The sequence below is a fragment of the Podarcis tiliguerta genome (genome assembly GCF_965153285.1).
Source record: "Podarcis tiliguerta genome assembly, chromosome: 14".
NCBI classification, from domain to species: Eukaryota; Metazoa; Chordata; class Lepidosauria; order Squamata; family Lacertidae; genus Podarcis; species Podarcis tiliguerta.
In genome coordinates, this window is record NC_139547.1 from 14196059 (window position 1) to 14447968 (window position 251910).

The 251910-nt window shown below is 43.7% G+C and overlaps 1 protein-coding gene and 1 long non-coding RNA gene across 6 annotated transcripts; one reads left to right on the top strand and one right to left on the bottom strand.

Moving 5' to 3' along the window:
• The first annotated feature begins 7751 nt into the window (after positions 1-7751).
• LOC310663946 lies at positions 7752-12087 on the top strand. The gene is made up of 2 exons (XR_014504705.1): positions 7752-8605; positions 8990-12087. It is a non-coding gene; the product is annotated as an uncharacterized lncRNA (long non-coding RNA).
• Positions 12088-13650: 1563 nt separating this feature from the next.
• On the bottom strand, positions 13651-243327 carry FBN1 (fibrillin 1). Of its 5 annotated transcripts, none has more exons than XM_083411720.1 (66): positions 242833-243327; positions 242042-242436; positions 208250-208332; positions 205761-205859; positions 199221-199316; positions 196644-196739; positions 151840-152037; positions 149383-149508; positions 140999-141124; positions 133561-133719; positions 131558-131716; positions 129545-129694; positions 128753-128872; positions 123123-123248; positions 120166-120288; positions 113227-113349; positions 112045-112197; positions 109544-109597; positions 108270-108395; positions 105634-105759; positions 103848-103967; positions 102172-102309; positions 99614-99664; positions 96475-96600; positions 94763-94990; positions 93044-93169; positions 92673-92801; positions 90815-90940; positions 88083-88208; positions 87207-87329; positions 83963-84088; positions 81684-81809; positions 72771-72893; positions 71491-71613; positions 70551-70676; positions 68938-69060; positions 67670-67792; positions 66407-66571; positions 65574-65642; positions 65324-65449; positions 63552-63674; positions 60734-60892; positions 59295-59366; positions 58401-58526; positions 55671-55793; positions 53012-53137; positions 51933-52049; positions 47377-47505; positions 46034-46153; positions 44401-44526; positions 40080-40229; positions 39015-39080; positions 36769-36885; positions 36283-36402; positions 34357-34479; positions 33643-33774; positions 30524-30649; positions 29762-29968; positions 28205-28330; positions 26645-26767; positions 25819-25935; positions 23253-23381; positions 22728-22847; positions 19529-19760; positions 18645-18822; positions 13651-14937 (listed from the first exon to the last, which is right to left on the bottom strand). In XM_083411720.1, exons 2-66 carry the CDS (start codon positions 242257-242259, stop codon positions 14548-14550), a joined length of 8661 nt encoding a protein of 2886 aa, XP_083267846.1. In that variant the 5' UTR covers positions 242260-242436; positions 242833-243327; the 3' UTR covers positions 13651-14547. The 5 variants fall into 5 exon arrangements, 4 of the variants coding, with proteins under 4 accessions (XP_083267846.1, XP_083267847.1, XP_083267848.1 ...); XM_083411721.1 differs by having other exon boundaries at positions 242042-242440; positions 242833-243050; XM_083411722.1 differs by lacking the exons at positions 13651-14937; positions 18645-18822; positions 19529-19760; ... (4 more) ...; positions 28205-28330; positions 29762-29968 and adding an exon at positions 29989-30152 and having other exon boundaries at positions 242833-243274.
• Between the last annotated feature and the right edge of the window lie 8583 nt (positions 243328-251910).

Below are 251910 nucleotides of genomic sequence, written 5' to 3' on the forward strand. Positions count from 1 at the left end.
TGGTTGTGGCAAGTCGGTGCAAGTTTCATTTCCTCCCAGCTCCTCATATCTGTGTTTATTGTTTTCCATAATTTGCCGTAATTGGTCTGATATAACTTATTTAAATTGTGAGTAATCAGAACACCTAGGTATCTGAAGAAACTTCTTAGTTATTGGGATTTGTAACATTATAGAGAAGGTTTTTTTGAAGCTTGGCAGGGCAGGGTGTACGAAAGAACATTACTGCTGAAATTTTGAAAATTTGCTCTGTCCAGAAATATTGGAGAAGTTCTCCAATTCCAGACTCAACAGTTTTCTGGTGTTGATTGGCTCTGATGTGCATAAAACAATATCATTTGCATACAGTCCCAGAATATATTCCTTTCCATTGATGATTACACCCTTTCGTGCCAGAATTTGGTACAGTCTATTTGCCAAGGGTTCCAAGATTATGTCAAATAATAAAGACGACAGTAGGCATCCTTGCTTTGTCCCACAGTCAAATTGACATTTTTGTGAGTATATATTATTTACCTTAATTGTGGCAAATGTGGTGCCATAAATGTTCTCTAACAGTCCAATGAATTTTGGGCCAAATCCAAACTTTTTTTATCACTTCAATTAAATACCTGGGTTCTACACAATCAGATGCTTTAAATATATCCAATGACAAGCTAATGTTGAAGTTGCCTGCTTGCTGTGGTATATTAAGTTTAGCACCGTATTTTTCGCTCTATAAGACGCACCAGACCGTAAGACGCACCTAGTTTTTGGAGGAGGAAAACAAGAAAAAAAATATTCTGAATACCAGAAGCCAGAACAGCAAGAGGGATCGCTGTGCAGCAAAAGTAGCGATCCCTCTTGCTGTTCTGGCTTCTGGAATAGCTGCGCAGCTTGCATTCACCCCATAAGACGCACACACATTTCCCCTTACTTTTTAGGAGGGAAAAAGTGAGTCTTATAGAGCAAAAAATACGGTAATTTTCTAATTGGGTCTATAATTTTGCATCCTGGAAAAAACCCTGCTTGGTCCAGGTGGATGTATTTCCCAAGAAGTGCTTTCATTCTATTAACCGTTATTGTTGTAAAGATTTTATAGTCAAGATTAAATAGAGAAACTGGGCGATAAGATTCCACCAGAGAATGATCTTTGTGTGGTTTAGGAAATTATATATTGGCCAAGCTACGCTGTTATCAGCACCAGATACGCTTTCAGAACTCCAAGCACAAAATTCAATGCCCATTATATCCATTATTGCCTTCCAGCAATTTCATTCCTTCCTCGTAATCTCTGCCTTGTTTTCCAAACATTCCTCTCTAGATAGGTGCCCTCAAAATTTCTTTGAAATCTGTCTGTGCCTGATCACATTTTTTTTATCACCTAAGGCACTCAGAAAATGAGAGAGGAGATAAAACTCTGAGCATCAGCAGAATGCCACTTCCTTTTAGTACCCCAATCACTTATGAAAATAAAATGACTGCTTAATCACAGAAGCATGGCTTGAGTGTTGCCTTCAACTGTCTGCAGGAAACCCCAGCCTTTTGGGGTCCGTGGGCACATTTGCAAATGGTAGAAACCGTTATGTGCACATTGCAGTCAAGCACACACCATAACCTATTCCAATGGCTACAATAGAATACTTACAGAGTTAATTTCAACAGATGGAAGGGCATGTGCTGTGTTGGCAACCCCTACCACACAGGCAGTGGCGTAGCGTGGGGGGTGCAGGGGGGGCTGGCCGCACCGGGTGCAACATCTGGGGGGGGGGGCCCGCTCACACTCACAGCTCTCTGCCCCTACCTGGCTCTCTCACTCTCTCTCACTGCAGTGCTGGCTGTGCGAATCCGATCCGAGCCGCCGGGTCGCCGCCCACTGTGGAGGGGAGGGTGCCAGGCGTGCGGTGCGGTGCGGAGAGAGAGCGAGGGACTATCTGGGGGAGGGACAGTGCAGCGGGGGGGGCAAATTACTTGCCTTGCCCCGGGTTAGGGGGCGCAAATTACTTGCCTTGCCCCGGGTGCTGACAACCCATGCTACGCCACTGCACACAGGAGATTACACTGCTTTACATTCATACTCTGTTACCACTTCCCCTGCCTTGCTCACCCCCTGCCTCCATTCTTTCCTCACTATGAAGTTTGGATTGTAAGCTCCTTGGTGCAGAGACTGATCTTTCCAGCTTTCCAGGTCACAATTTTGCACCAGAGCATGGCCTCCCAAAACGTCTCAGTTAAATCAGGACAGTTGAAGGGTATGATGCCTCAGTCGGCCAGTAGAGCATGAGACTTTTTATCTCAGAGTCATGGGTTCCAGCCGAACATTGAGCAAAAGATTCCAGCATTTCTGGGGGTTGGACTAGATGACCCTACCATCCCAGTACGGGCCACATGATATCCTGCAATGATTTTGCAAAGTTTTTTGCAGATAAAGTCGCTCAGATTCAGGAAGAGGTAGACTCCACCGTGGGAGCAGGGCCGGGGCGGGAGAGTGCTAGAGTCCTGTCTAGTCAAGTTGCGTGGGATCAATTCCAATCTGTTACCTCTGAGGATGTGAATAGGCTGCTTGGACGAGTTAAACCAACCACCTGTCTCCTTGATCCTTGCCCATCCTGGCTTATAAAAGCTAGCCGGGAAGGACTGGGTGATGGGCTTCGCGGGGTGGTGAATGCTTCTCTCTGTGAGGGAGCCTTCCCAGACCTACTGAAAGAGGCGGTTATCAAACTGCTTCTTTAAAAACCATCTTTAGATGCGGCCACGATGGCCAACTATCGCCCAGTCTCAAATCTTCCATTCTTGGGCAAGGTGATTGAGCGAGTGGTTGCTGAACAACTCCAGGCACGCCTGGAAGAAGCGGACCAATTGGATCCCTTCCAGTCGGGATTCAGGCCTCATCATGGGACTGAAACTGCCTTGGTCACACTGGTCGATGACTGGACTTAACTGTCAGGGGTCCTTTACCTTTACTTTTTAAGAAGAAAGTAAGCATCAGGAGTATGATTTCTTAACGTCGGCACAAGTGGGAGACATCCTTGCCTCTTTGCCAAATCTGGCTGCCAGTGGGCTTGGAGATGGTAGTTTCACTTGCATAAACTGGAGTTCAGTGAAGGGAAGAAACAGAAGTATTTCTTTCTTATGCCTCAGTGCAAGAGAGATAAATACTTTTTCTGCCAAGCCCTCTGCAATTGGTTTGAGGACTTGGGGAAAAGGTTGCTTTTTCTCTCACCCTGCAGAATATTAGTGTGAGAAACTGGTGCTATGATTCCCCCCCCCCCATCCTAATCAAGCTGCAATGTGAGTCTTTCCTGCTCATTTCTGCCATTCACCAACTGCAGTGTAAATGCCTAGCTCTCCTGCAGATGGGAGGTTTACACTGAGATTTGAATAGGAAAAGAAACGGGGAATTTCTAATCTGAACCAGAGTTCAAGGGAAAGCCCACAGGAAGCTACTGGGCATACTTCTGGCAAAAGGCACTTGCCCATGGTGAGTTGACAAGTAGATTTCTGGATGCCTAATATCAGAACATCTTAAAAATTGATCAGGAAAACAGAGACACTTCATAAATTATTAGGTTTGGTGCCAGGATCTAGCAATGCCCCCAAGCTTGTGCAAGTTTACCGCACACAGCAGCATGAAAGGCAAACAAAATTTATCTACAGACACATATACAGAGTGCATTTCCAAAGCACAATCTTGTGAGACTGAGCTTCCTCAATGCTGATCAGCAGCCTTGGTGGCTTCTAGTGGATTAAAAGACAGAATAGCATTAATCATCATCATCTTTTATTTATACCCCGCCCTTCTCGGCCAAAGTGGGGCTCAGGGCAGCTAACATATATATAACATTAGTATAAAATCAAACAATAATTAAATTACCTCCTAAAAACAGGTCAAATCAAAGTCTAATTAGATGGCTTTCTGCAGGGTTAGGGTTGGGAACTGTAAGTGCTCATCGGCCCAATTGTACTAAATAAATCTGTAGTGCTATTGGAATTGTAAAAAAAAAAAAAAGACTCTGTGCAAAACAAATCAAGGAACAGCCATTAATTACAGGGGAAGTTCTTTTCCCCCCATACTGCAAGTATAACATATCAAAAATTCAGCACTATTGATAATTCCAACTGTCTGCACTGGAAAATACATGCTTCTCGAAACTGGTTCTGACAAAAGTATTTTATTATGACTTCAACTAAACCATTAAGTTGAAATGCCTTTGCCAAGCCGTTTTCATATTGGTTTGAGCTTCAACTGCAAAACACTGGTTTTTAAAAAGTGTATTGAACCCTATACTTTGTGAGCTATTGTTAGATCTCATGAGACAGAATTTCATTTTACTTTGACTGTTAGCTATTTCACCTTTGCATGTATTGCTTTCTTAAACTTATATGATACATGTTAAGCTAACTTCTTTTGTTATAAACTAGCTTATGGGCCAGCAATAATATACCGTCTGTGAGAAAATGATGTGTGTTCCTGTAAAGCCCACAGCAGGGATGCTGGATCTCAAATAATGTTTTCTAGCATTGTCATATTATACCCATTTACTACATCTCATATAATTAAATGTAAATCATTGAGCGCTAAGCCAGTGTCACATGAGCCAGCTCTCTTGGTCATTCAGGCCTTAGTAACATCCAGATTAGCCTACCGTAATGCATTTACATGGGCCTGTCTTTGGAAAGCATACAGGAACCTCAGCACAGAATGTCATGCCAGATTACTAATGGGCTCCTCTGATCAAGCGTATTACTTCCACATTATGTCAATTACACTGGTTGTCTGTTTATGCCCAAGTTCTAGTCAGAGTGTTCTACTTCCCACCAAAAAGCCAGGGTATCTGAAGCAGACTTTCTTCCCATAAGTGCCGCTGCAAGGTTAGAGCAATATCAAAGGGTCTGCTTTGTGTTCTAATTGTCTGAAGTGCAGCAGTTGGTGGGTAAAGGTAAAGGTACCCCTGACCATTAGGTCCAGTCGTGTACGACTCTGGGGTTGTGGCGCTCATCTCGCTTTATTGGCCAAGGGAGCCGACGTACAGCTGGTCATGTGGCCAGCATGACTAAGCCGCTTCTGGCAAACCAGAGCAGCGCACGGAAACGCCGTTTACCTTCCCGTCGGAGCGGTACCTATTTATCTACTTGCACTTTGACGTGCTTTCGAACTGCAAGGTGGGCAGGAGCTCAGACTGAGCAGCAGGAGCTCACCCCGTTGCGGGGATTCGAACCGCCGACCTTCTGATCGGCAAGTCCTAGGCTCTGTGGTTTAACCCACAGCGCCGCGGGTAGGGAGAGGCAAAGCCTCTTCTGTCCCTAGAATCCACACACCCCCTGGAGGCCTGCCTGGTCCCTTCATTGCTCTGCTTTTGCCAGCTGGTGGAAATGTATGGGACTTCAGAATGGATCTGTAAGTCATCCACTTAGTTTCGCAGACAGATTTGGCTTGGAAGGGGGGGGGGGGGCTTTTCTTCATGGCTTCTGTGTAAACTCACATATACGTTCTGCACATGTGCAGAGCCCCATTCAGGAAACATCTGAAGCTAGGTTAGAGTTTTGGCAGGTGTACTGTCCTCCCTGTTAATGCACAGGCATCAAAGGGGTGTGGCTCAGGAATTATTTGAGCTCTGTAGTAGTAGCAGGGATGCGGGTGGCGCTGTGGTTTAAACCACAGAGCCTAGGACTTGCCAATCAGAAAGTCGGCGGTTTGAATCCCTGCGACAGGGTGAGCTCCCGTTGTTCGGTCCCTGCTCCTGCCAACCTATCAGTTTGAAAGCATGTCAAAGTACAAGTAGATAAATAGGTACTGCTCCAGCGGGAAGGTAATGGCGTTTCCGTGTGCTGCTCTGGTTCACCAGAAGCGGCTTAGTCATGCTGGCCACATGACCTGGAAGCTGTACGCCATCTCCCTTGGCCAATAAAGCGAGATGAGCGCCGCAACCCCAGAGTTGTTCGCAACTGGACCTAGCGGGCAGGGGTCCCTTTACCTTTTTATAGTAGTAGCAAGTTTGGGATATTCACTGCATGTGATGAGAGGATGGGGCTTTTTATCTGTTTCCTTTACTGTATCTTTTGCATTGGGTTTTAAGTGGTTTTAATGATATTGGTAGTGTTCTTATGTGATTTTCAGTGTTTACTGTCTCTGATTTCCTTTTCATTAGAAAAGTGGGGTATACATATTCTAATAAGCATATACATAAAACACAGCTTTATTAACATATCTCTACCATGGCTTTCCTTTCTTGACATATATTGTAGAGACAACTGAAATGAAAGCACAGTAAGAGGATCTGGGGGTTTCATAGGTTACGCTCCATTACACATGGAGCTGTTATTTAATAATCCAAATGTTTGAAATTTAAAATTCACACAGCCAAATTTCCACCATAGCATCCAACAATGAAAGCTAAGCTGGGAGGCAAGTTAAAACATTACAGTTCCACATGACCTACCCTTTCCGTCCTGCCCAGCTATTCCGACCTAGTTAAGTTGAAAACAGGTGGATATGATGTACCTCTACTCGCTACCTGCAGTACCACCCCTACTGGGAGTATCTCATGCCCTGGGGCACAGGGAATGAGCAACTAGGGTCTAGTTTTGTAGGAATACAAAGGTATGTTGCTGGGCCCAGCAGGACACCCTAAGTAGGAAGAGGCGAGGATTACAATGCAGTCTGTGATGAGCCCCTTTATTTCTGCAGACAAGGCGGAGTCATTTAACAATTTGTACTAAAAGCAGTTGCAAACAAATTCAATAGCTTGATTGTACCTAGAGATCTACAGAGAACGGTTAGAGCAGACATATATATTTTGGTTTTGTTGCTTCAGATAAACAGACTAGCTTCAAAGAGAAAAGGAATTCATAATGTGTGCTTCTATGGTCTTGTCTGTAAGACCAGCTTTGTGCACACTGTAATAATTGGAGGTGAATTCACATACAGATTAGCTTTCAGTGTTTAAAGTGAAAATTACAGTGATGCCCCGCAAGACGAATGCCTCGCAAGACGAAAAACTCGCTAGACGAAAGAGTTTTCCATTTTTTGAGTCGTTCCACAAGACGAATTTCCCTATGGGCTTGCTTCGCAAGACAAAAAGTCTTGCGAGTTCTTGCGAGTTTGTTTCCTTTTTCTTAAAGCCGCTAAGCCGTTAATAGCCGCTAAGCCGCTAATAGCCGTGCTTCGCAAGACGAAAAAACCGCAAGACGAAGAGACTCGCGGAACGGATTAATTTCGTCTTGCGAGGCACCACTGTACTGTGTAGACACAGTAAGAATCCATATTAGCACATTTCAAGATCTACCTCACTAAAAAGAAATGATACATTTCCTCGCTACAAAGTATGGATAGAATTACAGACAGGAAACCTGCCTTACTGAGGCCTCGGCTACTGCAGTTGGCAGGTATGGACTAAGCTGGTCTGTTTTGCCATCCTTTGCTTTTTGCTTCTATATAATAAAATTAATAATAATAATAATAATAATAATAATAATAATAATAATAATATATTATTTATACCCCGGCCATCTGGCTGGGTTTCCCCAGCCACTCTGGGCGGCTTCCAACCAATATTAAAAACACAATAGAGCATCAAACATTAAAAACTTCCCTAAACAGGGTCGCCTTCAGATGTCTTTTATAAGTAAAATAGTTTCTTATTGCATTGACATCTGGTGGGAGGGCGTTCCACAGGGCAGGCGCCACTACTGAGAAGCCCTTTGCCTGGTTCCCTGTAACCTCACTTCTCGCAGGAAGGGAGCCGCCTCAGAGCTGGACCTCAGTGTCCGGGCTGAACAACAGGGATGGAGACATTTCTTCGGGTATACTGGGCCAAGGCCGTTTAGGGCTTTAAAGGTAAGCACCAACACTTTGAATTGTGCTCAGAAACGTACTGGGAGCCAATGTAGGTCTTTCAAGGCCAGTGTGATATGGTCTTGTCAGCCTCTCCCAGTCACCAGTCTAGCTGCCACGTTCTGGATTAGTTGTAGTTTCTGGGTCACCTTCAAAGGTAGCCCCACGTAGAGCGCATTGCAGTAGTCCAAGAGGGAGATAACTAGAGCATGCACCACTCTGGCGAGGCAGTCTGCGGGCAGGTAGGGTCTCAGCCTGCGTGCCAGATGGAGCTGGTACTATTTTCTATTGGTAGAAAAGATGATACAGCTCTCCAAGTCAGCTTATTTTGTGTAGATATTGCAGGAGGATTTTTAGTGATGTGCTATTGTGCAAAAAAAGAGAGTGAGCTTGAAATAGTTTTCATGTTGATTCAGCATTTTTGTAATGTGTAATTCGGGATTCTTCCTAAAGGAGTTTTGTTTTTTGTTTTTTAAGGACTATGTCTATAATTTCCACATGCATACTGGGGCAACACCTTTTCCTGTAAATAACAGTGAGGCATTTTGGAAGTAGAAAATGCAAGTAGACAAGGACAAATAATCATGTGCAGAGTATGTGCTATACATTCAGTGTATATTTCAAAATTGTAAGTGGATATAGTAGGTATTTTCTACGCCATCCATGTCAAATATTTAAAATTCAGGGGGCATGGCTCAGGCTGGCCATAGCTGTTTACTGACAATTTTCTTTGCCAGTAATAATAGACCAACAGAAGCTGAAATTGCCAGTCATTGTAAAATATGGAAGGTGAATGTGCAGCACAGGGAGGAATTCATAATACATTTTAGAATCAGAGTTGGAAGAGACCACAAGGGCCATCGAGTCCAACCCCCTGCCAAGCAGGAAACACCATCAGAGCACTCCTGACATATGGTTGTCAAGCCTCTGCTTAAAGACCTCCAAAGAAGGAGACTCCACCACACTCCTTGGCAGCAAATTCCACTGTCCAATAGCTCTTACTGTCAGGAAGTTCTTCCTAATGTTTAGGTGGAATCTTCTTTCTTGTAGTTTGGATCCATTGCTCCGTGTCCGCTTGTCTGGAGCAGCAGAAAACAACCTTTCTCCCTCCTCTATGTGACATCCTTTTATATATTTGAACATGGCTATCATATCACCCCTTAACCTCCTCTTCTCCAGGCTAATTTTAGACTTCCTCATGATGACTGAAGGGGTGCTCAGATGACACTGTGTTTCAAGAACATGTTCATGCACAAAGGCTTGCTGCATTCTGCAAGCACAAAGCATTCCTACCTTGGCAGAATGTGGCAGCCTTTGCACATGTACAATTCCTTAGTGTTTAAACTGGATCCTTCCTCCTCACTTCCAGCTCTGGCTTCAGATAGTGGCAGCCTGATGCATCACAAGGGCTTCAGAGGGCTGGCTCTCACACACTCCTCACTTTATGAGAGTTACGTCAAGTGATGACTTGCATTTGAAAACGGGCCCTCGCTGATATAAAGACTGCAAACAGAATTTACACCAACTCTTCAACTCGAATGCCATGCTCTTCAATGGAGTTAGTTCCCGCATCCATGAAATGTGCAGTTAACAAGTACAGAGAAATCAAGTTATATGTATGCCGGTTTCATCATTAGGCAAACATGCCTTAGACAAACACAGTACAGTATAAGCAGCTAGAATCATATCAAAATAAGGTGTGCATACCTGTGAGACAAACATGTGCTAAATGATGCTCAGTTACCTGCTGCAATGATAACAGGAAATTTTAATTTGTAAACATGGTCTGGAAAAGGTGTTTTTCACAGTTCTAGCATTGTAACAAATACAAGCCACATATATCTATATATGCCTCCTGTGTGTATATATTTATATACTATATATATCTCCCAGATATAACAGATCCCCTTCATACTATCATATTTGTTACATCGAACAACACATTAAATAATATATTATTCTTGGAAATGATATCCTGCAGGCTGAATTATTAGAGAATATCTCCACACCACAAATTGCTGTGGAATGGAATTAATACAACAACATTGCAATTTTATAGATTTGTTCTGATGTGGTTTGAGCAGTAAAATCTGATGCTTTGTTTGGGGATAACAAAATATTTTCCCTTCTGCATATCTCTTTCTTTAAAGACATAAGCGCTGGCGCCATCACATTGCATAGTTCGCAGGAAGACAATGTTAGTTTGAAGTTGGTTTTAATATTAGATTATCCCTCCACAATCAGCCTCAGTGTATCAGGCAATAAATACTAGGCATAGATTGAACTGGAGCATCTTGAAAGCGGTTTTAATATGCAATTCATTTGAAATGAAATATGCATGCTTTTCAAAACATCTTCATCATGTATCTTATTCATCTGAATTGTTGTTTTCTCAGAGTTAATCAGTTTAAATAACTGAAATACCTCTGAAATTACCTATTCATTTCACATTATTCCGCATCACTAATTCAAGTGGTGCTGCCATGTCTCCCTGTAGTCAAAATGAGTAATGCATACATTACAGTACATTAAAGTCTGCTTACTGTCTGTTATGATGACTTTTGGAAACTTTAAAATGTTTGTTTACAGAGACAGTAAATGATTAAAGTGAGTGAATGGTTGATAGAACTGGAATTCCCAACATCAGTGAAAAGCCATCACCAAATTCTGAACACACACATTGTTAACTTCTGAAATCACTTATCTGGAATCCGTTGACATTATAAGGCCCACAATTACATTCATCCTAGGCTGTAGCACTCTCCCTTGGAAGGCTTGCTTGGTGCCAACCATGTCTCCATTTCAACTGGCAAAGACATTTTTGTTTTCTTGGACATTTGGGCAGTACCAATGATATTATATTGTTAATTTTGTTTTATATACATTTCCATAATTTTATTGTGTTTTTTACTTGTTTGTAAATCAATCTTCACTGGGAAGTGACATATTAACTTACTAAACCTCCAAATCAATGTATGTGTCACAGCTTGATTATAATTCTGTTTATGTGCTTTGCCAAATGCCAAAGTTAAGCTGTTTGGGTTTGGAAGACAATCTTGATTTTTCATTATTACAAATTATTCTTAAATGTTGATCTCATCTTTCAAATCTTATACCTATATTTCGCTTTATGATGTTAGCATATTTATAGAAAATACAGAATCATCTACTAAAGGAGACAATCATAACTTGGTTCATTAAAATGCCATTTAAAAGATGTGTGTGATTGATGTGGGAGATCTTATGATTTATAACTAGAGGAGATATGGATAGATAGATATGTAGGTATATATACACTACTAATGTTTATATTGCAATGCAAAATGTACACTGGGCATCTGTACAAATCAACCCCCCATTTAATTTCCAGCAATAGGTTTCAGGCAAAAAAAAGTCTTCATTCTGACTTGTCTTGCTGTCCCCTCCTAGACCAAGCAGTTGTGAAGCAGCTGATCAGAGGGAAGAGCAAACCAAATGACTAACAGTTGACTATCATTATTTGTAGACACCCCTCGATCTTCCCCAGTTCACACGAGACACAAAGGTGTCCACTGGCAGAGGAAGAGGGACGGGGGGTGGACCGTCCCGGGTGCCAACCCTAAGGGGGGTGACATTGCTGCAGGTGCCACCCCCATTGGGACACTCACAGACGGCCACCCCATTGGGATGCTCGTGTGGGCAGGCACCACCACTGGTTGTGTCCCTGCTGGAGGGTGGGGGAACTAGCTTATAAGAGAAATTTTATTCTGCATTTAGGAAGAAAGGCTGCTCATAAATACAAACCTTCCCATTTATAGTGATCCCCTCATGCAGACAGACAGCTGTTGCAAGAACAGAATACCCCAAAAGGTGCTGTATGCCCAATTCCTGTGTAAGCACCCAAGTCCAGCCCCCAAAGCTGTAAGCCCAGTTCCAGTCACTGGACTGGGACCATCCAGTCAGTTCCAACATATATTTAGTGTTGCCAATTTTGGCAGTATCAGTCACTAATTTGGAGTGGGTGGTGAGCAGAATGAAAAAAAGGCTCTCTTCTCCTTTCAGCCGATAGCTGGGTCTTGCAAACACTGCAATAGGTGATTGGAATGATCAAAGCTGACAAATGATTGGACAGAGACATTGGTGCAAATCCTTGCATGCTGCTGTATTTGAAGATTTTTTTAGTTCAGGAATGAAAGAACAGACTGGTGAATTGCTCTCGTTGCAACTGAACCCTGGTAGATAGGAGGATGGAGAAGCAACCTCCAAAAAACAGTTATTGATGATCTGGAATATTGCAAGCATGGTACTGTTATGAGGGGGTCTCTTTTTGGTGGGGGTTAGGCTATATGCCTGAGTCCCTCTTCTAATTCCTGGATCCAACATGGATTCCATTGCTGGAATACCCAGGCCAGCCTGGTAACACCTGCTAAGCATGGGTTGTTCAAGTAACAAATGGAGTGGCTCTGGGCCAGAGGACAAATGGGTGGGCCTCCCTCCCCTGTCATGTGAGCTAGAAGTTGGAAGCAAAACTGCAGGATGGAAAGACAAGGAGCGAGCCGTGTCTGATTTCTGCTGGAATCCAAGGCTGTGGCTATGGGAGAAGCAAGACTCTGCTGGGGTTCAGGTAGGTAGTCATGTTGGTCTGACGCAGTGGAAATATATATAAAAAATTGTCCAGTAGCACCTTAGAGACCAACTAAGTTTGTTACGAAAGCTCATACCAAGAACAAACTTACGTTGGTCTCTAAGGTGCTACTGGACAATTTTTTCATTTTTAAAAATATATTTCTATTGGGGTGTTCATGCTGTGAATTGCTCCATCACAGGCTCAGGTTGTATATATGTGTAAAAAACAACAGCCATATATCATAGATACCAGAGTCTCTGCTGTACCTCATTTCAAAGCAAACATGAACCTGGTGATATGTTAAAGGTAGCCTCAGATTTCAGCAGGACTGGTAATACTAGTGAAACAAACTGAATGCATATGTCAACTCAAAACAGGAACTTCAATCCATCAGCCATTCCTAACAAAGGGAATAAAATATTCTTTCTCTGACTCTTCACTGTGTTCACTAGGATTAGCAGTTTTAAACAGGGACTGACTTTCATTTTGCATCCTAGCTGAAGAAGTGTGCATGCACACGAAAGCTCATACCAATAACAAACTTATTTGGTCTCTAAGGTGCTACTGGAAGGGGTTTTTTTTATTTTGTTTCGACTACGGCAGACCAGCATGGCTACTTACCTGTAACATGAACCTGGCGTAAGAGCCAGGAATGTTGCACCACTCAGAGATTGGGGTAGCACGTGACAATACAATTAGCAGCACATTTTACGGTTGGAGAAGGTACATCAGTGGACTTTATATTCTTGTAGAAATAATAGAAATTATAATGTGATTGTCTCTAATGAACTAGAATTAGGCCAACCTCAATTATTATTTAAACTAGGATGAGGATGATAATGATAAGTTCTTAACATAATTGTTTTCTGAAGAGGGAAAACACTGGCATACACTTTGGAACAACAAGGCTACCCATAAAAACCTGAATTTGTTTAAATATTTTTGGGATTAACAGTTATATTTATTCCGAACTACTAATGATTCAGTTCTAGAGATAAATGATTGTTTTATACTTTTTAGAGAGATTATTGGTGTACAGGTTGTTTTGGTAAATGCAGTATTCGCAGTACACTACTCTTCCCCACCAAACTGCAAACTGAATTGTCCATGTGGATTTTGTAGCTTTTATTAATAGTTTTCTTCAATTTAAACATAAAAATGAATATTAGGATGCACATGAATCTAGCTTTCATAGGGTTTTCTGTAACTTTAGCAAGAACATGAAGCCACAGAATGAACTAAAAAAAACTGTTTTATTGTGACATTTGACAATGAACCCTTGTTGATATGAATGATGGTAGGTACTCTTTGACATGTTACATTATGTCATGGTGTAACTATGGATGGCACTGTGTCATGTGACTTCTGAGAATGTTTAATGGTCCCCATTGACCCCAGTGCATTTTGATTGTCACAGAAATGTTATCACCAGATTTGTGTATACAGTTAAGTAGTTGATCTTATAAGCACCATTATAAACCCTCACATGAAGGGTGTTATTATTCTAGTTTACAAATGCTTCATGGATAAAAATAGCATGGTTACAGTATACACACACTTAATTTACATGTACTGTATTATAGGTATAACTGAGATAAACTACTGAGCTAAACTTTGGTTGATTGATGTATTTAGGTGGAATAATTGCAATTTCTTTGGCTTCTAAGTTGTGTATATATTACAGTGCATTTATAAAATCTAGGTTGGACATTTTCTAGCACCAATTTGATATCATAAACGGCTGACCTAGTAAGATGTAGCTGGAGAAGCGGATTTTAAGATTTTTTTAAAAAACAGAAACAAAACATAAGAATCCATTGATTGAGCTTGTTTTCTTGCATCGCTGCTGACAGGATATTGCCTCGGCATCGGTGGCCAACTTCCAACAGCAGTCCCGGTATTCAAGATTCAGCATATCAAGGTAAGTATACTTACAAGAAGCCTGAGAAAGTGGTTGTTGTGAGCTACAGTTTTCTTCCTGTACCTTGCTTACATCAAAATGGAATAGTGCTCACAATTTCAAATGTATTCATGAAGGATTGTACCTATGATATGGAGAACCTTATTGGGAAATAAAACATTCAAGTCTCACCTAGCTATCTTTGGCTTTAATTATTTGGTCTCTCGTGAATTAATGAAGCAAAATTTCAATTTTCATTTTCAGGCTGTCTCCTAGCTCACCGCTGAGGTAGTCTTTGTCATGTTTATCTTCAAGCTGATTGAGTTCCTTCTTTTTGTAGAGTGGAATACTACTGATATGTAATGAGTAGGTTCCAGGCACTGGCTTCTTCTTTGTTAAGTGAAGGAAGCTTACTCCTTCTTTCTGATTTATCCTAAAGAAACCACCTTCATTCCCATGGTCTATTAAATATCGGTTGTGATTTGTCAGTGTTGTGAGAGCAGGGATCAGTTTCAAGATGCGATCTTTGTTATTAAGATCAGAGATGTTGAAAGAAAGGGTGGCTGGTTTTTCAATATCCCAGCTGGCAAGGTTAACTGCTGTCTCCATCTCAGGCTGATCCTGTGAAAGAACAGAGTGCTTTAATATATTTCTTCTAGCTTTTCCAAACATGCATAATAACCATCCCAGCTATTCATATAGTACGTGGGATGCCTACAATATTTTGCTACTCAGAATATTTCCTAGGGTACAGAGTTGGGCTTTGGCTCCACCTGCCGGATACCAAACTGTTCAGGAAGTAGGCGGCTCCTGGCAGGCCCATGCAGAGCTTGTCTGAGACGTGGGGCAGGAGTCTTGTTAGAATGAAGTTATAAACTGAAACATAAAATCAGGCTGTCCCTGATGGGGTCCCTCAGCCAGCTTAGTCCTCTGAGGTATGGAGCTACCCACCACACGCATGGGCCTCACTCGCAGCCAGTTTTTTGCTTCTTCCTGAACAAAGCGGGCATGGCGCTCTGGCGAGCGCCTGCTTTCTTCTTCTACAGGCAATTATTTCCTTTTGTTTCAGCTTAACCGTCTCTATTGCCTTCTCCTTTGTTCCTGAAGCCCCTCTCCCCCTGAAGCAATAGCTTCCTTCTTTCTCCCACCCTTTCTCCTATGTCTACTCCCGCCAGAATGGTTGATGACCTCTTGAATAATCCACAGCAGGACGCTGATGGAATCCGCAAGATACTCCTTAAGCTCTCCAGATCAGCAGCCTTTGTTGCAGATGTTACCTTGCCCGCAACCTAGTTCACAGCACACACCATGCCAGCAGAAGTGGTTGCCCGCAGAATGTTATGGCTGAAACACTGGAAAGTGGACACAGCATCTAAAATCAACCAAGCCACAGCAGGCTTCAGAGACTGTAAGCTCTTTGGTGAGGACACCCTTAAGGATATCCTTGTTGAGTCAAAGCATAAATGGAAGGTCCTGGTCAAACAAGAAAAGGAAAAACACTGCTCAAGATGGCTACTCCCACTACCAATCCACCGTTTCTTTTGGAACTATAGCTGCAAGGACAGATAACGCGACTACTGACCAAAGTATTCCTGGAACAAACCTTGCCATGCCGCTAAGTCCTTGCAAGGCAGTAATTTTGGATCCTCCACCCCACCCCGCCATAACACCCATCAACAGAACAAATTATCTGGCTACCAACAGGCAAGTGGGGGGCAGATTAAAGTCCTTCTTTGCCTCCTGGAATGCAATGACAGATTGCTGGACCCGAACACCACTTCTCAGGGATACTGGATAGAGTTCCTTGCCCTGCCAGAATCCCACTTCGTTCCAGCCCCAGCCCCCAGGGGCCAAACCAAGAACCAAATCGTATGGGAGAGAGTGAAACATCTTCTCAACATGTCCATTGAACCAGTTCTTCGACATCTACTGCATCTTTCATTGTGGTGCCAAAAAAGGACTGCAAAGCTTGGCAGCGGTCCTGGACTTCAAATTCCCAAACTGATGAGTAATTTACAAAAAAATTCAGGCTCAATCAGGGAATTCATCATGACAACTTCCTCACATCAGTCGACCTCTGGGATGCCTATCTCCATGTTTTATCCAGCCCGCCCACCTAAGCTTTCCAATAGGACCTCACCACTTTCAGTACAAGACTCTCCCGTTCAGCCTGGTCTATTCTCACAGAGTATTCGCCAATATCATGCTTGCTGTGGTGACTCACCTCTGCCTCCACGGTAACCATATCCACTTGTACCTTGATGAACCAACCCCATTTGGTCACCAACCCTGGAACAGGCACACCAACACCTCTCCAACACCATGATAGCCCTAGAAACTAATGGCTTCATAATCACAAGAGCCACCTTGTTCCAATGCCACAATTGATTTATCTTGGCACACTCCTAGATACATATCAGTGCCTGGCCTCTCTCACCCCAGATTGCATCATAAAGATAAAAGCAGCTGCCAAGCTACTAATGTCTTCCGAAAAGTAAGACATCAAACTGATGACATGAATCCCAGGACTGTGCATGCCGACCTCCCCAATAACCACATGGTCCAAGCATCACACCCAGTCGTCACCACAGATGCAAGTCTGCAGGGCTCATGAGCCCACTGCAAGGGACATGTGACCTAGGCATAATGATCTTTAGCAAAAGCCCCAACAGCATGGCTAACCACCCAACATTTCACCATGCGCCTCCAGCTCACTCACATCCTCTTTGTGAACCGACAACACTAACATGAAGGCTCCAGATTTCCAGAACTGCCGGAGGAGCCCATAAACAATTACACTCTTAAGGCGCCATGGTATTCTGCAATAGTTGTTTCATTTGTCACTTTTCTGTACCAGTTAGCACTTTCTGCTTCTTTGATCCCTCTTCATCGGAACAAGGATGAGATAATTTAGATCAGAGCAAAAGATGAGTCCTAAAGTTCATACAGTATACAGTTCTTGAAATAAGATTAAAGGAAATCCAGGCCTTTGGCTAATGGTTGTTAGAACAACTGGAGAAATACACCATCATCCAACAGGCTGATTACTATGCTTGGTTCTCAGAAGCTGTGATAAGGATCAGTTTGAGGCGCCTGTAAAGTTTGCATCTGATTATATTGTTTAAAGAACTGGAAAGTCAGAAGAGCTTCCGCAGGAAAATCTCCCCAAAATTGCTTTATTCTGCAAAACTGTCAAATGATTTTTATTACTATCATTTGGCAAAATAAGATACCAGGGAGAAAAGGGAACTGTTTGAGTGCTGTAGCAGATTTTTCTCTACAGTATTTATTTTCTGATTCTAATTATTCGTCACCTAAACTCTGCTGCTCTTTCCAATTATCTCATGGTGAGTTCCTGCTGGTCTGAGCTTCCAGGCCATGCTGAGCTGAATTTGGTACTTGGCTTCCAGCTAAAATGCATCTTATTTGAGGAAGGAAATGCCTTTGGGGGGCAGAAGAAGCACCCTCATTGCACATGCCCACGACAAAAACTATTTAAAAGACCAAACAGGTTGCTTGAATGCATGAGCTACATGCTAGTATCTGATACAACAAAGCTTTCTTGCTCCAAAGCTGGGTGGCACTTTTAGTGCTGACACTGCACAGGAAATGAGCATGTAAGTGAAAGCCTACGAAAGCTGATCCCTCTCAAAACTGGCAACGACATCAGAAGACCCCCACTGATAGATGCAGCTGCCACAGCATCTGAGCTTCGTTTTCACATAAACATACCCCTTCCAAGTGTTTGGAAGTCATATTGGCTTAATGTGACATGAGCTTTTATAGACCACAGCAAAATCAGTGCATCTCAGGAACTAGGCTTCTGCTTATGAATGGTCCCACAACAGCTAGCCAGTTAGGGTGCACCTGTATAAACATGAATCTCAGGATAGATGCACAACAACCCTGTGTTATCTACACTACATATCTAAGTGGCGAGATGGACCAGTGATATGACTCATATATGAGGCTCATGATTTCTTTTGCACTAAGAAACCACTGTTGCTAGCCTACCTTAAACCATTGTTTGTTGTCAGCTTAGCAGTTGTGATGATCCAGGGAGGAAGGTATTGTGCTAATGAACTATCTCCTTCATGGTTTGTTTACCTGCTCATCCAAAGGGAGGAATGAAGGTAGAGTGCTCAGCACATTATGTGTGAACATGAGCATTGCGAAAGCAAATTCAAAACTTTTACCAGATGAACCTAAAGTGGTAAAGTCACCTCGTGTGATATTGCTGAAACGTTAATGAAGGAACTGGGCTCAGAAAGACTCTTCTGAAGTTACACAAACCCTACCCATCCCAGGAATGGTGAATAGTAAGTTACCTCTGCATCGAGTGCATCTGTTTCATTTGTGCTTCGTCGCTTCCTTCCCCTCTTAGGATAGCCATTGATCTTACAGTCATAGCATGCTTCTGGAGAAAGCGAATTGTCATCCACTTCACTGCTGGCGGATAGATCTTGGCCGTGACCCTTACCTAGCCCCATTCCAGAAACACAATGTCTAAGAAATGGAAAAGACAGAAAAACGTCAGCCACAACACTTTCAGTACAATCTGTAGCAAAACATTAGGAACAAACTCTACACACACACTCATGGTTGGAGAAGGGGATTTGTAAACAGTGGGTCAGACGACAATGAAATGAAGAAAAGTGGGGGCAGTGTGATGAACAGCAGCCAATGACAATGATGTATTGGTCACTGACTCTATATTCTTCTTGCATCTCCTTTCCCTCTGGCCTCACTGTTTACAACCCACTCAAATCCAGACCATGTACGTGTATGGATGGATGTATATGCATGCATTGTGTGTGTGTACACACACCTACATACATGAGAGAGAGACATGCTACACATGCAGAATAACACTTCATGCATCGACTATCTGCCGAAACATAGTTTTGAACAGAGGCAGCTCACACATTTACCTGCGAGTCATTAAGTGCTGAGTTGAGTAATCAACTGATGAAAGATCATGCATACATTCATGAACCAACTCATACAAATTCTTTTGTTTGCCTCATGACTGCTTCACCACTGCTGCGGATACAACTTTCAGAAAAGAATGGGAGCCTTGTAGCCTCCATATTCTCTCCTCGGCTCACTCACCCGCAGCATCTGCTGGTCTACAATGAACTCAGATAAATGCTTATAGATCTTCTGCTACCGCATTTAGAACCTGTGCATTTCAAAATAAGAATCCTCTTACCCTTGTCCTATTCGGAAATACCCAGGTGGGCATCCACAGACATAACCACCTTCTGTGTTTGAGCAACCGTAGCTGCATGGGGCTTGTGAAGAGCCACACTCATTGACATCTTGGCAACCTCCACCGAACTGTTCAAACTGATATCCAGTAGGGCACATGCATTTATAGCTCCCCAGAGTGTTGTGACAAGACGCTCCACCACAAATATGGGCACTGAGGCATTCGTTTTCATCTGCAACCGAAGCAGATTAGACATTCAGATTCATATTATTGTGAAGCACATCTCTCTCACAAAGCAACTCTAGCCGATATGGAGTTTTCTGGTAAAGAAGGTGGAGCCAAAAATACTAGTAATCACAATGGTCTAGATTGGGTGGAGCAGCTAAATCATTACAGTGAACTAACATGTACTGTAATCCAAGCCTGAATTAAGAGTTTGCTATTCTAATTATTTACAAATTAATCTTATGTGCCACCTGATTCCAGTGCATACAAATATAATCTCTACACAACCGAACAGGTTTTTAAGTCTACTTTTCAAATAGCAGTTCATTAAAATTAATACTTCTTATGAAAAAAAAATAATAATCAACCAATTCACCAATTAATTATGGATGCAACCCAAAAGTCAGTTCAGCCATTATATCCAGAGCCCTGCTGAGCTTAAGTTGGCAGGGTGGACAAGTGGGCACAGTTTGTGGCAGAGGTATGATCTGAACCAGGGACTCTTTAGCTTAGACTCTAACCTACTACATCAGGCATAGGCAAACTTGGCCCTCCAGATGTTTTGGGACTACAACTCCCATCATCCCTAGCTAACAGGACCAGTGGTCAGGGGTGATGCCAGTTGTAGTCCCAAAACATCTGGAGGCCCAAGTTTGCCTATGCATGTACTACATTATACTAGGTCTAATTCTAGATCAACATTCATGGGTAGCAAAAAGAGCACCAACAGCCACAGCAATCAGGGAAGCTAAATTCATTTTAATTTCCCTTGATTTTTATGACTTAAGTATATTTGAGAGTGAAGGCAAATGTGAGCAAGGACAGAAAACTGAAAACGATGTTAGCAGTGACGCTAACCATATAAGAAGGCACAGATACATACTTGTATCTGATTTTAAAACTGACAAAAGCATCACCAACTTTTTTTCAGCTACATAAAGGGTCTAACAGTATCATCTTGGAAAACATCAGGTTCATTTGAAAGAACAGAAGAATTTTGAACTTTCCAAAATAACGAGACACTCACTATACCCGCTTGTCTTTGGGGCTACCCCATTCCCAACAATATTAAAATCAGAAAAGCTTGAAAGAGCAAATTAAATTTTTAATTTAAATCATATGTCCCCTCCTAATCCAATCTTTCCAGAATGAAAGCAACTTTTGAGTAATTGTCAAATTCCCTTGTTGGAGCTGGAACATCTACATTCCCAAATGGAAGATTGTGTAAAAATGTCAGCAAGTTTTCCTAAGCATAATTAAAACCAGAGACCTCCCTTAGAGCAGCGCAATGATAACAAGGAAAGGCATTTTTATATGCTTTTGAAAGCAAACAATGGCAGGCACATGGTTGATTCTCACAGTATGAGTCACCATACATATCTCCAGGAAAGAACTGCAACTCAGATGGACCAATTGAATTAGATACTAGAAATACCTCTAGATGGATTTCCTAATAAAAACTGGAATTAGAACATTCATGCTACACTGCAGTAATATAATGAAAATAAGAAAGACGTTTCCCATGACTTTGAAAACACATAAGGACCCAACCCTCCCTCCCTACAATAGAAGTAATCAGTAACTTTCTCCATGAGCAATTTTACTGGCTGGGCCGCAGAGGAACAGAGCACCACCAAAGGTTGCTTAAGGAACAAAAATGCCTCTGGTTTGAACAGATGAATTTGTTTGTTACCACAGTTTTTTAAAAAAGCAAACCACACACACAACTCAAAGGGCATTTGGAAACAGCAATGCATTGTTTGTGAAGCCCATAGGAAGCTTTTCCTGACAGGTATTAATTAATGTGTCTGTTGATCACTGACAGATCTACTTGCATTTATGCATAGCTGTCAACGTCTCCCTTTTTTAAATTCCCTTATTCCGAATAGGATTCCTCGCGAGAAAAGGGAAAAGTTGACAGCTATGCATTTATGTGATGTCAACATAAGATCCACAAAAATCAAGTTAACATTTAAATGGGAGACCTCACTCACAGTAAGCAATCCATCTATTGCCTTGAAGTGGTGGATTAATCAAAGTTGTTATTCACAAGAACACCAAAGTAAAAAACATCAAGTCCTTAAAAATCATTTCATGATTGAATTCTGTCAACTAATTCTCCCTAGGGCCTAAGTGGGGAAGGGCCAAATGTAGCTTAGTAGCAGAGCATCAGCTTTGCATGCAGAAAGTCCCAGCTTCAATTATGGTTTCCCCTGCAGGGCTGGAAAGCATTCTGTCTGAAACACTGGAGAGCCACTCTGCCAGTCAGCACAGACAATGTAGAGTTAGATGGACCAATGGTCTGATTCGGTATAAGGAACCTTCTTGGGTGTATCCATATTACATTGGATGACCTTCACTGTGTCCACCGGCTGTATATTGGATGCACAAATAGCCTATGCAATCTAATGCAGATGAGCACCATTCTGGGCTGAAATTATGCTGCTTCTGTGTGCACTGTCTGAAGCATTTTGGGGTTAGCTCATTGACAAAGGTATGTACTGTCACCAAAATAGTTCCTCTGATGGCATCAATGGCAAAGTTCAGTGAGTGGCTAAGGAGTGAGTGACAGATAACTAATGGTGCACTGGGCTTTTCAGGTGAGTAAAGGAGCTTGTCACAAGGACATGTAGACCCATTGTTGACCTTTATAGGACTGCACACAGCAAGGGTTGCCAACAGCACCCACAGATACACATGCACTAGCAGAGGCATTCCCTGGCACCCACAGTGTCCCTCCCCAAAAATTATGCTTGAAAGAAGCATTGTTATAGGCAATAGAACAGGCTGCAGTGTGTGTGTGTGGTGTGCATGAGAGTTTCTTAATTTGCACATGTGCCCCTGGGCCCCCCAAAACTACTGACCCAGTGTGCAGAAATTTCCTCTGAACCTACTAAATTAAGACGCAAACCAACAATAAACAATACCGCAATCTAACCCCATAACTATCTTGACAATAAGAAAAGAGACTTGCCGACACACTGGTTCCACTGGTAATGCTGGAGATATCCTTGTGGGCAACTGCACCTGTATCCTCCAATTATGTTCTGGCAACCATGTTGGCATCGATGATTCCCATCACACTCATCAACATCTATAAAGTGGAAAGTACATTTCTGAATTATTTCTCTAGTCACTAGGAAAACCTGTATCATAATCAACTCCACAAATATTTGCTTGTATCTGTGGGTATGCATTATAGCGTAAGAGTTACAGCTTTCCCCGCATGCATTGATTTAACTCACAATGGGCAGTATCATCCTTTAAATGGAAAACAGCTGTCATTTAATGACAGGGTGTCATGCCTTTCCCACTAAAGGCAACTTAACCAATTTTCTACAGGGGAAGCCCCTGCCGTGATTTCAAAATGTTTTGTGTAAGCCCAAGAGACCCCCAAGTTGCTCTTGGGGATTACATCTACTGCCTATTTACATGGGATGCATTAATCACACAGCAACAGATAAAAGAATAGTAGACCACATGTGTCCAACATCTGTACCTTCACAGCTGGCTCCAGTCTGGTCCAGTGCAAAGCCACGCTGGCATTCACAACTAAAGCTTCCAGGTGTGTTTTGACAAACACCTTTAGACCCACAAAGATTGACATCCGTGGCACATTCATTGTTATCTAAAAGGAAAATAGGTGGAGAAATCAGCTGGTTTGCTCAATTTTTGTTCACTTTGAAAATGACTACTAAAGAAACCTCTATTGTGAAAAGCTCTCATCTCAGAATACAGACTCGTTATTCGTCTTTCATATTCAAACCATGGAAAACAAGGTAAGGATTTATAGCAAGTATGATCTGAGAAGATATTTTCATTGGATCTTTACAACGACAGCAACACAGGCCAGATATATGTCACATATTTGAAGCACATTCAGTGCACGTTTAAAGCACATGGTCCCCCAAAGAATGTTGAGAACTGCAATTTATTAAAGGTGATAGAAATTGTTCCCATAATTATTTTGGGGGAAGTCACATGCTTTTAATGTGCATTGATTGTGTTTTAAATGCAGTGGGGAAATGTATGGTTTGGATCTGATGAGCATGAGGCTGGATTCAAGATCCATCTTAGAGTATTGGTTGAAATTCAGGGAGAAACACCTGTGCATTATATTTAAGGGTATACATAGAAAGCCAATGTTTAGAATTCATATTTTACAAGTGGAATGCTGCACTTAAGTTGAAAAAATTATGATAATATGTAAATGAAGATGTGGAATACTTAATGTATTGGATTTCCATCGGTTGAATATCATTGCGATTATGTCTCTTTAAGAATGTTCAGTTCTAATTGACTGCAACTATATAAACATAGTTTTAATGGTTATTGACATTGAGTGTCTTTGACTGTCAACTTCTAAGTTCCTGAGGACTACTTTCTACTTTCAGCCGGAAAAAAACCACTGAGGAATTTCCTGGAAACCTTGTTGCTGAGGAAGCCCAATGGGCGAAACAAGGGTGTATCCTGAGAACTATTCTGCCATTAGCTGGCTTTTGTTACTAATTAGTTCCGTTTGTTACACTTTCAGACATGGGACGATGCAGAAGGTAGTTTTGCCTGTTACATTTTTAAGACGTAGGACGATGCAGAAGGAATATATCAGCATGAAATGGCACTGCCAATAGGAACTGCATTATAATCTTTGGACTTGACAATCCTTGGACTTTAAGATACCAATACATATAGAAGATATGATATGTTGCCATCAGGAACTGTGCTTATATGACGATTAAAATTACAGTTTTATTACATATCATGTTATGTTACATTACAGCTAATTACGTATGTATTGTGGTGTTCAAAAGATGGTTCACGTAATGAGGCAATAGAGGTGTTTGTTGACTTATTCTATAAGTGGCAAATTACAAAATGTTGCAGCATGCAGTGCTCCTATTCAGGGTTCAGCCAGATGGCCATGCTTTTTTCCATTTATCCCTTTCCCCAGTTTTCCACCCCCTCCACTGTGGCCAGTTAGGAGCCTGTGGTCAAATCTTCTATGTGGACAACTGACAGTTGAATAATAGAATTGGCACGTCGGAAGGGGCATGGTGGGTCATCTAGTCCAACCCCCTGCAATGCCGGAATCTCAACCAAAGCATCCATGACAGATGGCCATCCAAGGTCTGCTTAAAAACCTCCAAGGAAGGGGAGTCCACCATTTTCCAAAGGAGCCAGTTCCACTGTTGAACAGCCCTTACTGTCAGAAAGTTCTTCCTGATGTTTAGTCAATCTCCTTTCTTGTCCTACCCTCTGGAGCAGTAGAAAACAAGCTTGCTCCATCTTCCATGTGACAACCCCTTAGGTATTTGAAGATGGCTTTGAAGGTATTTGAAGATATCTCCTCTTGGTCTGCAATTCATCTATGACTAGGATTTCTCAAATCTATTTGACATGCTGCCCGTGGCAACTAACCATATCCTGGACTAAGCTCCTCTCCCGTCCTCTGGATACTCAACACATTGCCAACAATTTGAGTTTTACAGAAGCCACTGGAGTGCGTTGTTTCTGCCTCCCAACATAAAAGCAGATTATACTTTCCATTTCGTACGTTCATTTGCAGTTCCCTGAGACTTTGTGGGGGAAGGTTTCCCCAAGTGCTCTGCATACGCCACAGGAATTGGAGGAGGGAAAGGGTTGGTGGTGACCACAAATAATGTCTGGCTACTTAGGCAAGCCCAGATTGTGGACCTCTGGCTATGCCTTTGCCTATAAAAAGTATAAATCCTCAATAGCATCCATTCAAGTGGCTGTAGGAAGTGAAAACTGTCAGAGGCATTTGAGTTCTATCATCACAAACACTTCTTTCTTCCTTGATAGGTCAAGTGATGGAGAAAGATCCAGACCAGTAATCGGTCAGCTATGAATATAATAGAGGAAATGTGTAATGGGAAAATGCAGAAAGGTCTTGGCCTTTCAACCATGTAGTCTGCTCTAGATTGGTGTTGTGGCCAATCTAGTTGCCAGTCATTGTCATATATTATGATATTGTAGTGTGTGCAGCAGCAATGGCTGCGAGACAGAAAAAAACCAAATAATTCTCAATCTTCTTTGTTACTCACCAATACACGCTGAATGATGTTGAGTAAATCCAGGGGGGCATTTACAGGTAAAGCCCCCGATGGTGTTGACACAAAGGAACTGGCAGTTGTGCTGCTTGGTTGCGCACTCATCGAGATCTAAAAGGAAAACATACACTTTTCAATTTCTCTTCTTCATCAAGGCAAAGGAGCAGAGTGGACCATAAGACGTAAATCCGGCCAAGCAGAAAGTACCAAGGAGCATTGCCCTTGTCACTTTTGATGGAACATTCTTTCTATTCTTCTGGACCTGGTGGAATTTATTTATATAACATTTTTGTGCCTTTGTTCAACTCTAAAAAGAGCCCCCAGGGTGGTTTACAGCAGTGAAGTATCAATACAATTGAATAAAAAATTCAAAGCCAAAGCAATTCACTGCCACATTTATCTCAGGAGTGTGCATTTGATTAGTTGCGAGTGCATTCACATTCCAGATTGCTTCATATTATCCTCTTAGAATGCACTCAACTATGAGCATGTTAGGGGAACAATCCTGTCTTTCACTAATGCAGAAAAGGTGTTTGTTTTCCATAACACAAATTCTGCATGTGCTTGTGTTGTTCCTTGTTTTTGCTTAGGGTCTGCAACTGGGTAACCCAAGGTAAAATCGAGGCCAATGACAGGCTCTATCTGTTCCCTTACTTGCCAATTTAAGGGGGGGAAAGAGGCGAGGAAGCTGGCAAGAGAGCTTATGGTCAGCCACTTTATCCCTTTAGTCCTTCTCAAAATAGCCTTGCAAGTAAACTAGCTCTTTACCACACATATAGATACACCTTTCAAACAATATCCACATACGAGCAGCTTTTACCTTTGCAGCTTCTCCCATCCTCCTGCAAAATGTACCCTTTTGGGCATGAGCACTGATAACTGCCCTCTGTATTTTTGCAGATAAAATTGCAAGGCTTTGGAGACAGGTTGCACTCATTCAGATCTAAAGTAAAACAAGACAAATACTTTTCATTTATATTAATAGCGTTGTGGTATTAATCATTACTGCCCCACCCCAAGGGACTGATTAAATTTATATGCTGCACTTCAGTGTACTAGCGGGTCAATTTACAAAATATAAATGAGGATCATCAAAATACAGTAAATAACTGCCAACATATGTCCGGTTTTTCCTGGATGTTTTCCTGATTTCCGCCCAGACACTGCTGCCAATTGCAGTATTCCGAATATGTCCAGGGAAACGGGACGTATGGCAACCCTACTTCTACTAATTCTTCTGAGAAAAACATTTTTACATTTGCATTTTACTCCTCAGGGGCTGCATGGCAGAGTGATGATTGGATTGCATGAAACATTCTTTTTATTACTTTTTCTTCCCTGCTTTGAGTTCTTGTAAATCCCTACAACTTCAGCTGCTACTGGCTTCTTCTCAGCTTTTCTCTCTTTTTTTCTTGATTACTTTATATCCTCCTGCTATGTCACCTAGGAGGGACGCGGGTGGCACTGTGGGTTAAACCACAGAGCCTAGGACCTGCCGATCAGAAGGTCGGCGGTTTGAATCCCCGCAACGGGGTGAGCTCCCGTTGTTCGGTCCCAGCTCCTGCCAACCTAGCAGTTCGAAAGCATGTCAAAGTGCAAGTAGATAAATAGGTACCGCTCCGGCGGGAAGGTAAACAGCGTTTCCGTGCGCTGCTCTGGTTTGCCAGAAGCGGCTTCGTCATGCTGGCCATATGACCTCGGCCAATAAAGCGAGATGAGCACCACAACCCCAGAGCGGTCACGACTGGACCTAATGGTCAGGGGTCCCTTTACCTTTATGTCACCTAGGCAGAAAGTTTCTGGTTCTCCAGATGTTGCTGGACCATAATGCTCATCATCCATCAATGGCAATGCTGCCTAGGACTGATAGCTACACCTGGAAGGACAGTCTTCCCCACCCTAATCTAGACAATTCCTTCTACTCCATAAAACACTTCTTTTATAGAGGCTTTTCTCAATCACCATTCTTGTGCATATTTTGAAAACTGCTATCAGCTCCTTTATCCTCATGAACCCCCATATTGACTACACTAAGCTTTCTCAGACCTTTAAGGCCATCACTTGAGAGCCACCTTAAAATTTAAGCACGTGTGAGGTTACCCACACAGATTTGAGCACGGCAAAAGTTGAGAGAACAGGTTTGTGGTGGCATGGTGAAAAGCATCTAAGCTACATGGCAAGGCCCTCAAAATTCATTTACCAAAGAACCTGTGACCTCTCAAAGGAGGTTGAATTCCAGCTCCCATCAGTCCCAGCCACAATGGCCAAATATCGGGGTGATGGAAGTCACCGTACAGCAACATAGTTCCTCACCCGTCTTTAACAGAAAGGAAAGATAAATAAAATGATTATGTCTGCATATAAAATGAGAGAAACCTACCTATACAAAGTGTGCCTGTTATATCTGTAGTATAGCCCTCTTTGCAATTACAGCGGTATGATCCTCTCTCGTTGACGCATTCTCCATTCCGGCAAACATCATGAATAACCTTGCACTCGTCAATATCTGAAATTCAATAAATAGGACTATAGAGAAGGCAAAACAAAAGGGGGGAAACAGCATACCTGGGTTCAGCGCTACTCTTGTGCTTTTGCAGGAGACAAAAGTAACTTATCAGTGAAGAGAAAAACATTGATCCTACAATTTAGGAGGATTGTATATATAAAAAAGGGAAAGTGCAATTTCATGCAATTTCACAATGAAGGAAGAAACCTCAAAATGAGATGGAACTAATGGAGCAACAGCAGACCTAGGAGTTGTCAATTAAAGTTTAGCAAATGCTGACCTTTCCACTTGGCTCGAGACCCAAGTAATGCATTGAGCCATAGTCATTACATTTCTTCTCCCAGCTAGATGTGGGAATCACATGGTGTGCTTTATGACCATGTTCTGACCCTTAGGCCATATTTTCACTTTCTCCTGCCAGTCTGAACAGCAGGAAGGCAGGGGAGGGGAAGTGATGGACAATGTGTGCAAAGAACATTATTGTAAGGGACATTCCTACACAGACACTGTTGGACCTACCAGTGGATAAACAGTCGAAGCAATAGAAACAAGCTGAAAGACCAACACCTATGTGAGCTGGATACCACCAACACAAACACACGCACTTACTTTCTCAGCAATGGTCATCACCCCCCAAAGTCTGCTACTCTATCTGGCTCACCCATACTCTCTTCTGTTACTCCTTCACGTTACACTGCCTATTGCTAGACTGTTTCTTTGTTTCTGCAGCACTGGATCTTCTATTTTTCCCTTGGCCTTTGTTGTTCCTGAACTACAACAGCATGTGGGAAGGGAAAGCTTTTTGGTTGGCTGTTTTGGTTGGTACATAACAGGGAGGCTAGATCCTGAAAGAGAAATTGCCCTTTCCAAGGTTTGTTTGGTATGGGGCGTTTTTTTGTCCTAAGAACAGCTCGGATTGCATGGAAGAAGCATTCCTTCGTCTGCCTCATTCACTTGAGTCTCAAATACAGGGCTCATCTCCCCGGGGCTCATCTAGCAGGAAAGAAAAGAGTAGCAGGTGAACTAGTTAAGCACATGGGGAGCTGAGAATGGGCAGGGAATGCTTAACCCCAGAAATTATTTCATGGCTTGTGTTTCGGTACTTTAGTCAATGAAACCTGCTACAACTTGGGCCAAACTACATGTTACATACAAGTGTGTGGTGACCTTTCAATTAAATAAAAATAAATGAAAAGCCACTTTAGGAGGCAATTTAGGGTGGCTAAACTGCTGCCATGGGAAGGGTTAAGTGCACCCTTGGATTCACTGTTCTCAGCTAGACCTTCTCAAAACAGTTGTTTTTTTTAAAAGGCTGATGTGCTACTGTCTGGCCCTATGAACTTCAGGCATGTGTCCCAGGCCACCTAGCTACAAATTAAATGTCTAGTTGAATCAATATTTTTGGTGCTTAAGTTTCTTAAACAGTCATACCGTCACCACTGGTTGTATATCCACGGCCAAGAGGGCAAAGTTTTTTAAAAGCTACAGTGCCCAGGAAGGGGCAGATCTCACAGTTGGGTCCCCATCCACGCCCGCCATCACAGCAGCATTCAGATTTGGTCACGGGGTTCCTGTTGCTTGATCCAATCTGGCACATGCTCTGTAAGACTTCAGTGAAGCAGTAGCCTTCTCTCTTGTCTGCAAAGCAAATGAACGTCTTTTGCAAAACGCTGACAAAGAGACTCTGATTTTGGGGAGCAGGACAGAGGGAGACAGGGACTGAAGCAGGAATATAAGAGAAAGAAGGGCATACTTAGCCATATTTAGCAACTGTAACAGGGAGAATGAAAACCAGGCAGCAATAAGAAAGAGGACATTAAGTCTGGAAGGAAGAAAGAAAAGTCATTGAGTGAAGAATCCAAAGAAGACACAAAGGACGAAATAATCAGAGTTAGAATATTCCAAAGAATTGTTAGGTAACAACAGAACAATTCAGTGCTTGATAACATAAAAACAGAAGCAGATTAATAGCTAGATTCACACAATCCTGGCCCTCCTAAAGTTATGTAGATAAATATTTCAAGTAATGTACCCAGTAGTTCCCTATAATGACAGCTGAACAGCTAGCACAGTAAATTTCAGCTGAATTGAACATGCTCAGTTAACAGATTTTGTGATAGTAGGAGAGTTCACTAGTAAGAGATAAAAAATACTGCTCTGACCCATTCCACTTTTATCTGGCCCCACACCTACCTATGCATTCATTCTGAGCTTCGTTGACGGTGAAACCATCATGGCATTCACATTTGTAACTTCCTTGTGTGTTTACGCATCGTCCATGTTCACACAATCCAGGTTTGGTTTGACATTCATTCTCATCTGTATATTTTTAAGGATATGCCACAAAATTATCACCATTAGTATTTCCACATCTACCTGAAGATGCTGCTAACTTAACTTGATTCGAAAGCAATATATATTTATAGGAAGATTTTTAAAGCGCAACAAAAAAAACCCTGACTTCTCATTTAAACTATACTCACCATGAGTGTTCAAAAATGGATCGAAATGTACAATTACATTTGTTTCCTATGACTTTCTGCCAGACAATATGTATTGATGCTTTATTATCTTAGGGTCAAACCAGATGAATTATTGACAATCTGTGGTCAGATCTCTTGTCTCTTTTAATTTATTTTAAAAGCAGATGGGTGGAGGCTGAACTGGATCAAGCCAGTTGCAGGCCCAGATGTCGTGCTCCCCAGTTCCCCAACCCTCTGGAAATTAAAAGACAACTGACACTTGTTTGGATCGAAACAGGCCACAACTTTATTGAATACAGATGAAAGAGGTTTGGCTTGGGCATGGAGAAATCAAAATACTTCTGGTCCGCCTGCCAGAAGTGACGCATAGGTCAATCTGAGCAGGGGTTCCCAAGGCTTACATCAAATAGGGTGACCCCCAGAGGAACCACTGTCTAGGGGAGTGTCATTGGCCATGGTCCCCTACTGGGTGCGAGGACATGGCAACTCCCCCCAGACCCCTTTAACAGGATACCCCAGGGTCTGGAGGCGCAGGCAGAGAGTAAAACCTCCCCCCCCATCCATGACAAGGATTGCCCCAATGCCCAACCCAGTTGTGATGATTCCCAGGAGGTAGGCAAAACCACCAAGCTGGAGCCAATTTGCCTGGTGGACGAACTCCTACCCTGCCCCAAAATATGGCAACCACCGTAGCCACAGCAAGGTCATTGACCAGCAGCTTGAACCAAGGGAGGGTGGGGTGGGGAAACTGATGAAGGTAAGGGCTCCAGGTGCGGGCCTGGAGGAGGAGCCAGGGAGCAGACCTGAGGGAGGCCTTCCTGCTCTGTCAGCTCTGCCCCTTGGTCCAGCCTGTATTCAAGACTGCATCCCCATTTGCCAATCCTGAGTGCAGGCTAGGATCTGGTTCCTGACAGGTGGTGCAGGCCATGCCCACGCCTCCTATCCAAACAGGATGCCGATCCTGATATCCCTCGCCGGGGCCTTAGAGGTGCCTTTGCCGTCCCGCAACACCAGCACGCCAAGAGGGTGAGCGGACTTAACACGCTACCATATTATTCAAAGTAATATGAAAATATATGGTAGATTCAGCTGTAGATTTCCAGCACTTAATCTAGTTTTGTCCTTGGATGGCTAAGGATCTTAACTTATTCTCTGGTGCTTTCATGGCACATTACAATACAGTGGTACCTCTGGATGCAAACGGGATCCGTTCCGGAGCCCCGTTCACATCCTGAAGCGAACACAACCCACATCCGTGCATGTGTGCGGGTCGCAATTTGCCGCTTCTGCGCATGACGTCATTTTGAGTGTCTGCACATGCCCGAGCAGCGAAACCTGGAAGTAACACGCTCCTTTACTTCCAGGTCGCCGCGGAGCGTAACCCGAAAATGCTCAACCTGAAGCTACTTCAACCCGAGGTATGACTGTATATATTTTCCCCTGGAAGTTCTGCTTTTATGACCTTTACTAGGCACTGCACTGTTGTGCTTTATATGCTTCTTTCTACACTGTAAGGACAATAAACTAAGCTGAGGGCTTATCCTACCCCTCCACTTTCCTTGCTGCTTCCCCCCAGGGAAACCCAATCTTTAGTGTTGAATCGGAACAAATGGCAATTGGGTTTTCCACAGACTGCTGTTTGTTCTGATTTAGTGCTAAAGAGCAGATTTTTTGGAAGAAAGTGCAAATCCACTGGGACCTGTGCCTAGAAAGCACAGGGCAAGCAGAAAACCACTCAGGCCTGTGCTTTTTGGCAGGAGACAAGCAGAAGTATGGAAAAACCCTAAGGTTCATGCTAAATGACAGATCACTCACAAGCTCTGGGTACACTTTTCAAATGTCAGGATGACATGTTCACAAGTATAAAGGTAAAGGTAAAGGTACCCCTGCCCGTAGGGTAGGGTTGTGCGCCCATCTCACTCAAGGAGGCCGGGGGCCAGCGCTGTCCGAAGACACTTCCGGGTCACGTGGCCAGCGTGACATCGCTGCTCTGGCGAGCCAGAGCCGCACACGGAAACACCGTTTACCTTCCCGCTAGTAAGCGGTCCCTATTTATCTACTTGCACCCGAGAGTGCTTTCGAACTGCTAGGTTGGCAGGCGCTGGGACCGAACAACGGGAGCGCACCCCGCTGCGGGGATTCGAACCGCCGACCTTTCGATCGGCAAGCCCTAGGCGCTGAGGCTTTAACCCACAGCGCCACCCGTGTCCCATGTTCACAAGTATAGCAAGGAACAAATCAGAAATATGAACCAACCATACATAATATTTGCATTTACGAGGAATTATCCTCTGGAAATCCAATTACAGAAACTGGTCATTTAGAAGAAGAGTTTGGATTTGATATCCCACTTTATCACTACCTGAAGGAGTCTCAAAGCGGCTAACATTCTCCTTTCCCTTCTTCCCCCACAACAAGCACCCTGTGAGGTGAGTGGGGCTGAGAGACTTCAAAGAAGTGTGACTAGCCCAAGATCTCCCAGCAGCTGCATGTGGAGGAGCAGAGACGCGAACCCGGTTCACCAGATTACGAGACTACCGCTCTTAACCACTACACCACACTGGCTTCATTAAACACTATGTGCTGTATTCCAGATGAGGTTAGTTGCTCTTAGGTCCCACTGAAATCACTGGGATAGGTAGTCATAACTTAAGTCCCATTGATTTAGTTAGTCTAACTATTTTAGATTGGTTCTAATCCCTGTCTCTATATAGTCAGACAGAAAAATATTTTCCGGAATCTATTATAGTTAAGTCATGTTTCTACCTAGACATTAACCTGAAATCACCATCTGCCATTAGAATTTCTAGGAGATTCATCGTCACTTACCCATGCAACCTTCACCATCTGGTCTGCGCTGAAATCCTGGCCCACATATGCACATGTATGTGCCTATTAGGTTTTTGCAGATCATTTGCTTTGAATCACAGTCGTGAATTCCATTTTCGCACTCATTCTGATCTGAAAGACATATGCATCGTTGGCAGAAGGTTGGTGAAAGATCAAAATAGCTCATCCTTACTTTTCAAAAAGCAAAAATGTAAGAACAACCAGTGACTCTGTCTCTGTAACCTTTTGGGAATAAGTGTGTACATCAGAAAAAAAGAGGATAATCTGTGTTCAAGCTCTGTGTTATCATTTTTATGCCACTGATTCTGAATAGACGTAGTTACACTTCTCTGTTTAGATCAGATTTATTTGTGGGATGTGGCCATCTCAAAGACACTCATAATATTTATCAGTGGTACTAATGATCCAGGTTTTTTGAAAACAGGGAGGGGGAGAAATATGTATACCACACTGAGCTTCTTGGAGGAAAGCTGGGATATAAACGAAATGTATGTATGTATGTATGTATGTACGTAATGTATTAGTGTTCTACTCTGCTTTTAAGAAGAAACTTTTTATGATTATGCCAAAACATGAACAACTGGTCTGGAAGGCAAAAGTAATTAATCTTCACACACACACACACACACACACCCCGAGAGGAGACGCTGACTGACAGTATTGTATAATTAACAGAATTTCCAGGAATCCTACCTTTGCACATTCGCTTGTCTTCTCTGAGGACGTAGCCTGCAGGACATTTGCATTCATATGATCCAAACGTGTTCACACATCGGAAGGCACAAAGAAGAGGATTCTGGGCACATTCATTTACATCTGTATAAACAAACATAAAAACCAGATCCAAAATAATTTTTTTTTTTTATAAAAAAAGCACATAAAAATGGCTTTACTCCTTTATGCCTACTCTCTTGCAATTAAGAAACAAAATAGATTTTAATGTTTCTACCAAGGGACCTTAAGGGCTCCCCTCTTCTTAAGCCTTTTCAGAAAAGCATGGATTTGGGCTCATGCTGTGCCTTTCTCCTGGCTCAATGTGCTCTTCAACCATCTAGGGCACCCTGTAAGTTTTCAAACTTGCAAGGTATTGATGCTACTCATTTTTATTTTTTTCTGCATGTCTGCTTTCTTAAGATTGTCTTTGCCCAAACATTATATCTATCCTCACTCATTTCTCTCACACTCACTCACACACACAAATTCCTATGGTCATATCACCAGGCTCCTCTTAATAGAACATGTAAAAACACATCACAATTTGAAAACTTATTAAGTCTAGCACCTTATTTTTCTAGAAAAAAAGCACTGCATATTAGCATTTATAGTGGGATTGTCAGTTGGTGCAAGATTTTTGAGATATAATTTTGACAGAAATGACAAATATGACTAAAACTATTGCTTATTGTCCAAAATTATTGCTACTGAATAGTTTTGATGATACCAATGCAATTATATATTGTCAAAATAATTGGTCCTATATATGATCTTGGTTCTACTCAGAGTAGGACAAGTGCTGGATACAACCTCAAGTCATTTCCCCAAGGTGCTATTCTATGCCTCAGAAGATAAACCAAGATTTTGCATACTCGTGGAAATCAGGTTCCTGGAAGTTTCATATCCAAATTGGGATACTGATGTAAGCATGCATATTACAGCATCCCAGATACAAGGAGCCTTGAGAGATGCCATTTCCAGGGTGTCTGATGTTCCTGAGTACTCATGAATGCTGCAAAGCTGTATGTCTCAGAGTCCCTCCAGAAAGGCCGCAATTACCACTGAAAAGTTTAGTTTGGAGTAAAAGAAAGAGACTGATGGGAGCTTGCGAATGTGTTTGGGTGGTAACAGAGGATGTTTGGGGCTCAATATTCTGAGATGTCATCAGAAAGGCAATTGAGTTTCTGAATTTTGGAACTGGGCTTGGGGTGGGTGGGTGGGGGAGCTATTAACTGAGTCCAAATCCCAATCAAGCTCCTCAGAGTATGCCTATTAGTACCATTAAGGACTAAAACACTTCTCAACACTGGCTCCGGCCTGGTGGAACGCTCTGCCTCATGAGACCAGGGCCCTGCGGGATCTGATTTCTTTCTGCAGGGCCTGTAAGGCAGAGCTGTTCCACCTGGCCTTTGGCTTGGAGCCAATTTGTTTCCCTCCCCCTCTTTCTTTCTTTTTTTCCTTTCTCCTCCTGTGATGAGGCTGCATTTTAATATTTTAATGTCGTATTTTAATCTTGTTTTTAAGTTGTATTCATTCAACTTGTTTTTATTATTGGTTGTTAGCCACCCTGAGCCTGGTCTTGGCCGGGGAGGGCGGGGTATAAATAAAAAATTATTATTACTATTATTATTAAAAATATGAAGAAATCCTAACACTCAACTTGCACTTTTTCCTTTTTCCTCCTTTCAACTCATGAATCTGCTGTCTTTATTTCATTTTAAAGTCAAGCAGCTGTGGCTTTGCCCTATGCCTAGAACAAAATATTGGACTTACTCACTACGTGGTTATCTCACTCCTTCTCACTAATGAGAACAACAGCCTACTGAAAAGCATGGATGTCAGGACTGAGCATGCCTTCTGAAGAAGCCGACTCAGTCCTTTCTGGAAGGAGTCAGCGGCACTCACCTTCGCATGTCACCATCGGTCCTGGCTCAAACCCTTCCTCGCAAGAACATTCGAAACTTCCAATAATATTCGTACAAGTTCCGTTTCCACATGGGTTTCCGACAGAGCATTCATCAGCATCTGGAAACATGAAAAACAAATGCACAGTATGTCATAAAAGAGTCTGAAGCCTGCAACTCCAGCAACCTGCCAGATCTTGAGATTCACAGAGGACAGGATTCAATTAAGTTGTTAGGCATGCAGAACTGGGTCTGCTGATGCAAGGAGACTTTTCTACCTCTCCTCCCACTGTGTCCCCTAAATCTGTTCTGGAGGGTTAGGAGGAAACTCAGAAAATATTGAGGGGAGTTTGTGGGGACGAGAAGAGGGAAAGATGCACAAGTGGACCTCATTTCCCGCAAGCACACACCTGCCCAAATATTCATTTGAGAACAGCAAAATGCATTTTGCATTGGATTTACTTATACTTGACTTGTCATGACTTACCTATGCATTCAGTTCCTTGAAGGTTGTAACCAAAGGGGCACTCGCAGCGGTAGGAGCCGTCTGTGTTGATACACTGCCCATTCTTACATCTATCTGGATCCTTACACTCATCCGCATCTTAGCCCCAAAATTAACCAAGCAGAAAAGGAAAAGAAACATTTACTGATGAATCCTGTGCGGAATTGCATTCTATTGTTAATAAATGCGAGGCGAGGAGTGGTTGATTTATTGTCCATAAATACAAGATGAAAAGATACCGTATTTTTTGCTTTATAAGACTCACTTTTTCCCTCCTAAAAGTAAGGGGAAATGTGTGTGCGTCTTATGGAGTGAATGCAGGCTGCGCAGCTATCCCAGAAGCCAGAACAGCAAGAGGGATTGCTGATTTCACTGCGCAGTGATCCCTCTTGCTGTTCTGCCTTCTGAGATTCAGAATATTTTTTTTCTTGTTTTCCTCCTCCAAAAACTAGGTGTGTCTTGTGGTCTGGTGCGTCTTATAGAGCGAAAAATACGGTAGGTGCTTCTGCACTGTACATAGTTCACAGTTATGGACAGAGTGGCAATAACATTTGACTCTTTACGTATGTAAACAATTTTTCTTTCTATTATAAATTATATACAGGCAAACACATCCCAAATTATTTAACAGTTTTTACTGTGAACAACCACCACTACCTTCTAGCACACAAATCATCCAACTTCAAGCCACTGTTGGTTATGTGGCACAACATCAGTGAACATCAACTTCTGTAATGCTTCTTTTAAGCTGTACTCTTCCCTGGAAGTAAGCCACACTGAATGCAGTGGGGCTTACTCCAGAGTAAACAGGCACAGGACTATGCTACCACTTTTACAGTACTGTAAATTTATGTCCCTTTCCCTCCTTCTTCCAGGTATCTTGTCTATCCATTTTCTTCTCTTCTCCCTCCTCCTTCAGGTCTTCGTACAGTTCCTTCTCTTTTGTTCTCTTGCTCTCCCCCTCCAACTGTGCTTCCCTCCCCAAGGTCCCTCTTTTTCTTTTTTCTTTTTTTGGTATAATATTTTATTAAGACTTTCACATAAAAAAAGAAAGGAAAAAAATACAAAAATAAAAAGAAAAACAAGTAAAAACAATTCCATTTTCATAGTATTTCTTACATTTGCTTGTTTCCCAGACTTCCCCACACCTCCCCTCTCTGTATTCCAATTCAAATATTTAATCAGCAAATCCCTTCCCTCTGTCTTATCTTTATCTTTATCTTAGTGTATTATACCTTTAATTCTTCATCTTTTTAACCTTCGAATTTTCCGTACTCCTTCACCACATTATTACTAATAACCCTTTAACCTCTATCCAACGTCATTCTAACATTCATTAACCAAGGTCCCTCAACTTCCTGTTCTCCCTGCTGTTCCCCATGAGTCATTGTCTAGGTTGTAACACCCCTGGGGCAGAGACCTGTTCTTTCATTCACTACAAAGCGCCAGGCATAGGAACAGAGCTATATAAATAGCAGGGATGCTATCCTATAACCAGTAGCAGCAGGTGGGGCAGCTCAAGTGGTGTCTCAGCGCTATATGCCAAGGAGGCAATTCCCCCCCCCCCGGCATTTGCTTGAAGTTCATTTCTCTCTTTTTTCAGGAGGGAATCTTTAGGGGTATCTTTTTAGAGCTGCTGTTGTCACAGAGAGGAGAAAAGAACCGAGCAGAGAAGTGCTCACTCCATCCTCTCATGACATTGCGCAGAGTGTCAAACATTTCCTCTGGCAGAGAAAGGCCAGGAAAGCCAGCTCCAAAATGAGACTCTTAAAAGTTCACTGAGATTGCTTTGAGCTTTGCAGAAACTGCATCTTGACCCAGAGGGATATACCGTATTTTTTGCTCTATAAGACTCACTTTTTCCCTCCTAAAAAGTAAGGGGAAATGTGTGTGCGTCTTATGGAGCGAATGCAGGCTGCGCAGCTATCCCAGAAGCCAGAACAGCAAGAGGGATCGCTGCTTTCACTGCGCAGCAATCCCTCTTCTTGTTCTGGCTTCTGAGATTCAGAATATATTTTTTTTCTTGTTTTCCTCCTCCAAAAACTAGGTCCGTCTTATGGTCTGGTGCATCTTATAGAGCGAAAAATATGGTACATTTTGAAAAATAAATAGAACTGCACAGCAACTGCAAAGAACAGAAATTTTATCTGACGAAAAGGGACATTCTCAAACAAAAGCAGAGAGAAAACCTCTCAAATGCAATAATACTCCAAGCACTAATTACTTACCAATTGGTTCACCAAGAGGGCCAACCAGCATGCCGGTTCCGAATGGGCATATCTGACGATAAGCTTCTATAAGTCAAATCAGAAGAACAAACCTGCTTAATGTGGCAACTTTTATTTGTCATCTGATACATTCAAATGTTCATAACCTTGATGAAAATCTTCTAAAGCAGGGAATTGGGAAGGCTTCCCTCCCCGCCCGCCCCCTGCTGAGGGCTGAATTCCCTCAGGGGCAAATGTTCTACATCAAAGGTGGTGAAATTGATCTGGCCAGCATGGAAGCTTCCATGGGCCATCTTTGACATCAGGCGACAGCTAGGAAGGAACACTGGCAGCATGCCCATCAATTAATTGGCACTAAGAGAACACTTTCCAAGGTTCTTCTGTAACTTCCAAACAGGTGACAACAGGTGCAGGGGAGGTGGGCAAGAGTTTGGGGGAGGAAATTCCCAGAGAAGTGGCGCAGAGAGCAAGACCAGACTCACATCTTGTGAAATTAATCAGGAGGCCCTATATAGGCCACAGGCCACAGGCTGCTCGCCATTGTTCAGAAGACCTGGATCCAAAGATCCACAAATGTAAGGGAAACATTCTGTAGTACTGCAAATTGCCTACATAACAGTTTATGCAGCGCTATAACAGAACGGCTCTATGACAGGTCTCATGCTTTCACTTGAGCCAGCAGACAACCACCTTTGACTTATCTTTTGTTTTTCTTGCACAACGCTCTACTGTGAGGTAAAAAAACAGATTTCACTGAGTGAACAGCGCCTACCACATATGGAAGGGCATGTCTGGATTTAACCCACTATGTGAGGAGGCCCTAACTGTGTCTTTCTACACAGTCCAGAGGCACTGCCTATATCCAGATAGGAGAGTGAAAGCTGTTCTGCTAGTAAATGAGCTGCAGATACGAATTCAATGTTATCTTGTACCTAAAGACGAGGTAACAACTTTACAAATGTCTCCTATCTCCATTACTATTCCATGTTTCTATTGAAACCGTTCATTTCTAATTTCTCTTATGAGTAGGGATTGCAACAACCATTGAGAAATGTTTATATATACCTTCTCCATCACCTGGACACAGTTCACATGGGTCACCCCACCCTTCTCCGTTCATATTGCAGCAGCACTCTTGCTTAGAATGGTTTCTGGATTTAGGAGCCGAACATTTCCCATCTTCAAATTTAGTAAAGCAGAAGCTTACTCTCAGATCTAAACAAATAAAAACATGGTATATATTAAGGTATTTAAAAAACAACAACAATCCAGTTGAAGGTACTCAAAAAAAATCAGGTAAGTTGTTGATGAACACATAAATAGAACAGTAAGTTTTGATCAATACATAAGCTGGTGATCTTGGTACTATTGTGCACATACTATGTTTCTATGGTATTTATCTGACAGTCTTCTGTTCTCATGATACCATATAGGAAATATATGGTAATGCTTTAATATAACTGAGTTATCTATACTTACTGCTTGCAGTTACGGTACCTATAAATTAATGAAGTATATACCTCTGATTCCGTATTTGAGCAGAAAACAAGATGTGTGGAAGGCCCAAGGGCATCGACTGACTAAATATTATTTATTATTTAGCATCTTTTCACTTTTACATAATTTATGATAAAATGGTATAAAAAGACAAACAACAAATAGTGCTAAATCAATGAAAATAATTATCTGAAAAAGCATACTGTAAATACTAATTCCAAGATATGATGAAGGAACACCATTTAATTACATAATCAATCAACAAATCTTAGCCAGTATTTTCTGGTTCTCATTAAGCAAACGAGTTGTACTCTTTTTTCCTTTTTTGCAGCATTCCAGAATTTTAACAATCCATCTCCAACAGCTGGAACAGTATGAAGTTTCCAATTAAAAGCTGGTTCTAATTTTGCTGTAGTGACTGACATACCTGAAAGGTCCTTTCAATTGGAACATTCAACACACCAGACCAAACTGGAGAGAACTGTAGCATAAAATACCTTATATAAAGTAGAATCACAGTTTTACTTCTTGGGGCAGGCTACAAATTTTCTCAGGGCAAACAAGGAGGGGAGTTGGGGTTTTTTTTTATTGTAAGAGGTGTTTCTTCTTTTTCAGGCTTTCAATGTACAGTCGTACCTTGGTTCTCAAACGGAATCCATTCCAGAAGTCTATTCGACTTCTGAAAACGTTCAAAAACCAAGGCACTGCGTCAGATTGGCTGCAGGAGCTTCCTGCAGCCAATCGGAAGCCACAGAAGCCGCGTCGGACATTCGGCTTCCAAAAAATGTTCGCAAACCGGAACACTCACTTCCGGGTTTGCAGCGTTCGGGAGCCAAAACGTACGAGTACCAAGGCGTTCGAGAACCAAGGTACGACTGTACTACTATGGAGGCTCAATGAGCATTCCCACCTTGCCAAAGTCCCAAGATATGGAAACAGGGTCCATAACAAAGGTGCTGGAACCAGACGGAAGGCTGAGTAGGAAGAGGAACCATTGGGAGACAACAGCCCTGCTGTAGAAGTGGCTTGTTCCTTTGAGCCAGAAGAAAAGCCTCTTCATGAGCAACAGCCTGACAGTGACTAAAGGATTATTCACTAGCATGTCAAGAGAGGCAGAAAGAAGGTGCTACTGAATATAAATAACAAAGGAGGGGAAATATATTCTGTAGCTCTCATTGGACAGGGGGAAGCAGCAGGGCAGTGGTGTAGCGTGGGTTGTCAGCACCCGGGGCAAGGCAAGTAATTTGCACCCCCTAACCCGTGGATTTGCGCCCCCTAACCCTAACCCCCAGATGCTGCGCCCTGTGCGGCCGGCCCCCCCTGCACCCCCCACGCTACGCCACTGCAGCAGGGTCCAAGTAACTCCATTCCTCTTGGCTAAGGCACGGTAGACCATGCTCAGCCTCAATATTATTATTATTATTATTATTATTATTATTATTGGGGGGGGACTTATTTGGAGAACTGACTTATAGAACACAAAAGGCAGGCACACGAAAGCATTCATCAATATCTCTTATTTAATTCCTTGCTATTTGTTTAATTTGTTCAGATCAAAGTAACCCAGAAAAAGAATATTGGAGTGGTCATTCTCAGACCTGTCCTTTTCTCCTTTCAGATGTGTTTGGACAACTGCCTGGTGTTCAGAAAAAGCATTATTGGTTTTGTATCACCACACTGTGTTATTCCAGCCGAGTAATCTAAGCACTGGAGCAGAACGGAAACCGCAAGCATCTAACAGACAGACAGCTGGCAGCTTCTCTTGCTGGCAAAAGAATAGTCTGAGTGTCAGCTGCAAAACCAGCTGCTCACCCAGTTTTGCTGGAGATTCACAGGAGCAACATCCCAGGATTTATAAAAAATATTTCAATAACGAAGAAAGAAAACCTCCATGACTATTTACCCTGAGACAATCAGCCACAATTATATATTTTAAATTAACGAATGATTTTCCTGTTTAACAAAATAATTATCATTACTGCAAAGTGGCTTTTTTTCAAGATACTGAAGGAAGTGTAAGGTGATTTAAAATTTAATAAACAAAGACTACCACTCATTTTCTCTCTCTCTCTCTCCACACACACACACTTTTAAACTGGCTGGGTATTGCTTTTGTTTGTTACTATGTTATGTATTTTTTGTGTTTTTTATATTGTAAACTGCCCTGTGATCCTCAGATAAAGGGAGGTATAGAAATTTAATAATTAACAGAAATAAATTAATTAAAAGGCCATTCCATTCCCTAACCCAGGAACATACTACAGCCAAATATTTGCTAGCAATAATAAATCAATTAAAGGTAATTTGTACATCTATTGCAATCCCTTTGCTGTCTTAAGTTCAGAGGCAGAGACAATAACAAATTGGGGGCAGGGTGTCACTAGAACCTTTTTATTTTAAAATGCATGCAGCTAGTGTCAAAAATGGACCACAAAAGTTTTAAGAACTTTATAGACTGTGTAAAGAACTCAATATTGAGGCAGAGGGTGGAAGCAGGGGATTTCAGATGGGCTGGCCACTTTTTTAAATGCTCTTTGAACAAAACGAAATGATCAGTTTTAGAAGGCTCAAGGTAGAAAACTTTCCCTGTCAACTTGGATTAAAAGATATCCATACTTAGTTTAGAAAAGAATATGTCTCAAAGGGGCAAAATGGAAGAAATTGTCCCTGTAGAAGCGATGGGTCTTTGTGGTTATTTATTGTTATTTTTGACTACTACAGCTAATGAAGACTGGAACTACTACAGTGGTACCTCGGGTTACATACGCTTCAGGTTACAAACGCTTCAGGTTACAGACTCTGCTAACCCAGAAATAGTGCTTCAGATTAAGAACTTTGCTTCAGGATGAGGACAGAAATCGTGCTCCGCCGGCGCGGCGGCAGCAGGAGGCCCCATTAGCTAAAGTGGTGCTTCAGGTTAAGAACAGTTTCAGGTTAAGAACAGACCCGAGGTACCACTGTACTTGGCATGACAGCACTCTCAAACGCTATTTCATAGAAGAAACCAAATAACACATTCAAATACATAACAGAGAACTAATGAAAGTTGTGGGTAGGTGGTTTTCAACAGAGCATGTGGGGAGGAACTTATTGATGTTAAGAGAAACTTTATGATGGAAACAATTACACAAAGGGGTGGAATGCTCTCTTTTTTTGCTGGAGGTCTTCAAGCAGAGGCTGGACAGCCATCTGTTGGGATGCTAGCTGTGGCTTTCCTGCCTTGAGCAATGGAGTTGGGTCAGTTGGCCTACAAGGCCCCTTCCAACTCTATGCTCCAGTTGGTTCACTTCTTGCACATCATTCTTCCCATACTTCCACGGAATAAAACAGCAAGTCATATCAAGGGCCTCTGAATAAAAGAGGAAATCGCAGATTCCTTGAGCAAAGTTCCCATGAAGTTCTTTTTAACAACTTTCTTTAGGGGAGTAGCAGTTTCAACAGGGCAAGGCTAAAGCCACAAGTATTAAAGATGTAAGATGTATCTAATTTATACAGCTACAAAAATTATACCACAAACACTCCTCCTCTCTCTCTCTCTCTCTCTCTCTCTCTTTTTCACCCAAGCAAAGGAGGCCAAACCACAGAGTGGTTTTGGAATTCTGATAAATGCTTGTTCTAGGCAGAATTAATCATACTCTCTGTGGGAAGAAGGAATCAAAAGCAGCTAGCCCCAAGCATGGCTGCACTACTGCCAGAATTTTGAGGTGGAGTCAACAGTCCTGAAGTTCCTGGAAAGAGTCATTGCTTTCCTTCTACTAGCTGCAAGTGCTGGGAAGGCCCAGTTGCACTCTTCTTCCACAAAAGAGTTGTGCCTAAACTCCAGAGTTTACAGGCCACGTCAGCATCCATCCTAAACAAAATAATCACTAAAGATAAGAGAGAAGCTTACCTTGACATCTACGTCCTGTTGAGGACACTACAAACCCTTCAGGACACTGGCAAGTGAAGCTTCCTGGAGTATTGTTGCAGGTGCCCAAGACACAGATCTCTGCCTCTTCTGTACACTCATCAATATCTGCAAGGGATTTATATTTTAGTGCTACCAAACTGAGCCATGAACAACAAAATATATAATAAAGCCAGTGTCTTGCACTACACAGCAAACCCCACTGTGGTGCTTCAGGGAGTTGGTATAGGGATCAGCAGTTGTTAGTATTTGTCCTGGTACTGTATTTGTTAGAAAATGTATTTTACAAAGAATGAAATGTGCTGGGGAAAAGAAAACCTATGTAATGTAATGTAACAGCTGTGACTCCGATTAAGGTCAGAGAAATGCTGAATCATTGACATGTCAAATTGTTAACTCCCTTTAAGAGTGAGTGTGTGTGTGTCTTAGGTAGTGACAGGAGGAGTGGGAGTTGGAGGTTGTTTTGTTGTGTGGAGACTTTGTGTCCAGAGACGTTGGTGAGGACAGACACGCTATAACTTATAGACTGTTTCAAAGGACTTTTAGGAGAAAGAAGACCCTCTCTTGGGCTCAAGAGAGTGAAACACACTGCACTGGACTGTAGGATACTGCTTATAATAGTTGCCATCCCGCAAATAAAGAGTCCTCTTCAAAGTCTTGTGTGCGGCATCTACTTCATCACTAGGGCTTTGAGGGTGAAACCGCTGTTTCACTCTGCATGACTCAGAAAATAGCCAACAGCAATAAGCCCCATTCACACACACCCATAGGGCATGGGAGTCACTTCTCTCCATGGTGCAATCTCATACTTCTGAGAAGCATGGGCATTTAGCATGTGGGCAGGACACACTGGGTTCATTCAACAACCAGCAGTGTGATATCACAACACGATCTAGCAGTTCCCATGGCACTGTGGGTGGCATGTGAAGGGGACCATAGCTTTATCCCCTGGACTAGGAACAGTGAAGTGCAAATGCCCAGTGATATTTTTCTGCCTTCTTTGTAGGTGGAAGCACAAAACTGATATAGGGAAAGAAGGAGATGGCAAAACCCTCTGGAGGGAGCCCTAATCACAGAACTGTAGAGTTGGAAGGGACCCTGAGGATCATCTAGTCTAAACCCCTGCAATGCAGGAATATGCAGCTTTCCCGTGCAGGGATTGAACCTGCAACCTTGGCATTATTAAGCCACTATCCAAACAAGTTACCTGAATCTGTTCTCACTTGGGCAATAAATTAAGGTTACCATATTTTTTTTCAATGAATCCAGGGACACTTTTCATCTTCAATGGATTTTGTATGGGGACTCATTTGTAAATCCGGGGACTGTCCCCGGGAAACGGGGACGTCTGGTAACCTTAAATTAAAAGACACTAAGGAAAATGCCATGGATTACCATAGAGCTCCTGGCCAGCTTATGGTATCATGTTTTGGTTCCCCTCCCCTTAAGTCTGATCTTTTATTAATATGTGAGAAAATATACTGATCCTTTGTGACTCTTTTTGCTCATGAACCCTCCAAAAAAGCTGCTGTAACTTTTTGCCCTACAAGGTATTTCACACTTGTCCTTTTTTTATCTAAAATTTTATTGTGGTGAATGAATTATCTTCACATACCATTACAGTTGTCATCTTGTAGGATGTATCCAGGGGGGCAGATACATCTGTAAGAGCCATCCAGATTTTGACATGTACCGGGTGAACATTTGCCAGGATCCAATGCACACTCATTGATATCTGCAAGAAGATATAAACAAAGCAATCACTGGTTTTCATGTGTCCTAATCCTGCTCGTTTTATTAAAAAGCTTGCATTAAATTTCAAAATTAAAAAAGGGAGAAGATTCAGTTTCTTAAACAGTGTACATACTAGGGCAAGGGCCTAGTTACTATCAGGAAAGATGAGGGGTCATTAACTTCCATTAAGCAATTTGATCAAAGATGGTGCTTGTGTCCTTTTTACCTCAACTTGATAAATGTCCTAAAGTATTGTGGTTAGAAAAGTTGAAGTTGCAAGATATTTGTAAAACTCAAAAAGAATTGATGATATTACAGTGGTACCTTGGTTCTCAAACAACTTTGAACCCAAACACTACAAACCCAGAAGTAAGTGTTCCGGTTTGCGAACTTTTTTTCGGAAGCCGAACAAGTTCCGTTTTGAGTGTTACGCTTCCGTTTTGAGTGCCACACTTCCGTTTTGAGCGTTACGCCGAGGTCTGTCTGTTTTTTGCTATTTATTTTGCGTTTTTGTTTTTGCAGATCTTTTTTTGTGACTGTGTGGAACCAAGTTCAGCTATTGATTGATTGATTGATTGTGTGACTACAGTACATTGTTTATTGCATTCAGTTTATGAATCAATGGTCTTGTTAGATAGTAAAGTTCATGTTAAATTGCTGCTTTAGGGGTTGTTTTTTAAAGTCTGCAACAGATTAATCCATTTTGCATTACTTTCTATGGAAAAGTGCGCCTTGGTTTTGGAATGCTTTGGTTCTGGAATGGACTTCCGGAACAGATTAAGTTTGAGAGCCAAGGTACCACTGTACTTTTGTTATGACCAAATTCCCTAATGCCCTAGTGTGTAAGTTTAACAAATAATCTGAAGAAGTGTGCATGCACACGGAAGCTCATACCAATAACTAACTTAGTTGGTCTCTAAGGTGCTTCTGGAAGGAATTTTTTAATTTTTTCATTTCATTTCATTTATTTCATTTTGTTTCGACTACGGCAGACCAATATGGCTACCTACCTGTAAATAATACATATGTGCTTAATAATGTGAAGGGCACATTTCAAGAAGATAATCCACTGCATTCTACAGTGTACTGGTTTCTGTAAAGATCTGTGATCTCAGCAGAAAATCCACTCTGTATTTCTTCCACACATAGAAACATTGCCAGCTAACTCCTACCATATAGAACAAAACATGGCACTCAAATACTGCTGTTACATTCATGACATACCAATACAGATCCTTCCATCTCTTGGCATCTCATAACCTTCATTGCAGATACACTGGAAAGACCCCACATTGTTGACACATTTGCCATTTCTGCACAGATTTCCATTTCCAGTGGCGCATTCATCAATATCTAAAAGGAGAAAAAGATAAGAAAAGCAAGAGTTAGGGGAGAGAAACAAAAAAAGGGGGGGAGGGAGGGAACAGAACAGAATTTTCTACTACTTTATTGAATTCTATTATTGCTTTGATGAATCTGTTGCCATTTGCTTTATATGGTATTCGGTTTGTTTACAATGTTCAAGTTTTTTAAAAAAACTCTCAGTGATGCTTTTTGTGAGCTGCATTGAGCTCAACATTTGTTGCTGGAAAAGCAGAATACAAATATTAAGTAAACTCAACTCAACTCAGGTTACTTACTGTAAATGTTCTTTCTGGGGAATGTGCAGAAATAAGACAGGGAGAACGAGTAGCTATTAGCCACCAACATCCAGGCTAGCCTCTGCCCAACTTCTGCCCATAGCAGAGTTGGTCCCAGAGCATGAAGCAAGCATACAGAAATAGAAAACGTGAGTAAAGGGGGAAACATAAATTTCCTCCGAAGGCAGGCAGAAATGAATGCCAGGACTGGTGAAAAGGGCCTCAGCATTAGATAACAAAGTACTGTAGCAACTGCGGCAGCAACTAAAAGCACCGTAAGCCAATCCATCAGTTTGCAAAGTAGCATAGATGTGTTGAGCCATCCAATAGTCTTATTTACTTGAAATGGGAACGCCCATTCAGATTTTGGCAGATCCTGTAATGAAATGGGAAAAGGCACCTCTCTTCTTGCAGTCTTAATCAAATAAAAAGCAGAGAGCCTAACCCCCAGGTACCAGGTATATTCAGTGTGGGACGGCAGGCGCAAAATAACACCTTTTGGTGCTTACAAAATGCGATTGCCGCCGCCACCATCACCCAAATGACTATGCCATATTTTGACAGAAAACCCTCGACTCTTCCAAAATGGCCATTATTACTGAATTAAACTCTCACAGGCCCCCAATATCTAATGTCCAGCCTTTGGACATAATGTCCAGCCACTTGGACCACTGCAATGCGCTCTACGTGGGGCTACCTTTGAAGGTGACCCGGAAACTGCAATTAATCCAGAATACGGCAGCTAGGCTGGTGACTGGGAGTGGCCGCCGGGACAACATAACACCGGTCCTGAGAGATCTGCATTGGCTCCCAGTACATTGCCGAGCACAATTCAAAGTGTTGGTGCTGACCTTTAAAGCCCTAAACGGCCTTGGTCCAGTATACCTGAAGGAGCATCTCCACCCCCATCGTTCAGCCTGGACACTGAGGTCCAGCGCCGAGGACCTTCTGGCGGTTCCCTCATTGCGAGAAGTGAGGTTACAGGGAACCAGACAGAGGGCCTTCTTGGTAGTGGCGCCCACCCTGTGGAACACCCTCCCTTCAGATGTGAAGGAAATAAACAGCTATCCTATCTTTAAAAGACATCTGAAGGCAGCCCTGTTCAGGGAAGTTTTTAATATTTAACGCTGTACTGTTTTTAACACTTGATTGGGAGCTGCCCAGAGTGGCTGGGGAAACTCAGCCAGATGGACGGGGTATAAATAATAATAATTAATAATAATAATAATAATAATAAATGATGCTTTTCTACATATCCATCTCAAGGACTGCAGTGCAAATTATGGCAGGCACTGAAATTTAAAGGAGTCAAGTGTGCATACACTGACAAGCTGTGTTCCATTCCAGCCACAAGAGAACCCCAAAGGCAGCCAGTGTTAGCTTGGAATGGTAAGGGAGAGACCTGCAATCTACATAGTCCTAGAATAGAATCATAGAATCATAGAGTTGGAAGAGACCACAAGGGCCATCGAGTCCAACCCCCTGCCAAGCAGGAAACACCATCAGAGCACTCCTGACATATGGTTGTCAAGCCTCTGCTTAAAGACCTCCAAAGAAGGAGACTCCACCACACTCCTTGGCAGAAAATTCCACTGTTGAACAGCTCTTACTGTCAGGAAGTTCTTCCTAATGTTTAGGTGGAATCTTCTTTCTTGTAGTTTGGATCCATTGCTCCGTGTCCGCTTCTCTGGAGCAGCAGAAAACAACCTTTCTCCCTCCTCTATATGGGTCCTGGGTCTCTCTTGGCCATGCCATGGCAACTGCTTATAATGCTGGCTGCTGGGATGGATGGGGAGCAAAGTGGATTCTCCCAGTCAGGGATGGGGCTCCTCAGAAAGTAGGGACTGGTCAGTGTTATTGCACTCCATAGAGGAATTATGAAAGGAGAGTTCATTAGAACTCCCCACCCCCACCACTTTCTGCTTCTCCTTGTACAAATCCTTTCCCCCTATTGGCAGCTCAAGCAGACAGGGAAATAACAGAAACAGAAGGAGGCGAAAGGGAACGATTCAGAAAGGGATCTTAGAAAAACAAAAGCGGACAAACAGGAGAAATACAAAAGAGATGAAGAAAAATGTAAACAGGAGCTAGGGGAAAATAACTGGGAGCCAATTTCCAACTAAGACAAAAGATCAAGAAGAGCAAGAGCAAATCAAGGCAGGAGAAAGGAACTAGGTCAGAGCCCCGGGAGCTGGCTAACAAAGTCCAATCTGTGTCACATGACCCTTCCTGTGTCACATGATCACAATAATCCACTGTTTCTGGCTCACTCCTTCACACTCAAGGGAACTAAATAATTTTCAGTATAACATCCAGGAGACTGAAAACAGCCATACTTATTAAAATAGGGCTCCCACCAGCATCACAGGTTTATAGCGGTACACTTGCTATTTCTCCCTCTAGTACCAGACTCTCCAGATGCTGCCTCTGGCCCTCAAGAAAGGGATTCCTGATTCCAGTTTGAAGAGCTTGCAAATTCATCCTCGGTTGTGGATGGGAACATGTCACAAATCAGAACCAGAATGACCATATTCAGAGGACAGCAAACGTTGCCTATGCTTTCAGTGCTGCTCTGCGGATGGCATGATTTATTTATTTTTGTCTTAGAAACTAGTAGCATAAAAACTGGCTTACCATAAATTCCAGTTCCAGAAGCCTAAGCTTCTCCACCCCCATTGTTCTGCCCAGACACTGAGGTCCAGCTCCGAGGGCCTTCTGGCGGTTCCCTCACTGCGAGAGGCCAAGTTACAGGGAACCAGGCAGAGGGCCTTCTCGGTAGTGGCGCCCGCCCTGTGGAAGGCCCTCCCATCAGATGTCAAAGCGATAAACAACTATCTGACATTCAGGGAAGTTTTTAATATGTGACATTTTAGTGTATTTTTCATCTTTGTTGGAAGCCGCCCAGAGTGGCTGGGGAAACCCAGTCAGATGGGTGGGGTAAAAATAATATATTATTATTATTATTATTATTATTATTATTATTATTATTATTAAGCAGGTGAACTCTGCAGAGTTCCAGCAGGAACCTGCTTCCTTGGCATAAGGCAGCGCCAGCCTGGAGGTTCAGCACCCCTCAAGGGGAGCAGACAATAAGCTAAGTTGTTCTGTCTCCTATTGTGCGGGACAACAAACAATACAAGCAACACGCAGACCAGTATACTAGATAGCCCTGTAACTCTTATTGCATAATATACATGATTTAGTAACAAAAACAAAATGTGTGCACTTGTTTTTGTTACTAAATCATGTATATTATGCAATAAGAATTACAGTGCTATCTGGTATACTGGTCTGCGTGTTGCTTGCATTGTTTGTTGTGTTAAGTTTGCAACACAGGGGTTTGTTGTTCTCCTATTGTGCGGGAGGCAATCCTCGAAGGAAATGCTACCAAAGACCTAAAGTATTTATCTACTTTCTGGTGTATTAAAAGGTAAAGGTACCCCTGCCCGTACGGGCCAGTCTTGACAGACTCTAGGGTTGTGCGCCCATCTCACTCAAAGAGGCCGGGGGCCAGCGCTGTCCGAAGACACTTCCGGGTCACGTGGCCAGCGTGACATCGCTGCTCTGGCGAGCCAGAGCCGCACACGGAAACGCCGTTTACCTTCCCGCTAGTAAGGTATCTACTTGCACCCGAGAGTGCTTTCGAACTGCTAGGTTGGCAGGCGCTGGGACCGAACAACGGGAGCGCACCCCGCCGCGGGGATTCGAACCGCCGACCTTTCGATCGGCAAGCCCTAGGCGCTGAGGCTTTAACCCACAGCGCCACCCGCGTCCTTCTGGTGTATTATATCACGATATTTAGTAGTGCTCCAAGTTCATTATACATAATTACACACACAGGTAATCCTATGCAGGAGCCCACACAGCTAGTGTAATAGTGTCTATGCAGATTAAGCCGCCCAACTCTAGCTCCTTTCTCACCCAGTTTTGTGCTAGGTAAGTGAGGGAGCATGTGATGGGGGTTATTTCCAGCTTAGAAGCTCCATCTCAGTCTTTTCTGCCTGCTCACAAGGCCAATACAGCACCATAATATGACACCATCAGTGTTGATTGCTGCCTTCCTCGCCCTTCTCAAGTGGCCTAGTGACTACTATGGTTGCAGTGTGCAAAAACCCGAAGAGCCTCAGTCGGCTTCCTTACCTATGCAGTCATTATTGTGAGAAAGGATGAATCCTGTATGACAGCGGCAGTTGAAAGAACCAACTGTGTTCATACACGTGCCATTTCCACATGGGTCTCGTTCGCATTCGTTGATGTCTGTGAACAAAAATGAGGAAATCAGAAATGTAATGCTATGCTGGTTTTGATCTTTAAAGCCCTTTGTGGCTTAGGGCCCTCGTATTTACGGGACTGCATCTCCTAGTATGCCCCGCAGAGGACCTTAAGGTCCATGAATAATCATAGTTTAGAGGTCCCGGGCCCTAAGGAAGTCAGATTATCCTCCCCCAGGGCCAGGGCCTTCTCAGTGATGGCTTCGACCTGGTGGAATGCTCTGACCAGGGCCCTGCAGGATTTAACTTCCTACCGCAGGGCCTGGCTTTCAATTTGAACTTAGCATGATATTTTATTCCTCTTCCTTCCTTCCGCCTCCCCTTTTTATGAAGACTACCCGCTCTGGGATCCCACAGCTAATTCTCCCCTGGGCTCCTCGCTGGCCCAAATAGGGCTAATTTAGCCAGCTAGCCCTGGTGATCATCTAATGTTTATTGGGTGGATTTCCCCCCTAAATTGATTTTTGAATTCTGAATTTATTGTTATTCGTGTTTTATACTGTATTTTATGCTGTTTTTTTGTTGCATCAATTAAGTGTTTTAAATTTGTTGTTAGCCGCCCTGAGCCAGGTTTTCTGAACCGGGAAGGGCGCGGTATACATAAATTATTATCATTATTATCATTATTATTATTCCGTAACTCAAAAGAAACACAAAGCCACTAACACCCACTATCCAAGTTAATATGAGGGGGTTGGGGAGCAGAGCTATTCAGGACCACAGGGTTCGCCCAAAAATAGACTTCCTATGCTAGCAGTCAACATATTGTGTGGCCATCTCATAGCATCACAGAGTTGGAAGGCCCCCCAAGAGTTATCTAGTCTAACCCGTGCACTGCAGGAATGTAATGAACTGATATGGAGAAACTTGTTACCTTGATTAATTAGGGCCCAAAACAGAGCTTTCCTCTTACAACTCAGAAAGGTGAAAATGTAGTTTCATACGTACCCATACACATAGTTTGGTCTCCATTGGTTTTGAATCCAGTGTGGCAACGGCAGATGTACCCTCCCTCTATGTCTTGGCATTCTCCATGACTACAGATATTGGGTACCTCTAGACACTCATTGCGGTCTGAAAGTAACAGAAGTTTCAAAAATTACTGCGTAGAAACCAAGTAACTATATGAAGTTGCCCCAAACTAAACCTACCTATTCCTCTGTTTAGCTCAGTGTTTCCTACTCTGATGGACAAATATGGGTCTTTTACCAGTTCTCTCATCTGAGATACTTTAACTGGATACATAAAATAACCAAATGTGGAATCAAGACCCTCCTTCAAAGGAGATAGATTTGGACTTGCTACTATGGATGGCCGAATCTGTCAATTTTAGTTTCTCTTAGTTTCTTATTTTTCCAAACTTGTCAGTTGTCCACATTTCCACATCAGTTTGCAAATTCTTTTTTTTTTGTTTTTGTTTTTTTGTCGTCATAAAAATTCATAAACATTTTAGTGTGAATTTCTCCTAATATATACATTTTATATGCAATATATACATTTTTTTGGTCAGGGGTCCCTTTACCTTTACTATACATTTTTTGCGAGCAACTTCCCCTAATATAATGCATTGTGTATATATTATTTTTATTAATATATGCACATTTTACCTAGCATGTGCAGTTTTGTACAAATTACTTGCTTGGAGAACAGTATTGTAGAATTCAGAGAAGTGTGAATTTGGAAGGTTAAGGATTTATGCAGCCACAAACAACATATTATACCTTTTCCAGTGTGTGTTGCTTAAAATGACTCTCTTATCAACTGGCAAACATTACATCTTATTTTCTCTTCCTATGAAAGCCAGAGCAAAATTCAGGGAAGTAATACTTGTGCCAACATACATTGGGGCATTGTTGCTCATATCAGCAGCTGCCCTGGATTTTCCTGTTTCTGTTTCTGTGAAGGCCTTTCAAGAACAATTATGTTAAGCACACTCTAAGTGACTGCATGTACCCAGGCAAAACAAGACATTTATTCTCAAAGTGAAATTTCACTTCCGTGTCTACACCCTTTCCCCACAAAGGCCTTACAAACAATGTAAACATGTACTTTAGGAAAAGGTGCTCTTCCGAAAACCCAACTATGTGGAACAAAAACAGGCCAGGAAAATACTACTAAAGTCCTTTCTAATGGCGGTGTTATTCAGAAACGTACACCAATCTTTGTACACATAGGGTTGCGTGTAGCTGAGTTCTACTTGAAATAGATCCATTTAAATCGATAGACATAAGCTGGTCATGGCCATTAATTTCAATGGGTCACCTCTGGGTATGTTTAACATTCAATACAACTCATTTGGGGTTGGGAGGGGGCAGCACCAATGTTTCATATAATTGAAATTTCATTAATTCTACTTTGTGTTGCTGTTATATGAGATAAAAAGAGGTTGACAGCAGCCTTGGAGTTTGCTAGTTGCCCTGAGAAAGAAATGGGGCAGAAGAGTTAGAAGTGGCCAGTCTGTTGGACTTAGAGGTCCTTCTCTGTGCTTGGAGGGATAAAACAGACCTTTTCTGTGGCATCCCTCTAATTATGGAATTCCCTTCACAAGGAAGCTTGCCTGGTGCCAACTCTGTCATATTTTCAGCACCAGGCAAAAATAGTTTTATTTTCCCAGGCATCTGAACAGCATTAATGGTGCGGCATTAAGCTGCTGTTTTTGGCATTCCTTCTTTTTCTGGATGGGGTAGATTATCCTTGTTTTTGGTGATTTTGGATGAACGCTTCTAGCACATTTGTACAGCTCTTATTGATCATTTATTATGCAATTTTGTATTTTACTTTTCTTGTAAATTGCTCTGAGACGCCTTTCTGTTGTCTGAAGTCATAAATTTAATAAATTAAACTAAGCCTTCAAATGTGCAGGATCAAAGCACTTGTACAAAAGGGCCTAAAACTGCTTGCACTGAAGAACGTGCTTGTAGTACACTTAGCAAAAGAAATAGCAACTGTGATGGCTAGGTTGTTCTTGAGGTATCCAGAGCAGAAAACACACAATTTTTAAAAAAAGTTTCTCCGGCATCTTCATGAGAGAGAAAAAACTGCCCACTCGTGGTCAAAATATAAGACATTGCATTTAAGGAAGATATTCTGGTACTCTTTGTTGTTGTTGTTTAGTCGTTTAGTCGTGTCCCCATGGACCCCATGGACCAGAGCATGCCAGGCACTCCTGTCTTCCAGTGCCTCCTGCAGTTTGGTCAAACTCATGCTGGTAGCTTCGAGAACATCCAACCATCTCATCCTCTGTTGTCCCCTTCTCCTTGTGCCCTCCATCCTTCCCAACATCAGGGTCTTTTCCAGGGAGTCTTCTCTTCTCATGAGGTGGCCAAAGTACTGGAGCCTCAGCTTCAGGACCTGTCCTTCCAGTGAGCACTCAGGGCTGATTTCCTTCAGAATGGATAGGTTTGATCTTCTTGCAGTCCATGGGACTCTCAAGAGTCTCCTCCATCACGTGCTATTAGTACATGTCTTTGCAAAAAGGCAACTTTCATAAGTCCCTTTAAGTTGCCGTGGCAAAGAAAAAGTGACCAATGCATTTAATATTAACACTAACAATAAATCAGTGTTGCCATGAATTTCGCAGTAAGGTACACTGGCTGGTAGTACTTACCAACACACCGACCGACTGGTGTGAACCGATAACCAGGTTTGCAATCACAGCGGTAGCTACCTGGTGTGTTGATGCAATCTGCATTTTGTTGACACACATGCCCATTTTGGCATTCATCAATATCTGTTGGAAAGAACAAACAAAATCTTAGGAATTAAAATTGTACCTACCTGAATGGCAGTTTTCCATTCCCAATGAAAGCAGATTGGGTCTTGGTTCCACCCACAGATTGAAGGCAGGCAGCAATGTTTTGGGATGTAGGGCTCCCAGGATTCAGTTTGTGAACTCGCAAGCTCATGGAGGTTATGCCATTAAACCTTAATAAATCTAAGGACTATCACTGAGATTACACATTGCACTTCTAGTATACTGTTTAAAAAAATCCTGTAGGTATACACCTAAAAATGCAAGATGTGATTAACAAGTTTGGAAACATTATCATATAGGAAGACTCAGCAGAGAGTCAGGATTGGATGCAGCTCCCTGCCAAGCATATAAAGTGTTTTGTTTTGAGGTTGCACATGCTTAGCTTGTGGTTCTAAGGTAGTAGAAAATCTGTATTTGAGAGTACAGACTGGAAAAGACCCATGTTTCCTTGTTTATCTTGAAATAAAGATGGATAGTACCTCAATAGTACCATAGGGACCAAGGGAAGTACTGGAAATATTGGGACCTCAGAGCCAAGTGGTACCCATGACATTTGGCATTTCTGGGAGTTTTCCTCAAGAAATGTGGACTAGGAAGGCTACCACATTCTGAACCTCAGCTACCACATTCTGCCACTGACAAATCACCTAGTAGAAAGCTGCAATGCTGTTCAATGTCTTTAGGGACTCTCAGCCTTTGGTGGCTTCAGAGGTTAGGTCATCCCATATCATCTGGGAAGCAACAACTGCAAAACAGCACAGGTAAATGCTGTGCAGAAGATTGCTATCCGTGATGAAACATTTGACACTCGTGCTTCTTAATATAAAAAGTAATAGGTGCTCAAGTCACTTAGGGTCAACTCCATCTCTTCCTCGACTGCCATATCTGGTGATTTGGGCTACACCAACATCGGTCAGCATGGCCAATGAGAGATAATGGGAGTTGAAGTCCAAAGCGTTTAGGGAGTACCTTGTTGGAGAGGGCAGTTGTAAACCACTCGGCTTGGCATGAAACTAATGAGCTAAATACCACAAAACAACTTTGTTCGATTAAATAATTTGCAAGTCTGTTATGCAATTATTTAAAATTCACAAATTCATTTTAACAAACTTATTATGCTACCTTCGTCTCAATTATTTTAATTCAGAAATGTAACTTTTTGGAATACATTTTCCTGATTTTAAAATTTTTAGTTCACAGCTCATTGTAAGTTCCTAATTAGCATTACTTTTATTTGACCTAGTTTTCTTTCCTGCTGACTGGATGCATAGCATATGACTGAACAGTACTTTTCCATCCGAAAGACTAGCCCACAGTGAGGCATTTTAGTAAAACTTCTCAGTTTATTACCACAGATGGAGGAGGCATGGCCATTTAAAATAGTTGAACTCTCACACACTGAATTCCTACAAGCAAGCTTGAACTTGAAATCTGGTTTCTGTGAAGAAGGGCATATTAGTCAATCACAAGGATGCTAATAAAACAATGGCTGCAAATCTGTAATAAGGTGACCAGATTAGAAGTTATTGGGCTTTGTTTTTAAATTTGTTACTGCCAACAAAGAATAATTATGACAAGGAAGAATACTTAGCACTCAGGTATAGACTGATGAAAAGAGTTAAGAAAAGGTACTGGAATGACTGTGGCCTTTGTCTGCAGTCTCTTGTTCCCACAGTGGTGTTCTCAAAATGTGTGTGGGGAAGAAGCACTGGGCCTCTGTTCACTGTGGGATGTAAAACTGCAGTCAAGTACAACATTCCTACAGTGGACATGTTAGGGGATATTTTGTACCACTCAGGAGAAGACTTCCTGTTTCCTCCTGAGCTGGGACAGACATCCACTACATGTGCTTGAAGAGGGTATGGTCTGTTGTACTAGCATGGAGGAGCACATGGCCTCCATGTTCTGATCAGTGTGTGTTCTTCATTTTTGTATGTTGATATGTGTTTGGAGAAGTGACTCTTAGTCGCACTCAATTGGGACTAACTTTTTTATGGAATAGTTCTAGTTGTTATGTAACCTAAGCCTGCCTTCAGGAATATGTCTGTGAACCTGAATGAATCTGTGAGTAAACTACTTTTATATTAACGGTAAGCAGATTCTTGTGTTTATTCCTTTTAAGAGGGATTAGAAGGGATTTTACCAGGAAGGAATCTTTAATACTAAGACTCAGATGAGTCAGCAACAAGCTGATCGCTGCGTAATTTAAAAGGGGGATGTTTGGAACTCTGCTAGAATATGGAACTTGCTAGCGCAAGTTAGGAAGGATATCCTTAAATAATATATCCTCGCCTGCCTCCCTATTCACCCCCATATTCATACCTTACTGCCCTCTACTTTGTGGCTACAGCACATGTAACTGCACATATCAGCACCATCAGATATTATGACAAATGCAAAAGACCTCTTATCTGAATGTTAACATGTTTGCTGGCCGTCAGAATAATCCTGGGAAACACAAGAAGGAAGCAAGACCTGATGAAGCCTCGCTGTGCCCATGAACCTATCCCCTTACTTGTGCCAGCATGCCACTCTACTACCATATCTACACCACTGTCATAGCCTTGAGAGGAAGCCCCTCACCTTCACAGATCAGTAACTTTTCATTGTAGAAGAAGCCCCCTGGGCATTCACACCGGAAACTGCCGATCAGGTTTATGCAGACTCCATTTTCACACACACCAGGGATCTCGCGGCATTCATCAATATCTGTATTAACAAAGGAATAAAGATTGGGTCATTTGAAGCAGAAGTTGGCCCAATTAAGAAAAACAAAAAGACTTCCTCTTAACCTCTGTTCCTGGGGCATAATGTACAATCCTGCTTTTCGCACCACAAAATGCTCCAGTTTGCTCTTCATGCAAATGAAAACAAGAAAAGGAAGAAGGGAATTCCGTCTAAGAATATTTGGCTCCTTCTCTATGAATTCCTTGTTTTCCCCCCTTTGGGTTTGAGTTTTTCAAACCTTGGCTATGAAACACCTACAGGCTTATAGTGTGTGAAAAACATTCATATTGAATCCTTTCCCTGCTCTCTCGTAAAGTATACACAAACATAAAGGATCCCGCCCCCCAGTGCTTAAATTCAATACCCAGAGGAACTGATGTGAAAGGTCAGATAAAAATCTGCTTTAGCAAAAAGAAAAGACTCCCTTTCAAACCCATTGCCGATTGGCACTCGTCCCAGAAGCTTTCCACCCTTCAGTACCTATGGTCTACAAACTAAGCCGAACTACAATGCCCTCAAACCTTTATGTTATCTTCATCCCAAGTAGCGGTCACCACAGCTGCAGGCTAAGAGGACCCAGGAAGAAGGGTGCCATAGTCTGACAAACTAAGGCATGGAGGTTGAGTCCTACCACATTGTTTAGTCTTCACTATTTCCCAGGAAAAGGCAAATCATAAAAACAAACACCCGCTTTCCCCTAATACATACCATATGAAATGAAAAGTAAATCTCAATAGAATTTTAACTCACCAACTGGTAATCCTGTAAAAATGTCTATGACGAAACCAGGCCTTTGACTTCCACAGAGAGTTGCAAATTCATCTAAAAAAATGAAATAAAAGTGTAGGGAAAGTCCCACACTGAATAATTGCATTTCCCTGAAGTCACAGAGTAAGATGATTGATTCAAACTTCAAGGAAATGCAGTCATTTTGCTGTATTAATTATTGATGGTTATGATGTAACCTGCTCTGGGAACTATGTAAATACGGTAAAAAAGATTCAGAACACACAAATAATCAAACAACCTACTCTCAATTTTTAATCTATGCCTTTTAAAGACAAGGTTTTCTAAATCTTCATCCCAAACTCACCAACATCCTTACATGAAGTATACACTACCCTGGTTATGCACTCAACCAGCATCATACGTATACAAATCTGTGGATGTATGTTTAAAATTAAACTAGATAGATCAATGTAAACAACAATGACATGACAAAATAAACCCTGGGCCAAATCGGACATGTTAGGTTTGTTTAACATTTATGGTTATCACTTAATGGAAAACATGGTTATATGTGTGAATGCAGCTAGCAAAAATTCTCCTAAATTAAGATAGATAGATAGATAAATCCATGAGTGTTGTAATAATGGGGGGGGGTGTAACTGCTTTTATTTTTATTATTTATTATTATTTTTATTTTTGTAGACCGCTTATAGACAACTGTAATAAAGCGGTATAAAAATTGTCAAAATAAATAATAAAATAGTACCTACTTTGATACCATCTCCCTGATACTCTTGGAGGAAAGGGAGAATTAAGACAGAGCCCCAAAGACTACCTGCAGCTATATGGCAAGAGAAAGTGGTGCTCTATGGAGAAAGTTTGGCCACACGAAGAAGAAGAAGAAGAAGAAGAAGAAGAAGAAGAAGAAGAAGAAGAAGAGGAGTTTGGATTTGATATCCCGCCTTTCACTCCCTTTAAGGAGTCTCAAAGCGGCTAACGTTCTCCTTTCCCTTCCTCCCCCACAACAAACACTCTGTGAGGTGAGTGGGGCTGAGAGACTTCAAAGAAGTGTGACTAGCCCAAGGTCACCCAGCAGCTGCATGTGGAGGAGCGGGGAAGCGAACCCGGTTCCCCAGATTACGAGTCTACCACTCTTAACCACTACACCACACTGGCTCCAGAGCCTACGCACACCAAGTGATTGAGAATTGGATTTTTGATCAAATCGCAGCTTGGACAATTGTCTACTAATACCATTGGAGTTTCATCTACCTTGGCTAGATATGGAAAAGCAGGTTATGTTGCATACTAAACCCAACATTAGCACAGCATTGGTGGCTTTGCCGTAACATTTGCGCATGTGCACATGTAGCAGCCAAAAGAGCTTCCAGGCACGATGTTGAGATGTATAAAAGATTCTGCTAACAGCTCTGATATTTTTCTCCAGCAGAAATACAAACCAGTGCTTGGGAGAGGGCATTGTTCACAAGGTCGGTTCCAGGCTCGTCCAATGTTGTAGGAACAGCAGCACATTTTTTTGGTCATGTTAAAGAGCAGCTCTCCATCACAGGTCTGGTTGTCAGCATAATAGTTCCTGTAGCACAGACTCCTCCTCATATCTGCAATGAAGAAAAATGAGTTAGGTTAGGCTGAGAGGCAGTGACTGACCTAAGGTCACCCAGTGTAATGGTGGGGGGAACTAGCCGAGGGACCCCCCCAAGGGGCAAAGGCTAAGAGCCCAGGGTTTGCTGATGGGACTGCAATGAGCGGTCAGAGGGAGAATCCTGGAGGGAGGAGGTGTCAGAGGCTGAAGAGGCAACAGGGCTTAGTGAGCAGAGAGTCTGTGACAGAGAGGAAGCAGAAGTGGTAGCAGGAGAGGAGGAAGGCCAAGAGGCAGAGGCGAGTCAGGCTGGTGTCTCCCCCTCTTGCTGCGACCAGCTCCCCTCTTCTCTGGTCTCCCAGATACAGAAGAGATATGAAGAGAGAGGAGCAAAGACAGGGGAGTTGGAGGCGTCTCAGATTGCTTGGGAAGGACTCAGGGGATGAGGAGGCGGGGACCTTCTGTCTCCACAACTGCCTCATGGGACCAAGATCTACGTAGTAGAGTTGCTGTGCACATTAGGCCTGGCACTCCTGAGCAGACCTTGTTTCTTCTAATAAAGAGTTTACATACTCTGTGTGATTTATTGGTGACCTGCTCCTGGCACCAAGTGGGGATGTCTCTCAGGTCTTGGTTTAACAACTATATGACACTAGCTTAGAAATTTGCACAAGACAACTTCCCAGTGGATTTTGAAGCTTGAAAATTTGGGAGGAGGGGAACTGTTTGATTTCCCATTTTTCAGTTTTAAGGTACCAAAGCATATTTAGTTGTCCCTGCCTTAAAAGAGAAAATACACTACTCCCATGTTTTAGTAGTAAACTACTCCTGCCTTTTTTCTGGAAGGGTTTCTTGAAATCCAGTGTTGTTATGTTACATAGCTGACAGCTAAAGTGAAATTGCATCATCATCTATGGATAAACATCTTTCAGTATTGTCCAAAATCCCACGGATGACGCTTGGTTTCATAACTATAAAAACCAGCACTCCACTCATCAAAAGCTTTGGCAGCAAAGCACATGCTAACCTCAGCCAGTCATGGGTTCTTGCTTAAAACCTTGCTAAATCAGTGATTTCATATCCTTCTGGTGAAATTCTGGAAGACAATACCCCGTATGTCTTTGGCTTAGTTGTACTTAAAGACATTTTGAGTTGATTTGAGTTTGGAACCTCAGCAACAATTCAGCAGAGGAACGGGATTGATCTGAGATGCGTTCAACTGAAGGTAAACCCTGAAATGATGCGTCTACAAGGCAGCTGAGTTCAATGCGCTGCAGCCACTACAAAACTGTTCAAAATGCAGACTGCGCAGCCTCTGCACAGCCTTTAATATATGGTTTATTAAAGCCATATACCAATAAAATTCAGTACAAAAATAAAACATACAACTCATTAAACAAACAAACAAACAAACAAGCATTTATTTATTTTTGTTTCTCAGGAAGCCAGAACAAAACTTGTCCTCATCAGGACTGAAGTCATTATTAATCTGGCAACCCTCTCCGTAATACAGGAGGAAGCATCCCTTAAGCAGAGTACCAAATCTACAAAGCCTCTGGTGTTTTCTTTCTTTCTTTCTTTCTTTCTTTCTTTCTTTCTTTCTTTCTTTCGCCTTAGCTATGTACCAGTACTAAAGTTACAAAACAAAAGGTGAAATGCCCTTTCTGGAAGTCTCCAACTTTGAAGTCTTGCCCCTCCCCACTTGAGGCTGCTGCTTGGGTGAAGGAAACACATTCTGCATATGCTCAGAGTTACTCTTTGCTAATATTGCTTCAAGCCAGGATTATAGCTTCTTGTTTCATGAGAAACTGGAAAGCAAGTTATTGGCTTCCAAACAAAGCAGAATATTAAGCCAAATTTAAACATCATCATATTTTGGCTTGTTTGGAAGCCATTAACTACTGTTTCCGGGTAAGCGTGTAACAGGAAGCTATTATTAAGTGCAAGATCCTGGCTTGTTCAGCCACTCACACCAACGGTGGAGAAAAGCAGATTGCAGCTGCTGTGTGCTAGTGCACACCACAGATGCCTATGCTGGATTAAGACAGGCTTTTTGGTTTAGCATAGCAGGCAATACAGCCCACATTACTGAACCAGTTCCATACCCTGAACTGCCACCATTTACTTAGTCACACCAGTCTCTATCACTACATATCAAATTTCCTGACATTGTTCCCACTGAACATTATGGGAAGTTTGCTGCTAACATTACCAGAGCACAATTCAGGATTTGATTTTGCCTTCCTTTGTTAAAAGCATTCTAGCCAGTCACAAACTTTTTCAGCAAGTAAGACTTTCCATTAATGAAGGGAAGGAAACTCTTGCATGTAGCCATGCTCTCTAATTAGATATGTTCAAAGTCTTATTGCAAATATAGTTATCAGTTTTGCTGATGATCATGAAGAAACAAGGCTAGGCTTTTGTTCTGCATATGCTACCTTTGCTCAAGTTAAGTTCAGCCAGGCTGCCAGTTCAGAAGTGATACAAGAAGGACTCTAAATAATATATATTTTATTTTCTCCTGCAACCATATTTAGCTTATTATGTTGCTACGCTGTTGTTTTTCATTGTGTTTGAGTTGCCATTGTTGTGCTTTTGTGTTTGGATGTATGCCACCCTGAGTGCTTCATTTCAGTGTGGAAAGGTGGATTAGAAAACGTTGAAATAAACAAACTCACCCATACAATTGTTTCCACCATTTACTTGCAAGTAGTCGGGAGGACAAATGCAAGTGTAGTTTCCTACGGTGTTGTAGCAAGTTCCAGGTCCACAGATGCCTTCATTCTTACATTCATCAATATCTGCAAAAACAAATAAGGGAAGTTAATATCAACTAGAGAAACTCTTTTATGGTGCATAAAAAAACAGGTTGCCTAATCCTAGATAGATATGGGCTCAAAGTAGTTATTGAACGGAAGAGGAAAAGCTCGACAGATGCTCCCCCCCCCCCACTTCATTATCGCACCTTTGGGCCGCACTTTGGTTAGCCCTGAATAAAAGAAGTATAATAGGTATTTTTATATATTTTATTGATTAAAACAATGTATATATTGCTTAACTACAATATATCTTGCCCAGGGCAACCCAAAGCAACTTATAACCAAACAGACAGACACACACCCCTGCCTCCCACACACATAAGATACATTAAAACCAAGTGGAAAAGAGAAATACATTAAAAAAAACATCCCACCCACTTCCAAAAGACCACAGATAAGACCAAAGGCCTGGCTATAAAGAAAAGTTTTTGCCTGGTGCCTAAATGATGGTGCAATGGTGGTGCTAGGCAAGCTTCCCAGGGGATAGCATTCTGGAAGCGGGGAGCCACCGCAGAAAAGGCCCAATCTCGTGTTGCCACCCTCTGGACTTCTCATGGAGGGGGATCACAAAGAAGGGCCTCAGATGATGATTGCAGGGTCCAGGTTGGTTCATACAGGGAGAAGCTGTCCTTGAGCTATTGCTGTCCTGAGGCTTTATAGTCAAAAGCAGCCCTTTGCGTTGGGCTCATAAACTAAATGGCAGGCAATGAAGTTGGGCCAGGATTGATATTATATGCTCGAACCATCTTGCCCTGGCGAGCAACCTGGTCACTGAATTCTGCAGCAGATGAAGTTTCTGGACCATCTTCAGAGGCAGCCCCACATATAACACATTGCAGTGACTCTTAGTTAGCTTCCTCCTGCGTCCTCTTTGCAGAACTCATCATGGGAAAGGATGGGGGAAACACTAGAATTGAATCTGCCTGCCATTGGTTCTGGCTGTGCCTACCATTGGTTTCCATGCTTTCTACCCTACCTGTTCCAATGGGCTTGGGAAGATAAGTACTGTATTTTTCCATGTATAGGTAAAGGTAAAGGGACCCCTGACCATTAGGTCCAGTTGTCGCCAACTCTGGGGTTGTGGCGCTCATCTCGCTTTATTGACCGAGGGAGCCGGCCTACAGCTTCTGGGTCATATGGCCAGCATGACTAAGCCGCAAACCAGAGCAGTGCACGGAAACGCCGTTTATCTTCCCGCAGGAGCAGTACCTATTTATCTACTTGCACTTTGACGTGCTTTTGAACTGCTAGGTTGGCAGGAGCAGGGACCGAGCAACGGGAGCTCACCCCGTCGCGGGGATTCGAACCGCCGACCTTCTGATCGGCAAGTCCTAGGCTCTGTGGTTTAACCCACAGCGCCACCCGTGTCCCCTATTTCCCCCCTCCCCATGTATACGACTAGGTTTTCCCCCTAATAAATAATGTCAAAAATCAGGGGGCCTCATATACATGGGGGAGTCTTATAAGAAAAATACGGCAATTATGCATATAACCTTCAGTTAATTGTAACTTTCTACACCTGTACCTCATCGTTGCGCTTATTTTTCTGGAAAGAGACCATGTGGTTTGATGAACATTCTTTTTCCGCACAGAATTAAAAGCCATACTGAATAAACCTGAGGCTTACTTACCCTCACAGACTCGAGTGTCTTCATTCAGATAGTAGCCAGTTGGACACTGACACTGAAAGCTGCCAAATGAATTTATGCATTTTCCTCCTTGGCAAAGCCCAGGTAGCTCTTGACACTCATCAATATCTAAAATCAAATGAGAATGCCGACAGTTTCTTGTTAAAGAGGACTGCGAACAAACGAAGCTCATGAAATAATAATTCATTATAACATGGTGATTAGTAGAGAGCTACCACAAAATATGCATTACCCTCCAAAATGACTGTAATAGGATTTGGTCGGAATCCCTCTCCTCCAGGACACAGCAGCTTGTAGTCACCTGAAAAAGGAAATAAATTTCATGAGTCTGCAATAGACAAAGCTCTGGTACAAAAATTACCACTCTAACTCTCCTTACATCGGGCTGCAAGGAAGGGCTACATCAAGTTCTACCAGCAAAACTGGCCTCCCATTGGCTGCCAAACATGCAGGTAAGGTGGGCCGCTGCTCAAATCCCCACTGATGAAGACCAGCTGGCATCTCCAAATGCTGCCTCCTAAGCCCATCCTACTTCCATCACATGCCGGCATCAACCCCAATTTGGAGCCAGTTGCCGTGCCCCCTCCTTTTTTCTGCCCAGTCGTCATGAGCAGAAGAAGGCTGTGGATACAGCAGTGGTCATTCAGCTCAGCAAAGCCCCACCAGCAGGAGTGAGGAATCTGGTTTGCACCCTTATTTTTCTTCTGCAATCTTCTTCCAACCAGATATCACATTGGAGGTTCCCAGGATAAACTTAACATTGCAATGAAGTGATCTATATGTAACCTCTCTCCTGAAAAGTATACGGGGCTTGATTCAGACTTCATTGACACCCAAAGCAAGTTGAGCTTTATTTTTTAGAAAACAAGATTTGAATTATTTAGCTCCGTGTGCGTGACACAAGTTCGAAGCCAGTGGCTTTCTACACTATAGCGCAATCTCCTGGCAATTTAGCACATGACTGTGCCCTGTGGGTGATCCTACTTGGACTGACTTTTGCTCAAAGGGAGCAAATGGACCAAGACACAAATTAGTCACCGTCTTGTACTGCTTTGCTTCACTTACTTGAGTTCACAGCTGGGCACTGCTCGCAGGGAATCCCCCAAGCTTTACCAAGGGAACAGCAGCAAGAGGCCTTGGAAACTCCAACTCCGATTTCATTGCTGCAAGCTGTATCTCCATTATCTCCTCGAGGTTTAATTTCCAAGTAACAGAAGCCAGAGCGTGTATCTAGTGGGCAAAAGAAGATGTTTCAAGTACTGTAGTGCCTTCCCCCCAAATAAGTCAAGCTGTATTGTGTGCTCCTGGGTATCTTTCCTGATGTGTCAGATTTCCATATCTTTATTTTTTACCTCAATAGCCAATACGGTTCAGTAGGTCTACCATCAACACCTCAAAAATATCCATCCCAGTTTACCATTCCATGCCTTGATTACAGTGGTACCTCTGGATGCGAACGGGATCTGTTCCGGAGCCCTGTTTGCATCCAGAGCAGAACGCAACCCGTGCCTGCGGGTCGTGATTTTCCGATTCTGTGCATGCACATGACGTCATTTTGAGCATCTGTGCATACGCAAGTGGCAAAACCCGGAAGTAACACGTCCCATTACTTCCGGGTCGCCACAGAGCGCAACCTGAAAACGCTCAACCTGAAGTGACTTTAACCTGAGGTATGACTGTATATTTAACTGTAGAGTTGCTTTACTTAAGCATAAAGGTAAAGAGACCCCTGACCATTAGGTCCAGTCTTGGCCGACTCTGGGGTTGCTGCGCTCATCTCGCTTTACTGGCCGAGGAAGCCGGCGTACAGCTTCTGGGTCATGTGGCCAGCATGACTAAGCTGCTTCTGGCGAACCAGAGCAGCACACAGAAACGCCGTTTACCTTCCCGTCGGAGTGGTACCTATTTATCTACTTGCACTTTGACGTGCTTTCGAACTGCTAGGTTCGCAGGAGCTGGGACCGAGCAACAGGAGCTCACCCCGTCGCAGGGATTTGAACGGCCGACCTTCTGATCAGCAAGTCCTAGGCTCTGTGGTTTAACCCACAGCGCCACCCGCATCCCTCACTTAAGCCTAGTTTCACTTAATTTTCAAGAATGCAGAAAGCCTCAGGTTCAATCCCTGGTATCTCCAAGTAGGATGGGAAAGTGTTTCTTTGTCCAAAACCTTGAAGAGCTGCTGCCCGTCAGTGTACACAACACTTAGCTTGATGGAACAATGGTCTGACTCAGCTTTCTATGCATCCTATGTGACCCAAACCATGAATAAAACACTTCAGAAGAGCTACATATGTTGACTCAGGAAGCCCCAAAAGAAATGATATTTACCAACACATCCAACACGAGTGGGGTTCAGTTCGAAATCTGGGGGGCACTCACAGGTATAACTGCCAGGCATATTGAGGCAAGTGCCGCTGATGCAAGTTGTGGGGTCTGCACACTCGTTGATATCTGGACAGGAAAAATCCAAGAAGAACCTAGGAGTGAGCAAACACCCAAAGACTCCAAGCAAATCATACAAACAGCAGCAAGAAAACCAGGTGTGCCCATTTCCATGGTTTGTCTACTAAGCCTAAGAGAAAAATACAAGGCAATGCCCATTTACATAAGCCTCAACGGATTTCAGTGTTCTATTGAATGCACACATCCTATACCCATTCTGCGATCCAAACATCACTTTGAATTAATATCCTTGGTTCCCATCATCTACTGTTCCCTTCCTTGCCAGCCAATTTAGTAAGCATTTTTTGGGTGCAAATTAAATATTCTTCATATTTCCTATGCATATTGTGGGGTTTTTTTTTGTTTGTTTAAAGAACAAAAAGAAAATGCAATTCTGCAAAATCAGGCACGATGGCCCCGATCCTGAAAGTTGTACATGGAATTTTGGTGCGACTGGAATCATGTTTGCTGAGTGACCACTGTCGTTTGAGAGTAGAGACCTTGCAGGTGTTGTTTGACTACATATCCAATCATCCCTGATCATTGGCCATGCTGGCTGTGACTGAGAGGAGCTGAAGTCCAAAGACATCTGCCAAGTCACAAGTTCCCCCATACCTGTTTTAGCAAGTAAATATAAAATGCTTTTCATCTATCCACAACAACAACAAAGAAAAGTGCCTGTCAGATTACCTTGATTTAAGACTGTAAGGCTGCATATACATCATACATTTAAAGCACATTCACCCCCACCCCCAAAGAATCCTGGGGACTGTAGGTTTTTTTAAGCATGCTGGGAATTGTAGCTCCGTGAAGGGCAAACTACAGTTCCCAGGATAATTGGGAGGCAAGTGCTTTAAAGGTATGTTGTGAACCCAGTCGAAGCATAACATGTGGAAATGCCTACCTCCAAACTTATTTCATTTCCCCAATCCAGCAGAATTGGTAATATATTTGGTGGGTGGTATGACTGAATGTGGCCATCCTTTGTAAGATCAAACTCATAGCACCAAGATATATTTGCCACTGAAGATTAGTTAATCTGGACATATTTCTGAGAAAACTTGTTTACATGAGCAGTTAAGTAAAGAGGCCTATCTCTTCAATGAATCAGCCAAGTAATGCTAACAACTAGATTGGCCAAGTCACATACTTACCTGTGCAGTTCCCACCGCTTCGGTCCAATTCATATCCTGTCTCACAGTGGCACTGGAACAAGCCAGGCAGGTTTTGGCAAGTCCCAAAGACACATATGTTGGGAAGGGCACACTCATCGATATCTTGGAGGAAGGGGAAAAGAGACAGGAGATGCCTTAATTATGCTGATATAAGCAAGAACGCAACTTTCAGCTTTAAGTAATGAACACAATTCGAAAAGCAAAATACAAAAGCGGGTGAGAAAAACACCTGCATGTTCCTTGAAAGTAAAAAAATAAAAGACTCAAATGGCATTCCCCATAAAAATGTCAGAGAGAGCAGGAATAAATAAATATTTAGCAGGCAGCTCCACCTTACAAGGGACCAAGACAGTGGGGTGAGGCAGTTGGAAACATTTGTCCTCTGATAGTTCCAGTGTAGTCTCTCCCCTTATGGGATGAGTCTCAGAGAGACTGTGCTCACCAGCCATGAGATATCTCTTGGGGAGACAAGTCCTTCAGTTTAGTTATAGAAAGGTAGACTAGGGACACCTAAGAGTGTCCTTAAGTAAAGTATGTTCAGCTTTCTCCCTGAGAAATTCATGAAGTAATCTGGGAGAAAGTAAAGATGTGTACTCAGAACTATGGTGGGAAGCTAACCCTGTTTCTTGACCCTGCTGATGCCAGTTTCTAGGGCGATAGCCGGGTTTGCTCCCTGCATCAGTCTTGCTGATTACAACTTGTTCACTTTGTCCCATAGAACTTAGTGCCACTAAGAACTATGGATTGTTTATGTATAAAGGTAAAGGGACCCCTGACCATTAGATCCAGTTGTGGCCGACTCTGGGGTTGCGGCGCTCATCTCGCTTTATTGGCCGAGGGAGCCAGCGTACAGCTTCCGGGTCATGTGGCCAGCATGACTAAGCCGCTTCTGGTGAACCAGAGCAGCACACGGAAACGCCGTTTACCTTCCTGCTGGAGTGGTACCTATTTATCTACTTGCACTTTCATGTGCTTTCAAACTGCTCGGTTGGCAGGAGCCGGGACCGAGCAACGAGAGCTCACCCCATCGCAGGGATTCGAACCACCAACCTTCTGATCAACAAGTCCTAGGCTCTGTGGTTTAACCCACAGCGCCACCCGTGTCCCTTTGTTTATGTATAATTGTTTTTAATATTTGCAAACCACTTGCAAGCCTGTTTTGACATTAAGCAGTAAACAAATTAACAAATAATAATATGTAAAACTTCATTTCATCATCTGCATAATCCCAACTAGGATTCATGATTGATTGCAATGCTTGTTTGTATAGGATAAGATTTGCAGAGGTTTAGCATTGCTATGAGTTGTTGATGCACTGTGATGGTGAGATCATCATTCATAACCAACTTACGCTTCTTACAATTTTATCTCAATATCTTTATAAACCATTTGATATTTCATAAATATATACTAAGATGGGACACATTCTACTAAAACTCCCAAGTGGGCACTTCTTTTTGATCTCAGTGGCGATGTGCCTTTAATTTTCTTTTGAATTGAAAACAAAAAATTCAGGAGACCTGAGATGATTGCCTAATTACACTGGCTTGCCAAATTCAGGTAAGTACCTTTTATATATGGCACTGAATTACCTGTGCAGGCTTTCCCATCTGGGGTAGGTAGAAACCCCATATCACATTCACAGCGATAACCTCCTGGAGCATTGAGGCACTGGCCGTTTTCACAGAGGTTCAAGTTTTCTGCGCATTCATCAATATCTGAAAAGAAAAAGAAGTCACAGGTGAACACTTTGTTTTATTTATGCCAAGGAGCAACTATTGCCCAAGGCCCGAAATTCTACAACAGAAACTAAAGTATGGACATAATGAGTGTTTGCCAAATGGAAAGGGAGAGAATATTTTTTTCTGCTTTGGAAGATATAAAGGGGTGGGGCCATAGCTCAGTAGAAGAGGTGTGTGTGTGTGTGTGTGTGTGTGTGTGTGTGATACATATATTTCTCCTAAGTTTGCAATAGAGTTATTAGCTAAACAAGAAACCCCACAAAGCATGAAAAAATGCATAGTCTTGACTACTGTATTGTTATTTTTTTTGGGGGGGGAGGTATTGTTCTAGGTTTAAATACATACAATGAGATAAAATACATATTTTGTGATGAAATGTTGTTCAAGTATGTACTTAAATATGAATTCCCATCTGGACTTTAAAAAACACATGTGAGATTCACATGGGTCAAAAATAGACTGAATCATCCCTAATTTAAATAGCACTCTTTGCAATTTTTTTTTAAAAAAACGTAGATTAATGTGGAGATGAAATGGAATAAAATTAGGAATGAACCCGTGGAAACAACTGCAACAGAACAGAAATAGATCTGTCTGATCTGTTTACACAGGCCCTATTCAGTTGTTTCTAACAACAGCCACATATTCATTCAAATGGGTAAGATGGCCAGGTACGTGTTCCTGAGGAACCATTTTATATTGTCAAACACTGGACAGTGAAGGAAAGGGACTCCCTAAATGTCACCATCAGAGGTATGGGAGCACCCCCCGCCCCGCCGAGAAAGCTTACCTGTACATGTGAATCCATCTCCAGAGTACCCTTCTTTACACAGGCAACGGTACGACCCCATGGTATTTTTGCAATCCGCATGAGGGCTGCACATGTGTGTCCCATTTGAGCATTCATCTAGGTCTGAAGGGAACAAAAGTGGCATTAATAAAAACACAAATATTTTTCACTGTAAGCTGAAAGGGAAAGTCTTGCAACAGCAGAAGGTCTATGAAAAAAACAAATGGCACGACAATACGTGGGACAAAATTCCCAATTATTATTATTTTTTTAAAAAAAAATAGATCTCCATATCTCTATCTGTGGATTGACACAACATTCCCAAGTCTAAGTAAATTCAGATTAGTACATAAGATGAAAACTACCAATTCCTATACCAGGCAATTCATCACCAAAACATGTCATTGTGCCAGATGCCGATGTTAAAATTGCCATAAGTAAAGGTAAAGGTACCCCTGCCCGTACGGGCCAGTCTTGACAGACTCTAGGGTTGTGCGCCCATCTCACTCAAGAGGCCGGGGGCCAGCGCTGTCCGAAGATACTTCCGGGTCACGTGGCCAGCGTGACATCGCTGCTCTGGCGAGCCAGAGCCGCACACGGAAACGCCGTTTACCTTCCCTCTAGTAAGCGGTCCCTATTTATCTACTTGCACCCGGGAGTGCTTTCGAACTGCTAGGTTGGCAGGCGCTGGGACCGAACAACGGGAGCGCACCCCACCGCGGGGATTCGAACCGCCGACCTTTCGATTGGCAAGCCCTAGGCGCTGAGGCTTTAACCCACAGCACCACCCGCGTCCCTAAAATTGCCATACCAAGAACTTAAGTGTCACATACTTAAAAATAAGCCAAGTTTTGATAGGTGAAGAAATAGCTGTTGAGGTACACTGTACTACTTTGCAGATTGTTATAAAAACGCCAGAATAAAGACTGACAGCAATTGTTTATACTCCCGGGAAGAGAAACAAATGTAATTTTAAGCTGATTATTTGAAGCGGTGGAGAGGGAATGCTTATTTCAAAATCATCTGGGCAACAGTAGAAGAGGCCTAAGGAAAGCAGCAAATTTTCCTTCTCTCCAAGTTTTTAAGGAGCAGTTAGAAAAACATCTGCAAGGGGTTGATGAGATCTCTGCACTGGCACAGAGAGTTGGATTTGATGACTATAAAGTCACTTTCAGAGCAAAGGAAGCCAAAGGATGCCCAAATGATTACTTTCAACACTGACATATAAATATTTCGAAGTTTAAAAACAACAGCACCTGACCAGAGTTCCTCTAACTCACCTTTACACTTGATACCATCACCAAGCCAGCCTGGGCTGCAACTGCATTTGAAACTTCCAGCTGTGTTTGTACAGATAGCATTCCGGTCACAATTATGGGCTCCAATTTCACACTCGTTAATATCTGCAGGGGAAAACAATAAAATGTAAAGCAGGCAAATGTAAATCATTTTCTCAAATTTCTTCGGGCAAACACTCCCCCCCCCCCTTAACTGCTTTATTTTCTGATAAGCAGCTGGCAAATCTTTGAGTGCACTATTCAAAAGGTAAAGGGAAAGGACCCCTGACAGTTAAGTCCAGTTGTAAACGACTCTGGGCTTGCGGCGCTCATCTCACTTTACTGGCCGAGGGAGCCGACTTTTGTCCGCAGACAGTTTTTCCGGGTCATATGGCCAGCATGACTAAGCAACTTCTACCAAAACCAGTGCAGCGCACAGAAACGCCGTTTACCTTCCTGCCAGTGCAGTACCTATTTATCTACTTGCACTTTTTGGCGTGCTTTCAAACTACTAGGTTGGCAGGAGCTGGGACCGAGCAACGGGAGCTCACTCCGTTGTGGGGATTCGAACCACCGACCTTCCGATCGGCAAGCCCAAGAGGCTAAGTGGTTTTAGACCACAGCACCACCATATTTCCGACAGGTAGAAAGATTCTGCAGAGAGCACCACCTTGACATTGCATTGTTTAATTATGCATAGGTGATTGAATCTGATTTTGATTGCTTACATGACTTCCTTAGTTTCATTTTAAAGCCAGCTTTCATACTACAAGATGACTGCAATACCTAAGACAGTGAGAGATGCTTCACGAATTTGATTTCTGCGACTTCTAATGCTAGGTAAGATGATCCACACTTCCCAAGCTAACATGCAGATCCAAATGCATTCATCTTTCAGATTTTGTACTTTTTTGAAGTTTACAACTTAAGTTATTGGCTCAAAAAATATACCCCAAAATGCTGAAATGCACATTTTGGGATAAAATATGTTTAGAAATGTGCACAATGAGATAAAATAAGTATTTAAATACATATTTCAAGATAAAATATTTATTTGAATATGAATTTTTGTACAGGTTAAAAAATATATTACACATTAATCTGGTAACTGGATGAAACTGACTTGCACAGTTGGCATAGACTAGGAACAGGCTGGCTGCCTGTTAGTCCTACTAGCAAGTGGACCCATTTAAATTAAATGCCATGGCTAATTTCAGTGGGTCTACTCTGAGTGGGATATAGCTGGCTGCAACTCCTTATTCCTTTATTTTTTTAATAAAATGTCACCAAAAGAGTGGCCAGGGCAGAAGGAGACAGGTGACAAAGTAACTGTTTTTGGGGAGGGCATTTCACATCCCTCAAAAGCAATCATTTTGTGCCCTGAACTAAAGCAGAGACATCACCTTGCCGACAAAGGTCCGTATAGTTAAAGCTATGGTTTCCCAGTAGTGATGTATGGAAGTGAGAGCTGGACTATAAAGAAGGCTGATAGCCGAAGAATTGATTCTTTTGAATTATGGTGCTGGAGGAGACTCTTGAGAGTCCCATGGACTGCAAGAAGATCAAACCTATCCATTCTTAAGGAAATCAGTCCTGAGTGCTCACTGGAAGGACAGATCCTGAAGCTGAGGTTCCAATACTTTGGCCACCTCATGAGAAGAGAAGACTCCCTGGAAAAGACCCTGATGTTGGGAAAGATGGAGGGCACAAGGACAAGGGGACGACAGAGGACGAGATGGTTGGACAGTGTTCTCAAAGCTACCAACATGCGTTTGACCAAGTTGCGGAAGGCAGTGGAAGACAGAAGTGCCTGGTGTGCTCTGGTCTATGGGGTCACGAAGAGACATACAGGACTAAACAACTAAACAACAGCAACAAAAGTTTCAGTCAGAGGAAAGGAGGAGCCTCAACACAGTGGTTTTTAAACTGTGTTGGTTTGGTTCCCTGATTATGAAACCAAAATAAAATTATCTTCCAGCTTTCCAGTAATACAAAGAGACCGGGCTCTGTTGCCCTATCAAGTCTCTTACGATTCCTGCAGGACCACTGTGAAGCAGGCTGCTACTCAGCATGACTAAAGATACCCAACACAGCCTCTAAAAACGAAGAGCAAAATATTCATTGACTTTACTAAAAGTAAGAGCACAGTGTCAAGACTGTATAAACATTTTCTCTATCTATCCCCCCCTCCAGAGCTTGTTTCCTTGCAAAGTTTCCCTTTGAGCGTAAAACTGCGGCAGGCCAATAAAAACAAACATTCCGGCCCAAGGATGACCCCACATCCTCAGCCCGCCCCACTGCTTCTTCCTTCTAGAGCACATGTCTTCTTATCTTTGTAAGGAACGTCGATTAACGTGATGTGAGGGCTCTGCTTTATTTTCCAGGCCAGTTTGCGTCACACACATAGGAAGCAAAGTTGCCTCGAATGATTTGTTGCTAGCACAAAACACAGTCGATTTCCATCTAGGAAAGTCTATGGCAGCCTGCACTGCTCTCAACGAACAGTTGAGTGTGGGGCAAGCCAATGTTTTTTGAATATTGTATTCTGTCCAAGTCTATACAAAGTAAAAGCAAAAACAAGGCTGTAATAAAGGGCCGCAACACACCAAGAGGCCATGTGAACCGGTCCCAAGACTCCAGCGTTTGAGAGCAAGCACAGAAAAACAACCCCATCCCAGCTCTCACACTGAACTTAATACTGTCCCACTGAACTAAAACAGAACATAAATTGCTCTGCCACCAGCCCAGCAGCAGCTATCAATTTGGCCTCTGTACAAGAGTCATATTGTTGTGAGCCACCCTGAGAATATTTGTGTTGAAGGAAGGCATGCAGATAAATAAAACGTACACAGTGGAAACAGTGGTGCATTTGACATCAATTAAAGCAATGTACATAATGCAAACTAATGCATTGTTTAAAGTGAAACGGACCTTAAAGATAAAGGTAAACGGACCCCTGACCATTAGGTCCAGTCGTGGCCGACTCTGGGGTTGCGGCGCTCATCTCGCTTTATTGGCCAAGGGAGCCGGCGTACAGCTTCTGGGTCATGTGGCCAGCATAACTAAGCCGCTTCTGGCGAACCAGAGCAGCGCACGGAAACGCCGTTTACCTTCCCACTGGAGTGGTACCTATTTATCTACTTGCACTTTGACGTGCTTTCAAACTGCTAGGTGGGAAGGAGCAGGAGCGGGAGCTCACCCCGTCGTGGGGATTCGAACCGCCGACCTTCTGATTGGCAAGCCCTAGGCTCTGTGGTTTAACCCACAGCGCCACCCACGTTCCAAAAGGGACCTTACACTGGCCCATATCCTAAGTCCTCACCGGCTTTGTGACTTCTAGGTCATATTCCTGCCACTATGTGGATGTGCTGAGAGCTGCTCCCAACCTTCTACAGATGCAACAAGAGAGAAAGTGGATAGCAACTTTCCTCTCCATTTCTCCCCAGCCCTGGGTCTTGGGCAAAGTAGCGGCTGGTGGGGGTGTACAGGCAGAGTTGTTCATCTGGCTCCCAGTGCCATGTGTCACTGCTGAGGAGGGGCGAAGTAGCAAGGCCTTCAGTGCGAGCACAGTGGCAAAAGCAATGGACTGGCTCCACTGCTATGCCTACACCACGTCAAGCTCCACTGCTGTGCCCCCCTCCATCATGCAGCAACATGCATCGTTGGGGAGCCAGGTAGGCAACATGGCTCCACCCACCGCTACTGGGGAGAATATGCATCTTCGTAAGGTTGTGCATTTTGTCCCCACGTCAACTCTTGTTTCCCACTTGACCTAGGATGAAACGTCGCATGATGTGCAGTTTCTCTCTCTCTCCAGGTTTATTTTTAAAAATATGCACTTTAAAAACAAGCAAATGCATTTCTCAAGCGCTAGAGAGGTGACAGGGTGCGGGCAAGGGCTTTTCTCCTGCTCACAGAAGCACGTGAGTGGCTTCAAACAGAGCTTTTGAGAAGCGCTTCAAGGCAGCTTCAGTGGCCCCATTTCAGCTGAAACAGGATTGTGGGGGGCACATTAAAGTGCTTCTCAAAAGGGCTGTTTGAAGCATCCACCCCTTCTTTAAATGACGGGGGAGAGGGATGCTTCAATAATTGTTTAAGAAGCACTTTAAGACAGCTCCTGCTCATCCTGTTTCAGCTGAAACAGGATCACGGGAACTGCTATTAAACTGCCTCTGAAAAGTGCTGTTTGCCTTGTCAGTTTTGTCAGCTGATGGGCATGCTTGGAGGAAATGACCTCATGGGCCAAATTGGACCCCCCTGGTAGGCCAAGATTGGTCTGCAAGCCAAAGGTTCCACATAGAGGAACATGCTAGCAATATATATTGCAAAGCTTCTAATGACTAATTAGGCTACATAGGTTATGGTCCATCCAAAAGCTACTGTGATGGGAGGTATGCTTTAAACTAATATTGTTTCCTATGATTTCTTTTGCAGTGGCACTGCACTTATTGCCCAGAGAAAAGCTAAAATAGATATGATAGTTCCAGGGCATGTGCAGAGTTTAGATGGACCAAGCTCCTTGGTGACAGGCATTGTAAGGTTTTGTCATTTGCTAGTGGAGGATTTGATAAATACACTGAGCATCAGATGTATTGAATACAAGAAATGTGAAGCTTTGATGACGTATAGGAAGTTGGAATTAGGGCTGGGTTTTATAAAGTAGTTTCTGACTCCCTGCTGTCAAAACACTTTCTGTGTTGTGTTCCTCATTCAAGCAAGATATACACGTAGCTCAGCTGACTCAACTCACTTTCATTTTCTGATAATTAAAAATGATGGCATGAATCCCACCCAGATTTCTGTCACAGGTAATATATATCTTTGCATATAACCAAATACTTCTATGAACTCTGCCCACATTCTTACTAAGAACTGAAGTGAAAACAGATTAACATCTGTATAGAATGGGACTGCATGTCAGTGGGTGGATTGCAAACAAAGTTAAATGATTGGGGGTGAAGGGGGAAAACATGTTTACTTGTTAAAATGGAAACAATCAGTCATGACTAAAGAGATGAAATATGTAGATGCAACTGTAATAGAACTCAGAGGACATTATGTGGCTGTTCTCATGAACAAAGAGACTACTCTTGAAAGTTGTGTTCACATTTTTGCAATTCTCAAAAAAAAATGTGTGTTGGTGTCTTTGGCATGTCAACAGAAAGAAGAGAATGCATCCTCCATCGTCAAGCTGTTCAGCCCAAATGCACACATTTTTAATGCTGTCACCAAATGCTGTGTCACTGGGGTGAGGGGGGGGGGGAGGTCTCCTGTCTGGGAATAGGAAACAAAGCACTTGGCTCCAGGTCTGAGCAATAAAAAAAGGCTACAGACATTTTTAACAAAGGAATTTGGACAGTTGGGACAAAAGGAGGACCCCTGTTCATCTTCCAAGGGCAGCTGCAAATACTGTGTTCGCATTCGAGTGAGCAGTAAAAGGAACACATACTTCACACTGGCTGCCAGAGTGCTAAACGTATGATAAACACAATACACATATGTTCGGGGGACACATTCTCACAACTGAGACCACCCCCTTCGTCCTACCCCTTTGAATCTCGTTACACTACTGCTGCAAGCTCCCCCTTGCATTGCAGCTGGCTACACATGCACTGTATTCATTGCTTTTTATTATTTATTTATACTTTTCAAGTTTATACATTTCACCAACTTTACATTCATTTTGACATTTCCAAACTTGACCTCCATCCCCTTCTTTCTGCGGTTCCTTAAATTTTGTTTTTATTATCTTCTGCCTATCCAAACTAACTGAATTTGTTCATTTATTCATCTTCAAATACACGTGTACTGCAGGTTGTTACAATACTCCTGCCAATGTTTTTATATAATTTATCTGTAAATATTCAATAAACTGTTTGCATTCTTTTATTTAAAAAAAAAAGTTATCTTGATTTCTTATTCTTCCGGTAAGTTTCGCCCAGCACTGTATTCATTGCTGGTCCTTCCTGAGGTTCCTAGAATCCGCTGCCGTTTTTCTGAGCCCTCCTTGTATCAAAAGACACTCTTCTTCCTGTATCTTGCTGCTCATAAGCAGCAGAAGCGAGTGCACCATGGCAGTAGGAGGAATGCAGAGAGGCAATGCCACCAGCATCTTCAGCTGAAGCAACCCAAGGCTGCAAGTTCCCATCCCGCGGGGGGAAATACTCCCCCATGGCAAAACATTCCTACCCCTGGAAAGCTAACATACAGAAAGGCTCCTTGCATACTATTCTCCCCAACATGCTAATTTTTCTACGGCAGTATTAACGCATCACAGTAAACCATAGCTAAGATTCGTTCTTTGCTTAGCGTCGTTTGTTCAGAGCAAAATGAACCACAATCCCTGGTTTGGACGCAACACTAAAGCCCCATCAGCACTAAACATTTAGAGCACCATGACGCCACTTTAAACAGTCATGGCTTCCCTCAAAGAATTCTTGGAACTGCAATTTGTTACGGATGCTGAAAGTTGTTAGGAGACCTACAATCCTCAGAGTGGGAACTGCAGCTCTGTGAAGGCACGATAGGGGTCTCCTGGTAATTCTCATGACTGTTTGAAGTGGTATGGTACTGCTTTCAAAGCATAGGGCAGATGGCTCCTAAGCTGGAGGTCATCGCTTTTTGCTCCTGCTGGCGAGAGACTAGGAGCAAAGTGTGATAGATCTCAGTGTTCACTGCAAACTATGCTTACCCATGAAGTGGGCTTTTGTGTATGAAGCTTTCTCTGGAGGGTGGGGTAGATTTGAATGTGGGATTCCCACATCTATACTAAGAAGTGGTACCAACCCCAAATGACTTTTTAAAATCTATATATCTATCTACAGCAGGCATCCCCAACCTTTGGCCACCCAGATGTTTTGGACTACAATTCCCATCATCCCTCACCACTGGTCCTGTTAGCTAGGGATCATGGGAGTTGTAGGCCCAAACATCTGGAGGGCTGCAGGTTGGGGGTGCCTGATCTACAGAATGCTGGAAGGTTGGTCCAAGAGGGAAAAAGCAATTATTGCTTAGATCCACATTCATGTATGCATATTCATGGCAGAAGACAGCTGTTACTAATGAACAGGGATACAGGATGTTCCCACACTGCTCTCACCTAGAATCGTTTTCAAATATTTTTGATGTCTGTTTTACAACATTAATTTCAGTTTCCTAGCAGAAGTGACTTATTGGCTGATGTATCTGTCCCACTCTGAGACTGCAAGAGTAGTGTTTGTTCTAAACCTGCATTAAAAAAATTAAATTAACCATATGCTTGTGTTTATATTTTAGGCAATAGCTATGATTTGGAACCCCACTGCTCAAATACCAACATCCTGTGTTATTAATGCAACTGGCCTCTGAGCTTGTAAGTTTGAACTTCAGTCCTTTTGGCTGGTGAACGAAATGAAAATCATGTATGTTTTGGTTTTGCTGACATATCTTGATATAATTCACTTAAAATCAAGAATCTGTACTGCTGTCACTTTGAAAGCACAAGGAGAGAAAGCTATTTAAGCACATACTATTCACCAAAACATTTGGAAAAGAGGGTCTGCTGTTTGCACACAAAGTGTAGACTTTCCAAATCCAATATGGTCTTGTTGACGTGGTCCTTGGTGGTCTTGTCACGATGCAGTGAATTACATGCTGTGTTACTTGGTCCAGTCTTGCTCACAACATGGAACTTTGCCAATAACTTAGGTGGAATAAAACTTAGTATAAAAGGTTTTGCTGGAGTAAAGGTCAGTTCTCATGTTACATCTTCCAGACACAGGAGACATTCCTAAATCTGTATGCATAGCGACCTAGTTAGGCAAAACACAGCCCTGACTCAATGGCCCACTTCACATGTAACATTAAATCCCAGTTAAAAAGTCAGCAGTTTGGGAGAAGTGAAGCAGGGACTTTTGAGCATCGTGCACTTACAGACTGCTTGTTCAAATAGATCCATAGTTAAATTTTAACTACGGTTTAACGTTACATGAACAGCAGGCTAATATATGAAATCCAGGATTACAAAATAGGCTTGGGGTTTTATGGATTTCTTATAGCGCTTAATCTATTCACTGCAAAATCACCCACTGGTTCCAAGCCAAAGGCACCCAGGAGTTCTGGTGTGTACATGGTGGTCCTGTTTATCCATGAACACCTTTAGTCATGTTAACTACAGAGGAATTGAGTCGTACCTGTGTGCTACCCATTCACACAGAGCACGTGGACAGATACAGGAGTGTTTCCTGCTTTTACAGATCTGCGACTTGAGAGCTCACCCTCAAAATCCGCAATCTGAGATGCCATTGAGCACAGGCAAACCTCAACAATTTTGATAGGAATTAAATGTAACTGGATGAAGGATCATGGAAAACCCATACTTCCTTTGCTGGACCACAAGCGTTTTAAATCAGTAGCCTTTAGAACGAGGGCCTACTGCTATCCCCAACCTAGAATGTGGGTTTTAAAAAAAAATCATATAGGTCCATCCTTCTCCTTCCTTCAAAAATAATTAACCAGAAAAATAACAAAAAGAAAGTGTGCAGCCCACCCTAGAGCAAGCAAGGATATACCAACTGAGCTTTTTAAATTTATTCTTAGCAATTATTTTGAAGATGAGAGAAGCAAAGCACTCTCCTTGTGCCAGATGGCAAAAAACAACTGGCAACTTTCAACTCACTCCACAGCTATAAAATTAACCACGGATGTATTATGAAAGTGGCCAGTTTGTTGAGTAACTGACCAGCTAAGCGCATGCCAGCAAAGCCCAGAAGATTGCTCATTCTTTCTCTCTCACGTCAACTAATCTTAAATTTGTGCCCCAGAAAGAGGAATGGCATTCTGCTTTACCAAACAAATGGGCAACTATTCTGTTGACAAATATTTGTATATAGTTGTAAATGGGGGAAAAAACTATTTACATATAAGCATAAGACATACCTGTGCAACCCGTTGTTCCTTTCTTGCCAGAATAACCCATATCACAGTGACAGATAAAGGAGCCTCTTGTATTCTCACAGCTTCCGCTCAGACAGATGTTCGGGTTCAGCTCACATTCATTAACATCTGTAGGGGGGAAGGGGTTATAGTTGTAAAAATCTTAAGAAACTGCTACTCACATTTCACTCTAGATACAAGTATTGTTATAAACTATTACAAAAAGGGAGGAAGTAGCTATGACATTTTTGGCAGGGGAATGATATGGTTTTGGAAACAGATCCATGCAGCGCTGTGAAAAGATTGGCGCCAAAGGATAGTATTCAACTGACTTCCACACATCGCGGTGAACCATTGAAATGAATGGCCATGACTGACTTAGGCCCATTAACATCAGTGGGTCTACCCGGAGTAAAAGTGAGTTGAAAACAACCCAAAGTCATAAGCCATTTAGGAAGCTGAGGATAGTCTTGTTTCTAGCTCCTTGAAGGTAAACTCAAAAGAAGTAACCTGGAAGTTTTCTTCCTTAGAGTTATGATGGGAACAGAAACAAGCCCTGGAAATCTTCAGAGAGATTTATCTACCTCAACCCTCTGATGGCTGTTCCTATTCATTTGAATATGAGCATTCCCTTCTACTTCTCTCCCCCCCCCCCGCCCCATTGGCTCCTAGTTTGTTATTTCCATTTTCATGAGCCCAGAATCTCTAAGAGTGAATATATCTGGCCTATGTTTTCTTATTATATTCTGAATGTTCCTCCACCAATGGTATTAAAAAGTGCAGCCACCTACCAAGGTCTTAATGTTCTCCACTATCTTCTTGTGTGGAACATTTCCCCCTCCTTAGGGTAATTTCAATCCTAAAAGGTCTGGAATCATTCCACTGGAATCCCAACCCTGTTTATAAAGGGCTTCACTTCTGAAGGTCTGCACTTCAACTGAGGCTTCCTTAGCCTGTTTCACATTAGACACTTTATCAAAATGCTCCAGAAGCTCACAGAAAGGATTTTCACTCTTGATAGGGATAACATGCATGAAACTCATAGCAAGTGTGCTAGCTCTGCCCCTCATCCCAGCCATCATTAGCTTCTGCCAACTCCAAGACAACTGTGTACAGCAGGGCTGCCTCCTATACTCAGAGAAGCTCTCACACATTTTGGAACTCTGGAAAACCAAAGTTCCGCACAAATGGAAGACTCCACAAGGTTAGGAGACTCTGTCAGGAGCTCATCCTACATGAGTAGGACCCTGGTAGAGACACATGCCCGACTGGCATGTTCCCTCTCTCCTGGTCGATCGTTCGGGAGCTTCAAAAGCTTTATTCTGCCTGAACATCACAGCGACCGATGCCAATAGACATCGGCAACACTGAGGGATCCGCAGAGTCTTCGCATCTTGCGTGACAGACCTCAGCAACTCATCATTTTGGCTAATCCACTTTATTTACATATAAACACACATGGAGCACTGCAACGTGGCTCCCTCTCTCTTTAGCATCAGACAGCAAAGAGAAAAAGAACAAAGGACAATAGTTCCACTTCACGGAACACAGTAACACAAATATCCTGTCTCCGTCACTTCCCACTTTGTGGAGTCAAAATATACACCGTCATGTGACAGACAAAAATCCCATGACTGCAATCATGGAGCAGGAATTCTAACAGACTCCCCTGCTGCAAACAGTCACCCTGGAAGATGCAGAGGGCCAGAGCAATGTGGAAGTGCATGGGTGGAGAGGGTGCACTCACGAAATTACTCTTTGCTCCTCAAGTGTTTAGTTAAGGCCTGCTCAAAATGTCAGAATGGGGTTTGTGTGCCCTTTTCAGCAGATAATCTTAGAGAAAACAGAATACCATATTTTTCCATGTATGAGATGCCCCCATGTATAAGACAACCCCCAATTTGAAACTTAAAAAAAAAATATTGGGGGAAATATAGTCTTATCCACACAAAAATACGGTATGTTTTAAACATTTTCCTTTATTTATTTTTTAAACAACTAAACAGAAACATTTCTGTGTTCACCATCTTTGAAAAACAGGAGTCTTTCGAAGGCACTTTTATAAGGTTTCATCTGCAGCCAGCATCTTCCGAATGATGTGAAAATGACATTAAGCGATCTTGATAAGTACTGGCAAACAATTGACTGCAATCTATCATCTACATTAGTAACACTGATGAAGAGTTACTGCTTGCTTGCAAATTTAAAACAAACCACCATCTCCTTTATTTTCATCACAGGCAGGTTACAAACAGGATTAGGGTAATATATTTTTTACTTGCCTAAACAAGACTTCATGTCATCGGATGTCATGAATCCATCATAGCAAAGACACCTGTATTCTCCAGGTATGTTAGTGCACTGGCCCCCATCACAGATGTTATGATTGTCTTCACACTCATCAATATCTGCAAGAAAAAGTGACAAATTCTTAACCAGTTGACATCCAAATCTATGCTTTCTGTCTTAGTTAAGTGATACTTATTTCCAGAAGCGAAAGTACAGAATTGCCACATTACATCTATTAAAGCTAAGGAAGTCCACGTATAGATTTCTTTTGCAGAATAATCTTTTATTATAGTATAATATTTTGCATCTGCTCTCTCTGCTGGAAAAAGCTTTGCAATATTTAGCATTTAAAATTTAACACTTATCCATACCCCTGTTTACTCTCAGTGGCCAGGAAACTGATCTAAGATGCTGGAAATCCCTCTTTTCTTGCAGCTACCAAGCTGTTTAAACTTATTGGGTGATATCCAATGTCAGCCATACTCAGAGTAGATCCACTAAAAATCAAACTGTGTGATTTTAATGGGTCTACCCTGAGTATAACTTATTTTTTTAGGGGGGAAACTCTCCGTGTTTTATAATTGCAAACTTTTATAAGTTCTCATGATTTCTTTTCCTTGACAATAACACCACATACTAGCTTAAGATCCAAAACTTTGCTTGGTTACTCAAAGGAAATGTTTGCAAAACAAAGAGCTGAGCTGAGAACCCCCTCTCTTCGGAGAGAAAGGGTGTAACTCACAAGGAGATGAGTCCATTGTGTATGTTAGGAATGATGCAGCTGCAGAAAACTTAACTCATTTTAACTACTGGGTCCAAGAGTTTTCGGACCATTATTCATTTTCTGTGCAGCCAACACAAAACAAACAGATACTGTTCTAACTGTTGTTTTTGTAAGGAGATGCAACCTGGAAGACATCTCTTGCTGGCTACTGCTTTTCTTATTAATCACATGACGCTATCACACTCATCAGCTGTTTGGAACTACATCCTTAGCTGAACTGGCACCAAAAAAAAACTTATTTGTAAGCCACATATAAATAATTTATTTCAAGCCTGTACATGGAAAATCTGCCCCACCTATTTCTTCCCTCTTGCACTTCATGGCCTTCAGACACTGCTGACTGCCAGGGGGGCACCCTTCATCTCTGTACTGATGTATACATAACTGTCAAACTATAATAAAGGTAAAGGTAAAGGGACCCCTGAACATTAGGTCCAGTTGTGGCCGACTATGGGGTTGCGGCGCTCATCTCGCTTTATTGGCCGAGGGAGCCGGCGTACAGCTTCCGGGTCATGTGGCCAGCATGACTAAGCCGCTTCTGGCAAACTAGAGCAGCGCACGGAAACGCCATTTACCTTCCTGCCGCAGCGGTACCTATTTATCTACTTGCACTTTGACGTGCTTTCGAACTGCTAGGTTGGCAGGAGCAGGGACCGAGCAATGGGAGCTCACCCCATTGCGGGGATTCGAACCGCCGACCTTCTGATCGGCAAGTCCTAGGCTTTGTGGTTTAACCCACAGTGCCACCCGCGTCCCTGTGTCAAACTAGGATACCTCTGAGGAAACGGGATCTATTCCACAAAACCTTAAGCCGCAATCAATGGCTTTCTCAACAGGGGTACAAAGATTGTTGAAGCTTCCTTCCCAGATCAAAAAATAATTAAAAGCTAACTGTATTATAACTGCCATCATTTATTAGAGGCATTTATAACGCAGCTAGCTTTTAATTAGAGGCATTTATAGTCCTTCAAGAGGTGTTGGGCACTGTATATGGTCTTTCTCTTTTTCTTCTCATAGCTACTCAGTGAGGTATGCAAGGAAGCATATCAGGTTTTCTTGGTCTGCGTCTAGCCACTGTTCCAAAGACGGCATGTTCCCTTTTCTCCTTTTCTCTCTGCCTTGCCTCTACCATACTGCCTCTTTTTTATTAAGGGACAGAAACATAATGCACAGAGAACCATGGCTCTTTGACAGCCAGAAACCCAATCTTCAATAAGTGCTTGTGCCAGAAGAACTTGTGTTTAAACAAGCATTTCCCCACTGAAGGAAGCGGGCACCTTAAAATTAAAGCACTCTGGTAGAATATCTTTGTGCATCATGGTTTCCTGTTCCTAATACGTGGATGCTGTCACATCTGTGTAAAGAGGCCACTGCAAGAAGTTGGAAAATTGTACTTCAATACTGAATACAGATAACCTTTTAAAATAAGAAAAGCTGTGTGTGCGGAGGATTATGGCCAACCCACATCCTTCCTGCAGAATCTTTGGCCTTCGAAATAATACGCCTGTGCCCTTATTGCATAATTCCTGTGACTGTAATTTATTTTAACTGTTGTAGTTCTGAATTTTAAATTGTGGTAACCCACCGTGTGGCTAACACAACAACAACAAGTTCCTTGTTGAAACAAAAGGCAGAGTTTTTTAATTTGAAATTGTTGTAAGGTTTCACACTCCATTTCCCTAGCCTCCAAAGCGGCCTGGTGCAGCAATTTATTTATTTTTCATTTGCTTATAAAATTATTTGTATGCCACTTTTTTTGGATGTAACTCATCCAAGGCATCCCACGGAATAACAAGAACACAACATTAAGATCAGCAGAGGGCGCCATCTTGGTACACCTCCCTCAGTTGGTGGGAGTGGCCCAGGAAAGGGCACTCTCTGTGGCAGCCCCATAGTTGTGGAATTCCCTTCCCACAGAGATGTGTCTGGCATCTTCACTATATAGCTTTCAGCAAATACTGAAGATGCACCTCTTTGCCCAGGCTTTGGACACCTGAGACAGGTGTTATCAGGACTCACCCTATTCTTGTGTCTGTACTATGCTTTAACTGTTTTAAATTCTCAATTTTTAATTGTTGCAACATACCCTACAACCTCCTGGTGAAGGGCAAGATAAGAATAATGCAATGATCTGAAATAATCAGCATTTTAACAAGGTCTGCAACATTAACAGTTATTTAAACATCCCATTAAAACAGTTACAGAGACGAATAAAGCTATTAATCCTGCTACATGTGGCTCCCAAATCTGATAGTTAGGGCAGCAATCCATTGCATAAATGTGTGGAAATACCACTGATCTCGATGGAACTTCTAAGTAAACATGCAAAGGATTGGGTTGCAAAAATGGCAATGACAAATACATAAAGTGAGAATAAGGCAACAGATACGGCCAAAGAACCAGAAGCAGCTTGGCAGTGGCTGTCAGTATAAATGTTCACAAATTGACTTTACCAGTGCAAGTTCTGTGGTCTGGCATAAGTGCATATCCTGGTCTGCAGCTACACTCATAGCTGCCTTCCGAATTTGTACAGAACGTGTCGCAGCCACCGTTCATAATGTCGCATTCGTTAATATCTAGAAAGAAAGAAATGACAATGTAAAGCACAAAATATTTTTATTCCTTTTTTAAAAATAATAATAATAATAATACTGCCTGTGAGGCTGTGGAAGTTTGAAAGTTCTCAGTGTGCTTTTAAACTGACACTAAACTGATTAGTATTATCTTAGGACACTCCAAAGTTTTCATTCCAATATGTTGCGGGGGTGGGGGGTGGGGATATGTTCAGACAGCAAAATCAAATAGTGGAATGCCCAACTGTCGGGCTTAAATTATAAAAGGGGGGAAACTGATTCCACACTTTGAATTGTATGTTGATGTAGGTTGCATCTCTGTAGATTTCCTGCCCCCAAGGGGCTTACAACCTAGAAAAGGGGGGGGGTGGCGGTGTTGTGCAGCTCATCTGAAGATATGATGGGCTAACTCACACGAATCTTGGGGTGGGGCAAGTTTTCTTTTTCAAGGAAGATTCAAAAAGACGATTTGGTTGAAGTGGCCCACCCTCCAGTTCTATCTACCTCATTCTAAAGCTGCTCAGTAATATAGTTTCTGCACACGAAAGCTTATACCAAGAACAAACTTAGTTGGTCTCTAAGGTGCTACGAGACAATTTTTTAATATATATTTATATTTCACTATTCTTAACTCTATGTTTTGTTTGCTAGTGTTCACAAATTGATTCCTTCTTGTAAGTTATAGTGTGTGTGTGTGTGTGTGCGCGCGCGCGCGCACTACCTACTACTGACCCATGAGGAAAACAAAGCTCTTACCAACACAGAACAATTTGTCAGGCGTGGACTGATATCCAGGGTTGCAGGCACACTGGTATTTTCCAATGAGGTTGACACAATGCCCATTTCTGCACAGATTCACACTCAGGTCGCATTCATTAATGTCTATTTGAAAAGGAAAAAAGAAAGGCAGACTTTTTAAGTTCCTATGAACGATCTTTGTCTTCTACCTGCCCCTCACCACCACCCCAGATGAATAGTTCATATAATTTATTCCATTTGTATTCCACTTTCCAAGTAGCTCATGCTGGCATATATGGGGCTGCCCCTTCTCATTTAATCCCCAGAGCACCCCTGTGATGTAGGCTGAGAGGCGGTGACTGGCTCAAGGTCACCCAGCGAGTTTCATGGACGAGTGTGTATTTGAACCCTGGTCTCCCAGGTTCTCGTCCAACACTCAAAACCACTACACCACGCTGGCTCTCTATGTTGTTGGTAGCACTGAGGACAGATATGAAGACCTGGTAACAATAGTGAAAACAGAATATGGAGTTGAAGGAGAAAAGGCTGTGCACTGTGCCCTAGGTTATGAAATTTGCCCAAGCACCAGCAGCTGAGTTTTGGCTGCACAAGCTATATTCCTGCCAAGAATAGAAGAAGCTGCCAGGGATTTTGAGCCAAACTCCAGCCTGAGATCTACTCTCAGAAAGGCGAAAAGGAAAGAAGAACAGAAGAACTGCATTTCAGCTTAGTGCATTTTCGGTTAAGTGGAAAGATCCACCGCACATGGGCGGAAGTTAAACATGCACTATGGAAATTAATATATAGATGAGTTTTAAACAACTCTGAAACTGGGGGAACCACAGAATCTGTAATCAAATGGGGAGGGATCCTCCAGCTCAACTGAAACCAGGTTTTACTTCCTCATTAACTAGTTCCACTAGTGGTTAACATAAGCTCTGCCATCTGAAACATCACAACAAAACCTTAATTTTGTAGCGGGGGGTGGGGGGAGGGGGAAATAAACCTAAACTTTCATTTAGAGACAGGGGCTTAAAGCAAGAAATGAAAGATTTCAGTTTTAACAGCAGTGAGGCCCAGAGTTGCGTGGGTGGGTTGCCCGAGTTTCTACACTCACAGAAAGCTAGCTTGTCAGGGATTGGGTTCGGACCCAGACGTTGCCCAAACACTTAGGTTTCTTTAATATGAGAGCAGTGTTTTGTTTTGTTTTTAAAAAATAATAATAGGGGAAGGATTCAAACATACTGGAGCCTTATACCAAGTCAGAACTTTGGTCCATCTAGCTCAGTACTGTCTAAACTGACTGGCAGCAACTGTCCATGGTTTCAGGCAAGGGACATTCTCAACCACACCTGGAGGTGATGGGCAGTGAACATTGAACCTTATGCATGCAAAGCAGATGCTCTACCATTGAGCAGTGATCCCTTTTATTAGTAGTAGTAGTAGTAGTAGTAGTAGTAACAGTAGTATTTTGATCCTATATTTGCAGTCTGAGCTGCAAGAGGAAAAAGCTGCAGCACATTAATTCTGCTGAGCATGTAGTTTAGCTCTTCCTTGCAACAGGTTACCTATGGGCAAGGATCTTGCTCCTGATGAGATAATCATTAAAACCAGGAAAATGTAACTAACAGATACAGGAGTGACTCTGGACCAGGGAACGGTCCACACAGCCCTAGGTCTTTGGGTCACTCATGGTGATGAGTTGTAATGCTCAAACTGTTCTGTAGATGGCTTGTGACAGAAAGTATTTGATTAATCTGCTAACTCTAGGGGTTGTATGGAATGCTGACCCTACTAGACTCATTGGAATTAATGGGCATTACTAAGGTCCATTAATTTCAATGGCTCTGCTCTGAGCAGGACTAGCACTGGATACAATCCTAATCCTGGCATGTACCACGCTGAGCTTTGGAAAGAAGCAGACAGGCAAGCAGTTTCAGGCTGTAGTTTGTGTCACCCTTGCCAAGGCACTCTGACTACAAACCTGTTCCAACCGTAACATAACTACAGTGAGATGGTAGGGATATCTGTCCTGGGCATATCCCCAAAAGAGGTGCAAAAATGGCTTTCGAAAGACAGCTGTTACAATTATGTAATGCCATCTTATGGATAGGCTTGTGGGGAGCAGTAGGCCACACCAAGCAGCACTGTTGTGCTTTCTCATTGGCCCTGAGTATGCAGCCTAACACAGTAAATCACATTCAATTGATAAGAACCGGACACCGATGCTGAACTGCAACCCGCAGAATATTTTGCACAGGAATTTCTGCCATATGGGGGATAATAAAACTGATTTACTTTACAAGTTGCTGAATGGATTACGATCAAGTAATACAAGTGGAAACATTTGAACACTTGAAACCACCATACAAATGTTAAATATTATTATTAATAACTACTACTACTACAAAAATAATAATTTTAATAAACACAAGTGGGCTGCTTGAACAGCAATGCCCATAGAGAATCTGTATCCCTTTTTTCTTAAATCTAGCCCCATTCTTAACTCATCCCTGTACCATTTCCATGGTATGGAAAAAGGGGCCTAAATTTGAGGAGCCTTTCCTCTGTTTGTGTAATAATGGGTCTGTTGAAAGGCACAATGATATCAGATCAGACACTGTGCAGATCTAATGCCAGCTGGATAATGCCACTCCCACAGAGCAGGAACAAAGGTGTGAAAATGTAAAAAAAAAACAAAATCTGAGAACTGCAGTGAATTTTCATACGTGCTATTCCCCCCACCTTACCTATGCAGGCAGAGATGTTCTGAGCCAACTGATGACCTGGAGGACAATCACATTTGAAGCTTCCTTCGGTGTTTATGCAAACACCGCCTCTGCACAACAGAGGATTCCTCTCACATTCATCGATGTCTGAGAAAGCAGAACAAAAATTGGGGAAAGAATGCATGTTAGAGCCGAAAGTTTTCAGCATACCAGAGAGACTGAAGTGGTGGCGCTAAGCCAAGAGTTTGCTTGGCCTTTGGAACTCCTCATGAAAACCCATGCATCTCCTCCCTAAATGTCCCTTCCTCTCCTGCCAGTAACTGTTCTAACCATCTTCCAGCTGCTGTTTCCTTCTCTCTCCATGCCACATGAGACACTGTCTCTTCCCAAATACCTCAGCCCAACTCCCACAGAGATCACTCATGACTGGGATTCCTCCCCTGCCTAGTGGGTGGTTTCTTCATTTCCCTCTTGTCTGCTTCTCTGTTTTCTGCTGAACATTTCTCTCTTCACTCAAAGGAGATGTCTTGCCCAGCCCAATCTGTTGACTTGGCCAACATGCTGCAGTCAGCTCTGATCTGAACCACAGCAGTAGAGAAAGACCAGATAGTTGAATTTCTGGTAGGAATCTGGGCAAGTATCTAGGATTTTGAGTGTGTGATAGGAATCTGAACAGAGATCTAATATATCTCCATCAATCTTGTCTATCTATATACGAAGGCAAGGCAAAGGATCACACATTATACACCGTCTGTATAGAAAGTATTTCTGTGTATAAAATCTACAATGAGCAAATGTCCCAACGTGTAGTGAAAACACACAAAAAGCCTGAGGAGTTGTGTGTCTGTGGGCGTGCGTGACAGAGTGGGGTGATTCAAATTATTTTCAGAAATGTATGCACTTGTTTTAAGAGTAATAATCACAGCTGGACCTATCTTTCCTTTGACTTTGGCTGGCATTCTGGATGGCTTTTATATGGGAGAAACAGGTTAAATCTTCAACCGTGAGTCACCCTTTGGGTGACAACTCTCAGAGTAATCTACCTCCCAGGTTTTAAAAACAAAATATGAATACAAAAATGAATGGATGTGCATGCTGTCATTCAGTGTAGTAAACACTTCAGAAATGCAAAGAGAGCGATATTATTTTGATGAGAGAGAACAAAGACATTGTGTCTTATTTAAAGCCTGGGGTGATAGTGAACTCTGTTGCCAGACATACACTTTACACCTATAATACCTTCAGAAACTATCATAGCTCAAGGTGATATCATGTAGTATTATAAAATCTGTTACTAATCAGAGCTAATCGCAATGTGCGGGGAGGGGAGAGATAATGCTGAAATATTGAGGGTGAGCTAAAGAAACCCTAGACTTTGTGAGCTGGCATTATTAAAAGCCATCAGTTTCATAATGGGGGTGAAACCAAAGCTCCCACTTACGGACCAGCCTTTGATCCAAGCAAAATAACAATGCTTGCTTTTCATTATTTTAAAATGAAAAGTCCCGAGCGCAAAACCCTATGAATCCATATTGTGCTGGGATAACAATCTTTGGAGCAGATTCAGAATAGGAACTAGCATCTTTTTAACCACACTCTATTCCCCAACCCAACTTTTGAACTTTGGTGGTTCAAGAAAAACTCCCAAGATCCAACTGAGCTGGCTATTTTGCAAATCCAAACCAGCCTGAATTCCCTCATTAAATTTAGGAAACAAAGACTTTGGATGCCTAAAGTGACACTTCTTCCCCACACCCTCCTTTTTCACAACTGTTCCAAAAAAAATGGAGTCCAGATGCAAACCAGCAGTTACTGGAACAACAATGACCTCATAAGGTTTGGTGAGCGCCCCAATCCAAATATGCCTTGAGTAACATACCCATGCAGTTTTTCATCATCATAAATCCACTTTCATAGCCTTCAAAGCATTCACAGTGGAAATCTCCAGGGGTGTTGACACAGAGTCCTTGGCCACACAAATCAGGGGAGATGCGGCATTCATCAATATCTGCCATTTCAAACAAAACCAAGTTATTTCAAATGCAAACATATGCAGTATTGCCGTTTTAGAAATGAATTTTAATGGCCAACAAATATTTTATTTTTACTGTATTTAACAAAATGTGCATATCGCTTGCTTGTAATAAAATGCACTGAAATCAATAAAACACATATTTTGGATGTGCAAGTTGCAGTATTACATTTACATTTTCAGCCACTACTGGACACAATGAAAACTAAGGAATTTACCTGTACAGTTCCTCTCTTCAGAATCAAGTGCAAACCCACTGTCACATTTACAACGGAAACTGCCAATGGTGTTTCTGCATTTTCCATAGGTGCAAAGGCTTGGAATCATTTTGCATTCGTTGATATCTAAGACAGAGACATAGCCATGGTAAAAAGCAGTAGTTAAATCTAGTTAATTCTCATTTCCTGAGAATGGCATCAGTGAAGCCCAGGTATAAATGACCAGGTTCAAAGTCTTTTAACAGTTGCAGTTCACGGAATGCAACGCCCACATCTGAGTGTTCAAATTACAGCAGTTGTTCACACTCCTGTAACACCTCTGTACATATGAAGCTGAACTCCCATTCATTTGATGCTACTCTTACAAAGCGTATTACATTTTATTTCTTCCGTGTCTGTGGTAGAAATGGGTTTTATGCTCTGTACCTCCGATCACTAGCAGTGATGCCTGACTAGATTCTCAGCAATTAGCACACCTCTTATTGAGTTTTATTTTAATCTATGGCCATGAGGGCAAGACTCATAGACTGCCACCCAAAACACAATTTACTAGGTAGCAGATCTCATTGAACACAATGGGACTACTGATTAAACATTCTCTGGATTGTACTAGCAGTGACCTTCCCCCCTCTTTTTGCCTCATGTCTAACATCCCTTCAGGTCATATCCACCACCTCTTCTAGGAATTCTTCCTCAATGATTTGCTAATTCAATTAATTCAGTGAGGAAAGTTAATATCCATGGTGGTCACAATTACTGGTTCTTTAAAGCATTTATTAGCAGCTAAAGAATTCTAATAACATTCCATCTTTATAAAAGAGTGCATTAACACTCATTCCAGATCAACACTCCTCTTTCAGGCCACAGGGAAGCCATTATTCACAGACCCCTCATCCTTCACCCTGATTATTCCCAATTCTCTTCCAGCTCCCTGACATGTTGAGCTCTACAAATACAGATCCAGGAGGACCACAAGCAAACCCACTGCAACAAGCAAGAATACACATGCTTCCCTTAAAGGTAAAGGGACCCCTGACCATTAGGTCCAGTCATGACCGACTCTGGGGTTGTGGTGCTCATCTCGCTTTATTGGCCGAGGGAGCCAGCGTACAGCTTCCGGGTCATGTGGTCAGCATGACTAAGCCGCTTCTGGCAAACCAGAGCAGGGCACGGAAACGCCATTTACCTTCCCGCCGGAGCGGTACCTATTTATCTACTTGCACTTTGACGTGCTTTCGAACTGCTAGGTTGGCAGGAGCAGGGACCGAGCAACGGGAGCTCACCCCGTTGCGGGGATTCGAACCGCCGACCTTCTGATCAGCAAGTGCTAGGCTCTGTGGTTTAGCCCACAGTACCACCTGCGTCCCTGTGCTTCCCTTACTTCCATGTAAATTATGGGGTTGTAAAGGAAAGTCAGTATCTGTGCTTGGTGTTTCTTCCCATGCCCAGCTACTCTATACACAAGGAAGGAAGGCAGAAGCAGCAATACACAAAGGTACAAAAACCACTGTGCCATGGTCATGTTGCTCAAGGAAGACTACCCCCGGTAGTGTTACATCTGTGTTGCAACTCTTGGGTGAGAAGCACGTGGTCTGGAACTTCACTAAACCCCAATTCCTCCCCATGTTGTGTGAGTTTACTCTGAGAAAGGAAAGAAGGAGTAACTAAATAAATCAGTTCCTCGGAACATTTTCCAGTACTGTCGGTGGCTTTGCATACCTTTGAAAAATGGCTTTCCGTTTATAATCTCTCCTCTGGTGGAAAACCCAGGTCCTCTTGGGCAAAGGGCTTCATATTCAGGTGTTCCCTTCTCAGGGCATTCATCACATTCGGGGCCCCAGGCTGCACCAACAGAACAGCAGCAGGCATCCTGGCGATGCCGCCCTCCTATTGGTTTTGTGCAGTCTTCATCATCGTGATCCAAGTAGCACGACTCCAAGCGGATATCTGTTGAGGGTGGTTTTTGTTAAAAAGCCATCAATAGATGGAAAATAAGCAGTTGCAGCATCAGCGCAGCAGAGCCCAACCACTAAGGAAATGTTACAACACGGAAACCCAGCCTAATACTCAGTGTCATATGGAGAGAGAAACAGGGAGTCCATATAAGGCAGACTGCCCTGTCTCCATTTTCCTTCCACCATGGGATCCCTCTTCATAGAGGTTGAACCACTCAGTGATACAAGTATGTCACCCTTTCAGCATGACAGTCTTCCCTTTCTAGTATTTTCCTTTTCTCATGAGAGGAAATAGCTGCCATCGACCGTACTGAAAAAGCAAATGGGTGCACTCAACGGCAGCCATGGCTGTACCCAGTGTTCTACAAGTGGTTGGGTTCTCATGCAAGTGGAAGGGTGTGTTTTAATGTTGCACAACAGACGGATCCAATACAACAGTTGCCCCATTGCGCAACGGATTGTGTCATCTATTATACAACAGAGTAACCAGCAGAACAATTCCACCACTAAGTGACTTTAACACTGGATACAACCCACAAAGGCTGCCTTCTACCCCAATGGAACCCAGTTTCCTAAGGCTGAGTGGGGTTTCCCTTTCATCTTTCCCTTCCAAAATCCTCGCCTGGTGGGCAATGGGACCCCGGGGAGGCAAGTATCACATTCCAAGAACTCTCGGGATGCACTGCTAGGCGTGTTCAAAATGAAATGCACTCATCACGTGGCTTCATAGCACCCAGCAGTCAAGGGGTCCCCTAGAAGGCCAGCATGTCATTCAAGATTTGACATCTTTCCGCAGGGCCTGCAAGACGGAGCTGTCCTGCCCAGCCTTTGGGCTAGACTAAGTCCAAACCCCCCCTTTATTTATTTATTTATTTATTTATTTATTTATATTTTGATGGAACCCCTTATATGGGATTTGTATATAAATTTTCCCTCGGCTCTTTTTGCTGACCCATGTAGGACCAGCATGGATAGTTGACCCCGGTGAATATTTGACATTTTCTTCCCTCATGGCTTTGATCTATAGGCTACCACTAAAACAAGGCTGCATTTTAAGCTGCATTTTAAACTGTATTCTAACTTATATTTTAATCAACCGTTTTTGTTTTTAATGTTTTTACTGTATTTATATTCAGCGTTAGCCGCCCTGAGCCCAGTCTTGTCTGGGGATGGCGGGGTATTATTATTATTATTATTATTATTGACACATTCAAGGCATTAAAAAGCCATTGAGGGCTCAAAGCAGGGCAGATGGGGGGAGTGGAGGGCCACATTTGGCCCCAAGTGTGCGGATCCCCACCCATTGGTCTTTTCTTTATATCTGTGATTACAAAATAATCGTCCCAGGGGAGTATTCTCTGGTTTGCAGAAGAGAATGAATATGTCCCTGCCCAAGCTGGAATCCTGACTAAGCTTTGGATCCCAGGGTTTCATTCACAGCCTACTAGATTGGAGCAAAGGACCTCTCATGCTTACCAATACATCTCCGTCCAGTTGCATCCAGAGTCATACCACTGGGACATTGGCAGACAAAGGATCCCAGAGTATTTTCACACCGTCCATTTGTGCACACTCCAAGGAACACTTCACACTCATTGATATCTATTTAAACAAAAAGCCGGAAACGCATGCTTTAAAAATGTCTACAAGGCAGAGGAGTGCAATACTTCCATCATACTAAACAGTCTCTTCAAGCATGACAATAACATATTCATTTTGGTTTTGAAGCAGTACATTTTGGTTAGAAGTGGCTTGATCCAGCTATATCCAAAGCCAAAGGGAAACCGCAAGCCTTACTCTATGGGCTGCACCGTCTCTAAGCAGACTGATTCACAGAGGCAGGAGGAGAATCAGAAAACTTGGGACAGCGGGCACCCCAAGAACCAATGGAATATTCGCATGTGGAAATGATTTGCCTTCCAAGAACTTTAAAATTAACCACGTTTTCCCACAGTTAGAATTAACTTCATTTCCCTGCATCTAAGGGATTGCTTTGTCTTAAAAAACAAACGTCAACCACAGTAGACAGAAGGTTGCGGGTGGCCACAGGAAGAATAAAAATTAAAAAAGAAAAAAATTAAGTAAGGAAGAGCTTCATTATTGGACACAGTGACTCTGGAGGAAGAAAACATAGGAAGTTGCCTTATACTGAGTCAGACCATTGGGTCCATCTAGCTCAACGTTTCCAGGGCTTCAGCCAGAAGACCCTTCTAGCCCTACCTGGTAGTATCAGAGATTGAAACTGGAACCTTTAGCATGCAAAGCAAATTGCCTAGCACTGAACGATGGCCATTTTCCATTCTGCAGTCAAAGGTACCAAGGTTGATAGATAATGACATGGTCAGGTGCTGCGTAACCAAGCCATTGGGATGATGGTGAAATAGTTTTGTTTTTTTTAAAATAAAAGCTTAGGTAATAGTAGAGTTGTCGACTTTTCAACCCACCACTATAATTTTAATGACAGATATTAGCAAGGGACAATACAAACAAGCAGGTTGAAAGCACTACCTGTTGCTCCATCAAGCTGCTGTTAAAAGAACAACAGCAGGACAAGTCAAGTTTGGTTTTTTTGCACAGCAGGCAAGCCATAGGAACCGGCAGCCTCGAGGGAAGATCTTCTTGAATCGCCTCCTCTGAAAAAATGCTTAAACTGATTGAAATTCTATGGGGTTCCATCCACATGTCAGAAAGTAGTGGAAAGTGAATGGGATATATTTGGGTGCTGGAAAATATGCTGGATCGATCAATATGAAATTACTGCAAGTTATATGTGAGAAAATCCTGTGGCCACTACCTTGGAAAAATAACTTTCCATCTCTCAGCACTCAAACATGTTCTTGTGATTTGGAATAGGTGGGGCAACATCTCTCTTGAGATCATATAAGCTATGTACAGTGGATCTGTGGTAGAAACGTTTCCAAGATATTTGGTAATTATTTGGAGAGAGAGAGAGAGAGAAGGGACAAGTTTGAGGGAGGGAGATAAATTTGTTCCTCCTTGCTTTTTTAAAAAATAAAATAAAAGCTATTACAAGACACATATGGGAATAATTTGTTTTTCAAATATTTCAGCTGCTCTGTCATGTCAGGTTGCACTAGTCACCATGACCCAATACAGTATGAAACCATTGGAACTTTGAGAAGAGGAATAATGGGCAAGATTCTTGCTGTCATTTAGATACCTTGTGCTCAACCAGTAGCTATGGGTACTCATCACAGTCTCCAACAGTGATGGCGCAAGTAAGGGAAAGGTGCCATAGGTCAGGACAAAGAGCTCCACCAAAGGGGAAGACATCATGGAGGAGACATGTATACAGCATCTCTTTAACTACCTTAGACATCCACCTCTCATCACAGCTGATGGAAGGGGGTCTGGGCTTAATCCTGCTGGGCACTGCTTTGAGGGACATGCTAGCAAAGCAGACCGCTACAAAGAGCAGTACGGAAGCCTCCACTCATCAGCTGGTGAGTGGAGAGTTCAATCCTGTGGGAAATGCACTGGCAAAGCAGAGCCCTAGCCCACAGGGCAACCTTGACAGGTGGATGGGACAACCCACCTTTTCAGTCACCTGAGATGAGTGGTGATACCCACCTGACAAATTCACCCTGTGGGGTGCAGGGAATTAAAGTTCTGGCTTGCTGGACCATACAAGGTTCCCCACCAGGACCTTCTTAGTCTTTCTCATGACTGCTTTCCATGCCTTTATCACATCGGTCTTTTTATCAGTTCACTTCTTCAGTGAGCATTTCCGCTTCATCTCCTATTCCCCAACCGCTGGTGTAATTGCCATGGGACCTTGTTCACCTTGATGGCTTCTCTTAGATCTAAGTGCATATCTGTTTTTCATAGATCTCAAGGGTTATTTGCCAGCTCTCCCCCACTTCTCTCCCCAACTCCCAGTGCAGTAATACTTTCATATCACATGCATTAGGCGAAGGGCAGTCTACAGCCTGATTCTATGTGTGCGTGCAAACCATTGGTCACACAACACACCCTAGATATTTTTGCAGCCCTAGGTGCCACACCACAACTTCTCACATCAAACCCTTCTCTTCTGAAGCTATTTGAGAAATGGATGGTTGCTACTCTTGCAGGAAGAGAGGGGCATGGAGGTGTGCATGATCACATCTTTATGGAGATTGCATGGCCATCAGTTTCATTTCCAGTTCCATGAATTAACATGCTAGTATTCATTGATGTCAATGGGGTTTAAGCAGCCTTTGTAAACCTGAAAAGTTTCTAAGTAGGGTTGTGTGTTGCAGGTCCTGTACCATGCATGCAAAAGAATATGAGGATCATGCACATGGGCATATACAAGTCCCAACAACTAGCTGATTGCTGGAGCTCCCATAGCTCCATGAGTGGCGTTATGCCCAATGATCATCTGCATGGACAAAACCAGGTAATTGCAGCGTTAGGCTGCCAACCTGTCAAATTTGGTTCACAGGAGAGCTGGACAAGATAAGAATCCTGCCTACCAGGCCAGATCTAATTCCTCATCCAAGCTCTAAAGATTTGTTAGACACTGTGATCTTCCGTAGCAATGTGAGAAATGGCACCGTAATTTTTTGTTTCTCCACTAACATGTTTCCAGTTCCAGAGCAGTAATACATACCTTCACACTGTGTTCCTCTTACCCTGGAGAATCCCCTCGGACAGTTTGGATCTATAAAAGAGAAGCAAAGAACATTGTAGTCCAAAGCTCAAATTTCTTTCACTGAACATGAAACTGCATCTGAAACACAGATCAGACCTCTTCTGCATGGAAACTTCCAAAATAACAACAATTAAATGAGCAATAACAGTTAAAGGAAGGGGCTGCAGCATGAATAAGGGACACAACAGTGATTCTTAGTGCAATATTAAGCATATATACTCATAAATATGTCTCACTTTGTTCTCTTTTGACAATTAGTGCTCTAATAAAAAGTTAAGACTAAACCCACTTATTACACAGTATTTATGTGGTATGTTTGCTTAAGGCCCCTTTGTACATTACAAAATTATCATGTATGCAATGTATATGTTAGGGTTAATGTACGCTGAGCAGGTAATGTGTATAACAACCTGTCACGGTACACATCCACCCATGGAAAACTGTGCACACTTCCTGGATAAATATACATAATCTCCCACTAGTCTTTGGGAATGTGCAAGACCCTTGGAGTCCCTTCCAACTTTACAAATCCTACGAATATTTTACATTCTGCAGCCATTCTGCATAATGTGCACCATTCCCTCTTCCTGGAGAGATAATGTGCACATTTTCTGCAAGGCCTGTTGAATGTGCACAAGGGCTGGTTGTTAGGCACATTTAACCACTTGACTTACATTACCCTTAACATATTGCTGTAAGTTTTGTTTGCCATAGTTTGTGGGTGCAAGGTACCCATAATTTCCAGTTTTAGTAACTGTTAGAATTTATTCTAGGTTTAGGGAGTTGAATTGCAAACACTGAACTCCCAGATCCAGTAGGGGTTCAAGCTGTAAATAACACAGGACAGCTTCCTCATGAGGTAATCTCCTGAAGATGGCCGAGTCATTAATCTAACAAAAAATGAGCCATCAAGACATTCAGTGCCAGACAGCAAGGAGGGAGGGGGGAGCCCTTTCTCCAGCTGTGTGTTAGTGGACAGAGACAAAAAAGGTTTAAAATTTCCATTTGGATTATGTAGGCTAGAGAGGAATAGTTTCACTGGGCTAGTGGCAACAAGGAGGAAGAAGGAGAACAAAGAGCACCATGTAGGCTCAGGAGAACAGGTAGTAATAAAGAGACAGCGACCACGACTGATTTCTCTGTTCTTAGACCCAAGTCTGCTGCACCTATGGGAGAAGCAAGTGAGCCTCTTGGAGTATAATGTGTTGAATTTCTCCATCTAGGCTCAGGCTGTATATATGTGTAAATAAACCATGTATCATAAAGACGCCACAGTCTCCACTTTGCCTCATCATCCAAAAGAAAACACAGGCCCTGGGTAAAGCATGCCTGCAACCTCTGGAATCTCACATCGTTTGTGAAGATTGAGGTGGTCTGCAACAATATATACTAAATATTGCAGTGTATTCTGTAAAGTGTGACAGTAATGCACATCCCCTTTTAATCACAATTAATATAATCATGCTAGGAATTAATGTAGACCCTTAGAGAGATCTGTCTCAATCAAGATGCAGTTTGAGCAACTGAGTTGAGCCACTAAAATGGAAGAGGCAGAGCTGGAAGGTTCCAAGCTTCCTAGTACTTTCCTGCAAAGCAAACATTTGTAAAACGCTTTGAGGTGTTTTACAATCAAGCAGTGTATAAGTTTTATGAAATAAATAATGCATTTAGCATGCACTATATCAGGCCACGATCACAACAGCATCTGACCCAGACTCTTATGGGAACTTCCAAGGGGGATATTAAAGCACCCAGGGTTTCTTGGAAGATGATCAATAGCAGAAAACAAGCTTTCTTGAAAGACAGCCCAACATTACCATACTTCTCCAGAAATGTGCAGCTGCAAGAGGATGTGATTTAGGATGCACACTCAGTTCAAATCAATAGTGCCCTGCATGAAGTATAGTATATGTACCCAAACTCCTCTGGAATGTAACTGGGTTCCATAATAAACAGACATTCCAGGGACTGAGGCAGATGAGCTGATCAGAAAAGGGTCAGCAGAAAGTTTCAGGAAGACTCAGCATTTCTGATGAGGCATATGCTGGGGTTCTAGTGGCATATCCTCACCCGGCAATCCTTCCTTCTAAACCAAGATTTCTTGGGTGATTTTGCCAGAGTTCATAATCAAAGTGTTAAGAATACTAACTTGTGCAGTTCATAATGCTCAGGTACATCCCACTCACCCCCAAAAGACTTATCTGAAAAAGCTGGTAAAAACAATTCTGAAACCAGCAGACAGGAGCAAAGCCATCATTAGATGCACTGCTGACTTTTAAGTGATGAGGGAAAGATATTCTGTGTAAGCTCAAAGCCATTACTGCTATCATATTTTCTAGGGCTTTGTCATGTCATGAAAGTGAGGGCTCAGCTTGAATCCTACCTGGCAAATGATCATCCAGCCACCGCTCCCCCCCCCCTTAAAACACCCAGAGGTGATTTTGCCCTTTCTATTGGATGCTTTCTTCTAATGCTCCAAATAATAATTTGCCAAGGACACAGCAAAATGGTCTTACCTCGTTCACAGGGGACACAGGGACTCCCCCAAGCAGCACCCAGAGAGGAACAACACTGAGATTTCAGAGTGGCCCCATTGATATTGATCTCACACCTGCCGTTCACTATGGTCTGCCAACACGTGCCTTTAACAGTCTCTGCAAAGGTAAATAAAAATAAAATAAGATGTTGCCATTTAGCAATGTAAAGGTAAAGGTAAAGGTACCCCTGCCAGTACAGGCCAGTCTTGACAGACTCTAGGGTTGTGCGCCCATCTCACTCTATAGGCCGGGGGCCAGCGCTGTCCGGAGACACTTCCGGGTCACGTGGCCAGTGTGACATCGCTGCTCTGGCGAGCCAGAGTCGCACACGGAAACGCCGTTTACCTTCCCGCTAGTAAGCGGTCCCTATTTATCTACTTGCACCCGGGAGTGCTTTCGAACTGCTAGGTTGGCAGGCGCTGGGACTGAAAGACGGGAGCGCACCCCGCCACGGGGATTCGAACCACCGACCTTTCGATCGGCAAGCCCTAGGCGCTGAGGCTTTTACCCACAGCGCCACCCGCGTTTAGCAATGTACGACTATTCAAATATCTTTACCCAGGGTGCGTGAATACTCGTGAAAACTAACTCGGTTATCCTCATAAAAACCAACCCAGGAAGACAGGTTGAGCTGGTGCCCAATATTTTCCTCTACTTTCCTTTGAACCACATCAGCAAGACAGAGATAGGGGTCTTGTCATCTGGGCAGCCCAGGACCTCCAAGCACACTGCCCAGGCTTGCACCCAGGGGAGTTCACTTCGGTGCTGCTAACGCAGCAATTTGATTTCACCCCTTGAGGCTCACTCCATTGTCTCTGAAGACAGACAGGTGCCAACACCCTCCAGTCTTTTAGTCTGGAGCTTCCTTATTGTTTTTGAGAAGATAAAATCAGCTCCTGTCTTCAGAGCCGTCTTTCCCATAGGGCTTAGTGGTGCGCTGCGCCAGGGTGCCGGCCGCTGTGGGAGAGCGATCCCCGCAGAGGCTTAGTATGTAAGCTGCGCCCCGCCAAGCCTATGTGGGGATTGCTCTCCCACAGCGGTATGGGGGAGAGTTGCGCCACCTCCAAGGCTGGCAGTGCGCTTCTCCCTCTCCACACTATCCGTGGTAATTTGGGGGCACTGGGCAGATATTTGCACCCTGGCGCCGCATCTTCTAAAGACGGCCCTGTCTGTCTTTTGCCATCTTCCTCCAGTACCACAGGCAGGATGCCTCTGAATGCCAGCTGCTGGGGATTATGAGCGAGGAGTCTGTTATTGCACTCAGGTCTGCCTCTGGGTTGCTAGACTAGGGGGACCTTAGGCCTGATGCCACCACACTCAGCTACCTGCCATCTATTCCCAAACCACGGCAACTTTATAAAGTTGCCACCTCTTCTCATTCCAGCTCAGAATGTCAGGTCAGTCTTTCATTATCTGCTGATTCACTACAATACCTCCTCTGCAATTTTTAATGCAATGTGAAAGGATACTCTATAGACACTTTTTAATATGCTCAAGTAAACAGTGAAGCAATGATTGAAATACTCTTAAATTTCTTTCATTTTTATTTCATGGTTATTCTCAAAAGCTTCCTGAAAACTGAATAAGATATATGTATGTCAATTGTAAGAAAAGTATTTTCTAGCCAATAAAGACAGCTCAGAAGAAGAAATTACCAATGCAGATGGTTTTTGTTTGATCCAAAGTACTTTCAGGGGAACATTCACAGGCAAAAGAGCCAGGAATATTTTTGCACACGCCATTAATACAGGGGCTGGATTCACACTCATCAATATCTAGAAGAGAAACGGTGAGAATTAGTGACCAGCAAAGCTTCAGATTGCTCCTTTCTGTCTGGTCATCTAGAAACAAAAGGATTCTCTTGCTGAATCAGAGATTTGTAGATTGCGGCTATGAATCCACAATCCACCTGTGGCAAACCCACCATCTGTCATAGGATGACAGATCACTGATCCCAAATTTTTCTGCCTTTGGAATGCATTTGTCTCCTGCACCCTCAAGCCACATTTATTTATTTCACAACATTTGATTCTAAGGAAACCTCTAGGCTGTTTATAAAAATATAAAAGCATTAAAATGATCAATAAAAGACAATTAAAAGCTGATATTCAAAAACATTCAAAAATGATCAAATGCAGCAAAAGGAAATCAAAACACATGCCAGCACTCTATGTGCATGTATAGACTTGCCAACACAAAAAATGTTTTATGCAGGTGCCAAAAAGATTACAGCAAAGGCTCCTGCCTGATGTCAATAGGCAGGGAGTTCCAATGTGCAGGTGCTGACATACTAAAATATTGATTTCTTACAAGTGCAGAACAAGTATTGTGCGGCTCCGGTAGGAGTGACAGTTCTGCAAATTGAAGTGAGCATACATGAGGGTAAGGTAATTCTGCAAGTAAAATGGTTCCATTGCTCCAATTTACTATATAGGTTTCAACTTGTACTTAGGATAGCCTGAAAACACAGAAGCGCCATGCACATGCCAAGGTACACGTAGGACCAAGGTACCTGTGTACCATAAAAAATAACCCTATACAGTGGTGCCTCGCAAGACGAAAAGAATCTGTTCAGTGAGTCTCTTCGTCTAGCGGTTTTTTCGTCTTGCGAAGCAAGCCCATTAGCGGATTAGCGGATTAGCGCTATTAGCAGTTTAGCGGCTATTAGCGGCTATTAAAGGCTTAAGGGATTAGCGGATTAGCTGCTAAAAGGCTATTAGCAGCTTAGTGCCTTACAAAAAGGGGGTGGGGAGCGGAAAAAACCCCCCAGGAATCCCAAGACATTTTCGTCTTGCGAAGCAAGCCCATAGAGAAATTTGTCCAGCGAAGCACCTCCAAAAAAGGAAAACCCTTTCGTCTAGCGGGTTTTCCGTCTTGCGAGGCATTCGTCTTGCGGGGCACCACTGTAAATTCAAACTTTACTTTATGCATACAGTAAAAATGCAAATCTATGCACTCTTCACACACAGTCCACTGCCTACCACAATGTTTCAAGGGACCTTGCTTTAGTCGTTCCAGCAACAATCCTACAAGGCTGGTCACAGCTGTTCTCATTTAAAACTGGGGAGCCAAGGCTGAAGGACAACAATGTGCTCCTTGGTACCCACTGAGTCCAATAGTCCTCTGGGATGTGAAACCAGATCTTCCCATTCCCCGGGATCACTGAACACCTAGCTGCAGCTAAATTCCCACCCGAAATATCCTTTGGGAATGCAGATTATATATCCCTACCCCCGAGTGTAATACACAAAGTCAAAAGTCTCCTGGCATACGTATAAAAATACAACAGTTCCAGTCTGCCTTAAATGGAATTCCTCCCTAATGTTGGCAAATAAGCCCACATTTTATTTGATCCAAATATAACTCCAGAGATAGGGTGATTTAAAAAAAAAATATTCGATGCTCAGAATAGCTATAACATAAAGGGATGTTTTCAATTACCTTCGCATGTTTGTTGATCGGGCTTGTACACATATCCCTTGGGGCATGTGCAAGTGAAGCTTCCAGGGGTGTTTCTGCATTGTCCATTGTCACAAAGCAGTGGGTTCAAGGAGCACTCATCGATGTCTGCAAAAACAATTAAGAGTGTCATCAGAGAGACTAAATAAGATTTTGTTCTCATGGGAAGCCATAAAAGAAAACTTTTTTTTTTTTTTACAAGCAGATATGTTTCACTGATGGGGATGTTTCCCTTTGTTCTGTAAGAGAAAGTTGAATATTAAATCGCCGGAAAAGGAACAAGTATCAGGACTTTTTGTGGTTTGCAGCACTAGTTCCCAAACTTCCCACCTCTGGCAGGAAAATTTATATTTCCCTGTAACGAAAAGCAGCGACAAGAAACTCTGTGCCATCAAAAGGGAATTGCATAATAAGTATTTTTTTCTTTTCCAACGTCATCACACTTTCTAACACCATGTGGATGATATGCAATTATTGGGTCAGCTGAACATTGGAATATAGTCTTCCCAAGGCCAAATCAATCTCTGCCACCTATCAAAGTAGGATGTTTATAGTTCCACCTGAACAGGTGAGGGATGGCATTCTACTCCACTTCAGGCACCAAGTTTAAATTAAATGGAACATATGGTTCTCTTCAGTCTACACCACCCTGTTTGCTGTTGGATTCCAAGTCCCATCAGACCCAACCAGCACGCCCCACGGTCAAGGATGGCAGAAGTTGCAAGTCAAAAACATCTGGAGGGCCAAAGGTTCCCAATACCTGCTCTAGATGTTTCTGACTACATCTCCCCTCATTCCTGACGTGGCCATGTGGGTTGGAGCTGATGGGAGTTAGAATCTAAAACATCTGGAGCGCCCTAGGTTGGGTAACACTGGGCTACACTAACTTCTGCTTTGGAGCAAATACATCCACGTGGACAGACACTGAAAAACACACAGAGAAAGAAACATCTAAAGGGGTACATAATGATTACATTGGTGCTAGTTCACTATTTCTTGTATTCAAGAATTGGGGGGTGTTTCTGGCTCAGGAAGTGTTGTCTCTGAGAGGCTCAGTTAATGGATAAAAAAATCAATGGGACCAACAATGAGGAGAAATCAGAATATTTAAGGCTGTGGTTCCCAACGTGAGGCATACGCCCCACAGGGGGGGAAATTTTATTTTTAAGGGGGGCAATTTGAGAATGAGTTAGACCAAGTGAATGACCTTTTAGATTTCCTCCATGTGAATAGGAGTTCACTTTTGGAGTAATAAGAATTATACGTCGGGGGGGGGGGGGCATCAGGATTTTAGAGGTGCTTAGGTGGGGCATGGCCAAACAGGTTGGGAACCACTGATCTAGAGAGAGACCGCATTCCTTTGCCTTTCACTGTGATTATTGAATAAACTAATTGGTAAGAACTCTTTTTTTAAATCTGCTTCTTTGCTGCTACTTAGGTGGGGCATGGCGAAAAAAAGGTTGGGAACCGCTGATTTAAGTCTAAACCTGGGGCCAGCAAATTTACCACGCCTCGGGCTGGTGTCTCCAGCACCAATCGCCCAGTGGGCCAGAGGGCGCGTGCCCATACGCGTGTGCACACGCTATTTCCGGCGCACTTCTGGGTCAGAGGAGCACCGGAAATAGCTTGTGCACATGTGCACGTGCCTCCTCTGACCCAGATGTGCACCGGAAATAATGCTTGCGCATGCGCAAATAACATGCATGTGAAATAACGCTTGCGCATGCGCACAAGCTATTTCCGGTGCTCCTCCAACCCGGAAGTGGGCAGCCGTGCAGCACAGCGCCGGTAAGAGCGGGCAGCAGCAGCGGGCGGTAGGGGTCACCGTGAGCCGGATAAACGAGTCCCTCGGGCCTTATCTGGCCTGCGGAACTTAGTTTGGGGACCTGTGGTCCTAACCATAGGGATCTGCCTTATGCTGAATCAGACCCACCAGTTCATCTAGCTCTGTGCTGCTCACACGGACTGTCAGCAGCTCTGCAGGGTTTCTTTTTTTGAAAATTATTTTTTTTAAAATCTTTATTAAACATATTTCACAAAATTATACAACAATATACTATATTACAATTTATATCCCATCCCATACAAACAATTTTTTAAAAAAAAGAATACAAGAAATTTTAAAAGACCTAAAGTAGACTTCTGAATATTCTCAAAAAAACTGAATTACACTTGTTATATTTTACACATTATCATACTATTATATTATTTTCATAAATCTTTTTGATAAAGAAATAAAAAATAAAAGAAAAATTGGCTCTCCAGGGTTTCACCAAGTGAATGTCTCACAGCCCTACCTGGAGATGGAAGGGGTTGACCCTGAGACTGTCTGCATGAAGCAAAAATGCTCTACCACTGAGATACACCCTTCCCCACCATTCAGAATCCCTCCAGCCTATTTTACATGGGGGTGGGGGGAACCCTCCAAAATATGGCGATTGAATTAGTATCTGGCCGTCTGATAACTAGGAAGACAGGATTACAAAGATGGAAAAGAAGCTAGCTAAAATACCAGGAAGAAACAAGACGGACAAATCAGAAACACTAGATGGAACTAAAGCAGAACAATGAGGCACCATACAGGAATGTGTTAGATAGTAAGATAGGAAACTTCATACCTAAGCAGTTTTTCCCGGATGAATCCACTTCGTATCCAAAATTACAAATGCATTTGTAGGTTCCGCGCAGATTTTCACATATTCCATTGGGGCAAATGTCAGGATCCAGTGCGCATTCGTTGATATCTAGAAAACGGAAGGTGTCAAGATTATTATTTTTCACCCTGATGGAGGATCATTTTCTTTAGTCCATATTTTAAAGCAAACTGGCCCTAATTTGTATTCCACTCTACTCCCACCTAGACCAACATATGGCTCAGAATTCACACTTCTCCAAATTGTGTGCTCCATTTCTTGCTCAAAACAGATATCAAAGGTGGCATACATACTTCTCCCCCTTTCTTCTTTTAGCCTCTCAACAACCCTGTGATGTAGGTAAGGCTGAGAGACAGTGACCGGTCCAAAGTCACCCACTGGACTTCATGGCAGAGTAGGGATTTGAATCCTGGTCTACAGCTCCTACACCAGCACCCTAACCACTACTCAACACCAGCTCTCTTTTAAATAAATTTAAAAGGGTATTTAAATATGAAGTTTCATGTGTTTCATATGAAGTTTCATGACAGTAAGAGCTGTTCGACAGTGGAATTTGCTGCCAAGGAGTGTGGTGGAGTCTCCTTCTTTGGAGGTCTTTAAGCAGAGGCTTGACAACCATATGTCAGGAGTGCTCTGATGGTGTTTCCTGCTTGGCAGGGGGTTGGACTCGATGACCCTTGTGGTCTCTTCCAACTCTATGATTCTATGTGTTCTTTAATTCTTAAAAAAACACAGATTAATACAAAAAAGGCAAAGGACTTATGAATAAACCCATGTGAAAATGTGCACATACCCAGAAATAACAGATGAATCTGTCTATCTCTAATTTTTTATTCTTTCAGAACTGTAGGAACATAGGAAGCTGTCTTATACTGAGTCATCTAGTCCATTATTGTCTATGCCAAGCTTTCCTAAACTTGGGTCTCCAGCTGTTTTTGGACTGCAATTCCCAGGATCCCTAGCTAGCAGGACCAATGGTCAGGGATGATGGGAATTGTAGTCCAAAACAACTGGAGACCCAAGTTTGGGAAACCCTGGTCTATGCTAACTGGCAGCAAAGATGTTTCCCAGCCCTACCTGGATAGGATGAGGATTGAACATGGGACCTTCTGCATGCAAAGCAGATTATCTACCACTGAGCTGCGGTCCTTCCCTATTACAATTATTAGTAATCACGTTAGTTTATACAATCCTTTCCTCAAATAATGCCAATACCCACTGGTTTTGCACAACCATACCTGTTCCTGCTGCTGTAATGCCTGGGCCACTGCTACAAAGTGCACGGTACTCCTCTGGGGAGAAAAATAAATCAAATCAAACAACTTATTTTTAACACTTTAATACAGGCTTCCTCAAACTCGGCCCTCCAGATGTTTTGAGACTACAATTCCCATCATCCCTGACCACTGGCTAGGGATCATGGGAGTTGTAGGCCCCAAAAAATATGGAGGGCTGAGTTTGAGGAAGCTTGCTTTAATAGATGCATTCAGCTCTTTCAAAACAACGGTGTCAGAACAGAGCTTTTATAATACCAATAATCCTTGCTTGACGTTGGAACTGGTGACCCAGTCTGAAGCTACATTGCTGCTCCCACCTAAATTGAAATCAATCTAGAACAGGTGTGGGAAACCTTTGGCCCGTGGGCCAAATTAGGCCATCTGGACCTCAGAGGTTGGCCTGCTAGCTGTTTTGGACAAAACCACGTCCTCATTTCCCATACTTCAATGTCTAGCCTGGACAGACCCACACTGTACATTCAAAGCACATGGCTCCCTGCCCTCCAAAGAATCCTGGGAACTGTAGTTTGTTAAGAGCACTGAAAACTGCAGCTCTGAGAGGGGAAATATAGTTCCCAGGATTCTTTTTAAAAATATTTATATATGCAACTGAAAATTTTGCAGTAGATTAAAGTAAATAGAAAAAGAAGCAAAAGAAAACAGAGAAGAGCAACAATAACGAAGTAACGTTAAAATGTAATTAGAGTTACAAAACTATATGTAAATAAGTATCCCTCATTTATACATCAGTTCACGAGTCACTATGGTTTCAATAAATACTTTCCAAATATCATTAAATTTGTCTATACATTATCTTCGCCTGAACGTGATCTGTTCATAGGTTGCAAGAGTTGTCATGTCATCTGTCTAGTTCCCAGGATTCATGGGGAAGTAATGTGTTTTAAATGCATGGCCCTATTCATTCAGAGCAGACATATGAAGTCTTCCTTCTGAGAGCTGCAAGTTCACACTACAATATGCATTTCCTGAAAAAAGCCCCTCTTCCAACCCCCTGCCCCACACCCACAACCTGGAAATCAAAAGCTGAAAGCTGTCCTATATTTTACCCTCCATGAGCTGGCATCTTTAACAATAGGAGAGGTGCGCAGAACAGCCCAGAATAAATTGTATCCACATGTGCAAATGTTCTGTTAAATTAATTCAAATACAAAACAGAAGTTAATGGCATTGGGCCATTTACATTTACAGAAGGTTTCAGCTCTACTGTGTAAGTTACAAAGGGAGAGCCGATAGCAGCAGACGGTGCTATAAAGACCTTTTCCTGGTCTGATAACTTCCCAGCATTTTCGCTGGTATTTTAACTAACGTGGCCTACAGAGAAACAGTGGACAACAATTCCTCCTTAAAGCTTGCACATCAGCTAAAGCCAGCTTAATTGGTTTCAAGTGATCTTTATTCTCTGTCTCTGTCTTAAAACTGCCAATTAAAATAAAGGTTAAAAATGCGCAAGCTTCTCAAGGTACCTTTTCCTCAAAACCAGTGAGCCAATTTCAGTGCTAGACATTCCAGAATACTGTTTTTCTAAGATATTTGGCCAAGAGGCTACAGTGGGGTTTTTTATTTTAAAAAATACATACAATCTGAACAGAGCTTCCCTTTTTTGTGTGAGAGAGATATCTATAGAAGATAGATAGATATAAGCATCCATAACATACAAGCATAAATATATGTAAATTATTTGGCTTGTTCCATGTTCTGAAAAGAAATTGCAATACCTTGCAATACATTTTTGTTTCTCCCCTTTTCTCTGTTCTCTGATGCATCTAATTTTAGACTGCAAAATCCCTGAGACAGGGTACTGAGAAGTTTACAATAGCCACACATAAAGTGCCACACAAATTTATGGAGTATTATTATTATTATTATTATTATTATTATTATCTGCCATTGGAACAAGATTTGTTGGAAATCTTGCCTAGCGCAATTTGTGATAACAGAACAGACTCTTGTCACACGTCAGGTTGAGGTTTCTCTCCAAAATGAGGCACATATCAGGTTGAGATTTCTCTTCAAACACAGTGAATAAGCAGGCCATAAGCTGGAGAGGTGCAAACATTTTGTGCACCTTTAAGTGAATGCCAAATTTTATGTCATGAAGATACACAAATTTGAAAGTAAAGAAAAAATATATAAACCACAAAATATGTAGAAATGTACCAAAATAGAATCTGCAATTGACTTTCACTATAGGAATTCATACTATCAAATTCTAAGGAATATTCACTAGAAAAATTCATCTATCATGACTCATGACCTATGCAGTTTCACAAGCAAACAGCTTTCCCCCTCAGCTGCTCAATACACTAAGTAGAGGTTTTTAAAAGTGCACAGCAGTATATAAGACATGTAAGATTTTTAAAAGGTACCTACTGGCCTGCTGTGGCAATTTTGAACATTTTTAAAATTATGACAGAAAGACGCAAATCTAAATCATGTTGTACCTGAACTTTGTGCGGGACAAGGCCGGCAAGGTTCTCCAAATGCATAATCAGTGCTGGCACAACAACATTCTGATTTAGTGACGGCTCCAGACAATGGTTTAACACATTGACCTCTCCTGTATTCACCATAGCATGTGCTTCGCATATGTGTATCTAAATGAGAGAGAGAAATAGCCAATAAGATAACCAATTCAACAACAATAATGCCACAAAGATGTAGAAAAATGCCACACCGCTAAGGCTAGGTTTCATATACAGTTCTACACGCCCCCCCCCCAGCTTCTCCTCTTCTGCACGCCCCCATTCCTTTTATTGTCTAAATGCTGAGCTATGGAAAACATTCATTAATGCCAAGCAAATAGGGTTTTTAATATATATATATATATAATCCCCCACTGGTCTCAGTTATAATGCATATGTTCTTGAAAAGTATTACTCCAAATGTAACAAGGCAAGCCTGACCAACTTTGGATAATCCCAGCTGCAGAACAAATGAAAAGGCTGTCAAGTAATTTAGCTTAACTTTAGATGTTTCAACCTCTTTCAGATACAACCTCCATGAAGACTTCACACTCTGCTTAATAAAACAATTCAGCTTCCTCTCTTTGCACTTTTTAATCAAGGACTTAAAATGCAGAGGAAAGTCAGTTTTGCTTGCCTAGGGTGTGGTCTGAAGGCGTATAACGCCACAACCTTGCTGAAACAAAAAGGGCCTCAATGAGTTTCTGCTGGGGAACCACACAAATGCCTTCTCGGGTTCCACAATGAGCAAAAGGCAGGATATAACATGTCAAACATTATGTTGCATAGTACCTATCTTGTTCTGTGTTTGTTAGGAAAGCAGGAGCACATGGTCTTGATCAGGCTTCCTCAACCTTGGCCCTCCAGATGTTTTGGTACTACAGTTCCCATCATCCCTGACCACTGGTCCTGCTAGCTAGGGATCATGGGAGTTGTAGGCCAAAAACATCTGGAGGGCCAAGGTGGAGGAAGCCTGGTCTTGATGGTCCCCTCATTGTAGAGACTCCCTTCTCACGGAGACTTACCAAAGACATATCCTAGCGTAACACTTTTCTACCTGAGCTAGTTTATGAGTCACAGACAGATGGCATGTTCTGCAACTATTTGTGGTTTTTAATCTAGAACTGAATTGTAGCTGCCGGCATAATGAGCTTATCTTACCAACACATACACGCCCATCCAGTCCAACGGCAAGGCCAGGGAGACATTCACATCGGAAGGAACCTTCGGTATTCACACAGTGCCCATTCATGCAGATTCCAGATGTCTCACACTCGTCAATGTCTGCCAAAGAACAGAATAGGTTACATAAGAAATTAAAAATTAAAGCCGTTTTCATTTACTTGAGCTGATATGTGCATATTCCATTTTGCTTATTCATAGTGTATCCAGATAAAAGAGAAAAGGGAATTCATTCAATAACTTGTTACTTAGCAAAAGTAAAACTTAAAACAACATTAGCTCATCACATGAAACAAAAGCATAATTCAGAGGAAGCTGTCCCATTCTCTGAGCGGGATAATTATAAAACCTCCGAATTGAATGTTCCTCCTTCACAAAGGATATATTTTCATACAATCTCAGGAGAACAATAATCCAAAAACGAATGATACATATGCAAGAAAACTATGGGAGGGAGGAATAAAAAGCATTTGGATAGTGTTTCACAAGAGGGCAAAAATTCTTAATTGCCAAATCTCTTTTCTATCAAGCTTAAATAGATGCTTGGTTCTCCCAGGACCTGGGAGTCACTTTGTAGAAGTGGCTGGCAGACAACACAGGCAGAATCCAACAGGGAGAAGCATAGGAAGGACAAACAGTCCCCTTCTTCGAGGTTTTAGAAATAAGGTTGAAACCTGACAGGAGTTACGCTGAAGTAGGCCTATAATGCGAAGGAATAAACGTGTACCCTGGCCAAAAAAAACTTTGGCCAAAAAAAGCCCTCAACAACTCTTGAAATATGGCAACCCTATATATACTCTATTGATCACTGTGCTCTAAAGCAGATACCATCTTATCAGAAGGTCCATTTTGAATGCTAGAGGAATTGGGCCTTTAGTGTTGTGGCACCAACCCATCTAGTGGATATACCGGTACTTATCTCAGTCTGCATTGGAAGTATTTTTTAAATGTTTGTATAAACAGAATTGTTTTCCATTGCATATTTTATTGTTGTAAGCTGCCCTGGGACCTTATAGTAAAAGTGAGGCAAGAAATGGAATGAATGGAATCAACAATCAGACGCTGAGGAGGAGAGGGGTCCGGTGATGCCCCAAAGTATCTGAGTCAGTTTTATTCACTAATCTAAGCAACTACTATGTGATTTTAACTAATTTTATTACATTGTTTTACTCTGTATTGCTTTTAAAAGTGCTTGTTTGTGTTATACAGTCATACCATGGCTGAAGTTCCTGCAGCCAATCCGAAGCCGCACTTTGGAAGTCGAACGTTTTGGAAGTCGAACGGATTTCTGTTCGACTTCCAAGGTATGACTGTAATACTATTTTCGCAAAGAACACTTTTCAGTGATCTAAGCTCAATGGACTGGTAAGTGCTCTATGAAGCTGTTCCTTCTGATGGTTGCGGACCACCTCTGCCTTACCCACAACTTGGGTGGCTGGATCTAATTGTGTCTGTCACAGACAGCAAGCTGGTAGAAGCTTTTTTGGTGCAGTGCCAAAGTTCAGACATAGGAAGTTTCCTTGGAATGAGTGAGCCCATTGGTCCATCTAGTGGTTTCATTGCCAGCCCTACTTAGGAGATTCCTGAGGTTGAACCTGAGACTTTCTGCATGTAAAGCAGATGCTCTATGACTGAGCTATGGGCCCTTTCACCAAAGATCCTAAGTTTAATCCCTGGCACTTCCAGGTAGGGCTGGGGTAGACTCCTGTCGGAAACCCTGGATAGCTGCTGCCAGCCAATATAGACAATACTACCTAGTAAAGTAAAGGGACCCCTGACCATTAGGTCCAGTCCTGACCGACTCTGGGGTTGCGGCGCTCATCTCACTTTATTGGCCGAGGGAGCCGGCGTACAGCTTCCAGGTCATGTGGCCAGCATGACTAAGCCGCTTCTGGCGAACCAGAGCAGCACACGGAAACACTGTTTACCTTCCCGCCGGAGCGGTACCTATTTATCTACTTGCACTTTGACGTGCTTTCGAACTGCTAGGTTGGCAGGAGCAGGGACCGAGCAACAGGAGAATACCCCATTGCGGGGATTCGAACTGCCGACCTTCTGATCGGCAAGTCCTAGGCTCCGTAGTTTAACACACAGCGCCACCCACGTCCCTTATACTACCAATAAAAAGGCACTTTCCTCCATTCCTATGGCAAATATGTAGGATATTCTGATTGGGGCAGGCGGTTAGGCCAACCAACACTGTGCCTTTCAGGTGTTGTGGAATACAATTCCCATCAGCCTCAGCCAGCATGACCAACATCCATGGATGAACGGAATTGTAGCCTGAAACATCTGCAGGGCATAACGTTGGCTGCTCCTGTGTTTGATGTCTTCCAACTTCACATAATTTTGCCTTTGTTCTGCAACACTGTGCCGCACAGCATATCCCCCAGCATTCACCAAATTGGAAAAGGATTTGGTACCAATCACTCTTTGAATTCGTATGCCAAATTACTCAAGCTTTTGTAAAAAAAACAAAAGAAAACCTGTGTCCAGCAGGAAGCAAACAACATTTTCCCCCCTGCTATGGTGATCACCTACTTTTCTAAAAAAAAACAAAACTCCTAAGGATTAAAGAAGGGGATATTTTTGAAATATTGTGTGGGAGGATGTGTAACATTTCACAATGTAATCACATCGTAACAGCTCGCCTTAATATACACAAAAATCGGCATGTGTGACATTTTCTTCTTTTCACCCCTCAACCTTAAAAGGGCAAGTACAGAGCAAAACACCTCTGTGTTTTACTTAGCTTGTGTTGTTTGGCACCAAGTATGGTGTTGCTGATCCAAGAGTTGGTGTTCTGATTGTATTTTAATATATGTATGCCTAGGATACATTAGCATCCAACCTCCCGCCTTGGGCCAGAAAGGTGAACAAATTAAGCCTTTCTGCAGTTTCCAAATTGGCCATTATCTTAACGTTTTATTTGCCTCTATTCAAACAAAATATGGATTTTAAAAGGTGAGCCCTAGGGCCAAACTGCAAAGGCCTTTTTTATTTTATCAAGCTTTCAGCGTTGGTTAAAATTGTGTCCCTGTTTTTCTTGCTGCGTTGTTTCATCCTACTCGTGGTTTTATTGTAGTACAAGGACCCCCTGATTTGCGTGGGGGTTACGTCCCTGGCCCCTGCACACGTCAGCAAAGCACGCGTAAGCCCACCCTGCCCCATTCTGGATCCAAAAGGACCCACGAGTCAGCAGTCACGCATCAATTGAACATACACAAAATGGTCACTGCCTGGCTCTCAATTGTAAACTATATGCTGATCTCCGTCAGCAATTTCTAGATCAACTCTGTATCCCCAAATGGAAACCAGAGTCAGAGGTCATACATTTTCTATTACTGGGGGGTGATCAGGAGCTCACCAAGTTAATGGCTAAATATCTCTATTTGGTTTTTCATCATTGAAATACACTGCAGACGTCTGATCTCCCTGGAGACCAAGAGATGTGATGATAGACTGCTCTGCCTCCTTTCTTTTAGCAAATGTTTTGTGCCACTGGGGAAGTGGAAATTCTGTATTGATTTGTTTTGGATGTTTGTATGCGATGCCAACAAAAGGTTTGGTGATGATGATGATTACAGCAATTTGAACTGTTTCTATTGTGTTTTCTTTGTTTTGTGAACTTTTTCTGTATGCCACTTGGAGTTTATTTTATACAGAAAAAGGGGAATATAAATTCCTGTATTAAAAATGCATGGACAAAATGTGGTCTCAAGAAGGTAGAAACCTTAGTTGTTGCTTATCTTCAAGCATAGAAGAATCCCACTACTCACAAATCTGGGGACGGGTTTTTTTAAAAAAATGAGAAGGATAGTAGTATGAAGTGTCTCTCAAATCTTGGCTCTTCAAATCTCTGGAGACAGAACGGCCTAACTGATCCAGAAGTCTAGACTTGAACACATTTACGTGCTTAACACTTTGACTATAAGGCTTTCTACAAGCGTTGAAAGGTATAAGAAGGGGGAAGCACTATAAAACCGTTCCAGTTTTCAACAGGAATTATTAGCTGAACAGCTTGCCATTTTGGAAAAAAAAAATCAAAATACTTCTCATTTGATGCAGTGCTGCTAGGCACACCTTTTTGGAAGAATACTCTCTCCCATTTGGCTTCGAGACACAGAGCTGAACACGGGAGTTTCTTTCTAGGAATGTGATGTCTCTCTATGTTGAATGGTTTCAATGCTTTCACTTGTTTGCTTGTTTCAAATCCAAACAAATTCACTCATTGTTTAAATCCCAAACTAAATGCTTATGAAACACATCCACAGTGGCATCACCCACTATTACTGGTGCCAGAAACTATGTAGCTTGTACTATATATTTACAAAGGTAAAAATACATGAACAACTTTCTGACCCAAAGGTGTTAGTTAGCCCTTTTACCAATATGCTAGCACCGCAGTATCAGCTCTGCAAATGCGGGGATAAAAATACTGCCCTACATTACAGGCCCGCTGCACTGAAATCAAGTGCTTTCAATGTTTGAAGCATGCTGTTATTCGTAGTAGTCATCTGTTTTATTATGTGACAGACTTACGACAATATTAAAAACCAGAAAGTAACAGCAGACAACAAGCAATGTTTTATTTGCTGTTATTATTACCAAACTATTTTTAGACCATTATGTGAGGGACTAAAACTCACTGAGCTGGGGACTATTCACTAGCTGACCTGCTATGGCTCCATAGATTCCGCAGCAGAGAGTGACAGCTGGAACATCTGAGAGCCAGTGGGGGCGGGGCTTGTAACATCTTTGCTCCAGCATCACTTCCTGAATCTGCCACCAGAGAAAGGGGTTCTGAGAGATAGCAGCAACAGCCAACCAGTGAGGAAGTCCTAGTTAGTGTGGGACTAACACCCAGCTGCTTCAACAGTCAGTTCTAGGCTCCAGAATAGCATCCGTTGGCACACTGGAGAACAGGGATGGTGGAGAGCAAAACCTTATATATACCTTTGCCCTGCTGTAGTGACTATTGCATCGTTGTCTGATTTACTGTGTTTTAAATATATTGTAAGATGCCTTACTGGGGACGCGGGTGGCGCTGTGGGTAAAACCTCAGCGCCTAGGACTTGCCAATCGCATGGTCGGCGGTTCGAATCCCTGTGGCGGGGTGAGATCCCGTCGTTCGGTCCCAGCGCCTGCCAACCTAGCAGTTCAAAAGCACCTCTGGGTGCAAGTAGATAAATAGGGACCGCTTACCAGCGGGAAGGTAAACGGCGTTCCATGTGCTGCGCTGGCTCGCCAGATGCAGCTTGTCACGCTGGCCACGTGACCCGGAAGTGTCTGCGGACAGCGCTGGCTCTCGGCCTCTAGAGTGAGATGAGCGCACAACCCTAGAGTCTGGCAAGACTGGCCCGTATGGGCAGGGGTACCTTTACCTTTACCTAAGATGCCTTAAGAACTTTGTTTAGCGGGTGGGGTATAAAAACGGCTAAATAATTAAATTACTCATTCAAAAACATATCTTAGTGGTTATGATTTAAAACAATGATATGCACCATTCAAACATTCACTATAAATCTTTTAAGTATCAATATTAAGTCTATTTGCTGTCTGGATCCTAGACACAGATCCTCACTGCCAGATGCAATAGGCAATATGGCTTAAACTGAGTTAAGGTGCAATCCTATGCATGTTTATTCAGATCTTTCTCACTGTGTTCAATGAAATTTGCAAAGCATTTTTCCTTAGGAGTAGGTATCAATGGGATTTACTCCCACAGAAGTGGGTATAAGAATTTAGCCACTCAGGCAAGGGTGCAGAAGACTTCAGAGGAGTAATGCAATTCCGTGCATGTTTACTCAGAAGCAAGTCCTACTGTTTTTAATGCTGTTCCCAGGTAGGTGTGCCAAATACTGCAACCTTAATTGTTCTTTTTCAAAGAGGCTAACAAAGCCATTACATCCTGTTGGTTCCTTGCAACTCTTTGGGGAATGAAGTGTCAAGTGTGATGCAGGCTAGCTTACCTGGGGGATTTCAAACCTCTCATATTGTCAACAAACCTTTCTACTGATGCCTCAATCCCTGAAGCTAAAACATTTGTATTTTATGAAAAGAAAAATCTGTTTTAAAATTGGCTCATTTTTTTATTTATTTTTTACTACTTGCTCCTGTTTCTGGTTAGTGCTTACAAACCTGCTGAAAATGGGACAAATTAGAATTATAAGCACTTGATTCCTTATGGCATAAGAATGAAAGTACAGTGTAATGACATCATGTAGCGTTTATTTGCTGGTTCTTTAGTCCACTGTGGGGGAATACATAGCTGCTATAGCAAAATGAGAGCAAGCTATTGCGATGTGATCCCTTGCTTGGAGCTAGAAATGAGTCTCTTAAGCAAAGAAAGATACCACTTGAAAAGTCGTGGTTTACATCACAGGATCCTGGGAACTGGCGTTTGTTAAGGGTGCTGACAGTTGTTAGGAGACCCCGATCCTCCTTCACAGAGCTATAATTTCCATAGTGGTTTAACAGTCAAACTCTCTTCCTAGGGAAATTTGGGGGTCGTAGCTCTGAGAGAATTTCTAGCATTCATTATTACAACCTTATTTAGGCACATGAGATAAAGCAGGGGGAGAAACAAGATTAATAACCTTTTTCTTTGTCAGCTGCTAGACACTGTAATGCGCCATCGGGAACACAGGAAATGCCCTGGGAAAATAAGGGTCCTACTGGCCAGGCTATCCCTGTAATCAACATGGGAATCCATCTATGTGGACTAAGTATCAGGCACTGGTCTGATGTCAAGTCATATGGATGGATAGAAACCAGCCTTGGCTAAAGTACCTTACTGAAGGGGACAGGTCAGGACACCAGAAATGCTCGTGCTATAACCAACACCACCACATCATAGCATCATATGTCTCATCACAAATATATAGCACATGGTACCATTTGCAGTTGGGTTCTTACCTCTGCAGTAACGTCCATCTGAAGCTAGCTGAAAGCCAGGTTTGCAAATGCACTTGAAACTTCCATCTTCATTGATGCACATCCCATTAAGACACATATTCCGTATGCTACATTCATCCATATCTATAAAATCATGGAGAAAAGCAGACATTCATCATGTTGATTAGATATGCGTGAAAGTGTTAACCTGAGCCCTGAACTGAAGTTACCAGAGTGGGTGCAGCTGGGCAGGTCCACAGCACCCTCTCTATCTCTTTATGCAATGCTATAAGCCATGCAACATGGCTCCCCGCAAGTGAACATAATCTCTCTAAAATGATATTTTAAAGCCTGTATCTTTGCTAACCCAAAGATTGTACGGTCCTTTTTGCAAGGAAACCACGTTTCTTTTGAAGTCATTTGGAAACTTTTTTTCATCTTTGTTTAACTGCCAGCAGATGGAGATTTGTTTGCTGTAACTTCTGGAAACTGTGATTAAAATATTATTTGCAAAGCCAAGTATCTGTGATTTATTCTAGCCTAAGTATTTTCATGGGGACCATTTGTTTAAAGGTGGATGGGGGCAGATGTAAATCTAAGCAAGTTTTTAATGTGTTTGCAGCAATCACCATTGTCCTTAACTCTGCTACAGGAGGTTTTCCCAAACCTCTCTCTTCAATAGTCAGTGCCTGGATTTAACAAGTGATTCCATTCTTATGGTAATTACATAGCTTAATGGGCATGGTTTATATTACCACCCAACTTGCCAAACCTTGCCTTGCAAAGAGACGTTTATACACATAATATCCTGACATGGAATGTTGTATAGCACATTGGCTATCAAAGATGAGGTCAGCCAGGAGTGCTATTGCACACACACACACACAAAAACAAGTTACAAGAATACAAGATATATGACCTGATCCTCTGCACACGTACTTAGAAGAAACTCACAATGTATTCAACATGCTTACTCAATGTAAATTTGCATAGGATTGTAGCCCCTGTTGACAGTATTTCCTATCCTTCTATTCGGTCCTTCATCTATTTAAACAAATAGATGAAATACAGAATCATGTTTGGCCAAAAGAAATCCAAGTTCAGAGTGTAGATCAAATTCACAGCCAAAAAGACTTAACTCTTAATATCTTCATTTATGTACTGCGTGGCTTTAGACAGGTATATGATTGAATTTGGGCATGGAAACTGGGCCATTATAGTGTAACAGAGACAATTGCTTCAGAAGCTGACGCAATTCAATATGCTCACAGACATTTTGGCAGCGTTCTTAGTGGAATGAAAAATGTTTTAGCAGATTGTTCTCTGCATTTCACTGGTTCTCATTACCGTTAACACATGGGATTTGGTGGGGTGGGGCAGATGTTAGACTGAAAGGCTATGATGGGTTTCCAGATATATATTTCAGGGATATGGATATGCAGATATGATACCCAAAAGCAGCCTGAACTTTTGATCGTTCCCCCACAAAAGTAGGATGAAATACAGATTTCTAAAAGGTCTGTCTCTACCAAGGATTAACAAAAATTACTACTAGCAGTTACCTCTAGATCATAATGACATTAGAACTATATTTGAGACCAAGATACTTCTCTTAATACTGCAGCTGTCTTGGATTGAAATTACTCCTCTAGACATGGCATGTTTACTTTTCACTTACATTCTAAATCAGACAAAAATAATTTATGATTTTTTAAAATGTGTATCTATCCCAAGTAGGAATGTTGGCATTAAATCTTCAAGCTGAATCACTAAGATAATATTCTGCCAAAAATGTTTCTACAACCAGTGCCTGAAATTCTTTTTAATGTATGAACAGATCATTGGAAACTCTCCCAAGAACCTTGGGAAATATGATAAAAGAACATTCTCTTTTCTTCTTTTAAAGGTTAAGGGTCTAGGAGGTAAGAACACATCAAATTATGTTTACATTTCCTAAAAGAGAGGCAACTCTTTAAAGCTCAGGAAATGTTGCAATAAGATCCCATCAGGCATGTTAATTACTCAATATAGCTACAAGTTCATGATACGGCTAGTACAGACCTCTCAAGAGCAGACTGTCCATGACAGGCTAGAGCACAGTTTCAAACTTGGGTCTCCAACTGTTGGTGGACTGCAATTCCCATCATCCCTAGCTAGCAGGACCAGTGGTCAGGGGTGATGGGAGTTGTAGTCTAAAAAAAACATCTGGAGACCCAAGTTTGGGAAACACTGGGCTAGAGGGAAGTACTATTTGTCTTGCAGAAACCACATCAGGCATTGCTAATGGGGCTCTATAACTGGGCATGCAAAGTTGTTCACAGGAGGTTGTATCAAATGTTAGTTCACCTTGAAGTAATCCCACTAAACTTAATGGCTTACACACTTAGCTGTTTTCTTGGGCTTTCCAGGCACAGGCCTGTGCTTTAAAGCTCTGTGTCCAAGCACCAACTATTTATTTATTTAGCCAAAGACTATTCCCCACAAAAACCCGGCTCTTTTTGAAAGCTGAAGCACAACAAATGGCAATTTGGGTTTTCAGTGGGTTTGCTCTGATTCAGAGGTAAAGAGTGAGTTTTCAATAGAGAAAGCTAAAGAGCAAAACAAAAAACCAGGAGAACCACCATGCCAACAAGGAAGTCCTCCGAGTCTTATAAAAGCTTATAGTTCCAGTGTGTTCCTTGGCCTGAGTCATGTGGAGACCACACTCATAGGAGCCTGGCCAGACAGTGCTTTGCTGGCTATCCCTTTCTGAACTCTTCCTTAGCTTCTCACCTATGAAACAGTTGTGAAACTTCTGGAAAATATTGCTAGGAGTTGGAAAGAGGATATAGGGCCTCTATACAGGACTATGATTTCAGATTTTACTGATAAGATGCCTACTTGCCCAGCGATAGGACAGCCCGTGTACACATTCACACAAAGGCAGTTATTACACGGATAGAGGGAAGAATACTCTTAAGAAATTAGATGATCCTAACCTTCACAGTTTCTCCCATCAGCCGACACGTGAAAGCCAGCGTTGCAAACACAGTGGAAGCTGCCGTCTGTGTTTATGCACCGACCATTGTTACATATCCGGCCATTCTGCAAGCATTCATCAATATCTGGAACAGAAGAAAATGAAGATTTAAATGTAACTATGGTGCTTATTTGCTTTTTATATATATATAAAACAAAAAAAATAGACACACAACTTAGGCAGGTTTAATTGACTCAACTGCCTAGAAGCTACAAAAGCAATCAAGCCAAAGTCGAACACATTTAAATTTTGCTGCCTTTTATGGGTAAGATTCGAACACATGCTTTGAATCTTTACCACTTGAATCAATGGTTTTTTTAAGTGTAACATGCACACTGTGATGGTGGAAATCAGGTCTGTCCATCCAGTTGAGGACAGTACACTTGTTCTGTTCTTGCTACATCTAAGTCAAAAGTCTCCCGAGTGCAGTGACTCCCCTGACTCCATTAAGAGACAGCATTCTAGGCCATCCCACCAGGCTATGGACAGGAAGCACTCTTTACTTGCGTTGCAATAATCTGCTTAGCATGTTTGTACCTTCCTCCAAGTTGTTTAGGGCAGCAGTGACGGGACTATTCCCTATAACCGCAAAATGCAATCCCAGGGTCTATAATCACTAGCTCCAGATCACTGAACAGAAAGAACAGGATGAAACTGCCAAGTCCAGTTTCTCTCCAGCAACACTCATATTGCTTGTGGTGGGAAAGTTTCATTAAATCATATGTTTAAAGTGAATAATGCCAGGTAAGTGGGGGGAGGGAACCCCACTATTTAATAGTTGGTGACAGATGTACCGTATTTTTCGTTCTATAAGACGCACTTTTCCCCTCCTAAAAAGTAAGGGGAAATGTGTGCGCGTCTTATGGAGCGAATGCAGGCTGCACAGCTATCCCAGAAGCCAGAACAGCAAAAGGAATCGGTGCACACTGATCTTGCTCTCCTGGCTTCAGGGATAGCCGCCCGAAGCCTCTGAGCGCAGCAGGAGCACTCCCGCTTCGCTGAAGGGGTGCTGCGCAGAGAGGGAAAGCTGCGCAGCGCCCCTTCAGCGAAGCGGCAGGAGAAATGGAGCCCCTTCCGTTTCTCCTCCCGCTCTGCTGGAGAGGCGCTGAGCAGAGAAGGAGAGAATATTTTTTTTCTTGTTCTCCTCCTCTAAAACTAGGTGCGGCTTATGGTTGGGTGCGGCTTATAGAGCAAAAAATACAGTAACATTTTTAAAGCTGTGGGGCATTCACAGCTGTGGATGGCACGAGTAATTTTGCACTTTAAATAATAAAGAAAGAGGAATGTATGGCTAAATTGACTGATATACACACAGTGCTTATATTTTTTAAGTCTGCTAAAGCATATGGGGCAGGGGGTAAGAAAGACATCTCCATGAATTTTCCTAATCCTCTTTTAAAACCATCCAAGTTAGTGGCCATCACTGCCTCCTGCAGAAGTGAGGTCCATAATTTATGCACTGCACATAGCTGTTGATGTACAGATTTGAAAATAAAGGACCAGCAGCCTTGAAAATAAGGGATCAGCAGCCAACATAAGGGATTTTCCTAGCACAGGTATGTTCAACTTCTGAGCCCCTCCGAGCCAAAGGCAGAAAGCCCAGCCAGCAGCCAAACGAAGCCTCAAGCGGTGGTTCCCACAGCGCAGCAACCCGGCAAAGGGGACGCAGCAAGGAAAACCACTGTCACCTCTCCGCTGGGAAGCGCTGAGCAAAGGCGAGTCCCCAGGCAACGCGGCTGATTTGATCGGCACAAGGCATGCAAGCTCTACCCCCCAGTCGTCCTTAGACTCCTTATTGGGTGAGCAACGCAGCCAAGCAACACAGTTGGAGCCTCCCTCCTCCCTGGCCGGCAGGGAGCTGCTTCCTTTGAAACCCGGGAAATTTAAGGGACATCATCAATAAGGGATAGCAGCGAGACACGGTGCTGGGATAAGGGACTTTCCCGCCAAATAAGGGACGGTTGACAGCTATGGCACTGCGTGAATAAGTACTTTCTTTTATCTGTCCTGAATCTTCCAACATCCATCTTCGTTAGATGGGCACAAATTCTAGTGTTAGGAGAAAGGGAGAAAGACTTTTCTCTATCCATCTCCTCCATGCCTTGCATAATTTTATAAACGTCTATCATGTCACCTCTTGCTTGCCTTTTTGCTAAACTAAAAAGTGTGTGCTTTCCTCATAGGTGACTTGCTTCATCCCCTCAATCATTTTGGCTGCCCTTCCCTGAACCTTTTCCAACTCTACAATATCCCTTTTGAACTGAGGTGACCAGAACTGTACACTGTATTCCCAAAGCGGTCTCGCCATTGATTTGCATAACAGCATTATGATATTGGCAGTTTTATTTTCCTTTCCTAATGAACCCTAGCATGGAATCTTCCTTTTTCACGGTGGCCACACACTGAGTCGACTGCTGAGCGATGAGGATTGGAGGGACATACACAGGGACACAAGGCAAACTGCAGTTGATATGACTGGGGGGGAGGGAATTGCATAATTTTGCCCTTAAACACACAGAAAACAGATATGCATGGATGGAAACCATTGCCAGGTTTTGGGTCTTCTTCCTTTCTTTCCTCTTTTGGCCCTTACAATTAATCCAAAGTGGCCATTCGTATACTATTGTGCCTTTTCTGAATGTTCCACTGTACAACAGTTTGCATGGCTGCTGTTCTTTTCATATAGCAAACAATTTGACTTCAGTGCTAGCAGTTTTCCTATCGGGCTTTTTGGCAAAATGACATGTCATTGTTGAGCCTCTCTCCTTCACTAGCAGCCAATAGTGCTCAGAGTTGTTTTCTCTAGGCTTCGTCTTTTAATTCTTTGTTTCTCTTTCATAACTCTTTAATCCCGCAGATATTTCTAGATCCGTGCTTTCCCTCTGCATGCCTACAATATTGTTATTTTTCTAAGCCAATTGTACGGTTCCCCCTAATTACATCTCCAAGCTTCAAACATAAAGTCAACAGGAGATAGTTTCATTCTGACTTCGCTCATATTTTCACAGCATGGCCACTCCATTCTTTTGCCACATACATGGTATAAAATAAACTAGTACTTTCTCTCTCATGTATAGCAGCAGAGATTTGTGGCAAGGGCCGCCTCTCCCCAAATGAATCGCCCGGACCCCGTAATCATCATGAGGCCCTTCTTCGACTGCCTTCTCGAGAGGTCCAGAGGGTGACAACCAAAGAACAGGCCTTTGTTGCAATGGCTCCCTGTTGTGGAATGCTCTCCACAAGGAGCCTTGCCTGGCACCTTTGTTACATATCTTTAAGTGCTAGGCAAAAATGTTTCCTGATAACCAGGCATTTGGCTGATTAAACCATCTATGGCCTTTTGAATGTGTTTCTGGAAGGGTTGTTTTTTTAAAATGTATTTTGTATTTTGTGAACCACCCTGTGGTCTTCAGATGAAGGGTGGTATGTTGTTGTTTAGTCGTTTAGTCGTGTCCGACTCTTCGTGACCCCATGGACCAGAGCACGCCAGGCATTCCTGTCTTCCACTGCCTCCCGCAGTTTGGTCAAACTCATGCTGGTAGCTTCGTGAACACTGTCCAACCATCTCGTCCTCTGTCGTCCCCTTCTCCTTGTGCCCTCCATCTTTCCCAACATCAGGGTCATTTCCAGTGAGTCTTCTCTTCTCATGAGGTGGCCAAAGTATTGGAGTCTCAGCTTCAGGATCTGTCCTTCCAGTGAGCACTCAGGGCTGATTTCCTTAAGAATGGATACATTTGATCTTCTTGCAGTCCATGGGACTCTCAAGAGTCTCCTCCAGCACCATAATTCAAAAGCATCAATTCTTTGGCGATCAGCCTTCTTTATGGTCCAGCTCTCACTTCTATACATCACTACTGGGAAAACCATAGCTTTAACTATACGGACCTTTGTTGGCAAGGTGATGTGTACAAATTTAATAAAAAATAAAATAAAAAGGATACCCAGCCTTTGTCTCCTTAAATGTCTCCAGGAAGCTGAAATGACCTAAGCACCACATATTGCTTAGAGATGGATGCCCCAATCCCAAGGATAAAGCAACAACTAAAGAAGAGTTTTTTTTTTTTTTATTCTGTTCTGAAGAAATCTGTTCTAAGGCATCCTTCCATGGCTCGTTTTGATCTCAACACTTAATCCCAAGAGTCTAACCTGCCCTTCCTAGCTAAGAAAGCAAAGTTCTCAAGGATGGACTGGATTTTCCAGTTCCATTTCTGTTTGTATTTCAGCCAGATTTCAGGAGTGACGCTGCTTTGGTTACCCTGGTGAATCTCTGCTGGGAGAGATACAAGGGAAGTGTAATCCCACTGGTTCTCATGCTCTCAATGGTTCATACATTATTGATAATGAACTGGTGGCAGGAACAAGGAGTGGGAATGTCCTGTTTTGTAGAAGTTCTGCTCCACTTTTCCAGACAGATTCCAGAAAGGTTCTATCTCCCATGCTATTTAACAGTCAAAGGGGCAACCACAAGGATCGAGGGGATGGAGCAACTCAACCCATAAGGAATGATTACTTGGGTTTGTCAGCTTACAGAAAAGGAGACTAAGATGAGACATGATGCAGCTGTATAAAATTATTAATGGTATGGAGAAGGTGGATAGAGAAAAGCTCGCCTTCCCCTCTCTCATAACACTAGAATATAGAAGCTGAATGTTGGAAGACTTAGGACAGACCAAAATAAGTGCTTCTTCACACAGCACATAGTTAAACCACAGAATTCACTTCCACAAGAGTAAAAGAGCCTGCAAGATCAGGTAAATGGCCTATCTAGTCCAGCAGTTCTCATGCACTTGTGTAAAGGTAAAGGGACCCTGACCGTTAGGTCCAGTCGTGGCCGACTCTGGGGTTGCGGCGCTCATCTCGCTTTATTGGCCAAGGGAGCCGGCGTACAGCTTCCAGGTCATGTGGCCAGCATGACTAAGCCGCTTCTGGCGAATCAGAGCAGCGCACGGAAACGCCATTTACCTTCCCACTGGAGAGGTACCTATTTATCTACTTGCACTTTGACATACTTTCAAACTGCTAGGTTGGCAAGAGCAGGGACCGAGCAATGGGAGCTCACCCCATCGCGGGGATTTGAGCCGCCGACCTTCTGATCGGCTAGCCCTAGGCTCTGTGGTTTAACCCATAGTGCCACCCGCGTCCCTCGCACTTGTGTAACATCTATATTAAACTGCAGAGAGAAGTCCAGGGATTTGGGTTCAAGTGTCACCAGTATGCAAACTGATAATTCAGTTGACCCAGGTGTAGCAGTTAAGTCACTGAGTACCTGGCGTGGACTAGGTGAGGGTGAATAAACAAACTCAATACAGAGATGGAGTTGATTATGGAGGGTGAGGGACCCAACTAATTGTGCATCTATCCGACTTAAATGAAGTGCCCTTGAAATAGAAGGTTTGCAGCTTGGAAGTGCTCCTGAATCTGGCCTTGCCTCCTAGATTCTGAGATGGCAGTCCTCTGTGGTTGATTATGTTGCTTTGGGCATTGTAGAGTTGAAAAGTAACATCTAAATGGAAATTTGGGGAAAGCAGCAAGCGACTACAAGAGGATAGCGAACCATTTCCCGCCTTGATATGTCTATGGTAGCTCTACCTCGGCATTCTGTCCTCATCAGGGTGCTTTGATATCCAGCACGGCACTGACATACGTAGGATCCTGGAGTATTTGAACAATCTCCACCAATACAAGGGTTTCTCTCACACTCGTCAACATCTGAAAGATACAGAGAGTACGTTTAGTAAGCTTTCGTCAGGCAAGTATTCAGGCCTGGAATTTTCTTTCGAAAGTTTGTTTTACGTATGCTAAACAACTTTTTAGAAAATAAAATAATAAACTGTGCTATGCAATACTCGAGCTTTAAGAACTCTTTTTTTCATCGGCAATATAATTCTATGTTATGCAGCATTCCCACTGGAAAATTCCATATGCCACATTTGGAAAGTATACTAGTTTTTCCCTCCTAAGTGAATTAAGGTTTATCCAGATAAACTTTCAAAGCATACCTCAAAGCACACTGTTTTCTTTTACACAACCTTCCCAAATGTCCCTTCCAGACCTATATCTAACCCCCACAAAAAAGGATATGGATTCACACATTTCTGAGCAGGCATTTTCCAGTTTCACTTTCTAGCTTTGTATGTACTAAAAGAGATTGTAGAAGGTTTTGTGCACTACTGCCTTTGAGAGGGTGAGCACACAACCTCCTAAAACTATTTAAATGAAATGAGGAAATATGGACAAGTTCATGATACGGCATACATAACTAGTCAATAATTTCTGTTTTTAAATATCAACGACCAACATTTTACTGAATGCAAAGGGGAAAGGTATTTTAGCAAAATGCTATTTATGACACTATAGAAAGGACAAAAAAAAATCACATACCAATGCACTCTCCTCTAATGTCCAGTTCAAATCCTTTCTTACATTCACAGCGATAACTTCCTCCAGGAGTTGGGACGCAGCGTCCATTAAGGCAGAGATTTTGATATCTCTGGCATACATTAATACCAGTGACATTAAGTGATATAGTATCTAGAAAGTTAAAACAAAAACAAAAACTTAAAATCCTACACAATTTATGTGCCAAGTATATTAATTTTAATTTAAATCTACATGCACCAGCAGTTACAATTTGTGTATATTTTTCACTAATGCAATGCATTGCCCTTTACTAATGCAAGCACTCAACAGGATAACACCTCCTATTTAACTCCACCTCCTATTTAAGCAACTGGCTCCGCCTCCCTGCAGTGCTGATTGGCTAACTGAGGTTTGGCGGGAACCTTCAATGACTAGCACAGGGAGGCAGGCCAGCCCAACCAGCTGGTGGGTCCCACATGGCCCAAGGTGCTGCGTGTGGGCCCACAAAGGGCACCCACAAAGGAAGGGGTGAATGCTCATTAAAGAAAAACAGTTGCTTTTCCTTCGGCAAATGTATACAGCACCCTTTTCACCACAACTTGAACTCTCACTGTCATTCTCACAGTGAATGATTTATTTGCAACATGTCACATATAACTGCATTAGAGGATGGCAGGGCAAATTACATTTCTTCCAGATGAAACACATTGAGCCATAAACACATGGCCTTTGAGCCACGGTCATTCCACCAAAGTTTTTTGCCTAACCCCAGTCATCAAAGTCTCCTTGGTTTCTCAGCAAACCCCAAAGGAGGCAGAGGAAGATTGTATGGAGGTGGGATATCTTAAAATATTTCAAATTCCTAAGCACAGTATCAGAGACTGGGTGAAAACATTAAAGTTCTAGGGACCAGCCCTGTGCAGGTACAAAGAGAAAGCAATTATTCAAAATCTTAGGTGCCACTATCTAATGGTTAACACCTTGGATAAGTAGGCACCTGGGACTTTTTCTGATGCAAAGGACAAGGAAATACCATATTTTTCGCTCCATAAGAAACACTTTTCTCCTCCTAAAAAGTAAGGGGAAATATGTGTGCGTCTTACGGAGCGAATGGCGCTGCGCAGCTCTCCCTCTCTGCGCAGCGCCCCTTCAGCGAAGAGGCGCTGTGCAGAGAGGGCCACCTTAACCTCACTAGGTTGTTGTGAGGTTGTTGGGTGATAGCCCTTGTTTAGCTGCCTGAGCAACTTGACAAACAGGAGAACATTATTTGTGTTTTCCATCTTCAGTCAGTCTTGGATTCCATCACTGCACAAACCATGTGCCTCTGTCTCTCCAAACGGCCAGATGATCCCATTGTTTTTTTTCTGGGGCTTTCTGTGAGAGAATGAAATCCAACCACTAATGCCTGTTAAAATGCTTCTCCTGTTCACTTGCAAAATCAAGCTTTTGAAAAGAGGCTCTACAAAAATAAAAGATTCAGAATATATTTTTTTTCTTGTTTTCCTCCTCTAAAAACTTATGGTTGGGTGCATCTTATAGAGCGAAAAATATGGTACATCACTGCAGGCAGACAAATGCAAAAAAGAAAAAAAGAAAATAAAGGTTTCTGTTTCAATTTACCTGGTCCTGGTCTTTTAAATAATAATAATAATAATAATAATATTTATTAAATGTTTAATAGTTACAGAAAGAAAAAAGGTGAAGAAATAGTAAAAAATTTAACCAACAATACATCAAAAAGAAAAAGAAAAAACAGTACAACAACAACAAAAAAACATTTAAAAACACATCCAAATTTTCATATCTTTATCTTTCATTTGCTTGTTTCCTCGACTTCCTCACACCTCCCTTTTTTGTATTCTAGTTCAAATTAGCTGGTTCAGCAAATCCTTTCCCTCTTTCTCAATTTTTTGTTCTATAATTTATCTTAACACAATCTAACTTTAAATTTTCCACTTTAGCCCATTAACAATCAGTTTTTGCATAATTCTTAATAACATTTCTGCGAAAACCATATTTCTGTAATCAATTTACCTGGTCCTGGTCTACGAGATGGCACAACGGCATCTGGTGGTGGGTAAACTGGATGAGGAGGATACACAGGTGGATAGACAGGAGGAAAAGCAGGCCCACCAGGGACATCTGGTCTCCCAGGCAACAGGCTGGCATACACACATAACTTGCGGAATTCCTCTAAAAGAAAACACCGTGTTATCAAATGAAAAGTGACTTTACAGCCAGTTTGGGATTTACAATGGTGCTTATGAAATACAGTTGTCAAGCAGTCCTTAATGAATTAAGTAGGCTAAGTAAAACCATCTGTTAAGTTTGTGTAGGGCCCTGGGCATGAGTCTTTTCTTGCTAGAGAAGAATTTCACTCAACTGGCCGTCCAAAGTGAACCAATCTAATTCATATTTCCAGGACTAATACACACAGTGGTATGAAATTATCTTTCGGATTGCGCAACCTCTGAATTTTGTGATGCGCTTTCAGTTCAAAAATGCATTTTAAGAAGTGTATTTCATGAGGGAAAACGTATATATTGTGCATTCCGTTCAGGAGGCGTATACAAAAGCATACGAAATGCCCACCTTAGAGGAAAATGCATACAAGAAAACTACGTTTTAGGGGGAAAGCGAACAATTTATATACAATTTCTTTCAAAAATTGCAGAAAACAGGTACTGGTATGTCAATAAAGGGCCTAGAAACCAAGCCTTATGAAGAACAAGCGAGGGAGTTAGGTATGTTTAGCCTGGAAAAGAGGAGACTGTGGGGAGATATGATGGCCATCTTCACGTATCTAATGGGCTGTCACATGGAAGGGAGAGAAAGCTTGTATTCTCTGGCTCCAGAAGGTAGGACCTGAACCACTGGCTTCAAGTTACAAGGAAGGAGATTCCAGCTAAACCTCAGGAAGAACTTTCTGACAGTAAGAGCTGTTTGACAGTGGAATTGACTCCATCTTCACTTGAAGTTTTTAAGCAGAGGTTGAATGACCGTCTTTCATATATGATTTAGTTGAGAGTCCTGCATTAAAGGGGGTTGAACTAGATGACCCTCAGGGTCCCTTCCAACTATGACTCCGTGATCCTATGTCTGAACACAATGAATTTCAATAAAACCTTAATAACTCCATGACAGCAGGAGCTGTTCAAAAGTGAAACAGACCAGAAGGATTTTCCTTCACTAGAGGTTTTTAAACAGAAATGGGCTGGCCACCTATCAAAGATGCTATGGATTTCTTGCATTGACAGGGGGATGGACTGAATGGTATTTATTATCATTTTTGTCCCTTCCAACTCTATGAATCTAACTGAGGAGCAGCCACTGAAAACACACATTTGAATGTCCTTGTAGTCTTAGTGTGGCCTGCATTATGGTAAATTTATTGAGCTTTTGTATCGTGAATTGTGGGCCACTTGAGAACACAATGGGACAGGAATATGAGATATAAAAAACCCCAGTAAGTAAATAAATTAAACAAAGGAAGAAACTTCTTTACTTCAAAACAACATGGTGAAGGGAGCAGGAATTCCATCAGGGCTTTTGCTTTTTTCACCCTTTCCGCCATGCTGTTTCCCCAATCAAAATCAGCTCACAAAGCTGCCATAGGCAGTGATGTGAGGAGGGAGAATATATTTCATCCCCCCAATTTATTTGAGGGTATTTAAATTCATTGATTTGCCATTCTCACTTAAATACTTCTCTGTCAGGCAGACCACTTGGATGGCTGAGCTTTGATTTCACATAGCACTGCTACCAGTAACAATAACCAAGCTATATTAGCTACTTTGCAATTTAAAGTAGGCAACTCAACTCTCACAGAGAAAATTCATTCTCTCATGAGAGCTGGCAACCATAAAAAAAGAGCCTCCCCAAAAATATTTCCTCAACCACTTGAGAAGGCCTGAGCAATCTTCAGTCATTAAAATGCCATTCATTCAAAGTTATCATTATTCCCATAAGATTTCCACAGAGTCTTCAGTGCAAAAATTCTGAAGAGCTACATGCTTGGCATACGATGGGTTCCATACCAGTTGCTCGAATGGGACACATTTCCGGGGCACTGGTTGCGCCAGGAGACCAGCATCGTCCAGTGTCACAACAGCACTGCGTTTTCGTCAAAACCTGCTGGAGCTGGTTACCACAGCGGCCATTGATGAGAGAAGAAAAGCAGTATCCTGGACGTACATCTGTTATAGGGGAAGAAATGGGCACATCTTTCAGCTTTTTAGAACACTCCATCAGTTTATAAAGAATACATCTCTTTCGACACCGAATACAAGCAGTTCTAGCCATCCTAACACTTGCTGTATGAAAATTCACTTATCCAAACATGAGGACTCAGTGCCTAAACCTCACTATACACACACCAGAGTCAAATAACCATGCAGCTGGACCTGTGAGTAGTATTGTAAACAATTAAACAGCCTTAAACAACCATCAACAAACTCCCATCATCCCTAGCTAGCAGGACCAGTGGCGAGGGATGATGGGAATTGTAGTCCAAAAACAGATGGAGACCCAAGTTTGGGGAACCCTGCTTAAGAATAAGGACCAGTAAATGATCTGGCAACCCCCATCAATGTCTCCCCAGCAACAATAGAATAAGAAAGATATGAAAGTGAGAGGAGGATATGATTTTTAAAATATTGGAATGCAACCGCCGCAGCCACCATAGAATGCTTAAAAGCTGCCCTTCTGTGAGATGCGAGATGCTATCTGTCTTGCAGGTTCTTAAGAACCTCACAGGAATACCTGTGAATGCCATTCAGTACTCTGGTTTTTATTTTATTTTTAAGGTTGGAGGGAAGATGCCGGGGCTCAACTCTGGCAGACAGCCATGAATGAGAACAGAATTAATGCCAGGAAGTCAGAGTGGTTCCTGGAAATGAAGCTAGACATTTTCTTTCCTTTTCTAGAAGGAAAATCCATAGCTTGCTGTTATGGCTATCGGGTGGTTGATGGAGAGCAATCAGGCAAGGTGCCTCACTGGTCTGTTCTAAAGCTTTATTATTGGTGCTAAAAAACCTTTACAATGCAGAGCGCCTCTATTCCACATCTTGCTCATTCACTAGCAGAATCTAGAGTGGGCGGTCCTTAAATCTTCCCCAGCAGAGTAGTCTCTTGACCCCCAGCCTACACCTCCCCTCTCTGCGCAAAAGCCTACTGCGCAAGGAAGGCGTGGGTAAAGGGGGACCTCCCTCCTCCCTCCGCTTTGCTCAGGCAAGGTGTCCTGGCACCGCCTTGCATCCTCCGAGCCCTGCATCTCCTCCCCACTAGAGGCGTGGCTTCCTTCTTCCGCTGAGGAAGTGCTGCTTCCCACGATCTTTGGGGGCTCTCTGTAATCCATCCGTCTCCCCACCCCACCCCTGAGCCGATGGCAGTTCCCTGACACTTATCATGCACACTGCTCTAAATAAGCAATACAACTATGCATGTCTTAGGCCAGGCAACCCTCCCTCGTGCTAAGCTGTGGCAAAGGCACCAGATGCAAGGGGAACCCTCTTATCAAGTGCAACAGGAGAGCAACCTTTTTCCACAGGGCCAGCTGTGCCATGCAGGAAAGTGAACCAAACTTCCTTAGGCGGCAGCTTTCAGGGGTTAGTGTGTTGACTGAACGGTACAGCAAAACTTTCAAGGTTTTTGCCCTCAGAGATTGGGGAGAGGGAAGATGATGGTATCCATCAGATTTTACACTTCTCCAAATAAGTATTACGTGTGCAGTGGTACCTCATGTTATGTACCGTCCCCTTACGAATGCTTTAGGTTATGAGATCCACTAACCCGGAAGTAGACGCTTTTGGTTGCGACCTTTGGCCTGGGATGGGAGCGGAAGTCGCACGCCGGCAGCGTGGCAGCAGCGAGAGGTGCTATTAGTGAAAGCACACTTCATGTTACGAGCAGTTTCGGGTTACAAACGGACCTCTGGAATGGATTAAGTATGTAATACAACCAGAGGCCTTTCTCCTGGGCATGGTTGGCCAATTGGTGTTAAAGAAGGATAGAACTTTTTTTATGTATGCTACAACAGCAGCAAGAATACTCATTGCGAAGTATTGGAAGACACAAGAACTACCCACTCTGGAAGAATGGCAGATGAAGATGATGGACTATATGGAATTGGCTGAAATGACCGGCAGAATCCGAGACCAGGGAGAAGAGTTGGTGGAAGAAGATTGGAAGAAATTTAAAGACTATTTACAGAAATATTGCAAAATTAATGAATGTTAGAATGATGTTGGATTGAGGTTAAGGGGTTTTTAGTAATAATGTTATAAAGGAATATGCAAAAATGGAATGTTAACAGGTGAAAGTTAAAGTTATAATATATTAAGACCAAGATAAAGGTAAAGAGGGAAAGGATTTGCTGAATAAATAAATTGAACTGGAATACAAAGAGGGGAGGTGTGGGGAGGTCCAGGAAACAAGCAAACGCAAGATATGTTATGAAAGATTGAACTGTTTTTAATTGTTTTTTATTTTTAATTTTTAATTTTTATTTTTTATTTTTGTGATGTTATGGAAAATCTTAATAAAACATTATTAAAAAAAAAAAAAGATTAAGTATGTAACACAGGGAACCACTGTACACTATAGGCATTTATGCCTCTATCACACCACCTCGATTTGGTCCAGGAAGGAGATTTTTCCAAGGTTCTTCAGGGAGAATGGCTTTCCCCTCTGCCCACCCCCGCCAAACAAAAAAACAAAAAAGGATGCTAGGAGGGCCATTTGGACGGGACTTATCAGCTGAGAATCTTGCCAGTGTGGAACAGGAAAAGGAAGAGAGCCATTTTTAAATCTAACATGCATCCAAGCCAACATGAGCATTGCAGCTGAACTACAGGCACAGAAAATGCAATAAATATATCAGTATTATCTTGTGAAAACTGGTGCTAGCATCATATTGAAACTAATTCCAGACTAGCTATTTCGCCCAGTTCCATGAGTTTTGGCTAGCATCATTTTTATATTGCAAACATGCAGTTTACAAATCCAAACGGTCTGTGGATAATTAATAGTGATCTGCATGTAGCACATTTTGTCTTGAAAATAATGTTGAAAGTTAATAATAGCTTAGGGCCTGGATTACCACTTTCACTCTGCTCCTTATCATCACTTAAAACACCCAATCATTAAATTAAAATAGTTTCAATCTGGAGATGTAGACAGAAATGAAACCAAGTTTTAAATCTGTAAGAGTTCGTATTGCAGGGGCCCAGTGAGTGCAATTAAGACATACTGATTTGATGTTAGCGCTGAAGCTTGGTCAATACATGTTGCTGCCCTAAGCTGGGAAAGTATGCAGAAAATTGCATCTCAGAATCCTCTGCAATATCATAGACAATGCTGGGGGTGGGGGCACAATCTTCTTCATTTGTGCATAGCCTTACATGATCTGAGAACAGTGTCCGGAATTATCAGCAACATTGCAAAGGATTCTGGGAGAACCTCTCAGCTCATGCACTTCTTCAATGGGTGTTCTAAGTCAGGGGTCGGCAAATGAAGGCCCATGGGCCAAATCCACCCCAATTGCCCTCTGGATCCAGCCCGCGAACGGTTCTGCAACGCCACTTGGATGGGCACGATCGCCTTTCCCCCCCCCATTTTTTTTCGGGCACCATTTTTTGCAATTTCCCCCCTCCCTCACCGCAGCAGCGACGTCTCCTTCCTCCTTCTTCCTGGCTTCTCCCCGCCCTGCGGAGGAAAGGGGCCGGGCTTTGAAAGGAAGCCTCCCCACCTGCCCACCGGCCTCTCCCCATGGCCACGCTGTGGGCTGGAGCTTGATACACCTGCTGGCCCTGTGCCTGGCACCCAAGAAAGCTGGCCCGGAAAGGAGAGCCACCGCCACCATCGCCAGCTCCCAACCGCAAGCAGAGCGGTGGAGGAGGTAAGCAGGGGGAGGGGAGGGGAGGGACTGGGGGAGAGAGGGGGAGAGAGAGAGAAGCCCCCTCCACTGCAGGTGCACGCTCCCGCACGTGCAGTCCAGCCCGTCACTAGGTCTGGGGGACGGTGAACCAGCCCCCTCCAAAAAAAGTTTGCTGACCCCTGTTCTAAGTAACTACTTGAGTTGTTCGTGCAATTGCGCTGAATGGGGAAGGGAAAGAAAGGAACAGAGAGACAGGCCAAATATGTCCAAAGCTTCATTTAAAGGGATGGGAAACCTGTGGCCCTCCAGATGTTGTTGGACACCAACTCTTTTCAGCCCCAGCCAGCACAGCTAATGGTCAGGAATGATGTGCACAGTCAAGCAAAACTTGAAGGGCTATATTCCCCATCCTTGCTTCAATGAATACTATAAAAAATAGTATTGCTGGTGTACAAAACATAGACTAGGAAGGAATATACAGTCACCAAGGTATATCCAATGGGATTGGACTTTAGGGCAGGAAAGAGTTTGCATATCCCCATGAAACTGCTAGCCTGACCTTCAAGAATGGGGTAGAAATGCAATTCAGTTCACATTTAAAGGCCAACTTTCCTAATTCACAATTTCTGAAACAATACAAGAACCAAAACACAGCCATCCTTTGAAATTAGCACTTCTCTGAATTTTGCAGTGGAGCTCTCCAACAAAATAATGTTTACAAAAATGCATTATATTAGGTGAAAGTGAGCATAAAAATGGGTGTTTTAGTGAAGATAAGCAGTTTTAAGAAGAAATTGCTTGCAAAAAGGTCTACTTCAGTCAAAACTGCATACAAAAATGTGTTTATGCAGCAGAAATCCACACTATACTGCTGATGAATTTTCATAAGGATTTTTTTATTATTGCAATTTATTGCAGAAATTTGGAAAACTGAAATTAAGTTTGGGAAAATGAAAAACTGAGAGAACTGAAATGGGCAGATCCATCCGTCCCTAATTACCTTACAGAAGGTTGTGCTACATTTTCAGAACTATAGATAAACAATAGTGCGATGTGGTTGAGCGGGACCTACAACAAGAGAATTTTGACTATAGCAGTTCTATTTCTGTGGTCTAGAAATCCAAACATCAACAGCCTCCAATGTTAGTAACAGAAAAATGTGCATATTTTATGTCATAGATTGAAGAGCAAATTTTCATGGTATAAAATATATTAAATTTTACTTAGGGAAATCAGCAAAGACAATAAGTTATAATAGTCTCAGTGATGTCTAAACTACACCACTGAAAGCAGCCTTCGATGTATTTTTTAAAAAAATCCCAAATGAATCACCTCCCAAATTAAATCCATTCCAGATTTCTAAGGGGAAAGTATGTTTTACAACATTGGTTCTAATTCCATGTCCGCTTTGCTCTGCCTTTTCCCCTCAAATGAACCCATTTCACATGGAGTGCTATGCAGAGTTTGCATTGGGGATTGTGTGCATATCATATTTCAAACAGACACACACACACACAGAGAGAGAAACTGTCCAGACTTAACAAAAAAAAGATGTTAAGTCACAAGAGAGGGATTGTTATAATCCCTTCTTTTTTCCTAAAGGGAGTGGTCATGACTTCCTGCCTTCTCCTCCCATGAATACTTCTCTTCTCTTCCTCCTCATATTATGTCTGTTAGTATACCCCAGTGTAAGACAGCCAAGACTAATGCATGAGTATGCATCCTTATTCATACCGGCTGCTGAACTGTATGACTATATGAACTTTTAAAAATGCAAATGCTTTTGAATAGGATCAACATGCTTGTGAAACTCAAGGCTCTTTATTTCAGGAAGAAATGGGTTGAGCATAAGTAGCGCTACAGTTGTGGGAATCATATCCTCACTGTCCTGTGCATAGACTGATTCTCTCCCCTCCCTTGTCCCACGTTGCATGTAGGTAGGATTTTGCTGGGTCAGCTCCCCCCACCCGGCAGAAATATTTATTGTTTTGCTGTTCATCACTCTAACTTTTAGCTGTCTCCATTACACTTCCATTACTTAAGGAACAATATTCAAGCAGTGCCTGTTTTAATAATTACTCCTTAAAAAGAGGAGGATGGGTTAAACCAGTTTCTTTTGTGAAGTAGACAGCCTGACACATTCCCATTCCTTGGGATAAGGGACCTTTGCATAACTAGAGCTGGCCTAGAACAGGTGATTTGTTGCCATAACAGCTAATAGTCAGAGGTGTCCTTAGGAAGCAGTAGCTTCAGCATAATGTACTCTACATTGCTATGTATGTTCTAAATAAAACAACAACAACAACTCTTTATGAAACCAAAAACACAGCCATTAATTTGCCACTAAACTGATGTAAGGTAAAGGTAAAGTTACCCCTGCCCGTACGGGCCAGTCGCGTCCAACTCTAGGGTTGTGCGCCCATCTCACTTAAGAGGCCGGGAGCCAGCGCTGTCCGCAGACACTTCCGGGTCACGTGGCCAGCGTGACAAGCTGCATCTGGCGAGCCAGAGCCGCACATGGAAACGCCGTTTACCTTCCCGCTAGTAAGCGGTCCCTATTTATCTACTTGCACCCGGGGGTGCTTTCAAACTGCTAGGTTGGCAGGCGCTGGGACCGAGCAACGGGAGCGCACCACGCCGCGGGGATTCGAACCACCAACCTGACGATCGGCAAATCCTAGGCGCTGAGGTTTTACCCACAACGCCACCCGCGTCCCACAAACTGATGTAGTGGCTGTTAATTCCAGGGTGGACTTTTGAGTTACTGGGCCACTACCAAATTAACGCATAAATGTGAATTTGGAGAATTTTTCTGACATCCCTGGATGACACTTCCATTACAGTGGTGAGATTTTTTTTGTCCTTTCTACCTGTTGTAGGATGATGACTAAAATATCTGAAGCATTTTTTAAAAAATTAAAAAATAGGTCACATTCTAAATATGTGGAAAATTACAGTGGGAAGTCAGATGATAACATTCCAGGAAACACTTTACATGATAGGGCAATATTCAACTAAATAATTTTGTGAGCACTAGGATTACTGCTACTACAGCAGGACTTCGCTCCCTCATGCACTCCCCACGACATCCCCAAGTCTACTCTGGAGCGTTGTGGAAAATCCCATAACATTTAGAGAAGAGTTTCCTAAACTTGGGTCTCCAGCTGTTTTGGGACATGATTTTTGGATTCAGAATTGAAGGTCAATGGGCATCACATATTAAAATTAAAAAAAATCTGCCAATTCCTCTGTTCACTTCTATGTGCATTTAGAGGAGGGGGGACTACAAGAAGGAAGCACAATAGCCGAAATCCTGTCCCAAATCTTGCAGCATGTAAAAATGGGGAGGGATACTAATAAATATGCACAGCCATTTTGTAAAGGCTCCCATTGGGTACACCAAAAAATAAATAAACAATTCAGTCTTCTAACCTTTCATTTAAGATAAAAATAAAGATCTAGCCCATTAGGTCTGTCCACAAAGCAGATCTTTGGAACCATTCAAATAAGTTTGGTTCCATGTACTTCTTTTCACAGATTTTTCTGTTGCATTTCCATATCTACCATGTCTACATTTGCGTTTTTATTTTTTTACTCACCTATACACCTGGAGCCATCTGGGGATGTATAATATCCAGAAGGGCATTTGCAAAAGTAACTGCTAACTGTGTTGGAACATTCTCCCCCATCACAGATTCCAGGGATGGTATTGCACTCATCGATATCTACAGGTTTTTAAAAAGAAGAAAAAGAAGAAGGTTCAATCATGTTAGAACAATGCCATCAAAACAGCAATTGTATGGATGAGAATATTGATGACCCTTAATAGTTATAGTCATATCAGTTAAATCTATTCCTATGAAAACTAGCTCCACACAATGGGAAATAGATGCATCATGTGAGTAAAACACGTGGATCCTACAAAACCTCATGTCCCTTGACCAAAATACCAGGCAATAAAACAAAGAAATTCCAAATTCAACACTCTTTGCTTTCAATTCCTAATTTCTTAATGTATGTTGATAATACCAAGGTTGCAAGTTATTGCCAAGGTTGCTGAAACAGTCGGAAAGGAGATTAAGCATAGTTAGCAAAAGAAGCTCAGTTTACATTCCAAATGCCTGGGGTAAACAAAAAAGGTTTTAACCTTATGCCTAAATGAGACCAATTATGACAAGTGCTGATGGTGGGCTTGCCTCCAGAAGCAGGACACCACTAAATACCACTATTATTGACCTCATGCCCTTCTTAAAGGCTTCCTGAAAGCATATGATGGGCTATGGGAGGTCAGGGGTGGCGTGGAAATGGGACTCTAGGTTAGATGCAGGTTTTGGTTTGATCTAGAAGAGCTCTTATGTTCACATCACAGGCTCCACTCACACTTTCTGAATACAGTGGTACCTTGGGTTACATATGCTTCAGGTTACATACGCTTCAGGTTACAGACTCCGCTAACCCAGAAATAGTACCTCAGGTTAAGAACTTTGCTTCAGGATGAGAACAGAAATCGTGCTCCAGCTGCACGGCAGCAGTGGGAGGCCCCATTAGCTAAAGTGGTGCTTCAGGTTAAGAACAGTTTCAGGTTAAGAACGGACCTCTGGAACGAATTAAGTACTTAACCCGAGGTACCACTGTACTTCACATATTCGCAGCAGCAGTTGAACTAGGCTTAATTTGTACCAGCTTCAAGCCCAGAAGAATAGGCAAACATGGGACTCAGCTACATTTGTAAAGATAAAGCACTTTACATGCATCATAACACTGTGACACCAGGTGGCGCTATGGAGTCCCATCTTTCGCCAATGGGATTTCCCTGTATGACGTTTACAATGCGTTTAACTTAATTGTGTGGTTTTTTTTATGTGTGTAGATCCAGCCATGGTCTGAACAAAAGCTAAGCATATTTTCTTCACCTGTGAGTAAAAAGAGAGACTTCACAGATCATGAATTGAGGTGAGGGGGATTCACCAGATCAGAGGGTAGCATTTCCTAACAGATGTCGAGAAATCTAATAGTTTTCTTTTTCAAGGAATCAAGCCCTGAGCAAGAGAGTAGTCATGTCATGGGAGTAACCATAGTGCTGCAGACAATACACAAGATAGATTTCAGTCTCTTTTTAAAAAGCACATAATGTTTTTAATGGGCTTACTTTTTGTCTCCTATTGCTAATGTCTGGAAAGTCATCAGCCATATTTGCCGTTACCTCAATGAAACCAAAGTGCTTAAACTGATGACAATGGTATTTATATTAATGTCAACAGCGCTATAAACAGTGAAAGGCTGTTTGGGTTAGGCTCAGCCTTAAAATAAAACCTGGAGATTTTGCTTTCAATAAGACCAGACCCTCTGTAAACAGAGGCAACACTAGCTTGAAGATAAACAGTAGGGAACTTGAGTCAGAAAATACTTGAATCTAATCCATTTGCAACTACCCCTCCCCCCCCCATGCCTCAATGAATCAGGACTCAGTTCATACCAAAATATTTAGTTGCTACACTGGATTCCTATTTTAGTTGCTGAGATTTTAGGAACACCTAGAGGGTTAGAATCTGTTCGAGGAGCCGAAATCCACCCAGCACTGCACTCAGGAAGAAAGTGATCTTGCCCCCACAAGATTCACAGCCATTGGTGAACTAAGGTCAACTGTTATAGCGGATTGTCCAAATCAGAGGCAAATAGCAATAGTGTCAAGGTCAGCAGAGGTTACCAGTCAGGAATTCAATACCATAAGCTTCTGGTAAATACTACCAGTGAAGCAACACATTTGAAAAGTCAAAGGCAACAGGGAGAACCAATGAGCACCTCATTCGAAATGGAACCAGGCTGTGTTTTGTGCTCGGATGCACAGCATTCAAATTACAGGAAAGCTATTTCCCGTTCCTGGGGAAATGTCATTGAGAGTTGGGAGCAAGCCCTCCCCAAGCATCCAGGGCGGGATTGCCCCTGCGCCATTGAATGGTCCTCAGCCACGTCACCCTTAGGCCATCCAATTCGGATGGTCCGGGGGCATGGCGCAGGCTATTTAAACTGCCCACGGCCAAGGACTCACCCCTGTTTTTCTCCCTGCTCGGCCAGTTCTCCCACCCTCCCTCCCTTAGGTTAGGCTCTTTTATTTCTTGACCTTGCTATGGACCTTGGTTGGTCGCCTTGGTTGTCCAAGGGGCCTGGTAGGAATTTTCCCACTTGGCAAATTGACACCAGCCTACCTCGTAGCAAATCGTCACAACTTTGTAAGGGTTGGTGGTTAGGCGCTGGAGTATTAGGCTGAAGGGAAGGGGAGGTAGTGGCCATCACCTACCCCTTCTAATTCAAGGGTATTCCGTTAAAGGAATCCGGGGGCGTGGTCTCTGTCTGAAGCCCCAAACATGGCTAGGGCCATGGCATGACCCCTAGCAGTGATCCTGGGGGAGTCCCTAGTTGATATGCATCAGCAGGGCTCCCCCTTCTGGTGGTTAACCTTTCCAAGACTCCTGCAGACAGGCAGGAGTCAGATATAGCCGTGTGGTTTCCAATGCGTAAGCCAATACCACTCACATTCTGTAACCAACAAAGTTGTGGCCTTTTTCGCCCATGAACCAAAAATACTGTTTCGTGTGTCTTTATTCCACTTCCTGGGAGGGTTTGGGACCTTGCCACGCAAGAGCAGATAAGATCCAGGGCTTGTTCACATTTCAGTATTACTTTGTTGATAATCCACTCCTCCCTCCCCCATTCAAATTAGACTGGAGTAGTACAAAACCTGCATGTAATTGATTTAATATATGAGGAGCAACTTTGATTTTTCCCATTCGTACCAACAGGTGTTCCCTTTTGTGCTTGTCCCTGTTTTCTAATTTGTTGATTCTATTGTGCCAGGTAAGTAAAGACAGGGCATATGCACAAATAGGGGCTGGTGTGACCTGCATATTAAAAAAAATTGCCCACCCAGGAAGTGCACAAAAGCACACAGTCAGTGAGTTATAAACTCTCAGCACACCGTTTTTTAATGTGGTTTGCTTGTGCAGGTTTCTGTTTTTTGAATCTGTGGGATATATACATATATGTGTGTGTGTGTGTGTATATATATATATATATATATTTGCTTTCGTAGATTTTCACGGGTACAGGAATGCAGGTTTTGGTGTCCTCGGGTGTCTTCCCGTGTAAAAGTTGGGGTGTCTAGGCGACGTTTCGACGAGGTCTCACTCGTCATCTTCAGGCTGGTGCTTTCGGCTTCTTGTTACTGGAACAGAGCAGGATCTCAGTGTTTGAGTTCCTATAAATACTGTTGAGGAGGTGTGGTGTATAGCCTCCAATGTTCTGGGCAGAGAGGAGGTTCCCAGGCTAGTGTGCCTTTTCTTCTTTTGTTCCTTAATTACTTGAGGGATATCTTGAGTGATTTCTTGAGTGATTTCCTGAATCCCACTTAGGTGGGTCATTAGGTGTGGATTAGTTGCTAAAGCCTTCGTGTCTTGAACTCTTGAACTTTGTGAAGAGTTTTTCTGAGAAGATGGCTGTACTGCACTTGGTTGTGCTCTGGCTTGGCTTCGTGTATAGGGGCGAGCTGTGGTTTTGTGGCCTGTGCCAGCCAGATCTGTGTAGGGATTGCAGGGGAGTGCAGCATCCGGAGGTGCCACCCTGGTTTGGCTACTGGATGGTGTCTGTAGTTTATCTGTGGAGAGGGTCTGGGTTTGGGTCTGGTGTGGTTGATTGGTGATGGCGTTCTGTGTGCCTCTGGATCTGGTGTCAGATTTTGTGGGGAGGGCTAAGACACAGAAGAAAACAATGGCATAGCCCTCCTTCCTTATATCAAGGGCACTACAGATAAAATTAGCAAAATCCTCCATAAACACAATATCAAAACAGCCTTTTGCACCAACCAAAAAATAGCCAATATCCTCAGAAACCCCAAGGATAAAATTCAGTTGGAAAACCAAGGGGTCTATGAAATACCCTGCAAAGTCTGCCCAGCCACGTACATTGGACAAACAAACAGACGAATAAATGCACGTATCGCAGAACACAAGAATGCCGTCAAAAAAGAAGAAAAAACTTCCTCTCTTTTCCAACACATGAAAGAAACAGGACACGAAATTAATTTTGCAGATTCCAAATTGCTCTTTAACATGGAACATCACCACAAGAGAATAATCATGGAAGCCATCGAGATAGAGAAACACCCTCACAACATGAACAAGCGTGACGACACATCCCGCTTGCCAGACATCTGGAAATTAGCCCTCCCCACAAAATCTGACACCAGATCCAGAGGCACACAGAACGCCATCACCAATCAACCACACCAGACCCAAACCCAGACCCTCTCCACAGATAAACTACAGACACCATCCAGTAGCCAAACCAGGGTGGCACCTCCGGATGCTGCACTCCCCTGCAATCCCTACACAGATCTGGCTGGCACAGGCCACAAAACCACAGCTCGCCCCTATACACGAAGCCAAGCCAGAGCACAACCAAGTGCAGTACAGCCATCTTCTCAGAAAAACTCTTCACAAAGTTCAAGAGTTCAAGACACGAAGGCTTTAGCAACTAATCCACACCTAATGACCCACCTAAGTGGGATTCAGGAAATCACTCAAGAAATCACTCAAGATATCCCTCAAGTAATTAAGGAACAAAAGAAGAAAAGGCACACTAGCCTGGGAACCTCCTCTCTGCCCAGAACATTGGAGGCTATACACCACACCTCCTCAACAGTATTTATAGGAACTCAAACACTGAGATCCTGCTCTGTTCCAGTAACAAGAAGCCGAAAGCACCAGCCTGAAGATGACGAGTGAGACCTCGTCGAAACGTCGCCTAGACACCCCAACTTTTACACGGGAAGACACCCGAGGACACCAAAACCTGCATATATATATATATATATATATATATATATTGCTAAGTTACATTCAATAGTGCACCATAAATACCGTATTTTTTGCCCCATAGGACGCACTTTTTCCCCTCCAAAAATGAAGGGGAAATGTGTGTGCGTCCTATGGGGCGAATGCAGGCTTTCGCTGAAGCCTGGAGAGTGAGAGGGGTCGGTGCGCACCGATGCCTCTAGCTCTCCAGGCTTCAGGAAGCTATCTGCAACCCTTGCAAGCCCGGCGGGAGTTCCTGCGCGCTCACAAGGCTTGCGGGCAGCAGCCTGCCACCCGAAGCACGGGGAGCCCTCCGGAGGGCGCCCCCTGCTTCGGACGGGTGTCCGCAAGCCCAAAAAAACCGAGGTGCGTCCTATGGGCCGGTGTGCCCTATAGGACGAAAAATACAGTAGTTATGAACACAGCCAAGAACAGAAATGAAAGTACTGAGAAAATAGTGGCCATGAGAGTAGCGGAAAGTGACAATTGATCTACCCACTGAACAGATAATCTGTGACCCTGAGTAGATCAGTTTGGAGCCTGATTCCCCCTAAATTGTTAGATTATGGCCATATTAGGTTAACATGAAATTATAGAAGGAAACCATCACAACTGGTGTTGCTTGAAAGTAATTTTATTCTTATTTAATTTGCATAGTCCACATGACAAAAAACTGCAAACACATAGTAAAGTCCCATGTGGTCAAGCCCCTAGTCTTTTGTGAGAGTCTTTAAGGTCCTGATTTTGGAAGGCTAGAGGAAAAACATGATTTGGGTAAAACTGGAAGGAAGCATGGTGTGGCACTTATAGGCTTCATCACAGTTCCCTCTGTCTTCCCCCCTCTACCCACAATTCAAGTATTGAGGATACAGCATCCATGTCTTGAATTGCACTTGCACTGACTTAACATTAGTCTTTATGCTCCTATAAGATCAACAAGCTTTTAAAGGGGTGCTAAAGAAAAGTTCAACATCTTCTCAAACTACATTTCTATCTGCTAAGCTTATGAATGGAGTACTGACCAAGACAGGTATAAAGCGCCTTATTGAATGAATGACTCTTCATTGTTGTCCCAACATACCAACATCTTAATAAGGGTTTTCAAACAGAACATCCATTCATTCCAGCTGACGTTCTGCTACACCATGTACCTATCAAAAGTGGTGGGTTCTCCCCTATATTATCCAGCCTATGAGACCTTAAATATAGCTGCAGCACTGTATACACACTTTGTGGCATGCAGGATTACAGTTTTGCAAGCATGAATGTTTTAAGGAAGATCCAAGTTTAGCATCCCACTGAGGCTACATTCGTCACAATAATATGTTTTGAATGTGTTATAAACATCCCAACACCAGATGGTGCCAGAGAGCAAAAAGAAGTTTAAATGGATTTTTACATAGGCTTTTTTGTTGTTGTAACGATTTAATTTCTGACTTATTTATACCGTTTTTAACCTGTGTCTAGATCCACTCTTACTCTCCAAATCCTGACAGTCCTATCCACAATCATTAAACAAGATAATCTAGATTTAAACAGATTTAAACCAATGGGGCTAAATTGCGGTATCTCAATTCCACATAATCCAGTTTAACTAGTTTTTGAATCAAGATGTGACTGAATTTAACTCTAGAAACACTACCAGAAATTCCTGTGTTTGAGAAGTTGCAACTTATACCTTTGGCTGCCTTTTTACCAACAGCACTGGCAGACAGAATGAAAACCGTATTTGTCTGGAGCAAATTCTATGCAAATCGGTTTACATAAGATAAAATAAAAATAAAATATGACAAAGGAGTTGTTGTATAAATATTATTTTACCTAGATTTATATTTCCTCTGTTGTATGGCACCCAATTTGCAGACTCTTAAAGGGGTCTTACATTCAGGATGAGCTGTGTAATATTACAGCCTTGAAAAGTTTTATGCTTTACTTATGTATAGTTCCCATTGACCTTCATGAATAATTTACCAAAGGGAACACTTTCCTTCCTTCTTCTAAATAAATCCATTGAAACACATGTACACTGCTGAATGAGCTATGATGTTAAATAAGCTACAAAGCACCGCCCATGCGAAATGTTACTTTATTGGGATGGAGGAGTACAGTAAGATCTGTGGGTTTTCAGAAAGAATGGGATTGATTGAAATAAGAGAGATACTGTCTGATAATATGCATGCGTATTTATGTGGACACGGGTGGCGCTGTGGTCTAAACCACTGAGCTTCTTGGGCCTGGCGATTAGAAGGTTGGCAGTTCAAATTCGCGCAACAGGGTGAGCTCCCATTGCTCTGTCCCAGCTTCTGCCAAGTTAGCAGTTCGAAAGCACGCCAGTGCAAGTAGATAAATAGGTACCCCTGTGGCGGGAAGGTAAACGACATTTCTGAGCGCTCTGGCACTTGTCACAGTGTCCATTGTGTCAGAAGTGGTTTAGTCCTACTGGTCACATGACCCGGAAAGCTGTCTGTGGACAAACGCTGGCTCCCTCGGCCTGAAAAGTGAGATGAGCGCTGCAAACCCATAATTGCATTTGACTGGACTCAACTGTCCAGAGGTCCTTTACTTTTTTACCTAAATTTATGTGATTCAGAGTGGGCAAGAGAAGGCAGAGAAAGTATCTTTTGCATGGCCCTTCCTTTATGTATCAATAATGTCCAATGAGAAATTGCAAAATGGGGAGAGCAATGGGGATATAAAAAGCTTCAGCACAGCTTTCTCCTGTTCCAACCTTTCGCATAGTTATAAATCAAAATATTGTCAAAATATATTCCCCTTTCATTTAATTCTGACCTACTACTACAGTCATACCAGTCTAGATGTTGTGGTGGTGGTGTTTTGTTGTTGTTGTTGTTGTTGTTGTTGTTGTTGTTGTTGTTGTTGTTGTTGTTGTATTTATACCCTGCCCATTTGGCTGGGTTTCCCCAGCCACTCACATAAAAATACTGGGGGGAAATGGAAGTGTCACAAAAGGCTAGGAATGCAACAGATTTTATGCACAGAGAGAGATAATACTGAAATGCCCTTTGTGCAATTTATATTTCCATACTTGTGTGAAGAAATATTTGAAATACAGTTTGCTTCAAATGTGAAAACATTTCCCCTTATTTTCAAACGAAGGTTCTGAAAGGACTTACCATCACATTTCTGTGTCACTTCATTAAACTTGTGTCCAGCTGGGCACTTGCACTCAAAAGATCCAACAGTATTAATGCAATTTCCCCCTTGACAGATTCCAGGGATAGCTTGGCACTCATCCACATCTATCATGCAAAAAGGGTGGGAGGAAAAACCACACACACAAAAAGAACTGTTAACAATTTGACCACACAAAAATTAAAAACAAATTCACTGTTCCCACATTATCTTGTAAGGTTTCTTGCCTGGAAGAAAGTCCAACTTATTTGGAAATTATTAAGTTTTTTAAAAAAATATTAATTTAGTACAGTCTCCCTAAGTACTTTCTATTTTAAAAAGTAACACAAAGAAATTTCAGCCACTGTTGTATTTAAGTTTATATCATCAAGCTACATGGGGTACAAAATATATGAGGCTAGGCCCCTTGCCTAGCATCCTATGGTCAGTATTCCATCAAGCACAGTGGCGTAGCGTGGGGGGTGCAGGGGGGCCGGCCGCACCGGGCGCAACATCTGGGGGGGCGCGCTCGCACTCGCAGCTCTCTGCCCCTACCTGACTCACTCACTCTCTCTCACTGCAGTGCTGGCTGTGCGAATCCGATCCGAGCCGCCGGATCGCCACCCACTGTGGAGGGGAGGGTGCCAGGCATGCGGTGCGCTGCGGAGAGAGAGCGAGGGACTATCTGGGGGAGGGACAGTGCAGCGGGGGCGCAAATTACGTGCCTTGCCCTGGGTGCTGACAACCCACACTACGCCACTGATCAAGCATGTAAAGAAAAGTAAAACCCAATGTCATCGTTAATTATAGAGCCAGTTCATACTTAACATTTTGTCCTCAAGTACAAAAAGTGCCTGTATTGATAATGTCATCCAATTGTTAATGGTACATGGCCAGTTTCTCCACAAAACCAGGGCACAAAACTCTACTCCTGATTGCCGCTTCCATGTTGACGATGCATACATAAATACAATGTGCTTATATAACTCCCAATTAAAATTGCTGTTTGTGTATATTCCATTTATTTTTTTTCACATGAAGATTGGCTCCATAAGTAAAAGGCGTCATTGGCTATTCCAGGACACGGCAATTATTGACTGGGCAATGTTCTCAATATGCTAGACTTTCGGCCCTATCTGCACTAAACATTTATAGCATTATCGTGCCAATTTAAGCATACTGAAAGAATACTGTGTACTGTAGTTCGTAAAGAGTCCTGAGCTGTGTTAGGGGAACCTATTCCCCTGAAAAGTATTATACCACTTTAAACAGTCAAGACTTCCACCAAGAATCCTGACGAGCTCCTCACAGGCCTACAATTCTTAGAGAGATTTAACAGTCAATCCTTTTTTCCTGGGAACTCTGAATATTGTAGCTCTGTGATGGGATTCTCATGATTCTTTGTGGGAAGCCATGACTGTTTACTGCTATTAGACAGGGGCCATTAGACAGGAGAATATGCTAGTTTAGGACAATGAAAGGTTAGAACATAACCACACAAATTGTATGGAAGTTGTTTCTGTAGTTTATAGAGCTGCCCCAGCTGTTTAAAGATAAGAGAAAGAGCTTGGTTTTTTTGCTAAACCATATCCAAATTTTCTAAAACAATAGACTGCCTTCAGTTCATCATGGGAATCTTTAGAGTATGAATCTGATACTACTTTGGTTAATCTTTATCTCTTCTAGACCCATTAGCTACTGTACCTCATTAGACAATATTTTAGAGAATGGTCTAAAACAAATCTTCCCAAAAATGCAGTCCTGGGAATATAAAATCCACACCAATTTAGTGTACAGCAACTGTCCCTTTTAACTTTCTCCTGCTTCCTGCCAGACACCCAGACAATAAAAGAATTTATACAGCTGTATATGTATAACAATAAAAGCCAAAAGCAGTGTAAGGGCTTTTGTTTGTGAGGCATGCTAAAGAATAAAGAAAGAAATATCTTGATGGAGTGGTATTCAACTAAGCATTACTCAGAGTAGACCTGCTGAAGTTAATGGACATGACCAACTTAGGTTTATTGACTATATTACTTAAAATACATAGCAAGCTGTTACAAACAGTGCAACCTGAGAGCCGTCCCATATTAGAGGAATCTCTCTACAGAGAAATATCAACGAGTTCCGGTTGCAAAATGTTAAAATAAACAATTTTATTGTGGCTGTGCTATCGCCAAAATCTGTTCTATCGTCCTGTAGCATTGCAGAATGGAGCTGCTTTCCTTATGAAAGAACCTTTTGGCACCAAAGAAATTCAGTAAGATCCCTGCCCCTCTCTCTTCCAACTTTTACAAATGCCATTGCAATTTACAAGAGCATCCAGCACTCCGTAGACGCTTTAACGAATAGATCTGACACTCCTTTCCACAGCTTTCTCTACAATTTCAGACAGCAGATGAAGCTCGGTTGCAATCATTCTCTTAATAAAAATTTCAGCAGCTCCTACTGTACCGTACCTTGACAGGCTCCTGTCCGTATGTTTGGTATGAAGCCCCGCCGACAAGGATGAGGCTGAGCTGGACACATTTCACAGGGGTGGCCCCATGCTCTCCCGACAGTCGCACAGCAGAGGGTCTTTGTGCAGACTATCCCGCTGAGCTGACCCTGGCACATCTGATTGGTTACCAAAGTGAAGCACGGGCCTGTCCTATAATCTGGATCAGAACAAGGAAACATCATCAGTGTTAAATCAGGGGGTGAATTTCATTGATGCGAACTCAAAGCAACAATATAAGAACTTGGCAGATAACTTTGCACACTCCCCTCATCCCCCGCCCCCAGGCACATAGAAGCAGGCATCCTTTCAACTCTGGTCCTGCTAATTCTGTGTTTTCATAGCGTGATTTTACCCTCTGAAGCGCCTTGAGTCCTGCAGGTATGGGACGGTATACAAACAAACAAACAAATTTCCACACTGCAGTACAGAAGCAAATGTATAGCAAAAACGAGAGAAAGGGAAGTCAATAAACCCTGGATGAGATCTTCACATCTCGCACTTTGAAGAAGTCACACAATATCCTGAGAGATCCCACCCATCCTGCTCACAACTTCTTTGAACTGTTGCCTTCGGGCAGAAGATATAGGACAATGAAAATACGAACCACACGCCTTCTGAATAGTTTCTATCCAAGAGCTCTGATTGCACTAAACAATGATCTCAGGGCCAGTTGTAAGAAATAGCAAGCAGGGAGTAGGAAGGAATGAGATAGGGTTTAGGTCATGTTATGCTTTTAACAGGTCATGTTATATTCTGGACTATGTATGTTTTATAGATTATGTCTGAACGGGATGAGAGTGTTGGAGGTACGTGCAAATGTGTATGTGAAGCCGGTCTTTGGGTGGGTGTTTGATTTTCGTTGTTGTGTATACTGTGTATATACGGACAATGACAAATAAATTTCTATCTATCTATCTATCTATCTAAATTATGTCCCTAAAATTTAAAGAAGGGCACTTCCTGATAAATGAACTTCCGAGTGCCATTGCCTCTTATTCCAAAAAGGGGGGAACAGGCCTGAGACAGAGGCTCAAATGAGGTTCCGAAGCCATATTTATCACAGCCCTGTGTAGCTTCACAGTCTCGTTCGGTGCTTTGTGTTGTGTACATCCCCCAAACTGCGTATATGAGGACTCTTCACATTTCATACGATAAGGAAACAAACTCTTTCTGATTTGTAGGGAACTGTAAAGGATCCTGGCCCAACAGGGAAAACAGTAGCACTCTCCCATTAGTGGCAAGTTTGCCTAACCCTTCCCTGATTAATCTTGCCTAGAGCACAGTACTTTTATTAATTCTTTTTCCTACCACGGAATTTAACAGATCCTAAAGGGCTGTAGCTTACAACCAAGTTAATTAGAGGCAACTTTCAGTGATACGCAGGCACAAAGCACACCCATTTAACTGTGGGCAACCTTTGTCTGCAGCTAAACGAGAGGGCATGTGGAACACATCTGATTTGGTTTGTTTATGGTACGACAAACTATTTATCTGAGAGACAAAATTAAACTAGGCCGTTAATAAAATATTCACTTGTATTTTGTTCCATTCTCCCACGGCAACAACAAAACAGTGGCATGGCGAGCTCCCCTGCACGCACATACACACTCTCACACACAAGCTCTCTTTTTTCCTCAAACGAACATTTGTCACCTTCTCTGCTGCTTTTCTGCGCCTTCCTTTATTCCAGGCTTCCTCAACCTCAGCCCTCCAGATGTTTTGAGACTACATTTCCCATCAACCCTGGTCCTGCTAGCTAGGGATCATGGGAGTTGTAGGCCAAAAAAGTCTGGAGGGCCAAGGTTGAGGAAGCCTGCTATATTCCTTTATTCATCGACCTCAGAAAGAACAGATATTTCCCCTTAAAATGTTTTTCACACGCTAGTACACAGGGAAAACACAAGCATCCCCCTCTCCAAGCCCAAATCCTTCACAAGTGCACCTATGTAGTTGCCAATATAACTCTTACATTCTCACTTTACATCAGGGGTCCCCAAACTTCTGAGCCCATGACCTCCAAATGAGCTTATAAAGTTGCCATAGACCCCAACCCAAATGACTGGGAATGTATATCAGATAAAGTAAAGAAATGTCAATATACAGTGGTGCCCCACAAGATGAATGCCTCGCAAGACGGAAAACCCGCTAGACGAAAGGGTTTTCCATTTTGGAGGTGCTTCGCAAAACGAATTTGCTATGTATTGCGAGTTCCTGCGGGGGTTTTTTCCTCCCCCCCCTTTTCCCCAAGCCGCTAAGCCGCTTAACAGCTGATCCGCTAAGCCGCTTATCAGCTGATCCGCTAAGCCCACTAAGCCGCTAATGGGCTTGCTTCGCAAGACGAAAAAAACCGCAAGACGAAGAGACTTGCGGAACGGATTCTTTTCGTCTTGCGAGGCACCACTGTATAATTAAGATTTATTTATCATCAATCACCATTACTAAGAATAAAATAAATAAGGGTGTAAAATCAACTTAGGAAATGCATTAGCAAGGAAGGTACCCTCTGTATATGCCTGTGCCTTTTTTTAGGCTCATATTTCATTATTATTATTATTATTATTATTATTATTATTATTATTGGCATTGTACCTCATAATGGGTTTGCCATACATCCAGAAAATTCTGCACATGTACAGTAATCAGATGCCTAAAATGATGCCCAGGTGTGTGTGGGTGTTGAATTTTAAGAGATTTCCGGAATTTCCTGGACGTATAGCAGTGGGTGGGATATTTCACACACAGCCCCTGCGTCATATCGAACAGCCCCAAACTACTAGTGTCTCTCTCTGTCTGTCTCCAGGGCTGCCCTGAAGGGCACCAATGGCAAAAGGGGGGCGGGCCCAGGAGGAGAGAGAGCGTGTTGCTGAGGGTAGACGGCAGGCGGGACACGGGCCCCCCAGTCTGTCCATGCCCACACTTCCCCCTTCCTCAACTACCGTTTTCTGCTCATGCCACCTTTGCCTTCCCCAAGTTGCCCACGTAGAGGCACGAGGGGCAAGGCAGGGAAAGGGAGCCCTGGCGCAGTTACACACACACACACACACACACACACACACACATGGTTCTGCATGCAGAGCTCCCCAAGTAAATAATAAAAGGAACAGGAGAAAGATAAGCTTTGTTCTCTCCTCTGGCCTCAGTCAACCTCAATAACCTATTTTTACATCGATACAAAATAAAAAAATTCCTTCCAGTAGCACCTAAGTTTGCTATTGGTATGAGCTTTTGTGTGCTTCAGATACACTGAAACAGAAGTCACCAGACCCTTATCTATAGTGAGAGGGTGGGGAGGGGTATAACTCAGAAGGGTGGTGGGAATGGGTGATTGGCTGATAGGTAATGTGGTAAACCTGCTGACGAATGTTAACGACTGCAATTGGTCTTACAGGAAAAAGCGATGGGCGAGATGGCTAAAAATAGCTATATCATGTATAATGAGATAAGAATCCAATGTCTCTATTCAAACCAGGTCTCTCCACTTCTCTTTCCAGTCTATTTCTGAAATTCTTTTGTAATAAGACAGCTGCTTTGAGATCTTGTATAGAATGTCCTGGGAGACTGAAGTGTTCTCCTACTGGTTTCTCTGTCTTGTGAATCCTGATATCAGATTTGGGTCCATTTATCCTTTGGCGTAGGATATTTTCACATGGCTTCACTGCCTCCTCTTTCTTTAATTCAGCTTCCTCGCTCAACAATTCCAACACAAAGCTCAACAACTTTGGGGGTGGGGTGTGTGTGTGTCAGGAATTTTACTTCTTGAAATATGGTAAGCCTACCTGTACAGTCCCACTGACTGACCTCAGTATCAAACACTTTGAGAAACCATGCCACCTTAAAGTGTACAGTGTAGGAGGCCCTTAGCAGAGGCTCAGTTGGTCTCAATGAACTATACAGTAGGACTGCATATTGGGGGGGGGGGTTAGATTGCAGGGGGCAATCTTACCTTCCAGAGATTGCACAAGATCTCGCAGGGCTTTCTGAGATCTCACAAAGGCCTCCAGAACCTGTGCGAGAACTTCCCACAGCCCAATATGCAAGGCAGAGAACTCAAAAGATAATTCTGTGCTGAGTTTTCCCACCATGGAAAGAGCTTTGAAGCTCTCTGCCCTTGTTTACTCAGCTCTGAAGGCCTTTGAGAGACTTTTTTTGCCAATGGCTTTTTCCTGTTCTCCTGCCCCCTTAAAAAAAAAATCAGGCAAGACGTGTGTGTGTGCTGTTTAATGTAAACTTCTTAATTTCATTATTAAGTGGCCTATAAATTTAGTTGCATAAAATAAATTTGGACCAACTGAATTGCCAGATGCAAGCTTTTGAGTGTCATAAATTTCAGTTAGTATTTGAGATTAGGTCACACAAAGTCTCTCTCTCCAGGAATTTAAGCACTAGTCAGTTCAAATAAAGGTTATGCTCTTACTTGCTGTGTTTTCTCCCACCCTTTATCCAATCTTCAGTTTTCCTTAGACTTGTTTATAATTACTTGCCCCCAGTGGCAAGTTAAAATTTCCTCCAAATGTGAAAGCACAAAATCATTACAAAATTTGTCCCATCCTCTCACCCTGTCACCTGTCAGGCCGCACAACAAAAATAAGTATGGACATATTGGCTAGTGGGTTTTTTTGTGGGCTAGTGGCTTTTTTACACATCCTTCCAACTGGTTCAAAAGAAAGCGGAATCACTATGCAAAATACTTTGCAGAATGCTAGATTGAACATTTTCATTGAGTTTCATTTTCAAACTATAAACACACTGAATCTTTGGTTGAGTTGTGATATATCAGTTTGCCTATGTACAGTGCTTTTTTTCCCCTTAAGAAATGTTTAGGGGTACTCTCATTTTCCTACTCATATTGAAACACTGCCCCTCAATGAGGCCAAACTTAGATTCACAACATGTTTAGGGGTATGCGTCCCCCCAGGAAAAAAAAAACACTGCCTATGTATATTTTCTTTTACACTAGTCTCTACATCCCAATGCTTATGTACCTACCTATTAAAACTGTGAAACATCTCCCTTGTGATTATGTGCTATAGAGCAATACATTCCCATTTTACCACATTATTATTATGTATTTATTTATATCCCGCCTTTTTCCCTGACAGGGACTCAAGGTGGCTTACAGATAAAAATAGGAACAGCTAAAAATATTTTTTTAGAAAAACAATCATTAAAAAACAATTAAACATTTACACAAAATAGATGTAGTTGAGACCCAAGCTCTTGGACACATTCCTCTGCTAGGGTACATTTGTGGAAAGGCTGACAGTATATATTAAGTAACAATAAACCTGTCACATCCACTTGATCAGGGTTTCATTTGTTCTTGAATATAAAAATTCCCCATGGTAACTAGAAATATCACACTGATCTCTTGTTTTCAGAGGAGAGGGAGAACCTTGAGGCCAGCGGTTCCCAAGTGGTGGTTTGTAGACCCCAGGGGGTCCATGTCACATATCCGTCAACTGCCAGGGACATATCGTTTTGAGGGATTGTGCCCTCACACTAGAACACAACATTCAAAAATGTAAGAGACTGTGGTCGGACATGCGTCACCTAAAACCTTGTGTTTAATGAGTGTTGCGTTCTCATGCGGGTTATGTGACTCACGCAGGAGTGAAGCCTAGAAGATCCGTGGCCCAGTTTTGTGATGGGACATGTTGGAGGGTGTGGCGGCACTATTCCATAACAAAAACTACTACTGAAATATCAACATTTACAAAAGCAGGGGGTCCATGGCTTGGCTTTTGAAAAACAGGGGGTCCGCACTCTGCAGCAATTAGCTAATTGGAACCACTCCTCTAGGCCTCTCTATCTGGCTCCTAAGAATGTCCCCTAGACTGTAGACCCCTCACCACAGGCTACGCCGCTCACCAGGCCCTGCTCCATGCCCTTGTTGAGCATTTTGCCTGCAAAATGTTCCTTGAACTATAATAATGCTTCTCGCTTATCTTTAGAGGGAATATAGAAGAGAAGGTTGGTGGGTGTAGAAAACTGGCTTTTGCACAGCTGGAACGCAGCCTACTGTGAAAAGGTCATTCATTGCTCCACAAGCTTTTTCATCTGTCCCCAACTACTTTTCTGCCTGTGGTTCCACCTACAACTGGCATGCAGCCCCTTAAAGGTTACTCATGAAGGAATGTGGTCCCTGGGCTGAACAAATGTGCCCCCATCCCAGTATCAATCAATGCCTTCTAATACAGATGTGCCTTCAAAGAGTTCTCATATATTGGCCTCTTTCTGGATCTATTTTCACCTGAACTAATTTTAGAGAGTTGTTGCCCACAACTGCCTGAAACCAGTACAAAAGCATGTGGCCTTATTTACTTCTATAAATACTAAAACTGAGAAAAAAAATATGTGTCTCTAAGTCTCAAGCTATTAAAGCCACAACTGAAACAAGTTCCTTTGACATTAACTACTGAGACCAGTGGAAAAGTGGAAGTAGCCTAAAACAACTGTAGAGATTGTTGAACCTCAGACTATTGGCAGGTTTTTATCTAAACTAGGCACAGTGCTAATGAACAACAATTGCTCCAAGGTAATCTATGGAACAGACTGAGCTAGCAAAGCCATTCGCAGGAATCATGACCCTGGAAATATTAGATTCTGGCATTTGTGTGTTTATTTTTTCAGCCAACCTTTTCGGCAGCAAGGGCAGATTCTCCAACAGGCTGCAGAAGAGAGGAGAGAAGGGAAACAGCACTATTCCATTGTCTGTGCTCAGTGGCGTAGCGTGGGGGGTGCAAGGGGGGCCGGCTGCACCGGGCGCAACATCTGGGGGTTAGGGTTAGGGGGCACAAATCCACGGGTTAGGGGTTGCAAATTACTTGCCTTGCCCCGGGTGCTGACAACCCATGCTACGCCACTGTCTGTGCTAAGAGACCAGCTGCTTTTCAGTCTCCCCAGCAGTCATGTAGCAACTGCCTTTCCACCAGTCTGCAGGGCAGAGGGAGAGGTGAGAAAAAGGGCTACAGTGGTACCTCGCAAGACGAATGCCTTGCAAGACGAATGCCTTGCAAGACGAAAGAGTTTTTTGTTTTTTGAGTTGCTTCGCAAGACGAAAACGTCTTGCACCTTTTTCTTAAAACCGTCAATGAATTCCTATGGGAAACCGTGCTTCGCAAGACGAAAAATTCACAAGACGAAAAAACTCGCAGAACTAATTAATTTCGTCTTGCGAGGCACCACTGTATTTGTTGGTCCTCCTTCACATGGCAGCAAACTACATGAACTGCTCCCATTCGTTTAAGAATTGTAATCTGAAGAACTGGGGGCTGAGCTTACTTCCCCCCCTTCTCCTTCCTTCCTTTTTCCTTGGGTATCCTGAGGGTAGGGACTGAGGTACTATTTATATTTGTAAGCTACATGGCCAGAACTATCCTCAACAGCAATATAACCAGGAGGGTCAAAAGGATCAGCTGATTTCTCCAAACAAACAATCCCAGGATTTGAGCATTTCACGAACCCCTTGGAATGTGATTTTCTTAGCTCCTGTAGGAAACTCCCTCAGGAAGAGCAACAAACAGTCATTGATATTCTTGACTCTATGAGTCACATAATGAAAGGAGTCAAAGAATTGGAGGTAGGGACTGATAATAGATCCAATATCTGCAACCATTTGACATCTATAGAAGTTCTTCAGGGCCAAGGATTATCAGATGATGAAGCCCAATGTTAAGTTGTGGGTGAACATATCAGACGACACATCGATTCTTCAAACAGCTCTTGTTTATTCACAGGCCAGAACAGAACTGAACTGAAGGGTTCAGCCAGCCTGCTTATATAGAGCACTACAACGCAACAGTAACCATTTTCTGTAACTATCCAATCACTGAATGTCACTTTCGATCCCTTATTTGCATATGTGGACCTGAACTGTTTATAGTATCCTCCTGCTGGCCCAGGGTGAGAACTTTAGTACATAACACCCAAGAAAAGGATGGAGGTTTACCTTCCTGTGCTCCAAAAATGAACCTAGTGGATCTACCAACAGAACCCCTACCCCAAGCTGCGGGAAACGGTTGTATTTGTGTAGAACAAAATCCTTCTCTGAATCTAATAACGGAACTTGGTTGGATACAAGCATATAATAGTGATTTAGATAAGATACACTCAAGTTTCTTGAGACGTATCCTGGGGCTTCCAAGTTCAATCAAGTATGAGACGATGTGAGCAGAACTAGGTACAGAACTAGGTGTACACACAAAGGAATATTGGATGTGGGCTAGAACTATAAAACACTGGTTGAATTGCCATTTTCTTTGCCAACCTTCAAGTCTGATATCTGACTTACTTAAGGACACTTATAAAACCAGACGGTTCCAACACTTACATAGCACAATCAGATCTATTTGTATTGACTTGGAACTCTTGCATAATTCAAGTGAGCAATATATTTGTCATAATACTGTATTCAGATCAGGTTAAGGAACAAAATATCAAGTCAGCGGTAAATAAAGTTTGCTCCCCCAGGTTTCATGGTTTAAATACAACAGATAACAGGGTCACTTATATTTCAAAATTATTAATTCCATTCCAATGCAGGGCCTTTATGTTAGCCCGACTATTTTCCAGGGACAGTCCCAGAATTATGAAAACCACCCTGGCTTCTGATTTGATCCCAGAATGTCCCTATTTCCCCTGCCAGTGCCACCACTGAGTTCAAGGAGGAGGAGGAGCTGGCGATTGTCCTGAGTGCTGGTGGCAGTGGCGCCTGCAAGGAGGCATCCCATTGCCTCTCCATAGCCACTGCTACTGGCCTCCTCCCTTGGGCAGTTCATAGGGGCTGCTGGAGAGCAGGTGAGGAGGAGGAAGAGAGGCTGCCACCACTGAGGCCCAGCCTTGCAAGATGCACTGGCTCTGAAGGGCAGGCAGAGAAGAGTTTGGATTTGATATCCTGCTTTATCACTACCTGAAGGAGTCTCAAAGCGGCTAACATTCTCCTTTCCCTTCCTCCCCCACAACAAATACTCTGTGAGGTGAATGAGGCTGAGAGACTTCAGAGAAGTGTGACTAGCCCAAAATCACCCAGCAGCTGCATGTGGAGGAGCGGAGATGCGAACCCGGTTCACCAGATTACAAATCTACCGCTCTTAACCACTACACCACATTGGCTCTCTGGCACACTGGAAGAACAGCAGAGTGGGGTGGAGCAAAGGGAATCCTGGTTTTATAAGTATGTTGCATTTTTTCATAGATGTTCAACATTCATGAACTTCCAAATGACAGCTGAAACACCCACATAACAAAATACCATTTAACTATCCAAACTTCAAGCTTTCAGAATAGACTACTTCACTCCCCACCCCAAAAAAAGGCATTGGTGGAAATTAAAACTATTATGTCCAAATCATGTCATAAATGTTGCTAAAATTGTTGAGAATGGTGGGTATTACAACGCTTAAAATCAGCAGCAAGTTTTAGGTATAATATGTAAAAAAATATAAAATGTACTTGATTTCGTAAATTGCTTGGAAAAGACACAAGCTTCAAGTCAGGTTGCCAAAATCAATGAAAGCCCCAGACACATGATCTGGACTTGAATTTTTAAGTATTTGCCATTTCCAAACACTAAAATACAACTCAGTTCTAACCCCCTCCCCCACCAGCAATAATCTCCTTTTTCTTAACTATGAATTTCCTAAAAGGTCTGACAATTGAAACTAGAATATATATGTGCCTACTTGAATCTGCCTTCATGAATGCTAAATGTTCATGGCAACATAAATCTAACCCCTGTGACCTTCTCAGCATCACATGCTTCCTACATGGAATTCATTATGTTCAGCAATGCAGCAGTCCACATAATTTTTATTTATTTATTTTTTAAAATCAGGCACTATAAAAAAAAGCTTGTTATTAAGAATATTTTTCAGTACATTAAACAGGCATACACATAAGGCTCCTAATATATAACTCTTCACCTAGGAGCCTTACAGTCCTCCAGGTCAGGAACATATTAATTTTATTTAATAGATAGGGAAACCTAGGCTGAAAGACAGCATCTTGCAAAATATTATTTTGAACTGTAGCTAGTTCCTTTTTGGAGAGGATGAACTTCAACTACATCTAGTTCCTTTTAAAAGTTACTTTCCAAGCACTGCTGATAGCAGACTATTCTGGTCCAGGTATGCATAAAATTATGCTGTAGAAGCAACTAACTTTAGCTGCATCATGTCCAGTGTGAAATTAAATTAGCACCAAAATACAGAATTCTGCACTTTTTAATAAAGCAAAAGACAGGCTCGGCATAATGCCAAATTGCTATTTGCTGCTTTGCTTATTTTAAAACCTTGCTCAGCAGATATACCTGTATCGTTGTTAAATTATCTACAATTATTGTACACTAGTCGAAGTACAAGGGTTTGTTTTTTAATGAGACTCCTAAGCCAACTCCTAAATGTTTTGCCCAAGAGGATTAATCAGCATAGCTGCCTTTCCACTGGAGCACCTCCTGACCAGGGATTTCACTGGGCTTGCATTTCTTGGTGCATCACCATCTAATATCTGGAGCCTGGAAACTTATTCACAGGAGTCCAAATGCCTGACTCACCATTTGGAAATCATTATCCTCATTCGGGCCTGTGCAACCTGTGACCCACTTAGCTGAACACAACCCAACAGGCAAGTTTAATGGCCTGCCAGGCCCTTATCTCTCCCCTTTCCCAGGTTTTGCAGTCCCCAACAGACAGCAAAACAATAGGGGTTATTGAGAACCTGCTGAGCTGCCATACTCAGCTTGTGGTCTGCATTTGAGCTGGCAAATCACATGTTGCATAGGCTTGTCCTAAGGGCTCTTCTTATCAGCCATATTTAATGTAAAGTATATTGAGGGACACGGGTGGCGCTGTGGGTTAAACCACAGAGCCTAGGACTTGCTGATCAGAAGGTCGGCGGTTCGAATCCCTGCAACGGGGTGAGTGCCCGTTGCTTGGTCCCTACTCCTGCCAACCTTGCAGTTCGAAAGCACGCCAAAGTGCAAGTAGATAAATAGGTACCACTCCGGCGGGAAGGTAAACGGCATTTCCGTGCACTGCTCTGCTTCACCAGAAGCGGCTTAGTCATGCTGGCCACATGACCCGGAAGCTGTACGCCGGCTCCCTCGGCCAATAAAGCGAGATGAGCGCCGCAACCCCAGAGTTGGTCACAACTGAACCTAATGGCCAGGGGTACCTTTACCTTTTATATGAAAATTGGCCAAGCCAACGTCCCCAGTACCAGTAACCTAAACTTGATGGGCATTCCTTTGCCTTTAACACAGGTGAGATATGGCTCTTTTTCCCAGTTCAGCAAACAATCACAGAAGATGCTCCTTCGGAATCTCCTTCTGCCAAGCAACTTTGTGAGAAGCCAAGGAGCCCCTCTGAATTGGGCACTGACAGTGGCGTAACGTGGGGGTGCAGGGGGGCCCGGCCGCACCGGCCGCAACATATGGGGGGGGGCACGCTCGCACTCGCAGCTCTCTGCCCGAGTGCTAAAATCCACGGGTTAGGGGGCGCAAATTACTTGCCTTGCCCCGGGTGCTGACAACCCACGCTACGCCACTGGGCACTGATCTCCCTTATGCTTTTGAAAAGTATCTGAAGACCCACATTCGAGGACAAAAAACTTGAATCTTTTCAAAACCTATTTTGTTCTTGCAATTGACCCACTTTTCCTGTAGCTGGAAAGTAATCAAACAACAACAAAGTAATGTTCAAGAATTGTTTCTGGAGTAATTTATTATGCACACTGAAATCCAAAACACGAAACTAAGCCCATAACAAGGGGGTGGGGTGAGTATTTAGTTTTGTTCTTCGCAATTACAATTAGCAGTCCAAAAATATACAGCATTTTTTTTTATTTTCCAGAATGAAGAAAAATAATAAAAAAGCAGCAAAATGAAGAAGTTTCCGTTGATGTAGAACTGCTTCCCAAACTGACACATTTCTGTACAGATTAGTGGCTTAAAACGTTGCAAGGTATTTTCTCCCTACTGTGTTTCAAGTTGCATTTGCTGTGCACACCAGAGATGGGGGGCCAGGGATTTCTTCTCCCAAAACACATTACCTGTCTACAACACACAGGCACCACAAATCCCATTAAGCAAGCTGTCATCTGTGCAAGCTCAATGGCTGTCTCAAATATACGCAACTCAGCTGAACTGCAAAGTGAACGTGGCTTACGTTCTCAGATCAGATGAAAGCTGGTTTGAGGGAAAGCACATTGTATGCTGCAGTATTTGTCATGAAACTGCAGGACAGATGTGGATCGTGCCTAACGTCATCTGCACAGGCCGTCAAACACCAGAAATGGGAGCATGCTGCAGCCAAGTATATGGTAATAAGTACGCAACCTAAGACTTCTGCTAATGCAAGATTCACATGAAGTCATGAAACACAACACAATTGCTTTCTGCTTTTGTGAGTAGTTTTACAAAATAAAACCAGTATGACAAGGGATTCTGATGATGGATTTGTTTGTTACACTTTCTAATCCAGAGATCAAAGCCACCCTTCTTATATTCAGACAGAAGAGGATGTAAATGCTCAGAAATGAATGAATAAATCTCTGGCACCATCCAGTAAAAAACACTAAAAAACACATGAAACCTCTAGATTCATCTCACAATGAGTGCCACCTGTCAAGAAGGGTGCGTGGTCCTTTTACAAAACTGTTGAAGTTCCACGTGGTTCCTCAGGTCTCATGTGAAATCATGGTTTCTCTCTATATATCTGAAGCTAACAACTAGTTTACTATTTGAGAGTAGTGTAGCATAGCGTCTTAAAGGCCAAACAAGATACAATAGGGCAGGGATGGGGAGCAATTCTGCACAGGCCAGGTCCTTATCAGGATCAGCCTCATGAGCCAAATTTGACAAGCCCAACCATGTATTAAATGCATGGCGTTGCAAGTCTCCCCTCCTCTCCCTTTCATTACCAATCTCAAAAATTTACAAGAGGAACACAATGAGATTCGCGAAAGTTTTAGGACAGCTCCCATGCTCCCATTTTAGCACTGAGGCCATCTTAAAGACTTTTGCAAAAGTGCTTTTGAAGCATACACCCCCCACCCTTCTCCTTTAAATGAAAGAGGGGTGTGGCTGCTTCAAACAGCACTTTTGAGAAGCATTTTAAGGCAGGCCCTGTGCTCCCATTTCAGCTGAAACAGGAGCGTGAGGGCTACCTCACATCACTCACAGAAGCACATTTGCTGCTTCAAACACTGCTTTGGATAAGTACTTTAATCTCCGTTCATCTGCTTTATATATTCTGCTGCCTGGGCTGCATGACCCTGTTCCCTGATGGGAAGACGGCACACAGCCAATGCAAAATTAAACCTTGTTCTCCCACCCATCAGCTGACATCACCAATGATGATGGACAGGTGGGCATGGGTTTGGGGAAAATGGCCTTGCAAGCCAAACTGGATACTTTGGCAGGCTAAGATTGCTGCGCGGGCCAGAGATTCCCCACCCTTGCAACAGGGCAACGGTACACACTTGTAAGAAGGTCTACTTTTGATATGAAAAGCAGCGTGCAGAGGAAGGAAGCCTTGCCTTGCTGAGCTCTGCTGCTTGAAGAGAAAAGCGAGGAACCTTTGGCCCTCCAGATATTGCTAAGTTATAAGTGCCACCATCCCTAGGAAGCATAGGCAAGGACCATGGGATAATCAACAGTAGACAGGATGTAGGCAGAAAGAAGACTGTAAACAGATCACAAGAAGGGATGGCGGAGGACTTGGGTTTCATTTTCCTCCCCTGCATGTTGTTTTTCATATTAAAAAGGTAGAAACCCCACCCCATGTTCTATGGAAACAGGGCAGACATGGGCATAATTTATAGATGTGGCTTCCCCACATGTCTAGGTTGGCTCTAAATGACTGAACTGTGTTCAGTGCTCACCAGAAATAGATGCTTCTGGCATGCAGCTGCCTCTCAGTCTTAGCCTACCTCACAGAATAGTTTTATGGATTATTGAGACAATTTGAGGAAGGATAAAAAAAAACCTCACGAACACACGAATGCACAGTAAATTTGGCAAGATATTGAGGGGTATTGTCATTTTGGTGGGTTTTTTGTGGAGTGTGAAAGCTTGCAATCATTTTGGGGACCTTGCTGTCTGACTTGGGGGCAGGCGTTTTTGTTATTTACTTGTTAAATGTAATTTCTTGTTAAATGTAGCTTCAGCCCCTCCTTTTCACCCCTTGCTCTTCAGATTTTGATCCTGAAGTTCACAAAGTCAAACTTTCCGCTCAGCCCTACTTTTAAACACTACAAAGTGTTAGTGCTAAGCAATATTATTGATTTCAGTAATAGGCCGTATACTTTTTCACTTTTAAGAGGCCATGTTGGCAAGGGTTTCACGTCCCTGTTGGTTTTTGCTCACCTTTTAAAAGCTATTCACAAAACATTAAAAATGTAAACACAGATTAAACCGTCAGTATCCGTCACATACACACTTATCCCAGAGTATATTGTGAAAGAGTAGCGCGTTCCAACACAGCCCATTCTACAGCCAGTTTTGTGCTGCAGCCAAAATCTGAAGTCAACTCAATTGGCAGAACCACTCACAGTATTTATCCCAGTGTCAATGAGATCAGAATGCAGCCTGCTATTGCTATACCCAGCCAAGGTTCCCAGGGGGCAAACAAACTCATCCATGAGAATCAGCTTTGCCCCATATGTCATGCTTGTGGGAAGAGGGCTAACAACTTTGCCAAAAATAGGAAGCTGCTAGTTACAGCACAAGAAAAGTAAGGGTGGACTTGAGAACATCCTTGCTCTAAAACCCATATTCAAACAGTATCTTCATTAGGGAAAACAAAATACAGTGGTGCCTCGCAAGACGAAATTAATTCGTTCCGCGAGTCTCTTCGTCTAGCTTTTTTTCGTCTTGCGAAGCAACCCTATTAGCGGCTTAGCGGTTTAGCGGCTATTAGCGGCTATTAGCGGCTATTAAAGGCTTAAGGGATTAGCGGATTAGCTGCTAAAAGGCTATTAGCGGCTTAGCGGCTTCGAAAAAGGGGGTGGGGAGCGGAAAAAAATCTCAAGACTCACAAGACATTTTCGTCTTGCGAAACAAGCCCATAGGGAAATTCGTCCTGCGAAGCGCATTGAAAAATGGAAAACCCTTTCGTCTAGCGGGTTTTCCGTCTTGCGAGGCATTCGTCTTGCAGGGCACCACTGTATCACAAAATAGTTATCACAAAAGTGATTTCTCCAACCACCCGCCTTCTGGTCCAAAACAGTTATATTTACTTTTTGTGTCATTTCTCCAGCTTTCTCAACAAGCTTTGTTTTTTCACAATGTATCACACTCATGTCGTAAGGACAGACTGCATTCTTAGATTAGCCCTAGAATTTAAAAACCTTAAAAGGTGATAAAATTAGCAATGCATAGAGTGCTTACAGTGTCCTGGCTCCTGCTTGCTGAAGAACAAAAACTCAAAAGAGGAGACTTTGCAAAGGATTTTAATTTGCATATATACAGTATATGCAAATTAATGGCTTAATGCACAACAGGCAATACACATAAGTAATCCTAGGTACAGCTACGCAAAGGCAGGTGATATAGCTCCCAGAACTAAGCCATTGATCGGACAATGACAAACACCCATCTCCCACAATACCTAGTTGGCAACATCATCATCATTCTTTGGTACCTCTTGGACTGAGGTGGTATAGGAGGTTCTCTACACCATCTGAGGAGTGGGCGGAGCCAGAGAAACCTCCTCCTCTAGAGAGGCAGGGCTACTCCCAGTATCTGAGGTACATACCATGGAAGGGTCAGGGATAGGCTCCTACAGCTGTAGAGAGGGAACTGTGGCTTGTGGCTCTGAGCATGGTGACTGGTGAGGTGAGAGAGTTGGTTGAAGGAACCCACACATACACCAGCCTCGGGCTGTCTGGTAGACACATCCCCATCATGCTGCTACCCTCCTGGGGTCTTCAGCAAAGCGTCACCTCAGCATGCTCACTAGCCACAAAACGTTTGGAGTGGGAGATAGAAAAACAGCAGGAGATCAAATGGCGTATTATGAAAGTATGCATGGAACCATGACAAATGCTCCCAAAACTGCACTCATTTTTTTGCAATTCAAAAGCTTGAATACATGCAAAAACAACCTTTTCAGTAACTGATTCCTTCCACCCTACCCCAAGATCCAAAATGGCACCCATGCATAAAACTCCCAGTTTTAAATAAATATTTCAGCCTCCATAGACTTGTTGGCCTTCTCAGCTACACCAGAATGTCAGGAAATCATGAGGTCAGATATGTCAGTAAAGCCTCTTAGTTGCACCCCGCCAAAATATCTAAGTTTGCCTAACGGTGGAGCCAACTAGAGACAGTTCCATTGCATTGGGCTTCCAAATGACATTTTGAAGAATACATTGAAAAACAACAACGCAGACCCCTTGCTCCTCTCAGAACTATGCATGTGTCATCCCATCAAAAGGTGAACGTTTTTCATCTGTTGCCATGACAATTATTTCAGTGTATCAGTACAAATACAGACAACATCTGGAACTAATGGGATAATGAAGCCACTCAAGAACAGCGTTCCACTCAGCATGAACATTAAGAGAAGCCATAAATACAGCCATTCTGGCTGAAGAGCGATGGCAGTTTTGATGCATTTAAAAGCATTCACATTTCTGTTTTTAGAGAATCATAAAATGTTGTCTCTGTATTCTTATGGCATTGGTCATAACAGTAACATAATTACACACAATGGATGTCAAAATGTCTAAATCTGTAGAGTCATGAGTGATTTAACCTGGTACCTTCATGGGATATCTACCTTGAAAAATGTCTCTTATGCTCCTAATGAAGAAGTGTTTCATACCCCAGAGTTCTCTGGATGTTAGCATGCCTTCCTTTGAAATTTGTCTATTTCTCTGCTCGCGGTCATTCAGTTGGGGGGGGGGGGTGTTGCTGATGTTCTGCCTATTCAAGTATGATGCCTAATGGCTGATGCATTGTGGCAAACATTTAAAAATTCAAAGCATGAAAACTACTGAAAATCTGTAAAGGAGAGAATCTAACTTTGTATCATCACAGTTCAAAGTAATATTTATAATCTGCCCCTATATTTTTGCTGATTACCTTTAAGAAAGCATACATTTTTCTTTCCTTCTCAAGTCAAAGCTATTTTAATATTGGGGTCAGGCCATTAAACCAGAACATATTACATTGGTTTGTACCTCAGCCAGGTTTCTACAGTTAATATACATATGCTGTTTTCAAGCAAAGCACAGTCCAAGGAAAAGGATTTCCTAGCATCTTGGAATCTTAAGAACCAAAATAGAAGGTATACAATATATGTGATTAGGCCAGGCTTCTTCAACCTGGTGCCCTCCGGTTGTTGTTGGGCTTCCGTCAGTCCCAACAGCATGACCAATGGTCATTTGTGATGGAGGGTGACAGGTTTTCCACCCCTGTAGTAAGGATTGCTAAATCAAAATATATAAAATGTTTTGGGCATTCTAAGGCACTATATAAAGGTGAGGTATCATTATTAAGTACTATGCTCAATTAGATGCTCCGTCCCTAGCTAAATACCCCAGTACTACCATCAGAGTAACAAAAAAATCTGAGGCACTAGAACAAGTAGGTAACATTGCTGGAGCTAAAATTACCATTTGCCATATGATGTCTGAAAGCATCCTCAGGGAGGAGAAGGCTATGCAACCTGCAGTACCAGAGGCAGTATGTCTCTGAATACTGGTTGCTAGAGATAATGAGTGGAAAGAGTGCTGTTCTGCTCATGCTATGCTTGTGGGCTTCCCACAATTTTTGTATCCTGATTTTTCCCCTTTTTTTCCTATGGACTTATCCACACTTACCTTTTGCTCCACTAGTTACAGGCACGGGTGGGTGGGTGTCTGTTTTTGCCTCAGGGCTTTCCTCATGAAATACTACTACTACTACTACTACTAATAATAATAATAATAATAATTTATTATTTATACCCCACCCATCTGGCTGGGTTTCCCCAGCCACTCTGGGCAGCTTCCAACTGAATATTAAAAACAATAGAGCATTAGACATTAAAAACTTCCCTAAAGAGGGCTGCCTTCAGTTGTCTTTTAAAAGTAAAATAGTTGTTTATTGCCTTGACATCTGCTGGGAGGGCGTTCCACAGGGCAGGCGCCACTACCGAGAAGGCCCTCTGCCTGGTTCCCTGTAACCTTACTTCTCGCAATGAGGGAACCGCCAGAAGGCCCTCGGCGCTGGATCTCACTCAGTGTCCAGGCTGAACAACACTGAAAGCATGCTATTTAGCACTCAATAGGAGCAAACATCAAATTGAGTTTTCCATGGATTGATGTTTGCTCTGATTGAGCTTTAAAGAGTGGGTTTTCATGGGGAAAGCTCTGGAGCAAGAAAAGGGGGAGGGGTGCTTTAAAGTGTGCACCATCACTGGAAAGAGAGGAGGAAAGGTAAGTTTGCATAAGCCCTAGGTTTAAATTTCCTCTCTACTTGTTGAAGCATATAGTGAATAATGGCACAACCGTGAAACCTTTTCTCCTACTAATATCCCACCCACACCACTTCTCACCCTATGTTTCAGTGCATTGTTTGGTTGTCAATTTCTAGCCAAAACCCCCGAGAATTATTCTCTGGGATTTTGTATGTTGTGCAAGCCGTAGTGTCGGCGATGCAGCACATTCCCTGGAGGAGCTCATGCAAAATCAATTAGATAGCCTAATTAGTTTTCCAGCTCACTGCAATTTTGTCAGATGGAGAGGTGTACCATATCTAGGTGTTTTATGCAAAGGAAACACAGAGAGCAGAAACCATGCTTCTCCGTGGCAATCTGGGTTGGAGCTTTGCAATATACATAGGGTTACCAGATGTCCCCGTTTCCCAGGGACAGTCCCCGGATTTGAGAATAAGTCCCTGGACAAACTCCATCCCCGGAATTCATCTAATGTCCCCGGGAAACACAGCAGCGGCAGTCTCAGCAGCCCAGAGCAGTTGGCTCTGGCTGGCTTCAGAAGCTGCTCAGAAGTCCCCATATGATGGTGGTGCAGGGGCTCTAAGATGCAGCTTCCGGGCTGCCTCCACCTTTCCTGACCCCAGCAACGAAGCTTGTGAAGGGAGGCTTCATGCTGCCTATCGGAGCTTGTGTGCAAGCAGGAGGGGACAGGGATCTCTCACTTAGGCAATGGGAAGCCTCCCTTCCCAGCTGAGGGATCCCCGCCCCCTCCTGCTTGCACGCAAGTAGGAATGGGATTGGGGCTGCTCTGATGGGAAGGGAGGCACTGTGCTGCCCGAGCCTCCCCACTGCCGCTGCCGCTCTCAGGCCTCCTTCTCTGCCTTCCATGCCTGACCCACCACACACCACTTCCCCACCACCACTACCACCACTGAAGAACCAACAACTCAGGGGCTGACCAGGCTCATGGAGAAAGGAGATACAGTAGAAGCCTCGGAGGAGGCCAAGGCAGTGGCTGCCCCTCTGCCACCGCCATTGCTGCAGCATCAGCACCCCGAACGTGTTTGTTTGTTTGTTTGTTTGTTTGTTTGTTTAAAGTGGTCCCTGGAGTCATTGAAAAAAATCTGGTAACCTTACAATATAGGAACTGTAAAGGTACAAGGGACATGGGAGAATTAATTAGACCCAATCAGTACTGAGAACTCCATTAACACTAACTGTTCTTCATTATGAGCTGTCAGCTTTATACCATTTCCATGGAAGGGGGGGGGAAACTGAGCTCCTGCAAGTGTAATGCATTGATATTATTATAACCAATAAAAAGGGTCTCAGAAAAGTTCACTGTTGGGAATGCCATGCATAGAGGAAGTTATGTCATCGTCCTCAGCTTATTTCTTTGTACCCAGCTACAGTAAATGCATACTCAAAAGTACAATACAATAAAAATATAAAACCACCACCACCCAGGCACACCATGAATCACACTTTATGCATTCATGAGTCGCATTTGTGCTCTCACAACAAACACAGCTGTCGAACCACAAACAACTGTTCACACAACAAGGCTTTTCCCTGGAAACAGCTACAGCTGTGCCAGAGTTCTTACAATTGTTTTCCAGGGTGGGGCTCGTTGGCTCAGCCCTCTGGCTCCTCAATAGGCAGAAGTTCCCCAGGTGCAGGAGCAGTAAAACAGGGCTGGCGAGGCTCAAAGTGGTGTTCAACTCCAAGCCAGCAATGTCCCTATTACTGCTGGGACATTCCCAAAATGAGAGCAGCACTAGGTTTTGGAGCTCTCCAATCCTAGAATCATAGAATCATAGAGTTGGAAGAGACCACAAGGGCCATCGAGTCCAACCCCCTGCCAAGCAGGAAACACCATCAGAGCACTCCTGACATATGGTTGTCAAGCCTCTGCTTAAAGACCTCCAAAGAAGGAGACTCCACCACACTCCTTGGCAGCAAATTCCACTGTCAAACAGCTCTTACTGTCAGGAAGTTCTTCCTAATGTTTAGGTGGAATCTTCTTTCTTGTAGTTTGGATCCATTGCTCCGTGTCCGCTTCTCTGGAGCAGCAGAAAACAACAAGCCAGGTGTCACCCATCTTGTATTTGTGCCTCTCATTTTTTTTGCCCAAGTGCAATACTTTACATTTCTCCCTGTTAAAATTCATCTTGTTTGTTTTGGCCCAGTTCTCTAATCTGTCAAGGTCGTTTTGAAGTGTGATCCTGTCCTCTGGGGTGTTAGCCACCCCTCCCAGTTTGGTGTCATCGGCAAATTTGATCAGGATGCCCTTGTGTCCATCATCCAAGTCATTGATAAAGATGTTGAATAAGACCGGGCCCAAGACAGAACCCTGTGGCACCCCACTAGTCCTGCCCATTTGTCCTCTTTCTCCCTAAGTTGCTAACATGCCACTTCTGCATAGCCAAGAGGCACAAGCTGGCATGAAACCTCTTTTCAGGGCTAAAAAACTGTTTTTGACCAACACTACACATTTCCTTGTCTCTCCATTTCGAGCAGTGCCCTCTCTCAAGGCCCATTTTGCTTTTAAGTAGTAGCAGCAGTTGATATTTACAACCAGCTTTCTTGTAGTCAGTAATAAGACCAAAGCCCTGGACCACCCAGCTGCCAGCAGTGATCACCCACTTCTCTCATGGCTAGGGCCGCCATATGTCTGGATTTTCCTGGACACAACTGGGACATGGACAGCAGAATGACATCCAGGTGAATTTTTACCAGATGTATGGATTTAAAATCCATAAAAATTACCAAAAAAAATCTCCAAAACTTAATATTTTGGGAGAGTTAGAGTGGGAGTTGTTGGGAAGTCAGTTGGGAGTTGAAGAAGGAAGAGGGAGGATAAGTCTGTGGGTTGGTCGAGTTTTGATGTGAGAGAGTGAGAGAAACTGATAGGAGGAGTCAGATAGACAGTTGGGATAATAAATTAGCAGTTATTAGGAAGGTATAAGCCGGTATAGAAACTAAGGATAAGAAACTGACAAGAAAAAATAACTGAAACCATAAACCTGTTCATGCTTATAAAATAAACTTGCTTATTTGACTTAATGTTAACAACTGTCTGGACTCTGTGTGCACCCGAGAGAAACGGGTTGGTGGCAGCGGGGAAGCAATCACAGTGGTGGCACAGGGATCAATAGACCGTCAAACATCCGGGACCCCTGTGTGATCGCCACAAAGAGTTTCTTCCACAACAACTTTTAGCACTGACTATTCACTGTTCTCCTCCTAAGTGTGGGGAAACTTTGCCCTCCGCAGATGTTGCTGAACTACAACTCGCATCAATGCTTGCAAGCATGGATGAGGGAGTTGTACTTCCAAAACAACTGGCAGGCCAAAACTTCCCCACACATACTGTAAACTGAATAAACACATACTATAAACTGAATAATTTTCCATACTCCCACAGGTACACACATACACACCGTCCATCTTTCTATTAGCATCAATTTTCAATCATTTCTAACAGGGCAAAAAGTGGGAATTCTACTTTAAAACACCAAGGCTAAATTCACACCATTCCTTTAAAGCTCTATGATACCACTTTAAGCAGTCATGGCTTCCTGCAAAGAATTATGGGATCTATAGTTTCCTATGGGTGCTGAGAGCCGTGCTACAATTCCCCAGGAGTTCCCTGTTAAGAAGGATTGATTGTTAAACCATTCTGGGAATAGTCACTCCATGAGGGGACCAGGGGTCTCCTAGCAACTCTCAGCACCCTTAACAAACCACACTTCCCATAATTCTTTGAGGGAAGCCATGACTGTTGGAAGTGGTGTCATAATGATTTGAATGTATGGTATGAATGTGGCCTGTTGTGGAAGTACCTAAAAAGTCGAAACAGATGAAAAGGCCTTTCTTCCGTCTTGTGGCAAAATCTGCAGGGGCGGGGCAGTAGCAGATTGCCAAAATCATTGGAGGAAACAATCACCAGGTGTCAGCTGCAGGGCTCCGAGTTTTTATCAGACCAGTGATGAGACTAAAGTGGCAATTATCCTATACTTACTTACTTGGAAGCAAGTTCCTACTTCTGAGTAGGAATAAGCACATTTCTTCATTTCTCATTTTTCCAGTCTTAAGCCCAGTTCTCCACACTTCCACATCAGTTTATAAAAATATATTATATATAGCAAAAGTTCTCATGGAAATTCATCAGCAAACCTCTCCTAAAATGTACATGTTTGTGTGCAATTCTGTGTGCAATCTTCCCATATATTTTAAAATGTTGTTATCTCTATTGTATACATATATGAGCACATTTTATCCTATCCTACTATATGTTTTCGTCTGCACAGTACGTACTTGGTTTGAGGGGGGGGGTTACACTGCAAAATTTGGAGAAGTGAGAATTTTGAAGGATGGCTATGTTTCAGAAAGTGTGAATTGGGGTGGATTCACCTTTAAATGTGAACTGGATCAAATTTCTCCCCCAGCTCTACTTCTGAGCAGACAAGTTTATTCCAGTATAAAACTTTAGTTGATCAAATTAATTGGAACCAATTTTAAGAAAGGTTGCTCTTTAAAAAGGCATCTCCATCTAATCTTTGGTGAGATATAAATTTATTCAAATGTTATCAGTTAAAGCTCCTCTCCATCCTTCTCAAGCTTCAAACACAGCATGCTCTGTAAACAGAGACGGCAGGTACCACATGCTGAGCAACTGCCCAGTGCCCAGATGTGGAACACCTGGTTGAGTAAAAATAGAAATTATAGTTAGACATGTGGGTTTATGTTTTGTCTAGTTCAAAAAGGCATGATAAAATCACTACGATGACTAAGGAGAACAGGTTAATATATTCCTCATCTGGCTGTTTCTCAGAAATGTGCATCTCTAAGTAGCTTTTGCCAATCTGCCCCCCTCCAGATGTTCTCTACAACAGCCATGCTGTTGTAGGTCCAAAACATTAGTAGGGCCCTAGGTTGGTGAAGGATGGTATAAGCAAACACAAATATACAGCATGGTTACATCTTCTTTGCAAAATGGCTTTTTGGTGAATGACTAATTTCCACATTCCATTTGGGTCCATTTTTTTAGGTTGATAAAAAAACTGTTTCCCCCGATATTAGTTTCGTTTTTCATTGTTATAGACATTCTACAATGGAGAAAGCTTGGCATAACTGGGGTGGATGAAGAATGAGTTACAGAGCATTTTGAGAATGTTTTGAATCAGTTTCAACAGCACCAGCAGCTGTTTATGACAAAACTTCCACCCACACATACCACCCAAAATAATGTAAGGAGCAATCCATCAGCAAATGAAATGAGGACTATTAATACAATACAGAGGCTGGGGACATCAGGCTCAGGGACCAGATGTTGCCCTCTGGCCCAGGCCTATCAATTTGGCTCTCAGAGTTCTCTCCGTACTACATATTCTCAGTAGCCTTGCTTCACATACTCCTCGAGTATTTTTACCTGCCTGAAATGCATCCCTGAACTCTGATGATGATTCTTGCATGACTGGATGGAGGACACAAAAGGGCATGGGAAAAGTGTGTTGAAAGTAGCCTGAGGTACACAGGGGTGGGGAGAATGCATTAATTCCTCTTCCCACTTTTGCCTCGGATTCTACCTGTGGCTTCCAGAACGGAATGCAACCTTCAGCTAAAAAGGGTTCCTCACTCCTGCAATAGCATTTATAAACAGGGTTGTGGGGGGAAGATCTCACCCTTTGTATGTTCTTCGACTCTAAACTGGCCAGCATGGTCAATGGTCAGGGACACTGGCTCCAACTGCACAGGGGCCCAGGCACCCACAATTTTTTTGCTGTGGGTGCCCAGCTTCTGCCCAACGCCACCGCATGCCACCGGCCACTGCCTTACCTCCGGCACTTTGGCGCCACAGTAGCAACTAGGCCGCAGCCTGCACTTCTACCGTGGGGCCTCTCTGTTGGGACCTACTGTGGCCGTGGGTGCAGCCACAGCGGGCCCCCAACAGAAGCCCTACAGCATAGCTGTCAACTTACAGATTTGAAAATAAGGGACCAGCAGCCTCGAAAATAAGGGATCAGCAGCCAACATAAGGGATTTTCCAAGCACAGGTATGTTCGACTTCTGAGCCCCTCCAAGCCAAAGGCAGAAAGCCCAGCCAGCAGCCAAACGAAGCCTCAAGCGGTGGTTCCCACAGTGCAGCAACCCAGCAAAGGGGATGAAGCAAGGAAAACCACCGTCACCTCTCCGCTGGGATGCGCTGAGCAAAGGCGAGTCCCCAGGCAACGCAGCCGATTTGATCGACACAAGGCATGCAATCTCCACCCCCCCATCATTCTTAGACTCCTTATTGGGTGAGCAACGCAGCCAAGCCACACAGTTGGAGCCTCCCTCCTCCCTGGCCGGCAGGGAGGGAGGGAGGGGAGCTGCTTTCTTTGAAACCCAGGAAATTTAAGGGACATCATCAATAAGGGACAGCAGCTCTGGGATAAGGGACTTTCCCACCAAATAAGGGACGGTTGACAGCTATGCCCCACTGCGAGTCTCAGGCTGCAGCCCAGTTGCCAACACTGCACACCTGTGCCGTCATGACACACCTCGATGTCATGACGGCACGACACACACACACACTGGGCACCCACAGTCTGGGGCCCAAGTTGGCGCCACTGGTCAGGGATGAAGAAACTGCGGCCCAGCAATACCTGGTTCTGCGCCAATGAGCACTGTAATGTAAACTATATATTAAAAAAAAGAAAACTGTTTCTTTCAAAATGAACTACACTAAATGGGATGGATAGTTCGTGTTTTATTAGATTATTCAGATTAATCTAAATATTATTCTTATACATCTCTTGCCCAAAGGACAATTTGAATCACTGTGCCCATGTCCCTTTATGTCTTAAGAGTTAAAGAGAAGAAATTACAGAATTATACAACAAATTATATATATTGTCAAAAGTTTCCCTGCAGGAGTTCTGGCCTTGCAAGACTTAGTACTTATCTTTGCCAATTTAAACGTTTGCTTAGGGGGACATTGTTTTTTTAAAAAAGAAAAAAAACTTTATATAGAGAAAGAATATTTGGAGACCTGAAACAGCGATTCCCAAAGAGAGGGTCGTGCCTCTGCGTTGATCACAGGCACTTGACACGATCTGGAGAAAGTTAGATATGCTTATGTTCCATTTAAATAAATAAAAAAATGTTATGATCCTAGGAGATTACAGTAGTGTAATATAAACCTACGTACTGTAAATAGCATAACTGCAGAATGGAGACTTTAGCTTGGCGTGAGGACTTGGTTTCGATCAGATGGATGAAACGGGGGACTGAAACTTGGGAAGAGATGTGGGTTTTCAGAGCGACAGAGAAAGTATGTGAATCTGGGTGGCTGGGCTGGTGTTTTCAAGCATATTCCATGGAGTGCTGAACTTAGGGAAGAAAGATTTATGGGCAGCTTCTATAATTTTAGGGATAGGGTGGCATGCTTCATTTCATTAACCTGGCTGACTAGGAGTGAGGAACAATCAGGAACTCTCCTTCCAGACAAAATCCTATTCCCATTCCACATAACTGGGCCCCGTGACACCTCTTCACTCCATTGGCTACCTCTAGACTTCCAGGTCCAATTCGAAGTAGCAGCAATTGCCTTTAAAACCCTTATCAATTTAGGACCAACTTACTTAAAGGACGAGGGACGTGGGTGGCGCTGTGAGTTAAACCACAGAGCCTATGACTTGCCAATCAGAAGGTCGGCGGTTTGAATCCCCGCGACGGGGTGAGCTCCTGTTGCTCGGTCCCTGCTCCTGCCAACCTAGCAGTTCAAAAGCACGTCAAAGTGCAAGTAGATAAATAGGTACCACTCCAGCAGGAAGGTAAACGGCATTTCCGTGCACTGCTCTGGTTCGCCAGAAGCGGCTTAGTCATGCTGGCCACATGACCCAGAAGCTGTACGCCGGCTCCCTTGGCCAATAAAGCGAGATGAGCGCCGCAACCCCAGAGTCGTCCGCGACTGGACCTAACGGTCAGGGGTCCCTTTACCTTTACTTAAAGGACAGCCATACGAATACGCCATGGATTTGATCTCAACTACAAAGATCCTGTTCGTGTACCTAACAGGAAGAGAGACAGGTACGAAGGACAGTGTCTTTTCTGCAATGGCCATGGAATTCCTTCCTTGAGATATAAAATCAGGTAGTGTTTAGTTGGGATCTATTGTTTCTTTTGTTCAGGACAGTTTTTTAATGATACTGGGGTGGGGGTGTCAATAAGCAGCAGCCTCTGCTTTTTAGTTTCATATTGCCCTAGCTGGCTGTGATATATGGTTCTCAAATACTTTCACTGCTGCTACTATGATGGTGATTCAGTTGTTTATGATTGATATGGTCTTAAATTATTTTAAATGTTGGAAGTTGCAGCAGGAAATATTGCATTTTAAACATGATCTTGGCTTTGAGACAGGGGATCTCTTGGCAATGACAGAAGAATGTTAGAAGAGCAATGTTGGGTTAGATAAAAGGTCCATCAAGCCCAACATCTCATGGTAGCCAACCAGATGCTTATGGGAAACTTGCATGCAGGAGATGAGTGCTGTGATTCCCAGCAAATTGTCTACGACAGTAGAGGAAAAACATAGTCCTCTCCCTCCAAGCCTGGGATTTTTAAAATGCCATCCTAGTTGGAATTTCACAACACCCAGCTTCATTGGATGGCCCCAGCTTCTAGTATTACGAGAGAGGAGCAGGAAAGTTTATCTCCATCTAGTTTCTCCACCATGCATAATGAGGTGAGTCAGAAGGTTTGAGTGCACATCTCATGGAGAAGATGCCTGATTGTGAGTTAGGGTATATACTGTATTTTTTGCTCTATAAGACTCACTTTTTCCCTCCTAAAAAGTAAGGGGAAATGTGTGTGTGTCTTATGGAGTGAATGCAGGCTGCGCAGCTATCACAGAGGCCAGAACAGCAAGAGGGATTGTTGCTTTCGCTGCACAGTGATCCCTCTTGCTGTTCTGGCTTCTGAGATTCAGAATATTTTTTTTCTTGTTTTCCTGCTCCAAAAACTAGGTGCGTCTTGTGGTCTGGTGCGTCTTATAGAGCGAAAAATACGGTAATGCTGCCTATTGCATGGTAGTGACAGTGGCAAAAAATGTTTAGTTTGCTGCTAGCACTGCATCCTTGAGTAGCTGTCCAATAGAGTGTTAACTGGTGAAATCTGAATGAGAATTAGGTCTGTCAGGGTATAGTGGTGCCTTCGCTATGAAACTCCATCCCTCCTGAAGTATAGCTGGCTGCGTCATTGTCTTTGGAGCTGAATAAGTCAAACCTATTTTACTGTATAAGGGACGCGGGTAGCGCTGTAGGTTAAACCACAGAGCCTAGGGCTTGCCAATCAGAAGGTTGGCGGTTGAAATCCCTGCAACGGGGTGAGCCCGGTTCCTGCTCCTGCCAACCTAGCAGTTTGAAAGTATGAAATGCAAGTAGATAAATAGGTACCGCTCCAGTGGGAAGGTAAACGACGTCTCCGTGCACTGCTCTGGTTCGCCAGAAGAAGCTTAGTCATGCTGGCCACATGACTCAGAAGCTGCATGCCGGCTCCCTTGGCCAATAAAGCGAGATGATCACCGCAACCCCAGAGACGTCCGCGACTGGACCTAATGGTCAGGGGTCCCTTTACCTTTATTTTATTTTATTGTATTCTAGTTGTTGACTGTTCTTCTCATTAAATTAGGAACACAGGAAGATGGCTTATACTGAGGTGGAATCCAGAAACATTAAAAAAAAAAAGCTGTGAAAATGCTTTTAAAAAAAAAGTTTTGAAAAAGTATATTGAATTTGCCATAGCTCACCATCGCCATCTATTGTCACATTTGTATAATGCACTTTACAAAACACTTTAAATGTTTTATTTGCAACTGCATAGCTGAGTCCTGAGTCAGACCATTGGGTCCATTTAGCTCAGTAGTGTCTACATAGACTGGAAGCGGCGCCCCAGGATTACAGACAGGGATGTCTGCTTTACCTAGAGATGCCAGAGATTTAACCTGGAAACTTCTGCAAAGCAATGCTGAACCATAGCCCTTCCCCATTTGTGATGCTTCAATGGAGTTTTATCATTTTCTGTACCTTGCCCTGTGGATTATGTAATTGATGAATGATGGAATATAACTGCAAATAATTAAGAAATAAATAATAATGTTATATAATTTTTAAGCACCTAAGAGAATGCTTGTGTGTGTACTGTATATATATGGAACAGCAGCCCTGCCTGAAGGCTTACAATGTATGCAGTGCTTGTAGCAAATCATTTCATAGAATCATAGAACTGGAGATTTCTGTTCCTTTTCAGCCTCTGGGCTGGGGGCTTAAGCCACAAGTTTCCTTTTGAACGATTCTGCTTTTCTTTCTTCATTTGATTACAGTAAGCTGTGTAATAGAGGGTGGAGGCCTTTGCTTGGTGTCCAAAGAAAGTGAGTAATAATTGACCTAATGTACAGAGCATATGAATAAACTATTCTTTTGGTTAAGAAATTTATGCTTTACAGGGTGTGCTGGAGTTCACATCCCTCTTCCACCACCCCCTCCCCATCTTCCAAAATTGCTTAAAATGCTCAGCTGCTCTATTAAATTTCTAATTCAACAAAAGAGTCAAATGCAAAGAATGCATGAGATAAAAACAGTTTGATTTGAATCCAATCACTGGGGAAAGGAACTGGTCTGTCTTGAAACAGCTGTTTAGAAAATTTGATCGAAATAACTGTCTCCCTCCATGGTAGTTCATATCAGGCCCCAAATTACAGAACACTTTACTTGGCGGAGCTGACAAGAAGACACTGCAGAGGTTCAGATTGTCCCCTAGATATACAAGGTGTTATGATTTGCTGTGAGGAGGGGAGATGGTTTTTGTCTCCTTCTCAGCTGACCTCCTGAGTAAATTCAGGACCTCTCCTCTACATAGTTATTAGAGCTGGCGTTGCTGCAGAACATTTTCTCTGCCTGAAATACTTTTTTTAAAAAAATAGCAAATCAGCTGTTCTCTAGGAATTCTAAGAAATGACAAGGTGCATTGTATCGCACGTCTGAAACAAAATTTAATGCTGCTTAAAATCCAATTTCTGTTGACCAGCAGCTCAGCAGAGGCCCGGCTGTTGCACCTGCTTTCTACCTTTACACGCACAAAAAAATACCTGCAGGGAATAAGGAGCATATATCCAGGCAACAGAAAAGCCAGCTTTCATTGCCCAGAGGCTCGCCTGAAGGATAGCTGTTGTGCCTGGCCTCTTCCTCTCACCATTAGAGCATAAAACACCTGCTGGCTGAAGTTGATGGACGTTGAGACTCCAACAACATGTAAAGGGCCCTAGGCTCCCATCACTCATTATAAAAGCTGCTGTGCATCTCTACACAGACCCCCAAATGCATTGATGTACAGCTTACTGGGTTGGGGAATGCAAACAATAGTATCGAAGAGGGAATAAGAATATAGGCATGACTCTGTGCCCTAGTGAAGCACATGGGTATGCCACAAATGCACTCTTTCCGTTGCCTCTGACATCTGTGCAAGGGGTTGACCACCTTATATTTTAGCTGAGGGATCAAGAAGCTGTGGCTCTCCAGATGTTGGACTCCAAATCCCATCAGCCCCGACCAGCATGGTCAATGCTCAGGAATGATGAGAGTTGGAGTCTAACAGCATCTGGAGGGGTATAAGTTACTCTACCTCATTTTAGTCTGGTATTTTTATCTTTCATTTCCCCCAGTGAGCTTAAGGAAGTGCACATGGTTTGTTAACCCATTAGGTCCAGTCATGGTCGACTCTGGGGTTGTGGCGCTCATCTCGCTTTATTGGCCGAGGGAGCCGGCATACAGCTTCCAGGTCATGTGGCCAGCATGTCTAAGCCGCTTCTGGTGAAGCAGAGCAGCGCGCGGAAACACTGTTTACCTTCCCGCCGGAGTGGTACCTATTTATCTACTTGCACTTTGACATGCTTTCGAACTGCTAGGTTGGCAGGAACAGGGACCGAGCAACGGGAGCTCACCCCGTCACGGGGATTCAAACCACCGACCTTCTGATCGGCAAGTCCTAGGCTCTGTGGTTTAACCCACAGCGCCACCCATGTCCAGAGCTGGCATACATCCAGTTTAAAAGAAAAGCCCCAAAACTTTTAGGAATGTGGTAACCCCAAGGTAGAGGCATATTTTAACTCAGTGACACACTCTGGTTTTGTTGGGGTTTTTTGGGTGGGGGTACAACTGAAGCTTTGTTTATATTTGCAGGTAACCTTCAGAGAGCCATTTGTTCTGTTGTGTTACACATGACACTGTTTTTTCAGGAATGGGTTAACAACTTCTAAATGCATCACCACAAACAGTTACTTGGCTCATTTCTGATGAAGAACTAGATCAAGATACAACAGAACCCAACTTGGCTTAAAGTACAAGCAAAGCATTTAAATAAATCAAAAGTAACCATAGACGTTAAAACAACATATACAAGATAATAGTGACATTAGATAAAACAAGTCTGTTTGCATCCCATGATTCTGCACAAAACTTAGGAAAAGCATGTAGTTTGGAAATGACTGAAGAATTCTGTTTTCTGAGAATTATTTGCTTTAGTTAAGACACACAGAGAGTTCCCAGTTCTCTTGGCTATCGCTATAGGTTTCAAGGTGTGGGAGGGGAGGAATGCTTTATGAATTTGGGGGGGAAGGAAGACTGAGCAGAATTTGCTGCAGTCATGGTTTCAAATGCCTTAAATAACTCATTGACTCTCCCATATTAGCAGAAATGAAAGAAATTAGCAAGTCTCTGCTATCCAGTTTGCAGAATGGATACAGACTGCACAATTCAGCTTCCCTTGGCATAGACTGAGGTTAATGGCTGGGAAACCAGAGAAGCGGACACGGAGCAATGGATCCAAACTACAAGAAAGAAGATTCCACCTAAACATTAGGAAGAACTTCCTGACAGTAAGAGCTGTTCGACAGTGGAATTTGCTGCCAAGGAGTGTGGTGGAGTCTCCTTCTTTGGAGGTCTTTAAGCAGAGGCTTGACAACCGTATGTCAGGAGTGCTCTGACGGTGTTTCCTGCTTGGCAGCGGGTTGGACTCGATGGCCCTTGTGGTCTCTTCCAACTCTATGATTCTATGAAATTTGGGGAGTTACTTTTATCAGTGCAGATGCATATTGGCCAAGTGTGTAAACACACCTCTGGGATGCTCTTCCCAGATAATCTCAGGTACCATTTGACAAGGCGAGATATCTTCCTTTCATGCTGTAGCCATACTCCTGAGACAGCTCCCAAAAGGATGGTTTTAGTGCGCTGCACTGATGCTCACGGCTGTGCCTCAACACACGATGGCAGGAACTGCTGGCATGGGAGCGTGACACATGCAAGGGAGAAAATACGGCTGTGCGGAGACCAGGCAGCCTCACTCACTGTCACAAATCAACACTGGCTCAGGATGAAATTACTAGCCTGCAGCATGAAATGGCAGGCTACCAGCTTCAGCGCAGGCAAAATACATCTGGGAAGCTGCAGAGTTGGGCATGCGGCTGGTAGCCTCTAGTCAGTATTCATTCCTTAAGTGTGCCTCCTACTGACTCAGAAGGAGCAGCAATGGCATTAAGGACAATCTGGAGAACAGCAAGTTTGTTTGCTTATTTATTTCAAATTAAGATTTGAATGGGAGAAAAATGAAGACTGTATCTAGCTTGGAAACCATACAACGTAATCTCTGGTGGCAGGGCAAGCTTTGTGGATACTGCTGTTGTCAAAAACAGATTGTTCAGTGACTATGTAAGAAGTGCAAGCCTGAGCAATATTTTGATGCCTGATATTACTTGCCATATCCTTTCTAGTAGCCCACTGACCTCTTCTTCAGCTCCCAATTGCTTTTTCTGCCTTTGAGGCCCAAAGCAAAATTGGCATGCAGCCCAATTCTACATGTTTACTCAGAAGGAAGTCCCATTCAGCTGACTGAAACTTACTCATTGATTGAGACTTACTCCCTGGTGTGTTTAGGTTTGCAACCATAAGGTGCAATTTTACACACACCTACTTAAAAGTAAATGCATTGAACTCAAATGCACTTAATTCCAAGTAAGGAATTGAATATTTAGGGAGATACATACATTTTCACAGTGATTTTTTTTTAAGGGTTTCTGAAGCAAAACACTTTACTGTCTGTAACTGTTGTCGTGCTGTAAAATATCATTCAGGCATTTTTATAAAACAAGAGGAAGGCCTTTTGCCTTGCATGAGATTGCTGAGGATGGGACTGACTGCAAGGTAAAAAGGCAAGATGAGGTCATTCTTGAAGTTGTAGCTGGGAGGGTTAGGGAGTTCCCCAAACCCAAGCCAGCAAAACACACAAGTATGTCCAGCCAATACAGTAAGAATCTTGGTGCAGGCTTTTGAGACACAAACAACAAATAGCTAGACAATATAAACATTTGGGAGGCTGTTCTTAGGGGGTGGGAGCTGATGTTCCCACCGAGCTGATGATGTTCCCATCCTTCTTAGCTGTTTTAATACCTTGGCACAAATATTTTTCTTCTTCCTTGCTTTATGCACACAGCTTTGCAATTTAGGCCAGCTAGGATCCAAAGTAATGCCCGTATGGAGGGAGGGGGGGTCAGAAAGGTGATTTAAAACCAAACCGTCTCTATCCCTAGAACTGTAGCTGAGTGTTAGTTCAGAACAAGAGAATGAAGCCCCCAAATTTAGGGTGTTTTGTGCCTGCACAGCAATTCAGGATTTTCCAGACTCCTGTAGTGCAGGGTTCATCTCTCGCTCTCTCCTGGTGGAGAGAATAAAAAACTTTCCTTGTGTATAAGATGAATTCTGCAGAAGACGAAATAAATCTGCCTTACGTAGTAGATGTTGATGGTTAGGAGTTTACTCTCCAAGAACTCAGTAAAATTTGTTCCAGAAAACGCTTTCGCCAAATGCAGTCCCAACATACACCCAAAATTTTAACCAATAGTTAAACACTCTGCCTGTAAGTGTTTAACTATTGGTTAAAATGTTTGGGCATGTTGTAGCATCATTTCCATAAACTTAGGAAAGGGGCTCCCTTTCCAAATGTAAGTACAGTGAAATAAAAAATTTAAGTGTCCCTAATAGAGTTCTTAAGGGATGCAGGTGGCGCTGTGGGTTAAACCACAGAGCCTATGACTTGCCGATCAGAAGGTCAGTGGTTCGAATCCCCGCAACGGGGTGAGCTCCCGTTGCTCGGTCCCTGCTCTTGCCAACCTAGCAGTTCAAAAGCACATCAAAGTGCAAGTAGATAAATAGGTACCACTCCGGCAGGAAGGTAAACGGCGTTTCCGTGCGCTGCTCTGGTTCACCAGAAGCGGCTTAGTCATGCTGGCCACATGACCCGGAAGCTGTACGCCGGCTCCCTTGGCCAATAAAGCGAGATGAGCGCCGCAACCCCAGAGTCGGCCACGACTGGACCTAATGGTCAGGGATCCTTTAATAGAGTTCTTAACACTCTACTCTGAATATCTGGACAAAGCAATCCTAAACACAGATCCGTACTGCCAGGCAGGGGGTTAGGATGGAGCAAAGATTTTTCTTCACCTGCTCCACCAGCAGCAGAGGCTCCACCCACTAGTGGCTGTTGTCCATGGGGATTGGTAGGGTAGAGGACTGGGAGGCCAACAGTAGGTGGAGTCAATGACAAGTGGCTTTGGACTGTGGCTCCACTGTTGTATTCAGTCTGACTGCTCTCTGGCCATAAGGTTAGTTTGCTCTCCAAATCAGGGATGAGGAACCTGTGAACCTCCAGATGATGCTGAACACAAACCCTGTCATTCCTGACCATTGTTCATGGTGGGTGAGGTGGCTGTGGGTTGTGAGTCCAAGAACATCTGGAAAGCCGCAACTTCCTTATCCCTTCGTCTAAGTTCCCTAATGTTTGGATGCCCAAAGATCTGAGTCTTATGTTCCCTCCTCAACATTTCACCAGAAGTGTTCAATTGGGATTGTCTGTCTAACATATGCTTTTTCTTGGCAGCAGAACATGACTCATCGGCAGCACACAGACTCAACAGACGCCACATGCAGTAAAGAACGAACACAAAATGTTCAGTATTGGGAGCACTTTGACAATCTAAGCATTAGATCATTTTCAGATGGCTGACGTTCTAGAAGTGACACGGTTTACTGATGTCACAAACCAACCCGGAAGTAACTGCAAGGGTGGCTGAGTTTCTATCAATAGCATCTCTCAAGAGTGGCGAATGGCACTATTTAGCAGGAAGAAACTCCAATGAAAATCCTCATCATTACATATCTTTACATGGCTGTTTATTTGTGTATATTTAAAATTTTTATATACAGATGTTTTATGGTGGCCTATATTTGTAAAGCTTTGGCAAAGTAAGTAAAGAGCCAGTTTATGAAAACTTGCTGTTTAGAATTAACCATCTTTTCTGACACGCTTTCTGGAAATGAATAAACATTATTCACATCTTTATGGTAAATATTTTGTCAACTGAGCTGATATTGACAGGTTTCCACCACCTGCTTTAAAAAAAAATAATCTATTTTCCCCCAATGTTTTCAAATCTAACACTAAGGTTTCTTGTTAGTTTACAGCTCTTGGTTTGTCTAGAGAAGACAAACCATAGGCCCAGGTGAAGACAATACAGTATGTCAAATACACAATACAGTTTCATGGCTTCACCACACAACTCATAGTACTACTGGTTTCAACCACATACGTCTCCATTCTCCTTCTGAGAAGCACAGCCCAGATCAGGAACGGGGGTGGGGGAAGAATCTAGCATAATAAAATAAAATTGGAAGGTAATTCTATTAACCTATTTGATTTCTCCTGCACACATGTCAAAGCAAGTAAGCGATCTAGGAGCCCACCACAACCACTACAAAGTCCTCATTGTTTTTTTCTGCAAGTGAATTGATTTTTTGCTTTCTGAAAATTCCAATTTACCCCTCTGCAGTCACAAGAATTCAGTTTCCTCTCTGGCAAAACACTGCCTTGGTCAAACAGATGCTGAATTCTATACAAGACCCAACTCTTCTGCTCTTTCAACTGTACATATTTATCTACACTCATGAAGTCTGGGTGTCCCAAAAGGGAAAAAGCGTCAAGCGGGATGATGAAAACCTCTTAACCCAGCATTTCCAAATTCCAAGAGCAATCTGGAGGCCTGGATTCAAAGTTCCCTTCATAATTACACAAGAAATTGGCAGACTAGCATGGCTCATATCTCGGATATCTTGGGACAAATTCCACTGACACCCACATGGTATCATGGTCATATTTGGCTATATGAATATGTGATGTCTCGACTTAAAATGCCTCCCACTAAAACGTTAAATGTGGCATGCCAAATCCTTCTTTTCTACCCTTTCTGGACAAAATTGCACTATTTAAGCAATATTGAACTCTAATATGCAGGTTGAAATAGCTCAATGTCAACCTAAGGTTTTGCAAGGATCCCGAAAGAATGTTAGATTTGGGCTTTCTAGCAGCTAAAGTTTAGCAAAGCTTCAAAACCCTAAGGATACATATTGTTGCTTTTATAAAACATTTAGAAATATAATGTAAATGAGTGCAGAAATCTGCGTCGGGGTATTTGGGCTGTACGCAACTACATCCTACTCAGAGAATACTTGCTAAAATTACTGGATCTAATATGGCTAGCATTGGATAGAACTCTTTGCAATGACAGAGGTTAGAGATTTGAAAACTGAAGGGAAAACCCCCACTGCCTAATTCTAAACCCATTTACTTATATGGAAAACCCAGTTAGATTACCGTATTTTTTGCTCTATAAGACTCACTTTTTCCCTCCTAAAAAGTCAGGGGAAATGTGTGTGCATCTTATGGAGCAAATGCAGGCTGCGCAGCTATCCCAGAAGCCAGAACAGCAAGAGGGATTGCTGCTTTCACTGCACAGCGATCCCTCTTGCTGTTCTGGCTTCTGAGATTCAGAATATTTTTTTTCTTGTTTTCCTCCTCCAAAAACTATGTGCATCTTATGGTCTGGTGCGTCTTATAGAGCGAAAAATACGGTAATTGATCTCCCTTCCAAATAAAAGTGCTTGGGTTCACAGACCAAGAGCAACTCTACTGAGAAATAAAAGCCTTAGAGTTCAGTCAGGGATACAGTGGTACCTCGGGTTAAGTACTTAATTCGTTCCGGAGGTCCGTTCTTAACCTGAAACTGTTCTTAACCTGAAGCACCACTTTAGCTAATAGGGGCCTCCCGCTGCTGCTGCACTGCCGGAGCACGATTTCTGTTCTCATCCTGAAGCAAAGTTCTTAACCCGAGGCACTATTTCTGGGTTAGTGGAGTCTGGAACCTGAAGTGAATGTAACCTGAAGCGTATGTAACCCGAGGCACCACTGTACTCCTAGCAGAGACAGGACCTGGTGAGGAGTACAAAAATGTATTATTTTCTAATGCAGCTATTGCAGTAAAGTGATTGGGGGGTGGGATACAGCTCCCTGCCAAGGGTGCAAGGGGTTCCCAGGTAACTGCATATAGAACAACAGCCTAGATCTCCCTTTCTGAGATTTTTCAAGGAGTCTTTTATCTTTTATTCAAACAAAAGATCCCAAAGCAGACCTTCGCCTCCATATAGCACATGCGATACAAATTCTGCATTCTCTGTTTAACAGTTTGCAATCAGATTGTTCTCTTATATCATCTACTTCATTCCGTATACCTTATTTAGGCCTCTTTCCCTACAGTCCTATTCCAGTGCCAAATAGAACAAGCAGACACAAAAGAAATACAGGAAAGCTACTTGTTTCTTACAAAACTTCCAGAGATCAGCTGGAAGTGTGAACATATCTATTGCAAATGTTATTAATCATTGTTGAATAGTCATTTCCTCCCTTTCACACACACACACCCCATCATTGCAACTGCAAATTCAAGCTTAACACAACATGAATTATATTTCCCAACAGAAAATCATAATCAAGCAGTATTTTCAAATTCAAGATCTGTTATTTCTGATACCCCAAAGAGAGATAAATTATGAAGTGCATGCCAAAACTCTCAAATTTGGGTTATCTCATAGACAAATCAAATAGACAATTCAGAATTTAACCATGATTGCTTTTTTTTAATAACCATTTCTACTTAAGATTAATGGGACGCGGGTGGCACTGTGGTCTAAACCACAGCACCTAGGACTTGCTGATCAGAAGGTTGGTGGTTCGAATCCCCGCAACAGGGTGAGTTCCCATTGCTCGGTCCCTGCTCCTGCCCACCTAGCAGTTTGAAAGCACTTCAAAGTGCAAGTAGATAAATAGGTTCCGCTCCGGTGGGAAAGTAAATGCCATTTCCGTGCGCTGCTCTGGTTTGCCAGAAGCAGCTTAGTCATGCTGGCCACATGACCCGGAAGCTGTACACTGGCTCCCTCAGCCAGTAAAGCGAGATGAGCGCCACAACCCCAGAGTCGTTTGCGAGTGGACCAAACGGTCAGGGGTCCCTTTACTTAAGGTTACAGTCCTAGATACCCATAATGCACCAGGGAAACAGAACATCTACGGGCAGAGATCTTTTGATCACCAGGCAGAACAAACAAACAGGTTTTAAACTGGGAACACTCTGACAGATGAAATTTAAAAAAATTAAATCATACCACCACTGGTTGTGTGTACACTTCTTCCCTGGGTAGTCTATGAATTATCTAGTATTATGCTCTTAGTGGCAGTGTTTGGATGTCACAATTAACCATGGTTTATCATTACAGGAATGAATCTAGGTAAGTTTTGGGCTCACAAACTCCTACTTGCATGGAGGAGTTCAGATGATTTCCGTTTTAAAATTAACCACAGCTTGTTGCATTGTCCAAATCCAAGAAACTGGAGTTAATCTTAACTATGGCTTGTTTGAAAGAAGCCAACTTTAAGCCATTGGTTATAAAGCGGGTTTATTTTGATAAGCCATGATTAACACTAACCGCAGCTTAGGTGGGCATAATGATAAACTTTGGTTATGAAAGTTCCATTTGAATGAGCAGCAAAAGCTTTCAGTCTCCTCCTCACAGTAAGAGAAAGAAGGGAGGGAGGGGTTTGCCAAAGCTCATTCATGTAATGGAAAACCATAGTTCATTATGACACCCATATGTAGTCGATGGCCTGATTTAGATTATCATCCCAGGCTTCAATTGTCCAAACAAAGCCATTCTCTGTTTTAAAGGTGAATGTTCTGCTAATGACTTGAATTGATTTATTGAATTGAATTGATTTATTCAGAAATACTCTCAATTGTTTTATCTAGAAATACTCTATTTCTAAAAGAGAAAATAACAACTATCTGTGAAGTTAACAATCAGTGTACATTAACTTTCTGTGTAGTCATGAAATACCGTTTTTTTCGCTCTATAAGATGCACCAGACCATAAGACGCACCTAGTTTTTGGAGGAGGAAAACAAGGAAAAAAATATTCTGAATCTCAGAAGCCAGAAAAACAAGAGAGATCACTGTGCAGAGAAAGCAGTGATACCTCTTGCTGTTCTGGCTTCTGAGATAGCTGCGCAGCCTGCATTCACCCCAGAAGACGCACACACATTTCCCCTTACTTTTCAAGAGGGAAAATGTGAGTCTTATAGAGCAAAAAATGTGGTACTACTGTGAAAGCTTTATATTTTAGAACCCCTCTCACAAAAATATGAAGCCGTTTACACTATACAAGTGTGGCCCTATAGTTCAGGTATCTTAACAGCTATGCTAGATAAAATTTTATGTCTTTTATTTATATTGAAGTCCAAGAAAGAAATGTAGCGTCACAAGTGTATGTCTTTGTCATCAAATGTACTGCTTAGAAGACAGTTCCAAAAAGGGTTTTCTTGCGGGAGGGGGGATGGCAGTAATTATAGGTTATAATACTAGTTTAAATGCAACAAATGTTTTCGGGAAATGACTTGTACTTTTATCTACACTTTGCTGTTTGCTTTCCATACCGCTCTCAGGGTGCATAGCCTTTTCTGCAAATTATGCCAGTTATATAACAACACAGTAGTAAAGTTGCATTGCTTCAATATTGCCCAATTTGCATTTTTGCCAGAGTTCTTTGGACGTTGTTTTTTTTTAATGAGGGCTGCAGACTTTAGTAGATTTAACTGGTAAGATATGCAAATATATATTTAAATCACTAAAATAAAAAGCAATGAGACATTCAGCTGAAATGGTTTGGCAGCCCTGATTTTTACCCTTTGCTAGACTCACAGGGTGATCAAAATTCTGAAATATATATCCTGCTGCAGAGAAAGAGAGCTGAACAGGACAGACGCCGTGAAGGAAAGCCAGACATTGTTTGCACATGCAGTACGTACACGAGGGAGGTACATGCTGCAATCTTAATATTTGAAGTGACTGGAGTCTAAGCCTGCTGTCGTCTGACTCAAAAGGAAACTCTGGGTGGGAGAATGATTCTGCCTGTACTTTCCACTGCATTTAGAAACAGAAATATAGGAATCACCAAAGGTCTGAACCTGTGGAGAGCCGCTGGCACTCAGTGTAGATAATGCTAAGCTCAATAGACCAAAGCTCTGCCTTGGTAGAAATCAGCTTCCTATGTATATACCTATAACAACTCCCAAATGTTACTAGAAATGCCTTAATACTCTCTCATTTCAGTTTACATCCCTGTGTGGAGCTTCCGTTTGTAATGTAATTTCTTTTACAGTTTGATAGGACTAGATGTCCCTTGAAGTCTCTTCCATTTCTGCAGTTTTCAGCATTAAGTCAGCCTTGCAATCAACAACTTGGTTGGCACCTGAAGGCAACCAGCAATTCCATGCAGATGTGTGAATGGGCTGAGCCAGGAGCAACAAATCTCTCCTTTCCTCTGCCATCAGTGCACTTAATTTCCATGTTGGCTGAGGAGGAAGGGGTGGTGGCCGAGGACCATTGGGTATGCTAGGGCGGAAGGCAGGGTGACCAACCATAGGGAGAGCCAGAGGCAAGGACAGGCAGAGTCAACTAATTTTGTCTCCATCCTCTTCCATGTTCAAGAAGAAGAGGAAGAGTTTGGATTTGATATCCCGCCTTTCACTCCCTTTAAGGAGTCTCAAAGCGGCTAACATTCTCCTTTCCCTTCCTCCCCCACAACAAACACTCTGTGAGGTGAGTGGGGCTGAGAGACTTCAAAAAAGTGTGACTGGCCCAAGGTCACCCAGCAGCTGCATGTGGAGGAGCAGAGACGCGAACCCGGTTCCCCAGATTACAAGACTACCGCTCTCAACCACTACACCACACTGGCGCTCTATTGTTCAGGGTGTGACTGAGACTAAGGAGGAAGGTGGTTGGCAGTGCCACCCCCTGGATTGGATTTAAGAAAGCAGGTAGGCAATCTGCTGGCTGAGGACAGACTGCATTGGGTGGGGTGGTACCCCATTTGCCCTAACAGAGAGGGCTCAACTAGGAGGACAGGAAGCTCATTCTGCAGCCAAGATCCTCTTCTATCAACCTGTTTGGTGGAAGGCTTTTTCTTTTTCTTTTTATTATTAATTTTTATTAAATTTTTCAAAAAATAGAAATTAAACAAAGAAAAACAAAGAACAATACACAACACTGTAAACACACTTATATACCTATTTTCCAAAATGAAAACTAATAAAAATAAAAAGAAAGAAAATGAAAAATGAAAAATATAAAGACAAAAGAAAAGATACTTTTCATAACCTGGAATATTACCAAATTCTTGCTTCAAATACTGCAATATATAAATCTTAGTTAAAATATTATAAAAGACTTCCACCATATTCACCACACTTCTCTTGGTGGAAGGCTTTTTAAATAGCCTGCTAACAGGCTTGAATTCTGACTCCCACTAACTTTTGTGCGCCTATTTACAAGGCTGTATGCAATAGGCTTGGAATTACTTCCATCCAGTAGCCGATGATGTGATACACAGATATCCCCATAAGTTTTTGTAATAAAGCAGAAATGTTATTTGCCCAATTTTACTACATTAAGTACTTCGAAAAGTTACTATCTAAAGGTAGGCTATAACTATTGTAAACAAATAAAAACATGATGGAATAAAAAGACATTAACTTTAACAACATGTTTGGAACACAGTCCATCTGAGAGCCATTAAGAGTGAATGAAATGTTTTTAATGAGTTGCAGAGGTAATAGATTCCCATTTCAAAATAGTCCATTGGCTTGGATTGATGAGTACTTGTGACTAATGATGGCATCTGTCAACAGGCTGGCTGCTCTGGAGCTATCAAAACTAAGGTTACCAGATTTTTTTCAATTAATCCGAGGACACTTTTCAACTTCCTACTAGATGGATTTTGTCAGGGGACTGATTTGTAAATCCAGGGACTGTCCCCGAGGACGCCTGGTAACCTTAATCAAAACCTTTCGATCTTTTTACAGTTTAGGTTGCCTACTCTATATTCACAAAAATCAGCTGCTGTGTCTTGAACACACACTGATTTGTTACTCCCTGTTACACTGGTTGGCAAAACGAACCAGTTGGCTTTGCCACTGGTTGGCAGAAAAAAAAACTGTGCACAATTCCAATCAAGGTATAAACACCACAAGCCAGATTCCTCCAGATCCTAGAAATCCAAAGTGACAACACCATGTGACCATGTGTATTTGGGATTTTTAGAAACATATAAATAGAAAAGTGGTATGCATCCTTAAGTCTGGCAGTTGTTGATTCAGATTTAATCGCAAAACTGTTTCTCTGTTGCATCTTCAGTACCAGTATCACAAAGGGAAGGTCCACAGTTCAGTGGTAGAGTATCTGCTTTGCAATCCCTGGCATCCCCCCGGTAGAGCTGAGAGAGGATCCTGTCTGAAACCCTGGAGAGCTGCTGCCAGTCAGTGTAGACAATACTGAGCTAGATGGAGCAGTGTCTGACTCAGCCCAAGGCAGCTTCCATTGATTCCTGTGAAGTCCCCACTCCCCTTCACAGAGCTACAGTAAAGGAGAGGGGATTAGCTGAATGCAAAAACTGACCTTAGCAGTCAAAATAAGTCAGAATGGGTGTGATCATGTCTCATTCAGCATTTTTTAAGCCTTGCTAATTTCTATGCAGCCTTGCTAATTTCTATGCAGCCTTGCTAATTTCTATGCAGTGGGTGGCACTGTGGGTTAAACCACAGAGCCTAGGACTTGCCGATCAGAAGGTCAGCGGTTCAAATCCCTGCGATGGGGTGAGCTCCCATTGCTCGGTCCCTGCTCCTGCCAACCTAGCAGTTCGAAAGCACATCAAAGTGCAAGTAGATAAATAGGTACCGCTCCAGCAGGAAGGTAAACGGTGTTTCCGTGCGCTGCTCTGGTTCTCCAGAAGCGGCCTATTCACGCTGGCCACATGACCCGGAAGCTGTACGCCGGCTCCCTTGGCCAATAAAGCAAGATGAGCCCCGCAACCCCAGAGTCAGCCATGACTGGACCTAACGGTCAGGGGTCCCTTTACTAATTTCTATGCAATAAATTTAGCATGGGGTTAAGACTCGGAAGTCTGGCTCAAGTGCACCCCATCATTTTAATGCTGGGTTTAAACAACAAGCATGGGGTGCACGGATTTGTTCAAACTTTGTAAGTATACGGACAACTCTGCTCGGAGCCAAATGCATGAGACCTCTCTCTGCTGTTTTCCTCTCTGTGGCTGAACACAGTATAAACAGTCCTTCCCCTGCTCCTAACATTTGGCTGCTCTCTGTAACCACCTATTTTTCCTGTGTGGAAGAGTTAACCGTAATGCTGGATCCAATCCTACCCTGGCTTGTAACAGTTTGCATTCAAACTGCTCTCTGTAGCTACTGGAGTTTCTCCCAGGTTTAGGCTTGAACAGAGCCTACATACATATGCAAGAGAAAGGTGGACTTGCTTGACTGAGTATATAATAGTCTGCTTTATATGTAACCCATCGTATGAATTTTCCAGACACCAAGTTAGCCCATTTGTTCAAATTAAAACATACGTTATCTGCAAAAATACAAAAACAGCCAAACGATAACTACAGTTAAACAGCTATTGCTGTCATCTCTTTCCAGAATGCTCTTAAACTTGATTTAATTTCCTTCAACTACTTCGGGCACAGCAGATAAGTAGGGCTGTGTTCTCATCTGGAAACAGCTGTGTGTGTTGCTATGGCTACCCAAGCAAAAAAAAAGTTCACAAAACTGATAACAAACTCATGCAAGTTTTACAGAAGAAGAACTCTGCAAAGCTAGTCAAAACAAAGCACGAGACTTGAGGGAGGATATAGTATAACTCCGATACTTAAGTGTGGCTCCAATTGCCAAAACATTGCCCAAGACATTCTGTGTATATTAAACAGCAAGCTAAAATGTACGTGATTGCATTCATTTTACTGGCCAGCTTTTACAGCTAAAAATGAAAAATGAAACAAAATGAACTCCCAAGTTTCCTTTGCCTTTCATCCTCATCCCCATCTTTAAATAAAAAGTATGCATACCTCCAACACATCTAAATTCCAGCAGGGGTGGCCAAAATTCAGTGCTAAAAGTGCACATATAGCACTGAATCTCTAAAGTCCTGCACCTCAAATTCTGTACAGGTTCAAAGTGGGTCACTCCTTCATCAACATCACAGTCGTTAATAAAACCTCACACACATACCGAACCATACGATACCGTGGAAACAAAGGCACAACCATTGCTGTGTCCTAAGTACACCAGTGCCTTGTTCCACGTAAGAGAAAGTGTTGCCATTTTCTTCCTGACAATAGGAAATGAAGCTGTGAGAAGCAGCTATAATGATAGATAACAAATGCTGCACTTGTTGAATTTCTGCCTCTCGGGCAGCTGATTAAAAGCACAGAAGCTTCATCAGAGAGGGAAACGGCAGCCTGAGTGTGAGGTGAAAGAGGGAAACTTGGTTGCTTAGCAATCATGGAAAAGGCCTTTGCGCCAAGAAGCAATATAGAAGTAAGGATAACGTCCATACATTGCAAAAACAAAAACCTGGAGAATAAGGAACAGAGACTCATTGGCCTCTTCTAAGATTTGAAATGATTGCTCTGTGTGGATTCACCAGAGGGTTATAGTGTCAGAGTAGGTAAGGACACACTATCCTGGAACTGCAATAAGAGGAAGTACAAATAACACAAATTTATTTCTTCCCCTGCTTTGTTTTAACATGCAAAGCTGCCCTGAATCCTGTTGGTAATAAGGAGCTATTTCCTCACTCCATCACCTGCCACAGTTTCATTTGCCTTTAATCAGATTTTCTTTAAAAAAAAGTCTTCCAGAAACATATTGTTCCTTCATCTTAATTCATCACACTCTGCAAACAATAAAAAAACCCCAGAAGCTTAACTCATACTGACTCATTCAGAAGCTTAACTCATACACAACACATCAAAGTCCGGTCTTTTCTAATGGGGGGGGGGGATATGGAAATCCCACCTACCTCTTTCACACTGAGGTCCAGTAAAGCCATAAGTGCAGGCACATCTGTTTGGGGCGACACATCTCCCTCCATTAAGGCACCCACTTTCGCAGACAGCTGTAAGTGAAATGAGCAATAGAGTTATTTGGACGCTCTCATGTTTCAATGACGGGCAACCGTTTGTGGCTTTACCCGGGCCTGTAGCTTGTCTCGCTCCAGACAAACCACACACTGTAACCAAGGTTTGGTCCTGGGTTTACAGCTCATGGCCTGTTTGGAGAAGACAAACTATGAGCCTGGGTTCAGGCAACAGCATAGCTTGGCTCAAAGCACCCTAGCAGCAGCAGACCTCGGAGAGTTCAGGGGCTGTGACTCTTCTCACTGGAGGCCTTCACACTTCCACACTAACCCATAGTTTGGTTTAGTGTTACGTGGGAACCAGCTCTGTGGTTCTGAGTGTGCTTTAATAACTGTTTGATCGTTGTATTGTATTTGGGCTATTTTGCTAACTCCAGGAGAAAGCATAGTCTCAAAACCGCAAATAAAATAAAATAATAATGGAAATATTAAGGTTTAGTGTAGAAGCACCCAACCAGCTGTGTAAGAAATTACTATTTGGGTCTTTGTCCTCAAGCAGTACCTACTGCTGGGTCCAAGCAATGGTAGCTCTGTACCAGGGTGGAAGAGGTCACCTATCTGAAAGAGCTATAAAAGGTAAAGGTAAAGGGACCCCTGACCATTAGGTCCAGTCGTGGCCGACTCTGGAGTTGCGGCGCTCATCTCGCTTTATTGGCTGAAGGAGCTGGCGTACAGCTTCCGGGTCATGTGGCCAGCATGACTAAGCCGCTTCTGGCAAACCAGAGCAGCGCACAGAAACGCCGTTTACCTTCCCGCCAGAGCGGTACCTATTTATCTACTTGCACTTTGACGTGCTTTCGAACTGCTAGGTTGGCAGGAGCAGGGACCAAGCAATGGAAGCTCACCCCGTTGCGGGGATTCGAACCGCCGACCTTCTGATCAGCAAGTCCTAGGCTCTGTGGTTTAACCCACAGTGCCACCCTCATCCCTTTATAAGGACATACCCTTAGTTAAAAGACAAAAACTTTCTATTTCCCCCTTCTTTCTCCCTATGAAACCTCACACACATCTGCCCAACTGAATTACAGGCCTCTTTCTAAGAACATGATTCGCAGTTAAACACATTATTACAAATCCACATTGCTTGGCAAAACCACTTGTTGGAATATGGATGGCCTGGGACTCTGACAGTCTTACTCACTTTGACCAGCAAGCAAGCCTTTGCTGGTGAATGCCAAACTCTATGAACTACTTATCAAATGCAGTCATGTATTTCAAAACAGCCAAACATCAAGTTCAGCTATGACTTTATTTGAAAAGCCAAAGATTTAGCATATGTAATCCAATTCCCCAATATGTCACAATTTCAACAGAGCAAGATATGGGCACAATCCGGCCATTTCTACGCATGAAAAGGGGTTACTAATAAAATGAATTGTAAGTCTATCCTTTCCATCCCTTTGCCAGCTTTGCACCAATGCACCACAGTTCACAATCTAGTAATTTCTGGTCAACCAAGGCTTTCCTAGACCTCACTTACCTGCCTCTAGTGCCTGTTACTCCCCAGGTAACACATATATCATTTGCTTCTGCTGTGAGCAGCATGGATACATGTAAATGAGATGTGGGAAGACCTCATCTTACCTGGAAAGGCTGAGTGCATTTCAGTGTACCCAGTCATGCAGCAGTACAACCAGCATAGAAGCCAGCATGGCGTGAGGGTGAACATTAGAATACATTCTGATAGGAGCCACCTTGCAGTCTGCTCCACGTTTGCAAAGGGGCCAGACAGCACCCACAGTTGAAGTTCTAACTAATCAGATCCTACATGCATAAAACCTTTCAAGCCTTTGATAAGTCTAGGAACGCAAGAACTGTTTTAAGCAACGTGGTTGATGTGCTGTGAGTTACGTTGTTTTAATTGTGATGTGGAAAAATGGAAATTAATTTTTTTAAAAAAATTAATGCATAGAACTGCAACATCAGGCAATATCCAATTATTATGAATTTGCCTGATGCTTACTTTAATTGTTCTAGTCAGAAAGAATTCTCCTGGCATCTATTGCAAAGTCACGTGCTAGCTTGAAAAATTCCACAGCAGTTAACCAGCAGCCCAGAATTTGTTGATTACAATGGATTTGTTCGTCTTCTTGTGGCTGAGCTCTACAAATGTCAGATGAGAATTTTTAGCTCAAAACTGGGCCACTCCTCTCAGTTTCACAACAGAAGTCTCAACCAAAAGTCCACTTCCCAGTGACTGCCATTGTCACCCTTTCCCTAAAGAAACCTGGAAGCAACACTGTATGATAACATAGTGTCACTGCCTGATTACTTGGCAGCTTCCAGTTGGTGGCTTCCAGTAAGATCTCTTCCTGCGACCACTGGTGCTGGCAAAGCCCCCATTTCACCCACAATTTCTCCATTTCTCCTCTGCCTCCAAAAATCACTAAAATGCACCCCGTATCACTTAGTACACATAGGACAGTACCCCTAGCTAAATGTTAGATTACATTTACTTACGCTGCCCACAGTGTGTTCCTGTGTATCCTTTCTGACAGAGACAATGGTCATCACTGCATGTACCTCCATTCATACACCTGATGTTGCAATGTTGCACTGGAAAGGAAAGACAATTACTTAACTGTGTGGTCTAGAGAAGCTAAACAGCAGATGGCAACCATTTTAAATGTTTAATTCTATGAAGCGCTGGCCACAACCACCATCAAATAGAAATGCAGAATGCCTCATTGTCTTTTGTGGCTTTTTGGTCACCGTTAAGGGGCCTGGAAGGAATTTTTCCACTTGGCAAATTGGCACCAGCCATTTGGTTTTTTCGCCTACCTCGTAGCAAATCGTCACAACTTCCTCGGTTTGGCGGTTAGGAATTGCTAGGGGTATTGTTATGTAGATGAATGCGAGGGAGGAGCGCCATCACCTCCCCCGGATAATGAAGGGTAGTCTGGTAAAGGATTCCGGGGGTGGGCGTGGCCACGTCCGAAGCCTATAGAGGCCAGGGCCCAAGGCACGCCCCCAAGCAGTGACCCCTGGGGGAGTGCCTCGTTGATGTGCATCAGCAGGGCTCCCCCTGCTGGTGTTAACCCTTCCCGGCCTTTCAGGCAGACGGACGGAAGCCGGATAGTCATTTAGGACCAATGCCTAAGCCAATACCACTCATCACCTGTAACCAATGAAGTTGTGGCCAATTTTAGCCCATTAACCTTAATTATGGTGTCTTGTGTCTTTATTTCTGCTGGGGGGAGGCGGGAACTTGCCACGCAATGTGCAGCCAAGCTTTCTGAAATCAAGAAAGTCCTTGAATACAGTGCTCTTCTGCCTTGGGACCACACTTATTGTTGGGCTACAACTCCCTTCGTCCCAAGCAGACCTGGTGCAAAAAGAGCTTTTAAGTTCTCTGCCTTGGAAGGAGGGCAAGGCCCTCTCAACACGCCGGTTTGGGGCTGCCTCTGTGAGACCCTATGGGGCTGTTCAAGTTCCCATAATATCCTACAAAAGCATCCCTACTCATCTTCCAGAGCCAACACATCAAGAATGCCTTGTCTGGCAAGCAATGTAGAGAGCTTAGAAGTTTTTTTGCGAGGTTTTTGGAAGGCTAAGGGTCTCATGCAAGATCTCATGGGAGCTCGGACAGACCTGCAAGATCTTGCGAGAGCACCCCAGAGCTCTTGGCCTTGCCTCCAAGCAAGATGCAGAACTTAAAAGCTTTCGTTCCACTTTGCTTGCATTTAACTTGCAAAATTTCAACCAGCTGGTCTTCAGTTGTATGTGGTTGAAATCACACAAGTTAAATGTGCATAAGATGTGATTGTTTGCTACATTTTAAAACACTGTGGCACCAACTTTATACTTTGACTCTATGGAAAACTGTAGAAACAGTTGGCTACTTTCAACTACTGTAAGTGATATTCAGAGTATACCTATTGAAATCAATGGACTTGATCAACTTAATTCCATTGATTTCAGTTGGTCTACTCTGAATATGACCATCCAATGCTATTATTTTCCAACGAAAGTGAAAGGGCACAATTTAGAGGGGAAAATGAGCAATTGTATTTGCTGACTTCCACAGAGGAATCGCCCAGCTCTCTACCACTGAAATCATTAAGGTTTGGAGCCAAACTATATAGGATGCTAAATGTGTCTTTGCATGTAAAGGTTTTTCTGAAATTGCTGTCAGTGGAGGGATTCTTCCCAACATAAATAGCAGCTTTGAAGGAGCATTTTTTTTTTTTGTCACAACCACAGCAAGTGAGGAAAGGGTTAAATTGCCTACCCACCTGTCTGCCTCAGTGGCAATAATTTGAGGCCCTCCCAGTGGCTGCTATTTAGGATTTAGGAAAACAAAACCTACATGCTAGATGCAAAGACTCATATAAGGTCACATCTAGTTCAAAAGGGCTTAACTTCAGCTAGATTCTGTGCAAGGCATCTGCAAATCTGCAGCCCACTATAATTGGTGGAGCCTTATTCACACCCTCCTAAGCAGGTCTGAAAAAGGTGGGCAGTGGTTTCAAAATGTATGGTCGGACTTTGCTTTATAAAACCTTAGGAAAACAGAAGGGATTAGAAAACACATAGGAAATGATATCATCTGTCAGGCGGAGTAGGAACTTAAACCACAAACTGATTTCAATTAGAGTAAAGCAAGCCAAAAGCTAACTTCCATTCCCACATTTATTACCAAAGGCATTTAAATGCTTTGAGATAATAAGTTTAACGGTAGCTTGAGTGCAGAGCTGTTGTTGTTTTACCTTACTTTTTTCCCCAAGCTACAGGCTGATAATATTTCTTCATCTTAGTCTTATACGCAACTCTGCAATGCGGGACTGCGGGAGAGAGGGTACCCTATTCTGCCTTAATTCATTTTCCAAAGGAAATTATTTCTCATGCAGTCTTAATTATCTGGCAGACTAGGAATGCAAATCATCGTTTTTATTGGAATTGTTTTTAAGGCCTGAGTGGGGCTGCATGGACTCACCAGTGTTGAAGCTTTTTACAGCTTTCATTTTTTTACATTGTGGCAGTGGGAGGGAACCTAGGGTTCAAGGGTGAAATGTGCCCCCCCCCTCAGGCCTCTTTATCAGGCCCCTGGGACTCTGCCCAGACCACACAAACCTCCCTCAGCCATGTCCCCTTTTCCCTAAGCAACATCCAACCCAGCTTTGTTTCAAACTCTCCTTGAGTGGTTTTGCTTCCTTCATTGGCACACTACATTTCCTGGCCAGCTGCGGAAGAAGTAGTTCCTATTCCTCCCAGGCCAGCATGGAAACCAGGCAGTCTGGAAGAGGAGTGACAGCAACCCTTCCTCTGCCAGCCCATTCATCACCCCCATGGAATTCCCTGAACCCACTGCCTGGAATTCATGCCACCTTTGATGTTACATACAAGGCTGCATGAACAGATCTAAACTAGGGCCTACCATTATAGATGTATCCAACAATGGTATGGATGATGACTGTTTACGTAACTAAAAGCAAAAAAGAAAAGGGGGGAAAAAGAGAGTGGGTGCAATGGAATTGATGCGAGTATTCTGTATTCACCCATCTGTACGGAAATTTGGGCAATTCTTCAACAGCAATGCATTGCATTTGCTGTCAAAACTGCTTGCAACCCAATCCAATGCATGGCTATTCAGAAGTAAGTCGCATTGTTTTCAACAAGGCTTAAGTGTGTTTAGGGTTGCGTCCTTAAATATCTAAAGGCAGCTGAGAGTACTCTATACAGTGGTACCTTGGTTCTCAAACGCCTTGGTACTAAAACGCCTTGGTTGGTTCCCAAACGCCAAAAACCCAGAAGTAAATGTTCTGGTTTGCGAACGTTTTTTGGAAGCCGAACATCCGATGCGGCTGTCGCCTATTGTTTCCGGGGCGCCTGCGCCAATCAGAAGCCAAGCCTCGGTTTTCAAACATTTCGGAAGTCAAACGGACTTCCGGAATGGATTAAGTTTGGCGCTTTTGTTTTTGCTATTTTGCATTTTTGTGGCTTTTTCGGTTAATTTGTTTTGTGACTGAATGGAACCCAGTTCAGCTACTGACTGTGTGACTATCATCAGTACAGGTAAGATTTTTTTTTTAATTTTTATCATCTACAATACTGTCTTATTTATTTTATAGTACAGTACATTGATTATTGCTTTCATTTTATGGATCAATGGTCTCATTTGATAGTAAAATTCATGTTAAATTGCTCTTTTAGGGGTTGTTTTTAAATGTCTGGAATGGATTAATCATTTTGCATTACATTCTATGGGAAAGAGCACCTTGGTTTTGGAATGCTTTGGTTTTGGAACAGACTTCCGGAACGGATTAAGTTTGAGAACCAAGGTACCACTGTATTTGCAAATGAAAGCATTGATTGGTCAGAAAGAACATGAATGTTCAGGTGTGTTCTTCCAATTAGATGGCTTCAGAAGGCTTTAAATGGAAAGTGGCTAAATTCACTGAAGGCAGGTCTATAAATAGGTAATGGCAGCTGTAAATGGATCACTGAGGGGCAGAGGCAGTATACCTCTGAATATGAGCTGTTGGGAGGTGAGTAGGTAAAAAGGTAAAGGACCCCTGGACGGTTAAGTCCAGTCAAAGGCGACTATGGGGTAGCGGCACTCATCTCACTTTCAGGCTAAGGGAGCCAACGTTTGTCCACAGACAGCTTTTCGGGTCATGTGACCAGCATGACTAAACTGCTTCTGGAACAACAGAACACCGCAACAGAAACCAGAGTGCACAGGAACTCTGTTTACCTTCCTGCCACAGTGGTACCTATTTATGTACTTGCACTGGCGCTTTCAAACTGCTAGGTTGGCAAGAGCTGGGACAGAGCAATGGGAGTTCACCCCATCACAGGGATTCAAGCCGCCAACCTATTGCCTTCATGTCCTGGTTGTGGTCTTCCTGGAAATGTTTAATTAGCCACTGCTGAAAACAGGATGCTAGAATAGATGGACCTTTGGCCTGATCTAGCAGGGTTCTTCTAACTTTCAAGGGAGGGTGCCTCCACAATCTCTTTGAAAAGCTTCAGGAAGAACCAAATTGCCAAAAAACATCTGTGAGGTCCAAGGATATGCAGAGGAGGGTCCGGAATGTTTTAAGGCATCCAAAGCTGTCTTCGCCAGCCATGTCTCAGTGTTGAGATTCAAGGAAAGAACAGATGTGAAGTTTTAAGCAGCTTGGGCTGTTGCTCAGTTTAAGGAGGGGGGTGGTATTTCTACTACTTTTTATTTATCAATGAATTGCTGGAGAGGTCTGTGATTGAATAACAAAGTAGAAGAAATGCTTCATTCTGCCAGAAGCCTTCATACATGGGGCCGTTCTGACAATAACAAGAATGGAGCAAATGAGATTTCAGAGGACTTGCACTTACAAGTTTCAGTCTAGTCCAGAGGTTCTCAACCTGTGTGTCCCCAGATGTTGTTGGACCACAACTCCCATCATCCCTGAGCTCTGGCCTTGCTAGCTAGGGGTGATGAGAGTTCAACAACATCTGGGGACCCACAGGTTGAGAAAGGCTGGTCTAGTCACTCTTGAGAGGAAAGTGTTATCATGAACCCCCAAGGAGATGTCCTGGATAGGCTGGTCAGATCAAGAAGCTGAGTGGGAGGAGTTTGAGGGGCTGGAATCAGATGATCCCTAGGAAGGGCCTATTGGGCTGGGCCTCATCTGGTCTTCAGGAAGTTTCAGAGATGTCTGGGAAGGCAGGAGCCCAGGGGGCATGTCAGTCATTGGATCAATGTCTTAGTCATGCATAGCATCCGCTGTGCCTTCACCCAGGTGATATGCAATAACAATGTAAGGCAGTAACATTGGACGGCTGAGCTCAGTGCAGTGTGGGAATAAAAAAGGCTAGGCAGGAGAAAAGTATATGAACTCTCCTCTCCAAGAGCTCACACGTTTGCACAGTCCCAGCAAGCAACAGTTTGGCTTACAGCATTGTGCAAACCATGCCAGTATTGCAGTTCATTACATCTTGAGAAATTTTTGGAATTGTGGTTTTATTCAAGGACACAGTGAGCTCTAATCTCAGCTTTTGTTGGAGAACTATCAAAACTAGTTGCCAGATTAAAAAAAAGAAAAGAAAATGCTGCTAGTACCCCAAAACAATTAATGGGCTTTAAAGGGAACTTTGGTTTCCTAGTTTTCATTTTTGCCTTGCAAATGAATAAATGAGGAAAGCAAGTAGCCTACACAATTCTTGAAACAAAAGACACTGCCTTATAGTGAGTAAGATCATTGTTCCATCTTACTCAGGTTTTCCTTCACTGACTGGCAGTGGCTCTTTGGGATTTCAGAAAAAGGTATCTCTCAGCTCTACCTAGAGATCCCAGGGATTGAACTTGGAACATTCTGCATGCAAAACAGGTGCTTTACCACTGAGCTATGGCCCTTCCCTTTCAAACTCTCAATCACTGCTAGTTTGAGGTCTGGTAATAGACACAACCCATGTTGCCTATAGCTGGGGATTAGTTCTGTCCTGAATGATTCTGCTATTATTTTACTTGTTACAAATGTTGACCCTGATTTTTACTCCCTAATCTCATGCTATTTTATGAACCCACTAAAAATAATATAGGCCAATTCCAAAAGAGCATTGCCACTGACAAGGAAGGAAGGAAGGAAGGGAAATTAATACAAAATATCTACCGGTAAATGCCAGGTCATTTAACTCTCACAAAAAGCCATCCTTGTCTGCCTTTCCTGGTGGTTTCCCACAAGGGCATTCACAGAAAAAGCAAGAATGAAATATCTAGCACCTTTTTTTTGTCTCAATAATTTAGACTTCTGTTGCAAGCAGGACCAATTTTTCAAAAAGTATATAGCATCTGGCGAGCCAAATGCCATTGCCAATACTTGTATAGTATTTGTTACTTTTTAAAAATTGCCATAAGGAATGTCTGCAAAAGCTAGAACCCAAGATTCCTTTAGTTGTGGTAAATGATTAATACTGAGTCAGTGTTTAGTTGTCTGAACTACCAAGTTACTTTCATGTTAAAACACACCACACTGCCAATTCAAGAGCATAAGAATAATCTAGCCCTAGAAAACATACCTGACTTTGAGCCACAGGACGGGGCGATCTGGCCACTTGGACATGTGCACATGTTCGGTCTTGAGCAAAATCCATCTCCACAGGAATGTCTACAGATTGCTGTAAGGGAAGAGAGGGAAAACCCAAAAGGGGTGTAAGCAGAAAAACAGATTTTAAGCAGGTTAGCTTGCACTCTGATGGTTTTTAGGCACTAATCTTGAATGGTTTACAGCCACTTATTTGTCCTTGGGTGACTGAGGCTCAAGACTACACCTTCAAAGTGCATACAAAGCAGAGATTTGCCCACAGAGAATTCTGGGCACTGCAGTTTTTAAAGTGTTGGTGGGAACTGTAACTTTGCTAGGAATAAACTACAGAGCCCAGAATTCTATGGGAAGGGCAGAGAAATGTGCCTTAATGGCATAGTGTGTATGCGGCTTGACATTCAATGGCACTTCATTGTTCCTAGGGTCAATCCCCACATATCTGCAGTTTCACATATCTGCAGTTCTGTACACTTCAGTAAAAAGAAAGGGGTGTTGTGCAGTGTAGAAATGATAATGGTGAGGTTGTTTTTGTTCCAGACCTGATATGCTAAACTAACTCTTACATCCATTTTGAAAAGTTTTGCCATTTCCCCTTACACCCATGTTTACAAGTGTCATCATATACAAAAGCATGGTCTGAAAACTATAAGCAGGATAATTAACCCCTAGGAAGTTTGTATAGCTGAAATATACTTGGAGTTGAGTGTGAATTTCATGCTCTTTATTCAGCTCATAGTAGCAGTGAATGAAACTTTCACCAAAACGTCTAGCTATATATAAATTATTTACACAATGGCCCCCGTGTGATTGGCTAATTCCGGGCTGCTCCTGGAGCTGGATTGGGTGGCTCCTGCGGACCAATCAGGCTGCTGCATTCTGGATCCTATTGTTCTAGGATTCGGCTCAGTACATAACAATAGCGCTACTTCAACTGTGTTTTATAAGAATGCCCTATGGAACAGTTGAGCGTGCCTTTTGGTTGTGCAATGGACGACTATATACTGTCGTGGTTGCTGGCTGATCACTCCTTTATTACCTGGTTCAGCTAATTGGATTTGACTGAGAAAAACATGGTCAGGTGTGCCCTTTTAATGAAATTCAAATACTCATCATTCCACTGAGGTGTTATTACAAGCCGGAGGATCTGTAGTATTAATGGTGAAGAAGGCACTTTTGCAGAGGTGCTTGCCAGAGGATCCATCAGGGGTGGGTGAACATGGCTAACCCTTTTGAGTGTTAGTGTTAACCCTTTTTTGAACCTTTTCCAGGTCCTCAACATCCTTCTTGAGGTGCCAAGGGCGACACTGATAAAGCTAAGTTACACTTGCAGTGGATTACCAGAGGGGAGAACGTAAGGGATAAATGCCAGTGTTGGGAAAGGCTGCGTTATGTTTAACACTTTCAGTGTGAGAGCCCTTGCATGAAGTCTAGAAGTGTCAGGAATGGTGTGCCACGTTTGCCCACTCTTGACTGATCCACCAGTGAGCACTTCCTTACCCAAGCTCCTATCTAACCATTAATGCCACAGATTGTGTGGGTTGCAATAACACAGCAGAAGTATAACGTCGAGAAACAACTCTGAGAAATGTTTCTTGTAAAGCAGGGCAAATGGCTGAGTGTTGCATGTTTTTGTTGGATCGCAAAGAGTTCTTCTTGGCCTCCTACTTACGCTCCTATGTGTGTAGCTGCAATTGCCATGCCGAGGCTGTTTGACGCACCTTCCATATGACAACCAGCAGGAAACAGACTAGACCACAGACCAGGGGTGGGGAACCTAAGGCCTGAGGGCCAAATACAGCCTCTTCCAGGCCTATCTTACCCTCAGGACTCTCTCCAGGCCTGCTTTCACGTGGTTAGAATGTAACCTACTTTACAAAGGTAAGAATCACACATAATTTGTTGTAACCCAACCTGGCATCTTAGGGTGGAGGGTATGTGTTGTTTGTTAACCATGGCCTGTTACCTCGCCAACTTTTGCCTCTGGCCTCATAAGCGTATGTGGCCCTCAGGCTGAAAAAGGCTCCCCACCCTTGCCATAGAATGGAAAGGAAAAAATGAAAGCAAATGAAATGACAGGAGGGATTTAGCTATGTTTGGGGCAAAACAATAGCAAGCATTTCCTCTATTAGGGATTCATTGTTAAAACCGTGTTTATGGAAGACGATCTTACTCGGCTACGAGTGATCGCCAAAGAAGAAGAGGAGGAGTATGGATTTGACATCCCGCTTTATCACCACCCAAAGGAGTTTCAAAGCGGCTAACATTCTCCTTTCCCTTCCTCCCCCACAACAAACACTCTGTGAGGTGAGTGGGGCTGAGAGAGAAGTGTGACTAGCCCAAGGTCACCCAGCAGCTGCATGTGGAGGAGCGGAGACGCGAACCCGGTTCACCAGATTACGTGACTACCGCTCTTAGCCACTACACCACACTGGTATCTGAAATAAAGAGCAAAGAATGACTTACGGACTATGCACTGGTTTCCACCTGGTAATGTTTTCCATCCAGGACAACAGTAGGCATTGTAACGTGATCCACATACGTTGGGTCTACAAGATGGATACAAATGAGATTAGCTCTCTGTCATTGCTACGACAAGCATTAAGCATCTCTGCTAACAAATGGCAGGCTTAGAGGAAGGGCAAATGTGTTCGTGAGGCTACAGGTGCACTTCAAATGCTATCATATAATGTTCATGGTGATGTTTCACATGTTTTTACATCTGCCTGACAGCATTACCTTCCCTTCTCCTCCTGAATCATTTTGATGGAGGAAAGGCACCACTGAAGAGAGAAAAAACCTGAGAGGGAAGGGAAGCAGTTTTTCAACAGGGACAAAACTCTTCCTCCTCCTGTTGTTGTTGTTACACATGCATCCACCTCCACAGAAGCCACAGAGGGAATATCAGCTGACCCCCAAAAATCATATTAAATGTGCAGACCATTTTAATGGGTCCACCCACAGACATTAGCTTAGATGGCTTTTTTTAAAAAAGGACAAATTATCATTATTAATTCCATTTATGAATCGCTTCCTATGAAGCATTGCAAAGCAATTTCAGAGCACAATAAAAACATACATAAAAATTGCATACATAAAAACCATTCAGATACAATGCAGACCTTGGCTGAGATAAAAAAAAAAATATCTCCACTCAAAAGGCTTGTTGAAAGAGAAAAGGTCTTCAACAGGCATGGGAAGAAAATAGAGGTGGTGCCTGTCTCAGAGGGAGCTCCCATGGGTAGGTGCCACCACACTAAAGGCCCTGTTCCTACATTGAGCAGAACGGACCTCCAGGTAGGATGATATTTTCAACATGCCCTCTCCTATGGGGCACAGGGATCAGTTGGGTATTTTGTATGGGACTTTGAATACTAGTGCAGTCACCTTGAACTTAGTACAGTAGCTAATTGGCAGACAGTGCAATTCTTTCAGAGATGGTGTAATATGATAGCAATATTCTTTTTGCACCGGCTACAGTTTCTGCATCAGCCTGAAGAAAACTCCTACACAGAATGCAATCCAATCTGAGAGCTACCAGCACACAGAGGATAGTGGTCAAACTATCCTGGTCCAGAAATTGCCATATTGGCTCCCAGTACTTTTCCAAGCACAATTCAAAGTGTTGGTGCTGACCTTTAAAGCCCTAAACGGCCTCGGTCCTGTATACCTGAAGGAGCTTCTCCACCCCCATCGTTCAGCCCGGATACTGAGATCCAGCGCCAAGGGCTTTCTGGTGGTTCACTCACTGTGGGAAATGGGGTTACAGTGAACCAGGCAAAGGGCCTTCTTGGTAGTGGCACCCACCCTGTGGAACGCCCTCCCATCAGATGTCAAGGAACAATACAACCTTTAGAAGACATCTGAAGACAGTCCTGTATAGGGAAGTTTTTAATGTTTAATGTTTTGTTATGTTTTTATATATGCTAGAAGCCACCCAGGGTGGCTGGGGTTCAAATATTCCCCCCGGAGCGGTACCTATTTATCTACTTGCACTTTGACATGCTTTCGAACTGCTAGGTTGGCAGGTGCAGGGACCAAGCAACGGGAGCTCACCCCGTCGCAGGGATTCGAACTGCCAACCTTCTGATCAGCAAGCCCAAGGCTCTGTAGTTTAACCCACAGGGCCATCTGCGTCCCTATGTGCAGAATACCTCTGAATAAATCATGGAAGGTAATGGGGTGGGCGGCTGGCTGCCTCCACCAGTCTCAGTTGGCAAGTTTACCAAAGTCACCTGACTATCCAGTTTTGGAAACAGAGGGCTAATCTACATGGATCTTTGTTCTGAACCAGCCTGTCAAGAGTGTGACAGCCAAGATCCATAGCTTAGCTGTAGAGCACCTGCCTTGCAAGCAGAAGGTCCAGTCCCCAACAGCATCCCCAGTTAGGGTTAGGAGAGATTCCTGAATGAAATCCTGGAGAGCGAAGGCCATTCAGTGTAGATAATATTAAACTAGATTGACCAGAAGGTCTGACTTAGTATAATGCAGCCTGAACCTAGCAAGAGCCACTCTTAGATTCTAGTGGCAGCAGGCTGAATGAGTGAGTGACGGGCATATTTCCATTCGGTCCATCTGTGCCCACCTTTCCTGCATCTACTGCATCCACCCTAATCACAGTTCAGAGGATCAGGGTGCTAGCCATAACATAGGTCATTGTGTTTCAGCCACTATCCCTCAGAGCTACAGAGTTTTCTAAAGTTAGCCCTCTTATCAGCGCCAAACACTGCTCCAATACTTCATGCCAATAAGGTAAAGCAAAGGTTTTGTTCCCCTGTTCCCTGAGGAAACAAGATTTTATAAATACAGATAACAGCATTGGATACTGGCTGCCGTGGAAGGAATGCAAACTGCAATAAACATGTGGTGCTGGTTTTACATAGAGGAGACCCACTGAACTTAGTGGGCAAGACAAACTTCAGCCCATTAATTTTAATGTGTTCAGAAGTTCTGTTGGTACGGAATACTGCATCACTCTCACACCATCTTGTGTCCTGGGTGACTGTTTGTTTCCAGGCACAGTTTAAGGTGCTGCTTCTGAATTCAGTGCAAAACACCACCCACTAAAGCCTTAAGAAGTGGTGGACTTTGGGCTTCAGAATTTCAGTGGCGCCCTGCGAATTGCCAAAAATTGATGGCCTTCCACTGTTCGTCATTATTGTGGCGCCATCTCAGCTCGGCGCCCAGAGCAGGTGAACCAGTCAAGCTCCCCTAAATCCTCCTCTGCCTTAAGGACCAGCTCCCAGAATCCTGCCCATCCCTGGAATCATTTGGAGAGGCCATCTCTGTAGTAGCACTCAGACTGCGGAACTCCATGCCCCATGAGATTCATCCTGCCCTGTCTTTTTTGGCCTTTCACTGCCAAGTCAAGTCAGTTTTTGTTTTATTAAGGCAAGCATTTGCCTTGCCTTCTCCTTGCCGGTTTCCTAGCTTATTGTTTTGTTCCACTGTAGTTTACCTTCATGAATGTATTATTATGAAAGCTCTTTTTAAAAAATATTCTTTGATAAGTGCTATGTTAAAAGTGGAAAGGTGATAAATCACTGAGCTGTCTGGACCTGTGATTAGGGTCAGTTCATCCCCCACTCAAAAGTTATAGAGCAGTGTTCCCCAAACTTGGGTCTCCAGCTGTTTTCAGACTGCAATTCCCATCATCCCTGACCACTGGTCTTGCTAGCTAGGAATGATGGGAGCTGTAGACCAAAAACAGCTGGAGACCCAAGTTTGGGAAAACTGGTTTCTAACAAGTGGCCAACAGCTGCAGCAGCATTTTTTTCCCCATAAGGAGAGGGAAGGGAAAGGTACTGGACCAATGCCTTTAGCAAGCCTCATTTTCCCATGGCTTGTGGTTGTTCTGCTCAGGAGGGGGGGAACTTCCCAGCAGCCTTTTACTCTGTGGCCAGTCCTAAAACTCTGTCCATTATCATAATAATTATAATATTTTCTTCTCTCTTCTAGAGGACTGCTCCCCCCCTACTGCCATTCGCTGGACCACTTATATGGCAGCAATGCGCTGTTTAACCCTACAGAACCTCGCAGAGCTACAACGGTCCAAATACTTTGTGATTTATGTGTTTTTGGCAGGGTGGGGAAGGATGACTAGGAAGCCCAAATGCCACTCTATGGTGCCAGCTAAAATGACATAAGGATAGCTCTGCTGGATCAGACCAAAGGCCCATCTAGTCGAGGATTCTGTTCTCACAGTAGCCAACCAGATGCTTATGAGAAGCCCAAAAGGACTACATGAGACTCAGCAACTGTTTATTGCCTTCTTTCTTTCTCTCTCTGTCTCTGAAGTGTTTGGGGTTACTCTCTCTGCTTTCTCCCTCCGCTGTTAGCCAACGCTTCCAGTTCTCCTCTGCACAAATTCCATTCAGAAAAACCAGGGAGCTGCAGAGGGCACAACTGTTGCAGAATCCACAACAAGTGAGAACAATGCCCAGCTGTCAACTCAGATAAGCTTGCCCCTGAAAGGCGACGACAGGAAGGCCCTGCAAATGAACGCTGCCATGTCAAAACGCCACTGCCCCATCGTTAGGGTTTGATGATCACTACAACAGACTAGAGGGAAGAAAGGGCCTCGTGGGCAAAGGCGCTGCTTGAAGACAGCACGGAGCGGCCAAAGATCTCATTATCATTCTGTTTCATCAAGAGATAACAAGCCAGGAAAACGCATCCCTTGTTACTTTGCATCATCCTCTAGAAACCAGTCTGGTAGCAACTTCCACGCATCAAGTTGCCTGCCAGAGAATCCCTCGCCTCCCAGGGAGGGAACCCCTATGGACTACAAAGGATTCTGGGACATGTTCTAGGACACAAACACTCACTCCGTCCATGTGGGACATTGTTGAGAGTCACCTCACATGTAGTGATAATGTGCAGAAACACACACACAATACTCCCCAGTTTGTCTACTGTAGCAGGAAGGAACTGTGGTGGGCATGTTTATCTTGGAGTCCTCCAGAGGAGCAAAGCGATAAGCCTTAGGGAGGGCCCCAGGAGGATGAAAGAGGTAAAAAAAGGGCCCCAATTAAGTGTCTGAGACTGGAGCAGCGGGTAGCAGTCTAGAGCATGGGTAGGCAAACTAAGGCCGGGGGCTGGATCCGGCCCAACCACCTTCTAAATACGGCCCATGGACAGCCCAGGAATCAGTGTGTTTTTACATGAGTAGAATGTGTCTTTCTATTTATTTATCTGAGTTATTTGTGGGGCCTGTTTGGTGTTTTTACATGAGTAGAATGTGTGCTTTTATTTAAAATGCATCTCTGGGTTATTTGTGGGGCATAGGAATTCATTCATATTTTTTTTCAAAATACAGTGGTGCCTCGCAAGACGAAAAGAATCCGTTCCGTGAGTCTCTTCGTCTAGCGGTTTTTTCGTCTTGCGAAGCAAGCCCATTAGCGGATTAGCGCTATTAGCGGTTTAGCGGCTATTAAAGGACGCGGATGGCGCAAGGGACGCGGGTGGCGCTGTGGGTTAAAGCCTCAGTGCCTAGGGCTTGCCGATCGAAAGGTCAGCGGTTCGAATCCCCACGGCGGGGTGCGCTCCCGCTGTTCGGTCACAGCGCCTGCCAACCTAGCAGTTCGAAAGCACTCCCGGGTGCAAGTAGATACATAGGGACCGCTTATTAGCGGGAAGGTAAACGGCGTTTCCGTGTGCGGCTCTGGCTCGCCAGAGCAGCGATGTCACGCTGGCCACGTGACCCGGAAGTGTCTTCGGACAGCGCTGGCCCCCGGCCTCTTTGAGTGAGATGGGCGCACAACCCTAGAGTCTGTCAAGGCTGGCCCGTATGGGCAGGGGCACCTTTACCTTTACCTTTAAAGGTTTAAGGGATTAGCGGATTAGCTGCTAAAAGGCTATTAGCAGCTTAGTACCTTAGAAAAAGGGGGTGGGGAGCGGAAAAAACCCCCAGGAATCGCAAGACATTTTCGTCTTGCGAAGCAAGCCCATAGCAAATTCGTCCTGCGAAGCACCTCCAAAACGGAAAACCCTTTCGTCTAGCGGGTTTTCTGTCTTGCGAGGCATTCGTCTTGCGGGGCACCACTGTATAGTCCGCCGCCACGCCACCCCCAAGGTCTGAGGGACAGTGGACCGGCCCCCTGCTGAAAGCATTTGCTGAACCCTGGTCCAGAGGACGGAGAGCTAACCAAGCAGGTTAGCGGAGGATTATTTCCACCCTTGTGATACAAGACACCTGTAGCCAGTTGTCTCCTACTGCAGAGTCACCTCAGGTGCCTCCTGTCACTGAGGAGCCTCCCCCTTCTGTAGAGGCCACTAAGAGTAAATTGGATGCTGAGCTGGCTCCAACACCACCTCCATCTCCAAGGACATGGAGGCACCAGCAATGGTGTGAAGAAACCTTGCAGGCCCAACTCATTCAAAGGAGTGCCTGTTTACTTGCCCAGTCCTATGACCCTGGCCACTTGCTGCGCTAAGAGCTGTGCCCACCCTGGTCTTCAAAAGGAAAGTGCAAGGGACATGTCTCTTGTTGGATCAATGTCTTAGCTTACTCTTAGCCATGGACCTATAACTCTTATACACCTGCTGAAATCTTGTAACCTGTGCCTTGCCTATGTAACTTAAAGTCTGTGCATTAAAGTCTTTAGCAGAAATAAAGCTGGGAGTTACAAGTTCTTCGTCCAGCCATGAGAGCCAGGACACAAGGAAGCCAATCTAGTATGAAAATGTATATTATTACAAAAGACTAGGGATGGAAGGATCTGTCTACAGTGGTACCTCGAGTTACGAACTTAATTTGTTCCGGAGGTCCGTTCTTAAGCCGAAACCGTTCTTAACCTGAGGCGTGCTTTCGCTAATGGGGCCTCCCTCTGCCGCCGTGTCACCACTGCGCGATTTCCTTTCTCATCCTGGGGCAAAGTTCTCAACCTGAGGTACTACTTCCGGATTAGCGAAGTTTGTCACCCAAGGTACCACTGTACTGTGGTTCTCTCCCTTTTTCATTTTTCCAATCTCCACATTTCTGCAGAAAGCTGATAATTGTTTTCCCCACCCCACACAAAAAAATCCTCATGAACACTTATCAGCACTCCCCCCCCCCCTTTAAAAACCATATTTGTGTAGTTTGGTATCAAGTTCACCTTTTTGCAAGCAATTTCCCCCAGTATAGTGCATTTGGTGTGTTATATTCACCAATGTATTATTTTTTACATACACTTTCCTCCTAATATATGCGTTTTTGTTAACACTGGTTGGTGAACTGCATTGCAAAATAAGTGGAAATTTCAAATGATGGCTGTGTTTTGGTTCTCACATTGTTATGGACAGCGCAAATTTGGTAAGATTCCCCTTTAATAAACGGGAACTGAATTGAATGTGTTTCCCTATCCCCAACAAAACACCCACTGCTAGGATTTCAGGGAACCCCAGGACACAGTTCGAAAGCTACAGCCTGGTTCAGCCATGCTTATCTGCAATACACAAAAACAAAAGGCAGCCCAAGAGATTAGAATAGCCATAAAAAGCCTCCTTGCAGCACAGGAAGTGCTGAATTAGACCGTGCTGCAACTGCCCCTGCAATGACCCTTCCCAACCAAGCAGAAACCCAATTCTGGGCAAGAGACACTCTGCCCATCTATCAGCTCCCTAAGGAGCAACAACGCTGATCACCAGCAGGGCTACAAACACTGCCCGAGGCAAAAGCATTCCATCAGAAGTTCTGGCACTTGCTGGCTAAGGCTGGCAAAAGTGTGGGAGTTGAATAAATTAAGGCTGGGAGGCTAGACAGAGTGGGAAGTGCAAGTCTGAGAACTCAGCAGAGAGAGGAGTTAGCTGATAGATGCAGAAAGGATACAGTGAAAGTGGTTTGTCATAAGAGTATGCAAGAAGAAGGTGGCTGTAGGGGGATCTGAAAGGGTACACATACACAGACACACAAATGCGCATTTGGAATATTTAAGAGGAAATCGCTGCTAACTGGGAACTCTAAGATTACGAAACAACACATTCCCCCCCTCCCCACTCTGCCAGCAACCCCTGGCCAGCTTCCACTCTTCAAATAATCACAATTTTGAAACAACTCAAACATCTAACTGGCTGTTAGTCGCAGCGACTCGGCTGCCTTCTTTAAACCAGGCAAATGGCCATGAATTTATTTCTAAGAACTAAAGAAAAAGGAAGAGCTCGCCCTTTGCCTGGAATCTGACTTGGAAGACCTCTCCAGTTACCTGCTTGATGCAGGCACACACAGGAGCATACAAACCACCTCATATTGAGTCAGACCATTGGTTCCATCTTGCTCTTAGGATCATAGGTCTGAGTCCCACGTTGGGCAAAAGAGTCCAGCATTGCAGGGGGCTGGACCAGACAGCCCTCGTGGTCCCTCCCAGCTTGATATGATATGATTTATTGTCATTGTCCCACACAGAACAACGAAATAGAAAAAATCTACACCAGACATTCAAAAACCAACAAGCCTGCTATCCCAGCTATCCCAGCCTGGTTAACCCCCTAAAAACTCTGATACCCCATAATTAAATACAATATACTCCCACAGAGACTACCTTACACTGCATTTAAAACCAAAATCGTATTTGTATAGAAGCTGTTCTATGAAAACTCAAGGCTACAAAAGTCAAAATTCAAAAAGTAGTGGGTCATACCACCTTTCCTGCCATGACACCCAGTCCAAAGTGGGTTTTGCAAGTTTAATGCATGGGGTTTCCATACTCATTCAAAGCTAGAGTTAAGGTGGATCAACAGGATGCAATAGCTTCAGACAGCAGATCCCAGAGGAGACAAATTCCCTGCTTCCATAGAATCTTTGTTTGCCTAGCACTGACTGGCAATGGTTGTCCACTGCTTCAGACGGGAGATGCTTGGATTGAACTTGAGACTTTCATAGAATCATAGTGGGAAGGGGCCTCAAGGGTCATCTAGTCTAACCCCCTGCCATGCAGGAATCTCAGCTAAAGCATCCATGACATGGCAAAGCAGATGAATCACCACTGAGCTATAACCCTTACATCTCTGTGCCATTAAAGAGAGAGAGCAGGAACAGGTTTTAAAAGTGTCTTAGGTGTAGCACTGCATTCGCTGTGTTATAGGAACATAGTAAGCTGCCTTATACTGGATCAGATCATATGTCCATCTTGCTCTATATTGAATACTTGGACTGGCCGCAACTCTCCAGGGTTTCGGGCAGCAGGCTCTCCCAGCCCTACCTGGAGATAACAGGGACTGAACTCTTAGGACTTTCTGCATGCAAGGCAGATGTTCTACCACTGAGCAACGTCCCTTCCCATTATCACAGTCAGCACTGCAACAATGCCCTTGTGGAATACAGAGCTCTGATGCAAACACAGGAGTTTCTGGTAAAGCACAATTTTCCCCACTCTCTGGAAAGTCAGGAAAAGTTCCATATGCAGTTTTATTGCATTGGTGGTGTTGACCCCAAAACTATAGCAAACAGCAAAACCGTTTCAACACACACAAGTTATTCCCGGCCAAGATGTGAGAGTTGGCATGTACACAGTGATGAACTTTTCTTGCTTACATTTAAGTAAAAGCAAACTGTACATTTAATCAAAACAAATTGTCTCCTTTTAATCTTGTTTCTGCGAATTACAACTGTAAAACCAGCTTTTTTTATATAATTACGGTAATTGCACTTGATTATGGGATGAAATTTGGCTCTCACATCATTATGACATAGAGTAATGATATTCTGGAGGGTTTGAGAACCACTTTTTATAGACAACATTACATAAGATAAAAACAACTTATATGATTCTCTGGATAAGCAAACTAAACCAAGTGCCCACCCAGAGTTAAACAAATGTTTATCTTATAAAGGAGGTGGTGATTGCTTCTACATCTCCTAAACCTTGTCCTTTGGAAACACACACACACACAACACCAAAGTGTATATTTCCCATGTGAAATTGTTTTTTCTATGGTTTATCACTTCCCTTTCTCTGTTACTCCTTACCTATGCAAATTTGGCTTGAAATTTCTGTAACATGCTTCATTCCAACTTTTGTAATTTTATTGTGCTTGTTGTAATGTAGGAGAGGTGGAATAAACAGACTGTGATTAGTTAGTTAGTTAGTTAGTTAGTTAGTTAGTTAGTTAGTTAGTTAAACATTACAGAAAATTCATTTTAACATATTGGCCCAGTATACACTTAAGGCTTAACCACAGAATTATGATTGGCAGTACAATGGTACCTTGGGTTAAGTACTTAATTCGTTCCGGAGGTCTGTACTTAACCTGAAACTGTTCTTAACCTGAAGCACCACTTTAGCTAATGGGGCCTCCAGCTGCCGCCGCGCCGCCGAAGCACAATTTCTGTTCTCATCCTGAAGCAAAGTTCTTAACCTGAGGTACTATTTCCGGATTAGCGGAGTCTGTAACCTGAAGCGTATGTAACCCGAGGTACCACTGTAACTGTAGTTTGTTGCCTTTATTCTGTTAAGATCGCGAACATGCAATGAAAACCATAGTTTAGCATGTCAAGCAAAGGTTGTGCTCACAGAGGATGAATATAAGGAGGCCCAGAGAGAAGGTAGAGGGACAGGGAAATTGCCTTAGCCATGGTTTGCTTTGTTCAGACGTTACACTTAATGCAAACCATGATATGCAAACCCATTTACATAAAGGGGAGGGATTTAGACAGGTACATTCTGTGCAAAACACCCAAGGCTCAGTTCCTGCCAACTCCATTCTAAAGGTTGGGAAACTGGTGAGACACTGGAGAGCTGTTGCCTTAAGCGAGTGTGAGGAAAGCTTCCCATCCAAAGCAAAACATTAAGATACATCAGAGAATCCATAATGAAGAGAGAAACCATCAATACGCATTGGAATGTGAAGGGAAAGTCAGTCAGAAGTGAACCTCCATAAAACATTAAAAAAAAAAACACATGCTGGAAAGAAATTGCATGTGTTTATAGCCACTTCGGGAGAATTCTGTACACAAGAAGCTGGCGAAACGCAAGCTGATTTAAGCCGAGCCGGTGTAAAGTTACACCAAATGCAAACCCTGTTCAGGAGCGAGGTTACTGCCAGCTGAGCTGCCCCAAATCTGTCAGAGAGGAAATAAGCCTTTGAAATAGTGTTCGACTTACCATACCCTTTTTGCCAGGTCTCATGACTGAGCTGCACAGGGTTAGGATCCAGCTTAAGTTTCCCCCTGCCACACCTCAGTTAGCATCAGTTAGCATCAGCTGAGCCCTGGCTGAAGCAGGAAGTGCAAGTTACACCAGATTATCTTCAGCTGAGCCAGGATCATCACCTCAACCCACCTGAGCTTGCAATGTCCCAACTCATCTGAAGATCTACTACACCCTTTGGTTGCCATACATTCAGAATTTCCAGGACATAACTGTCCGGAAATCGCTGCAACATCCGGGAAAATCTGGATGTATGGCAACCCCACTGGCAGTGTCGTTTTTGACACCCCTAAAAGGTAAAGGTACCCCTGCCCGTACGGGCCAGTCTTGACAGACTCTAGGGTTGTGCGCCCATCTCACTCAAGAGGCCGGGGGCCAGCGCTGTCCGGAGACACTTCCGGGTCACGTGGCCAGCGTGACATCGCTGCTCTGGCGAGCCAGAGCCGCACACGGAAACGCCGTTTACCTTCCCGCTAGTAAGCGGTCCCTATTTATCTACTTGCACCCGAGAGTGCTTTCGAACTGCTAGGTTGGCAGGCGCTGGGACCGAGCAACGGGAGCGCACCCCGCCGCGGGGATTCGAACCGCCGACCTTTCGATCGGCAAGCCCTAGGCGCTGAGGCTTTTACCCACAGCGCCACCCGCGTCCCTTTTTGACACCCCTACTGCACTCTAAATTGTTCATCCCTGTGAATCTTGCAATAGGTTTAACCCCTCACCTCAATTTTGTTTATTGTGATATTGTTGAGCTATCATTCTGAAATGGAACCATTAAACATGTCTGATTAGACATGTCGCAAGATCTTGGTGATTTTATGCATTTTGACACCTGAAAGTATATAAGGAAACAAAATAATAGCAAGATGTTATGTACTACATTACGTTATTTGAAACAGTGTTCCCTAATCTTACACTTTTGTATATAAGTAAATAAAATAATAGCAAGATGTTATGTACTACATTAGGTTATTTGAAACAGTGTTCCCTAATCTTACACTTTTGTGCAAGAGGCCCAGGGGAAGGGCTTTTTTTCCTGCTATGAAAGTGAGCCGGAAAACATTTCAGATAAAATAAATAAAATATAAAGTTCAAATCGTGGACACCGATCTGCCTGTAACAGTATGACGAGGCATTTCTGGTGGGCATTAATATTGTTCTACAAGTCATTAGCAAGGTCACTTTTGGAACCCTTTGCCTAGTTTCCATGAGTTGCGTTCCGTACAGATTAATTCAAATAAGCAATGACACAAGAAATGCAGAAAATACAAGCTGTTGAAAGAATTTCTAGCCTGTCCTATTGAAATACACACAAGGTGTTGGGCAGGCCAGAACAACAGGATTCCAACAGCCTTGTTCATTTCAATGGATCTCAAAGTAGATTGCTTCTGTTAGCAGTGTTGATTCAGCTTTCTCCAGTTACACAGTGCAAGTGAATGGTGAGCCGGGGCCAATAATATAATGGTCCTTCTATTTGACAGTCAGAAGCAAATGGCCATCCCATAACCATTGCTGCCTTCCTCCTCCCTTGTCCTCACTCACCCCCTCTCTGTTCCTCCTGTGCCATTAATCCCTTCTTATTTACCTTTTTGCTCCATTAATAACAAACAGGCCCAAGAAGTAACACTCAAGCCCTTGACTAAGAATATATTTATTTCAGCATCCTGCCTTAATTCAGCAGGAGGGGGGGGGGGGAATAAGAAGCAGAACAGCTTTGCAGATGGACTGGGGATTCTGCAGCTGTGAGGCCTGGATAAAAGTCAGGAATTCAAAATGACATGCAGCAACGCCAAACACTTTACTGACCTCAGCTTCGATCACACTGAGAATGGCCAAATACGGTAACTGATCTTACTCAACACAGGGGGACCTCTGCAAAATATTACAGAAGCTTCCCAACATTGCTGGAACGGGAAGATTCCGTACAATCTGACAGAGGGGTGCCATTCTCACTTTAAGTGGGAAACAAACAGCACAATTCCTAGGGGCGAGTTCCTTTGTTACTCTATGCGCCAATACAACAATTGGTTCCGTGTTTGACACTATGCCACTGTGAGAAGAAAATGCTGGACTAGATGTGTCTTTCATCTGATCTGACAGGGCTTTTCCGAGCAGCTTTTGATGACTAAATCTTGGGCCATCCTAGGCTTACCATGCCATCTTCCGATAAGTGAAGAATTTCCTCATCAAGAGATTAAATAGAAGGTACCTCATTTTCACAGACAGAGGCTGGATCTAGACACATCAAAAAGCGCTTCCGGAAAACACGTTGTAAATCTCATAAGAGTGAAATCACGTTGGCAAAAGGCAGGACTCCACAGCGCCATCTGGTGTCACACGCATATAAAATGAATTTTCTTTACTAACGTAGCTGAATCCAGAGATCCTTATGATCTTTGCAAAACATCTCCCTATATGAACCTGCCCCAGATAATAAGGTCCTTAAGTGAGCACTTTCTCTTGGTTGCATCAACATCAGAAGCACAGTCGGTGGCGACACAAGGAAGAGCCTTTTTGGTGGCTGCTCCCATATTGTGGGATTCCCTCCCAAGAGAGGTTAGATCGGCTCCCTCTTTTCTACCCTTCAGCAGGCAAACTAAAACCATCCTGTTCAGACAGGCCTTTGGAAATCAAGGTGCAGACAATGCTGATCACTGACAACGCTACCACGGTTTTAACTGGTGGTTCTAAACATGTTTTGATGTATTTTAACTATTGGTTTTAACTAGTTTATGTTTATTAGTTTGTATTTTAGAATTACGCTTTTAAACCTTAAAATCCCAGCTTGGGAGAAAGGTGGGATGCAAATAAATTTAATAAATAATAACAAAAACAATAAAGTGAGGGGTATAATCTTCTGCAGTGTTGGATGTGCATGTTGGATGTACACAGAAAGCAGCCTTATACCAGGAATTTTCCACATGCAAAACATGTGTTCTACCACTGAACTATGCCCCTCCATGCTCATCTTCCAAATCAGTTTCTACAGATTAAATGCACAGAAATTTTAAGCAAGCACTTCACACTCACTAAGGTAAATTATATGCAGTTGAGACTTTCCTTGAAGATTGGGCTTTATTTATAGATCAGCTATGGGGGGGAGCCCTTGGCCCCCCTGATACTGTTAAAGTACGTCCTATCAGCCCCAAGAAGAATGGTCAGTAACCATGGATGGTGAGAGTTGTGGTTCAACAACATCTGGAGGGCCAAAGGTTACTCACATCCGTTACAGATGATTGGAAAGAAATAAGTGGATATATAGGGACATGCATTAGCAGAATGGAACTTGTCATTCCACTACAGCGCCCCACCCCTTCAAAATCAGATCCTGATGGTTGTGGAGACCCTCCAAAGATGATTTAGGGGGCCACAGGTGGAGGAGGAGAGGAAATTAAAGTGTCGCTGTGCCAGATGAACTCCACTGGTACTGCTTGGGTACAACCCATAGATTTATTTTTTTTTATACACACACAATAAATGCAACTATTGACTATGATATAACCACCAGTTAGACAATATCTCTGACAAATTTGTGACAGTTGAAGGATGAACATGCTTGTGTTGCTCTTCTTTCTCTCCTTTCTGTTTTCATTTGTCATTTATGTCCATTAATATTACCTGCTGACACTGAGAATAGGTTTAGTAAGAGTAAGCCACACTCAGTGGGATATATGTATTGGTAGACATAACATTCCCTCAAACACTTACAAGGAAGTAAGTCCCAATGAATGCAGTTGGATTACTTCCAAGTAAACATCCATAGGATTGTGCCACTTTTTTATTTTAATGGGCTGTGTTCCAAGCTCCCGAAGGAATCACCTCCCCTACCACTTAGCTATGTATGCGCACTCTCGCTCTCTCGCTCTCTATATATTTCTAGTGAACCCAGATAGCTATAAAGCACAGAGCTTTTATTGGCTTTGATGTAGAAGCAGATGACCAAACTCTGTAGCTCCGCTACACGAAATAGACATAATAGTGGCCAGATTTAGCTTGACAGAACTCTGCTTCCTAGCTGCACCCACAAAGATGCTCAAGAGAGATGTATGCAACACAAACAAGCAGCAAGTCACAATTTGTACTAAGTGAACATGAGGGTTAAAAGAAACATGTTGCTGAACGGCCTGCTGCCAAGGGCAGAACAAAAAGATCCTGATTCATAAATAGTGGTTTCGAATGTTGCTCAATGACAGCAATCGTAAAATCGAGGCAGGCTAGAAAGGCAGTATTGCAAAAATCAAAACTGTATTGTATTGCACTAAGACTCATTGGAGAAAACAGGACATAGCCATCCTTCTTGGTCTGCTAATGCAAGAGCCCTTGCGCTAAGGGATGTCAGAGTTTAAAGGTTGAACAACAAAGGAATCCAATGCCACCTGCACTAGCGGAAGTGTGTTGTGAAACTTCTGTAAATGTACTTGTTTCCTCTTGTGCAACAAAATTCTGCCAGCACAACAAGTACCACTACCTGATTTTACCTCAAGAGCATTGGATGAAGGTGTGCTTTTGGTTGAAATTGCTTTTAGGTGTTTTTGATTTGTATGTTTGTGTTATGTACCGAAGTTCTCACCCTGGGCCAGCAGGGGGATACTGTAGATAGTTATGCAAATGAAGGATCAAAAGTGACGTTCAGTGATTGGATAGTTTGTATGCAAATGAAGGATCGAAAGTGACGTTCAGTGATTGGCTAGTTACAGAAAATGGTTACTGTTGCATTCTAGTGGAGCTCTATATAAGCAGGCTGACTGAGCTCCTCAGTTCAGTTCTGTTCCAGCTTACAAATAAAGAGCTGCTTTGGAAGAATCACTGTGTCATCTGATATGTTCGCCCACAACTTAACAGTTTGGCTCTGTTTTAGAATGCTTTTGCTTTGTTTTCGTTTTTAAATTGTAGACCGTTTGCCACCTGGGCTCCTTTGGGAAGGAAAGGCAGGATATACATTCAATAAATAAATAAAATTTAACTTGGCACTACATGAGATGCAGCCCAATGGTCCCAGGACATGGGCTTGAAGGAACATGATGCAATTACCCTGCAAAAGCTAAGTACCGGTATGTCTGGGTGTGGTCAGGACCGGAATGTGAGACAGTATGGAACCTTGCCCCTGAAGCATCATGAGGAATTTATCCAAAACAAGGAAAGGAAGTTTGAGCCTCCAGAAATGGAACAATGGAGAGAGCCTTCTTGGTGGCTGCTCCCAGACTTTGGAACTCCCTTCCTGAAAAAGCTAGACTGGTTCACTTTTTCCTGTCCTTGTGCCAGCTGCTGAAGACTGTTCTATTTCAATAGGCATTTGGGTACTGGCTGTTTTTAAGTAGTGCAGTGCTGTTTTTACTATCTTTAATAGAATTGTTTTTGTATTGTTTTAATTATTGTTTATATCTGTCAGGGGTTCAGGAGCAGAGTCACAGGAGAGGGAAGAAACGGAGAGCGAGGGGGAGGAGTCGGAAGGAAATGTCAGCGGCGACAGTAGTCCGAGGTCTCTGAGTCTCTCCAGTGACTCGGAGGATTCACAGAAAGGGGCCCCCATGGTCAGGGCAAGGGGGACACCTCGGGAAGAAGGGGCCAGAGGGGACTCAGAGAGTAACAGCTGGAAATCCGGACCAGCTTCCCCCCCAGAGTGCAGTAGGGGGGAGGAGTCCAAGGCATCGGGATCAGGGAGCGCGCAGGCAGAGGGAGAGCGTGAAGCAGGAGTGGCCACACCCTCGTCAGGGAGCGAGGAAACGGTCATCAGGAAAGTTAAACGCGCGCGCGCGCCAAGTTCAAATGTACAGGAGGGCGGCAAGGTGGGCAGCCCGGGTAGGGAGCCAGGTCCTAAAGCACGCCGAAGAGAGGGGGAGGAGTCAGAGGGGTCCAGCTCTGCGTCAGAAGAGTCCAGGAGGGAAGAGACCCCGGGGGGTAGTAAGACTCAGAGGAAGAGAGAGAGAAGGAGGAGGTGGAGTAAGATTAGAGTTTTAAGCTGGTGCACAGGGGGCGGAGATCCAGATAGAGCTTCGCCGGTCTAAAGCTCAGACGTAGAGCTGGGACGCTGAGATTTGTAAATGGAGACTATTCTTCAATAAAGACTTTGATACTGTACTACCGGCTAGCGTTGGTCCTTGGTGAGCTGGGACCCGGAGCCAGCTCTGACAGTAAGCTCTATCTCAATTCTTAAAGTTTTGGCACCAAGAACCTCGCCACGTGAGTTGACGCAGCGAGGGCAGAGGAGGGGTGCTTCAAGAGCTCACAGAACTCAGGCAAGATGACGACGGAAGAGCAGATATCCGCCCTGCAAGAAGCTGTGACACGACTCAGCACGGAGGTAATTGCATCCAGAAAAAGAGAGGAGGAAATGAGTAGCGCCTACCGGGATCTCCAAGTAAGATTGGACGTGATTTCCAAACAGGGGCCACCTGGATCCAAAGCAGAGGGCATTGGATTGGGAAAGAGGGGAGGCAGCCTTGTATCCCATTTTGACGGGAGTTTACAGCAGTACCCCAACTTTAGAGCAGACCTGTTGTTTGCGCTGGATCTGCTTGACAAAGACTTTAGAGATGAAAGAGAGAAAGTGGGGTTTATCCTATCCCATTTGCATGATGAAGCCAAAACGTGGCTGAGAAATTTATGGAGGGACAATGATCCGGCGCTCCAAGACGCGAAGGCTTTCATTAAAGCTATGGACTCGTGTTTTTTATCAAAGATAGACGTTGATATTGCCAGGAGAGACATACATGGACTTAAGCAAGGCAAAGCCAGCGTGCGTCAGTACCATACGCGTTTCTTCGCACTGGTTCATGCACTGGGATGGGACAAAGCTTCTGCGCCAGTGAGAGATCTCTTTTGGGAGGGCTTGAATACAGAAGTAAAAGCCGAGATTGGAAGGGGGGAGAGGCCAAGGAGCACCCAGGAAGTGGTCCAGAGGGCTCTGGAGATCGGGGTGCATCTGGAGGAAAGTCCTGGCAACAGAGAAGAAGGACGTTGGGGAAGGGCACCAGCCAGAGCACCTCCCTTCTATCCCAAAGAAGCAGCGCGTACGCAGTCCACGCCCTCGCAGGGAGGGGGAGAGGAACCGATGGAGCTCGGAGGTGCCAGGGCTCAGTCAGCTACCAGAGCCCTGACGCCGGGAGCAGTCAAGACGAAGCCTCCTAGAGGGAACAGGAAGTGCTACATCTGCGACAGTGCTCAACACATGGCGAAAGAGTGTCCCCAGAGGCTCCACAAGCACACTGCAGCATCAGCAACAGTGACAGAAGCAACGCAGCAGGGAAACGACAGAGTCTGGCTGGAGGAAGAGGTACTGGGGTCCAGCCAGACAAATCAATGAAACAATCCCCAGGGATTTTGCAGCCCACAGACCCCCTCCCACCCAAACCAGTGGTGCAGCTTACAGCGTCTCTCCAACTGCCCAACGGAAGCACTCTGGAAGTGCCGATCACCATTGACTCCGGCAGCAACGCCGACTTTATAGGACTGGATTTTATTCAGCAGCACAATATACCACTGCTGCCAGCCACACTGCCCCTGAAGGTTGTCACAGTGGATGGCAGGGACTTGCTAGGGGGGCAAGTGGTGCAACAAACGCAACCAATGGTGATGCGGATTGGAAATCACCAAGAGGTCATCAGCTTCAACGTCACCAAACTGTCAGGCACGCCGGTAGTCTTGGGCATGAGTTGGCTGCACAGGCACAGTCCAGCATTGGCGTGGTACCAACGCCAATTGACCTTCGGTTCCTCCTATTGCGCGGAACATTGCATTCTTCGTAGCCAAGAAGAAGGAGGGGAAGACACGCAGCTACAATTGAGCACGCTGCAAGCAGTGCCACGCAAGTACGCAGCGTTTTTGGAGGTTTTCTGCGAGAAGGAAGCAGACAAGCTGCCTCCCCACAGGCCCTATGACTGCCAGATTGACCTCCTGCCAGGGGCGACGCTGCCAGCCGGGAAACTGTATTCCATGTCTGAAGACGAGCTGCAGGAGCTCAAGGAGTTCATAGACCTCAACTTAAAGCGCGGTTTCATCCGGGAGTCGAAAGCAGCGGGGGGCAGTCCTGTATTCTTTGTGAAGAAAAAGGACACGCCCCAAAAAAGACTTGTAGTGGATTTCAGGCTCTTAAATTCAAAGACCAAGCCCACAGCCTTTCCAATGCCCAAAATAGATGACCTGCTTGCAACGGTGAGGAAAGGACGCGTTTTTACAAAGTTGGATCTGAGAGGGGCGTACAACCTGATCCGCATACGGGAGGGGGACGAGTGGAAGACTGCCATGTTCACGCCCCTGGGCACATATGAATATAGAGTTATGCCCTTCGGTTTACAAAATGGCGCCCACTGTTTTCAAGCGTTCATGCATCACGTCCTGGCGGGTCTTCTCTACAAGAAATGCGTCTGCTTCTTGGACGACATCCTGATATTCTCAGAATCTGAGGAGACCCACGAGGGGGACGTCAAGGAGGTTCTGCAGCGACTGCAGGAGCATCGGCTGTACGCAAAGCTGGAGAAGTGCCAGTTCGACAGGAAGGAGGTGGATTTCCTGGGCTACAAGCTGTCGGACAAGGGGCTCGCCATGGACAGCGCCAAGGTTCGCGCGGTGTTGGATTGGAAGAGCCCGCGCAATCGGAAGGAGGTCCAGCGGTTTGTGGGGTTCGCCAACTTTTACCGCAAATTCATCAAGGGGTTCGCGATGCAGACAGCGGCCATTACCGACACGCTCAGCTCCAAGAAGAAGAAGTTCATCTGGACGGAGCAAGCGGAGCAGTCCTTCCAGAACCTCAAGCGTCTCTTCTCGTCCGAAGGGCAGCTACTGCATGTGAATCCCAGCAAACCGCTGAGGGTTGAGACGGACGCCTCAGACAGAGCCGTGGGCGCCGTACTGTTGCAGGAGGACCCGCATGGGGACTGGAGACCGTGTGCCTTCTACTCTAGGAAGCTCAGCAAGTCAGAGCAGAACTACACCATCTGGGACAGGGAGTTGCTGGCCATTCATGCAGCATTCAAGGCGTGGCGGCACTTCCTCATCGGGGCCAAACACACTGTGCAGGTTCGCACGGATCATAAGAACTTGGAGTACTGGCGCACGGCAAGGTTCCTGAACCAGCGGCACATCAGATGGGCGGAGTTCTTTGCGGATTTCGACTTCAGGATAGAATACATCCCAGGCGACAACAACATCATGGCAGATGCATTGTCCAGAAAGCCGCAATACCTCGAAGAAGCGGCGCCAGCAGCGGCCAAGCACATTTTCGCCCAGAAAGCGTGGGCGTGCGCTTCCGCAACCGTGGACCTGGAAGCGGTCCGTCGAGCACTGCAGGAGGACTCCTTCGCTCTAGCCAAGATGGAGGAGGTGCGCAAGGGCACGGTGAAAAACGACGAGTTCCAAATAAGGGACGGATTGCTCATCCGCAGAGGAGCACTCTATGTACCGGGAGATGAGCTCCGCGCGAAAGTACTGCAGCAGTTGCACGACGCGCCAACCGCCGGGCACTTCGGCAAGGAGAAGACGGCGGAACTCGTTGCCAGAGATTTCTGGTGGCCCAAGATGAGGGGGGAAGTCGCGGAGTACGTCTCGAGGTGCGACACTTGCCAAAGGGCCAAGTCAGTGCACAAACCTCCGGCAGGACTGCTCGAACCGCTGCAGACCCCGAGCGAACCGTGGGAGAGGGTGGCACTGGACTTTGTCACGGATTTACCCAGCTCGAGGGGTAAAACGGCAGTGCTAGTGGTGGTGGACATGTTCACTAAAATGGCCCACTTCATTCCGTGCGCGAAGGTGGCCACGGCAGAACAGACCGCCAAACTGTTCATAGACCACGTCTTCAGGGTGCACGGACTGCCACGGTCTATCTTGTCCGACAGGGGGCGCCAGTTCATTTCGAGCTTCTGGCAGAAGCTGATGGGTTTCCTGAACGTCAAGATCAACCTAGCGTCGGCGAGACACCCGCAGACCAACGGACAAGCGGAGCGCGTCAACGCCATCATGCAGCAGTACCTGAGATGCTATGCAAATCAACAGCCGACGACATGGGTGGACTACCTGCCGCTCGCTGAGTTCGCTTACAACAACACGAAGCACGTGTCCACAGGGGTGACGCCGTTCTTCGCCAACAACGGGAGGCATCCCAGAACCTTCCCGGGATTAGAGAAACTGGGGGAGGGGGAGCCACAGGCAGCGGAAGTCTTGGCGGCGGAATTGCAGGAAGTCCACGATCAGCTTAGGAGGCAATTAGAGCTTGCAAAGCACGCATACAAACTGCAGGCTGACAAGCACAGGAGGGTTGGTGAAGACATACAGGTGGGAGACTGGGTGTGGTTAGCGGCCCACGCAGTGCCGACCAGATCTTTAGCTAAGAAGAAACTCGGACATAAGCAACTAGGACCTTACCGAGTTGAAGCACAGATCAATCCGGTGGCCTTACGGTTGACACTTCCGGAAGGATCCAGAATGCACCCAGTATTCCATAGGTCGGTGCTCACGCCCTACAAAGCACCTCACCGATTTCAGGCGCAGGGCACGGCACCAGACCCGTATAGGGAGGCCCCCCCAAGGAGGGAGTCGCCAAGAAGAGAACCCATCAACCAGGTCACAGAGATTTTGGACTCGAGATGGGGGGAGGAGGGAGTAGAATATTTTCTCGCAAGGGAAGGTACCCCGGCCAGCGCCAACAGTTGGGTGCCGGACTATGCCCTGGACGAGCCTCTCCTCAAAGAGGAGTTTCATGCCTTGTTCCCACACAGGCCCATGCCAGCCGAGTATTTCGACGACTGGCTTTTCACACCCACGCTTTCTACCAGCACGTTCCAGGGATTCACATCGGACGAAGAACCAGCATTAGAAACACGTTCACCGGAGGGCTCGCCCTCGGGGTTTGCCTCAGACCGCTCGTTTTGGTGGGACAATCGAGGAGAGGAGAGGTGGCTGAGGGGCCCTTGGCAGGGAACGGACCCAGAGGGGAACGAGGGTGAGAGGGACATGGACGTGATGGGGGAGGACGTTGGGTTCGAGCATGGCGGCACGGAGATGGAAGCAGAGGAGAACGAGGTCGGCGAAGACATGGAGGACGAGCCGGATTTCTCTAACTGGATGCACGCCACGGGGGACGAACTGTATCCACCATTCACCCCCACAACGACGGAGCACCCAGCACCCCCGCCGGAGGAAGGGGAGGGGGGAAGGGGGGGCTTCGAGGGGGGGATGGATGTCAGGGGTTCAGGAGCAGAGTCACAGGAGAGGGAAGAAACGGAGAGCGAGGGGGAGGAGTCGGAAGGAAATGTCAGCGGCGACAGTAGTCCGAGGTCTCTGAGTCTCTCCAGTGACTCGGAGGATTCACAGAAAGGGGCCCCCATGGTCAGGGCAAGGGGGACACCTCGGGAAGAAGGGGCCAGAGGGGACTCAGAGAGTAACAGCTGGAAATCCGGACCAGCTTCCCCCCCAGAGTGCAGTAGGGGGGAGGAGTCCAAGGCATCGGGATCAGGGAGCGCGCAGGCAGAGGGAGAGCGTGAAGCAGGAGTGGCCACACCCTCGTCAGGGAGCGAGGAAACGGTCATCAGGAAAGTTAAACGCGCGCGCGCGCCAAGTTCAAATGTACAGGAGGGCGGCAAGGTGGGCAGCCCGGGTAGGGAGCCAGGTCCTAAAGCACGCCGAAGAGAGGGGGAGGAGTCAGAGGGGTCCAGCTCTGCGTCAGAAGAGTCCAGGAGGGAAGAGACCCCGGGGGGTAGTAAGACCCAGAGGAAGAGAGAGAGAAGGAGGAGGTGGAGTAAGATTAGAGTTTTAAGCTGGTGCACAGGGGGCGGAGATCCAGATAGAGCTTCGCCGGTCTAAAGCTCAGACGTAGAGCTGGGACGCTGAGATTTGTAAATGGAGACTATTCTTCAATAAAGACTTTGATACTGTACTACCGGCTAGCGTTGGTCCTTGGTGAGCTGGGACCCGGAGCCAGCTCTGACAATATCATTATAGTTAAATATAATTTTACAGTTTAACTACTTTTTAACTACTTTTTAACTATAAACTATGACCTTTTATATGTTTTTAGCCTTCTGTATTTTACCTGTGTTGTTTTAATTTGTGTAAGCCACTTTAAGTCCCAATCTGGATATAAATCAATATAATAAAAATAAATACTTGACCTTGACCCCCCAGGATCTCTGATCCTATATACAATTGCCTCAGTAAGACCCGGTCTACTACAAAATGCACATAATATAAAAACCCAGTTATCCAAACATTCTAGTTATCCAAACACAGTATGCCCCCCTAGCAAATATGTGACTATTTGATTATCCATAAGGCAATTTCAAGGAGTCGACGTTTATTTCTTTTCTTTTTTCTGCTGGATTTTTTGAGCTGATGTTCTCTTGAATTCTTGTTTTCCTTCTGCCTGCTGGAAGCACATGTCATAAAAGGCAGGCTACTTCCTGATAAGCTGCCCACTGACAACATGCAGGAGTCGCATTAGAAAGTGCACCTTTCTGGCATTCATCTGACTTCACATGTTGCTCCCAGTTTCAAAGGCACCTTGCCATCTAACTCTGCCTGGGTACATAGCATGGCACTGTCAGCAATGAAAACAGCCAGCCAGGTGTGCCAGCCAGAAGCTGAACGAAAAGAGCATTTGAGGTTTTCCCCGCCTAAACCAATATTTACCAGTATGGTAAGTCTGATTTTCTCAAGCAGGCTTTTAGTGGTAAATATTGGTTGGAAACGAAAAAACCCATAAGCCTTAATTATAAACTGGGATATTAGAGTTACCACTGAGATATTTGAGAGACTAGCCCTTAACAAATCAAGTGGGATTTGAACCACAGAAATGAGAGGAGCTTGCATTTCTGGAGAGAAAAGCGGGATAAGTATGAATTTTAGAAGCGTAATATGAATGCTATTTTCTTAATTTGCATTTTTGATTAACCTTAATTGCAAATCATAGGAGAGGTAAGAAGCTATGAAGGGGAATTGAAGAACAGCCTGTCACCACTGGATGAGACTCGCCTCTGACTTCAGAAATTTCACAACACACTCCAAGTCTTTTTGGCAGACATGGGGATAGTAAATTTGTGTAATTACTTACTCACTCACTCACTCACACACAATTCCTGAAATGCTGAATACGCCATCAAAATCCAGGCTTTATCTAGAGTTGGAGGCAGCTGAGGAAGACTTAAAAGCCCCTTCCTCCACAACCAGACTGGAAAAGTTAACAGGCTAGCACAAGAGGGACAGGTTAGTCTGTTCCTCCTCCTCCAGTCTGCTGATAGAAGGCAATTCTTTTAGTCAGAATGAAATGACCTACAAGACTTTTAGCAGGCTAGTAAGAAATCCTCAAAGCAAGTAACATCTGTGGGCTCATTCACAAGCCAGGATTAGAGTGCAGAACCAGAAAGATACACATTCAAATTCACAGGCATGAAGCACACTGGGTGATCCTCACAGGGTTGTTGTGAGGATAAAATGGAGGAGGGGAATAATGTACTTACTATGCCTTGAGCTCCATGGTGTAAAAATGGAATAGAAATAAAAACAGAGTCAGGAGTTCTCATTTTACTGCATCACATTTCATGATATTAGCCCACTTATTCCAAATATCCTGCAAGATAATTCAGTAGGCAATACATGGAAGGAAATATGAAAACAAAAAATAAATTTGGAATCTAGCCCATTTGATGCAAGAATCTTCCTTATCTAACCATGACTATGCACATCAGTGATGAAGAACCTATGGCCCTTCAAATCTTGTTGGGACTACAGCTCCCATCAGCCCCTGCCAGCACGGCCAATAGTCATGGTAATGATGGGAGATGTAGTCCAGCAACAACCTGCCTCATGTGGACAAGAGATTCAAACAACATCACCTCTACAGATTCTACAGCACACTTCTATGAAATACTGCAATCTAGTCAGCACTGCACATCATCAGGAAGCAACAAACCTGCTATTCTTGCCACAATTATATTAGGATAATCAATAATGAGAACAAGCTGAGATCTCCACAACGGTTCCAGGGTGATGTTGTTATACAGTGGTACCTCGGGTTACATACGCTTCAGGTTACAGACTCCGCTAACCCAGAAATATTACCTCGGGTTAAGAACTTTGCTTCAGGATGAGAACAGAAATTGTGCAGTGGCGGCGCAGCAGCAGCAGGAGGCCCCATTAGCTAAAATGGTGCTTCAGGTTAAGAACAGTTTCAGGTTAAGAACGGACCTGTGGAATGAATTAAGTACGTAACCAGAGGTACCACTGTACTCACATATCTCCTCCCCATCTTCCTTTCACACATAGGTGCCAACCCCCTGGGGCCCTGGGCACTCACAGAATTCCCCATGAAGGGGCTGGGCGGGCACCCACAAATTTGTCAGCATCACCCTAGAGCCAGTGTCACCAACTGGACTCATCCACTCAGCCCCGACTGGGCTAGGCGAGCTGGGTAGCACTTCCAGAAGACCACCTTTCTCACAGGAACAGGTCTAAGTGCTGTGGACTCACAACTCAGAGCGGTGAGCACCGCAAATTGCTCCACCAAGAAGACAGTCGTTGTACAGCAGAGTACAGCAGAGCATAAATCACTCGGACAACAGCGCTGAAGAATATCTTCTTTTATTCACTAACAGCTACTGTACTATACAAACTATATACAAATGGAGATGCTGGAGTGCACTGAGTGCTTCAGCTGCTTTCTGCAGCGACCTTATCTACACAGAGATAACACTCAGTCTTTTCGACACACTGACTGACTCACTCCCTGACTCTCTCACTGATCGACTCTCTCTTTCACTGACTGACTCACTCACTGACTGTGGTGCTGGAGCAGAATATGTAGATATCAGAACACGCCTCCTCCTCTCTGCAGAATCAGCAGACCTTCTCAGGAGATTCTTGGGTATGGGAGGGGTTAAGAACTTTGCTTCAGGATGAGAACAGAAATTGTGCAGTGGCAGCGCGGCGGCAGCAGGAGGCCCCATTAGCTAAAATGGTGCTTCAGGTTAAGAACAGTTTCAGGTTAAGAACGGACCTGTGGAATGAATTAAGTACGTAACCAGAGGTACCACTGTACTCACATATCTCCTCCGCATCTTCCTTTCACACATAGGTGCCAACCCCTTGAGGCCCTGGGCACCCACAGAATTCCCCATGAAGGGGCTGGGCGGGCACCCACAAATTTTGGTGCAAGGGCCATGCATGCTGACCCACGGCTGCAGGGCCAAGCTGGCATTCCTGCATACAAAGCTAAACCCTGTATCAGGATGGTTTTTTAGCCCATACCATCTAGAAGACTCTGCTTCAAAGCAGGGCTTTAAATGCTGGGTCATGAGATCTCAACATTCAAATGAACACCAGTTCAGTAATTCTGCACTACACATAGCAAGGTGGCTTTAAAAACCTGACCAAATTTGACACAGTTTTTTTAAAAAACAGCACAAACAATAATCGTGAGATATCAACTCTTTTATTCTTCTGAAATGTTTCAAGAAGCTCTTTCTGTTCATATGTTTGAGAGTCAAGTCAGAAAACGTTCTAAAAACAGATGGAGTCTACTTCCCCCCCAATCCACCCGCTGCTCTTTCTATCCAAACTACAGTTACATGAAAACAAAAGTCTACCCGCATCTGCTAATGATTTATACTGTAATTCTTAGGTCTCGGAATATATTTGTACTTTGGAGAAGAATGGACTGGGAGGTGGGGGGAGCTGTATGCATTTTCTTGCAAAATCTGAGGAGGATACAAAGTCAAAACATTTTTTAAAGACCCACTGATTTCAGTGGGGAGGGGGGATTAAGCGCACTCTCAAAACTGCCCTCCCCATCGCCCTTTGAAAAGTGTAGGGCCTTAGATATGACGGGTTTGGCCAAATTGTACCCTGTGCTTTTTCATCTTGTTTTAACCTTGATTTATGCAACACATCCTCACTGTATCTGTAACTGCTAATATTGTTCATTCGTGATATTTCTCGCCAGTTTCAATATTGGATTATGGCAAAAAGCTCTATGTGGGGTTTCCCTTGTATTCGGTCGAGAAAGTGGTGTTTGAGCAGAATGCTGCAGCAGCACAGTTGTTGACAGGAGTCAAGCACACCAAATCCCTGTTCAGAGTTTACATGGGCTGCCAATTTGTTAGCAAGTCAAATTCAAAGTGTTAGAATTAGTATATAAAGCCCTTAACAGCTTGGGACCAGTTTACTTAAAGGATCACTGCACCCCATATTTGACCACTCGACCATTTTGGTTGGCAGAACTGGCATTTCTAAAAGCACCACATAACGTTCTCTCTGCACTCATAAGGACCCAGTATTTAGTGTAGCCAGCTTCTACATTCTGGATCTCTCCACACACACACACCCGCCCAATGGTCAATAGCCAGGTGTATTCTCTGCATTCTTTCCAGCATCCAATAAAAACTTTTCCATTTGAGCAACCCTACTCAAGCCATAGGGACACGGGTGGCGCTGTGGTCTAAACCATAGAGCCTTGGGCTTGCTGATCAGAAGGTCGGCAGTTTGAATCCCTGCGACACAGTGAGTTCCCTTTGCTTGATCCCTGCTCCTGCCCACCTAGCAGTTCAAAAGCATGTCAAAGTGCAAGTAGATAAATAGGTACCGCTCCGGCGGGAAGGTAAACGGCGTTTCCAGTCACTGCTCTGGTTCGCCCGAAGCGGCTCAGTCATGCTGGCCACATGACCCGGAAGCTGTCTGCAGACAAACACCGGCTCCCTCGGCCTATAGAGTGAGATGAGCACCGCAACCCCAGAGTCGTCCGTGACTGGAGCTAATTGTCAGGGGTACCTTTACCTTTTACTCGAGACATACAAAGGTTGATGTGGATTTTAATCTGTAATTTTGCCTTACAATGTGTGCCTTTACTGGTTGATTTTATTCGTTTTGCTTTTCCATGAACTTTTTTTTTTTTAACGTTGATTAAACAGTTGCTTCTACTTTAAAAGACAGCTGAAGTAGAATAAAGCAATCCCAAAATATTATTAAATATAACTGGGCAGTCAGTTTCAACTAAAATCATTACAAATTACCTCCAGCTTTGTTCAGTCAGATAAGATAATCTCTAGTAAGTATTTAGGGCTTCTGTTAAGATTGTGGAAATTTTAATGATATCATCTAATACTGTTAAGTAGCTCCCGCCAAGGAGGTTACTAAGTTGAAATGTATTTCAAAGTTAGTATTCCAAGCCCAGTTAAAAAGTAGTAATGGCTATCTTAGCTTCATTATTGTAAACAGGTTTACTCAGAGTAGGATTAGCACTGAATACAGCTCAATGTCTAATCCAGAAAACACATTCAGTTAACAATGGCTACGATCTGCCTCACTGTCAGAGACATTATGCCCGAATACCTGTTCAGGTGGGCAGTTGTGCTAGGAGGCTTCCCACAGACAGGTATCTGGTCAGGCACTAAGAGAAGAGGACTAGATGTGCCATTGGTTCATTTTATGTTCTCAATTCTAGCCTGCCAATGAACATGCCCAGGCTCATCTTCTCTGGGAGGACTAACAACAGACTAGCCTTAAAAGGGGACAGGAGGTTACAATAGACCTGGGAGTCAAGCCTGTTGCTTGTCCTCAACATTATCTCTAGTGTCCACCTATACCATGAAATTAAGAGGCACAAAGTGCGTCCTGACACTGCTTCCATGAGGCCACTCAATCCCAGGATCTCCAGAGACAAGCAACCAGCAATGGCATAGCTTGGATAGCTCAGCTGGCTAGAGCATGGTGCTGATAACACCAAGGTTGCAGGTTCGATCCCTGTAAGAGACAGTTTCATATTCCTGCATTGCAGGGCTTAGGACTAGATGATTCCAAGGGTCGCTTCCAACTCTATGGTCCTGTCTAAGGCGGCTAGGCCAAGCATATGGAACCTGCAACACTGCAGCCCACATCAGCCCTGGGTAGTCTGTCAAATGGTCAGGGATGAGGCAAGTTGTAGTCAGGCAACATCTGCTCTGTGTGTGTGTGTGTGTGTGTGTGTGTGTGTGTGTATTAAATTTTCTGTTTTACAATTTAGAACGTTCATTTAACCAACCTTAAAATATCAATGACTTCCCTTCTTCTCCTTCCATGGTTCCTTTTGCATAACAAAAATCCCTGCATATTTTATATAAACCAAGCCATTCAGTATTCCATTATTACATCCATCAAAACTTATTTGCACTGCTGAATTTATCTTAATGCTGCCAACATTTTCAAGTGTACACTATTTCCCCCCATATATTCAATAAACATTTTCCAGTCTTCTTTAAACATATGTTCTTCTTGTTCTCTTATTCTATATGTTAGATCCACAAGCTGCACATATTCCATCAGTTTAAGTTGCCATTCGTCTTTAGTTGGGACCTCTCTCATTGTTCATTTTTGGGCTAACAAAACACAGGCCGCAGTAGTGGCATGCCATAAATAACCTTTTCTGACACCTAGGAATTTCCATCTGAATTATCCCCAACAAAAAAGGACTCTGGGTTTTTTGGGGGGGTAAAGTGCTTCGCCTTTCCTATCTTAAGCCTTTCTTCACCAGGACCACCTGCCAATAAGACTTGCTCCTGGAAGCCAAGAGAGCATCTCAGGCTAAGAAGATGTTGCTTCTTCGATGAATGGAGTCAGAGAGAGATATGGCTGCCTCCCCTGTGCTTTTTTTGTTACCTGCCCAGGTGGGTGAGGTCACGCCCATGTCTGGTCACATGCAGAGAAAGTCTGTCCCAACCCAGGAGGAAACAGGAAGTTCCAACTGGCTGGTCCAGATATCCCCTTTTTATGTCCACTCTAGGAATGTTATATTTGACTGCTCTGTGTTCCACATCCCACAATATGGAGCCCAGCCTCCCAGGTCTCTACGTTCAACACTCCAACAACTATGTCATACTGGTTCTATTTCCTTGCTTAATCAATGCAAGTATTCTTAAATTGATCTAAAAGAAACCCACAAAATAATACAGGACATACACAAAGGGACAGAAAAGGAGCAAAAAGAAGAGACAGGGAAACCTAAAATTATGTTGTAATTGAACCTATTACCTATAATGTCAAACCTATTACCTATAATCCTGTCAGGCTCCATTAAAATTAGTATGCGAAAGGCAGATTTAAATTAATTCATGCATCCCTGCAAAGCTTACTTCAACCAAGGACCATAGGATATTTAGCAATTGCCTCTTTGCAAAGTAAACAACTAAAGAATATAACCTTCCTGGCATTGTTTCCTCTTGGTAATGCTTAAAGGAGGCTTAAACCATTTTTCACATTCACTTAAAGTGGCTTCCTCTTGCTAGAGATTTGACAACTTTGGAGTCAAAAGGAATGGCACTGGGAAGGCAGCCCAGGGACTCATGTGAAACATCACATCACGGACATACCAAATATTAGCCTGTGCAGCCGTGTAACACTGCAAAACAGTTTGGTAAGGCAAAACCAAAAGATGAGCACAAAACACTGGAAGAATGCAATTCCTGCAGTCATCATAGGCTTATATACAGCGGACGCTCGGGTTGCGAACGTGATCCATGCGGGATGCACGTTCGCAACCCACAGTGGCGCGTCTGCACACATGCCGGTTGCGATTCGGCGCTTCTGTGCATGCGCAAAGCGCGATTTAGAGCTTCTGCACATGCGCGGCTACTGAAACCCGGAAGTAACCCATTCCAGTACTTCCGGGTTTCGGTGGGTCCGTAACCTAAAAAAACACAACCTGAAGCGTCTGTAACCCGAGGTATGACTGTACTATGAAAAGGAGTAAAATGAAGCAGGAGTGGGGGAAGATGCGGCCCTTCAGATGTTGGACTTCCACCAGCTCCGCCCTTCACAGTCAATGCACAGGGATGATGAGAATTGCAATCCAGGGTCACAGGAGCCTGCATAACTCAGTTGGTTAGAGCATGATGCTGATAACGCAAAGGTTGCATGTTTGATCCCTCTATGGGACAGCTGCATATTCCTGCATTGCAGGGGGTTGGACTAGATCAGCCATGGCCAAACTTGGCCCTCCAGATGTTTTGGGACTACAATTCCCATCACCCCTGACCACTGGTCCTGTTAGCTACGGATGATGGAAGTTGTAGTCCCACAACAGCTGGAGGGCCAAGTTTGGCCATCACTGGACTAGATGATCCGTGGGGTCCCTTGCAACTCTACAGTTCTATGATTTCTACAGTTCCCCAGTCCTCTGCTAAACTGATCCCCAAACCATTTTTATAGGAGATCAGCAAAGGTGTTATCCAGAAGATAGCAAGCAACCTTCAGAAGGCAACGCTAATTGATTTCCATGCACTCTAACTTTGTATATGCTCGCACCACATCGCAGCCTCCCCAGCAACAGAAAAATCCAAAATTCACAATTCTGATCAAACTGGAAAGTCTTATGAGGTCACAAGGCTAGTCAAGACTGTATTATTTAGAAATTTTACATGAAACACACATTGAACATTCTCTCTCACACACACACACATTCCTCCCCTCTTCAAAAAGCCATCTCTGCTTTGAGTTAGCTTGTCAAATTTGCAAAACAAACAAACAAACAATTAGCACCCGCTGACGCTCTGCAAGATCATACTTCCCTGTTCTGGCATTGCAAATAAAGCAAGTCAACCCCTTCCTCTCTTGCCTCCAAACACAGAACAATGAGGATGCATCCACCAACTGCCACCAATCTAGATGTTCCACATGCAAGCCACTTACAGCATGCCTCCATTCATACATAAGTCACTCTGAGTTTAATGGGGCCTTATCCCAGTCCAAGCGAGTTTGCATAGGATTGCAACTGTACAGTTTAAGCAAGATAAATAAGAGGGCAAATTAACAGAATGAGATGCCAAAGCTGCTGGCAGAACAGTTAACTGTAGCTGACTCTAGCAAGTGAGCCCAGGCACATTCCGAAGGAGAAAGAAGGGATAAAAGAACACCCACCATGGTGGGGCACTGACACTCACCTGACCTCTGGGTTGGTTGCATCACTACAGCTTACCAGGAGGTAGAGGGGGAAGGAAGAGAGTGAAGTTGGCAGGTGCAAAAATACTGTGGAGCCACTCCTGGCATTCTTGCCAGTAGGTTTCCACAGCACCGAACTGCCCACTCCCTTGCCTGCTACCTCCCAGTATGCAGCAGGTCAGATGAGCAGAATCTGCAACTGACCACCCACCCTAGGATCAGTAGCTACCCCAGTTTGGAGGAAGATTAATTCCCAATGCAAGGGCACAATCCACCTGGATGGAGGAAGGTTTGCACGAGGTCACTCATATGCAGCTGAGGTGCATATTAAAATGACTGCGGAACTGACACGCTTAGAACTACTCAAAGGATACAACGTATCCCACACAACCAATACATCTGCACTTTGTGTCAAGCTGCCCTGCTCCTGTCCCATCTAGAAGCAGCGTTCGCACGTAATGCCAAGCTAAACCGTGGTTTAGAACGAAAGCATTGGCTTCCAGGGTGGCGACTACAGCCACTTTGCTCTTCCCCAGCTCTTTTAGCTCAGTGCAGTTTGGCAGCTAAGCCAAAGCTGTAGTCCTTGTAGTTCTAGGCTTGTGGTTTAGGAGAGAGATTAACCACGATTCCAGGTTGAGGCAACATGCAAAGCTAAACTTGGCTAAGGTGCCATGCTGTGCTGAGATAAAAGGGCCAGGGAGGAGCAAAGTGGTCATGAGCCAGTATTCTCTCGCCATAGTTTGGTCACTGAGTAGTTTGTTGGTAGGTGTGGAGGGAGTTACATAGGCAAAACCATCTATCTGAGCTATCATGTCCCCAATTAAGCCAACAGAGCAATTTATAATATCACTGCACCAGTGCATTTAGCATTCACACTTATATACTCTGCTTCCCCCCTCAAATATATTTGCTGGCAAAGTAGGTATCTGAATTAGGATGTATGTCCATAGGCAAGAGTGGAAGAATGAGTACATGTTGTGGGGAGCTAAACTCCTGCTTTAAACCAAGAGTTCTCTACGGATTTCAAAAGCAAGGGAAGCAACACACCAGGTGGGCCAGATACCAGTCAACCTCTCCCCACACTATCCACCCCAAAGGTACACCAGGATCTGTTTTCTCCAGCAATCCCCCAACCTTCACAGTCCTTGTGAATAAAGCCCATTCCCTAATCAACACAGGAAACTCCATTATACCAGGTCAGACTATGTAGCCCAATATTTTTTGGCAATGGTCGCCTCTCATGTTGCCAGCTACCTGATCCTTTTGAACTGGACGTTCCAGGGGTTGAGCATGGTTCCCTTCTGCCTGCAAAGCACATCCCTGAGCTACAGTTCCTTAATTACCAGAACGTAGGGACAACTCTACAACACAACAGTGGGACAGAGAAAGCAAGAACCTGTACCTGCCCAGGGAACTTTAATCATTTCTTGCTAGGTTGTATTTCCAGGGTTCAGCTCAGGAAAACCAACAGAAACCTGTCGCATCCAATGGGTTCATTCTAACAAGGAAGTCCAACTTCCAGCAGTTCTAGTTTGCATGGCCAGTGGTCAAGAATGATGGGCAGTGGCGTAGCGTGGGGGTGCAGGGGGGCCGGCCGCACCGGGCGCAACATCTGGGGGTTAGGGGGCGCAAATTCACGGGTTAGGGGGCGCAAATCCACGGGTTAGGGGGCGCAAATTACTTGCCTTGCCCCGGGTGCTGACAACCCATGCTTCGCCACTGATGATGGGAGCTGTTCTACAGCAGTGACCCCTGCTCTAGCCCATGTCAGTTCATGTCAGAAAAAAATAGAAGAGGAAGAAGAAGAGGAAGAGGAAGAGTGCTGCCAAGCTCACTTTTGCATTGCATGGGAATCTGACCATCTAGCGCAGAAGAACTCTGCCAAAGGTATTTCCCACCATGGCTAACATCCTTTGTGGTAAAGCTGCCTGGAATCAAACCCTTCTGGATGCAAAGCATGTGTTCTAATGCAAGGCAAGGAGTGAACCCGGAGGAGTCTAGCATCCTAGCTGAGGAGCCGCATGCAGAAGAACGCCCCAGATTCAAACGCAGTTTTAAGAAGATCGGTGAGCCGATGGTGGGGAAAGACCTCTGGAGAGTAGCTGCCAGCCAGAGCAGACGGTACCGGGCTAGGTTGGCAAACACTCTGACCTGGGTATCAGGCAACTTCCTTCCCCCGTCCCCTTCCCCTCCCTCCCCGCGCACCGGCCGGGCACCCGTCCCGCGCGTCATTCCAGGCAATTACCCTTTGAGCGCATCGTGCCCCGCGGCGCCTCCCGCCTGCCCTCTCCTCTTGGACCGGCTGGCTCGGCTGTTGGTTTCCTTCGCGGCGGCGGCGGCGGCGACCACGTCCGTTTCCAAACTGCCTTCGGCAGCCCCTCCGCCCGGAGGGGAAGAGCAGGCGACCAGCAGCACAATAAATCCCAGCGTGAACCTCAGCAGCAGCAGCCCGGCCGGCCGCATCTTGCCGGTGGTGGTGGTGGTGGCGACGACGACGCCGGCTCCTCTCCCCGTCCTCCAAGCTTTCCACCCACCCTCCTTGCACTCGGATCGCGCCCGCGCCGCTGCAAGGGGGCTCGCCTGCCTGCCTGCCTCCTCCGCTCCCGGGGCAGCTCGGCTTCAGCAGAGACTCTCCACTGGCTAGCTTAGGAAAGAGGGAGGGAGAAAAAGGAACCGTTATTAGATGGGGGAAAGAGGCGGCAGCATCGCCCCGGCGCCACCGGCAACAGGCTCGCTCCCACAACCGCCGCCGCCTCCACCGCCACCCTTTTCCTGGCTGTCCCTCTCTGGCCATGCATGCCGCCTCCCGCCGCCTCCCCCGGGGGAGCGCCGAGCCGGGCGCCCTTCTCCTCAGCTGAGCTCGCCTCGCCGGAGCATCCGAGCAGCTGCCCCCGCGCCAAAAGTTCTCCTCAGGCAGCCAGCGTCTTCCAGGAGGCGCCTGTCACTTGAGGGACACCTCTGGGGAATGTGCTTCAAATCTGCCCTCTTCCCACCCCCGTTTTATTTCAAAGAGAAAGCCTCGGAGGTTTGAAGGACCTGCGCCCACGGGAGAGTCTCCTGCTGAGGCTGCTGCTGCTGCCGGCCGAGGTGGTGCGAGGAGGGCTGCTCTGCCAGCCGTGGCCGCTGCATCCAGCACTGCTTGTGCCGCCTGCCGTCTCCTTCTTCCTTCCTTGCTCTCCTCCGTCTGCCTTCTCCTCCTTCGCCTCCTTCTCCTCCTCCTCCTTTTCCCCTCCCCTCTTTTTTTCTTTCCTCTATTCCCTTCTCTCTCTCCCCCCCCCCCCACCTCTTAAAGTATCGTCTGCGCGGCGTCTTTACAGCCCCCCTCCCTCTTTCCTTTCTCGCGAGAGGGAAGTGGGGGGAAATTTAGCCAAAACAAAACCCGGTTGGAAAAAACACACAGGGAGAGAGAGAGAGAGAGACGCGAGTTCCCTCTTCGCGCGCACGACGCGTCTCCTCGCGTTCCTCTCGCCTCACAACTTTTTTGGGCTTCGGTTTCTTTTGCGCGCCTTTTAGCAGAACGCAGCGCAAACCAAAGCGGCGCGGGGGGGGGGGAGAGAGAAAGGGGAGGATGTTGGCGCAAGCGCCGCTCCCCCCCCCCCGACCTCCGGCTTGGCACTGCCGCCTTGCGCTCCTTCAGGGCGGCGCGGGCAAGGACGGGCACCCAAGGGCTTGGCAAAGTCGTCTAGACGGCAGATTAACCTTTCCTGTGATCCCGAAAGGCTGACCCGCGAAGCGAAGGACACCCTGGTGCCAAGAGCTTGTGCCCGCCTGACCGCAGGGAAGCCATGGCAGCAGGTTCTAACCCAAACTCTTCACCTCCTCCACTGACGGGCTGAAGGAACCTGAAGGGTAGATAGTTGGCGATTCCTGGGTTATATAACGCCTCATCTGCACTATACATTTAAAACAGTATCATCGTGCCACTTTAACACAGCCAAGGCTTCCCCCACAAAGAATGCTGGGAAGTGTAGTTCATTAGGCGTTAAAAAGGGAAAGGGACCCCTGACCATTAGGTCCAGTTGCGGACATCTCTGGGGTTGCAGCGCTCATCTTGCTTTACTGGCAGAGGGCATAGCTGTCAACCTTCTCTTTTTCTGCGGGAAATTCCCTTATTCCAGCGTCGTTTCCCGCTGCTATCCTGGATTGTTAGATATCCCGTGGACTGTCCCCGGGACAGGTGAGGCTGCTGATCCCTTATTTTCGAGGCTGCTGATTCCTTATTTTCAAATCTGAAAGTTGACAGCTATGGCAGAGGGAGCCAACGTTTGTGCGCAGTTTTTCCAGGTCATGTGGCCAGCATGACTAAGCCGCTTCTGGTAAACCAGAGCAGAGCACGGAAATGCTGTTTACCTTCCCGCCGGAGCGGTACCTATTTATCTACTTGTACTTTGACGTGCTTTCGAACTGCTAGGTTGGCAGGAGCAGGGACCGAGCAACGGGAGCTCACCCCGCCGCGGGGATTCGAACCGCCAACCTTCTGATCGGCAAGCCCTAGGCTCTGTGGTTTAGACCACAGCGCCACCCATGCCGAGAGGCGTTAATACACCCCCATTCCCCAGTTGACCCCTACTGACCAAACTGCGGGTGGCAGTGGAAGACAGGAGTGCCTGGCCTGCTCTGGTCCATGGGGTCACGAAGAGTTGAACACGACTAAATGAATAAAAAAAAACAACATTCCCCCCACAGCTACCATTCTCAGACTAGTTTAGCAGTCCATCCCTCTTTCCCCAAGAACTCTGGGAATTGTGGCTCTGTAAGGGGGACAAGGGTCTTCTCCTGACAGCTATCAGCACCTTTATCAAACTACAGCTCCCAGAATTCTTTGAGGGGGAGAAGCTGTGACTCTAGTGTGGCACTATACTGCTTCAAATGCAGTGTCAGGACAGAGAACACAAGAGTTCATGTCTAAAGTAGTTTAACATATGGTTAGCAGACGTCCCCTTTCCCTGGTACAGTCCCTGGATTTAGAAATCTGTCCCTGGACAAAATCCGTCCCTGGATTTCATTTAATGTCCCCGGATTTATATTTTAAGTGTTGTAGATTTATTAGTAGGGAATGAATGTTGTATGATTGGTTCAACGGCACAAGACACATCCTATGAGGACTTCTAGCAAGGCAAAATGGCGGGCGCCATGGCAGCGAGCAGCTCCTGAAGCCAGCCAGAGCCAACTGTGCTACAAGGCTGGCTCCAGGCTGCTGAGACTGCCGCTGCTGCCACCACTGCTGAGGCAGAACCGGGGATGCCGCTGACACACACCCGCGCGACCCAAATTGAGCCGGGTACAAGAGTGCCTGGCCACCCAGCCGACTGCCCAGTGGCGCTCTGGGACCAGGAAAACTCTGGAGCCGACTCAGAAAGGAGAGGAGAAGGAAGAGAGAGAAAGAGGAAGGAGAAAAAAGAAGGGAGCCTCGACCTTGCCGCATTGCTGCAACCGCTGAGGAAGAGAGGTAGGAGAGCACCGGCAGGGCAAAGACACATGGCTGAGCCCAGGCCCACCTAAGCCTACTCCATGGCAGCTAGCACTCCAAGAGAGCAGTCCAGGGTCCAGAGGAAGGAGGACAGAAGGAGACCACAGAAGAGAAGATATTACTTCTTAATATTACTTTTTAAATAACTTTTAAAAAAACTTTTTTTTTCTCTTAAAAAAAAAAGTGTCCCCAGATTCTTTGAAAAAAATCTGGTAACCTTAGTTTAACCCAAATGATTTAAAGTCCTCTGTCACTTCTTTGGCAGGCAAAGTGCAAAAAGGGTAGACTTTTCAAAGGCAGCTTCTTTTAAACCCTGACAAGTGATGGGCAGGATAGTTGTTCACTACAACTATGTTCTTTGCATCCCACTTTCCCTCCAAAAATGATATAGCAATATAGCAAATGAACAATAAGTATAGCAATTGGGGAGAGGGAGGGAATCAAGCTAATTAGAAATAGTGATCTTGGTGTGTATCCAGTATTCTCTGTCTACCAGGATAAGGGCTGTGGTGCTAGCAGACTTGTGGATTTTAATGTTGCACAACAGAGCAATCTGATGCAACAATTGCACTAGTGGAGACTCATAGTGCAACAGATTGCACACTCTACTGAACAACAGAGTTGACAACAAGTTGCTTTTACACAGTGTTCCGCCAGCGCAAAACATTTTGCCCACAAAACAAGCAAGTTGAGCTTACTGCTACATTGGATACAACACAGTATCAACAGCGACCACCACCACAAAATCAACCCTTTCATCTTTCACCTTTCTGCCAAGGAGCTACAGGTGACATACACGGCTCCTTCTGTCCCCTCAACTGTATCTTTACAACAACCCTGTGAGGTAGGTTGGGCCAAGTCATGACCAGTGACTCCAAGTGAGCTTTAGGCATATGCCTTCATTCTTTAAGCCACTTTGTTTATTTATGTAAAAGACATACACTGCTTGGCTTTAAAAACAAAACAAAACAAAGTGGTTTACAAGAAAACATAATACAATAAAATTATCAATAAGAAAAAGTTAACAATAATTTAAATCTTTCAAAAAGTTAAAAGAGGAATAGACTAAAAAGGAAATTAAATCTGACATCAGCTTTTTAAAGCATCTGGCTTGTCTAAATAAAAATGTGCTGCAAAGAGTACAGTGAAGGTGCTTGCCTGGTTTCAATAGGCAGGGAGCTTCAAAGTGTTGGTGCTGCCACACTAATAGATCAAGTTCTTACAGTCAGTGGCGTAGCGTGGGTTGTCAGCACCCGGGGCAAGGCAAGTAATTTGCGCCGCCCCCCCCCTGCTGCACTGTCCCTCCCCCAGATAGTCCCACGCTCTCTCTCTGCACCGCACCGCACGCCTGGCACCCTCCCCTCCACAGTGGGCGGCGATCCGGCGGCTCGGATCGGATTCGCACAGCCAGCACTGCAGTGAGAGAGAGTGAGTGAGCCAGGTAGGGGCAGAGAGCTGCGAGTGCGAGCCGCCCCCCCCCCCCAGATGTTGCGCCCGGTGCGGCCGGCCCCCCCTGCACCCCCCACGCTACTCCACTGCTTACAGTGCTAGTTCTGCTGAACGAAAAGGGGTGAGGCGATCTCATAGGTAAACTGGTCCCGAGTTGCTAATGGATTTGCAGTCATACCTCGGGTTACAGACTCTTGAAGTTGCGTTTTTTCAGGTTACGGACCTGCCAAAACCCGGAAGTACCAGAACAGGTTACTTCCAGGTTTCGGGGGTCGCACAGGCACAGAAGCGCTAAATCGTGCTTTGAGCATGTGCAGAAGCACCGGATCACAACCCACGTGTGCGCAGATGCGCCGATGCAGATTGCGAACATGCATCCCGCACGGATCACATTCGCAACCCGAGCGTCCACTGTACTGTATATACCAACAGTGACGACACCTTGAACCTGACACAGTAGCAATTTGGCAGCCAAATTGAGCACAGGGGTTACAGACTGACAGCGCTTCACCCCTGCCAGTAATTGTGCTGCAGCACTCTGCACTAACTGCAGCTTCCGGTTACTTAATGTTACTAAATGCGTCCCCCTGGAAAGACTGGAGAAAAGTGAAGGAGGGTCTCCAGGTCACCACCAGTGCCTTCCTAACGCTAGGCCAGGGGTCAGGGGTCAGCAAACGTTTTCAGCAGGGGGCTGGTCCACTGTCCCTCAGAACATGTGGAGGGCCCGACCATTTTTGGGGGGGGGGGGGGATGAACGAATTCCTGTGCCCCACAAATAACCCAGAGATGCATTTTAAATAAAAGGACCGTTCTACTCATATAAAAACACACTGATTCCCGGACCATTTGCAGGCCAGATATAGAAGGTGATTGGGCTGTATCCGGCCCCCAGGCCTTAGTTTGCCTACCCATGCGCTAGGCAGTACTAGCCAATTTGACTTTTTAACATAGGGTGCCGCTTAAAATTATTTGTTAGCGCTGCCAATATAAAACCACCATATTCCCCTTTGCTTCTGCTCTCTGCCTCACAAGGGTCCTGTGCATTTAGCCTAATGGTGGAGAAAGAGCTGAGCGACTACTGGGCTTTATTTATTTCATTTTTTTAAATTCCAAAATCAGTAAGTCAACAAATAGCTAAGCCAGGGGTGGGGAACCTCCAGACTGCAGGCCAAATGCAGTTTTCCAGGCCTCGTATCTAGCCCCTCAGGACTCTCTCATGCACGCCGCACAACCTCCCCACCCCTGTTGAATGCTTTTGCCTGGCTGGTATGTGTCCTTGGCTTACCAGTATGGAGAGAATCATAGAATGGAAGAGTTGGAAGGGATCACGAGGCTCCAACCTCCTGCAATGCAGGAAGCTTTTGCCAGTTATTGATGGCATCTACCGTATTTTTTCGCTCTATAAGACGCACCAGACCACAAGATGCACCTAGTTTTTGGAGGAGGAAAACAAGAGGGGGGAAAATTCTGAATCTCAGAAGCCAGAACAGCAAGAGGGATCGCTGCGCAGTGAAAGCAGCAATCCCTCTTCCTGTTCTGGCTTCTGGGATAGCTGCGCAGCCTGCATTCGCTCCGTAAGACGCACACACACTTCCCCTTACTTTTTAGGAGGGAAAAAGTGAGTCTTATAGAGCAAAAAATACTGTATCTGCCTCCTGCTGCCCACACGATTCTTGACCAACAATTATTATGACTGCAAGTAGTAAGAACATGCACCGCCATTTCTCAGGTGAAATTAAACATTTAACAGGTCTACCGCATTTTGAATTTGTCCCTGTTCACTCTCATGATGACTTAGGAACAAGCCAAGGCTGAATTTGAAGCAGTTTGTGGATTCCAGTTGTGGTGAGGCCTGTTAGAGGGTAAAGCAGGGGGATGCTTCAACTGTTCCCCCCCCCCCCACAAGAAAAGAAATAAGAGATGCAGATGCATTAATGATAACTGCCACACGAACACGGGTCAAAACTAAAGCACTGGCAATGTGGTGAATGCACATTAAACGTTTATGAACATACTCCGAACTTCTTCGTAGAATGCAAATCCAGCCCAATGCAGCCACATTTAAGTCCCACTAATGTAGAGATTGATCCAGGTGGCACTGTAGACGCGGGTGGCGCTGCAGGTTAAACCACAGAGCCTAGGACTTGCCAATCAGAAGGTCAGCGGTTCGAATCCCCACAACAGGGTGCGCTCTCATTGCTCGTTCCCTGCTCCTGCCAACCTAGCAATTCGAAAACACGTCAAAAGTGCAAGTAGATAAATAGGTACCTCTCCAGTGGGAAGGTAAATGGCGTTTCCGTGCGCTGCTCTAGTTCGCCAGAAGCGGCTTAGTCATGCTGGCCACATGATCTGGAAGCTGTACGCCGGCTCCCTCGGCCAATAAAACGAGATGAGCGCCAAAACCCCAGAGTCAGCCACGACTGGACCAAATGGTCAGGGGTCCCTTTACCTTTACCTTTAATGTAGAGATTTAATAATTTAATCAGGTACGTAATTAAGGGACCTAAAGAAGGTATCTTCAACCTTTGCAGATTCAGAACCCATGTGTTTGGGGACCAATTTATTAACCTTTTACCATATATTTGCATGGTGGTAGCTCACCTATTGTGACCCACCTTGAATCAGGCTGCAACTCACTAGTGGGTTGTCCACCCCACCAGCTGAAGACCAGTGACCTAAACAACTTCGGCTCATAGTACCTTTAAAAAATAAATAAATACCACTTTATATTTTTAATAAAAATCTCAAAGTGGTTTACAGCATAAACCTTAAGCACTGCCTGATCCCTCATGTTCCACCTCGGTTGCTGGGGTCCTCTTGTGGGTCATTTTTAGTGGCCCCACATGACCCTGAAGTTCAGCTAGCCTTTTACCAGGGCCCAAGCTTTTACTGCCTTGTGACCCTGCCCTGCGGAACTCCTTGCCAATAGAGGTTCATCAGGAGACATCCCTGCTTATTTTCAGGCATCTTCTAAAAACTCTTATTATTCAGGCAGAATTTTCAAAGCAGAGATGCTTCACCAACCAGCGTTTACTTGTGTCTGACATTCTTAAAAAGTGTGGTTTATATATATTTATTTAAATAAATAGCTGTCCCATTTAAATCAACAGGAATTTAAAATGCCTTAACTTGGATCCTGCCCGTAGCACCATAGTTGTCCACGGCGCTTTACTATTAACATAAGCAAAATTCAAGTCCCTGCCCCAGGGAGCTTACAAAGTACTGGTTTTATTCCATATGCATGCTCATGTTTGTGAACAATGGGCTCCCCGTGGAGGTTTAACTTTTGGATATTTGAAACCCTTGGTCAGTCCCAATTATCTCACTTGCATAACAGACTTCAATTTTCCATGAATATTTACTGCACAACACAGTTCATGGGTTCCCACCCTGATTTGGGGGCCTAGGCATGTATTGAACTCGGTCCCATGAGATCAATCTTTCAACAGACTGCAATTAGCTCAGTCTTGTGAACAAGACCACCTTCCCCATGGGACCAGGAGGCGCCCAAGAGATCAGAGCCAACAATTTATTGGAAGCATGAGGGAAGATATTGTTACAGTCTTCCAGTATTTGAAATGGTATCATCTTGGCTTTTCAGCAAAGGGTGGTGAGTTTTGCATAAAACTGTCCTACAGTCAAGCCCATAGATTGTAAATTGGGGCAGGGAACCCGTTTTGCCCCAAGTGCCATTCTGGGCAACCTTCTGGAGGTGCGTGTTTGTATTTACATACACATATAAGTATAATAATAATAATTTATTTATACCTTGCCCAATGTGGCTGGGCTTCCCCAGCCACTCTCGACAGCTTCCAACATAATTTTAAAAACACAGTAAAACATCAAACATTAAAAACTTCCCTAAACAGGGCAGCCTTCAGATGCCTTCTAAAAGTCAGGTACTTGTTTATTTCCTTGACATCTGATGAGAGGGTGTTCCACAGGGCAGGCACCACTACAGAGAAGGCCCTCTGGTTCCCTGTAACCTCACTTCTCGCAGTGAGGGAACCGCCAGAAGGCCCTCAGAGCTGGACCTCAGTGTCTGGGCTGAACAGCGGGAGTGGAGACGCTCCTTCAGGTATACTGGGCCGAGGCCGTTCTCTCAGGGTTGCCAGGAACAGATATTTCATCCATCAAATGCCTTGGGTAAACAGGAATGTCTTAAAATTCCTCCTAAAAGTTAATAAGGAAGGAGACAGACACATCTCACTAGCAAGGGCATCCCACAATCAGGGAACTGCCACTGAAAAGGCCCTGACACAGGTCAATGCCAACCAGGCAGCTACTAGTGGAGCCACCACCAAAAAGACTTTCGGACACTCTTAGTGGAACTATGGAACTTCTCATAGTTGTGAAGGTAGTAAAAATGTGGCATGAGTGGAGTGTGAACTTGTAAAGAAGAATAAGTTGATAGTAGGGATGCTTTTTATTTCCCAATGTCACAGTCTGATCTAATGTGGGTCACAATGGTAGCACTACTGCAGGTATGGTAGAAAAATTAAGAAAAAATCCCCCTGTGTTAAGTTTTACGTTACGGTAGGTCCTGGGTCTGAAAAATCAGAAACTAGATGCTCTGGAAACTGAAGCATTAGGCAGAAAGATCCTGTGATCTTTCCAATGACCAGCAGTGTGATCATAAACAAGTCCCTGCAATGTGAAGTTCCAACTTCTTTTCAAAAATCATGCTCTCCCATGATGGGACAGGCTTTTGAAAAAGTTTGTGTGCATGGGTCGAGTTTCTGTGTCTGTCTAGCAGTTAATATATCACTTGATCGTAGAAAACCTCAAAGTAATTTACAAAAAAACAAAACAGAGGTACTTTTAAAATATTGGGGGTCAACATGGGGTTCTCAGCTGATGCATCATTTAGGAACATAGGTAAAGGTAAAGGGACCCCTGACCATTAGGTCCAGTCGTGCCCAATTTTTTTCCGGGTCATGTGGCCAGCATGACTAAGCCGCTTCTGGCAAACCAGAGCAGCACATGAAAATGCTGTTTACCTTCCCCCCGGAGTGGTACCACGTTTGGTGGAGAGCAAACGTAGGACACAGAATTCTGCCGTGCGTTTAATAGCACCAGATGTGCACCTAATTTCTGTGCCACATCTTCACCAGCCCCAGAGCCAAACCTGAATCATAGCTAGAGTCTTTGTTCTGGGATTTGAGAGACTCTCACCATGCCCAAAGAAAGACTGC

Excerpts from the sequence above, each read along its gene's own strand:
- FBN1 (XM_083411720.1), bottom strand. The coding sequence starts at position 242,259 with ATGCGGCCGGCCGGGCTGCTGCTGCTGAGGTTCACGCTGGGATTTATT. Across the intron at positions 141,125-149,382 it reads AGTGACACAGAAATGTGATG|ATATCGATGAGTGCAATACC; the intron begins GTAAGTCCTTTC and ends AAAAACCTGTAG. Across the intron at positions 123,249-128,752 it reads GATGAGGACAGAATGCCGAG|ATATTGATGAATGCTTGCAG; the intron begins GTAGAGCTACCA and ends CTTCTGTTCCAG.